At 38.9% G+C, this 288,358-nt stretch overlaps 1 protein-coding gene and 2 long non-coding RNA genes across 5 annotated transcripts; 1 reads left to right on the top strand and 2 right to left on the bottom strand.

The window, feature by feature from the left end:
* Positions 1-70,492: 70,492 nt before the first annotated feature.
* LOC120514523 lies at positions 70,493-193,463 on the top strand. Of its 2 annotated transcripts, XR_005630480.1 has the most exons (5): positions 70,493-70,659; positions 93,177-93,363; positions 104,049-104,154; positions 183,582-183,707; positions 191,641-193,463. It is a non-coding gene; the product is annotated as an uncharacterized LOC120514523 (long non-coding RNA). The 2 variants fall into 2 exon arrangements; XR_005630481.1 differs by lacking the exon at positions 93,177-93,363.
* Positions 108,855-110,385, bottom strand: LOC120514524. Its single transcript, XR_005630482.1, has 3 exons — positions 110,298-110,385; positions 109,171-109,213; positions 108,855-109,015 (listed from the first exon to the last, which is right to left on the bottom strand). It is a non-coding gene; the product is annotated as an uncharacterized LOC120514524 (long non-coding RNA).
* cdh26.1 (cadherin 26, tandem duplicate 1) lies at positions 159,179-275,829 on the bottom strand. Of its 2 annotated transcripts, XM_039734935.1 has the most exons (19): positions 275,681-275,829; positions 242,302-242,364; positions 239,013-239,132; positions 238,683-238,838; positions 236,132-236,279; positions 235,374-235,540; positions 234,154-234,282; positions 228,913-229,098; positions 217,135-217,400; positions 207,550-207,692; positions 206,788-207,015; positions 198,248-198,469; positions 186,880-187,010; positions 186,695-186,757; positions 175,022-175,093; positions 170,790-170,864; positions 168,076-168,135; positions 160,545-160,763; positions 159,179-160,278 (listed from the first exon to the last, which is right to left on the bottom strand). In XM_039734935.1, the coding sequence occupies exons 1-19, from the start codon at positions 275,726-275,728 to the stop codon at positions 160,273-160,275; spliced, it is 2,502 nt and encodes an 833-aa protein (XP_039590869.1). In that variant the 5' UTR covers positions 275,729-275,829; the 3' UTR covers positions 159,179-160,272. The 2 variants fall into 2 exon arrangements, with proteins under 2 accessions (XP_039590869.1, XP_039590868.1); XM_039734934.1 differs by having other exon boundaries at positions 159,179-160,763.
* Between the last annotated feature and the right edge of the window lie 12,529 nt (positions 275,830-288,358).

Below are 288,358 nucleotides of genomic sequence, written 5' to 3'. Positions count from 1 at the left end.
GGATGGGGCCTCTGCCAAGATGGCACCAGCACACTCCTTTATTTCGTAATTCTGTCCTAAATTTTGGAGGTCATCCAATTTTCTATTCCCCTTGGTCTCAGTCTGGTATATCTGTTCTTGGAGATATATTTAGTGAGTTAGGGATGGTTACATTCTTAAATAATTATTCTGCATTCACTGCCATAGGCAATGCCAAGCTCTAATGCAGGATAGAAATCATTGAACAAACTGCAGCAACTGTTATTTTTTTTATCTCTCACAGAAGTACATGATCTTAATTCACCCAACATTTATGGACACAGACTCGCACTTTCATTAAAGACAATACTTGCAGCAAATCGTATACAGGATGAAGCAAATACCCACTTTCTGCAGTCAAAGAAATGACATTTGATTCTCTTGCAATGAACTACAAAGTGATGAAGCTGTGCACAGTGAAAATTGATCACCTTCTGGGCCAGAATACCAGTTACTATGGTGAGCTCATTTCCATGACTTACAGTCCTGGCAGGCCATAATCGTTCTGATCTCATTTTCTTTCCCTACTATAACTGTATTCCACAGAAGATTCATGTAGTTTCATGAACAGAAAGTTGTTACCAAAATACTCCAGCCATTTAGGAAGAGTTGAGCATAAACATCTCTGCAGCAGACATGTTGTTAACCTACTTTTAATGCTTTTGAAAACCTGGCTTGTAGACTTTAACTACTTGAAAGAGAAAGTGATAGAGACCTAATGAAAATGATAATGGTGCCCACTTTATTTCAGCAGCAAAGATGTCTTGATGCTTTATACATAAAACTTGCTTCTGAAAGACAGAAAAGTGGGATAATTGTAGAACTCCAGAAAATATAAAGGATATTCTGACCATAACTGTTTCCAGGATTGACGCTTTCATTTTTCTCCTGTTCAACTTCTTTGCCCCAGTACTAAGTGGTTTTTAGATGGGGGAGGAAAACAAACTAATGGACTAATAACCAAACAATGTTTGTATTAAATACAGTAACTGCAGAATTGCTGAGCAAGTGTAATGAAGTGTGCTGGCTCTGTTAGTGAGCCACAGCCCATATATTAAAGTGCTCCATGCCAGCACTCCATGAATAGTGCTATATAAATAAATCAATTTGACTGAATTTTCTACCCCAGCTTTAGACAAGACCTTGCTGTTCATAAACTCAAGTAATGGCATTCATACTGCATGAGTTCAAGGCAAATTGAATGTTTGTTAGTAATTTGACACAATGGTTAATAAACTACAATTTCAGACCACCTAATTCCATTTGAAACTCCCCTCTGTACTCTGTGTTTCTGGCATTTAACTCATCAAGCCGGTTTCTGATACTCCCAGTGATTCCAACCTGTCTTTGTACCTGCAATTACACTATTATATAAGGATTACTGGCTGGTTCCCCAAACCTTTATCCCACACGCGCATGGGGAGGCACATAAAGACCTGATGAGCAACGTAACATTTTGTGCCAGGGGACCAAGGCGGGGTGCTAACCTACCTTTCTTTTTATTCCCACAGAAAAACAGAAACCACACTGCCGTAACTTTGCCCAGACTCCCTAAACCACGCGCTACCACTTCCACATTCCATCCCTTACTCTGGTTCCATCTTGATGACGTTATGTCACCCATACAGCACTTCAGTTTCTTTCCAGCATTCCATTCATCAGTTTCCGGTCCCACCCCATAAATGGTCCCTTCACAACATGCAAGATGTCTGTTGTAATGAAAGAAAGTCATATCACTGATCGTATTTGTTTTTGTTGGAAAATCTGTACAGCATATGGGGCCGGAAACCCCAAACATTTGTATGAGACTTTGTGTCAAACACATGTAAATGGGATGCAGTTAATAGGCTTAACTAATGGTAAAACTCAGTGCACTGATGTGTTTTCTCCCTCCTTTGCATATCACCAGAAGGTAATATCACGTAATCCTGAACCAGGTTCCACTTCCATCTCCAGACCATGCTCTCCTATTGACCTCACTTTTGCCTCTTCCCAGAATAATATATACACAGTTGTGCTTGAAAGTTTGTGAACCCTTTAGAATTTTCTATATTTCTGCATAAATATGACCTAAGACAACATCAGATTTTCACTCAAGTCCTAAAAGTAGGTAGAGAAACCAGTTAAACACATGAGACACAAATATTATACGTGGTCATTTATTTATTAAAGAAAATTATTGAATACTAGCAAAATACCCGCGCTTCGCAGCGGAGAAGTAGTGTGTTAAAGAAGCAATGAAAAAGAAAAGGAAACATTTTGAAAATAACCTAACATGATTATCAATGTAATTGTTTTGTCACTGTTGTGAGTGATGAGTGTTGTTGTTATATTTATATATATATATATATATATAATATATATATATACACACACACACAGCTATTTCGTATCAGTGCAATACGCTGCTTGTTAAAACGGATAACTCCGCTCTTACGTAAGTCTGCGGATATTATGAACTATCGTATTTGTTCAAGTTCTATTTGAATTTTAAATAGAAGGAATTTTTATTTAGAATATTATTCCTGAATAAATCAACTCAAACCTTAAACAACTTATAATATTTTGCTCTCCATAAAAATATATCCTGTCTAAATTATACAAGTTAGAAATAAAGTAAACGTTAAAAGAACAAACATTCAAATTCCTTTTACTCCTTATGTAATTTTATATAAAAAATAAACTTAGATTTTAAATATCCCAAAAGATTTTGCTCTCCATAAAAAATATATCCTGTCAAAATTATACAAATTCAAATATGAACATGGTGCATAACAAAACCTGGAAATATAAATAAAATGTGTTCCTTTCAGCAGTAACAAATCAAATCATTCAGTTGTCTTTGCTCATGTGTCATTTTAGAGCTGGACGCCTGGCATCTTTTTTTGGCAACAAGTTCGTTTCTGTTTGGTGTGAAGTTCTGTGTTGTGGAGATTCTCAGGATGGATTGCAGGTGCTCATCAGTGAGGCGACTCCTGTGTGCTGCTTTGTTAGTCTTTATCACTGAGAAGAGCTTCTCACACAGATATGTGCTACCAAACATGCACAAGGTTCGAGCCGCATGTAGATGGACTTTTTTTGTTCTTCAAAGTCACCAAAGCGCCGTGCAAACTCAGTGCGCCAGTTTATCAGCAAAGTGCGATTTGGGAACACCGTAGTGACGACTTGGTTTAACATTACTTGGCAACAGGGAAAGTGAGGCAAGGTTCACTGGTGCATTTGTGTCTCCCATAAAAGCAGCTTCACTTGAAATCACTTTGTGATTGTGCACGGTAAAACGTCCGCTGAAGTGTCAGATTCTTATTTAATTATTCTGCTTTCTGTATCTTCTGCATTGCATTCAGGTTACCGTGATGTTTTGTCTCATAGTGCCTTCTTAGATTAAATTCTGTAATTACAGCCACATTAGCTCCACAAATGAGACACACGGTTCAGTAAACATATACTCAGCCTCCCATCGGTTTTAAAGGCTCTATTTTCAGAATCAACTTTTCTCTTCAGCATCGTGTGGGCTAGCTTCGCAATAACTTGCAGCATCATAAGCTAGACTAGATTAACGCGGTAAGTGTTCGGCAAGGCAGCTGAAGCGCTGCATTATGGGATCTGTAGTTTATTTGTTACCAGCGCTTCATATACCCGGCCATTAAAACAATAATACAGTATTTAAAATGATCTCGCGGGCCGGATATAATTACACGCCGGGCCGGATGTGGCCCTTGAGTTTGACACATATGGACTAAATAGAACTTGAAAAGAGATATTTTTTCAAATGTGATCGCTACAATTCAGATAGAGTTGACGCACTACAGCCTGCATGCCTCAATAAGTCATCCTCCCTCGCTCTTACTTTTTACCGTTCATCTAATGAATACACTGAGTATGGCTTTACCAAAACAATCATTGATGGCAAATAAAGTATCCATTATTCGAGTATGTAGATCGAGATATATATATATATATATATATATATATATATATATATAATATAAAATCTAGAAAAAGAAAGGGAACATCTTAAAAATAACGTAACATGACTGTCAATATACAGTATTTGTTTTGTGAGTGTTGCTGTCATCATCTGGATTTGATTATCATTATTTCTTTCAATCAGGTTCGTATTTGTAGGATGTGTTGTGTTCAAGTTACATTCCGTGTTTGTCAATCGTTGTAAAGATGACAGGTTTCTTTCATCGATTCGTTTCTTACTGTATCAATAAACAGCTCGTCTTCTTTATCTGAGACCTGACACACTGCATGCACGTGTTTTTTTTTTTTTTAAACACGGTCTTCCTTTAGCGGGACATTGACTTTTTCCACCATGTGCTTTGTTTCCGCAGTAGCTGGATTTATGAATATGCTTATCAGACGCTTCATATTTTTTGCTACCTTTTCAATTGTGTAATTCGGTTTTTGTTCAGCGCTCTTTGGAACTGTTGCTTTTATCTGTGCACCGCGCCAGTTCACGGAGCCGCCGTGTACATGCATCGAAGGTTCCCAGCTGTGCTGGTGCCATCTCGTGCTGTGTCCATGGCTGTATTTAATGTTACCTTAGTCCTGGCACTTAAAACTTTCTCTCGCAGTTTCGCTGAGTTTGTGTCAAATACCACCCTGACCATCTCATCTTCCTCTCCATAAGCACAGTCCTTCACCCGTGAATATTTACCCGTGGCAGTTTGCTATTGGATTGCCGCTGACGGACGGCCTTATATGGGCAGGCACTAAATTACAAACGCCAGCGGCAGCCTGTCTATGAACTTAAAGTGTAGGTTTACATCGTGCTTTGTTTCCGAAGTAGCAGAAGTCATGAATATGGTTGTATATGTCACTCGCTCGCTTCTTATTGTTTCGCTGCCTTCTCAATTATATAATGCATGTTTTCTTCGGCGCTTTTTGGAGGTCTTCCTGGTTTTCTATGTACTGCGTGATTACGTGGGAGGCGTGATGTCACACGAAACTCCGCCCCCACGGCGTTCAAGCTCATCTCCATTACAGTAAATGGAGAAAAACCGCTTCCAGTTATGACCATTACGCGTAGAATTTCGATATAAAACCTGCCCAACTTTTGTAAGGAAGCTGTAAGGAATGAACCTGCCAAATTTCAGCCTTCCACCCACACGGTAAGTTGGAGAATTAGTGATGAGTGAGTGAGTGAGGGCTTTTCCTTTTATTAGTATAGACTAGTTAAAATACCCAGCTTCGCAGATGAGAAGTAGTGTGTTAAAGAAGCAATGAAAAGAAAAGGAAACATTTTGAAAATAACGTAACATGATTGTCAATGTTATTGTTTTGTCACTGTTGTGAGTGATGAGTGTTGTTGTCATATATATATATATATATATATATATATCTATATCTATACATATACACATATATACATACATATATATATCTACATATACACACACACATAAATACATACATACATACATACACATATATACACACAAATACATATATATATATATATATATACATACACACACACATATATAAACATATATATACATATACATACATATCTACATATATACACACACAGCTATTTCGTATCAGTGCAATACGCTGTTTGTTAAAACGGATTGACACCCGCTCTTACGTGTAAGTCTGCGTGGATATTATGAACTATCGATTTGTTCAAGTTCTATTTAAATTTTAAATAGAAGGAATTTTTATTTAGTCGACAGAAATATCTTTGGTAGGAATGGTAAAACAGACAGGAATATTATTCCTGAATAAATCAACTCAAACCTTAAACAACTTATAATATTTTGCTCTCCATAAAAATATATCCTGTCTAAATTATACAAGTTAGAAATAAAGTAAACATTAAAAGAACAAACATTCAAATTTCTTTACTCTTATGTAATTTTATATTTTATAAAAATAAACTTAGATTTTAAATATCCCAAAAGATTTTGCTCTCCATAAAATATATCCTGTCAAAATTATAGAAATTCAAATATGAACATGCTGCATAACAAAACCTGGAAATATAAATAAAATGTGTTCCTTTCAGCAATAACAAATCAAATCATTCAGTTGTCTTTGCTCATATGTCATTTTAGAGCTGGACGCCTGGCATCTTTTTTTGGCAACAGGTTCGTTTCTGTTTGGTGTGAGGTTCTGTGTTGTGGAGATTCTCAGGATGGATTGCAGGTGCTCATCAGTGAGGCGACTCCTGTGTGCTGTTTTGTTAGTCTTTATCACTGAGAAGAGCTTCTCACACAGATATGTGCTACCAAACATGCACAAGGTTCGAGCCGCATGTAGACGGACTTTTTGTTCTTCAAAGTCACCAAAGCGCCGTGCAAACTCAGTGCGCCAGTTTATCACTCGCTACACCCCCCGTGAAGGCAGACGCCTGATGTCAGTGAGATGCCAGGACGCACCTCCCTGATTGAGCGTGAGAGACCGGGGTGGTGGTTAGGGAATGGCCCTATCGCCTCCGGAGGCAAAATGTGCAGAGGTGGAGTTGGAGGTCCAACGAATGCTGGATATGAACATCGTAGAAGAGTTGCAGCCCGTGGTCCAGTCCCATCGTTCTTGTTTCTAAGCTTGACGGCTCTTGGAGATTCTTTAATGACTTTAGGTGTCTTAATCAGGTCAAAATTTGAGGCCTGCCCCAGGTGGACGAGCTCATCGGACGCTTGGGTACAGCTCGTTACCTGACTAAGGGATACTGGCAGATTCCTTAACGGCATCCGCTAAAGAAAAACAGCCTTCAGCACCCCTAGCGGGTGTGGGCATTGGCAATATAAGGTCCTCCCATTTGGGCTTCATGGGCCTGTGACCTTCCAGCATCTGGTAGAGTGCTAAAGGCCCAAAGTCCTATTGTGCTGCCTAAGTTGATGATGTAGTCATCTTTTCCGACACCTGGAAGGAACATATCTTGCAGGAGTACACTGTCCTCTTAATGCTAGTGTGTTTTTCGGATTTAACAAGGCCAAGTATTTGGGCTACCTGGTGGGGAGGACTGGTGAAACCACAGTGGTCAAAGATTAAAGACATCCTGGAATGGCCCTGTCCGATAACCAAGAAACAGGTGCAAGCTTTCCTGGGGCTAGCCAGTTACTACCGCCGGTTTGTGCCTCGCTTCCTGAGAGGGCTGCACCCTTGACAAATTTGACAAAAGAGCCCCTTTATATGTGGTATGGGATGATTTAACGAACGAGCATTCAGTGACCTAAATACGGCCCTGACAATAGCACCAATATTAAGAACCCTGATTTTTTCTCTCCCTTTTATCCTCCAGACCGATGCTTGGACACAGGACTAGGTGCCGTGCTGAGCCAAAGCATCGATGGTATCGAACATCCTGTGAGTTACCTGAGCTGGAGACTGCTGGATTGGGAGACAAAGTATGCAGCAGTGGAGTGGGAAGCAGCCCGACCCGATGGGTCTGGGCTGGGTCATGTCACGCGCGCGCATGGGGAGCAGCGTAAAGACCTGGCGAGCAGCGTGCGTGTAAGGGGACAAAGGCGGGTACTAACCTTTCTTTTATTCCCACAGAAAAACACCGCCGTAACTTTGCCCCGACTTCCTAAACCACGCAATACCACTTCCGCATTCATCTCTTACTCTGGTTCCATCTTGATGACGTTATGGCACCCATACAGCACCTCGGTTCCTTGCCAGCATTCCATTCACCCGTTCGGTCCTACCCATAAATGGTCCCTTCACCACATGCAAGATGTCTGTTGTAATGAAAGAAAGTCATATCACTGACCGTATTATTTGTTTTGTTGGAAAATCTGTACAGCATACGGGCGGAAACCCTAAACCTTTGAGACTTTGTGTCAAACACATGTAAATGGGATGCAGTTAATAGGCTTAACTAATGGTAAAACTCAGTGCACTGGTGTGTTTTCTCCCTCCTTTGCATATCACCAGAAGGTAATATCACCTAATCCCGAACCAGGTTCCACTTCCATCTCCAGACCATGCTCTCTATTGACCTCACTTTTGCCTCTTCCCAGAATAATATATACACAGTTGTGCTTGAAAGTTTGTGAACCCTTTAGAATTTTCTATATCTCTGCATAAATATGACCTAAAACAACATCAGATTTTCACTCAAGTCCTAAAAATAGATAGAGAAACCAGTTAAACACGTGAGACACAAATATTATACTTGGTCATTTATTAAAATTATTGAATATTGCATATATGTGAGTGGCAAAAGTATGTGACCCTTTGCTTTCAGTATCTGGTGTGACCCCTTTTGCAGTAATAACTACAACTAAACATTTCCAGTAACTTTTGATCATTCCTGCACACGGCTTGGAGGTATATAATATACACAATAGATTCATTCAATGGTTTCCCTTCTCAGCACAGGGATTCTGAAGCTATGTTAGTGTGACTATTAGGGTCTTTGTCACCTACCTGACTAAGGCTTTTCTTGCCCAGTTACTCAGTGTGGCTGGGCAGCCAACACTGGACGAGACCTGTTGGTTCCAAATTTCCTCCATTGCATAATTATGGAGTCCTCTGTGCTGTTGGAGACACTCAGATATTTACTAATGATTTTATCTCCTTGCCCTTAACTATAACTCACCACAATTGTATCACGGAGGTCTGTTGTCAGTTCCCTGAACTTTATGGCTTTGTTCTTGTCTTGCAGTGTGAACCGCTAACCTTTATATATGCTGTTGTGTGCCACAGTTGGTCTCGATCAAGTTCTAGACACATGTCAGTGCTAAGTGAAAGCAAACCTGATGCACCTGAGCAATTTGGATTGCCAAAACATAGTTTATAATGCATTTGGAAATGAGCGATTACAGGTTTGACATTTAATAAACTTGCCAACCTTTCCAAAAATGTTTTCACTTTGTCATTATGGATTATTGAATGTCAATAGATGGGCAAAATGGCAAATGTAACCATTTAAAAATAAATCTACAACACAAAGTATTTAGAAAATGAGGGGCCTGAATACTTTCTTAATCCACTGTAGATGTGTGTGAGGGTTTGCAATCGAGAGTCTACTCTCATATTGTGAAAAACATGCCCTACCTGACTGGCATGTTAAGATGTTTACTTTCATTGCAAAATGTTATAAGTGCCACTTTCCCTTTAGTATAAATTGCTAAGTATACTTGCAACCATTCGAACCTTCCATAACTCTAACAAGACTGTGCGAGTTTCATTGTTGACAGTATTAGCCAAGTGTTTCATTTAATCAGCAGCATACTTTTAATGAGAGGCCATTTTGTTTGTTCTTAAGATCCAAGATTTCTTTATTTGCCATTTGTGCATAAAACCAACAGTCTAGGCACATTGGAATTCTTGTGCAGAGCTCTTTCAGAGTCCTCATAATAAACATTTAAACAATAAAACAATTTAAAAAATGAATTATACCAACACTATACAAAAAGATGGTAATATCTACACAAAACATCTTAACAGAATGTACACTCAATATTGAAACCCATGCACTATATAACCTGTCAGTAAAGTTATATACTTACAGTGTGCATTGAAATTAGGGTTGAATGAGATGTCACATTTAGTTTAGTGGAAAAAAACTTCCCCCATATAGAGCATTTGCCTCATACACTGTTAGTGACCTCTTACTGAATTGAGCATCACTAACTTGGGGTGTGCTAACAAATACTTAACTGGCCAGGTATTGACAATTAGGTAATAGCTGAAAAATCAAGGAGGTTGTGAATTTGTTTGCCAAACCCCAGTAAGTTTATTCTGAGCAGCATCTTAATAGAAAGTGTATGTATTGTGTAAATGGCAATTGAAGCAAATTAGTGTCAATAAAAAGTTGGGCAATCAACAGGGCCTCTCCATTTACTGCAATTAGCAGAAAAAAAAATGTCCAACACAATGAACAAAAATGAGCAGGCAGTGGTGCAACAGAAAGGAGGCTTATTAGGTACCTTATAAGCGTCTGCCGCTTGTCTAAGTTTTGGCTCTGTCAAGCAGGTCCAACTCGGGGAGCTCCATCATATGAGACTGTAATCCTTAGACTGATATTGCATTTTCTAGGAGCTATTAGATTTAGGTGGTCCTGTCTGGGAGAGGTGGGGCTTCAATGGTAGTGGGCAGGGCATATTTGCCCTTTAATGTGCAAAGAAAAAAAAGAAACGGTACTATTAGTGGTGGCACCCTCTCTTGCATTATTCATTTTAACCTAGAAGATGATCCTAAGACACCAATAAGTAACAGCTGTTAATAAAGGTTTATGTTCTAAGCAAGTTTTTGAGGAACTGCAAATTGCCATCTTTTGTGCTATTCTTTACTGTACTGTATATTTATGAAGGTACGTTTATTTTTGCCTGTGTCTTATGCTTGTCTTTTGCTTTTTTGTAACTTTATTTTTGTTAAATGCATTCTTCTTAGCCCAGTTTACATTATTATTTAATTTAAATTAACTTTATTTTGGAAGTTCATTATTTGTGTTCATTGTATATGTGGCTATGAGTTATTTTCCCAGATTTAAAAACATATTTTCTTAATGTTATTTTTTGGATTTAATTTCGAAAAGGAATGTTTCAATATGAATTTAATAAACAGAATAATTTTATAATGACACATTCTCCATTTGCCCCGACGCCTTATATGGGCAGGCACTAAATTACAGACGCCAGCGGCAGCCTGTCTATGAACTTAATTTAAAGTGTAGGTTTACACCGTACTTTGTTTCCGAAGTAGCAGAACTCATCAATATGGTTGTATATGTCACCGCCGCTTCTTATTGTTTCGCTGCCTTCTCAATTATATAATGCATATTTTCTTCAGCGCTTTTTGAGGTCTTCCTGGTTTTCTATGTACTGCGTGATTACGTGGGAGGCGTGATGATGTCACACGAAACTCCGCCCCCACGGCGTTGAAGCTCATCTCCATTACAGTAAATGGGGAAAAACTGCTTCCAGTTATGACCATTACGCGTAGAATTTCGATATAAAACCTGCCCAACTTTTGTAAGGAAGCTGTAAGGAATGAACCTGCCAAATTTCAGCCTTCCACCCACACGGGAAGTTGGAGAATTAGTGATGAGTGAGTGAGTGAGTGAGTGAGTGAGTGAGGGCTTTGCCTTTTATTAGTATAGATTACATATATGTGAGTGGCAAAAGTATGTGAACCTTTGCTTTCAGTATCTGGTGTGACCCCCCTTTGCAGTAATAACTACAACTAAACATTTCCAGTAACTTTTGATGATTCATGCACACCGGCTTGGAGGTATATAATATACACAATGGATTCATTCAATGGTTTCCCTTCTCAGCACAGGGATTCTGAAGCTATGTTAGTGTGACTATTAGGGTCTTTGTCACCTACCTGACTAAGGCTTTTCTTGCCCAGTTACTCAGTGTGGCTGGGCAGCCAACACTTGGAAGAGACCTGTTGGTTCCAAATTTCCTCCATTGCATAATTATGGAGTCCTCTGTGCTGTTGGAGACACTCAGATATTTACTAATGATTTTATCTCCTTGCCCTTAACTATAACTCACCACAATTGTATTACGGAGGTCTGTTGTCTGTTCCCTGAACTTTATGGCTTTGTTCTTGTCTTGCAGTGTGAACTGCTAACCTTTATATATGCTGTTGTGTGCCACAGTTGGTCTCCGATCAAGTTCTAGACACATGTCAGTGCTAAGTGAAAGCAAACCTGATGCACCTGAGCAATTTGGATTGCCAAAACATAGTTTATAATACATTTGGAAATGAGCGATTACAGGTTTGACATTTAATAAACTTGCCAACCTTTCCAAAAAATGTTTTCACTTTGTCATTATGGATTATTGAATGTCAATAGATGGGCAAAAATGGCAAATGTAACCATTTAAAAATAAATCTACAACACAATAAAGTATTTAGAAAATGAGGGGGCCTGAATACTTTCTTAATCCACTGTAGATGTGTGTGAGGGTTTGCAATCGAGAGTCTATTGTGAAAAACATGCCCTACCTGACTGGCATGTTAAGATGTTTACTTTCATTGCAAAATGTTATAAGTGCCACTTTCCCTTTAGTATAAATTGCTAAGTATACTTGCAACCATTCAGAACCTTCCAGAGCTCTAACAAGACTGTGCGAGTTTCACTGTTGACAGTATTAGCCAAGTGTTTCATTTAATCAGCAGCATACTTTTAATGAGAGGCCATTTAGGACTTGATTATTTTTGTTTGTTCTTAAGATCCAAGATTTCTTTATTTGCCATTTGTGCATAAAACCAACAGTCTAGGCACATTGGAATTCTTGTACAGAGCTTTTTCAGAGTCATCATAATAAACATTTAAACAATAAAACAATTTAAAAAATGAATTATACCAACACTATACAAAAAGATGGTAATATCTACACAAAACATCTTAACAGAATGTACACTCAATATTGAAACCCATGCACTATATAACCTGTCAGTAAAGTTATATACTTACAGTGTGCATTGAAATTAGGGTTGAATGAGATGTCACATTTAGTTTAGTGGAAAAAAACTTCCCCCATGTAGAGCATTTGCCTCCTACCCTGTTAGTGACCTCTTACTGAATTGAGCATCACTGACTTGGGATGTGCTAACAAATACTTAACTGGCCAGGTATTGACAATTAGGTAATAGCTGAAAAGTCAAGGAGGTTGTGAATTTGTGTGCCAAACCCCCAGTAAGTTTATTCTGAACAGCATCTTAATACAAAGTGTATGTATTGTGTAAAGGGCAATTGAAGCAAATTAGTGTCAATAAAAAGTTGGGCAATCAACAGGGCCTCTCCATTTACTGCAATTAGCAGAAAAAAAAATGTCCAACACAATGAACAAAAATGAGCAGGCAGTGGTGCAACAGAAAGGAGGCTTATTAGGTACCTTATAAGCGTCTGCCGCTTGTCTAAGTTTTGGCTCTGTCAAGCAGGTCCAACTCGGGGAGCTCCAACATATGAGACTGTAATCCTTAGACTGAGATTGCATTTTCTAGGAGCTATTAGATTTAGGTGGTCCTGTCTGGAAGAGGCGGGGCTTCAATGATAGTGGGCAGGGCATATTTGCCCTTAATGTGCAAAGAAAAAAAAGAAACGGTACTATTAGTGGTGGCACCCTCTCTTGCATTATTCATTTTAACCTAGAAGATGATCCTAAGACACCAATAAGTAACAGCTGTTAATAAAGGTTTATGTTCTAAGCAAGTTTTTGAGGAACTGCAAATTGCCATCTTTTGTGCTATTCTTTACTGTACTGTATATTTATGAAGGTACGTTTATTTTTGCCTGTGTCTTATGCTTGTCTTTTGCTTTTTTGTAACTTTATTTTTGTTAAATGCATTCTTCTTAGCCCAGTTTACATCATTTAATTTAAATTAACTTTATTTTGGAAGTTCATTATTTGTGTTCATTGTTTGTGGCTATGAGTAATTTTCCCAGATTTAAAAAAATATTTTCTTAAAAATGTTATTTATTGGATTTAATTTTAAAAAGGAATGTTTCAATATGATTTTAATAAACAGAATAATTTTATAATGACTACATTCTCCACTGTTTTTGGTCACAACAAAAACTCTTTTTTTAGATGTGTTTCCATTTATTTGCAAAGCACCTATTGAAAAAGCTCATGACCATCTATCTCTCTGCATGATACAACTTGTCCTACTCGCTCCCACCCTTCATGGACAAATTCTGTTAATACGTGGCACACTTATTCTTCAAAGATATTTTTTAAGAGTGCTCATGGAATTTATAATTAGCCAAAAGTATAACATTTGCAAAACTTTTTAACACACTATTCGCACATGGGGCTTCCATTAGCTGTTCTTGTGTGCTAATTCTACATTTCTAGAACAGGTTTACAGTATCCATCTTCTTTTTCTAAATCTGTGTTCGCAATCGGAGGTTTTTGAGACACCACTGTTTGTCTAAACTACATGGAGTGTGAGACCTAAATCTACTCATTATTTCCCATTGGACACTCACATTTACATATGCCGAGGTAAATTTAGATATATCAGTCAACCTAAAGCCGTACATAAATTTCACAAAAAAACATGGCGTAAGGACAAAAGCGGAAATGCACAAAAAAATCCACATGCATAAATCTATGTGTTCGCCAACTTCAACGTTCTTCCACTACATAAATCGTGGTCAGCGTGATGTGTGTGTGAAAAGTAACGCACATGCACACGTCTGCTGCCACTCCCTAAGCTCCTCCCAGAATTACGCCTCTTTGAATATGCAAATCAATATAAATAGCCCTTAAACTCGGCATTCTGTGAAAAGACAATGGAAAAACCACAGGAGGAAATAGAAGAATTTCAGCAACCACCAAGTGGAGGCAAGGAAAAACGTACTATTTGTTGGTTTAAACAGTGGTATAAACATCAAAAGGAAGTTCGAGTGACATAGCGTGTCTGAGAAACTCGAAAGTTCAAGATCACAAAGTTGCACAGTGCCCGAAATAAAAAAGAAGTTGTCAGATATCAAAGTCCCAATGAAAAGGCGAGTTGTAGCCAACCTGATATTACAGCTCTCTGAATAATTAAAATACTAAGATGTATACGTGATATCATTTTATGATGATAGGAGTTAAAGCATGTTATTAAACATGGGAACACGGTGGTGCAGTGATTGCTCCTGCCTCACGCAAGATGCTTGCTGCGCCTTGCGCGACCTTCAATAAAATAATTTATTGTAGCAGTACTGTCATTTTCAAACATTTACTAACCCCCAATTCCTGTCCTTACTTTTCTTTCTCCAAATACCCAATCGCCACACAAACAGCTTTGTAATAGATGTTAAGCCATCTGTAAACTTAGAACGCTGATTCTTGAAAACTTTTAAGGAACATTGAAATATCTTCATAGTACATGTTAAATTATTCTATCCATCTATCCTTCCAGTGACGCACCAACCCCAGCAAGAATACAACGCAAGGCAGGAACAATCCGTGAATGGAGCGCCAGCTCCTTGCTAGCGCAGTGACACTGTGTCCTCACATGTTTAATTATTAACAATATAGATTATTTAAATGAAGTTAAAGTTTTATTTGTATAATAAACATATTTTGCAGCATTTCATCTTAAAAATGGTATTGTCATCATATGTAAATGTGCGCTTTATAAAGTGGCTCAGGTTGTGCAATATTATAACTGTATCGCAAGTTTACAGTGAGGTAATTGTACTAATAAGTACAAACAGTTCTACAAGGAGCACTTGATGGACTGATTGAGTGCGTTTATAGTTCTTGGGGTGAAACTGTTTCTGAACCGCAAAGTCCATACAGGAAAGGCTCTGAAGCGTTTGCTGTGTGAAAGTAGTTCAATAGACAGCATGGCTGAGGCAGCATGTGCTAGATGCTGTATACTGATAATCTCTTTCCAATCATCTGCTGTGGAGCTGTGATTCCCCACTCAGATACAGTGATATAAATACTAGTGGTGCAGTGAGAGTAATAAGGAAGAAGATGATCCGCTGTGGCAACCCCTAACGAGAGCAGCTGAAAGAAGAAGAAAAAGGTGCAGTGAGAGTAACAACGCTAAAGCAGCTATGGTATTTAGAATAGTTTGACCATTCTGTGGACCACTATATTGTTAGAGGTTAATTACAATCGGATGCATTAAACTAATAAACAATATCTGGTTAATTTCAGTGTATTTATAAAGCCGTGTCAGGGATGTGGATCTAAAAAAGAAAGGGTAACCACACTGGAACAGTAGCACTGCTTTGACGCTGGGTGTCACCAGTTTGCAAAACCTACCGGAAAACTTGTGTACGCCAAGAATTTAGCTAGCGTGAAAATGTGCTTGGCTTTACACTGTTTGTTTTATACATCGCAATTTGAGCGTGGAAACGTTCTTACGCAACATTTTTGTGCATACACACCGTTTATACATGAGGCTCCTGGTTACCTAAATGCTCAAGATAGAATATAGGGAGATTTGATTTCATACAGATTGAAAAAAATGATAGGCAAAAATTAAGCAGAACACAGAAAACTGTTTTTTATTTAACAAGCCTGACCACTTCATTAAGCAATTTGCTTGATCTTGTAATAAATGTTCTCAGATGTGTTAAACCACTCAGCAGATAAGATCAGGCAATAAATCCATTTTTGGGGAATCCTAAAGTCAACAAATTAACAAATGATTAACAGTGAAGGGTGATTCTGCTAGAAGACTACTGTGAATTATTTAAGTAAATGTACCCATTGGAGGACTTAACTCGCATTTGATGCTTGTCTTGTCCTTTTCATCTCGGTGCTTATTACAGTGTATACCCCATTTAATAATTAGATGTTGTTACTGATGCAATGATATGATACCAGTGCCGTGCTTGTGACACTCACAACAGTAAATCTTCAGCACTCCTTTTTTTATTCATTATACTGTGATATAAACATAGCTGTGCATATCATGGAAATTGTTAATGCAGCATCTCAGTACACAAATGGGATCAAAGATCAAACTCCAGTCAGGAGCTTTGTAGCTGTGAATAAAGGAGTCAAATATGGGAACTCCTGCCTTCTGCTAAAATCCCCTTTTGTGATTTTCTTTGCTCACTCCACATCAGACACATCCAAGCAACCAGGCTCTGTCAAATCTCAGTAGCACATAGTATAATCGGAGGAAAATGTCCTTTAAATTTATAGTCAACAGATGTTACAATATAATATGACAACTGAGGCCACTTAAGAAGCCAAGATAACACTTTAAACAAAACTGCGTGTTCTCCTTTCCACTAATTGGGCCATTTATAAATAATAACAGTTATTTCAGGATCTCGGGTCAATGAATTCCAACAAATCAGTTAAGTTTTCTGCCTCTCCAACAAACAAGGCTCTAAACACAGTCCTAGGGCTTTTGTTTTGAGTGCCATTTCTCATTAGCAGGGTTATAGTCCATTTCTTTCTTATTTTGTCCTTTTCCACAAACAGAGTTCTTTTCACTGTTAAGCTCATAGAACTTTATTTTAAAATCCCAATATTTATCACTTTCTTGATGTCTTGAATGGGAATAAGATAATTGCTTCATTATGGTCATCAGGTGGGCACCCTGCTTCATCAGTGTTTCATAAATTGGCCCATGACACTTCCATAGGGTTCAGTAGAGACAGCTGGGGTCCCAGGTACACTCCCCTCAGTTTTTACCCCTTACTTTGCAGCCAAGTTGGGATTCTTTCAATTCAGCCAAATCCATTTGATGCTTTATTCATCAGTTTCTGATAGCAACTTGACGACTTGTCAGAAGGCCTACCACCTTATAAAGCCTGATTGTCAATGTGACTACAAACCCTCTCCACCCTACTAATACCGGGAGCACCTTGGTATGCCAGTCTCATTGTTCTGCCTAGGCTGCTATTTCTGCATACCTAAGAATTTGGCGTTCATTTGCTTCATCAACCACTGCCTCTCATGGTATTGTTAATTCCACAATGAATAAGGACTTCTGTGAGGTTGCCCATAAGATCAGGTCTGTCCTAAGAATGGATATAATAATTTCTGCCAGAAAAATGGGCTTCTGATTTAGATTACCTGCATCTTTCAGTTCTGGGCAGTCCTCACAAGGGTCAGTTTCACTGAAGGTTGTCCTCTTTCAAAGAGAATGGTGTTTATGAATCTGGTGATCGGGGGGAGGGAGGACATTGGTGGTAGATCTCCTCTCTTACAGGGTAATTGGCAGTTGTTATAGAACCTGGTTATGATTCCAGGGATAATGGCCTAGAGACAGAATGCTTTTGCAGTCAGTGAGAACATGCTTTAACATTGCCTGGGTTAAGCACTTCCTCCAGCCACTGTTCTTCCTTTATGTTGCTCCTGGATCCCTTAACTGGAAGTGACATCTAATTGATGATGGATCTTTTGATGGACCTTTTGAGGTGTGGCTTCATTGGACTTATTTCCATTGACTGTACTGGATGATTTTTGGTTCTAGGGGCCCTGAGAGAGAACATTCAAAGCCCTAAGACTTGACTTTTTAATCTCTGACTTTGGTTTACCTTCTGCACCCATATTTAGTCTTAACCTAACGTTTGTGAAGCTCAGTAAAGGGAGCCCCAATGAACAGAATATAGATGAGATGGACAGTGTGTTCACGATATTATTTCTTTTCACCTGTTCTTCTCTGTACAATGCTTATAATATTTAATTCATTGCATAGGCCACAAAAACATGCCACATGTAGATGTCAATGCTGAATATATTAAGTTAAAGTAAACCAAGATTCAGTGTATATTACTTTTGCTTTAAACCCTTCAACCTTTGTAATGGTTCAAGATTACAGATCAAAGCAATACATTCAAATATGATTGAAGCTACCATTTGTACAGGACTTACTACAAGTTGAAATTACATTTATACCCAAAATTCCTATTACCATATATACTCACATATACAGTAAGTCGGGTCTTAAAACCTGAAATCATAAAATCAGACCCTGACTTATACGCCAGTTCAAAAATGTGACACTTAATTTTTTTTTTTTACATCTTCTTGCCTCCTCCAATCTCTCATCAGTTTCTCAGACACATCTAATTTTGTTGCAGCAGCGCAGTTACCAATTTCTTTAGCCACTTCAATGACTTGTAATTTAAAACCAGCTTCATATTTTCTTCTGATCAAACACTCCATCGTAGATAAGGGAAGATCTTATGATAAAGGTGAATGTGGTTGTGAGATACATAAAACAGTGCAAACGTCGCTTCTGAATAGTTTGGGTATTACCGTGTAGTCACATAAGCACAATACATAGGAAAAAAAAGGCAGTGCGCTCCAGGGTTATTCTCTCAGGTGGGCACATATCGTAATCTCTTGAACCAACCGCTTGAATTTTCCACATTCAACTTATATGACGGATATTATGAAATACCAGAAATTATACAGTAATATCAAACCCCGACTTATCTGCAGGAGAACTTAAATATTGCCTAAATAACAAGAATGTTTTGTCAACATAATTCTTTAGATCCTTTTCATAATTTGGTTAATGAAAGATAATGTCACACATTTTATATTTATAGTTTACATTCTTTTTTCATGATTGTAGCACTTACAATTTTCTATATTAAACTTAATTTTCCAAGTGATTGTCCACTTTTGAAGATTGTCACATCATTTTAAATTTTGTCCCAAATATCTTAATATCTTCTTTATCGCTAATATTAGTGTCATCTGTGAATTTAGCCACTTTACCAGAATATTATCATCAGTGTAAATCATCGCCCAAGAACAGGCCCTTGAGGGACTCCACTATTGATTTTTCCCAATGTGAAAGATTCTCCACTCTTTGTCTCCAACCAGCTAACCAGATTAAAATCCAGTTTTGTATGTTGCCTCTTTATTTTGGACTGATGGAATTTGTTAGTTGGACTAACTGATTTTTGTTTGTGGATCAGAGATGAGCTAACATCCTTTTTAAGTGATTAAGCGAATGGGTAGTCAAGTTAAGTCTGTTACAATAGTATGTTGGGTCATTGCCAAAAAATGCTAAGTAAAATCTAGACAAAATGAAAACTGTTAAATAGCCAGGATTTCCTAAATAAATTATTTGTTAGTTTGCTTGAGCACCGGTCTACTGGGAGTCTTCCTTAACTTTTCACAAAGTTAAAATGATTGGTTAATGTGAGTTATATAGAATGTCCAACTTATTTATCATTGCTGTCATGAAATAGAGTTTTCTACAGAACAAAATAAGGTGAGTTCACAAACAACAAGCTAGGGAGCAGGCCAGAATCTTACCTGATCTGCCTAGCAGATGTTCACTTGAATTCAGCCATAGTAATAAGGCACCTGCTGACTTCAGCTGGGGCAGGCCCAATAATGGAGAGCTAACAAAAGAACTATTAATACTACAAAAATAAAGGAAAAGCCCCACAAGGAAGAGACTCGCTGTCGTCCTCCTGTCTCATGCAAAAACAGGGTAACAAATAATTGTTTTGTAAAATAACAAAATACAAAGAAAAGTTCAAAGAACAAAAAGTCCCAAAAACCTATATTGAGAGCAGAATCCAAGAAACAAGCAGGGAAAATTTAAAAGCAATCAGTCCAAATAGAAAAAATTGATACTCCCAAATACCCCCGAAACATGATATATAATCCCCATTCCTGCACTGTCTCATTTAGTTTAAACAGCCTGAGGAAAGGCTCTGAAGTGGTGACGCAAAGTGGCCCTGCCTCCTGGGGCTTCACCCTCAAAGAATAAAGAACCCTACTATGTTGGAACAGAGAACTCAAAACTAAAATAAGCAATAAAATATAAAAATCACATAATTTCAATCCAGTACATAACAATGGCCACTATGATGACACAGAAATTTAGAAACATAAATTAGGGTTTACAAGCAGCTGAAATGAGTTTCTCCACAGGGTGTCTGGGCTTTCCAAAGATAAGGTGAGGAGTCATCCAGGAGGAGCTAAGAGTAGAGTCGCTGCTCCTCTGCATCGAGAGGAGTCAGATAAAGTGGCTCGGGCATCTGATCAGGATGCCTCCTGGACGCCTCCATGGCGAGGTGTTCCAGGCACGTCCAACCAGGAGGAAGCCCCGGGGAAGATCCAGGACACGCTGGAGGGACTATGTCTCCCGGCTGGCCTGGGAACACCTTGGGATTCCCCCGGAAGAGCTAGAAGAAGTGGCCGAGGAGAGGGAAGTCTGGGCATCTCTGCTCAAGCTGCTGCCCCTGCAACTCAATCTCGGATAAGCAGAAGAGGATGGATGGATGCATGGAAGTAAAATTAAGTTTGTCTGTGAAACCACTGAAAATGTTTTCTTTGAATTACCAAATTTCAGATTTTAATATTTGTTACATTTTTACAAAGTGTCCCAACCTTTTTGGAAATGGGGTTTGTACATTGTTTTCATATAAAGTGTCTTCTAATGTATTTGTGAGTATAGTTTCCTATAATTCTGCATGGAATTGAACTAAAGCGTATTGGTGTGTAACTAAGATTTATTTTGTCTGGTTTCTTATGAGTGAAGTTACATCTGAAACTTTTAAGATATGAAGTGTTTCTCACATCTGATCAGACAGTTGGAAAATTTTTGATAAACATTTAAATAACATTTTTTGTTACCTGTTCCACAATGGGTTCTATCCTATCACAAGGCTGGAATTTTATTAGTCTTCAATACACTGAGGGCATGGAACACATTTAACTGTTATATTTTGAAATCTGTAAACTCTTGCTTATTACTATTTCCTTGAGGCGTTTAATTTATTTCTCATAGTTGTGGAATATGTTAGATTTGTTGATCCCAGCTGATTGCGTTGCCAGACCACATCAATTTAAAATGACTGAAAGGGGGCATGTTTATTTTATTAACCGAGTCTGGCTCTTCCAGCACAGTCATGTTCATCCCTTTCTGTAACAGCCAATAACATGCTGTATTCCAGCATTGTATGAAGGGTTAAAAGGTATGGTGAGTTCAGCTACAGTCTCTGCCCTTTTTTTCATTATGTTTTAGAATGTGAAACCGAAGACATCAGTAAAACAAGCCTTTTCTTCTGTTTGTGTGGTTCAAAGCACATGTGGTTCTTATTCCTCTTCACTGCATTCTATGCTTTGTACTTCTGGATGGGCGCTCATTAGTTGTCAGCTCTCATGCAAAAAGCACTCACCCCTATGACTGAAAACAAAATGAAATGTTTGATTTTATTTGAACGAGCCATAAAATAGTTGAAGTTAGCCGCTGGGTATATCACTGCCTTTGTCTCATTAAGGTTATGTAAATTAAAGTTATGATTGAAAATTGCTGTAAAAGTTGTAATATGACATTGGCTTTAGTGCAATTATTAGCTGAATTTTTCCATATAAACCCTGATGAACTCTTTAATTTGTTGGGTTGGTGTGTCCTTAATGTGTTCATCTGCTGTTTCTGCCCACACAGTCTACTTTAAATATAGGCATTTGTTTTTTAAAAGTTACTTGCTCGTAGAATATTTATCCCTGTCTTTTGTTGATGCAGCTTGTTTCATTAAGAAATTACTGTGAGTGATTGTGTTGGAAGGCTTTTTAGTGCCTGACAAATTTAAAACCTTATTATTCATAACATGCTTTCCTTCAAGTATTATGATATAATTTTAAGTTCTGATTGCATAGTTTTTTTTCCTGGTGCTCAAAGAAGCTCCTAAAATGTCTGACTTGGTTTTAAACTTTAGTTTGTTTCTGTGTTCCATATTTTTTTTTTTTTCTTCAAAGCATATAGACCCATGTTTCCATCCATCCATCCATTTTCCAACCCGCTGAATCCGAACATAGGGTCACGGGGGTCTGCTGGAGCCAATCCCAGCAATGTCATTTTTTTTCTAACAATGAGCACAACCAGAGGATTGCACTTGTACTTGGAAAAACTTCTTTATTTTTTATTTTGTTTTACTTCAAACACAATTCATAATAAAAATCCATCAAATTAAAAAAAACACATAGCCTTCCACATTAGAGAGCAAAATTGTAAAAAAGTATAGCGTGATTCTTCATATATTAAAAACCACAGCAACAAAGACTAATCAATCTAATTTATAATAACATTAGTAAATTCCTTGTAAATTCTAAATAATGTTTTGACACTGTTGCTTAGCCCTGGCTCTAGGCCATAATGGTAAGGGGAGCTTCTAAAGTATTACTGCATGGTGTGATAAGATTCTAAAATTCAATAATTAGCAGTATACATGGGGACAGGACATGAGGGAACTTAGCCTGGTGTGAGGTACAAATGAGGGAGATGAGGCCCAAAGAAAAGTTGGGGTGCCAACCAGTCCACCTTGTTTACTGCAAGTGTCCAAAAACAGAACGAAATTGAGTGGGCATGTGCCCAATGGAAATCAAATATAAGAACTTCCTTCATAGCCTCGTTGGCTTCTCAAATGAATCGGCTCTCTTGAGTGGGTCTGGGTTAGGGGGCACTAAAGGAGGAATGCAAATTCTAGTAGGCGGCAGGAGCGCCTTGGGGTGGATGAATATACTTCTAGATCAGTCCACACTTTAAAGAGAGTCTGAAAAACAATGTGGACAGTATTGCCAAAATGGAGGGAATGTGCCTGGCAAAAGGCACAAAGAAAAGTACAGGAGAATACTTGAACAATAAAGACGCTGGTGACTTATGTATCAGCGTGTTACTGACTTTGCATGTCTCAGCTCTGGCAACCATGGTAGAGGAATAAAGCCTATGGCCAGGAACAATAAACACACAAAATGGTAAGACCTGTAAAAAGAGACGGGTAAAATAGCAACTTGAAAACATCATGATGATAAAAAAGAGCATAAAATTTAAGTACTCAGTAGCAAAACCCCACAGTGATAACACAATGCAAAATTTAAAAAAAAATCAAGGTTCGGTAGTAAATCACACTTTGTGGATCATCATAACTTTGGTTTCCTTTTCCACAGTTTGTCTCTTTTTGTTCTGTTCGATGTCTTGTGTTCAACATCAGATCCTTGTATGTTGGTCCATTCAGTTGATGTAGCTCCGCAAACAGGTGGACCATCTCTACAAAATTGACTGTGTTAGTAGGTCAACATGGAGGGCTAAGCTTATAACATTTCAGTCATTGTGTAGCACCAAATATGAATTATTGTCCCCACTCACTGCCACAGTGTTGGTTGTCAGGCTGAAAGTCTCAGCAGCTGTGAAAATGCCCACCAGCTCTTTTACACCTCTCTCTAGACTTCCTCCTCCATTTTGGTCTCTTGGCACTGTATGCTCTGCGTGAAGGAGTGTTCAAGACCCTGTGCCTTTATGGACCCCTTGCACATTACTAAGGCTGCTGGGGCATCAATAAGGCTTTTCTACATACAGCATCAGGACTTGTAGAACCAATTTCTTTACAGTTTCTCTTTGTGTCTGGCTACAGATGCACAGAAAATTCATCAGGTTTCCGGTTTCATCAACCTGATGAGGTTCTTCGGCCATGATAAGTTACACATGTAAATTCTTCAAGAGCTGCCAGACTCCTGGTTTCCTTAAATGAGCTTGTGAACAATACCTTTAATCCAGGTTGTTTTGGGTTGACTAAACTCTTACTTCATTGCCTGTCTTAAGTATGTACTTGTCTTGATGTTGTAATATTGCATTTGCATCTCTTCATTTTTCCTAAGGACCTCTAATGGGTCTTCAGACTGTGGTTGTATCAACTTTTCTGTTGTTGACAAAAGGGTGTTGGTCCTCCAGCTCATCAGATGTTGGGCTGGCTGCACTACTTCTCATTCTCTGTGTTGGTGATGTATTTCTACCATACAGCAAAGCCAGATACCCTGCATTAGAGATCGATGCACTGGCCTCTTTGCTTTTTCGACTGCTGCCTCTGCCTTTTCATTGTATGCTAAGGATTGTTGTCTGAGAGGAATCGAGAATTCCATGGTGAGCAAAATGAACCTTGAATTTTCTAATTACTGTCTTGGATGTGGTATCTGGTAAATAATCTCTGTCCCATAAGTCTGAGATGTAGTCTATTTTAATAAGGAAGTTCTTTTTATTGAAGAGAAACCAATCACTTCCTACTTTTGTCCAGAATCTGTCTGATGACTGGTAACCTTCTGCTGCATGTAATCCATAGATCTAAAAATATCACAGTTCCTGATAAAAGCTTTAATATGCTTACTCATCCCTTCCAATGCAAACATATGATAGCTCATTGCAAACATCCACCCAATCCTTGTGATGAATGAAATCTGCTTTCAGTGAAACTGGAATTAATATTCACTGTCCTCTTAATATAGTTGCTGTTTTAGATGCTCAGTTCATCTCTAAAATCACTATGCTGTCTCACATCCAGAGGTTTTTCATATTTATTTTATTTTCTCCTTAACATTGTTTAAAGTATGCAGAGTTATGTGTTCCTCCAGAGCTTTTTGTGTTAACTTGTTGTTTTGTTAGAAGTTGGTAAATATTGCATTACATTAATACTGTGACAACTTGTGGAGAAAGGGTATACACATCAAACCATTTTACTAGTAAGCCCAATGCCTTTATGGCAGAACATTTTTTAGTAAAAGTGGGTCCATATCTATTTCTAATGTTTGGGTCTCAAAATAAACCACAAAATATAATGAATGTTCAGCTACTGCCGTTCTACAAAAACACCTATCTCACTTCTTCTTCCTAGCTCTTACTCTGCTCTAACTAGTACATCTTGTGATGCACTCCTGTGCCACACTCCTCCTTCTTGGTGGCAAGCACTCCTTCCTTATTTTAGGTGCTTTTCCCACAATTCTCTTAGCAGTGTACCAGCATGTCACACTACTTTCCATTTCTGCTTCAACTAATCCTTCCTGTGTACTCTCAGGTAAATTTGCTGTACTTAATATGTCTGTCTACAACATCATTTCTAGAAACCCATATCCAACAGGTTTTCTGACTTGTATCAGTAGTTCTCCTAAGCCTGCTTCCAAAGCATTATACTGCAAGATTAATTCTTGGTGGATTGTAATATTTCAGAACTGCTGCACTGCTTAGTGTCTCCTGAATTGTACAAAATGCTTCCTCCTTCACATCTGTCCATTCTTGTATGCTGTCCTTATGTGTTAGCTGCATCAGCACTTCACAATGGCCTGAGAGATGTCCACAAAATTTAGTTAAGTAATTTGTCTTTCTCAAAAGACTCTGAACACCTTTTATATCAGATAGACCTGGCATCTACTAAATTGCTCTGATTTCTTCAAGGTCAGCCTTTACTTCTTCATTGACTTTATTTCAGGTTTTGTGTAACTATCTATAGACGTTCCTTTTGTTTAAATGGTTATACTTACCTTGAAGGACTGAAGGTGGTGTCAATGAGAGCACAAGAGAAGTAAACAGCAAAGCAGCTGCATAGACATTCGCACATTCCAGGTAGTGCAGGGATGAACTTGTTGAGTGCTACATGAGTTGTCCAAGTCTGGCATTCAGGTGCAAGGCGCCGAACAATGAAGAAAAAAATAATAAAGATATTCATTTTAATATGAGTTATTGTGCCTACCAGAAATAAAAGATACAAACAGATTACTTACTAGAGAGTAGTCAAAGTTATAGTGTCCATGACCATTCATGGGCATGGGAGTGTGGGCACGTATTTATCGAGTTTGTGTGTAGATCAACCTATGTGAAGGTGCACAGGATCATTGAAAGAGGCTGGGTGAGACGTCTGTTGGGATTAGAGGAAAGATCCTGCAGGCATATGAAAACAAGAAGATGGACATAAGTGATTCTGTCAGAATTAAGTCTGCTGCTAGTGGAGTGTGGTGGCCCTGAGGCTAGGTATCTGCACTGGCAAGGTTGAAAGGTTGCTGGATCAAATCTCATAAATGCCAGAAGTGACTCTACTTTGTTGGGTCCTTGAGCAAGGCCCTTAACTTGCAACTACTCCATCCTGGGCATGACTTTAATCTGCATCCAGTCCTGCAAGCAGGTCCTCCAACTAGCAGGGAGATCTTGGGGGTTGGTGGCAAGACTGGGACTCCAGCCACTGTAAAAAACCTCACATGGCTTAGTGTGGTGCTGAGGTGTCACCCATTGAACGGTTGCACTCGGATTACAATCCAGGTGGTTTGTCATGTGGTGGGTGTGGCAACACCCTGTAATCTCGAGTGGAGTGTGCATAATGATACTCCTGGGCTACCTGAACAAGAAGAGGTGGAGGTGCACATTACTGTTTGATAATCCCCTAGGATTTAAGAGAAGTGGGGATAATGTGGTGATCATGCACTTTAGATAAATCAGAGTTATTTTTCTTTTAAGTTCTTTTTTCCCTTGAACAGCCCAAAGAAAAAAGAAGGGAAAAGTACTTGAGCTTTGTGTTTCTTCTTTGTCTTCAAAATTTTCTCTTTATTTTGTTACTTTTTAACACACATGAGCTGTGATTTGATGGACTTGCTTCTGATTTTTTTTCACTAATTGAACCATCGACTGTTCCGATTTTGTTTCTTTCTGCACTGAAATATGTGTATATCTTCAATTGTCACACCTTCGATAGTTTCAACATTCTTAAAAGAGAGTTCTGCTGCTTTGCAGATCTGCACATATTTATCTAAGGTCAATGCTGTCTTTCTTAAATTAAGACTACAAAATGACAACAAAAGTTCAGAAGCAATGTCTCCATGACCAAACAGTTAACTTTGTGAGCTGGAATGCTACAGGTCTCAATCACAAATTAAAGAAAAAGAAAATATTCTCTTACCTAACAGGTCTAAATTCTAAAATAGCATTTTTTACAGGAGACCTGCTTAATAAGTGAGCTTTACAAAGAAAACTAGAGGTGTGGGAATTCTTATACATAAAGCAATCTGATTTGTAGTATCAGATGTAATATCTGATCCTGAAGGGAGATCTGTGATCATCATTGGCAACTTATTTAACCATAAAGTGATTTTGATAAATATCTACGCACCCAATGTAGATGATAGGGACTTCATCCAAAATGTATTTGCTTCCATTTCCAGTGTAAACACTCATAAAATTATAATGGCTGGGGACCTTAATTGTGTTTTAAATCCAAACCTATATAGGTGTCCTGCCACAGGGGCGATGATGTCTAACACTGCAAAAACAATAACACAGTTTGTAACTGATCACAACTTATCAGACCCCTGGAGATTTCTAAACCCAAATGCAAAAGCATATTTCTTCTACTTACCAGTGCATCATTGCTACTCAAGAATTGATTATTTCTTTCTTTCTTTCTTTCTTTATTTATTTATTTATTTATTAAGCACCTTTAAACAACTTTCATTGACCAAAGTGCTGTACAACTAAAAGACAAAAAGGTTAGCAGGTACTACACAGCGCATATATACTCAATATACATTGCACACTACTATACTATACCGATCAATAAAATCAAAACAAAATAAGTAATAATAATAATAATATTAATAATAATAAATAAGATGAAACCAACTACATAAAATCAAGAGGAATTAAATGCACATGAAAACAGATGTGTCTTAAGCAGGGTTTTAAAATGAGTAAGATTCTGGGCCGCTCTCAACTGCAAGGGAGGCTGTTCCACAAACTGGGGCTATTACCGAAAATGCTCTGCCTCCTCTGGTTTTAAGCTTTATTCTGGGGATATGGAGTAACTGAAGATCAGAGGATCGCAAGGTTCTGACAGAAGAATACGGAACAAGAAGCTCCGACAAGTAGACAGGTGCCAAGTCATTTAAGCTTTTAAAAACAAGCAGTAATATTTTAAACTGGATCCTGAAATGAACAGGAAGCCAGTGAAGGGAGGCCAGTATAGGCGTTATATGGTCACGCTTTTTCTTCCCTGTCAGAAGGCAGGCCGCTGCATTTTGAACGGCTTGCAGCCTCTGAATTTGTGCCTGACTGAGACCTATGTATAATGAGTTACAGTAGTCAAGGCGTGATGTAACAAAAGCATGAATTACTGTCTCAAACTGTTCATGGGGAATGTAGTGCTTGATTTTACTAAGTAGTCTAAGTTGAAAAAAGCTGGACCTTACAACTGCGCTGATCTGTTTATCCAACTTAAAAGCAGAGTCAAAATTCCCCCAAATTTCTGGCAGACTGATGAGAAAAAGATGCCAGAGTTCCAATAACACTGTCGTACCCGCTGAGGACATTGGACTTTCCAAAAGCAATAATTTCAGTTTTGCTTTTGTTCAGACTGAGAAAGTTTATCTCCAACCATGTTTGAACATCTCAGAGACAGTTCAACAAGGTCTGAATAGCTGGGTGACTATTTGCTGGAATAGATAGATAGATTTGAAGATCATCAGCAAAGCAGTGGAAGGCGATTTTATGCTTTCTAAAAATAGACCCCAATGGAAGCATGTACAATGAAAAGAGGATTGGCCCCAAAATGGAACCCTGGGGTATCCCACAGCCAAGAGAAGACACTGAAGATGAGTACTTCCCTAAATGGACTGAGAAGCTCCTGCCTGACAAATAAGATTGGCACCATTTAAGAACAGAACCTTTAATTCCAACACATGTCTCAAGGCGTGACAGCAAGATACTATGGTCTACTGTATCAAACGCTGCAGTCAGATCCAATAAAACCAGAATGGCAGAATTACCAGAGTCAGCAGCTAAAAGCAAATCGTTAAGCACTCTTAGGAGAGCAGTTTCAGTGCTGTGTCATGGCTTAAAACCAGACTGAAATTTTTCAGAAATCCCGTTAAAATCAAGATATGCCTGTAATTGGTTATAAACAACCTTTTCTAAAACTTTTGATAAAAAAGGGAGTTTAGAAATGAGCCTAAAGTTAGAGAGAACTGAGTGATCCAGGTTGTTCTTTTTGATCAGCGGTTGTACTACAGCATGTTTAAACGCAGCTGGAACACAGCCAGACATCAAAGATGAATTAATTAGGTCAACAACATGTGGCCCGATGGAACTAAACACATCCTTACAAAGACGTGATGGAATGGTGTCAAGAAGACAACAGGATGACCGCAGATGCTTAACTATTTCACTTAAGGTGGAGAGAGAGACTGGTTCAAACTGATGAAAGACAGCTTGGCATATAAACGAAGTAGAGGGGTCTAAACCCGTGGTTGATGGTACATATCTGATATTTGCAATTTTATCTTTAAAAAAGTTAAGAAATTGCTCACAGTGTGTAGGTGAAGGTTCAATAACAGCAGAATCTGAAGGATTAATTAAATTATTCAGAGTATTAAAAAGAACATGTGGTTTTTGACTGTTATTTGACACAACCTCTGAAAAGTGTTGTGATTTCGGTGTCCTAACTGCTCCCTGATATTCCTGAAGACTGCTTTTAAAGATGTCCAGTGAGACTTGAAGATTGTCCTTCTTCCACTTTCTCTCAGCTCGCCTACAAGAGCGTCTGAGAGCGCGTGTGGTCTCATTCAACCACGGTTCAGTCACTGGTTTGGAGCGTTTAATCCTCATAGGAGCTACTGAATCCAGAATACTAGAACATGTAGAGTTAAACAGTTCAAACAGTTCATCCGTGTTGAGATCACCACGATATGCACTGGTACAGAGCTCAGAATCGTTAAAAGCAGTAGAGAATCGAGCGGCAGTTGAAGACTTAATGACGCGCACACGTAGAGCAGGTGCACGGGGTTTAACGTGGGAGAATGGCAGCGTAAACAAAACCGCAAAATAATCTGATATACCCGTTTTGTGTATCTCAATGTCAGACAGATCTAAACCATATGACAAAACAAGATCTAACGTATGCCCCTTTACATGTGTCGGGGTATTCACTGATTGAGTCAGGTTGAAAGAATCAACAAGACTGAGAAATTCTTTAACTAAAGGTTTAGATTCACAGCAGACATGGATGTTAAAATCACCAAGAATAAGAAATCTGTCATAGTTCAATGAAATATCCATTAAACAATCCGTAGAATCTTTAATAAAATCCTTGTCAAATTTTGGTGGCCGATAAATCAGAGCACAAAGAATAGGAAAATTAAAATTAACAACAAAGATCTGAGCCTCAAGGCTGGAAAAGGAGTCTGTGGGTAGCAGTTTGCAAGAGTAGTCCGATTTAAAAACCGTAGCTAGTCCACCACCACGGCCTGAGGTTCGGGGGGAGTTTAAAAATGAACAATCGGTAGGCAAAAGTTCAGTAAATGCAGTCAACTCACCCGGTTTCACCCAGGTCTCTGAAAGAAAAATGAAATCCAACTTACGCGATTTCATGAAACTATTTAATATGAACGATTTATTCGCTATTGATCTTGCGTTTAGGAGAGTCATACGAAGTGTCTGTACCTCACAAGCCAGTGGAGAGGCCCGCTGCAGCAATCGGAGGTTCACGTGATTCACGCCGCCGCGTTGGACCCGATTCCGATACCGCCATGGTCGACTCAACTCCTCGGGAGAACAGCACGTGTCTCCGGTCGGCAGAATGGGAAATACCTGCTGGATCCAGCGACGCCCCAATGAGCGGCAAATCACTAGGCATCCACCCGGAAGAAAATGATCAAGATTCCCGCAGCTGGCCAGTATGAGGGTCCTAAGCTTTACCAGAAAGCCTCCTCGCTTTCCTCGCCTTCTGGAGCGTCTCCTCCGCGTAATGAGCGGCACAGGTATGCCGGTACAGGCACCCGGTGTGGTGGAAGCCTGGATGACTGCTCCCCAGAATAGTGATTAGTTATCCAAATTTCTATAGATGGTCTTAAGGAAAGAAGAGTTTGACGATCATATCTCAGCAAGGCTAAAACATGTCTTGTCTTACACATAGTAAAACAAAAGCAAAAATAAAAAGATAATGCAGGACAACTTGTGGACTGCTGCCATTCATCGGCGCCATCTTCAAGCCATCTTCAAGTTTATAGATAACAATTTCTTGCCTACAATTAAATCTTGCAAGTACTATGCTATTGTTATCTCCAACCACGCCCCATTGACCATGGAATTAAAATCATTATGCCCCATATATTAATTTCGCAGCTGGTGTCTTAACCCACATCTATTAGCAGACGACAACTGTACAGAATTTATATCCAAACAAATAGTTTTTTTTTAGAGACAAATACAGCCTCATAGGTCTGTGCAGGAATACTCTGGGAAACTCTAAAAGCTTTCTTAAGAGGATAGATTATTTCATATCTTTACCACAGAAATAAATTGGAAACCAAGAAGGTATCAGAGCTAATCAGTAAAATTACCAGAATAGATGAAGAACATGCCAGGTGCCCAAATGAGACACTTCATAGGAAAAGGCAGGCTCTTCATACAGACCTCAGCCTCTTGACAACTAAGGAAACAGAACAGCTCATTTTTAAATCAAGACATCATTATAATGAACATGGAGAGAAAACTAAAAAGATTTTAGCTCAACAAATCCACAAGCAGGAAGTTTCCAATGCAATGCCAGCAATCACCAAAATGAACTGAGATAAAATCACCATAAAAATATAATGCACACATTTAGAGACTACTACAAGTCCTTACTGTATATTCTACTCAGTTTAAAGAAGACAAGACACAAACTATTGCATTTTTTGGATGCATTACAGATACCACAACTAGATACTCTCAGTGCAGAGGAATTGGATAAACCTAGGGCACTATCACAATTACTGTATTAAATACTATAAACTCACTTCAGAGTGGGATAATAATTTTAAGATACTCTCCAAAGTCCTAGCTAGAAGAATTGAGAAAGTGCTTCCTTCGGTAATATCACAAGACCAAACTGCATTTATTAAAGGCAGACATTTAGCTACCAATATTTGACGACTGTTTAATGTAATATATCCCACCATCCATTATCCAACCCGCTATATCCTAACTACAGGATCGCAGGGGTCTGCTGGAGCCAATCCCAGCCAACACAGTGCGCAAGGCAGGAAACAAACCCTGGGCCGGTCGCCAGCCTACCGCAGTTAATGTAATATATTCACCCGCGAAGTCTAACACCCCAGAGATGTTATTATCATTGGATGCAGCAAAAACATTTGATATTGTTGAATGGAACTACCTGTTCTCTAAATTGGAGAAATTTGGGTTTGGCCCAAACATTTGTACATGGATCAAACTACTGTATACCAGTCCAGAAGCTTCATTTTGTATTAACAACATTATTTCAGTGTACTTTAAGCTACAATGTGGTACTTGACTAGGATGTCCATTGTCACAGCTGCCTTTTGCAATCACCATTGAACCACTGGCAGTTCACTGTCGAAATGCTTATGAGATGAAGGGGATTATCAAAGAAGAACTTGAATGGAAAATTTCACTATATGCAGATGATATGGTACTATATATATCAGATCCACCAAATATTGTGGAACACCCATTTAATTCTGAGGACACCTTGCCGCAACATCTCTGAAAAGGATGTTTAATGATTAAACCCATCAATCCAGGGTTGTGCCCATACCTGCAAGCATCGGGCGCGAAACAGAAATAATCCCTGGCAAGGCATCAGGTCTTCTCAAGGTGAACACAAGCACACACATACACTTGCGTCATGTTAGTGTCACCAAATCCCCAAACCTTCATGCCTTTGAAAGGAAACTGGAGCACACTGTGGATACCCACCAGGAAAACATGCAAACTCCAGGCAGGCAACCACAAGGGACATGACTCTCTTTGAGGCAGACTGTACTGCCACAACATGTGTAATTATTATCAGTATTCATTATTTAAATTAAGTTAACAACTTATCTGTAAAATGTAACATACAAACTTTAATGCATTTCATCATGAAAGTGATATCAAGTATACATCTAAGGATTCTAAATGTGCAGAGAGCTAGAATATCAAAAATGTAATGTGTTATGTATGGCAATTGCTGCTGTCAGGTCAGTACAAAGCCCCAGAAGCACATTTCAATTAACAACTGGGTCAGTTTTAAGATGACATTTATGATGGTCTATTTTAATGATAAAGTAAACTACAAGGTTAAAGTGGACATTTCAAGATTAAAGCCGAAATATCCACTTTAATCACAAAATACAACTTTTCACTGTGTCCTTAATTTTTTTCTCTGTGGCTGAAATATGCCACCGTACATTCTCATTTAGTTTTTTTGAAGGTGCAAAAAAAGACAACAAATGCATTTGTATGTCAGTGTTTTGCTTCACCACATCGAACCATTTATCAAACATCGAAACACATTGATCCCAGAGGATCCTCAAAGCAGATTTCTTTCAAATTTAGATAGTAAACAGAGACTCTGACGTCACATTCCGACTTTAATCATACTGTGCCCTGTGACTTTATGCTGGTACTCCAACTCACGCACTTGTCGCGTTAATTTTTGTGGACGTGCTGAGAGGACGTGTCAATTGATTGCTGGGAATGTGTGGCATGCATGTACGCGTTCTGACCATGAGTATAAACGAGCCCTTATACTTTAAATTTACCTTTCCAGAAAACACATTTCTTTCACTACCTCCAAATTAGAAACTTTGTTAAACAAAACCTGCCCAATTTTCCTCACCTCCCACCAACCTCTATTCCAGAAAAAATATTGATTAGTCTTGAGGACTCAGACAGCATTTCTGCTATATATAAAAACCTTTTTAAGTCCCTCCATTTCAAAGATCCCAGAGTAAAGTGGGAAAAGGATATCTTACCTAACATTTCAGAAAAGGAGTGGAAGGCAGCAATACACAGAATTCAATTGAACTCCATATGTGCAAAGCATACAATTACTCAACTTAAAATTATATATCGAGCACATCTGTCTCATTTAAAATTGTCCAAAATGTTTCCGGGGCAATATCCAACCTGCGAATGTTGCAATCAAGCTCTGGCCTCACTGGGTCACATGTTTTGGGGCTGCACCAAATGAACATCATTCTGGACCAACATTTTTAAGTGCCTTGGTGTCACAATCCCTCCTAACCCGTTAACAGCTGTGTTTGTGGTTCTTCCAGATGGGTTTAAAGTGGAGAAGGACAAACAAACTGTAATTGCATTCACTACACAGACTTATTTTGCTAAACTGGAAGAATCCTAACCCACCACTTTTAAGTCAGTGGATAACTGATGTTATATATTATCTAAACCAGTTTTATCTGTTTGGTTTGCTATTCATAACTAAATCTACATATAAATTGAACTCTTCATGTCCAACTTTTAGCCAAACTTTTTGTGTTCAATTGCAGCTTTGATGGCAGTTGTAGATTTTGAGCAATATCCATTTTTTCTTTGTTCATTAAACCTTATTTGTTTTTTTTTTAAAAAAAATGTTGATTTCCCATCTACAATTAGGGCAGTGCTGCCATTATGTTTCACGAGTAACTTCTTCAAGATTTCCCAGACTGCAGGTTTTCTTAAATGACACTTTACTGCCTCAGTTACCAAACAATATGCAGAATCTAGACACACTGCCAGATTTACTTTATCTAAAACCAACATCCATGCTGCAGTAAAGTAATACTTAATCTAATAAACTTTTATTATCCATATTGTAACACTGTCTAATACCTAGTTGGATGTTAGCTCGAGGACATCCCCACATTCTGGGCTTTCTGCAGACATGTCTTCTGTGAAAGTAAGTTCTGAGTAGATATTAAAGGGATGAATATTATTTTCCTGGTTCCTCTGGCCCACCAAAATCTAAATGCTTATCGCTTCAAGATAATAGTTCACAAGAAGAAAAAGTCTTATAAAGATCTCTAAAGGACTGAGTAGCTAATAATTTCCACATACTGAGTATTAAATACATTTAAGAAGGTTGGAATATTGCTTTTTATGTATAGGTGCAGTTGGTAAAAAGCATTGTGGTGGGCTGGCGCCCTGCCCGGGGTTTGTTTCCTGCCTTGCGTCCTGTGTTGGCTGGGATTGGCTCCAGCAGACCACCATGGCCCTGTAATTAGGGTATAGCAGGTTGGATAATGGATGGATGGTAAAAAGAATCCCTTCCTTAAAATGTATTCTTCCTGGTATCAAATCTTAAGTGACTTGTGAATCACAGGCTCTTCTGATAAAATGACTTTAATTAGATTTAACTGGAGCACATGGCTAGCCGAGCAGATGTGATTTATTTGACTTGTTCCCTTTTGTCAGGTTTCAGTGTACATACAGAATTCATGCAGCCTACTATTAAAACAGAAAGTTAGATAACACCATGCTACTCCCTATTTTATGACTCTGTAAAGCAGTCGTACATGATTGTTTTAAATTCCAAAAAGCAGACTATATTTTAAAAAATATTCAGTATATATAGGGAAGGTCTGAAAGTGATAAAGGACCTGTGGAAGGATGGTCAGTTTGACAAAGTTAATTCTCCCACTTAGAGTGAGACAGAGGGATTCATATCTTTTATACTGTTATGATCTAGGATGTTATTTCTCCCAAAATCCTCAGGGGCCTCCAGACTTGCTGGGGTACAAGCCAGACCCTTTGCTGAGGGTCCTTCAGTCTCATGAAGATCTCAAGTGCACAAACCTTTGTAGTGACGTTTGCTATTTTTATAGAGTTGCCATATGTGTAGTCAGTCTTTTGGGATTTTACATGACTTTTGTATCAGGTGATGGGCTTGAGAAAAGTATTTTTGAGTCTACTTTAGATGGAGTCTTCTTCATCTGCCTTTTCAGTGGTTGCTTAAGACAATAATGTCGTACTCTGCAGTTGTTATGGCTGCTTGGCTGCATTTGTTTGTAGACAAGGACATTGTAAAGTAGCTTTTTCTGTACAGCTCCTAAATATATTACTCATTATCTAAAGTTAACTGCTCCCAATTAGCAGGCAATCAGGTCTACCTGCCAATTAGAAGTGAAACAAAGAACCTACAAAGTGGTAAAACTGACGTGCAACTGACCTTAATTAAGAAGCAGCACTAAACTAGACAAGCACCACAAACAACTGAAAAGAGAAGCATGAAACTAACCCCCTTCATTCCGTCTTGCCAACTAAAGATGTATCTTCTTTCCAGCTCATCAGTGCATAACACTCAACAATATAAGCCTGAAAAATTCACTGCTGATTGCATCACCACATCAGCTTTCTGACTTTTTATTTGCTTATTCATTATCATATCTAGAAGTGAATTAATGTATGCTTTTTGCAGCAATAACTAATTTGTTTATTTATGGTTGACTAACATTTGTCTGAAATTTAACATCTATTTATTTATTTATTTATAATTTTAGCATCATTAGACCTCCACAATGTGTTCTACTGCAATTATCATTGTTTTTTCAAAACAAATTTCCACAGGGAACATCCAGATTTAGATACATGGTTCAAGTAGTGTCTAATGGCTTCTAATTCACTTTGTGAACACAATGTGAACTTTTAATTTTCTACCATTATTAGCCTACTTAAATTGGAGAGGTTATTTACAACTGTGTCTCGCCGGTCTTATGACTGTAAATTACTTTAAATTAAATCTGGATTTGCTTGAGGCAAAAATGGCATGCAGGTTGCACAACAAGTGATAGAGGTGACTGAAGTCACATTTACTGTACATTCCAGTGTTTATGGACAGGGGTAGACAGGAACTGCAGCCAAGAACACACATTATGGCAGAATAATAGAAAGTGGCCATGATAATCCAAGGGTTTTGTTCTCTGTAGTTAATAAACTACTTCAACCTGCATTTAGCCCAATTACATCCTCTACTGAAGTCTGTGAAAAATTCCTCCACTTTTTCTGCAATAAAATTAAAGATCTAAATAATTTAACATAACATAAATCTATCATCCATTTATATCCTTCCCTGTCTTCTCATTCCATCCAGCTCCTTTTCTAAATTTTCACCAGTCACATTGGCATTTGTTAATGACCTTCTTTGAAAGATGAAGCAAACTACTTGTGTATTGGACCCCATCCCCACCACACTTCTTAAATCCTGCCTTCGTGCCATAATCCCGACTGTTCCGACAATAATCAATACATCCCTCGACACTGGGTTTGTGCCAGCCACTTTTAAAATCACTTCAGTAACCCCCATGTTAAAAAAGTCTGGTCTTGATGCTGATAATCTTAACAATTTTCGGACTATTTCCCAATTACCTTTTCTGTCAAAAGTTCTTGAGTGTGTTGTAGCCTCCCAGCTCACCAATTACTTAACTTTTAATAATTTGATGGAAACCTTTCAGTCTGGTTTCAGGGTGCAGCACAGCTATGAAACTGCTCTGCTACAGGTAACCAATGATTTCCTTATGGCAGCAGACTCTCGACAAACCAACATATTAATTCTGTTAGACCTCAGTGCAGCATCAGGTCAGACATAACATTCTACTGTCCATAATGGAGAACATGCCAGGTATCTCTGGCACTGCCCTCCAGTGGTTTGTTAGTCTTGGCAACAGCAGATCCAGATCAGTGGCAATCATGCAAGGGGTTCCACAAGGCTCTGTCCTTGGTCCTCTGCTTTTCTGTATTTATATGCTACCTATGGCTATATTATTTGTAGCTTTGGACTGGGTTATCATTTTTATGCAGACGATACTCTACTCTATTTCAGTGTTAAAAGTGGAACTTCATCAGAACTTTCTCAGCTCACAACTTGCCTCAGTGAAATTAAAACCTGGATGTAGCAGAACTCTTTAAAATTAAATTGCAACAAAACTGAACTCCTGCAAATTGGCACTAAAGTGATACTTAGTGCTCCTTTTCAGTCACTCTTAACGGTGATCTCATCAGACCTTCTTCTGATGCAAGGAACCTTGGTGTCATATTTGATTCCTCCCTTTCTTATTCTGCCCGCATAAATCACATTAAGAAACTTTTAGTTTCACCTTCGTAACATATCGCATGTTCACTCCTTCCTCTCCTTTTCTGATGCTGAGAAACTTGTTCATCCTTTTATCACATCCTCCATCGATTATTGTAACTCGCTGATGTCAGGTGCCCCTTCAAATCTTATGTCATAGCTCCAGTTGATTCAAAACTCTGCTGCAAGAGTCTTTACACAAACCAGCAACAGTGATCACAAAACACCCATTCTGCTTTGCCTTCACTGGCTCCCTGTGTCTTACAGAATTGAATATAAAATCCTTCTAATAACCTACAAAGCTTTAAATGGCCTTGCGCCAGACTACATCAGTGACCTTCTAAATCACTCTGCTCCTGTTCGACTACTAAGGTCCACTGATTCTGGTAATCTTGTTGTACCCCACACTAATCTACACTCCATGTGTGACAGGGCCTTCGGCTGTATAGTGCCCAGACTCTGGAATGACCTACCGAAATTAATTAGATCAGCTGACTCCATTCATTCTTTTAAGAAACAACTTAAAACTCATGTATTTAGGAAGGCTTTTAACTTAACTTAACATTCTGCCCTTTCTTTTAGTTTACCTCTCTGTCCAGGTGCTCAGGATAATTTGTATCTCTGTTATATCACAAATTTGGTTATTTGTTAGGTTTTTCTTTTAGTATTGAATTTAGTATTTTATTCTGTTTTTATTGTCCTTTATTCTATTTAATGCTTTGTTATCTGTGTCATTGTTCTATTCAGGAAAATATTTGAATCCAATGTTTCATATACACTGCTGTTTATTCTAAGACTCTGTGAAGTGACTTGAGCATGGGGAAGGCGCTATATAAATAAAATGTATTATTATTATCCATCCATCCATTTTCTAACCCGCTGAATCCGAATACAGGGTCACGGGGGTCTGCTGGAGCCAATCCCAGCCAACACAGGGCACAAGGCAGGAACCAATCCTGGGCAGGGTGCCAACCCACCGCAGGTATTATTATTATTATTATTATTATTAAGCAGTTTAAAGTAGTGACATGAGTAGGGGCTTATCGGCAGCTTAAGCTGTTGATCTATTGTGCTGGTTGCAGAGCTCAACATTCTTAAAGGGAGCTGAGACCTTGATATCATCAAATCTTAGAAATACTTCTGGTTTGATGGACTGAGTGGTTAACTCACATTTGAAAAAGTCATATGTTCTTATGTAGTAATCCCTGTTAACAAAGAAGATGTCAGAAATTAAATCTTACTAGTTAACATAGTGAGAAAGCCTGAGAAAATTGACACGAAAGTAAGTAGGTCACCTGTGTGTTTTCTTTTGTAACGGATTTGAATCTGCTATATATGATAAAAGAAGGGGCAGCCTAATAATAGTAGAGGGTACATGACACTTCTCTGGTGGGATAACAGTGAATTCTTCCAGTCCTATAGGTAGTAGTAAACCTATGGAAGTAGGTAGCCTGGTAACTGAGATATAGAACTGGTTCTTGAATGACAGGTCAGTTCTCAATGGTTCAGTAGTCTCAGTTGCTGTCAGAGGGTATCTCATGACATTAGACTTTGTAGGCTCATCTTGCTTTTTGACCTCATTCTGAGAATTTTATGTGATTTGCACTCTTCATTAATTCTTCCTGAAAATATTTACACATAGTCAGGGGAATATTAACCCAATGATTATGGGCATGACCTTATTTTGTATCCAGTAAGTATCTATATATATATAATTCACTAAGGCAAGACAACCATGGAAAGCACCCCGGAAGGGGCGTGGATTCACTAAGCCGCCGACAAGAAAGACACCTATGGCGCACGCAGGAAGGAGCCACGCCCACCAACTCCAAGACCATTGGATATGACGACCAGTCGCAGGGCCACGCCCACCAACTCGGACGCGACGACACAGAAGAAATGGTGTCATTTATATTCGTCTGTCGTAGAGGCCACATGCAGTGCAGGTCAGGTTAATGTCATGTGCATGTCATGCACCTCCGAGCTACGTTGACTGTTCATAGAGGCATGTTTCTCGCGGAGGTGAATCGCCATATGCAGCGTGTGAAACGGTTTGCGAGGGGTATCCCATGAGATCCTTAAAACATTCCTTTACAACTGAGGTTAAAACACAATGAGGTAAGCAGTCTTTAAAAACCGAGTTTTCAGTTACGACGCACGACCGAGTGCACCATAGCAAACTGTTTTACATGCTACATTAAGCAATTCGCATCTGCAACAAACATGCGTCTTCTAAGATGCTCCTGCACTTTGCTCACACTCCCATACCTCGCTGCTACCGTGGTCGTGTGTCTTGGTGGATTATATATAGAAAGGCAGCCAAAACCTTACAGAGCAATGAAAAGTCTAGAGTTCCATCTTTTCATTCACTTTCTGTTTTATCCTCAAACCCTCCCTTTTTAGACAACGGTGTCTTTCCAGAAGTTTTCAACCATCAATAAATAATTATGCGGTGTTTGTTATGCCGCGGGTTCACTATTGTGTTGTATTTTGCTCTCTCCAGAGTTCCATCTTTTCATTCGCTTACTGTTGTATTCTCACACCAACCCGTTTTAGACAACCGTGTCTTTCCAGAAGTGTTCAGCATTCAATAAATAATTATGCATGACATTGAGCGTGTGTCTACCCGGCGTCGGTAAGCCGTTGAACCCCATTCGGGCTGCAAACCGTGGAATTCCCACTAAGTGCGACTCATACGCTCCCACTGGTTGCGTCCCAACCCATTGTACACACCTCCCTCCCACCTTGCTACTACCGTGGTTGGGTGTCTTGGTGGATTATTTATAGAAAAGTAGCAAAAACCGCACAGAGCAATGAAAAGTCAGTCACAGGTACATCTGGACTGTGTAAAGACGACGACTCAAGTGACGAGTTGGAGGTGGGCACATGAGCGGGCATTGCATACTGAACGAGAAATCAGCAGACTAGCATGACAGACGGAGCTGAATGGACGTCCTTCTCCTCTTCTCCCATTCCACACTCTGCGCCGAGCACCCCCATCCCTCCAACTGGCAGGAGAAGGCGCTAGGACGGACAATTGTGTGTTGGTTCGTTCCGTGCATTGTTACAATGTTGCTTTTCTTGCTGATTTTTTACATTACCAATTTTTCAAATGTTAATTTTCTCCCTGTGCTTAAAAATCATTAAAAAACCGGCCTGATTATGCGGCGTATGGTACGCCGCGGGTTGGCTAGGTTAAGTTAATTTATTTTATTGACTTTTCAGAGCTGCCACTTTGTGGAGCAGTTGTTGCCACTTTGCTAGGGTATAAAGGTCAGGATGATTGCTTCCTATTTATTCAAGTTTGAGAAAAGAAAAGCAATTATTTTTAGATATTCATGTTAGATGTAATGCATGCCTTTTTAATATTTTTCTTCCACAACCTAAGTCTTTAGAGCTATCAACATTTTAAAAGATAGTTGGGCAGTGTGGTGTCCCAATTCAGATTCATAAACAAGCCCAGCCACTGACTATATTTTGCTTGTTTTACTTGTGTTTTTGTTAATTTGTGATTTTAACTGAAGTCCATACTATTAAATGGAAGTGAGTGTTTGAGCGAGTGTATCAGGCAATGAACTTGCACCCCATCCAGATCAAAACCCAGCATTACCCTGAAATGGGAAAATTAGTTTAAAAATTAAATTATTAATGGATGAAATGAAAATTGGTTGGTTGTACTAATCATGGAAACAAAATTATTATACATCTCCAAGGCCCCTTAGAGCGACAGCAGACAAAAGTCCTAGGTCATCACAATCATGATGACATGTTATATAATTATCCTTGGCAACCATGTGGGGAATGTTGCTTTTTAGAATGCAATGTAAGTAGCTGCTCTGTTAGCGTGAAATGCATGCTAAATATCATGTCATTCATTACTTTCAATTACCTTGCTTTGTTTGAAAGTTACAAGGTCCTGAACACTTTACAAATCCATTCATCCATCATTTCCATAGTCAATTACAGTGGAACCTCTGTTCACGAACGTCTCGGAACACGTACAGATTGGTTTACGACCAAAAAGTTTGCCAAACTTTTTCATCTGTTCATGACCACACACTCGGTATACGAACAAGCCAGTTTCTCTTTCAGTTTGTGCGAGCATGCACACAAACACACACACGTGCGTGAGAGAGACACACACAGACACGTTCGAGAGAGACACACACACACACAGACACGAGTGAGAGAGACACACACACGTGAGAGAGACAGACAGACAGACACAGACACACACACACACACACGCACGCACGCACGCACGCACGCACGCGAGTGAGAGAGAGACGGCTGGACGTATAAGGCTGAGAAGGCAGTTAAAGAATGCACCAGGCTTGTTTTTAAAGAGACATGGCATTCTTTTAACCTGGTTGTATTTAATGAAGAATTTTTTCTACTGGACTTTAACCTCCACTTCACTTCTGTTTACAGCGATCGATTCATAGCGTGCATTGTTACTTTTCTTGGTGGATTATGAATATTAATTTTCTCGGTTGTTCAAGGTTTTCTCATTGTTATTCAAAGTTGTTTTACATTTAATTTACTATTACACTGTGCATTCTATGGTATAATTAACTATATTTGTGCTTAAAAACTTTAAAAAATATATATTTACATACAGTTTGTACGGTCTGGAATGGATTAATTGTATTTACATACAATTCTATGGGGAAATTACTTTGGTTCATGACCAAATCGTTTTACGACCAGAGTTTTGGAACGAATTATGGTCGTGAACCAAGGTTCCACTGTATTCTGAAACAGATAGAACTTTATTTGGTGCCAGTGAGGAAATTTGGCTTTCTATAAAATCTCATTAAGTAAATCAATAATATATATATATATATATATATATATATACAGTATATGTTGTGATGGATGGCCCTGACGACATCACTTTCAAAACCTTCCTTTAAAACTATTATCTTTGCCTCATCCAAGTCACTTCTGTTCTGGACTCAAAAACGCTGCATTGTGCAACCAAATAACAACTTTGCTGTAGGGCTTTAAGTATACAGGAGGCTTCCCCAAACCTTTTTTCTGAACTCCTGCCTTTTCATTTGACATCTGGCATAGTTGGCACATTTGATGACTCCAAGAAGTACCAGGAGCAGGACCTGAAGAAAACAACATCACTAACCTACAGATGGGAGAGTACTGTACCCAAGTTTCCAGGTGAGAAGGGCATCCCGGGATTCGGGAAGACCGAGTGCAAGCTCCATCACCAGTACACTCCAGGCAAACTAGATACCACCGGGAGTGTGCAGGGTGGGACAACAGGATTGGGCTGGTCTAGAGGGGGGAGACAACAGGGGCTTATTATGCTCTCCAAAAGGAGAGCACCAGCCTCCACACCAAGGCAGAGCACCTTGGCCAAAAGAGGGGGTGCCTTATTTGCAGCCTTATTTGACTCTTGCAGCAACATTTCCATTGTGGCTCACTGATATGTGTTATCACAACATTGGCTAAGAGTTGAGACGATATATTTAAAGAACCCAGATTATAGTCTAAAAATGTTCATATCACCTTACAAAGGCAAAAAAAGCCGAAGTGGAACTTGAGATCAAGCGCATGCTGGACTAGGAGTGATAGGGGAAAATCATACTCCCTGGTCCAGTCCTATTGTCTTAGGTGCTAAGCCTGATGGGAGTTGGAGGTTTTGCAATGACTTCCATTGACTTATTTAAGTCTTCCAATTTCATGCCTATCCAATGCCACAAGTGGACAACCTCCTTGAGAGGTTAGGACAGGCTAAACATTTGACCATTCTTGACATGACAAAGGGATATTGGCAGGTTTCTTTAACGTATTCTTCAAAAGCTAAAACTGCATTTAGCACCCTTAGTGGTCACTGGCAGTATCGTGTCCTTCCATTTGGGTTACATGGGGCACTGGTGACTTTCCAATGTCTGATGGATAAAGTGCTCCGGCCATATAACTCATAACTCATATAATGCTGCCTACCTGGATGACTTGTTCATCTATTCCGGCACATGGGAGGAACACCTGCAGCAGGTGAGGCCGATCTTCGGACTTGTTTCTTTGGGTTGGATGAAGCCAAATATTTAGGCTACCTAGAGGGCTGGGGTACCGTGAAACCACAGTGCTAAGAAAGTAGATGCCATATTGATGTGGCCCTGTCCGAGGACCAAGTGGCCAGTCCAAGCCTTTCTCGGCTTACTGGGTTACTATGCCCTTGACTGATCTGACAAGGAAGAGGGCCCCAAACAATGTGGTATGTACTGATAAGGCAGATGCTGCATTTAGTGACTTGAAGCAGGCCCTTACATCAGCACTAGTCTTGAAAGCTCCTATTTTTTCTTTACATGTCATTCTACTTATGGAGGCTTCAGATACAGGTCTTGGTACCGTGCTGACCCAGAGCATCAATGGTGTTGACTACCCCATTATGCTCCTGAGTTGTAAACTGATGGAATGAGAAACCAGGTATGCGGTGGTGGAGAGAGGCCTTGGCGGTCAAAAGGGCGATTATGCAGCTGAGGTACTACCTCTAGGGCTGGGAATTCACCCTTGTTATGGATCATGCACCATAAAAGTGGATGGCCCTACACAAGGTGTCGAATGTTGATCTATAGCCTTACAAGTTTTTGCTTGCTCATTGATGAGGATCCATCCATGCCAACAGTGGTGCTCTTTCTTGGATTCAGGACCTCACGGCAGGGAACGTCTCACCCGATGGGTCTGGGCTGAGGGGTGTGGGCCTTGTCACCCACAGACTAATTACAGGAAATTCCACCTGACCCGAAGACATCGGTTCCTCAGCCTTCCTTTAAAACCGCCACTTTTGACTCATCCAAGTCAGTTCTGTTCTGGACTCAAAATCGCTCTATTGTGTAATCAAATTTCAAATTTGCAGCTGGGCTTCAAGAATATGGGAGGCTGCTCCAAACCTCTTTCTGGCTTTTGTCTTTTCATTTGACAATTTATATATACTGCATATACAAAACCAGAATGTCAAAAAGAACAAAAAAAACAACTATAATTTAACACTTGGTTGTCATAGTCATAGATGGCGTGTGTGTATGGGTGGCTAGTCTTTCCTAGCATACTGATTTAAGGTTAGAACCCAGCAATTTATATGTATATTTGTGTCCATTTTGGAATGATTAATTATGAGGAATCCACTTCTTATGTTATTTTCACATTTTGCCTCAAAACTGTAAAGTTACTTTTCATTAACATTATGTTTTTCCTTTATTACATGATGCCATTTTGAAGGTCACGTAAATTTGTTCTTTGTGCAATAATGTAATTGAAAATGCAAATGCTTTATCCCTCAGTGGATATAATAACTTGATCTTCGTGGCATTAGTTACGTATTATTTTCACATAGGTCCTGGCATTAGGATTTTCTGTTCTAGTTGCAGCTTTATTTTTCTGATTCTGACCCTCAGTACTGTCTTACAATTTAATTCTAGTTACTCTTTCTGTTATTGGCCCTTCCACTATTTCAATCCTCACTTGTCTTTTGACCATTACTTCTCATTTATCTATCATCTCATAATAATCCTCCGCCATTGAGTGTCACAATTCCAAACCCAGACAGAGTTTCACCTGCACACACACTCATACTGAACCAAATTTGACTTGCCATTCCACCTGTCCTGCTCATGTTTGTGATGTGGTTAGTTCTGCTGCCTCATTTCTCTGTGTTCTAATCTCAGCTTGGACATGCACTCTCTGTGTTGAAAGTTGCACATTCTCCCTGGGGGCTTATCTCCAAGTTTCCTCTTCCATTCCAAATATACACCAGTAAACGTGTCTGGCGACTTTAACCTGGCCATTTCTGGATGCTTACGTGTCTCCAGTGAAGGGCTAGCTTCCCCTCCAGGCTGGTTTCTGACCTATAGCCCATGCTACTCTCTCCGACACTAAATAGAATTATGCTGGCTGATAAAGTAAGAGAGCGACATTACAAGATGAAAACAGTGAAACAGTGAGAGACATCACAAGAAGGTTTGGCCAGGGTTTTTACACAGATCAGTACTTGTACAGGTCTGGGCACTCCCTAGTGTGTCGATAAGAACAGAAGTAATGAAATGAAACACCCTAACATTTAGAGAGTTGTGCAAATGGCATTGTTAACTAACCCCGAGTGACACTTTACTCACTTTTTGTTTAATTTACTCTCATACGTATGTGATACTGTCTTGTATCTCGGACATAATATCTTCTACGTTCAAGATAATATGTCACATGTATGACACAATAATGTATATGCAGAAAATTATATCTTGTGTGTATAAGAAACTATCTTAATAAGTTATGTAATACATGCAAAAAAATCACTTTTATGTAACAGATACTTTAGTATCACACATATGATGAGATATTCTGTTATGTGTATTAAATAGGAATCTCCTGTATTTTTGTATTTTTTGATCTTGCAGTTTAGGCATTAGAAACGAAATGCTTGTAATATTCAATACTGTTTTTAGAAGCTTTATGGTCTAGTCATAGTTTTCATAAGGAGCAGGAGGGAGTAAACCCACAAAAATAATGCAGCAGTAACTGTTAGAAAGTGTGGCCTAGTGACTTAGCAATTCCCCTTGAAACCATTATGATTCAGGTTCGATCAGTTTTATGTCAGTGCTTTAACTCTAGGCATGTAACTTAAACTATCACCGCAAAAAAAAAAAAAAATCTAAACAAGTGAAAAGTTTTAAATCAAGCCATTACATCTTGTTTTCCTTATTGTGAGATTTATTGAATTATCAAAAATTACATATTTAAGATGGTTACTTTTTTTTAGCTAAAAAAAGCAAAACAAATATTTCATTTAGCAAAACAAAAAAATATGCCAAAGAGAGTAGCAAAATTTTACTTAGCAAGATTTCTTAAAAAAGGCTAAATAATCGTGTATATAAATGTCTTCATAAATCAAAAAATGTTTCAAAAAGGAAAGCAGGATTTAATGCTTAGTATTTCACATTTTGCAGGTTATGATCCAAAAAAAAGGTATGAATTAGTGTAAGCCTTCATAATTCAGGTTGTTCATAAGACATGTAATTATTTACTTCATGAGGTATACATAATAAACAAAAAGAGTTGTGTCAGATATTTGAAATATGAAAAATGTGTAAGGTCTTAATATTCTTGATTGTAATAGAAATTTGTTATTAAAGGATGAAAAATCTAAAATAATTAAATAAATATTCTGTGATGAAAAGTAGCACTCCAAAACAACAAAAAAAGAGCTGGGTACACTTCCTGCATAATGTCCAAAGGACAATGAATGCAATAAACCAGAAATGTGGTCAAAGTACTTTACAGTCATTCAACAACATACATTAGAAATATGGCATTTTTATGCAGAGAAAAAAATGTTGGACAGAAGTGAGTTGGCAGGAAATGACGTCGTGGCTGTCAGACGGAAATGTCGTTATCTTTGGGAGCTGGAAGTGAGGTCATTGAGGTAGCACCGGAAGTGACATCATGATGAGAGTGCCGTAAGTGACGTGGTTCTTGGTGGGTTTGGGAATCAGAGGAGGAAGTGACGGTTGGACGCCATTTTGGGAACCTGGAAGTATGGAAGGTACTTTATATTTCTTCTTTTTGTTTGATGCGAGAGAGAGAGAGGCGTTAGTACTGTATATCAACCCTTTGTCTCGCCATATTTCACTCACCTCCGGGCTTGTTGACTGCCTCCTAAGCACGCGTGTAACAATTCATAACCACTGATCTTGAAATAATCTAAGACGAAACCCCACGTGCTTATGTTTCAATATTTTGTACCTTCTGGAAGAGGCTGTTAAAGGGCTAGGACCATCTGTAAAGAATCAGATATCAAAACTATTATTTATTGTTGTAATCAGCTACCTCAGAGTAGCATAAAATCACACTGCACATGGCTATATTACTGATCTTTGTTTTTTTCAAGGTTTTCTGAAAAGGTGTAATTTTGATCCTTTGTGGGTGAGCCCCTGGGGTCTATTGACGTCACATGCACAACATCAAGTCATTCTGATTATTTTTTGCTAAAGACATCTTTTGGTTTACTCTTTATAATGAGGGTGTAATTTTCTGCACAAAATATGGCCCACAAATGGCCTAAAAGGGAGGCTTTTTCAGGTCAAGAGGGACCAAAATAGGTGGAAACCCCAAAAGGATTGACTTTTTGCAAAACTAGACATCAAACTAGTCAAATGCTATATAATTTAACTTTGGGGGTTTCTTGTATCTGTGAGTCAGAAGGTGGCAGGCAAAAAAAATCGAAGTGATTTCAAAGTGTTACAAGTAACTGTTAAGTACACCAAAAAAATCATCCATCATCCAGGTTGCTTAATTGAAGCTCAGGATTCTGGGGAGCTGGGGTCCATCTTGGCACCAAAGAGTGCAAGTGCAACTGTAGGTGCCATGGATGAAGAAGACTCTGCTGACTCTGAGCAGACTGGGCTGACTTAGTTTCAAACACAACATCCACAGGCCTTGATATGATAGTCCTTGCCACAGAAGCACCTTGCAAACATCTTCAAGACTTCTGGATTATCTAAATCACCTTGGATAAAAGTGATGTCAAGTTTTGGCAATTATTGGGAATTTGATGTTACATTTTTATCAAAACTAACCACTATTGTGGTCTTCCTGGTCATGTCTTCTCCATATCCCAATGACATCAATCTATTGTGAAAGTCAAAGGGGGCCATGTCACAAATAAGATCTGGTAGATGATCCACACAAAATGATCTGCCCATTACAGTATCTGTAGAAACTTTGTCCAATTCAGGGTCATAGAACTGCAGCCTGAGCTAGAAGCACAGAACACAAGACAGAACCCAACATCAAATGAGTGCCAGTCAATCCCAGAGCAAATGCACTCAAATGAAGTCAAATCAAAGATGCCAATTAACAAACCATTTTGGATATGAAAATTAAAGCAGAGAAACTGTAACACACACAAGAATATGCCAACTCTTCACAGTGGCTGAAATTGGAGCCCAGTGTTCTTAGACTGTGGATCAGAAAGGCCAACCACTGTGCCATTTTGCAAATTAACATGCTGGCAATGAAAACATTAAATAATTTGAGACCCTTTCGAAACTGTACACATGTATACTTACAGGTAGGTTATACTGGGAAGTCTAGATGCATATCTTATTTAAACATAGTAATAGCCAATAGGAATTAAGTAGTCATTGGGTATGGCGTTAACCTATATCCAGTCCTGAGAGCAGGTCCTCTGACTTGGGGCTTGGTGGCTGGATTGGCCCCCCAGCCACTGTAAAAAATCTCACACTGTTCCACTTCATTCAAACTAGTGTGGTCATGAGGTGTCATACATTGTACAGTTGCGCTTCCCCCAATCCCAGAAGAGAAATTATTGCTTTCCAAGGATACCAAGACTGTGCAAACTTGAATGGGTTACTTTAAAGTAAGCAAGAAATGAGCCACCACCGAGTGCAGCCCCATCTCAATTTACTGAAGCTGAGAATGGACAGCCACGTCTACTAAGAGGGAATTAGACGGGATGGCAGGAGGCCACAACAGATGACAAGTCTGGATGTGACAATTGAGCTGAAGAATTTTTGAAGGCTTAGAGAGTCAAGATAATGATCCAATCAATACTGAGTAAGAAGAAAAAGCAAACAAGATAAACCCAGAGAAATTCACAAAGCTCCTGACAGCTGTCTAAACCCATGACATGTCTCAAGGGATGACAAGACTGGGTGCAGTGATAAGCTTGCGCTTCCATTTGTTTAGTTTGCAGTATTAACCAATGAGGTGTTCAGTTGCCTATGTTTCAAAGTGCCTGCCATTATTAAAAATGAATATTTTAAATATTTAATATTAATTGAACCAGTTTTAATTGATATAACTCACAGCATGTTAGAATAACAGTAAGCTATGAATTCAGCACAAAAACTTGCATTCTTCATCTGGTAGGTTTTCATAAAAATCAACACAATAATGTTATTTTTTAGACACTTTTTTGAGGGACATTGCTTTGGATGAGCATACAGTGAGAAAACAATATATACTGTTAGCTTATCAAAGCTGTTAAATGAGGAACAAAATTAATTAAAAGTTGGTAATGCATAATAAAAAAACATTCAAATTAAAATTTCCTTCAATGTTAAGTACAATCTAATTCTGTAAAAAGAAGAAAAGTACTTTAAATTCTTCAATTATAAAAAACACTTGAATGCAATACCTGTGTTTTAGTCATTTTTAACAGTCATTCAGTAATCACTTGTAGTTAAATATTACACAAGAAACATGTGTAGATTAACATTTGTATTTAAACTGGTGACAGTAAACTTTCAGGATAACCAAATAAAATAACTGCTTTGTTAAAATGTTACAATTACAAAACAATGTGGCTTCCCAAGGAAGTTGATTATTTCAATATTTTCTGTCTTATTTTTAGATAATTATACAACCATTGGATTTCCCCAACTATATTGTTGCTGGAAAAATATTACTTCAAATTTGTTATAGGCTTGTTAAATATTTAACAAGTTTAATTCAGAAAGAACTGCCATGGAGGAAGGAAAGGTATCCTACATGTGAAGGAGGATGATTTCTTGTTCAGCCAGAAGGCCATAATGGATGAACAGCTGAAGTGGAGATTTAACCCACTCAGAACACCTTGTAATCTCAACTGAGGTAGTATAATGGGTGGATTGACCAGGAGTAGTGCACTCCACCAAACAGTAGGTGGCAGTGTTCCTCTGGGATCAACCCAGTTAGCACACCTGCAGGGTGGCATGGGAATTGGAGTCTGGAAACACAGGCCCCTAAGGGTCCTTGGGTGCTGCCAAAGGAGACGGGACTGCATTGGTTTCAACACGAGCCAGAAGTGCTTCAGATGACCTATGCAGTGACATTGGAAGCAGTCACGAGTCCAGTTTAAAAGAACCCTGGACAGTCCGAATCGGCAGGCATTGGGCAACAAACACACTTGGAGGAAGGAAAGAGAGAAGAAATAATTGTTATATTCCTGTGTTGATTTTGGCTAGTGCTTAATTGGAAATATATTGGTAGCAAATAAATTTATTTGAACCTGGACTTGTTTTGGATGACATTGTGTTTGCAGCTCCCTCTTGTGGTTACACAGACTGACAGTTATTGCTTAACCTGCTTAGTCCTGAACAGGGTCGCAGGGGTCGTCTGGAGCCTATCCCAGCTAGCATAGTGTGCAAGACAGGGAGTCAGTCCATCACAGGGTGAACAGACACACGGAGGGAGGCCCCGGTGTGACAATGCTAGTCTCCTCCAGACTCCATCTTCCCACATGGGAGTCTGTTGAACCAACACTGTCGATAGATATGACCGGACAAATCTCATTGTAGCCAGGGGATGATGGAAAGTTCTTGAGTGCTTTTATTAAAAAGCAGTCAAAAGTAACACAAAAAAGTCCACTGTTCTCAACTAAAATATAGTACACAAATAAATCCATAAAACCAGTATAAAGTACGACTAAAATCCATCATAAATAAATTTGTTGAGAGAGAGAGAGAGGGAGAGAGACTGCATTTTTAACCTCGCTCTTCATGTGATCTCAGCCCACCTCCTCCTGTCTTCCTGGCTCACCCATCACTCGTGCTGCTGGTGGAGCCTCTGCAGCACAAACTCCTGTCTGCGACTCCCGTCTTGGCTGCCTCCCTCCACACTGCGCAGCCAGACCGTCCAAGATCAGCACACCTCCCGTCTTCCTTCGTGCTCTCACGGTTGCCCCTCGGAACCAGTGGTAGGTCTTCCGTCCTGGTTGCCCCACTTTACACGATTATTCAGTGGAGCGAAGCAGCCCCTAGAGTGCCCCAGCTCATGCTGCCTTCTCCATACAGGTGCACGGGATCGTCTGCCTTGACTGCCCTTCACGTCTTTTTAACCTCCGTCTTCTGCTCCGTTCTTTCATATCTGTCTCTTTGTTTCTCTCGAACCCCTTGTGCCGGCCTGTACATATACGTCTCCGTAGGCACAGCACCTTAATCACATGCAGTAGGAAGCCGATGAGGCCATTGAGAACTATCGCACCCACACGTGCAGGTGCGATTCGCCCTAATTACCTCATTAACTCCCCGCGATCGTGCAATCGCGCCCACAGATACTGACACGGCTTTCTGGTTTTAAAAGCTGGCCACACTTTCTTTTGAAGCCGTGGACCCGCTATACCACACCCGGGACACCAACCCTACGCCACCATGCTCCCCAGACTATGACAAAATATTTGAATTTGGCAAAGTTGTAGCATACATGAAACATTCATGATTTGTTCTTGTTAAGTCGCACTACTTTTTATGAATGATTTTAAAAACCTGGAGTTAAAAGTGCATCATCCTTGAATTATTTGCTCACCCTTGTCATTTCAATTGATGTGTCTCATATTACATTGAGTACTTCCTAACACAATCACAGCATTTCCAACTGATTTAGAAGAGCAAGTCCAGTTACTTTATAAGTGGTGTGTACATTATCTACATCTACTGTTCCCACATAATGGGTTGTTTAAAGTAGGTAGACAGACCCCAAGGACTGTACGTATGTGCAGCTGGAAATGACAATGTAAAAGGGTGAAAATGCAGGTGGCTTATTATATGAGTCAGCATGAGTGAATTAGAAACAGCAATCCTGCGGGAGATTTCATTCACAACAGTGACATGAAAGTATCAGTCAGGAAACTATTTTACAGAGTTTCAATACTTTAAATGTTATCACAACATTTCCCTAAATCAGAAATCGGAGCACCTGTTATAAGATAAGATACGACAGACATACTTTCTCAAAGTAGCTTAATCCAAGCCACAGTCATAAAGGCCTAAACCATGCCAGTAGCAGGTGCACAACAGGAAGCATCACCAGACAAGGTGCCAGTCCATGGCAGAACTCGCACTCACTCACTTTGCTGCTGGGATAGCCTCGGATTCCTTGTGATTGGATTTTGCAGAGCATTGGTGCTGTGGTTAGCTTTTAACCTCAAGGCTCCTGGAGACTGGCTTCAAACTGCCTTGTCAGTGCCTGCTTTTGAGTTTGCATGTTCTCCCTTTGTCTTTAAGGGATTTCATTTGATGTTCCTCCCAAAAAAAAAAAGCATCTGCCAGTTTGTAACCCTAAATTATTGCTGTGATTGATTACGTGTGACTGTACCATATGCTAAACAGGCAGCCCATCTTGGATTAGTTTCTAATTTGCACCTGAAGTTTGTAGGACACATCACTCTGAATGGAGGGATGGATTGTTTTAGAGATATGAAAAGTGCAGTTTATTATGGTCAGGCTCAGGTGGGTGAGTTACTCTTTTATATGATTGCCTAAGAATTCAGGAGAAGTTGGCAAAAATTACTTAGACAGTGAATTTAAAGGTTTAAGTAGGCATCTTCTAAATAGGCTGAGCTGTCACAATAAGCCCTAGCAGGTTGTTATTTTTTCCAGGCAGCTAAACATACAAAGCAGGAGTCAACAAGTGGGATGCTCATGGGAATGAATACACCCGCCTGCCTATACTCACTGGATTTTGGCCAGTTTAATAGTATTGCAAATAAGACTTCAACATATCTTTGAGAGTGCAGGGAAATTGAAAAGAACTCTGTCAGAACATGAAGAAAACACGGGATTTACCAGAAATCACTCATCTGGGAAATAAACCAGCACCTTTAAGAAAATTCAGCACAGACCACTGAAGGACATTTAAAATCATAAATTCTTAGGTTTAAGATCCATTCCTAGTCTTAAACTCTTTTGACGAGGCTTTGTTTTAACAAATATATGTCTCTGAAAAAACTGAAAACTATTTGCTTTAATTCCTTAATGAAACACTTATATAAGCAGCAAAACTAGCTGGGAGGCATTCTCTCAGGTTCTCACCATCTGAGGCATGCACCTACACCTGTCCTTTCTCATCAAAGACTAGTTGTTGACTTTTACCCTTCATTTAAATCTTCTTATTTTACAAACTACTAGATTTTCTCCAAGTGCTTGAACTCATAAATTCTACAACTGTCAAAAAAGGAGAACCAGGTACGGCAGGGGATGCCACTTCAGCTCGAGGGCAGATTTTAAATAATGTTAGGATTTCTTACTCTCTCCTAGTCAAACTTGAGTTTCACATCTGAGTTGTCATGTGTCTTGAATTATTAGTGATGTTTAAGTGATCTTTTATTTTCCTGCAGTTATATGTGCTATTAGATATTTTTGTAATTGTTTCATGAAGACCTGTGGCATACGCCAAGCTGGGTTTTACTCTTCATGCATCACATAGAAAAGTCCACCAACACATTATTCTACTTCTGCTTACCTCTGTTATCAGTACACTCTACAACAGAGAATTCATCTAAGAACTTCTGTTGGTTGTATAACCTACACTTATTATCTTTTTTTGGATTTCTTAAGTAGCAGGAATGTCTGTAAACATTTTGCCTTTTCAGATCTTCAACACTTGCAAAAGATGAATTGCAAGGAAAACAAAGGTGAACAAGGAAGCTCATTAAAATAAAACAAGTTTAAAATATGTGGGTAAGTAGCAGGTGGCACAGCATGGTAGCACTGTAGTTAACATGGCAGCTTTACAGCATCTGAGTCCTGGATCAATTTATCAAGAATAGAAAAGATATAAATGTTAATGTAACTGTAAGTAAAAAACAGTTTTTCAGGCTGAAGATGTACCCACTGCTGGTCCTCTTATGATGCAGGATATCTAAGTTCAAACTGCAGTAGCCTGATCTGCCTTAAAGGCACTACAAGGACAACAGCAACAACAACATTTATTTATATAGCACATTTTCATACAAACAACGAAGCTCAAAGTGCTTTACATGGTGAAGAAAGAGAAAAAAGACAAAATAAATAATTAAAATTAGGGAACACTAATTAACATAGAATAAAAGTAAAGTATGATGGCCAGGGAGGACAAAATAAAAAAAAAAAACTACAGACGGCTGGAGAGAAAAATAAAATTTGCAGGGGTTCCAGGCCATGAGACCACCCAGCCTCCTCTAGGCATTCTACCTAACATAAATGACCTCACAATCAGTCCTCATGGTATTCAGGCTTCTCATGGAAAAATTTGATGATGATGGTCATGTGGACTTCTGGCCTTTAATCCATCAATGTAGGGACATCACAGTGCTTTGATTAGGTGGTGGTGGCAGCGCAGATCGCCGCCAGAGAAAACCGGAAAAAGAACAGAACAGAAAGTAGGGATTGGTACGAATTTTGGAGCCACCAGGAATGATAATGATAATTAATTGAATATACAGAGCATCAGGATTAAACTAAGATGAAGCTATGAGAAAGCCATGTTAAAGTAATGTGTTTTCAGCAATGTTTTAAAGTGATCCACTGTACTAGCCTGGCGAATTCCTATTGGCAAGCTATTCCAGATTTTAGGTGCATAATAGCAGAAGGCCGCATCACCAATTCTTTTAAGTTTAGCTCTTGGAAAAATTAGCAGACACTCATTTGAAGATCAAAGTTTACGATTTGAAGTGTAAGGTGTAAGACATTCCGAAATATAAGATGGAGTGAGATTATTTAAGGCTTTGCAAACCATAAGCAGTATTTTAAAGTCAATTCTAAATGACACAGGTAACCAATGTAGTGACATCAAAACTGGGGTGATGTGCTCAGACTTTCTTTTCCTAGTTAAGATTCTAGCAGCTGCATTCTGGACTAGTTGCAATTGATTTATGTCTTTTTTGGGTAGTCCTGAGAGGAGTGTGTTACAGTAATCTAGTCGACTGAAAAGAAAAGCATGAACTAATTTTTCAGCATCTTGCAATTTTATAAAAGGTCTAACTTTTGCTATATTTCTTAAGTGAAAAAATGCTGTCCTAGTCAATCTGATTAATATGTGATTTAAAATTCAGGTCAGAGTCAATAGTTATCCCTAAATTCTTTACCTCTGTCTTGACTTTTAATCCTAATGCATCAAGTTTATTTCTAATAATCTCATTATATCCATTACTAGCAGAATACCCGCGCTTCGCAGTGGAGAAGTAGTGTGTTAAAGAAGTTATGAAAAAGAAAAGGAAAAATTTTAAAAATAACATAACATGATTGTTAATGTAATTGTTTTGTCATTGATATGAGTGTTGCTGTCATATATATATATACTGCTCAAAAGAATTAAAGGAACACTTTTTAATCAGAGTATAGCATAAAGTCAATGAAACTTATGGGATATTAATCTGGTCAGTTAAGTAGCAGAGGGGGTTGTTAATCAGTTTCAGCTGCTGTGGTGTTAATTAAAATAACAACAGATGCACTAGAGGGGCAACAATGAGATGACCCCCAAAACAGGAATGGTTTAACAGGTGGAGGCCACTGACATTTTTCCCTCCTCATCTTTTCTGACTGTTTCTTCACTAGTTTTGCATTTGGCTACAGTCAGTGTCACTACTGGTAGCATGAGGCGATACCTGGACCCTACAGAGGTTGCACAGGTAGTCCAACTTCTCCAGGATGGCACATCAATATGTGTCATTGCCACAAGGTTTGCTGTCTCTCCCTGCACAGTCTCAAGGGCATGGAGGAGATTCTAGGAGACAAGCAGTTACTCTAGGAGAGCTGGAGAGGGCCATAGAAGGTCCATAACCCATCAGCAGGACCAGTATCTGCTCCTTTGGGCAAGGAGGAACAGGATGAGCACTGCCAGAGCCCTACAAAATGACCTCCAGCAGACCACTGGTGTGAATTTCTCTGACCAAACAACCAGAAAGACTTCATGAGGGTGACCCAAGGGCCCCATGTCCTCTAATGGGCCCTGAGCTCACTGCCCAGCAGCATGCAGCTCATTGGCATTTGCCATAGAATACCAGAATTGGCAGATGCACCACTGGTGCCCTGTGCTTTTTACAGATGAGAGCAGGTTCACCCTGAGCACGTGACAGAAATGAAAGGGTCTGGAGAAGCCATGGAGAACATTATGCTGCCTGTAACATCATTCAGCATGAGCAGTTTGGTGGTGGGTTAATGATTGTCTGGGGAGGCATATCCATGGAGGGTCACACAGACCGCTACAGGCTTGACAAAGGCACCTTGGCTGCCATTAGGTATCAGGATGAAATCCTTGGACCCATTGTCAGACCCTATGCTGGTACAGTGGCTCCTGGTGCACGACAATTCCTGGCCTCATGTGGTGAGAGTATGGAGGCAGTTCCTGGAGGATGAAGGAATTGATACCATTGACTGGCCACCACACTTTCCTGACCTAAATCCAATAGAACACCTCTGGGACATTATGTTTTTGTCCATCCAATGCCACCAGGTTGCACCTCAGACTGCCCAGGAGCTCAGTGATGCCCTGGTCCAGATCTGGGAGGAGATCCCCCACAACACCATCTGTCATCTCATTAGAAGCATGCACCAATGTTGTCAGGCATGTATACAAGAACACAGGGCCATACAAATTTCTGCTTACAATTTTGAGTTGCTGCAATTAAATTTTGGCTAAATGGACTAGCCTGCCACATAATTTTTTCACTCTGATTTTTGGGGCGTCTTTGAATTCAGGGCTCTGTAGGTTGATCATTTTCATTTCCATCAAACGATGTGGCATCCTTTCGTTCCTAACACATTACCCAGTCTATATCAGTATAGATATCCAGGAGGATTTCTTTTTCCCATTGAGATCTGATGTGTTTTCAAAGTGTTCATTTAATTTTTTTGAGCAGTTTATATATATCTATATCTATATATATATATATATATATATATACGCAAAATACCCACGCTTGGCAGCGGAGAAATAAAAAGAAAAGTAAACATTTTAATAATAACGTAACATGATTGACAATGTGTACATATATACATACACACATATACTATAGGGTGCCAAACAGGCAAATACATTGATTTTCTGAATATATAAAGTCGGCATCAGAATATATAAAGTCAAAACTTGAATATATAAAGTCATTCCCGAATATATAAAATCAAAACTCGAATATATAAAGTCAGCGTCAGAATATATAAAGTCAAAACTTGAATATATACAGTCAGCGTCAGAATATATAAAGTCGGCGCTGGAATATATAAAGTCAAAACCTGATTATATAAAGTCAACATCGGAGTATATAAACTCACTCCTGAATATATAAAATAAAAGTCACAATCTATTGATTGAAACGACTCTGAACTGAACTAAGTTAACAAAAACGTATTCATAAAAATAAATTAAAAAAACACTGTTCGGTTAATGTTTTGAAAATGACGCATGTGCCCTGCCCAGGATTGGTTCCTGCCTTGCGCCCAGTGTTGGCTGGGATTGGCTCCAGCAGACCCCCGTGACCCTGTGGTCGGATTCAACGGGTTGGGAAATGGATGGATATTCCAGCGCTGACTTTTTATATTGAAGTTTCGACTTTATTTATTCCGACAGTGACTTTATATAATCAGGTTTTGACTTTATATATTCGGGAATGACTTTATATATACAAGTTTTGACTTTATATAGTTAAATTTAGTCTTCATTGCATAACTTTTTCTTTACCATAGAAATTTAAAGACTAAATTCAACTTCCATTCCTACCAAAGATATTTCTGGCTAGTAAATAGAACCCACTTATATCCAAATTCGAGCTATTTAGCTGTCGCCTGCCTGCCTGAATAAGTCACCCTCGCTTCGCTCTTACTTTTTTACCATTCATTTAATCATGGCTAGTGGCGGAAAAATTATAAAATGGAAGGAGGATTACACTGAGTATGGCTTTACCAAAACAATTATTAATGATGAATCGATTATTCATAAAGCTTCAATTGGTGATCTATTTTTCTGTGTTAACCTCATGTTTTTTCATACTTCTTCTCAAACCAAGTGGGTGCGAGGGTAAAATGAATCGGGAAGCGCTGATCAATGTAATCGGTGTACCAGGAAATCATGCATTGACAGAAGTTCCCCTTTGTTTGGAATGCAGTGTGATTAAATGCATTATTTTTTAACGCGTTATGGATCACATGCATCGAAGGTTCTCAGCTGTGCTTGTGCTAAGAAAAGGAAACGTTTTAAAAATAACGTAACACGATTGTTAATGTAACCTTTTGTAAGTAGTGCCTGGAGGATTTAGTGTGGAGAAACTCTAGAGACAGAGTGTGTATTAACTTGTGGATTTTTCTGTGTGTATTTGGTGGCAGCGTCACAAAGTTGGTTCCTGAAGACTGCTTTAGCTGCAGAGCTCAGCTCAGAGAAATGAGGTGAATGGGAGGGGAGATGATGACGTGACTCCCCCACCCGCCTTAACTGTCAATCCCCCACAAACACAGTCTCTCGGAATTTGCATAAGCACAGCCCTTCACCTACAATTTTAACTTAGTTACAAAGTGATCAAAACTCTCGTTTATATCCTGCGTCCTCTCATTAAACTTGTATCCCGCATTACCCGTGGGCATGACAAACGCCAGCGGCAGCCTGTCTATGAACTTAATTTAAACTTTAGGTTTACACCGTGCTTTGTTTCCGAAGTAGCAGCACTCATGAATATGGTTTTATATATCACTCGCTCGGTTCTTATTGTTTCACTGCCTTCTCAATTATATAATGCATGTTTTCTTCAGCGCTTTTTGGAGCTCTTCCTGGTTTTCTACGTACTGCGTTGATAGTCAGTTCACGTGATTACGTGGGAGGCATGATGATGTCACATGAAACTCCGCCCCCCACGGCTTTCGAGCTCAACTCCATTACAGTATATGGAGAAAATAGCTTCCAGTTATGACCATTACGCATAGAATTTCAAAATGAAACCTGCCCAACTTTTGTAAGGAAGCTGTAAGGAATGAGCCTGCCAAATTTCAGCCTTCTACCTACACGGGAAGTTGGAGAATTAGTAGTGAGTGAGTGAGTCAGTCAGTCAGTCAGTGAGTGAGTCAGTGAGGGCTTTGCCTTTTATTAGTATAGACTAGCAGAATACCCGGCTTGCAGCGAGAAGTAGTGTGTTAAAGAAGGTACGAAAAAGAAAAGGAAAAATTTTAAAAATAACGTAACATGGTTGTTAATGTAATTGTTTTGTCATTGATATGAGTGTTGTTCTCATATCTATCTATATATATATATATATATATCTATGTATCTATATATATATATATATATATATATATGTTCTCATATCTATCTATATATATATATCTCTATCTATCTATATATATATATATATATATATATATATATATATACCAGCTTGGCAGCGAGAAGTAGTGTGTTAAAGAAGAAAAGAGAAAGAAAAGGAAACATTTTGAAAATAACGTAACATGATTGTCAATGTAATTGTTTTGTCAGTGTTATGAGTGTCGCTGTGATATATATATATATATAGCAAAATACCCGCGCTTCACAGTGATGTCATGTGTTAAAGAAGTTATAAAAAGAAAAGGAAACATTTTAAAAATAATGTAACATGATTGTCAAGGTAATTGTTTTGTGTATTTGGCGGCACACGAAGTTGTTTTCGCAGCTGCATCAGAAAATGTACCACGACGTCTGACACGCCTCCTTTTTACTGTTTTCTCACAGCTTGGATTGCTGCTGTCATATATATATATACACACACACATATATATATATATATATATATATATATATATATATATATATACATATCTATCATATATACATATCTATATATATATATATATATATATATATATATATATATATATATATATACATACATACCTATCTACATCATATATACACACACATATATATATACATACACATACAACCTATCTATTATATATATGTGTGTATGTGTGTGTGTATGTATATATATATATACACATACATATACTTGTGTGTATGTTTGTATGTGTCTATATGTGTGTGTATAGGTTTGGTCACTGAGTGCAAGGGAAAAATAATAAATTATAGTCTATAAGTTATTAAACAGTAAAACATTAACGTTTTAAGAAGTACAGGTACATTGAAATTACATTTTCTATGTGAACGTTCAAATTTGTGCCTCTGGTAATGTGCCTTACCGGCATTTAAAGAAAATTAGTTTTGTGTCCTCTGCAGTGTTAAGAGAAAGGCTTTGGTTTGGGATAAAAGGAAAAAGGTGTAAAGAAAGGAAAGTTGCCTTTTTTTTTATATAGTATAGAGAGATGTGTTAGCTGACGTTATGATCGCCTTTTGGGGACAGTCGCGTGGGTCTTGTGTAGACTGGTGAGGCGTCCCGCCATTAATCGGCTGTGATGGCACTGTCAGTCCTGCACTCGTGTGCGTGTCTTCATAATCCGAGGTGAGGACCTCATAATCGTATCGTGCAAAAGAAAGTGTGAATCGCCTTAATATTATTTTGCCGTGGTGTAGAAAAGGGGTCCCGTGTTTGCACTTGTCTGGGCTATAGCGCAGGGGGAGGATGAAAAAAATTAAAAGTGCTCACTTTGACTTAAGGCAGAAGCGCAGTCAGCGTCTCAAAGGCCGGCACAGCTATGCGCACGCGCTGGCTGCTCGACTTTTGCTGGGCAGGAGACCCCAGTTTGCAGACACGTTCATGATATCAAAAGTCTCAGCCTCTTTGGAGGTCATTCATATATATATATATATATATAGCAAAATACCCCGCCTACAGCGAGAAGTAGTGTGTTAAAGAAGTAATGAAAAAGAAAAGGAAACATTTTAATAATAACGTAACATGATTGACATTGTCATGAGTGTTGCTGTCATATATATGCCTGCCTAAATAAGTCACCCTCGCTTTGCTCTTACTTTTTACCGTTCATTTAATCATGGCTAGTGGCGGAAAAATTATAAAATGGAAGGAGGATGGCTTTACCAAAACAATTATTGATGGCGAATCGATTATTCATAAAGCTTGAATTGGTGATCTGTTTTTCTGTGTTAACCTCATATTTTTTCATACTTCTTCTCAAACTAAGGTGGTGCGAGGGTAAAATGAATCGGATGCGCTGATCAATGTAATCGTGTACCAGGAAATCATGCATTGACAAAAGCTCCCTTTGCTTGTAATGCAAAGTGTGATTAAATGCATTATTTTTAACGCGTTATGGAGCACATGCATCAAGCTTCTCAGCTGTGCTTGTGCTAAGAAAAGGAAAGATTTTAAAAATAACGTAACACGATTGTCAATGTGACCTTTTGTAAGTAGTGCCTGGAGGATTCAGTGTGTAGAAACTCTAGAGACAGCGTGTGTATTAACTTGTGGATTTTTCTGTGAGTATTTGGTGGCAGTCTGACGTGTTGCTTCGGAAGACAGCGTTAGCCGCGGAGCTCAGCTCAGAGCAAAATGAGGTGGGAGGGGAGATGATGACGTGACTCCCCCACCCGCCTTAACTGTCAATCCCCACAAACACAGTCTCTCGGAATTTGTATAAGCACACCCCTTCACCTACAATTTTAACTTAGTTACAAAGTGATCAAAACTCTCGTTTATATCCTGCGTCCTCTCATTAAACTTGTATCCCGCATTACCTGTGGGTATGTGAAACGCCAGCGGTAGCCTGTCTATGAACTTAATTTAAAGTTTAGGTTTACACCTTGCTTTCTTTCCGAGCTGGCAACACTCATGAATATGGTAGTATATGTCACTCGCTCACTTCTTATTGTTTCGCTGCCTTCTCAATTATAAAATGCATGTTTTCTTAAGCGCTTTTGGAGGTCTTCCTGGTTTTCTACGCTGCGTTGACAGTCAGTTCACGTGATTACGTGGGAGGCGTGATGATGTCACACAAAACTCCGCCCCCCCCACGTCATTCCAGCTCAACTCCATTACAGTTAATGGAGAAAAATACCTTCCAGTTATGACCATTAGGCGTAGAATTTCGAAATGAAACCTGCCCTTTCTTTTGTAAGTAAGCTGTAAGGAATGAGCCTGCCAAATTTCAGCCTTCTACCTACACGGGAAGTTGGAGAATTAGTGATGAGTGATGAGTAAGTGAGTGAGTGAGGGCTTTGCCTTTTATTAGTATAGATTACCAATCACTAAAATTTCTGTTTTCTCTTTATTAAGTTTGAGAAAATTACTACTCATCTATTCAGATACACAAGTACGACATTGTATCAGTGAATCCAGAGAATCGGGGTCATCAGGTGCTATTGATAAATACAGCTATGTGTCATCGGCATAGCTGTGGTAGCTCATGCTATGCCGTAGAATAGAAAGATTTCTATATTAGCATAAGTAGCAAATTAACATAAATAGCCATAAAAAGTAATTAAAAGATTCTAAAACATTAGATTAAGCACAAATTAGAATGTTAAGCAAATAAGGTCAAGTAAATAGTTAACTAAAAAATCAGTCATATTGCATTATTTTTTAAAACTTGCAGAAGAATTGCTAGTGTGGGAAAGGAACAGAACAAGAACAAGAATGACATGCAGAAACTAACTGAGGATAGAATAAGGAGAATGAGAACACCTGTGTTCAAGGCTAGGAAGCTAAGGAACGATACCACAGAAAAAAAATGGCTCTGGTAGGCACGTAAGAAACCAGCTGGATTGCTGAATCAGCAAAAAGGCTGTAAGTTTGCATCCCTATTACTTGCCCAGAGAGTTTGGACACGTCATTGTTGTTATTGTTTACATTCCTCCTCGGGCAAATGCGGAGATAGCAGATGACGTCATCCATTCCACTGTTGCTAAGTTGCAAATGCAGCACCCCGAGGCACTTGTGCTAATCGCTGGAGACTTTAACCATGTGACGCTGGACAAAACATTACCTGCCTTCTCCCAGTATGTGGATTGTAACACCCGGGGAAACAGGACTATCGACCTACTGTATACAAACGTTAAAGATGCATATAGTGCCACCCCACTGCCTGCGCTTGGGAAAGCAGATAAAAACCTGGTTCTGCTTCAGCCTCACTACAAACCAAGAGTGAAGGAGCTACCTACAACCACACGCTCATTCAGGAAGTGGTCCCCTGAGGCAGAGCAGACTCTGAGAGACTGCTTTGGAACTACGGACTGGCGTCACATAGTGAGAATATTGAAGAGGCTGTTGACTGCACTACTGACTACATCAACTTCTGTAATGACATTGTAGTTCCAGTAATAACTGTACGCTGCTATGCTAACAACAAGCCATGGATTACAAGTGACATCATTGGAGCTGGGGAGTCCTCTACAGTGCATCTTCAACCTGAGCCTGGAACAGGGGAGAGTCCCAAGGAAAACATCTTGCATCACCCCAGTCCAAAAGGTATCACGTCCTAGTGAGCTGAACGACTTCCGGCCTGTCGCTCTGACGTCACATGTGATGAAGACTATGGAGAGGCTGCTGCTTCACCACTGAGGCCACAGGTCTGCCACGCCTTCAACCCTCTGCAGTTTGCATACCAGGAGAAGGTGAGAGTGGAGGATGCCATCATCTACATGCTACACCGATTCCTCTCCCACTTGGACAGAGGCAGTGGTGCTGTAAGAATTATGTTTCTGGACTTCTCTAGTGCCTTCAACACCATCCAACCTCTGCTCCTTAGGGACAAGCTGACAGAGATGGGAGTAGATTCATACCTGGTGGCATGGATCGTGGACTATCTTAAAGACAGACCTCAGTAGTGGACTGGACTGCCAATACTGATGCTCTGTGCAAGAGAGGACAGAGCTGACTATACTTCCATTTGCAATAAGATGCTGCAGATGTTCTATCAGGCGGTTGTGGCAAGTGCCCTCTTCTATGCAGTGGTGAGCTGGGGAGGCAGAATAAAGAAGAGGGATGTCTCATGCCTGGACAAACTGGTGAGGAAGGCAGGGTCTATTGTAGGCACAGAGCTGGACAGTTTGACATCTGTGGCAGAGCGACGGGCGCTGAGCAAGCTCCTGTCGATAATGGAAAATCCACTGCATCCACTGAACAGGATCATCTCCAGACAGAGGAGCAGCTTTAGCACCAGACTGCTGTCACTGTTCTCCTCCACTGACAGACTGAGGAGATCGTTCCTCCACCACACTATGCGACTCTTCAATACCACCCGGGGGGCTAAACATTAATATTATACAAAATTTTTGTCTGTCTGTTATATTTTCATTGTTATCAATCTTTAATTTAATATTGTTTTTATCAGTATGCTGCTGCTGGAGTATGTAAATTTCCCCTTGGGATTAATAAAGTATCTATCTATCTATCTAAAAGGCATTTGATGTAAGCAATGCCACAATGATATAATGCATGAAAGAAATTTGTATATTAATGCACTAGCAAATAAATATAGAAGAATATATTAGAAATTAACTTTAGAGTAGAAATTAGGGCAAATCAAGCATGCCAAGCAAATGCCATATACCATATTTCTTTTTAATTAAAGTTTAGCTTCAGGCCACCATTATGACATAGGTTGAAAGGCTTAGAGAAGGAAGTGACACCATGAAAGCCCAAAGATGGAAAAAGGAAAACATCTGCCCAGCCAAAGACCAATCAGAAATAAGCAAAACAAAAACTAGAGATGAACAATGGACAGTAAGAACAGGTGCAGAATGAGCTAATTCAACGAGGTCATAGTGATAAGAAATGATATATAAGTTTTGGGTTTTGAACTGTTCAGGGCTGTGTTATTTTTTGTGTTGTTTTATTGCAATAAAGCTTTTAACTCTGTTTGCCTATCCCGAGTCCTAATAGCCTTCATTTTCGTGACAATTTTTCGCCAAGACAATGCCCCAAGATAATCTGACCTAACGGAAGCATGTAAATCGAAAAGAGAAGCGGACCCAGGATAGAGTCTTGTTCAACACCATATAGGATATCATGTGTCTTTGAGTTGTAATTACCACAACTAACAAAGAATTTTCTCCCTGCCAGGTAGTATTCAAACCAATTTAAGACACTGTCAGAGAGGCCCACCCATTGATTAAGGTGATTTCTAAGAATATTGTGATCAATGGTGTCAAATGCGGCACTCAGATCTAAGAGGATGAGAACAGATAAATGGCCTCTGTCTGCATTTACCCGTAAGTCATTTACTACTTTAACGAGTGCAGTTTCTGTACTGTGATTTGTTCTGAAACCCGACTGAAACTTTTCAAGAATAGCATGTTTATTGAGGTGGTCATTTAACTGCATAATGACTGCCTTCTCATTTTACTTAAGAAAGGCAGGTTAGAAATAGGTCTAACAATTTCAAAAACAGAGGAGTCAAGATTATTTTTCTTGGCCAGGTGTTTAACTGCAGCAGTCTTAAGACAGTCTGGGAAGACCCCCATATCTAACGACGAGTTTACTATGTCAAGAATACTATCAATAAGCACGCACAATACTTCTTTAAAAAAATGTGTTGGTATTGCGTCAAGGACGCAGGTAGAGGGTCTCAGTTGAGAAATTATTTTATATCAATAAGGTAAATCTATCCTGGTAAATGAATTTAATTTGTTTATAATGGAGTACCAGGGTTTAAGAGGATCCGCAGTGTTGGGGAAATATACTGTATTATTTCAAATATCATTAATTATTTTATTAAAAATACAGCAAAAACCTCACAAGTTTCACTGAAAGTATTTCTTTTGAGTTACCTCGGTTTAGCTGATGATCAATTGTAGAGAACAAGACTCTGGGATTACTAGCATTGTTATTTATAATTCTAGAGAAATAATAGTGCCTCTCAAGACGGACTATGTTATTGTATTCTGTTATTTTAACCTTCAATATCTCATAATGGATAGTTAGTTTAGTTTTTCTCCATTTATGCTCAGCTCTCCAGCATGTTCTCTTTAAATCAGACACTCTTTGGTTCTTTCATGGTATAACAATGCTAGAAGATTTTTTAACTATCTTTTCAGGTGCGACTATGTCAGCAGCAGCTCTCACCAAAATATTAAAATTTTCCACCTTACTATTTACATTATCCTCATTATTGTTTTTAGCACTACAAACAGACTGGTTGCCTAGAATGTTTGTAAATTTTGAAGATGCTGATGAATCAAAGAATCGTTTTTTAACAATATGCTTCTCGTGAATATTTTCTCAAATTTTTTCTGTATTAAATAGTAAGCGAAAATGGTCTGATAGACCAATATCAATGATCTGCTTCACATCAACTTTTAGTCCTTTAGTAATTACTAAGTCTAACGTATGACCTGCTTTGTGTGTAGGCTGACTAATGTGCTGGCTCAAATCAAAAGAGTCCAGGAGGTTCATGAATTACATTGATATTTAATCTATTACTGGATTTCTGTGCTAGTTGTGGGTTGTCCATCATGTTTAAGCACAAGAGTGTACCTCATAGTTGTTAGGTCAGTCATCATCTTTGTAGTCGCACCATCTGATCCGAGATCACAAGATGTGGATAGTCAAGTAAAGCAAAACAGTGAGCATTGGAAGATGGCCACTTGCTGGTGAGATGGCTCAGATGGATGGGGCAGTAGGGCAGTTCCACCAAATTCCAGTGGGTAGTGGGCACTTACTGGGAATGGTTAGAGAGAGAGGTTATGCAACCTGCTCATTTCATTGGTTGTGCAAACATCAGCAAGAAGTTACTGTGATAAAGTGGCCAGTTTGTGATGATAGTTGTAAAATATCATACATTTATTGGAAACTTTAAAAAGTAAAATATCATGCTCTGTATTAATTATGTTTCATTTATTGGAAACTTTAAAAGACATGAGTAATTTTCTAAAGAAGTAACTTTTCAAATGAGGAGAGCAAACACTTCCTATTGACACAGTCAATAAAACAAAATGATATTTTCAAACATTAGGAGTCCAGTGACAAACAGGAATTACTCTGAATAATGATCATGGTGGAACAAAAACCAGAAGTCACTGTGGTAATCCAGAACCAAGATCCAGAACATGTCATGTACCTATCATCTTTTAGGAGAGCAAACACTTCCTAATGTTTGTACCAAATCTGCATTTAAAGAGGTTCGTTTTTTATTTCTTTTTATTTTTGAAATACCAACTTTAAAAAAGCAGATGACATCCCACCAACTAATTGCCTTCTCGTTTTTTTCCTCTGATGTCACCTCAGTCTGTTCTAGGCTAATAGCCATCTTATCTAGTTCAGTTTATTGTTATATTGATATCATTTGTATAATCTAATAGAAGCAGAGACCTTGACAGTGATTTCTAAGAGCCCATTTGTTTCTGGTTTTAACTCATTTTTACTCCCTTAGAAGTGCTGCAATCTCAACTTCTCCTTATTGTAGCTTCATTATCCTCTCATGCGGTGATTCACCAAAAGTTCTGCTGTTGCCTATGGGTGTGGATTCCTAGCAATTCAACATACCCCACCCCCCCCTTCTAACGCCATGTTGCGTATTCACTAATATACCCCCTGGTTCTTTTGGAGTTATCAGTAGTGAAGTTCTGCCCTGTTGGGGTCTCTGGGTGCCAATAGAGGGTGCTATCAGGGGATGGACGGATATGGTACAGATGGTTTGAGAAGGTCCTTGCCACAAACCTAATATTTAGCTTGCTTTCTCTTTAATGGGGTCGATGTTGTACTGTTCCCTCACTTGTTGGTCATAATCCATCCATCCATTTTCCAACCCGCTGAATCCGAACACAGGGTCATGGGGGTCTGCTGGAGCCAATCCCAGCCAACACAGGGCACAAGGCAGGAACCAATCCTGGGCAGGGTGCCAACCCACCGCAGGACACACACAAACACACCCACACACCAAGCACACACTAGGGCCAATTTAGAATCGCCAATGTTGGTCATAATGGGCTCCTTTATTCTTTTTGTTGCAGCTAATTTTCTTATACTTCCCATCAGAATGGTTTTTGTTCCTCTTTGTTCCATTTGCTTTGTATTTCAATAAAAGTTTAATCACAAAAACTACACCAATAATTGATGTGTGTTTATCAAGCTGGTCTTAAATAACACTGGCCTGCACCAAAATCCTCCTGTGCAACAAAAAATCAAAATCTGTGTAATTTATAGATTTAGGTGTACTGAATCCATGCCTGGAACTGGAATTTCTCTACTACAAGCTATTTTTGCTAGATATCCATCTCAGTTAAAAACAACTGAAAAAATGTTGCATCTTTAAAAATAAGTAATGTTTGTTTTACTGCACAATTATTTTTATGCTCACAATATTATTTGAAATATATTTTGCGCTACAAAATGGCAATCTTCCTCATTCATAACATTAGTTGAGAAAATCAAGTGTTTTCTAAACATTTTTTCCTCTCAGTTGTTAATTTTTTTCATTCTTCTTTTTCAAAATAGCCACAAAAGTATATTAAGACGTTTAGATAGATGTCTTTTATTGCCAAGAAGAGAGAAAGGTAATGTTTAAATGGTTTTTACAGAGATGTTCAAGGTTCGGTTGATCCATCCATTGTTTTCACCAAGTAACAAACAGGTAAGCAAATGGTAAAAGAATACGTACACTCCGTTTATTAAAATAAAAAAATAAAAAACACAAAGTGTGTGCCACAGTTTTCTCAGAAATACAAAGGAGCGAGTTGAGGAGCACCTCTCTTTCTGTCTAGGACTTGGGTGCAACAATTTTTTAGAAATCCACTCCTTACACTCTTGCTTGAAAATTTTTACCTGAGCACATAGCAGTGGTCTCTGATGAACAAGAGGAAAGTTTCGATGAGGACATCACTTAAATGGAGAGACGTTATAGTCGAAAGTGGACTGAGTCCATGTTAGCAGGCATCCATTAGTCATTCCATCATGAAACACCTTCAGAGGATTATAAGAGGAAAAAATGATAGACACCAAGTAGTGCCATACTTGTAAGTAATAATTATATTTAAAACAATTATATGTGTAATTTAATGTTTTTAATCTTTAAATGATTAACTTTTATGTCTTTTCTCTAAAAAAGTGCTTTTTCAATTTAAACCTTTATCTCTCAAAAACTGGATATGATAAAGCAATTGTGTTGCTAGTTTTGGATTCAGCACCTTCTGATCAATGGAGAACATCTAAAATATTTGATGGGAGCAAAAATATCTTTTGTTGTGGACATACAGTGTAAAGCTAAGTATTTACAAAGGCTGATGCATTATGTTTTAATTTTTTATATATTTCCCCAGAATGCAACGACTTCCAAACAATGTATCTAAAGGTTTGAATATATTATGAGTAGCTCCTTTGAGCATTCAGTTTAGGTGAATTTAACTTTTTTAATCCTAGTACCGCTCGTCTCTTTGTAATCTCATGTTCATTTAGCATTACATTAATATTCTGTGTAGCTGCTAGTATGGTCTGACTTCTTCACAGGTGAAATATTGATTTACAGCATTTATAATTTAATTGCTTTGTGATTTGCTGGAAGCAAAGTGTAAAATACAAAGGGTGCATAGGACTGTCTAATTAACCCTTTAGGACCCACAAAAGATTTAAAATCTAAATTGTGGGGGTCCTTGAATATAATTTTAAAAACATGTTATGTTCGTTTAAATAACTCAATGGCAATTATTGAGTGTGTGAGGAAATATCCTGATGTACAAATTCTTAAGAGGGGAAGTTTTAAAGAATCTGATTTTATTTTTTCTGCTTTACAGGTGTGATTCTGCCTCCTATTCCTTCTGTAGAGCTGGGGTGTTGGTGCTGTGGCCAATTGCTTCACGGTGTCAAATTACTTTAACCCGTATGACGAAAGAGCCATTTTAGCTAGTGATGTTTTGTTTTTAGCATAACTCAACTCTGGAGCTCAGTAATTAAAAAGGCATATGCTTGTAAATTTTGGATTTAGTTCTAAAAAATCAAACAAAAGTTTCTCTGCTGTTGCATGTGAGAATCAGCACTTCTGCAACAAGTAAGTTGTCAGTTTCTACAATCTGAGACGTAAGTGTGCCTGTGTCATGAAAAGTGGCTGATATAAATGAGGCTGGTCTGAAATGAGAGGTGGTTTGGCTTTATTTGTAAATTGCATACCTATGTATGGTGATGTTATTCAACTCCCTAAGATGTGTATATTCTTAACAATGCCATTATACCTAATATACATAAATGTATAGTGTATAGTACTTGAGTACAACATTGGATTACAAAGAGGACTCCCTGATTAACATGAAGAATTTCACACTCTAGCTTGAACCCCATTCAGGGCTGGCTCCTACCTTGTGCCCTATGCTGCTAGGGTAAGCTCTAGGCCCTGCATTCTTAAATTGGTCAACCGCTGGAAAAAACTGCTCTACGGTGAACATACAACAACAAGTACCAAATCATACACTCGGAGACAATGGGAGAACATGAAAGCCAAGGTAGATTCCAAGAAGCACATCTTCACATAAAGGGTTAAAAAAAACAGAATTAGCTAAACATTTTCTGGAGACGAATAAAAGGGGCGACCGGACTGGCATCCCAAAGATCCTTTGTCTACAAGACTGCTGTTTCACCACCTGACCACACCGTCTATCTAGTACAAGGTTTCCTTTTCTGCTGCAATAAGTCAGGGCAATGGCTGCAGTTTTACTTACACAGAACAGGAACCTAATCCTGAGATGGTGTTTTTGATTTTCTTGTCAATTTATTATCATGAGTTCTAGATACTTCATATTGATTTCTAAACTCACTGTTTTTGAAGGGTTGAAAAATTCAGTAGAATCCCCTGAAAAAAATGTTGCTTAATTTGTTCAGCTTGTTTATTGCTACTGAACCTTCAAAAGGACAGGGGGATAGAGAGTGAAGTGGAGTGAAGCACAACAAATATTTAAAGTGCATAGAATAAATGAGAAATAATTACATTGTAGTAATTTAGTTTTTATTTCTTACAATACATCCATTTCTTTTAGAGATATGTTGAAGAAGATAACTCACTATAAATCACTCAGTCTACTATACTGGAAAGTTTTCCTTTTTTTTGTACTACAAGCATTCCCACCTCCACTTTCTTCACTGTCTCAGCAGCCATGTGCTTGTGGTGGGCTGGTGAACATTCTGATCTTTATCAAGTTCTCCTCACCTTTTTTTACAGAGTTTGTTTTGCCAGATGTCATATCCAATTTAATGATAAATCATTTTTATTTTTGTACAGAATGAACTTTAAATATTTTTAGTTGTGGCAAGCAGAAGAATTGTGCCCACTTATAAGGAATTTCAAAATGAATTTCTACTGAAAAGTAGAAGGAGGTGAATTAACTGCATTATTTCCTATTTTTCAGCAAAACAGACATGAAAGTTATTATTAATGTATTTTGAAAATATTCAAGGATCCCAGTTTTTAGAATTCATTTTGTTAAATGTAATATTTATATTGCACTCTTCACCAGGGCACTGTGATAGATTGTCTGTGAAATGGACAGAAAGTAGCATTTTGCACTTTTTCAGATGAGACTAAAATAAAATAAAAATGATTAGTCTTACAAAATATATTTATTACATTCAGAAATGTAATAATAGAAATTAAAATCATTAGAATGATAAGATTACATTTATTGTTAACCACTTACAATTTAAATTGATTGTATAAAACAAAAGCAAAACAAATACCAGCGGTGGGCTGGCGCTCTGCCCGGGGTTTGTTTCCTGCCTTGCGCCCTGTGTTGGCTGGGATTGGCTCCAACAGACCCCCGTGACCCTGTAGTTAGGATATAGTGGGTTTGGATAATAGATGGAAATAAATACAAGTAAATAAAGAAAAAGAGAATTTAGTGACTCATATTGACTGAGTAAACTGGTTTGGGAATAACAACACCTTGAAATGCTCTATCACATTAGACCCCATTCAAAGGACATCTTCACACATTAAAACCTATACAATGGAGACTTAAGTGAACTAGGCAAACTGGATTGGCAAAAGAGGAAAACATGATCATGCAAAAAATATTTATGAAAATTCTTGGAAATGCCATCTGTGCACCTTTTGTATTTTCATGAAAACAAGTCCAGTGGCTGCTCTGCAGATACTGTAAACTTTAAAGGTGAGAATGTGAGTTGTGTGAAGTTATTTTTCATTTTATCTGTCTTAGGTATTACCTTTAACCAATATACTGTATCTATCTATTTATCTGGCTTTGCATATGTAGTGCCTATCTATCTATCTATCTATCTATCTATCTATCTATCATCTATCTATCTATCTATCTATCTATCTATCTATCTATCTATCTATCTATCTATCTATCTATCTATCTATCTATCTATCTATCTATCTATGTAAAATTAATCACATGGATGGTGGTTTATTTTTAGCATATTCAAAAGAAAGACTTTTTGAGTTATGTTTTAAAGGGAGTTGATATGACTATTCCTGCATGGAGAACATTGTATAAATGAGAGACAAAAAAGAATTGGAGACTTACAGTGAAAGATTCTGTATGTTGCAGTGGCCATTAACTCTTTTTTAAACTTTTGTTAACTGTACTGTTGGGAGCTGTCCTTTTCTGCAATTCAGTAGACTAATACCATTGTTCAGTTTTATTTGTGGGTTGTTTTAAATATATGAATTTCCCTTTTCAAAAAGTATATTAATTCTTGGAATATACATCTCTAGTAAAAGAAAAAGATATTTCTGCATGTTGACTTTTGGCTGAATGAAGCTAAACTGGTGATTCTGAGAGCTTGGCATTATATGACGGGGAGCTCACTAACTGCTGATGCTCTGTTAATATCTAAAGTGCTTATTCACTGTGGGCAGAAAGTGGAATCTGTCTTTTATAAAATGACACATCAGCTTGAAGGTGTTCAGAAAATATGGGAAAAAATGTGTGATGTATGTTCTGTTAGAGATGAACATTTGTATTTCAAATAGTAACAAATAGTCCTTATAAGAAAATATAGCTTATCTATTATATAATTATAAATACTATAAAGGATTCTTTAAAACAAAAAGTAACAAAATCTGTCTATCCCTCTATCCTTGTAAGTGCTTTTCATCTATCTATCTATCTATCTATCTATCTATCTATCTATCTATCTATCTATCTATCTATCTATCTATCTATCTATCTATCTTTTTTGAATGTATTTACTTCAAAAGCTGCCCCTATGACACCTTAGATGTTTTTGGCAAGGCTCTGTTGTTTTGTTTTGGGTAAAGTATTTTGAAAAGCAGGTTACTTATCTAGAAATGTTTGTCCATGTTCCTTGGTATAGGTGTGTCTTCCTTTGTTTGAGTGAACAAGCACATTCCCATCTCACAGAAAGAGAAATCTCAAAATGTTGGCACTTTTACAAAGACAATACTGCACTTTACAGAGCAAATGTTGGTCACTTTTAGATTCTTATCCTTCAGTTTTAAGTGATTCCTGCTACTGATGTTGTATTTGAAATATTAAATGTATATATTTTTTGATACAGAATCAAAGTTTGACATGGGTCGCCATTCGAACATAGTTTCATTTTTGCTACTGTTTGAAGTATCAGTTGTGCCAAAATTTCAATATGAAAAAGGCAACATTGTATTTCCTAACCTTAAAAGTGCTCAGAAAACAAAAAAAGCATTTTCAGTTCTGTGTCTACTGCAGGTCTGTTACATTTCATAAGACCACTTGAGTGGGGCACCAGGGCCCTTATTCAAAAAGCTTGCGTATGTACACAATGAGGCTCAAAATGTGTGTACAGAACTTCCCACACTAGCATTGGGATTTATAATGGAAAACTTGATGCAAAAGCTTGAGTATATTTACAGCAACTCTGACTCATGTGTACACATCATCGGGAGCAACTTGGAAATGTCAGCACCTTTGATAAAGCAGGGAAAGGAAGCCAAAACAGCTAAATGACAACTTACACACGATAATTCTTATCACAAAGTCATTATTATAATGTGTGCTGACGTGACTGTTTTCTTTAGGGGCAACAGCTCCCTAATTGGAATAAGTTCTTTTAAACTGCGGTGTTTTAAGTAACCAGAAACTATATAGATATAATGTAAAAGGCGATATCCATCCCATAGTGATACGGCTGCAATAATCACATATGAAAAAAATAACTTAGCTTTCTTTAATGAAGATTTACGCTGCATTACAGACGGGAAGCCATAGCAAGATAATATCAAGGTGGGATCTTGATCTAAACAGTCTGGCATTTTTCGTCACTGGGCTGAAAGGATTTTCCAGACGGGTGCTGATATCATCTGTCTGTCGGCTTCAAACTGTTTGACTGCTTGTCCATGTATTTATACTGTCTTCTTCACGTGCAGGCCCCTCTAACACATGTATTCAGTTCTAATACATTTCGTAATTACTGAAGTGATAATAATCATTTGACATACATCAAAATATGTAAACCCTCTATACTGTATTTTATATGAAGACTAGAAAAAGAAATGAGTCTAGTTTAATATGGCAACATTTAACTTTTTGTATTTTTCATTTAAACATTTTTATTATACAGGATGTTATACCCTTACACTTGCACTAATCAGCATGCAAGGAAATAATTCCAATAACTGCTGTTACTTAATTTATGATTGATGATCAAACATTCACCACCCTTTGGTCAGATTATTTCTAATTTCTCTGTCTAAACTTGCTGTTAAACTATTTCTTGCAGCTTTGTATAGAAAAATCGTTTTTTTGTTTTTTTTTTCATCCATTGGTCACAGGGTTTGCTGAATCTGGAGAATTATTTTATGCTTATAATACTTTTCTTGAAATTCAGATCTTTAAATTCTTAACTCTTTGACCATGTGACACGCTGTTATCCTGTACTCAGTTAAACTTACAAGTTCAATAGGTCATCTGTATTTATCACTGCATCTGCTTGTAGGCTTTAAAGATATTCCAGGCTCACTGACTAGGCACGGATTGCATTATCAAGTTATTCTTATGATCACTTTTTTGACTTTACTTGCTAACATTTTTAAATATTCACATGTATTATTAATACAATTAAATTTGAATATGATCTCCTATTATTATGCTATTATGTTATTATATGAGGCACTCCCCATATCTTTTAAAATTTCGTTCACATTATTGATAAGTCAGCTGATGAACACAGAAACACAGACTTAGAAATGTCATATGAGCATCTGCCACCCCAGACTCTGAATAAGAATAATTAATATTCTATTTTTCTTTCCCATTCCAAGTACTGTAGATTACTTGGCTAAGGCAGAAGTTCTTTAAACAACATTCAGCACACTGGAGAAAGCAACTGTTCACAAACAAACAGCCTTCACTCTGTCATTTTTTTCACACTTTAGCAATTGCTTCATTCTTTCAAATATCTTCACATATTTTCATACTCACGTCCTCTTTACAAATGCACTTCATTCACAGAATAAAGTTCTCTTACAATTTTATTTCATCCACAGAGATCTCTATCACACGTGCTATAAACTCACTCGAGGTTGTGCTTTTTTTTTTCTTTTTATTATTTATACGGTTTCACTGCTCAAAGCACTTAAACGCGTCTTTTCCTTCCTACTGATTTACTTATCATGACCATATCAAACAACTTACTTCTTTACCTTCATGCTTATCATTACAATCAAACAACTTCTCACGACGCAAGCTGGTATTACTTTCATTAAATTTCGAGTACATTTTACCTCAGTTTCATACGCGTTAGTCTCCAGATCATGAAAACTCTGTGGCGAATCCGATTCAGCGACAACAAGGTGAAATCCAGGAAATCACGCAGCACAATTCCACAACAAGAAAGCATTCCCATAAAAAGTTATGCGGTCACAAAGAATATCCTGGCTCAACAAGGAAAACATACATGCTTGAACCGTTATTTCCTATCACCGGGCAAGTGTGCTAACCATTGCGCTACCATACTCTTTACCTTTATAGTTCTTAAAATGCACAACCTCCATTCATGCGCACATCAGGCACATTCTGCTTCTCGCAAAAAACTTGTCTCCCTTCTCATTTGGTATTATAAAAAGTGCATTTTTCCTTTAAACTTGATCAGGGTTTGAAAGGAAAAATGTTTTGCACATTTATAAGCTTTAAACAAAAGTGGAAACATTTAATTTACTTTAACCCAATTACACATATCAATAATTATCTTTCTTTGTCATATGAGAAACTGTCTCATTTTTAAATCCAGACTTTTCCAATGAATACCTTCTTAAAAGTATGGCCAGTACTTACAGGACAGGTAACAGAGGCATGTTTCTTATTGCAAAACCAAATGTATTTATTCTTTTTCTAATTTAAATTAGAGCTCCTTTACATTTTAGTGCTATTTGTGTACACCATTTACAGTTTCTTTTTAAACACTAGCTTATAATGTAGGTTTGTAATTTAAGCTATATTTATAAGATGATTTCAATAATTTCTGTGTGTTTTAGCACACGGCAATACTTTAGTAGTACAATATAGGTGGGACGGGGGTTGCCAAAACCTTTAATCTTTTAGGCAAAGTAATAGGAACAGCTGCACAGCTCACAGACTGCTTTTTAACAGGCGAACGAATCGTGTATTTTAGGTTACATCGGGCTGTTATTCTGCTATTAAAAATTTCTACAATTATTCTAGCAAGCGCGATCGAGCCTTTATGGATTTTATCAGCATTTACACTGTTCATTTTTAAGTAACTGACTACCAGACCCACTGGATGCGTGACTCCAGACAAGGTAAATTTGCGAAATTCTTCATAGCTTTTCCAAAGTACTGTAATGATGTCATTTATTTAATAACAGTATTCCCCAACACAGGGCAGGTCTTGGACTTTGTACGGCATCTGATTAATCTGTGATGTCCACTCGGGTGACGTTTCACTTTATTCTGGATAACCAGTCTCGTGTCTACACGTTTAAAACTGTTGTTTACCATTTATCGTGTCTGACTTAGTTTCGTCTTTTACTCCCACATTTTGTAATCATGCTTTGGACTTTTAAGTCCAACTCGCATAATATAGTTAGCTGACGCAACTACAACTCATCGACAGCTATCTGTTTTTTTTTTTTTCATTATTATTTCCCCATGCACTGTTGGCTCATGTTACAAGACCACCTCTTGTACTTTGACGGGATTAGCTAGTTGTGTCCATTCTGCAGTAACGTCTTTGGGTGTGTCTCACGTTAACCTACTGCAGTAAGATGTGCTGATAACACATGACGTGTGACAAGCAAAATAATATATAATGAAGGACTTACAATTTCTTAGGAAAAAGTTATGTTGTCAAGACATTCAATTAAAGAACCAAACCCCTTTCTGGAAATTCTGTTTGTGTGTTAGGTTATTTATGTGAATGTTAATTTCATTATTTATATCTGAAGGGATCATAAATTCTAGTGTTCTAGGAATTTATGGGTGTAAGTGTAAAAAAATAAGTAGGTATTAAGGTTAAGGTTAATGTTAAGGTTTTATTGCTGAATTCAACAACAGGGCGTGTTATTACATTTAACAACCTTAATGTCTATTGACCATTTCAGATAAACAAGCCCTGTATAAAAAACATAACGTATTATATATATGGACTCCTTGGAGGTACAGTGGTTAGTAAAGCTATATCACGCCTCCAGGTTTGAACACCACATTCAGACACACTCTGTATGGAGTTTTCCAATTGTCCCTATGTCTGACTGGATTTTGTCTGGGGATGATAGTTTCCTTCCATATACCAAACACATCCATGTGAAGCTAATTGCTGATTATAAATTGACTCGAGTGAATGAGTGAGTGAGTGAGTCAGGCCATCTGCCCTGCTGTAGACAGAAGCCTTATCTGGAATGGGTTCCTGTCTTCCGGCAGATGCTGCCTCACTTGCTCCAGCACCTGCATTGCTGAACAAGTTTAACAATGTTTAGGAAATGAGTACATAACATTTCAGTTTTACAATTCGGGTGAAGAGAGGGGCGGAGCTGTCAACTGATCACCACCTGGTGGTGAGTTGGCTTCGATGGTGAGGGAGGATGCCGGTTAGGCCTGGTAGACCCAAACGTGCTGTGAGGGTCTGCTGCGAACGTCTGGCAGAGTCCCCTGTCAGATGTAGCTTCAACTCCCACCTCCGCCAGAACTTCGACCACGTCCCAAGGGAGGTGGGGGACATTGAGTCCGAATGGGCCATGTTCCGTGCCTCTGTTGTTGAGGCGGCTGATCGGATCTGTGGCTGTAAGGTGGTCGGTGCCTGTCGTGGCGGCAATCCCTGAACCCGGACCCTTTTATCCTGTGGTACTCTGGAGGCAGCTAATAGGTACCGACAGGCCAAGCGGAATGCAGCTTCGGTGGTTGCTGAGGCCTCTGGTTAAGCTGCTGCCTCGGATAAGCGGAAGAGGATGGATGGAGAGAGTTATAGAGATTGCTACTGAAATTACATCTTAAATAAAAGCTTCATGCATTTACAAACAATTAAGCTCACTTAAAGAAGGAGGTATACGAGGTGTGGCAGAAAAGTATTGAGACTGATTTTTTATTTACCAAAGTTTTTATTTTTTTCAAACATCAATGTTATCCCCTTCAAAGTAGTTCCCTTGGGCAGCTACACACCGATGGAGACGTTGTTCCCACTGTTGGTAGCAGCGCTGGAAGTCTTCAACCGGTATGGTCTTCAGCATGTCCGTTACACTCTTTTGGATGTTTTCTAAAGTCCCGAAATGACGTCCTTTGAGGACATTTTTCAGTTTAGGAAAAAGGAAAAAGTCACATGGACTGAGGTCAGGTGAATAAGGGGGCTGGGGAACCACAGGAATGCCTTTTGAGGTCAAAAATTCTGTTATGGAAAGGGCAGTTTTTCGACACCATTTTGGCACAGACCTTTCGCATGTGCAAATGTTCAGTCAAAATTTGATGAACGGTAAATCTGTTCAAATTTAATTGTTCACTTAACATTCTTAATGTTAAACAACGGTCTGATCTCACAAGAGTGTTCACACGTTCGATGTTTTCGTTGGTTTTCGAAGTTAAAGTCCTCCCTGAACGGTGTTCATCTTCAACGTGTTTTCTGCCTTCCAAAAATGATTTGTGCCAGCGAAGAACTTGAGCTCGGGATAAAGAATGTTCCCCATAGGCCTGTTTTAACTTTTCAAACGTCACACTTGCCGTTTAATGGCACAATGTTGCTCCAAATTCCGCTGTTCCATTTTGCGTGACGCACAACCAAAAACACAACTTCGCTAATAGCAGTCACAAAAATCACGTAGTTAACGGAAGGAGTTGAAACTCGCACTGAGCTATGGGAGGGTACTGATACACGGGCTCTATCAAGGACAACAGCGCAGCGTTGCCAGATCGCTTGCAGTGTTGCCAGTCTCATTAGTTTTCTGCCACACCTCGTAAACCAACTCTGGATGAAGTATACACATCGACACTCACTCACTCCTAGGTCAATACAGAGTTTCCAGTTAATAAAACATACTCTGGATGAGGCAGCAGGCAATCACTGAGCAGCATCCCATACATCCATGCTAACTTGTTGTGATATGGTTTAAAATGAGGTACTGTACATCTTTGTGATGTGGCTTGAAAACATGGAGTACACCAAAACAAACAAAAACACAAGATCACCAAGGTAGATCAGAACAACAGGAACTTAGATTAGATTTCCATCAGTATGCCAGTGTGCAACGGCATTTGAGACCATGTCAGCCAGGGTATGCTTGAAAATAGAATGAACAACCTCTACAGCAGGCATGTCAAACTCACTACCATTGGTGGGCTGCTTCAACTGCCATACGTGCGTCAGCGGGCCGCACTGTAACAAATACTATTATGCTATTATACAAAGTTACTGTACCTTTCTTTCCAATACTGAAAACTTTAAAAAATGTAACACTTAAAGTTTAAAGAAAAGCAATTTATTTCCATACACTCTCCATACAACAACATACAATTAAAGTCTTAGCCTCTTAGCTAGGTCCTTATATTATTATATTATATTCATTATATTATATTCATTGCTTATATAGGAGTCTTAAAGTCTGAGATCTATTTCTTTTGTCCCGACACTTGGCATCTCTTGTTAGTAACCTGTTCGTCAATATCAGGCTTGAAATCTTGTGCAGCAGTAACTTTTATGAGGGATGAAAGGTGCTCGGCAGTAAATCTTGAGCGATGTGGGGTTTTGGTAGCTTTCATTAACGAAAACAATTGCTCACAAAGGTAAGTGCTTCCGAACATAGACAGTACTCTCGATGCCAACTTACGGATCTGCACATACGAGGGTGGCAGGTAAGCATACAAGCCTGGCACACCAACTTCGTTGTATTTTGCCTTTTGACTGCAGTTCAATCAATTCAATTTGTATATCCTCAGGCGCATTCTCAACGTTGTAAGAGAACAGCGCAAAGTCCTGTTTGTGTGAACTGAAATCACGAAAAACGCTCACTGAATTCACTGCTCAGTAATTCAAGTTGGAAAACAAATCCTCCAAAAATCTAATTTTACTTTACTAAGTTTACTTCAAAGTTTATATCGTAAAATAAGCCGATATGCAAAAAGCCATCTGACCTACACTAATTTTACAAACTCAAAATCAGAAAAATTTGTTAATAAACAACTCCCCAACTTCTCGCATCCACTTCAAATCTTCAGCTGTTGTCTGCACTAACTGTTCGTTACAATACTAGCACAAAATTATATAAAACTAGAGCAAAAAATGTGAAAATATTACTACTCATGATGGTCAGTTCTGCCCAGTGGCCAGTCTCAGCAGCCCAGCCAGTAGTGTAGCCTAGCAGGGGCAGCACTAAGCTCGTGGTGGCTCTGGGCAGAGAAAGAATCGGTGGCCCCTTCGCCCACCAATGTCAATTTGGTATCTTATGCACGGCGGATGGCCACGTCCGTTGCGGACACTACATAGCTGCCTCGTGCTCATGACACGCTTCTATATGCGCGTGTCCGTAACTTGAAAACCAAGTGGCGGCCAATGATATTCTCATTACGGCAGAACGTTATAATAGTACATATAGCTTACTGCTCCAACTCTAGCGACAATAGTAAATACAGCATACTAATTAACAAGAAACACAATGTTTTTCAGCCACATTGCCGTCAGCTATGTTGTTATTTTCTGTTTCTGTTTTATATTCAATATATATTGGCGTGGCGGCCCTGTGCAGGTGCACAGTTTGCACGTGCCTAAGGCCGCCCCTGCTGCAGCCTAGCACTTCAGTTGCAACGTCACGGTTCATAAACTTTGGTCAAGGCTCGTGGCTATACTAGCAGATGATGTTTCCGGTACCGTAATGCCATGGGAAAACGCGCTTTTGTCAGAAGGCAGAAGTAAGAAAAGTCAATAAGTAATGCCAAAGATGCAAAATGATTCAATCACAAACCACAGGAATCATTTTGTACAAGTTCAGTGCTAACTAGGATCTGTCATGCGGGCCGCACAGATTTCTGTTGCGGGCCACATGCGGTCCGGGGGCCGCGCGTTTGACCTGCCTGCTCTACAGGACAGAGAGAGCCGCAAGCTGGATAGAAACAGAAAATGCTATCCTAGTGAGCTAGAGGTATGTGACCTAACAGGTCCAGCAGGTGGCAACACACCTTGCTGGAGCCAGATCTCCCATTAAGGAGAGCAGGAGGCTTCACCAGTGAATATGGCTTCTCAATATTTGCTGCTTTTCCAATAACACAAGAAACCACAGAGAACCAGAGGAAGATGTATTCCATGTATTTTCCATTACACCGATGAGGAGTACAAAGGGAAGTGTTATTTATTCATCAACAACATCAAACATAAATAGCACATATTTGTGTGATCTACATAGAAAATAAAATTAAATTATTACAGTGCTAATTACTGTATTTAATTAAACTGAAACAACTACAAAAAAGGTGCAAAAAACAGCAAAAAATATCAATTAGTTTCAACAGTATTGGACACAAGCTAGCAACAAGCTCTGAACTATGTGACTGAACATCACTGGATACTCATACAAGACAGAGCTGTCATATTTACTATGTGAGAAAATTAAAGCACTGAGAGAAAACTTAAGAGAATAGTGGAAGTGTGCAAATTCCAGGCAGTATACAGAACTGAACTCAGGCCTTTGGAGTTTTCAGGCTGCAGCATTAATTATTGCTCCATTGGACGATTATTTAAAATCGTTTATCCATTATCATTCCAGCAGTATTGGATACAAGGCAGGGAAACAACTTTGTATGCCATGCCAGTTAAAGGTTACTGTTATAGTGAAAAATAAAAAAAGGTTAAAAACACTAAGATTTAGCTGTAGATCTTCATCACGGGTGTTGTAAGATGTGAGCTGAAACAAGATGAAAAGGGTGTGAGACCTCTAAAACAGCCCCAAAAGCAGGCCAGGACCTTCACTTGGTTGCCCCTAAGTCAGCCAGCCCTCTAAGTGTAAGCTTTGGCTTAGAAAAATGGGGAACAGGTTTTATAAGTTCAAAAATATGCTCAAAGCCCAAAAAATATATTAAAATATCTTACAAGGGAGAAAAACTGTAAAACTGTTTTGTAGAGAAAATCGAAAACAAAGAATCTTTATAAAAGAATTATTTGTCAACACAAGTAGAAAACCAAGGGGAAGAGGAGTGTGACACTAGAGGGCATTGTTACTACTCTAACCCGAGAGACAGACTTCCAGGACATCAGCTAAAAGTACAAAAATGTATTTTTAATTCTTTTCTTTTATAAATATAGTGCCCTCGAAGCACCACAACCACCATATACAGGCAAGTAAATAATCACAATAATCAACCAATAATCCCACACAATTCTCTCCTCCACATCTCCCAACAAGCTCTGTTTTCTACCTCCTTGCTTGCTAGGTTTACAGCAGTCCTTTATATAGTCCTTGATCTGGAAGTACTTCTGTCTTTCCATCCCTGTAACTTACCAGCACTTCAAGGTCAGGTGGAGAACTTGCATTTTCTTCAGCCCGAAAGTACTTCAGGAGTTCCTTCCCTGTGAGTTTGGAGTACTTCAGTTTGGATTCCCAGGTCTCCCTGCAGCATCTCCTGGTGGCACCCACGGTACCCAGCAAGGCTGTGAAGCTGACATCCAGATCCCATGGTCCCTGTGGGAATCCGGGGCATTGCTATGCTGCAGGGAAGCTGCCATCTACCGTCTTGGGGGAGGCAGTGTCCCAAAGTAATTGCCTTCCCCCGTCCTTTCATTCTTTGGGCATCTCGGCTCAACCTGGCTGTCCATCACAAGAGATGCCTAAATTGCAGTGTAAAGCAAACAATTACCAATACATCATTTTAGATCAGAATACTATTATGAACAGAAGGAGTTGTTCATCCTTCAAGGCACTGCTGCCTGTCATACTTCTGCCAGTGCCGTATGACCAGCTGCAGGGTCTCCAGCCAGGAGCCTTCCTTCTCAGATGTTTTGCTATTTTAATCATCTCTGAGTGGTGGGGCAGTGTTCAGGGATGTCTTCTTGTCATCCTCTGCAGCTGGATATAGATGCTAGTGTTCCTTCATTCCACCCTACTTGGCCTCCTTAATACCCCAGCCTTAGTCCTTCTTCCATAGTCAAAGCCAGAAATGGCTTTCTCTACCTCTTCTGTCATTTCTTTAAATCCATTCCTTAGTTTTTCTCCTGAAAGTCTCATGACCCTCTGGAAATTTTCTGCTTGAAAGGCCCATGAATCTTCAGCAGCACACTGGGTAGGCTGACACCTTCTAGCCACTTTCCTTACATTTTCTCATGAGCTTCTTCTTCCTCTCATAGGCTGCCTCCATATTTCCTACCCAGGGCACTGTTGGTTCCACCAACAAAACAAAACAGCAGCACAAAAAATTGAAAACACCAATAACATCACAAAATAACAATACTTACAATTAACTACAGTTTAACATCAGTACTACAATACTGGGTTTCACTAATGACTGGGAATATAAAGCCAAAAGGAGGACCCAGCAGCAATGATGTTAGGGTGGCACCACCTCTAGCAGCTCCATCCATCAACATATGGGATGATAGCACATTTAAAGAGACAGTAATCTATAAACACAAATAACTGAAATTACATAAACTATGCTGTTAATTTTGTAAATTTATGTGACTAAACTTTTTAACACAACCACTAAATGTTTTAATTTGATCCGGTCAATTTGACCATTCTTCACAAGCTATTAATGAAGCAATGCTAAATGAATCCACGTATATTCATAGTAGTAGGAAGTCATGGCTACAAACAAATTCCAGCCCATCTTGCCCAGCAAAACATGCCCACATCCATAATACTCTCACTGACTGCCTGAACTGCATCTACTTCTTTCAGCTTTGATTGACATTATACTGAATTTTCTCAATGCATTTATAATCTTGTCCCACTATTAGCTGATAAAGGACTCTAGAGGAAGTAGACAGGTGGCAGACGACAAGCAAGAACACTCAAGCCCTCTGCAGCTGACATCGTCCTACTCCCCTTCATATGTACCTAAGAGGATGCAAGTATGTGCCATTTCATTGATCTTTATTTTAAAAACCAAAAAAACTAAATGGGCACATGTAAATTATATTCAGCTGGACACCAAAAGACAAACCTTTACTTCATGCAGAAAGCTGGTGAGAGGACCTGTAAAATTAAACTGTTGTAAATCCTAACACAGAAGTATTGTCTTTTTTTGCAAAGACATTGGCTTCTGGATTCTATAACATTGTACACTCATATGCTCCAACCATCTGGTGACAGCTAGCGAAGAGGAGGTTAAACACATGCGTAGCATGATCAAGTGAAAAGTGAATCATGTGAAAAGAACTGAACAAAAGTTATAGGTATGCATTTAAGCCTACATGTGCTGAGGAGCAAATTTAATCGGCCCAGTTTAAGGTTCACAGTCTCAATGAGCGTTGGGTGTAGAGCAAGAGACAGATACTGCTCTATTGTAACACACAATCAGAAAAGAGTGTGCTGCCTACTATCCAGTAAGAGAAACCTATAGATAAAGTATCTGTTTTTTATTTTATTATTTTGTATTTATGTGTTATCTTTTATTGAATTTATTAAAAGCATGTGGCATTCCATACAATCAAACTTAACAAAACTACTATCAATTCAACCCCCACCCATAAGAAAGAGAGGAAGGCCAACAGCCAGAGTAAAACTTTAAGAGAAGTAAAGAGGGAAAGGAGTCCTTCTCCCCAATATAAATGCTTATTCTAAAATGTTATTGATTAGATCCTGCTAGGTTTTAAAAAAGTTTTAAACAGATCATCCAAGCGAGAATTAGATTTTTTACAATTTCAAATAGTATATAAAATCAGTTACCCACTGACTTAAAAGAGATGGGCTAGGATTCTTCCATTTGAGCAAGACAAGTCTACTTGCTAATAGTGTAGTAAAGGCAATTACTGTTCATTTGTTCTCCTCCACTTTAAGCCCATCTGGGAGTACAACAAACACGGCTGTTACTGGATTAGGAGTGATTGTGACACCAAGGCTGTCTGAAAGGCATTTAAAACTTTTTGTCCAGAATGATGTTAATTTGGTACATGCCCAAAACATGAGGCCTAGTGAGGATGGAGCTCGATTGCAATATTTGTAGGTTGGATCTTGCCCTGGAAACAATTTGGACAATTTTAAGCTGGATAGATGTGCTTAAAGATTTTAAGTTGAATGATTGAATGCTTTGTGCATATGGAACTAGAGTGTATTCTATGCATGGCTGTCTTCACTCCTTTTTTGAAATGTTGAGTGAGAGATCCTTTTCCCACTGTACTCTGGGATCCTTAAAAGGACGGAACTTTAAAAAGGTTTTATATATTATAGAAATGCTGTCTGAGTCTTTAAGTTCAGTTTAACATCTGTGGCAGAGCGACGGGCACTAAGCAAACTCCTGTCAATCATGAAGAATCCACTGCATCCACTTAACAGGATCATCTCCAGGCAGAGGAGTAGCTTCAGTGACAGACTTTTGTCACTGTCCTGTTCCACTGACAGACTGAGGAGATCGTTCCTCCCCCACGCTATGCGACTCTTCAATTCCACCCGGGGGAGTAAATGCGAACATTAATTTTATTTTAATTCTTTTCATTTTTATTACTATTTAATTTAATATTGTTTCTTTGTATCAGTATACTGCTGCTGGATTATGTGAATTTCCCCTTGGGATTAATAAAGTATCTATCTATCTATCTATCTATCTATCTATCTATCTATCTATCTATCTATCTATCTATCAAATGATGTCTTTCATATCTATCTATCTATCTATCTATCTATCTATCTATCTATCTATCTATCTATCTATCTATCTATCTAAGACTGATCAATATTTCGTCTGGAATAGAAATAGGTGGGAGGTGAGGAAAATTGGGCAGATTTCATTTAGCAAAGTTTGTAATTTGAAGACAGTGGAAAAATTGTTTTGATGGGAAGCTAAATTTGGATTCTAATTGTTTGTAGGATGCAAACAAACTATTTATTTATATTCAAATCTCTAATTGATTTAATCCCATATATGTTTTCCAACCATTATAAACTTTGTAAGTGTGAAAGGGTGGAAAAAGGTAGTCATGCAGAGGTGCCATAGATAAAGTATTCTCTAACTTAAAGTGCTTCCTACATTTGCTCCATATTCTGAATGAATTGGGTTGTTAGTATATTGACAATACCTTGTATTTTATGGTGTACAAAACAAGGAATATAAAGACGTAATGCAGGTTTTCATTTCTATTGCAGACCAAGTGAGTGTGTGTTTATCTATTTGTGTCTTTTTTATAGTGTGTATATTTGCCACCCAGTAATAAAACTGAAAATTAGGTAGAGTTGGGCGGCTCGGTGGTGCAGTGGTAGCGCTGCTGCCTCGCAGTTAGGAGACCTGGGTTCGCTTCCCGGGTCCTCCCTGCATGGAGTCTGCATGTTCTCCCCGTGTCTGCATGGGTTTCCTCCCACAGTCCAAAGACATGCAGGTTAGGTGGATTGGCGATTCTAAATTGGCCCTAGTGTGTGCTTGTTGTGTGTCCTGTGGTGGGTTGGCACCCTGCCCAGGATTGGTTCCTGCCTTGTGCCCTGTGTTGGCTGGGATTGGCTCCAGCAGACCCCCGTGACCCTGTGTTCGGATTCAATGGGTTGGAAAATGGATGGATAGGTCGAGTCATGCCACCTCCTCATTTAGGTCGTTGTAGGGTTGCCCTTTGGATGCATGGATATTTCGGATTCCATATCAATGAAGTAATGGTTGAATGTAATTTCTTAAAAAATAATTTGTTAATTTATATGGGGACGTTTTGAAATGGAAACATAAGCTTAGGGAGGATATTCGTTTTGATAGTGTTAATTCTCCCTGCTAAAGTAAGATAGACGGTAGACCATCTATTCATGTCTTGTTTACATTTTTCAATGGAGAAAGCAAAATGTTGTTGAAAAATAGCTTTATATTTACTGTTGTTACTGCTGTTTAACCCTAGGTATTTAAACTTATCTGCAATGATAAAAGGGAATGTGTCCAATCTAATGTTTGATAGAGAATTCACTGGAAAAAGCACACTTTTGTTCAAATTAATTTTGAATCCAGATATCTTTTGAAATTGTCCTAGTACAGTTAGGACTGCAGGCATATAATTTTGTTTTTCTGATATATATACTGTATAGTATCATATCATTTGCATTGTGGTGGGCTGGCGCCCTGCCTGGGGTTTGTTTCCTGCCTTGCACCCTGTGTTGGCTGGGATTGGCTCCAGCAGACCCCTGTAACCCTGTAGTTACGATATGATGGGTTGGATAATGGATGGATGGATATCACTTGCATAGAGTGATATTTTCTGTTCAAGTCCTTTCTCTGAAAATCTCCTTTATCTCTGATGTATTTCAAAAGTGAACAGCCAATGGATTAATGTCAATTGCAAATAGCAATAGTGACAAGGGGCATCTATATCTAGTACTGCATTCTATTTTTGGTGTAGTCTGAAATAATGTTAATAGAAACTGACACTTCTGGACTGGTATACAGTAGTTAGATCCATTCACATATGTTCAGGCCAAACCCAAATTTATGCAATGTGGTCAAAAGGCAGTCCCATTTAACTATATCAAATGCTTTTTCTGCATCCAAAGATAATAAGAGTATTAGACTTTAATGGGTTTAAATATTACATTAAATAGGTGTCGAAAATTGGAAGCTAAGTGTCTACCTTTTATAAATCCGTATTGGTCTTATGATATTACAGAAGGGACCACTTTTTCAGTCCTTCGAGCTAGAACTTTGGAGAATATTTTAACATCATTATTCAGAAGTGAGATTGGTGGGTATGATGCACCATGTAATAAGTCCTTATTTTTGGTAATTAATACTTTAATTAAGTTTGAGGTATAATTTTAAATCTGGCTTCTTTAAGTGTTGCTAATATAAAAAGGAGCAATAACTTAATTGAATTTCTTTTGTAAAATTCAGCAGAATAGCCATCAGGACCTGGGCCTCATGCATAATGCCGTGCGTTGAATTCACAGTAAAACAATGGCGTAAGGACAAAAGCGGAAATGTTCGTACGCACAAAAAATCCAGATGCATAAATCTGTGCGCTCACCAAGTTCCACATTCTTCCACTCCATAAATCCTGGTCAGTAAAAGTAACGCACGTGCACGCGCCTGCTGCTACTCCCAAAACTCCTCCCTTAATTATGCCTCTTTGAATATGCAAATCAATATAAATAGCCCTTAAGCTCAATGTTCTGTGAAAAGACAATGGCAAAAACACAGGGGGAAACAGAAGAATTTCAGCGAATACCAAGTGGAGGCAAAGAAAAACGTACTATTTGTTGGTTTAAACAGTGGTATAATCAACAAATGGAAGTTGATTGAGTGACATAGTGTGTCAGAGAAACTCAAAAGCTCAAGTTCACAAAGTCACACAGTGCCCGAAGTAAAAAAGTTGTCAGATATCAAAGTCGCCATGAAAAGTTGAGTCATAGCCCACCATCTGAGTGTCAAATGAAAGCTTATTAGGGTACAGAGAAAAAAAAGGCACACAGTGGGGAAAAAAGCACGAAATGTGAACTTTAATCTCGAAATTTCCACTTTAATCATGTAGTTTTTTTTGTCATTAAAGTATAACATCATAAACTTCATCTTAAAATCGTTTAATTTACTAGTTTCTCAAATTCCATCGTAACTAAAGTAGCACGTTAAATGTTTTGTGTTGTATTTGATCTTCTATGTGCTCTATGTGTGTGAATCACTATGTGCTTTCTATTCCTCCGACTGGACACAGAATCCATTACATTCATGATATTACAGCTTTCTGAATAATTGAAATACTGAGATGTATACTTGATATCATTTTCATGATGATTGGAGTTAAAGCATATTATTATACATGCGAACACAGTGGCGTAGTGATTGTTCATGACTCACGCAAGATGCTTGCTGCGCTGTGTGCAGCCTTCAATGAAATCTTTATTGTAGCAGTACTGTCTCTTTCAAACATACTAACCTCCAATTCCTGTCCTTTCTTGCCTTTCTCCAAATACCCAATCGCCACACAATCAGCTCTGTAATAAGCCATCTATAAGCTTAGAACGCCAGTTCTTCAAAACTTTTAAGGAACATTGAAATATCTTCGTAGTACAGTGATCCCTCGCTATATTGTGCTACGACTTTCGCGGCTTTACTCCATCGCGGATTTTAAATGTAAGCATATCTAAATATATATCACGGATTTTTCGCTGGTTCGCGGATTTCTGCGGACAATGGGTCTTTTAATTTATGGTACATGCGTCCTCAGTTTGTTTGCCCAGTTGATTTCATACAAGGGACGCTATTGGCGGATAGCTTAGAAGCTTCCCAATCAGAGCACGTATTACGTATTAAATAAAACTCCTCAATGATATAAGATATGCTTCCCGCGCGGTGCTTGATTGTTTGCTTTTCTCTGTCTCTCTCACTTTCTCTGACATTCTCTGCACCTGACGGAGGGGGTGTGAGTGAGGGGCTGTTTGCACAGAGGCTGTTTGCCTAGAGGATACTGATGCTCCTCTAAAAAATGCAGCTTTATCGCAGTGTTTTGGCATACTTAAAAGCCCAAAAGCACGTATTGATTTTTTGATTGTTTGCTTTTCTCTCGCACACTCTCTCTGTGTCTCTCTCTCTGACATTCTCTGCTTCTGACACGCATTCTTTGAAGAGGAAGATATGTTTGCATTCTTTTAATTGTGAGAAAGAACTGTCATCTCTGTCTTGTCATGGAGCACAGTTTAAACTTTTGACTAAAGGGTGTTATTTCATGTCTAGAGGGCTCTAATAATGTTAACAGTGTGGGAGAGTTTATAAGGGCTTAAAATGTATAATAACCATACAAACATATGGTTTCTACTTCGCGGATTTTCATCTATTGCGGGGGGTTCTGGAACGCAACCTCGAGGAGGGATTACTGTACATGTTTAATTATTTATCCTTTCAGTGTCACACCAGTGTTAGCAAGAATACAGCGCGAGGCAGGAACAATCCGTGAACGGAGCACGCCAGGTCCTTGCTAGCGCTACGACACCGTGTCGTCACATGTTTAATTATTAACAATATAGATTATTTAAAGGAAGTTAATGTTTTATCTGTTGTGGTCCCCCAGGACGGAGGAGAGGAGGGCTTGTGCCTCCTCCAGACCGCGAGGGGGCGTCCGTCTTGGTTGTGTAGGGGACCACGGGTACAGGGCTTGGAATCCCAGCCCTGTAGGGACCCGTGGACACCGCCGGGCGGCGCCCCGATGCCGGTTTACCCTGTGTGGTCTTTGGCCGGGGATGGAGCCCGGTCGGGCGCTTTGAAGACCGGGCGAGGGCGTGTGCCTCCTCCAGACTGAGTGGGGGCGTCCGTCCTGGTTAGGCAGGGGCCTCGGGTACAGGGCTTGGAAGCCCAGCCCTGTAGGGACCCGTGGCCACCGCCAGGCGGCGCCCCGGTGCCTAATTATCCCGGGAGCCCGGCACTTCCGCCACACCAGGAAGTGCCGGGGGGAAGACTTTGGGTGGCGCCCGGAGAGCCGCCAGGAAAGCAGCCGACACTTCCGCCACTCTGGGGCGTGGCTAAAGAGAAGAGGCCTGAAACACCTGGGGCTCATCAGGGGCATTATTTAAGGGGCCGCCTCCCTCCAGTCATTTGGTGGAAGTCGGGAGGAAGCAGACGGAGCTGGAGAGAGGACAGGAGGCGGCCAGAGGAAAGGCACAGTGACTGTGGGCCCTGGACTTTTGGGGAATTCGGTGCTGAAGGCACTGGGGTTGCGTGAGTGCATAACTTGTATATAGTGGATAATAAACAGTGTGTGGTGAAAAATATGTCGTCCGTCTGTCTGTGCTGGGGCCAGCGTTCACACTGTATAATATAACAAACATATTTTGCTGCATTTCATCTTAAAAATGATATTGTCATCATATGTAAACACATAAAAAATTGAAAATCATTGACATCTGCTTTATGTTATCTTCCTGACTTGGAATGGAGCCTTAATGATTATTCTTTTGTTTTTCTTTGTTCAAAAAAATAGATCCAGGTTGATTACAAGTGTGGTTTTCATATCTTTATTACAAAAAAAAAAAAAAAATGCAAAACAAATGCACTAATTTGTAACACATTAAAATTTTTAGTAAGAAACTATCATACATATTTAGTTAGTTTTTAGTGAGTAATGAGTAATGTAACTAAGTAATGTAGCAATGTTTCCCAACACTGGTCCCTTATGGATGTTTGCTTTCTGTATCTGGATATGTTGTTAATAAAAAAGATCATCCTTTGAATGACCAGTGTAAATAAACTGGAGTGCTTAAGCAATTGGCTGAATAATTAGTCAGATAATCAATAATGTCTTATCTTTCATCTTCATATCATTTTAAATATAGCTTTATTGACAGAACCAATTAAAGTATAAGACTAATTTGTATTGTGATGTGCTTTGAAATTAAACATGTTCTTTGTGCTGTTGATTGATCAGTGTTTCACTGTTTATTCAATTGTTACTGATACACAAAACCATTCATTAACCAATTTAATATGCCTAGACAAGTTTTAATTAAAACTGTTAATCATTAGAAAGTAATTAAAGTTATATCTGCTTTTCATATGGCCAATGGGGGTAGAAATAAAATTTTGATAAAAGTTTGACTTGTTTGCAGTTAATTAAGATTAAAGATTTTAATCATATAATTAATCACAATTCATTTTTTTAATCAAACAGAAGCCCTGATAATAATTTTAAAAATGACAAAAGCAATAAAAGAGAAAATTCAGAAAAACCTAGGCTGACATGTAACAATTCGGTCTTCATCAGGAATAATGCACCATTTAAACAATAGTTTTGGATTGAGAATGCAATCAATTAACTTTAAGTGCTTTGGAGTTCAGTTCATCCTGCTGTGATTGCTTAGTGCCGATATTCTTTCCATCTAGTGCCTTGAGAAAGATACAGTTGCAACCACCCTTCTACTGAGGAGAAAGCGGGATTTAGACAGACAAAAAGACATTGACAATAAACTGGGGTTATGCTGTCAATGAAAAATTTCTCAATGCCCCAAGTGTCTCTATTTCACAGACTCAAATGGGCAGGCTGCCTCCAAACCCAGGACCTCTCAGTCAGCAAGAGGAAAATTATGCAGTTAAGCTGAAAAGGAATTCCTCTTGACTCACCTGGATAAGCTGCTGGATGCTGATTTGGAGACCTGTGTGTGAATGTGAAATGGAGAGGGTCAGAGCCCTGAGCGATTCCTTGCCGATGAAAGGTTAGAATTTATGTTTGTACAAGTGAAGCCTTCAGCCAGGAATTGATAACCATTGTTTGTGCTGAAATTCCTGGTCTAGATAGAACATAAGCTCTTACTGTAATAACTGGTGGTCTGTATTTTGGTATTTTAGATAACAGTCACTTTTATCATTTTATTGTTCAATGGCTGTAGTTTCTTTTGTTTTTTTAAGTTGTTATTATTAATGAAATTCTTTGTTTTATATTATTGAGCATACTTTGATTTTCTTTTTTTTTTCTTTGTATAATTATTTAATTTAATAGGTCTTGATTACTAATTGTTTTATTTTTGTGTTTGTCATGTTGTTGTCTTTAATGTGTTAAGCTTAAGGGGGTGAGCCCCCATATGATTGCAACTATGGAGATTGCTCTTGGCATGTATAAAGCCTGAAAAGGCCTCAGTTAAGCACTGAGAAATGTGTTTACCTGCTTGTTTACCTGTGTCTGTTTATTCAGACATTTCTTGGAATTCCTTTGTACTTTGTTTTAATTTTCTGTTTTTTGGACATTTTAAGTTTTGCATTTGTATCTTGCATTATGCATTTGGTTTTGCAAGTAAATGCAACTTTCTGCATTTTGTGTTTTTTTGTGAATAAACTTTATTATTATCATCTGAACCTTTGCATCTATACTGATAAAAGGCAAAGCCCTCACTGACTCACTCACTCACTCACTCACTCACTCACTAATTCTCCAACTTCCCGTGTAGGTAGAAGGCTGAAATTTGGCAGGCTTATTCCTTACAGCTTACTTACAAAAGTTAAGCAGGTTTCATTTCGAAATTCTACGCGTAGCAGTCATAACGGTCAACAATGTCCACCATGTTGAACTTTCTTATTTATGGCCCCATCTTCACAAAATTTGGTAGGCGGCTTCCCTACGCTAACCAAAACCGATGTATATACTTATTTCAGTGGTATGATGCCACTGTCGGCCGCCATATTGAACTTTCCAGTGTCACTAATTCTCCAACTTCCCGTGTAGTTAGAAGGCTGAAATTTGGCAGTCTCATTCCTTATAGCTTAATTACAAAAGTTAAGCAGGTTTCATTTCGAAATTCTACGAGTAACGGTCATAACGGTCGACAACGTCCACCACGTTGATCTTTTTTATTTATGGCCCCATCTTCACGAAATTTGGTAGGCGGCTTCCCTGCGCTAACCGAAACCAATGTACGTATTTATTTCGGTGGTATGATGCCACTGTCGGCCGCCATATTCAACTTTTCAACAGTCTTTGTTACTTATGGGCCCATCTTCAAGAAATTTGGTACGTGGGTTCCCAACGCTAACTGAATCCTACTTGCATACATATATACGTCCATAGCCTGCAGCTCGGTCACCGTGTGAGCCGGCGTTGGGTCCCCCATCCCAACACCTCCCATGTTGTTGGCTGCCTGTCTATATAAAGCCGTCCGTCGCTCTGGTCTCTACATTCCCTTCCTTGCTTCACCACGGGATTCACGTCTCCCTGCTGATAACTACAGCCTTTTTATTTAATCCACGGCTTCTCCGCTGTTTTATTTTTCATTTATTATGATTATAGTTATTGTGTAGGTATTTTAGACTTACTTTACATTGTTCAGGTACCCATTTCCTTTATCATTCCAACCGTACCCCCATTAACATGTCTATCGAGGTGATCACCATCGATCAAACAACTGTCACTTACTGAGTGGTTTCCATGCCCGGAGATGGCACCTACCTTTTTCATTCTCTTTGTTACATATTGCACGGCCATATCAGGCTCACTCTTGATATCCGGAGGAACATTGTGTCTTATGTATTGAATGACTGGGACAGGTTCAAGGTGTGGACTGATGACGGTACAGGAGATAATTATACTACACAGGAGCACTATAAGAGTGAAATGCTTAAGCCCTTCACCTATGGTTCTGCATGTGAGTTGATGGCTTCTGCTGAATTGTTCGGTTGTCGCTTTCAAGTGTACCGAAATGACCAAATATTTTACACCTTTCGACAACCGTCAATGCCTTTTAAACATCTTAGATTCACAGGTGACGATTTCAGTAGTGGACACTTTGATGTTTATGGATGTTTAAACTCTCAAAAGCTGGATGTGAAGTTATCGATGAAACCGGTTGTATGCTTACAACACTTGACAGTTGCCGAATGTCACTTCAACACAAGTTCTGCAAATACTGTCGTAATTGAAACAAACCATGAAACTCAAACCGATTACGACAGCAGCAATCTAAGTTGTGAGATTTGAAACAAGATTACTTTTCACATGGCCAACTGTACGTTGCATGCTCAAAAGTAAGCTCAGCGCACAGCTTGGTCATATTACAACCGGAGGGCCGAACTCACAATGTGGTATACAAAGAGATCCTTAAATAATTATTGGCATATTTTCCCTCAGTTTACAAAGGTTTAATTTTCTTCTTAATACAAATTTTAAGGCAGTACTTCGCCACTGCGAAGCGCAGGTATTTTGCTAGTTATATGAGCCAGGAGTTTTTACAGTCTTTTATGTACTTGTAGGCTGGTGTGCAGGCTGCAATTCTGCTACTTGATTTTGGGGTCCAGATGAACTTGTGTTTTGGAGGCTTACTTAATATTTCTAGGCCTCACTGGGCATTTGAGGTCTGTCTTTTAAGGTGAAGTCCTTTTTGAGTTTTCTGAAAGCTGTTAACCTCATAGCACACATGACTGCCTATTATGTTGCCGATTATGTCCATTGAGAGTGTCATTACTCATAGTATGGACTTAGACGACTGTATTAAAGACTTTGCTAAACCAAAGATATGAGCTTTTTTGGGAGATGTTTATAAACTGTGGAATTGTGGTTTTCGAATATAATTTTGAAGTTTTAGTTGTATTAAATGTTTGTTTACCTGTATTTTTTCCTTATTTTCTTTTTTTTCCCCTTACCACAAAGACATTCCTACAAAGCACTCTAATGAATTGGTGAACTGTGGATAATGTTATTTTCATAGCACAATAATGGGGTGAATCATCAACCATTCATGCTGTGTTTTCGAAGAGTCTACCATTTCAATTGTATTGTATTAGGGTGTGATACTTGGTTGAAAAAGACAAACCACAGGAGCAAATCTCATAAAATTTTTCCAATTATATTCCTTAGAAATTCTTATTTAAACCTCTGTTGAAAGTATAATGATATTCTGCATGCTTTGTTATTTACAGGTAATACCAGACATCTCCGCCCTTTATAAGGTTACATAACAAAGCATTAATATTCCACTTTTGGTTTACCTGAGAGTTCTTTGGAACTGGTATGTAATTTGCAGTTAAGTAGACTCACATAACCCCACTAAGCCACCTGTGAGTCATGTGGCTCTGATGCTCATTGTCTTTCTAGCTGTGGTAAAAATTAATGCCGGAAGCAAGTGCATGGATCCAAGCCTTTTATTGATAAAAAAGAAAGTTTAGCAGATGATCTTCCTTAAAACTAAATAAAATGTCATAATTTTAGAAAACAACTTGCGACATTGGTCCCACCATTATCTGCACTTACCTCTTCGGACGGTCTCATTGGAACAGCCACTACCAACACAGAAGCCCCCTGGGCTGGATATATTAAAAATGGTGTGACAGGGACCGGTAAAGTTTCCTACTGATTCATTTCCTCCTGTATTTTTTGAAAACATTCAAATTTACTGTCTGGAAAATAAGTAACCTGTCTGGCTGCCGGACTCATTATGGTGATTGGCCACCAAGTAAAATTGTTATAACTACAGATTAAAAAAGAGAGAGAATTATTATTTAGCCCATAGCGCAAAAGAAAGGACAACTAGTTTTGCTATGATGTAACATAAAAGCCGAACAAGTAATTAGGTTAAATGGTAAAGTGACTACTATTAGGGATGGTCGTGATGCAGTGCAAGCACAACAAGAAGTCTTATGAATTAACAATGTAGAGTAATTAACCCATTGATACCGGGTATTATCCTGATGATGGTAAGGAGAATACAGATCCAAAAGTGCCAAACTTAAAGTACAAAAAAGAAAATAGAAAAGAAAGAAATACATGATGCAGAACAATCCGTTTGCTCCAGTCTACTTTTTGCAATGTGAACCGTGTATCCAAGAGGGAAGTCTTTCCACTTTCACAGCATGTGGAGTGCCAAGCGGCACTTGGAATGGTCCTCTCCATCTGGGTTGATGCCAGTGTTTTCATCGTGTGTCTCTAATACGGACCCAAGTCCCAATTGGTATAAGTATGTGTGATTCAGGTAACAAAGTAGTTCTCCACGCTTCTCTCACATATTCATGCACTGTCTGTAAGGCACTTCGCAGACCTGAAAGAAAAGGTGCAAGATCATTGTCGCCTGTGTAGAGAGTGACTTTACCTTGTGGCAGTCACATTCGCATGGGGCAGCCAGTAAGAATCTCAAAAGGAGAGAGTCCTATCTGATGATGAATCCTTCCTCGTAGACCAGCCAGAACCAAAGGCAATGCATCAGGCCAAGATAGGCCTGTTTGTATACAGATTTTAATTTCAAGATGGAGTTTACAGGCTCCATCATCCCTCCACTCTGTGGATGTTATTTGCAGTAGTGGCGGATATCAATCTGCAGCCACTGAGAAAGTTCTTGTAACAAAGTATTTACAAAGTGAGTGCCATTATCAGTTTGCAATTTCCTAGGCAAACCCCAGCGTGGGATGATTTCTTTAACTTGCGCTTTGGCCACTGACTTGGCGTCTGCATGCCGACATGGGAAGGCTTCCACCCAAACAGTATTTATAGTCATGAGACGGCGTTAGTTCAATAAAATCCATATGCAGATGTTCAAAGGGACCTCCGGCATTGGCGTTACAGCCGGACTTACCTGCAATCTTTTTCCTACATTAAACCTTTGGTATTGTGCACACCTTTTACAGAACTGAGCAACAAAATTGAAAAACACTGTGCCATCATTGTGTCTCTGAAAGCGTAGTCCAGACCGTGTGCAGCCTTTGCAATACCCGGAAAAGAAGCTTTTAGAAGAAAAGGATTTTTAGTTAATGGATGGATCCCTTTCCGGTCTTTTTCTGCATCCTCTTTCTGCCACATCTTTATCTCCTTTTTCATTGCTACATTTTGTACAGATAAAACTGTATCCTCGGGTGACACTCGTTCCTCCTCCTGTTGTAGGAATAAAGAGGTTAATGGTGAGGTGGGATCCTGGGCTTTCTTTGCCACACATGTCTGCTTGCGCATTTCCCTCACTCACTGGATTTGTTTTCCCTGTGTGAGCGTCACACTTCACTACCGCAAGCGCGGCTGTGAAATGAGATGTTCTTGCCTGTACTAAGGTAGAATGTACAGCATGTGGTACCTTAACAGTTAATGGACTCATGAGAACAACATCTGAGCTTGCTAATATGGCCTCTGTTGTTGCAGTAGCTGCTTTCAAACAGGCCTGGAGTGCAGTGGCCACTGGATCCAGTTTTTAGAATAGTACAAGACCGGTCTTTGTCTATCTCCATGTTGTTGAGTGAGTACTGCAGTCATACACCCCCTTTCTCGTCCATGAACAGAGTGAAAGGATGAGACTAGTCCGGAAGTCCTAATGCAGGCACAGATGTCAAAATTTATTTTATATCAGTTAAAGCCTTCTCAGCCTGCTCTGTCCATGAAATTGTATCAGTCAAGTCCAAATTAGGAGAGGTCGCTAGATCTTGGAGTGGCTGTGCTTTTTCAGCAAAATCTTGAACCCATTGCTGGAAATATCCTAACATTCCAAGAACGGACATAACCTGCTGCCTTGTAGTAGGACAAGGTAAGTTTTTAATACCCTCGATCCTATTATTAGACAGTGCACAATCCCCTGCAGTCAAATCATGACCCAGGTATTTCACTTTTCTTTAATCAGTTGCAAGTTTTTTCCGGGTCACTTTATGTCCATTTTCTGCTAGGAAGACCAACAAAGCCTTTGTGTCTTCTTCACATTAGTCTTGAGCCTCAGAGCATAAAAGCAAATCATCTACATACTGCACCAGGACACTATCCCTCTTTGGCCAATAACCTTCCAATTTTTTTTCTCTAATTCGTGTCTACACACACGGACACGCACGCACACACACACACACACACACATACACACAGCCTCTGTATATCCCTGCAGCATCACAGAACAGGTCCAGTGCTTCCCTTTAAAAGTGAATGCAAACCAGAACTGGGAGTCAGGGTGAACAGGAATAGAAAACAAAGCATTCGTAAGATCATTAACAGAACACCACATAGCAGTGGACGGGACTGTAAAGAGAATAGCGGAAGATTTGGGACTATAGGAGTCCTGGGGAATGTAGCAGCATTGACTCCGCAGAGGTCCTGAACGAACCTCCATGAGCCATCTGCGTTTCTAACTGGAAGAATAGGAGAGTATTGGATCGGAATAATAGCACCCCGCTTAACTAAGTCAGCATTAACAATGGTAATACTGGCCTCGGTCTCAGGCGAAAAGGATATTGTGCATGATGTAGACAGAAGGATGACTTTGGGAAAGTGACCAAGGGTTCAACATGAGTTATTTGGACAAAATAATTTTTCCCTTGAGCCCAGATAGATGAGGGGAGTGAGTCTAACCAAAAGTTTTAAATGTAAGCAGCATGAGTGTAGGTTTGGAGGTGGAAGTTAAATGACGGAGCGATCGGGTTACAGGTACAGCCAGTCTGCAATTTTTCTTAGCAGATCCATCTGGCGTGGACCAAATATTAGGCCCCGCATATTCCCAATCCTCCCTTTCTTGACATGCTAATACCCAAGGTCCCACATCATGCCGCTGAAAAGAGCAGATTTAGCAATAGAGACATGTGGAATGGGACCACTCCAGAAGAAAAGTAGTTGTTGTGATTAAAGGAAGACTGCTGCTCCAGCCAATTCTCCAGAAATATAACAGTTCATTAGGTAAATAGTCCAAAAGCCAGACTTTGTCAACATGCAGTCCAAATATTTGTGCAGTACAGTGAAATGATTTTAAACAATGTAATTGAGAAGGAACAATGGACAGCAAAGATTCTCTTTGTTTTAAGGAAACCTGAACAACCCAGGCAGCATAGGAGTATGTAATGGTGGCAGTCAGTGCAAGGACGGTGTGTTTTTCTGATGTGACTGTCACTCCCGTGACACAGGCGGGCCATCAAATCTCATCCTAACAAGTTCACTGGGCATTAAAGGGCTGAATAAAAATTGATGGTTTAATGAAATTGAAAACGTGGCTTAAACGGGAACAGGTGAAGAGAGAGACAGCCTGAAGATGGTGTTCCCGTTCTGACACGGACTCCCCATCTTTCTGTTTAGCACATCTCAATTGGGACCAGTCAGTACTCTTCTTATATGTTGTGTTTATTTGTACTTGTAACTGAGTCCACTAAACATTATACTCGCCACTGTCAACCCCCTGTCATCCCAGAGTCTCATTTCATTGCCCTCTCACATCATTTCAGCCTGGACGTAGCTTCCTTCTAAGGACCTGAGTCCATTCTGCGGTATTTGTCTTATACATGTCATCTAACTATTTCAGCACCATCACAAACTTCTGCCCCCCTACTTCTTTTGGGTCCGGTAATTCCTGCAGCCACCTGTTTTAATTCTTGCATGGTCCCAGTTACTATGCACCATCAAGGTGGGACGGTTTTAATCTGTCAGGCTGTTGTGCGTTATATCGCCGAGTGGGAACTTGTATTATGAGTACCGTGAAAATCGCCTGATGTGCTTTACTGAGACCTGGTTTAAGAATAGCGACACGGATACAGCTGTTGAAGTAGATGGATATGAATGCCTATTGCAATACAGAAACTCAGCTTCTGGTAAGCAGATTTAGTTTACATACCACCGCATGCTGATGTGGGAACTGCAGCTGAAATGATTCTTAAAACTGTGTAGAAACTAGAAACCAAACCACCTGGCTCTGTCAGACTTGTGATGTGTGATTTTAATGTATGCAATCTGGAATCAGTATTACTACATACAATACAATACGTGAATATTAATACTATAGGGAACAGAACTCTGGACAAGTGTTATGGAAACATCCTTGGTGCCTACATATCACATCGTAGGGCAGCCCTGGGTGCGTTATTCATCTAATACCAAAGTGCAAACTGAAACAAGAAAAACCAGCCATGCATAAAACGCAAAACTGGTGCAAGGACAGTGTAGCGGAACTGCAGTAATGGCTCTCTTGTTCTGACTGGAATGTGCTGACATCCTCACAGTCGCTGACTGACGCCACTTACACTGTAAGTGAATATATGAAACTCTGAGTCTATGATAATTAAGGAAAGAAGTGTACCCCAGCAGTAAGCCAATGGATTACTAAAGAGATTAAAGCATTATTACTATTGGAAAACAACATGCTCATTAAGAAAGGAAAATAAGATAAAAGAAAAACAAATTTTACAGCAAAGTATTAACAGCTTAATTAGGCAAAATAAAAAGATGCATGAAGAAAAATAAAGAGGTGTTTTAATGATAATCCAAAGTAGGTTTGGAAAGGCCTAAAAACAATCACAGGACTGGGTTCTATAAAGAGGGTGAACTTTCCTGTAGACAAAGACTAGAAGCTTTTAGCAGATGAACTTAATGTGGTTTTTTTTTTTTTATTTTTCTTTTACAAAATTTGAAACAAGTGATTTTAGCACCCAAAATGCAGAAGTAAAAGAAATACTTTAGAAAAACCCCAGGAATTGTGTGATGAGGTTCAGTTTTTCTGAAGTGGAGAAAGAAACAGGACAATGGGGCCAGACAGCATATCAGGTCAGCTCATAGAGTCCCGCTTCAAGCAGCTCTCTCCAGTTTTCCGTTTGCTTTTTAACTGGTCTCTGATCTATGCTATTGCACCTAAGCTGTGGTAACAATCAATCATTATCCCAGTTTTAAGGGGTCTAGGCCAAGCTATCTGAATGACTACAGACCAGTGGCACTCCTCTCTATTCCAATGAATTGCTTTGAACATTTGGTGAAAAACATTTTAATGACAGAGACAAAGATGTTTCAGGTTAACCACCAGTTTGCTTACTGTGCAAACATAAGTGTTGAAGATGCTCTGCTTGTTCTTGCTATCTTACATCATATCTACACTTTTCTGGATTAGTCTGGCTCAAACTTTATGTCAGAGCACTCTCATACTGATTGGGAAACTGAACAGTATGAATCTTAACGCGTTTATCACATTATGGATTCAGGACTTTCTTTTAAATCCTTCACACACAATCAAAGTACAGGACACTTTTTCAAAAGTCACTCATTCAAACACAGGAAACCTGAAGTGGTGTGTCTTATCACCATAACTGTTTACTCTGTACACAAGTGACCTGAGACAGAACAATGACCACTGCTCCATTATCAAGTATGCTGATGACACTATGCTCCTAGGGCGCATATCTGGGGAGGATGAAAAGCACTATCTAAATCAAGTGGACTGTATGATAAACTGGTGCAATAAGAACTATCTCACTCTAAATGTAAAAAATAGGCATGTTTACCAATTGTTGTTCAGGAAAAGGAGGTGTGACTGAATATAATGTAAATAAAAGAAAAGAACACAGAAAAAAGATTTGGGGTAGCCACCCCATATACTTGAAAATTTGGTCAGAAAAAGAGAACAAAAAATGATCAGTTGGTCTTTAAAGAGTTGTGTACAAAACAGAACTGATTCATGCCTAATAAAGGCGTTTTTAAAGTTGGGTGGAGGAAGTGACATCATCGGGCCCAGAATAGGAAGTGACATCATCGGGCCCAAAATAGGAAGTGAGATCATCGTGCCTGGGACTAGAAATGATGTTGACAGACCCAGGAAGAACTTCTCTCGGGTGGTCTGCAGGAGAAAGAGAGAGAGGGTCAGTGCACACTGTCACCCCCTGGTCCAGCATGGGATCACCATAATTTGAGTCCTTTAGCTGCCTCACTTGCTCATGTGTGTGGCAATAAATACTTAGGAACTAACCTAGATAACAATCTTAACTGGAATACAAATACAAAAAAGAATTCTCTAAATACTCTCAGCACCTATTTCATTTATTTCACCTATTCATTTTCATGTTTTCTTGTTGTAAGAGGAGAACAAGTATCCCAACCTGGGAGGAAGAGGATTCATTACCCAGATGGGAGGCCAGAGAAAAAAGTAATGAATGGACCAGCGATAGCTGTGAATTGGAAGCAGTTCCATTCTCCATACGCCAGGTGGCAGTAGTCCTCACCTGGCAACCCACTTCAGCAGGGGTGCTTGGGATCTGGGGTTCAGAAATGCAGCCCTTTTGGGGGCCCTACATGCCACTAGGGGTGCTGTTGGGGGAGGACCTCCCTACTGTTCTTATGGCCCGGAAGTGTTTCCTGGAAGGTATGGTATGATCACCAGAAGCACTCCCAGGTCTGGCACAAAAGAGACCCTCCTGCCTCATATCAGTCGGGAAGCAGCAGGCAACACTCACAGAGTTAGAGATAGGAGGAATAACTGTGTACTTTGCAATGTTTTTTGGTGGATTTTTGGAGAGAGGATTCTATGAAGTGCTTGGTGTGAATAAAACCCTTTATTTTATTCTAAAAATGTCTGGTGTTTAACTGTGTTTTCCAGGTTTAGGGCTTTCTGGTGCTCCCTTGTGATCACATTGTGTAAACATGACTAAATTAAGAACTCTAGAATCCGTGAAATAGCTTCATACTGATCAGATAAAAAAAATTATGCTTTCGTTGCAGTAATGAAAGCTGATGAGTGGTAACCACAAGGATACATCTGTGAGAAGCAGGTTGACCAAAATCACTTTCAAGCAGTGCATGGACAGATGGCCTGATTTCCAGACAGGTGAGCTTTTCTTCTACATAGCCTCAGGTGATCCATTTTTATTCTATGATATGCACTCCACATGGACTAGGAGATCTCTTGATATTACCTAGAGATAATCGGCTGGCTGCTGAGATGATGGAAGGTTCTGCCTAAAGGCTTTATTAACTAAAGTGTGTGCAAAACTACTTATTGCTTTCTTTCAGGCAGGGTTTACTCCCTGGCTAAAGTCTTCTTCACTTTTTATCGTTGTTTTTGAATTATGAAGTGCGACAATATAATTCTCGAAACAGTCATGTAGTATCACCTCCGCTGCAAAGTGCTAGTGAAATGTTGGAGCTGTTAAAAGTGGCATATAGTGAGGAAGCTATAAAAAAAGTCAAGCTTCCTTGAATGGCATATGAGTTTCAAGAAGGTGATCATCCATCATGGCAATGCCCCAAACCATAATGCTCTCATTGTTCATGACCTTCAGGCTAAGAAATCAATTACTAATTTGGATCATTCACCATATTCATCTGACTTAGCCTCTGGTGATTTCCTGCTTTTCCTAAAAATAAAAACTGCCACAAAATGACAAAGATTTTTCAGACATTTATAACATCTAGTGTACTGTGGAAGTTAAGGGTATTTCACAAACAAAGTTCAGTTATATATGGCAACGCTGTCTACCTAAGTGCATAACTTGGAAGGAAATCAATTCAAAGGTGACAGTAGCTTGCAAGTGCACAGATTTGTATACATTTTTTCTATAGGTTCATTCCTGGTTTTCAGGTATTTCTTGTTTTTATGTAAATTTTGTTTTTATTGCTTAATGTAAATATTGTTTAATTATTATGTATTGTATATCAGGCCTTTTCTTTGGAATCCCAAGAGGCAGGGCCACCATGACGCTACCACTGGGGGGCAACCCTATGCCTTTATTTTTAGGCAAAGGAAATGAGACCCTCAGTGGTTCATTCAGAGTTGTGGAGTGATGTTTTCTGTGAGTAATTCGTGTTTTTCTTTTTTTTTGGTTTCTGATTAAGCTGGAAGTTTTTGTGGCTTCCTCTCCCTTTAAGGACAGATTTGGGATTTTTAAGGTACATTTTTAAACTTTAGAAGCTTGAGCTCCCTTTTGCACACAATTAGACCTTGATACCTGCCATTCCAGTTTGTAGTCAGGCTGTCTAGGGAAAACCTATCATAATAATCGTAGTTATTCTGTGTCTGTGTACATTTGTATCATTCAAAAGAGATTGATTAGTTTTTAAGCATTTTTACTATTTTAATTAAGTTTATTTTTAATTCCACTTTTATGTTTGTGATTGGGGGCCTAATGCACAATATCTTGCGTAGAATTCACACTAAAACATGGCACATGGACAAAACCGGAAATGTGCATACGCACAAAAAAAATTCAGATTCATAAAACTGTGTGTAAGCAAAGTTCTACACGCTTTCCCTTTATAAATCCCAATCAGTGTGAATTTTTGAAAGTTCAGTGCTTTGTTAAAAGACAATAGCAAAACCATGTGTAAAAAAGAATTTCAGAGAATGTGAAATGAAGGTCCTGCTCAGTGAATTGTAGGCAAGGAAAAATGTACTATTTGGTGGCTTAAGCAACAACAACAACATTTATTTATATAGCACATTTTCATACAAACAGTAGCTCAAAGTGCTTTACATATTAAAGAATAGAAAAATGAAAGACATAATTATAAAAATAAATCAACATTAACATCGAATAAGAGTAAGGTTCAATGGCCAGGGGACAGAAAAAAAAAACTCCAGACGGCTGGAGAAAAATAAAATCTGTAGGGATTCCAGACCATGAGACCGCCCAGTCCCCTCTGGGCATTCTACCTCACATAAATGAAACAGTCCTCTTTGGATTTAGGATTCTCACGGAAGGGCTTGATGATGATGATGGTCACGTAGACTTCATCCTTTTAATCCGTCCATCATTGTTGGAGCATCATGAAGCTTTGAGTAGGTGGAGGTGGCGCAGGCCACCACCACAAAGAAACCGGAAAAAGAAACAGAAAAGAGAGTAGGGGTCAGTACCGATTTTAGAGCCACCATGAATAGTTGTTATGATGAATTGAACATATAGAGTATCAGGATTAAGTTAAATTACGATTAAAATGAAGTTATAAAAAGGCCATGTTAAAGTAATGTGTTTTCAGCAGTGTTTTAAAGTGCTCTACTGTATCAGCCTGGCGAATTCCTATTGGCAGGCTATTCCAGATTTTAGGTGCATAACAGCAGAAGGCCGCCTCACCACTTCTTTTAAGTTTTGTTCTTGGAATTCTAAGGAGACACTCATTTGAGGATCTGAGGTTACAATTTGGAATATAAGGTGTCAGACATTCCGATATATAAGATGGGGCGAGATTATTTAAGGCTTTATAAACCATAAGCAGAATTTTAAAGTCAATTCTGAATGACACAGGTAACCAGTGTAGTGACGCTAAGACTGGTGTGATGTGTTCTGATTTTCTTTTCCTAGTTAGGATTCTAGCAGCTGCATTCTGCACTAGTTGCAAACGATTTATATCTTTTTTGGGTAGTCCTGAGAGGAGTGCGTTACAGTAATCTAGTCGACTGAAAACAAACGCTGTGTTTGTTTCTCAGCATCTTTCAGTGATATAAGAGGTCTAACTTTACTTATGTTTCTTAAGTGAAAAATGCTGTCCTAGTGATCTGATTAATATGTGATTTAAAATTCAGATTACAGTCAACAATCACCCCTAAGCTTTTTACCTCCGTCTTGACTTTTAATCCTAATGTATCCAGTTTATTTCTAATAGCCTCATTGTATCCATTATTGCTGATCACTAAAATTTCAGTTTTCTTTATTTAACTTGAGAAAATTACTATTCATCCATTCTGAGATACAAGTCAGACATTGTGTTAGTGAATCAATAGAATCGGGTCATCAGGAGCTATTGATAAGTACAGCTGTGTGTCATCAGCATAGCTGTGGTAGCTCACGTTGTGCCCTGAGATAATCTGACCTAACGGAAGCATGTAGATTGAGAATAACAGCGGACCCAGGATAGAGCCTTGTGGAACACCATATTGATATCATGTGTCTTCGAGTTGTAATTCCCACAACTAACAAAATATTTTCTCCCTGTCAGGTAGGATTCAAACCAATTTAAGACTGTGCCAGAGAGGCCCACCCATTGACTAAGGCGATTTCTAAGAATGTTGTGATCAATGGTGTCAAATGCAGCACTCAGATCTAAGAGGATGAGAACAGATAAATGGCCTCTGTCTGCATTTACCCGCAAGTCATTTACTACTTTAATGAGTGCAGTTTCTGTGCTGTGATTTGTTCTAAAACCTGACTGAAATTTATCAAGAATAGCATGTTTATTTAGGTGGTCATTTAACTGCATAATGACTGCCTTCTCTAACTACAGCAGGTTTAACTACAGCAGTCTTAAGACAGTCTGGGAAGACCCCAGTATCTAGTGACGAATTTACTATGTCAAGAACATTATCAATTAGCACGCCCGATACTTCTTTGAAAAACCTTGTTGGTATCGGGTCAAGGACGCAGGTGGAGGGTTTTAATTGAGATATTATTTTTGTAAATCAGGTAAATCTATCCTAGTGAAAGAGTTTAATTTGTTTATAACAGGATGCTGGGGTTTAGGGGGATCCTTAGTGTTGGGGAGATATACTATGTTATTTCTAATATTTATTTTTTGATTGAAAAATACAGCGACAGCCTCACAGGTTTCACTGGAAGCACTTAGGAGGCATTCCTTTGAGCTACCTGGGTTTAGTAGGTGATCAATTGTTGAAAATAAGACTCTAGGATTACTAGCATTGTTATTTATAATCTTGCAGAAATAGCAGCGTCTCTCAAGACGGACAGTGTGATTGTATTCTGTTATTTTGACTTTTAATATTTCGTGGTGGATAGTAAGTTTAGTCTTCCTCCATTGACGCTCAGCTCTACGGCATGTTCTCTTTAAATCAGACACTCTTTGGGTCTTCCATGGTATAACAATGCTAGAAGATTTTTTCACTGTCTTTTCAGGTGCAACTATGTCAACAGCAGCTCTCACTTTAGAATTAAATCTTTCCACCTTACTATTTACATTGTCCTCGCTATGGTGGTGGTATAAGCAACAAAAGGAAATCGATGGAGTGGTACAGTGTTATAGTGACACTCAAAAGTTCAAGTTCAGAGTTTCACACAATGGCCAAAATTAAAAAGAAGTGGTCAGATATCAAAGTTGACATGAAAAAGTAAGTCACAGCCTATTGTCTGAGTGTCATACAAAAGCGTATTAGGGCCACAGAGAAGAAAAAAAAAAATAGGGACACAGTGAAAAAAAGATCCATGTTGAGATTAAAGTCTAAATGTTGACTGTAATCTCAAAATATCCTCTTTTATCCCATAGTTTATTTTGTCATTAATGTAGAATGTCATAAACTTCATCTGAAAATCAATGCTTAATTTGCTAGAGATTTTCAAACCCCATCGTAACTAAAGTAGCACGTTAAAGACTTTGTATTCAAAATGTTCCACGACCCAGTTGTTAATTGCTATGTGCTTCTTAAATGGACTTTCTCTTACACCAACAGGATCATGCAGGCAGTGATCGCCACACAGAATATATTACATTCATGATATTATAGCTCTGTGAAAATTTTAGAATACTAAGATGTATACCTGATATAATTTTCATGATGAAATGCATTAAATCCTGTATTAAGCATGTGGGGGCACAGTGGCGCAATGGTAGCTTTGCTGCTTCACAGTAAGAGGGTCAGATTCCGGTCTGGAGTTTGTATATTTTCCTGGTTGGTTTCCTTCGTGTGCTTCAGCTTCCTTCCCCGAGATATAGCCGCTTCTGGGCAGACCACCAAAGTACCTGGCCTGGTTTTGAGGTTATTTGTGGAGGTATTTGTGGTAGAAATCAAACATGTTAATTAAAGAAAGAAGCTTATCCTCTACCCAGACAAGTCAGATAAAACCTTTTGAGTCAGTAATCAAGCAGGAGTAAAGCTTGTCCATCTGCATCATTTACTTACCCTTGCAGTATCATGCTGAAGAGGGAGCCTCCATTCCAGCAGTCTGTTAAAGAATAATCAGAATGGTGAAAGACACAAATTGTAGAGGTTCATTTTGTAAGTTTTTTACATACGTGCAGTGTCAATAAATGCATACATTTACTCTGTTTGGTTCATTGGTCTACATACCCAAGTGACTTATTAAAAATAAAGGTCTGTTTTATTACATTCTTATTCTTCTCCTATCCTTTGGATTTAGCCATCACCCTTGAAATTTCTGTGCATATAACAGCTCTCCATTCCTGTTGGTTACCTGCCGATCTCTAAGTCATCTTTTCATACATTCTGTGTATTACATCTTGGTCTTTGTTGTTCACTTGACCTTTACCTGTTTTCCTGATATGCCTGAACAGGATTCTGACATTAATTAACACTTTATGTTATTTATTTAAGTTGAATGCCATGCTACCCTAAAATTATTCTCTCACAACTTACGTTCTTTCACCATGTTTGGAACCCCAACATACCACACTTGTGATAAAACTTTAACAGCTAAATCTTATCATTTTCACTCTTTTTGTATTTTGCACTACGAAAGTAACACCACATATCTGTGATTCCATCCCACAACAGCCAAACTTCTAAGGGAGAGAGTATCACCTCCCTAACAGCATCCATGGAGATGGCTGGCTGCCCGCAGACCTCAGATATCCTGGGCTCTTGACAATTAGACCACACTGGAGGATGACTAATTATGTGGTATTCAATCCATCCATTCCTTTCTCTAGTGCAATACTGATGGCTACACCCTTACTGGGCACATCTCCTGTCACTCATACAAGGCCATTTTAGTGGCCATAATTAACAGAACAAAGATGTCTTCAGGTTGTGGAGGATAGGCTGCAGACCCTGACAAAAACCCAAGTGGATCTGGGAGGACCTGCAAATTCAACACATACAATAATGAAACAAATATTTGTAGTCCCCTGAATCTCTGATACAGAAGAGTTAGCCATTGTGCCTTCCATGATTTAATAGATTATCTTTTATTTTACATTGTTATTATGGGAGTTTCATGCAATTCTCATCATAAACATTTTTTGTGTATTAGAGGGTGACACGGTGAAACACTAAATTGCATTACTTACATATCAATGGTATAGGGACTTTGCTTCAGTTCTCACCATCCTGGGTATGATGTTACTCTGCATCCTGCCCTGCAACCTGTAGGGAAAAACATAGGGGATGGTGGCAGAATTGGCACTTCAGCCACCATATAAAACCTCACATTAGTTTCATTCCATCTGAACTAGTGTGGTAATAAGTGTCACCCATTGCATGGCTGCACTCAGGTCCTAATCTGGATCTTGAGTTGGTATGTCATGTGGTGGGTGCGGCAATGCGCTGTATCAGCACCTGCTCCTAACCTCTCTCTCTCTCTCTCTCTCTCACCACTTTTAGAGCTCTCCATTAAGTTTTCACAATCTCTCTGTGTTCCCATTTCCTCCATCCTTCTGAACACATGACGTGAGTGTGTGTGAGGGGGTCTGCATTACACTTGCATGCCATCGAAGTTGGTCTCTTGTCTATTACCCAAGGTTTCAGGGATGGACTTTGTCTCATCACAGCCCTACAATATATTGATAGAGAGAGCTCCCTAATCGAGATTCTGTTGGCTAACTGGATGAACTAATTTTCTGTGCAGTTAATAGGCTAACAGGGCTAATCTACTGAGATTTCAATGTATTGTTAGCCTCACAAAATGTAACTGCACTTGTCTGTGCAAGAACGATCAGCTTAGTATCTCTCAAATGTAATGTGATGCTTTTGAACCCTGGAAGAAAACTAGACTACAGCAGTACAGTAAAGCAACAGGACAACCGGGTGGTGGACTGGTGCTCAGTGCTGCCGGGACAGGCTACAGCTGCAGCAACCCTGAAGTAATTCAAGTGGGCTTGAAAATAGTATGTTAGGTTAATTCACATGGAAAATACAGTCTAGACATGGCACAAACAGAATTTACCTGAGGCGCTAAAAGGAGAGCAACAACAGCACTAAACGGAGCTCATTCTGATACCTTTCTGTGTGCATTTGAGGATGTGAGCGATTGATCGGTCAGATCTCTGCAAGTTGTAACCCTAAAATTGATAACAGTTGCATCTTATTTACCACTGAATAAGATCCATTTTAAATTACTTGTAATTTTTTTTTCACTGCACGATGAAATGCAATAATCTATTAAGCCTAGCAAATAGTTGGTTTTATTAAAACACAAATGTTAAGCCTGCTCTTTTAAAATGTAAAGTAGAGTCTGTTACGAGTTAACGTGGGCAAGATAGTTAGGGGAAACTGAAACTGTAATTTTTTTGGTTGCCAACGCAACACGCCAATGGTGTCAAACATTCTTTCAAAAAAAGTTAGTGGGATGCCTAAATGGATTTTCATTTTCTTAATGACGGATGTTATGTCTTAAGTAGAATGAGCTGCTTCTTTCTGGAATTGGAATGGATGTGAAAAGAATGCTCAGTCGAGTGGGGGCATCTTTTAGGAAATCAGGTGAAGTCGAGCTACAGTACTTGGTCTGCCAAATCCTTGGATGTGCATGTGTAGGTCAGGTCAGGTGTGGTCATCACACTCTGCTAGGACCACGGGTCATTAAAGCCCGATCAGTTTTTAAATTAATACATAGAGAGTTGGTTATTGTGAATCAATGAGCTGAGAAACTTTTACAGTATAGGCTACACTGTGTGATGTATGGCCGGCCATTCATCCCAGCCAATACCCCCACGCTTTTAGGTGGAGCCCTCCCTGCATTATGGAGGTGCCCCGAATACCAGCAGGGCATCATGGACATTGGAGTCTTTATGCACAGCCCTGCTGGATACCATGGGGGCCGCTAGGAGACACTGCAGGGAGGAACAACGAGTATTTGCCCCGGAAGTACGTCCAAGTCACATGGACAAGGGGAATGACGTGCTTCCGGGGTGAAGAAAAGGACTTTTTATCTGACCTGGAAATGATAGGAGATCACATGGACTGGGGATTGGAACACTTCCGGGTCAGGGATTATAAAAAGACTGTGGGAGCTCCCAGACAGCGAGCTGAGCTGGGTGGAAGGGTGGCAACGTGTCTGGAGTGGAGGATTGTTTATTGAGAACTAGCAGAATATTCGCGCTTCGCAGCCGTGAAGTAGTGTGTTAATTAAGTTATGAAAAAGAAAAGGAAAAATTTTTAAAATAACATAACATGATTGTTAATGTAATTGTTTTGTCTTTGATATGAGTGTTGTTGTCATATCTATATATCTATATATATGTATATATATGTATATATATATATATATATCTATATATATATCTATATATATGTATATATATAGCAAAATACCCGTGTTTGACAGCGGAGAAGTAAAAAGAAAAGGAAACATTTTAATAATAATGTAACATGATTGACATGTGTACATATATACACACACACATATACTATGGGGTGCCAAACAGGCAAATAAATTGATTTTGTAAATATATACAGTCAAAATTTGAATATATAAAGTGACTGTCGGAATATATAAAGTCAAAACTTGAATATATAAAGTCACTGTCGGAATATATAAAGTCAAAACCTGAATATATAAAGTCAGTGTCGGAATTTATAAAGTCATTCCTGATTATATAAAGTCAACATCGGAGTATATAAACTCACTCCTGAATATATAAAGTGAAAGTCAAAATCTATTGATTGAAACAACTCTGAACTGAACTAAGTTAACAAAAACGTATTCAGAAAAATAAATTAAAAAACACTGTTCGGTTAATGCTTTGAAAATGATGCATGTGCCCTGCCCAGGATTGGTTCCTGCCTTGCGCCCAGTGTTGGCTGGGATTGGCTCCAGCAGACCCCCGTGACCCTGTGGTCGGATTCAACGGGTTGGGAAATGGATGGATATTCCAGCGCTGAATTGTATAGTCCGACGCTAAATTTATATAATGAAGTTTTGAATTTATATATTGCAGCGCTTACTTTATAGCCTGTATTCCGACGCTGACTTTATATATTCAAGATTTGACTTTATAGATTCCAGCGCTGACTTTATATATTTAAGTTTTGACTTTATATATTCCAGCGCTTACTTTATATATTCCGAAATATTCCAACGCCGTCTTTATATACTCAGGTTTTTGGAATGACTTTAGGCTATATATTCAAGTTTTGACTTTATATATTCCAGCGCTGACTTTATATATTAAAGTTTTGACTTTATTTATTCCGACAGTGACTTTATATAATCAAGTTTTGACTTTATATAGTTAAATTTAGTCTTCATTGCATAATTTTTTCTTTACCATAGAAATTTAAAGACTAAATTCAACTTCCATTCCTAACAAAGATATTTCTGGCGACTAAATAGAACCCACTTATATCCAAATTCGAGCTATTGAGTTGTCGCCTGCCTGCCTGAATAAATCACCCTCGCTTCGCTCTTACTTTTTTACCGTTCATTAAATCATGGCTAGTGGCGGAAAAATTTTTAAATGGAAGGAGGATTACACTGAGTATGGCTTTACCAAAACAATTATTGATGGCGAATCGATTATTCATAAACCATATTCAATTGGTGATCTGTTTTTCTGTGTTAACCTCATATTTTTTCATACTTCTTCTCAAACCAAGGGAGTGCGAGGCTTAATGAATCGGGAAGTGCTGATCAATGTAATCGGTGTACCAGGAAATCATGCATTGACAGAAGTTCCCCTTTGCTTGTGATTAAATGCGTGATTTTTAACGCATTATGGAGCACATGCATCGAAGCTTCTCAGCTGTGCTTGTGCTAAGAAAAGGAACTATTTTAAAAATAACACGATTGTCAATGTAACCTTTTGTAAGTAGTGCCTGGAGGATTCAGTGTGGAGAAACTCTAGAGACAGCGTATGTATTAACTTGTGGATTTTTCTGTGAGTATTTGGTGGCAGCGTCACAAAGTCGTAACACTGCGTTAGCTGCGGAGCTCAGCTCAGTAAATGGGAGGGGAGATGATGACGTGACTCCCCCACCCGCCTCAACTGTCAATCCCCCACAAACACAGTCTCTCGGAATCTGCATAAGCACACCCCTTCACCTACAATTTTAACTTAGTTACAAAGTGATCAAAACTCTCGTTTAAATCCTGCGTCCTCTCATTAAACTTGTATCCCGCATTACCCATGGGCATGCCAAACGCCAGCGGCAGCCTGTCTATGAACTTAATTTAAAGTTTAGGTTTACATCGTGCTTTGTTTCCGAAGTAGCAGAAGTCATGAATATGGTTGTATATTTCCCTCGCTCGCTTCTTATTGTTTCGCTGCCTTCTCAATTATATAATGCATGTTTTCTTCAGCGCTTTTTGGAGGTCTTCCTGGTTTTCTACGTACTGCGTTGACAGTCAGTTCACGTGATTACGTGGGAGGCGTGATGATGTCACACGAAACTCCGCCTCCCACAGCTTTCGAGCTCAACTCCATTACAGTATATGGAGAAAAATAGCTTCCAGTTATGCCCATTACATGTAGAATTTCAAAATGAAACCTGCCCAGCTTTTGTAAGTAAGCTGTAAGGAATAAGCCTGCAATATTTCAGCCTTCTACCTACACGGGAAGTTGGAGAATTAGTGATGAGTCAGTGAGTCAGTCAGTCAGTGAGTGAGTGAGTGAGTGAGTGAGGGCTTTGCCTTTTATTAGTATAGATGATTGTAGTGTATTGGTGTAATTATATGAGTATTGTGGAGAGAAGGGTGCTTGGTGCACATTATTGTCCAAATAAAATAAGTTATTGGACTTTTACCACGTGTCTGGCGTCTTGGACAAGGGTTCAAGGGAGCGATAGCGCCCCCAATCTGTCACAACTGTATAAAAACAAACTAAAAATATCACTGAGGAAACCAATGGAAAAAAATGGTTTCTAACAGCCAGGTGGATACATAGAATTGCCCTGTAAGATGTGCCCTTAATATTTGTCAAGTTAACCTTTCTTGGCACTCCGTCTATCACCAGCCTGTTTATTACCCTTCCTGTCTTAACACTGTTCATGCATGTTATGGCGTTCATGACTAGAATACCTGATTTGATTTGACTGCATTTTCCTGCTTTAAACTTCTGAACACAAAATTCCTGAATTATAAGACAAAATGTTAGCAAAGACACAAGGGTGCACCTCAAAGGCAAAATAACAATACAAGGATGAGATAAGATAAAGGAATAACATAAGGATGCACCTCAAAAGCAAAATAACAAAGAAAGACGAGCTGAGTAACTCAGATCTTAATCATAAAAGAGTATTTAGGTAACAGTTGCTATTTCTCACATATATGATTAAGTAAATATGAGTCTATTACTCAGACATCTCTGTACGCCTCTATTTGTATTTGAGTGGCAACTGTAATGCACTTCTTTTGTTTCTTTGCTTGTGTCTTAAGAGCTGTTACAATTCCAAGAGGCACTTGGATGTCTGCTAACTCATCTCGTCTTTTGTGAGTGGTTTGGTGTCACTGTGTTTACCAGTGCCACCCCAATGTTCTCTAGTCCTCCTTTACATGATGTCCATTAAGTGTTTTGCCCAGGTCTGCCTTGACTTTTCAATGACACGTCATGTCAATGACATCATTTTACGTTGATTAGTAAGTCTAAATTGAACCGGCATTGGTGAGTGGACTGGTCACCAGTCTGGTTTGATTCCTACCTTAGACCTTAGTTGTTGGCATCAGCTCCTGTCCTGCTTGACCATGCCGGAAAATGAATGAATAAATACTCTTTTTATAATAATCAATGTAATAACCAGTGCAGCACAGTGGTGCCATGGTTAGGGCTGCTGCATCGTAGCTCCAGGGTCCTGGGATCAAATCTCAGCCCAGGCACCACCCCTCAGGAGTTTACATCTTCTCAAATGTCTGTGTAGATATCTGCATTGACTACTGCAAAGATGTGTGTGTGTTAATGTGCTTTGTCACATTAGATGACTCTTCTGGTGATTTTTTGTGGACCCTTCATTTGCATAATCTTATCCCCTTGGAGGCAGTTGGCAGCCTGATCCTGTGAAGCCAATTGTCGAATGATTACCTAATGACCAACGAATAGCAATGATAAAACAAAACCTGTTTAATTTTCTTGTTAGTCGGACGGGCGGCCTATAAATGCAGGAGAGCTGACAACCAATGAATGCTCATCTGAAAGCGCAATGCATAGAATGTAGCAATGAAAAATAAAGAGCATGCATGTTTTAAACCTCATAAACAGAAGAGAAGCCTATCTGTCAGATGTCATGTATTTTATATACCATAACAGAACGGAAAAAAAAACTTTAAAGGCAGAGGTTGCACCTCTTAATTCCTTATATAGCATTGGCTCTATGCCATTGGCTGTCAGAAAAAGGGGTGTGCACAACTGCACTGGAAAATCAGCACTCATTTGGAAATTTGACATGGGCTGTGAAATGGTGCACAATGAGATCAGCCACTTCGGTCATCGGCATCGGCTAAAGTTAGTAGCTTTGAATTTGCTTAACGGTGGACTGCCTCCCTGCTCAGAGTTGGTTGCTGCTATAACCTTTGACTGTGTAAGTGGTTTGGAGAATGGAGGGATAGATAATTGATTAATGTACAGTGCCTATAAAAAGTATTCACCACCTTGGAAATTTTCACAATTTATTATTATGCACTCTTGAATCACAGTGGATTGAATTTCCTTTTTTTGACACTGATTTGAAACAGATTTCAATTTTTAAAAGAAATATTTGCAAAGTGGTCAAAATTAATTTCAAATATAAATCCCAATAGCTGATCATTTGTATCCCCCCAACATGACATACCTAAATCATCACTGCTACTGCCAATTGGTTTTAGAAGTCCCATATTTAGTTCAATAGAGGTCACCTGTCTGGGGTTTCAATTGATGGTTTTAGAAATGCACCTTATCTGGGAGACCAAGATTTTGCAGAGTCATTAAGGTGCCTAAACCTACACAAAGAAGACAATGGAAAGAGTATGGCACTGTCGTAAATCTGCCTAGAGCAGGGGTCCTCAATCCCAGTCCTGGAGAGCCGCAGTGGCTGCAGGTTTTTGTTCTGATCTGGTTGCTTAATTAGAAAGCAATTCTTGCCAATAAAGCACTAACAAGCTATGAAATTAAATTAACTCTGCTATGTCAGGTCATTCTCATATCCTAGATTTTCTTTCCCTTTCGATCATGCAAATGATTTGAAGGCTTTCTATCATGCAAATGATTTGAAGGCTAAAATGGACAAGTAATTCTCAGTCCTTCACTTTTTTCTCTTCATTTTTCTTCCAAGTATTTAATTAAACCCAATAGTGCAGATAAATACACACAGGTGTAAATGTAAATAAGCTAAATGGAGAAATGCTGCCCTCTCTTGTCATTTGCATGTTATTGATAATAAGGAGCAATTAAAATAGCTGTTTAAGAAAAAATTAAGCAATAAGGGCTCAAAATCACTAAAGTGAAGCAGAATTGTTACTTTAGCAATAAGTGCTTTTTATTAAGCAACTGGGTTAGAGCAAAAACCTGCAGCCACTGCGGCTCTCCAGGACCGTGATTGAGGACCCCTGGCCTAGAGCAGGCCATCCACAAAAATGGGGTGATTGAGCAAGAAGAAGACTAATGAGAGAGGCTGCCAAGAGAACTATAAGAACTCTAAATAGCAAAATACCCGTGCTTTGCAGCGGAGAAGAAGTGTGTTAAAGAAGTTATGAAAAAGAAAAGGAAACATTTTAAAAAAATAACGTAACATTTGCTTTCTATTCGTTTGCATAAGCACAGTCCTTCACGAGCAATTATTTAATGTTAGCTCAGACCTGGCACTTAAAAGTTTCTGTTGCACTTTTGCTGAGTTTGTGTCAAACACTATTCTGTCCCTGACCATCTCATCTTTGTTTGCATAAGCACAGTCCTTCACCAGCAATTTTAACTCAGTTACAAAATGATCAAAGTCTCGTTTATACCCTGCGTCCTCTCAGTAAACAAGTATCTCGCGAATATTGTATTTGTCTTAGGCATGGCAAACGCAGGGGCAGCGTGTCTATGAACTTAATTTAAAGTTAAGTTTTACACCTTGCTTTCCTATTTGTTTGCATTAGCACAGTCCTTCACCAGCAATTTTAACTCAGTTACAGCGATTTTAACTCCGTTACAAAGTGATCAAAAGTCTTGTTTATACTCCGCGTCTTCTCATTAAACTTGTATCTCGCGAATATCGTATTCGTTGTAGGCATGACAAACGCCAGCGGCAGCGTGTCTATAAACTTAATTTAAACTTAAGGTTTTCACCGTGCTTTGTTTCCGCAGTAGCTGCACTTATGAATATGCTTGTATGTGTCACTCGCTTCATATTCTTTTGCTGCCTTCTCAATTGTGTAATGCGTTTTTTGTTCAGCGCTCTTTGGAGGTCTTGCTTGTTCTCTGTGTACTGCATTCACAGTCAGTTCACGTGAGTACATGCATCGAAGGTTCTCAGCTGTGCTTGTGCTATCTCGTGTGATCTTGCGATGTCCACTGCTTTATTTAATGTTAGCTAAGATCTGGCACCTAAAAGTTTCTCTCGCACTTTTGCTGAGTTTGTGCCAAACACTAGTCTATCCCTGACCATCTCATCTTCGTTTGCATAAGCACAGTCCTTCTCCCGCGAATATTTAGCGTCAGCGTGTCTATTGGATTGCCGCTGAGGGGCGGCCTTATATGGGCAGGCACTCAATTACGTGGGAGGCGTGATGATGAGGGACGCAACTCCGCCTCACACGGCGACCGAGCTGCTGGCTATGGCCATATATATGTACGTAAGTAGGTTCCAGTTATGACCATTACGCGTAGAATTTCGAAATGAAACTATTGTAAGTAAGCTGTAAGGAATGAGCCTGCCAAATTTCAGCCTTCTACCTACACGGGAAGTTGGAGAATTAGTGATGAGTCAGTCAGTCAGTCAGTCAGTGAGGGCTTTGCCTTTTATTAGTATAGATGAAGTTACAAGTCTCAATGTATTAGATTGGAGAGACTGTGCAGACAACAACTGTTACTGGGTTTTTCACCAATTGCAGCTTTATGGAAGAGTGGCAAAGGCAAAGTCACTGTTAAAAAAAGGCATGACATCTTAGCTACAGTTTGCAAGAAGACACATGGGAGACTGAAGTCAGCTGGAAGAAGGGTCTGAGAAGACCACAACAGAGCTTTTTGGCCATCAAATTAAACACCATATTACACTGCACATTATCCAAATCATTATCCAAATGCTGGTGGCAGCATTACGCTATGGTGATGCTTTTCAGCAGCATGCCCTGGAAGCCTTGCGAGGGTAATATAAATGCAGTAAAGTGCAGGAAAATCCTGGAGAAAAACCTTATGCAGTCTGCAAAGCTAATCTGCACCTTAAGAGAAGATTTGCTTTTGTGGAGTCTGGATTTTGAGCATTAAGCATTAAGGTTTCGCTCAATCTGTTGCCATTCCTAGGTTAGGCAGGACCATGCTGGTTGCTCAGTAGTCAATTCCAAATAGCTCTCCCTGGCGGCCACCACAGAACCAGAAAGAGCAGCCATATGGGACCAAAACTCCATGCTGCCCTACAGGTTTACATATTGGAGCCCATTAGAAGGGATTCTGTTACCCAGCGCATGGGGGAACAACCTCCCACTGTCCCGTATTTATTGTCTCCTGAATGGGAAAGGGACTGGTAAACCAGTCCAGTTAGGCTGTTTCCCCAGCCAACACATTCATCCTTGGCTGCTAGGATGCCAGCTCTGGTGCACCTACTGCCATAGTGTCCATCCATTTTCACCTCCTAGCACAGAAGGGGAAGACTGCAACTCCCTTCCTGAAAATGCAAAATGCATGCATTTGACTTAGAGGCTATGAAAGGGAGCAGGATCCACCCCATCTGGTACTCCAGCTGGTTCATCGCAGACTATATAAATACTAGGGGGTTTCCCCCTGCTCGCTTTGCTCGACAAACCGCCGTCTCTGTCGCTCGTGTTTTGAAGAGGAGGGCTGAACGCACCCCAAGGAGATGCGGTCGCTCCTCCAAAACCCTCTCTTAAAAGGTTATACAATGGGAAACAAAGTTTATGTTTTTACCACCTCTTTGCTCAATCAGTTGCTGGCTTGCTGCTGCTGCCGTGCCTCGTGATCTGCATCTTGTGTGGCACTTTGAAAATTTAAAAGCCTGTACAGCAGCTGACCTACTCTTTGTCTTTTATTTCTGGCCCCGGGTGTGGTTAAATCTCTTGGCACAAAGTCTTGCCTTGCGGGATGTGAGTTATTGATATTTTTTAGTTTATCATTTAAAAACAGAATAAGAATCTGAAAATCTAACAACACATTAAAGTTCGCTAAATTCTGAAAAGAATGATACCAAACATATATATGTAGGTTTTAAGACAAGCCCGATTTAAAGCGTGATAAAAAAGTGACATAAAAACGTCACATAAAATTATTGCACAAAATCGTTGCACTTTTAGGCTTAGGATTTTATATATATACTAGGGAGCTCTGCCTCCTGTTCTCCTACCCTTGGGTTTGGTTTACCGGATATACAATTTAAAGAGATTGTTATTTTCGTGGGAATTGTTACATATGCATTATTTCCACTTTTACTTTAAAATTTTTGTAAAAACAATACTCGTCCTTTATTTCTGGCCCCGGCATGGTTAAATCTCTTTCTTGCAGGACGTATAATAAAGCTTGTGTTGTGAAGGAGGGTCGACTGAACACACGCTAAGGAGATGCCGTTGGATCAGCTGCTGTCTTCTTGCTGCTGGAGAGCTTCCTTTTTTTGATTGTCACGCTGCACGTCGATCATTTAAAAGCCTGTACAGCAGCTGTCCTTTTACCACTTCGTGTCTCTGCTGCTGTGAACGGGGATGAGGGAGGGGGGGTTTGGGCTGAATGCACGCTAAGGAGAAGCAGTCAGATCATCTGTTGGCTTGCTGCTGTTGGTGAGCTTTGTGTTCTGCTTGTCATTGTTTTAAGAGCTGAGAGCACATAACGTGTTTCTGCCAAATGTATTCCAACAATACATACAATACATACAACAATACAATCCAACGTGTTAGGTTAGATGTCCGTGACATTAAACTGTCTATCGCGGGATGTCAAATTGTCTTCTGAGAAGATCATATCTTGTCTCCCTAGTCTCCCTGCCAAGTTTTTTTTTTTTATAATAGAGAGATATATAGGGTAGATAAAACTCCAGAAGTCACCATTCATGTATGAGCTAGCAACTGATGGTTATGGACCAGAAGTACTTTAACTTAGTTACTCAAGTATCATCATGGTCTTTCAGAACTGTAATTTGTGCTCTACCTAAGCATAACTAAATGGGGGTATATACCGAGACCCCAATCATCAAAAAAAAAAAATTGAAATATATAAATAAATGAATAAAAATAGGGCATTAAGGTTTTTAAGCTGCTTGGTAACTTCTTGATAACTGCAGCTGCTCTTTAGTAAGGCGTTGTACAAAGCTGACCGCTAAGGAATAACAGCCAGCATGCTGGAAGCTGGGTTGTGTGATGGTGAATATGCTGATAGTCATGTACACCACTGTATTACAGAACCAATCATATTAAAGGTCAATACTTTGCTATATAAAGAGAAACTTCTTTAAATTGTAAGGAAACAAAGGGAGAGGCGAGTCTTTTCATGTAAGCTGCTGCAAGAAGGTCTCCCTTTTCGAAGAGTAATAAAGATTTCTGTGGTGAAACCTGCCTGGTTTCTGAGGTGTCCAAAAGAGGGGTTCTGAGTATCAACTCCCACACTTTCCATAAAGCCAAAGCTACACAGAAATGGCTTAAAAAACAGCAATGTGAATGCCCTGCAGTAGCCGGGTCAGAGTCCAGATCTCAGTTCTATGGAGGACTTGTGGCGTGATTTGAAAATGGGTGCTCACTCCCAATTTGCATGAAACCTGAGCAGTTTGGAAAAGAGAACTTTGGAGATGTGGCTGTGTCTGGATTGTAGAGGACGGCTGAGGTCCATGCCTGGCCGGGGCACCCCTCTCGTATAGATAGATACTTTATTAATCCCAAAGGGGAAATTCACATAATCCAGCAGCAGCATACTGATACAAAAAACAATATTAAATTAAAGACTAATAAAAATGCAGGTAAAAACAGACAATAATTTTGAATAATGCTAACATTTAAACCCCGGGTGGAATTGAAGAGTGGCATAGTGTGGGGAGGAACGATCTCCTTAGTCTGTCAGTGGAGCAGGACAATGACATCAGTCTGTCGCTGAAACTACTCCTCTGTCTGGAGATGATACTGTTCAATGGATGCATTGGATTCTCCATGATTGACAGGAGCCTACTCAGCACCCGTTGCTCTGCCACGGATGTTAAACTGTCCAGCTTCATTCCTACAATAGTTTGCCTTCCTCACAAGTTTGTCCAGGTGTGAGGTGTCCTTCTTCTTTATGCTGCCTCCCCAGCACACCATCGTGTAAAAGAGGGCACACGCCACAACCGACTGATAGAACATCTGCAGCATCTTATTGCAGATGTCGATGGACGCCAACCTTCTAAGGAAGTATAGTCGGCTCTGACCTTTCTTACACAGAGCATCAGTATTGGCAGTCCAGTCCAATTTATCATCCAGCTGCACTTCCAGGTATTTATAGGTCTGTACCCTCTGCACACAGTCTCCTCTGATGATCACGGGGTCCATGAGGGGCCTGGGCCTCCTAAAATCCACTATCAGTTCCTTGGTCTTGCTGGTGTTCAGGTGCAAGTGGTTTGAGTCGCACTATTTAACAAAGTCCTTAATTAGCTTCTTATACTCCTCCTCCTGCCCACTCCTGATGCAGTCCACAATTGCAGTGTCGTCAGCGAACTTTTGCACGTGACAGGACTCCGAGTTGTATTGGAAGTCCGATGTTTTAAGGCTGAACAGGACTGGAGAAAGTACAGTCTCCTGTGGCACTCCTGTGTTGCTGACCACAATGTCAGACCTGCAGTTCCCGAGACACACATACTGAGGTCTGTCTGTAAGATAGTCCACGATCCATGCCACCAGGTATGAATCTACTCCCATCTCCTTCTCCTGGTATGCAAAATGCAGAGGGTCGAGGGCGTGGCGGACCTGTGGCCTCAGGCGGTGAAGCAGCAGCCGCTCCATGGTCTTCATTACATATGACGTCATAACAACAGGCCGGAAGTCATTCAGCTCACTAGGACGTGATACCCATGGGACTGTGGTGATACAAGAAGTTTTCCAAAGCCTTGGAACTCTCCCCTGTTCCAGGCTCAGATTGAAGATGCACTGTAGAGGACTCCCCAGCTCTAACGCACAGACCTTCAGCAGTCGTGGTGATACTCCATCTGGACCTGCTTGTGATGATGCGGGTTCTGGCTCCACACTCCCATCTGATTTTTGGAAGCACTTGAACCCAACAACGTCGATAATGTTACAGAGTGAGCTAGTCAGTGAAGGCAACAAGTTAAGCAAGGGGATGGTAAAAAGTACAAAGTGCTTTTATTTAAAAGACAATCAAAACAAACACAAAGTGTCCATAAAGTGCAGTGATTCCAATTCTTCAATAAATAATCCAATTAAAGAAAAACGTGGAGGTTAAAACACACAAAAAAAAACAATCCTTTAAAATGAGGTTAAACGTTCAAATAAATAGGAAGCAGTCTTTAACAACAACAATGATCCTGGTGCTTCTTTTAACTTGCGACTCCCCTGCTTCTCCCTGTCCAGGCTTCGCAACAGGGGAGCCACTCTCACTCTGCAGCTGCCCTTTTCTTGGCACTTACTCGAGACTGGAGACCTCCCGATCCCTGGCTCCAGTCTGGCATTCATCCCAGTCCCCGAGACTTGGTTTCCACCAACTGCCAGGTCGCTCACGTTGGGGACTCCAACCACCAAGCCTCCCGACTTCCGCTGCCTTTCCGCGGCCTTCTGCGGCTCGTCGCCTTCCCCTGGTCACTCCCGCTACGTAGTCGCTCAGCGGGAGCAACAACAACTCAAACGCCTGGGTGTTGGCCTAACACCCAGCTTCCTCGCAACTGCCCGCGAGCGCTCGTTCGCTCGTTCGCTCGTTCGCTCGCCCACATGCTCCGCGTGTCTCTGTCTCTCTCTCCGACTTACTTCCTCACTCGCTCTAACCTCCATCCTCTTCCTTTTCTCTCTCGTTCTTTTTTTTCCACCCTCCAACTGACTCACGCTTCTATTTAAGCAACGAAGGACCATAGCAGCTGCAGCAAATTAGCCACGGAACAATCACGGATGTGGGCAGTCCCTCAGCTGTGCACTCGGTGAGAAACGCCCACACCGCTGATCGTCCCGTGGCTTGCCATAGCCCAACGCCCCCTCACTAAGCCGCCGCGAGAGCGGTGATTATTTATTTAAAATGGCCTTTGCTAAACAAGCTGTGGACCCGCTATACCACACCTCTGCTTTGCTGACATGAGGTCTCCTCAGCTCTCTGCTCACCTGTGCTGCTGTAATTGTGGGTGGGGATGTCTCTCCTATGCTGGTATCAGCAGAAGGATGGTTGGAGGATGCAGTACTCTGAGGTTAGGGTGGTTAAACCTGTTAAAGAAGTTGTTCATTTGGTTTGCTCTCTCCACATCTCTCTCGATGGTGGCATCCCGATTCGAGTTGCAGCCAGTGATGATCTTCATCCCATCCTACACTTCCTTCATGCTGTTATTCTGCAACTTCTGCTTCAGCTTTCTCCTGAACTGCTCCTTCACCGCTCTGAGCTGGACTTGGAGTTCCTTCTGCACGCACTTGAGCTCATGCTGATCATGGCTTTTAAAAGCCCTTTTCTTCTGGTTCAAAAGGCCCTTGATGTCCTTGTAATCCATGGCTTGTTGTTAGCATAGCAGCGTACTGTTCTTACTGGAACTACAATGTCCATACAGTAAGTCAACAACCTCCTCAATGTTCTCACTATGTGATCCCTGCAGAATATCCCAGTCCGTAGTTCCAAAGCAGTCTCTCAGAGCCTGTTCTGCCTCAGGGGGCCACTTCCTGAATGAGTGTGTGGTTGTTGGTAGCTCCCTCACTCTTGGTTTGTAGTGAGGCTATATACAGTGGTGTGAAAAACTATTTGCCCCCTTCCTGATTTCTTATTCTTTTGCATGTTTGTCACACAAAATGTTTCTGATCATCAAACACATTTAACCATTAGTCAAATATAACACAAGTAAACACAAAATGCAGTTTTTAAATGATGTTTTTATTATTTAGGAGAAAAAATCCAAACCTACATGGCCCTGTGTGAAAAAGTAATTGCCGCCTTGTTAAAAAGAACCTAACTGTGGTGTATCACACCTGAGTTCAATTTCCGTAGCCACCCCCAGGCCTGATTACTGCCACACCTGTTTCAATCAAGAAATCACTTAAATAGGAGCTGCCTGACACAGAGAAGTAGACCAAAAGCACCTCAAAAGCTAGACATCATGCCAAGATCCAAAGAAATTCAGGAACAAATGAGAACAGAAGTATTTGAGATCTATCAGTCTGGTAAAGGTTATAAAGCCATTTCTAAAGCTTTGGGACTCCAGCCAACCACAGTGAGAGCCAGTATCCACAAATGGCCAAAACATGGAACAGTGGTGAACCTTCCCAGGAGTGGCCGGCCGACCAAAATTACCCCAAGAGCGCAGAGACGACTCATCCGAGAGGTCACAAAAGACCCCAGGACAATGTCTAAAGAACTGCAGGCCTCACTTGCCTCAATTAAGGTCAGTGTTCACGACTCCACCATAAGAAAGAGACTGGGCAAAACGGCCTGCATGGCAGATTTCCAAGACGCAAACCACTGTTAAGCAAAAGAACATTAGGGCTCGTCTCAATTTTGCTAAGAAACGTCTCAATGATTGCCAAGACTTTTGGGAAAATACCTTGTGGACTGATGAGACAAAAGTTGAACTTTTTGGAAGGCAAATGTCCCGTTACATCTGCCGTAAAAGGAACACAGCATTTCAGAAAAAGAACATCATACCAACAGTAAAATATGGTGGTGGTAGTGTGATGGTCTGGGGTTGTTTTGCTGCTTCAGGACCTGGAAGGCTTGCTGTGATAGATGGAACCATGAATTCTACTGTCTACCAAAAATCCTGAAGGAGAATGTCCGGCCATCTGTTCGTCAACTCAAGCTGAAGCGATCTTGGGTGCTGCAACAGGACAATGACCCAAAACACACCAGCAAATCCACCTCTGAATGGCTGAAGAAAAATAAAATGAAGACTTTGGAGTGGCCTAGTCAAAGTCCTGACCTGAATCCAATTGAGATGCTATGGCATGACCTTAAAAAGGTGGTTCATGCTAGAAAACCCTCAAATAAAGCTGAATTACAACAATTCTGCAAAGATGAGTGGGCCAAAATTCCTCCAGAGCTGTAAAAGACTCATTGCAAGTTATCGCAAACGCTTGATTGCAGTTATTGCTTGCTATGGGTGGCCCAACCAGTTATTAGGTTCAGGGGGCAATTACTTTTTCACACAGGGCCATGTAGGTTTGGATTTTTTCTCCCTAAATAATAAAACCATCATTTAAAAACTGCATTTTGTGTTTACTTGTGTTATATTTGACTAATGGTTAAATGTGTTTGATGATCAGAAACATTTTGTGTGACAAACATGCAAAAGAATAAGAAATCAGGAAGGGGGCAAATAGTTTTTCACACCACTGTACTGTATATGTTTATGGGGAGCAGCCATGGACTTTGCAATACCTCCCCCTGGAAGCCAGATGTCAGCCCCCCTGGGTTGGAGAGGTGCCTCGATTTCCCGCAGGGCTTCACGGGAACTGGCTTGGTGTAGCCCTATTGGGTCCCACAGGCGCCACCAGGGGGTGCTACAGCTGGGACTCCTGAGCCCTTATGGGCAGTGCTTCTAGGTGGACCATAAAAGGGGCCTGAGTCGGGAGGAAGAGGAGTGGTGGTGCAAAGGAGAGTGTGTTTTGGGACTGTGTTGTACCTGTGGGACTGGGGAAGACATGCCCCACAGATGAAGAAAAATAAAAGTTCTGTGTTGGGTCAGGCGCCTATATAGCACCTTTGTTACAGGATGTACAAAGCTAATAGAGACCTGTACATACAGACTCAAGGATGTCAGTGCAGTGAAAAGTGCATTTACTAAAGACTGACTTGTGTTTTATATTTTTAATTAATTTAGATAACTTTGCAGAGGTCTGTTTTCACTTTGACATTTTTATGGCGATCATTTTCCAAAAAGCCAAATGAAATCCGATGAGATACAATTTTGTACAACAATAAACTCTAAAAACTCCAAGGGGGTCAATACTATTTATAGGCTCTGTAAAAATGTAACATGACATTTTCAAATCCATATAATAAAACTCAGGATTATGGATGACCATGCACTACCCTGGGGGTCTAGGAGGGAACCAACCCTGAACAAGGAGCCAGTCCTCTGCAGGTCCCTTACTTTGGTATCACCAGGTAACTAACACACAGAGATTGGACACAGGATTTGAAACCATGATGATGGCTCTGTGAGGCAGCAGTACTAACCTTTGTGTGCCACGCATGCTCAAATGAGCTGTTTGACTATAAATAATACATTTAATGGAAAGTTGGATACAAAATCTTGGAAGTGCTTTTATTTGACTGTACAGAAGGATCCTCTGTAATCATCTTGATAGTGCTGCAGTCACACACTGATGAAGTGCAACCCAACACATGCAGATGTGATCTGTCTGCTGTCAGACATCCATCTGTCTCTAGGTGAATGTGCACACAAGTAACGTGTAAGACGCGCATGTGGTTCAAGTCCCTCATGTGCCACTACTGTGAGGCAGTTCTGGTTTCAAAGCATCGTTTACACAACCCAAGCATCAGGATGAATTCCATACAGCAGATACCATTGTGTGCCTTCTGGCTCCTCCGATAACAGCTGTTGATGTTGGAATTAGATCAAATGTTACTACATTAGATGCAACACGGTCAATAAATTTGTAAGACACATCGTCCTGTAGGAAACCTGATGCTGCTACGTGCCATACATGCACTTTTATGGCAAGATATTCATTTTCATGAGGGCTGCAGTCCAGAATGTCCAAATTATTATCTGATTTGACCCAGAGATTATCTGACCAAGAGATTAATAATAATAGTAATAATATTAATAATAGGTATATGGTCGGCTGGTGCATTTACTATATCCAAGTCTTTCCTCATCTCTGAATGGCAAAAAGATATCATCACATTGGAACTAAAGGATATTTGTTGTTGTGTAGTCAGGCTTTGAAGAAGGGAGTGGATAATTACAGCATGCGGACAACGTAAAAGGAAATAATCTGTTGCTACAGACAGATATGGAGGTGGTGACAAAATGAACGCTCAATTAGAGTCACTTTTGAAGACTATGTTTGTAATGCCACAAGTTGATGGCTATACAGTGCCCTGGTAATGTTCACACTTTATTTTTATACAAACATGAATCACAGTAGATTTTCTTTGACATTTTTGACAACTGATCAAAGAAGTAGACTCTTTAATGACAAAGTGAAAACGGATCTCTGTAATGTGGTCTAAATTAAGCACAAATCTAAGACACAATTAATCAAAGTAATCAGCCCCTTCAAGTCAGTATTTAGTAGAAACAGCCATGACAGCCAGGAGTCTGTGTATTCAGGAATCTCTTTAGACTTTACACAGCCGGCCATTTACCCCATTTGTCTTTGTCCGGTTGCATAGAGATCGAGACTGAACAGTCATTTTGAAATCCCGCCGAAACTGAATTGAAACCTGGACTCAGCCACTCCAGGACATTAAAGTTGTTGCTTTTAAAAGTATTCCTGTTTATCTTTGGCTTTATACTTGGGGTTGTCTTGCTAGAAAAAAATCTTCTTCCCAGGTATGGGTTTCTTGCTGACTCCATCAGGTTTTTCCCTGAATTTTGAGGCATTTACTTTACCCTCACAATGCTTCCAGGGCCTACTGCAGAGAAGCATGCCTACAGTGTGACGCTGCGACCACCATGCTTCACGGTGGGGATGGTATGATTACTGTTCAAACCATGTTTGGTCTGATGGCCAAAATGCTCATCAGACCAAAGAATCTTCCTTCAGCTGACTTCAGAGCCTCCCATGTACCTCCTGTCAGACATTATATGCGTTTTTTTTAACAGTAGCTTTCTAATTTGCCAGTCTATCATGAAGCTGCATCTGGTGAAGCAGATGGACAATAGTTGTTGTATGGACAGTGGTTTACCCAATGTGGCATGTAACTCCTTCAGAATTGTCACAGGTCTTCCTTCATTAGTCTTCTTATTACACGATTACTCTGTTTTTGTGGACTGCCTGCTCAAGGCAGATTTATAGCTCTGTCATTGTTTTTCCACTTCTGAACAATTTCTTTAACTGAACTTCACAGAATGTTCAGTGAATTGGATATTTTCTTGTCTCCATCTCCTTAATTGTGCTTCTTTTCACTGAGTTGCTTGGGGTGTTCTTTTGTCTTCACTGTGTATCTTAGGCTACCATACTGACTTGGCACAAGTTGGACCTTTGAGATAAGTTGGATTTAGATAGCAGTCAGCTGAAACCCTAGACAGATGATCTCCGCTGAACTAAATATGGGACTTCTAAAACCAATTGGCTGTACTCGTGATGATTTAGGTGTGTCATATTAAAGATGGTGAAGATTTATGTGATCAGTTAGTTTGTGTTTTATATTTGTAATTAATACTATAAGCCACTCTGCAAAAATTTGTTTTCACTTTGACATTAAAGAGTCTTTTTCTGTTGATCTGTGTCAAAAAAGCCAAATTAAATCCACTGTGATTCAATGTTGAATCATAAAATGTGAAAACCTCCAAGGGGGTTAATACTTTTTATAGGCATTGGTCATTATATCCATATTTTAAATAACAATATGTATCTGTATTATAATACATACATATTATATATGTACAATTATGGGCCTTGACTTGGGGTGCTGCCACAGTGCCACAAAATGTAAAAAGACATAATATTGCAGAAAGGACACATGCAAGGGTGGATTTGAAGAGAAAACCTAACTGATCCAATGGAAAACCACAGGCAGCCCACCTTGGTGGTCTATTAGGCTGGATTTCCCGATCAGGTGCTGCAGGCTGCAGGCCGAAGTCCTGTCTCCTGCTCCCTCTCTCATTTTTTCTCCACTGATATCTGCCAAGTAACCTTCTCCTGGACTCACCTCGTGGGCCGATGGGACCTGAAATGTGACACATGGCCCCCAATGGCTGATCCCTGTTACTCCAGCGGAAGTTCGTTTTTCTGTTGTTCCAATCCTCTTTCAGTTTGGTTCCTTAAGAGTTGTTCCTTCCAGGACACCATTTGTGTAAGTAGAGCACAACAGCCCTCAGTGATCTCCAATTACTCACACTGGTAATTAAGGTAGCAGTCTGGTCACCAGTGTGAGATCTTCTTTACAGTACAGAATTTTAGAGACATGTTGACTATGCTGTGCAATTCATCTGCCCCATGCTCCATATATACCATAAGACACATTCAATATAACATTCTCAAATGTTACTGATCCAATCCAGGGTCCAAGCAGCTTTAAGCATAAGGCAGGAAACAACTTTGGACAGGGTGACAATCCATTGGAGGACCCACACTTGGCCAATTTGGAAACGACAGAATGTAAGCAGCACGTGTTTAAGTATCTCTGAAGAATACCTGGACAAAGGGAGAATATGCAGACGCCTCACAGCCACACGCAAAATGTAAGATTCAAATCCAGAATGGTGGATTTGTGAGGTGGCAGTGCAACCAACTGCACCACCACTACCTACTAATATATTTTTTCATAACTAATAATCTCAGAGGTTAGCAGGGCTTACAGGACTCCGATTCAAGTGTTGACCACTCTGCCATCTGCGATAAATCAAATGCTGCAACTGCACACATATATGGATGTCATGAAAAAGAACTGAACTTATTGTTTGGTATGTCATATCAGCGGAAACGAGGTACATGTTCATCTACCCATCCGTATTGTGTACCCTCTTATTCAAGGATAATGTGAAGGCAAGTCAACACCTAGAATTCGGAATGAGATCGAGTAGATTAATGACCTACAACAGATTAAAAAGAAGCAAATCAGACAAGCACACTTGATTTAGGACATTAAAATGAATGACTTCACATTTTGAGAAGGACATTGGCATCATGGTGATGGTGATCATCTATATCAAGACAGTGTGAAAGCAATCACAGAACCTAATATGATGTTAGGCCATGTAGCATGATGTGTGGAGATCAAGTCGAGGAAGGTTCAATTTGTTATTTTTGCTCATCAGTCTCTCAGTAACCCATAATGACAAATTGACAACAGGTTTTTAGAAAGCTATGCAAATTTATTAAAAATCAAAAACTGAAATATCTCAATCTATAAGTATTCAGACCCTTTGCTGTTTTTTTTTCCAGATTGTGGTCCAGTACATCTTGTTTGCTTTAGTATTGCGTCCAAAACTTGACTATAGTCCACCTGTGACAAACTGAGTTGACTGGACATTGCTTAGAAAAGCACACCTGTGTATAAAAAAATCCCACAATTAGCACTGCATGTCAGGACAAAAAGTGAGCCATAAAGTCCAAGGAACTCCCTGTAGACCTCTGTGATCAAATTGTGGTGAGGCAAAGATAAGGGTAAGGGGATAAAACCATTTCAAAAGATTTCAGTGTTCCCACAAGTATAGCACCTGCAATAATGTTGAAATGGAAGAAACTTGAACTATCAGGTCTCTTCTTAAAGCTAGCCATCTGATCGAACTTACTGTAGTAACCAGGCAAGAATGGCCTTGGTTAGGGAGGTGACCAAGAGCCCAATGATCTCTCTAAAAGAGTCCCAGGAGTCCTCTGCCGAGGAACAAAGGGTGACCATGTAGCAACGTTATGTGATTTAAGAACTTCAACTCTTAGCAGCCCCTGCTGCTGTGGCCCTGACTGGATGTCTGAGGAAAGTGTGTAAAATGGGTTAGCCGGCTAATCAGTAAGGGGGTTCAGAAGTCTGGAGTTTGTGTTTAGTTTTCTGTTTTTCTCTCAGTACCATCTGCCTTTGGATTATCGCTTTGTCTGGATCACCACGCCTGTATGAATGTATAGATTGCTTTATGCCTGCCTGTCATGTGAGTACTGTGTAGGACTGGTTTTCGTTCTTTGTCAAAGGTAGCACTCCGCATCTCATCATCCCTCAACACATCAGGAATACCAGTGGGACTGTTTTACATTACTTACAGCAAGCTGTTCTCTGGTTTATGTCTTCTGCACAATTTCCACCATTTCAGACAGTGCATTGGACTTGTTTGTTGTGCATTTGCTGTTTACGGGTTTTGTTATATGTATGCTCACTGGCAGGAGACTGAGGGAGGGATTGTTTTGTCCATTGTGTAGTTGATTATGTCCTGTTATTTTTGTTTAATCCATTTGTTTCTGTGTCTCTGTGTGTGAGTTATGTGATTCTGGCCAAGGCTGGGTGCGTTCCTGGGGTCCCCACCAAAATAATAAATAAATCACCATCCTTGCAGCTGTATGAATCTTAGCAGAACTGCGCCTGTTACAACCATCTCAGCAGCATTCCATCAGTTTATGGTAGTATGGCTGGGCGGAAGCTGCTCTTGAGTAAAAGACACATGACAGCAATTCATGAGAGAATGAGGAAAAGATTCTCTGGTCTGATGAGACAAAAATTTTTCTGTTTGGGCAGAACTCCAAGAACTGTGTGTGGCAAAGGCCAGTCACTTTTTGTCACCGGTCTAATACCATTCCTACAGTGAAGGAGGGTGGTGGCGGCATCATGTTCTGGGGGCGCTTATTAGTGGCAGAGACAGGGAGACTGTGCAGAATTGACAAAAAAACGGATGCTGCCAAACACAGAGAGGCTCTTGAAGAAACCTGCTCCAGAGTTCACACGCCTACAGACTGAGGTGACGGTTCACTTACAGTGCAACTGAAACATATAGCAAAGACAACACTGGAGTGGCTTCAGGGCGGACAACTCCCTAACTGTCCTTGGGTGGCCCTGCCAAAGCCCAGACTTAAACCTCATAGACAATCTGTGGAGAGCCTTGAAAATGGCAGCTTACACACAGTTACACTTCAGTGCAATAGCACTTGAGTGGATCTGACAGGAAGAATGGGATAAACTGCCCAAATCTACATGTACAGAGCTTGTAGTGACCCAAGAAGACTCAAAGCTGGAATTGATGCCAAAGGGGCTTCTACAAGGGATGTTTCAAAAGTTTCCACACTTTTATATTTTCATTGGAAACGGCAAAGGCAGGAGGAGTAGTAATTGGGCATTAAAACATTGATACATTGTTGGGAAAATTGCATCGCAAAGGAAGGTGACTATGTAGAAAAATTATGTAATTTATTTTTGGAATTCTTGATAAATACAGCTAAAAAAAAATGCAGAAACTTTTTGAACGTCCCTCGTACATGTGCTAGATTAAGGGTCTGAATATTTATATGAATGAGAGAGTTCACTCTTGATTTTTAATAAATTAACAAATTTTTCTGAAAACATCTTTTCACTTTGCCATTATGGGCTATTGAGTGTTGACTGATGGCAAATGTATCCATTTAAAATTAAATCTACAACATAATAATGTGCGCATGAATGTGAAGGGGCCTGAATACTTTCTAAATCAACGGTAAGTCTCTGGGGAGGCCTCTCCTGGACTGCTGTGTACAATTTGATCTTAATGTTACAAAAAAAAAAAATAGACATAGCAGAGGAAATGGACTAGGCCGGTTCCAGGACTGAGAGGTGTGAGCTATGAGGAACGATTAAAAGAGTTGAAACTTTTCAATTTAAGCAAACGGAGAATAAGAGGGGGCATGAATTTGTACAGTAGATTCAAGATGTTACTGTAAAATAAATTCTTCAAGGTTAATATGGGAACAAGGCAAGAAACTTAAAGTAAAACTTACTAACATTTGGGGAAAATTTCCCATTACGTAAAGAACTACAGACACATGGAATAAACTACCAAATAGTGTGGTGGATTGCAGGAATTTGGGGACCTTCAAATCTCAACTTGATGTTATTTTGAAGAATCAAAGGTGAATAGGAAGGATATGTTTGTTAGGCTGAATGGTCGATTCTCATTATAGTTGTTCTAATGTCCTAATTTACAGTTGTAATGCAGTTTTAACTGAGAAAAAATAATTGAAGGAAAAACATACTGAAAGAAAACATACAGTAAAAGCAAGTATAGTACCTGTTTCTTAGGTCCACATCAACTTGAATGATTGGCAAAGTACTGGAGACCACTTTGTATTGAGTCATGGCTGTGGAAGGGTTTGATAAAGTCATTTTTACAGAATTATATTGTAATTTGGCCAGGATTTGTTTTTTTTTTTTTTTCAAACTGTATTTGTCTTGCTTGATTTCAGTATAAATCTGATTGCCAAAAATGTTTTGTCAAGGAGCACACATGGATGAAAACAGCACCTGTTCTGGTCCTTGTGATCAGTCCCTACACTCTTACAGTATGTTGGATTCCCCTGTTGCTTCCCCACTGATCATCTCACACGTCTTCTTTTTCATATCATCATTGTACATGCAGCCAGTGTTGTGACTCAAATCAGACCCACTAGAAACCTGTCTATAACGGCTTAAGCAACTGACTCCGAGATGAAAGGTGAGCTGCTAAGTACAAACAAGGACTTAGGAGGCCAGAAATTCTAATGGGATGTCCGAGCTACAAATGACAATATAAATTCATCTCTTATTATTACAGAAAACACAAATTCAAGTGGCCACACTGTGATGATAATCAAGCTGTTTACTTGTCGCGCTTAATCAATACTACAGGGTGGGGATGTGTGAAACCTCCACATTAGCCCAGTCTATACAATAAAATTCAGAAGTGATGCATCGACATTCAATTAGTTAGAATTGTGTTTACTCCTCTTCTCTCTTTCCATTTCCAATAATCGATTTAGTGAGGTAGGTACTGTGGAAAAGCTCTCCACAACACCCGCATTAAAACTGGACAAAAGCTATAGAATTTTTGGCTGAATTCCCTTAGAATTATACTACTACTTCACACTAGCTGGAAGAATTAACATTGTAAAGATGAATATTCTTCCTAAGCTCCTTTTTTATTTCAAAACATTCCAATATACATTAATAAATCATTCTTTAGGCAATTAGATTCAACAATAACCTCATTTATTTGGAATTCAAAACATCCACGCATCAAAAGAGCGACCCTACAAAGACAAAAGGCAGAAGGCGGCATGGCTCTACCTAACTTCCAGTTTTATTACTGGGCGGCAAATATGCAGGCGATAAGAACCTGGACACAAATAGAAGAACATACACAGGCTTGGACCGCAATAGAAGTAAAATCCTGCAGTACTTCTTTGTATTCCCTGCTCTGCGCTCCAATAAACACACGTTATCGGCAATATACTAATAACCCAATTGTGCTCCACTCACTTAGAATCTGGAACCAATGTACAAAGCATTTTAAGACGGAGAAGCTTCTATCTGTGGCACCTCTGCAAGAGAACCATCTCTTTCAACCTTCACAAACATATGCAGTTTTTAATATCTGGAAAAATTTGGAATTAACTTGCTTAGAGATCTTTATATAGACAACATCTTTGCATCCTATGAACAATTACATTCCAAATTTAACATTCCAGCTACACATTTCTTTCACTATCTTCAAATCAGGAACTTTGTTAAACAGAACCTTTCAGATTTTCCTCATCTTGCACCCTCATCCATGCTGGAAAAAATATTGCTCAATCTCAAGGACTTAGACTCCATCTCTACAATATATAAAATCATTTTACAATCCCTCCCTTTCAAAGATCCAAGAGGACACTGGGAAAAAGATCTCTCAATTAATATATCAGAAAAGAAGTGGAAAGTAGCAATGCAGAGAATTCACTCGAACTCCATATGCGCAAAGCATACAATTATACAACTCAAAATTATATATCGAGCACATCTGTCTCGACTAAAACTCTCCAAAATGTTTCCAGGACATGATCCAATCTGCGAACGTTGCAACCAAGTCCCAGCCTCACTGGGTCACATGTTCTCGGCCTGCACCAAATTAACATTATTCTGGACAAAAAATTTTAATTACCTCTCAGACAGCCTTGGACTTACAATCCCTCCTAACCCATTAACAACAGTGTTTGGTGTTCTTCCAGAGGGGCTTAAAGTGGAGAAAGACAAACAAAATGTGATGGCATTCACTACACTGTTGGCACGCAGACTCATTCTGATAAACTGGAAGAACCCAAACTCTCCTTTTTTAAGTAAGTGGGAAACCGATGTGTTATATTATTTGAAATTGGAAAAAATCAAATACTCAGTTAGAGGATCCGTGCAGACTTTTTTCAAAACATGGCAGGATCTGATCAGTAACATTTTAAAATAAGTTCATGAAGCACAGAGAATTTATTAATTTAGGTATGTTCACAAGCCTTAACTTTTACGCCGTTTGGCTTGCTCTCTCTCTCAGGGGTGGGGATCGATCTGTTCTTAACTCAATTTTTCTTTTTGTAAAAACTTGATTGCTTTTTATGGATTGCAATAAAATTAATAATAATAAAAAAAAAGAATTATACTACTACTATACCACATTTTATTTATATAGTGACTTACCTGCGCTCAAGGTGCTTCACAGAGCCTCTGAAAGAAACAGTAGGTATATGTGACATTGGATACAAATGTTTCCTTACAAAATAATCATATTTGGTCAACGTTTACATAGTGACCATTTATCATCACATTGTTTTTGAAGGATTATCATGTGCTCCTGCCATTAAACACACAGACATGCAGCATTTAAGCTTAAGGTTCATGTTGTTAGTCATAAAATAGTCTCACTGAGAGAACCATGAGAGAATTTTACTTAAATGTGGGTGGGGACAATTAGATGGGTGTCACTCACTGTCACATTTTGAAACCAATCCAACGCCGCTCCAAGTGGGGCGCTGATTTTAAACTACAAAGTGCTCTTGTTAACCCGGTCAGACAGAGAGATGGCTTCTGATTATGATGAACAGTCATAAAGGCTCCTAAAAACCTTATTAGACATATAAATGTATGTGTACAGAAAGCACATTGCACATGTTAAAAATAAACATAAACCTTTTTAAAGCATCAAATTATACATTGGCATTCAAGCAAAACAGCCAAATCAACAAATCTACCTAATGACACCATTAAAGGCACAGAAATGTAAAATTAAGGTCTAACTGGAAATGCCATGACAAATGTGCGTAGCTGCGGTGGTCTACATGTTTGTGTCTTTCTGTCTTCTCCTCTGTCATTTCAATGTACAAATTAAACATTAAGCTTCAGTTACCTTGTACTACTGAGCTCCTACATTGACAACAGTCATTTTAACTTTTTATTTTCTTTCAGCGTCAAGTCTTCTGGCCAGTTTCATTTGCTCTCCGGCATTTGAAAGTGCACAGATTGGAGACATTGGGGCAGGTTTTTAGGATTGAGCCCAATGGGCATAACTTGTGCAGCAGTGGATTTCACCGCCATTCACTACACACTTTTTAACAAGTTGTCCCCAGACGTGTATTCTCTTTTGAGAATCACATCTGTCCACCTTGAGACCTCTCACACAAAAATGAATTTAATCAGATTGTAGTTACATTAAGCTGTATACTCGTATACTGACCAGGAGCAGGTGCCATTGCTTAGCCGTAGTCCATCAAGAATGAGTCTGCTATGTGGTTTTCCATCAGTGCAGACTCTCGGGTGTTAACTCCGAGACGAGTAATTGAACTTCAAAAGCCAATTCCCATTTCAGCATGATAGCAGTGTTTTCAGCTAAAAATCAGTGGAAAAGCAGTAGAAAACTCAAGCAAGGATATTTGTATTTAGAAGGACACTACAGATGCTCTTCTTTCATGATTCTGCCATTGTTCAGGATAATCAAAGAGTGCTTACTTGTCAATAACACCTCCCAGAATAAAAATATGGAAGTTGAAAAGGGCTACTTGTTGAACTGATTTTGAATTGTACCCTCACAACTTTAGAGAACTGGGTCAGCTTCTCACACATTTTCTACTTTTTTCTCCATTAATTGTCACCTCTAAATTGGCCTTGCATGATTGAGTGCTCACTGGGGTGGTCAGGCGTCCCATCCTTGGTTGGTTCCTGCTTTGTGTCTTTTGCTGCCAACATTGACTGGCTACATGTGAGGGTACAAAGGCTGGATATATTGGAGATAATGGAACACTTGATTTAAGAGTAGAATAGAATTGTATCTTTGGCACAGTTTATCAATAGGTGGCAGCAACCTGCTGTCTGAGTTTTTCTTTTTGTATTGCTGATTGCACAAGCTATGTAAAAAGTAAAGAAATAAGGCAGAAACAAGCACATTTTCTTTAGATGAAGTAAGAGGATTAATAGCGACAAGTAACAACTCATGCACCAATGAAACATTTAAGAAAGAAATGTCTTCACCAAAAGTGGGTTTTAATGTGATTCCAAGTAAGACCATTTCTCAGAACAATTCTCCAGAAAACCTGTTAGTCAGCCCATTTATCTTTAGGAGCAATACAAATGATAATTATGGTTTATTACTGATTTTGCAGTACTCCAGGAGCTGCCTATTTTATTAGAAAGCTTGATGAAGTGTAATAACTTGCATATCATTTGCATTGCATTTCATTGCTACTACTCTTCAAGATTTTATTTTTCTGGAAAAAATAAAACATTATGCTTTACATTTTAAGTGGAAATATGTTATAATACATTTTTCTTTAATACTGATGTCACTATATCTGGACAATACTGTTATGAGTTTCATTCACATGTGCATGCTAAGTTTGACACACAGGGGCTCAGCATTTAGAATTGCTAGCCAAGCATTAGACTAGACAGCCAAAGACAACTGGAGGATTGTATAGTTAGCCTAAACACAGAATAGTGTATTTCTGTTCTCTGTCAGCACAAAATCTTCTTTCCTTGTTGGGAGAATAAGAACAGCAGTGTGAGCATGGTCCTATTCTTGTTGGAGGTGGGGTTACTCTTTCCTGTCCTTGTGTGGAAACCAGAGAAGACTAGCAAGTGAAACAGACATTATTCAAAGGCTTGGACAACAGCCAGACCCTTTCAAGCATGTGTCGGCAAAGTTCCGAAAAACCTCCCAGCGTGGGGACGAAAAATGGCAGACTGTGTTGATCCAGATTCCCACCTGGATAAAGTCATTGTCATATGCTTCCCGTCTGTAACCGCGTCAAACGTCAGTAAATGTAAGCTAAAGTATGTTTTTCTCATGTGATTCTTGTACCGCCATAATCACGATGGGAGGGATATCGCCTCTCATGTGATTCTTGTACCGCCGTAATCACGATGGGAGGGATATCGCTTCTCATGTGATTCTTGTACCGCCGTAATCACGATGGGAGGGATATCGCCTCTCATGTGATTCTTGTACCGCCGTAATCACGATGGGAGGCATATTGCCTTTTCTGTTATATTACTATATTGTTTAGTTACTTAATATGCCGCAATTTCAAAAGAACACATTTCCAAGAGAGCTAATGCCTCTTAAGGAAACAAAATACAGTAGCTAATATTAGTTGGATTCAAAAATTAAGTTAGAATTGCACCATTTCTTTAAGAAATTCCCTCCAGCTTTGTAGGTCTTTCCTTCAATGACATCTTGTCAGGATAGTGATGTTGCTCTCTTAGGTGCAAGGCCTTGTGAGGAGCCCTAGAGCTCATGGCCCGATCACAATGAGACCCTGTCTTACACCATTTACATTGCAACTCAGAAAATGGCAAAGCAGTGCTGGAAACACATGGTTACTTTATTACTGTTGTATTGACCAAAAAAATAAACTGAATGACAAAAGCAAAACAAGGCTATTACTCAAGCACAACAACTAAACTCTTATGGATTCCGATCCAGACATTTTTAATACACTGTTAGGGTCTTTGCTCCTACAGCAGGACTTGGGGATAGTTTAACATTCTACATCACTTCGTGTTAAGAAACACTTCCTGAATTTCATCTTGAATGCACACCTCCTTAATTTCCCCCTCAGTATTCCTAAATAATGACTAAACTCAAAGATTCTGCTGGATCGGTCTTACTTTGAAAATTCTGAACTTGTCTCAATGTAGCCGCATTTGTTCTGGGCTACAGAGAGTGCATGTCAAAGCAAGCCGTAGTCTGAGCTATTGCTATTGACCCTCCTGTCCACACAAAACATACTATTGCTGGACAATGTAGCAACAATCAGAAGAGGAGACAGAGTGCCTTTAGAATGAAAACCACTAACCATAAAGTGAAATTGTATTTCAAAACCAGCCACAAATATTACTAACACATCCCTGACCTGCTCTGTAAAACAGAATGGATTGGTTGTTACCTGTCTCAGGAGTTTCACATGACATCTGATTGGTCAGACCTTGTTTGTTTTGACTAGAACTGATTTGATTGGTGCTTAAATGTAGCATGCTGATATATCCTCACTGCCCTGACATGACTATGTAAACTGAACCCTCAGTCACATCTCAAACATGGGACACCAAGACTGGGGCTGACATATGGGAAGTTTGGTCATCTAAGGACAGCCTGACACAAATTACACCAGTAACCTGCTCCATCACTATGATTCTATTTGCCCACTAAGGTCCATTGATTCTGGCAGTCTCATTGTGTCCCAAACTAACCTGTGCTCTATGGGTGTAAATGTACAGTGCCCAGACGTTGGAATGACAACCCTAAAGTAATAATATTATTATTAAAAAACAACTTAAACATGCGTTAATGTACCCTGACATTCTGGTCCTTCTCTCAGTTTACCCTCTTTCTGCAGACGCTCAAGATGATTTGCATTTGTAACACAGATCATGCTATTTGTTGAAGGTTTTCTTGTAGCGTTTGTACCTTGTATTTTATTCTGGTTTATTGTCTCTTACTCTATTTCAATGTTGTGTATATTTTGTATTTATCTTTATTTAGTGTTTCACTTTTTGTATCATTTGTTGTTCTTTTTAAATTTCTGTGAAACACTTTGAGCATGGGAAAGGTTCTGTATAAATAAAATGTAATTAATAATTATAGTGATGCTTGTTTTGTGTAAAAAATAAAAAAATACATAACATCTCTGGTATGCAGTTTTATGTGCTTGCAGAACAAAGGATATTTGTACTGAACATTTACAGGCTCTCACTGTAACTGACTTCTAACTGTAACAAACTGTAAATAAATAGTTACACTCTACAAAATTCATTCCTATCTACATGCAAAGTTTATTAGCATTTTGATTTGTAGGATTAATTCCCATCTGTTTATATTAAAGGCATCTTTTTTGTTTGTGAAATTGTTCCCTGAAAAGAAAATTGCTAAAAAAAATAATATAAATCCATTACTGAAATAGAAGCCAATACGTATGAGCATATTGCTTCTACAAAATATAATACAAGTCATTTTTTCAATGTTAAATACATAGAAGACACAGACTGTCTTGATGTGAAAATGCAGTTGGTTATTTATAAATGCCAAGATTTAAAAAAAAAATGTAAGTTAGCAATGTTTAATTTGCATTCACACCTATAAACACCAGATGCAGTTTAGAATCCACAGCCTTTGCAGCTCTAAAAACAGAGTACTAATTCTGTTAGATAATGAGAAGTCAAGCAAAATGACATCTTTGATTGGCTAACTAAATAAAATTACAATATGTAAGCTTTTGAGTCAACTCTGGCCCCTTCTTCAATAAAAAGGTATCATTTTGCTTGACCTCTCATTACATCCATAATGTCTAATTGGTTACAACACCCTTGTACTGCTGTTAGCTAAAATAACCCAAATCAAAGAGCACCTTCACAATAACCCAAGAGGAAGAATCACATACTTTAAAACCTAAATTAAAGGAATTGGCAAGTTTAATCTGGCAGAAAAATATTTGCATAAAGCAGATGACAGATCTCTTCCTTTTTGAGCTGCTTAGACACGATATTGGAGTCACCTAAAGATGTCAAGATTACTATTTAGGAAATGCCTAAAATGGTATTGAAGAGCCCCCTTGTGGTTATTTCAATGTGGATAGTACAAATATTAAACGTCTCTGCCAAGTCATTTGTCGTAATTTAGCAAATAAAGAGGTTTGTTTAAATTGTAATGTATGTGCGCTGCAATAATTTAATGTCTATGTGCCGAATTATTTTTGAAATATCTCAAATGACATCTAAAGAATCATTCTAATTAAGTCTGATAAATATTAAAGAGGAGATGCAGATAAAAAATGAAAACATTGTCTGCTGTCATAAATGAATATAAACCCTCTGATAACTCCTTTCTAAAAAATTTAACTAAGAGATCAAATAACTCACCCCAAATAACCAAAGGCTGTTATGCTCTTCCACAGTCCTTTCATTAACATTCTGCAGTCATAGAAGTATGTGTCTAATCCATCCATCCATCCATCCATTATCCAACCCACTATATCCTAATTAGAAGGTCACGGGGTCTGCTGGAGCCAATCCCAGCCAACACAGGGTGCAAGGCAGGAAACAAACCTCGGGCTGGGCGCATGCAGACAAACACACACCTCCCATGCACACACTAGGGACAACTTAGAATTGCTAATGCACCTAACCTGCATGTCTTTGGACTGTGGGAAGAAACCCACGCAGACATGGGGAGAACATGCAAACTCCACCCAGGGAGGACCCGGGAAGCGAACCCAGGTCTCCTTACTGCAAGGCAGCAGTGCTACCACTGCGCCAATAAAAATAAAAAAGACAAAAAATATTAAAAAAAGCAAATATGTGTTTACCTGTTTAGTACGCAGATCCACACCACTAAACCTCTCTCTGACAGATTAGGCGCAGATTTCCTATTTGTGCAGGGAAAGACCACCAGCTCTGTTTGTGAAATTTGACCCTACCTGCTATTTCTTTGGGAAGTGGCCCAAGGGGGCATTGTTGAGACTTGACACAGGTATGTGACCCATGGTGGATTTAGACAGTGAAATTTCAGTTTGCAGCCAACATTTTTCCCCTTGGGGAATTAATTTAGTGACTACACCTGCACTACCCCACACAGCCCCTCTGCATATAACTACATTTGCAGACAGGTAAGCCTCAAAGGCTGTCAGACATATAAAAATAGATTTCTGCAATTTCTTATTATTTTATATCATTAAATACAGAAATTTAGTCAGTTATGCTTTTTTATAAAATGCTTTGAACATTTCCGAAATACATTGCGTTATTAGCAGTCAAAGCTCCACAATATCTGACGAAGCTTTGTCCAGAAGCAGCTGTTCTTCAGTAAACGTCATGCATGAAAATGAACAAGTCTTTTTAAACACTTCCAGAGTGCTATAATTTTATTTGGTATACAAGTAACTCTTTTATCCATGAATATGGGGGGCTGGGTTAATAATGAAACAAATTAAATTGATTCTTTTCAAAAGTGCAATAGGATAAAAAACAAAAAATGATCATCAACATTTGCCTGGAACATCTTTTTTTAACTTTTATTTACATTCAGTATTCAAGTATTTGGACAGTGACACAATTTTCAGAATTTTGGCTCTTTGTTCTGCCAGAATGGATTTCAAATGAAAGAGTGATTACATGATTGAAGTGTATGCTTTCAGCATTAATTCAAAGGGTTCAACAGAAAAATAATATAATCCATTTAAGAATGAGAGACATTTTTTCTGCATATCCTCTCCATTTACAGGGGCTCAAAAGTATTTGGACAATTGACTGACAAGCTCTTCCAACGTCAGGTATGAGCAGGTCCCTCATTAATTCATGAACTATTAAGCAAGTAAAAGGTCTGGAATTGATTCCAATGTGAAATTTGCATTTAAAAGCTGTCTCTGTGAAATCACAAAGTGATGTTCAAAGAGCTGTCCATACAAGTAAAAACAGGCCATCATTAGGCAGTGAAAACAAAACAAACCCATTTGAGAGATAACAGAAACATGAGGAATGGTCAAATTAACCATCTGGTACATTTTTAAAGAGAAGGAACTTACTGAAGAGCTCAAGCAACACCAGAAGGCCTGGATAACCATGGAAGACAACTGTGCTGAATCATCACAGAATTCTTTCCATGGTGAAGAAAAACCAATTCACGATATTTAACTAAACCAAGAACAATTACTGGAAGGTAGGTCTATCATTGCCAAGGTCTACAATCAAGAGAAGACTTCACGAAAGTAAATACAGAGGGTTTGCCACAAAGTGCAAACCAATGGTAATCCTCAAGCATAGGAAAGTCAGAATAGACTTTGCCAGAAAACAAAGTCCAGTTTTGCAACTGTTTTCTTTGGACAAATTAAATTAAGATCAATATAAATCAGAATGATGGGTAGAGAAGAGTATGGAGAAAAGGAATGGCTGATCTGTGAAACATGGAAGTGTTATGGCATGGGCATGCATGACTGCCAATAGTAGTGAGTCACTGTTGTTTATTGATGATTTGACTGCAGACCAAAGTAGCATAATGAAGTTAAATGAATTTGAAGTGTACAGGGCCATATTGTCTGCTCAAATTCAGACAAATGCTGCAAAACAGATAGGATGAAACTTCACAGTACAGATGGACAATGAGCAAAAGCATACTGTGAGAGCAAACCAAGTGCTTTTCAAGGCAAAGAAGTGGAATGTTCTTCAATGACCAAGTCAATCAACTGACTTCAACCCAACTGGACATGCGTTTCACTTGCTGAAAACAAATCTGAAAGCAGAAAAGTCCAACGATCAAGCAGCACCTGAAGATGGCTGTATTAACACTGGAATTACCAGAGCCTACGAAAAAAACTCGTAGATCCATCTCACCTTAAATCACTTCTCACCTCTCCGTCAGTGTCTTTTGTCCTTTAAATGTGTTGATAAGCAGCAAGCAGTCTGCTATCACATCCCCCACCAGCGCACAGTTTTCTCAGCACAGGTCTGTTTACCTGCATGTCAGTTGCTTGGAGTTGTATAGAGTGAGAACTCAAGCAAAATCACACCTTTTATTAATACTATATCGTTATTTGGAACACATGCATTTAATGTGTGTTCCGTGTCTACAACGATCTATGTAAAGACATCATTAAAAAAGAAATGTTTTTCATGTTTTAGTAATAATTGACAAAATGTAGACATGACGTTTATAATGTATGAAGCCTGGTGTCTGATAGAGTGACTTCTCACTCTATACAACTCCAAGCAACTGACACGCAGATAAACAGACTTGAGATGAGAAAACTGTGCGCTGGTGGGGGATGTGATAGCAGACTGCTTGCTGCTTATTAACACATACTAGCAGAATACCCGCAGCTGCGAAGTACTGCCTTAAAATTTTTATTAAGAAGAAAATTAAACCTTTTTAAGCTGAGAGAAAATATACCAATAATTATATGTTAAGGATCTCTTTGTATACCACATTGTGAGTTCGGCCCTCCAGTTGTAATATGACCAAGCTGTGCGCTGAGCTTACTCTTGAGCATGCAACGTACAGTTGGCCATGTGAACAGTAATCTTGTTTCAAATCTCACAGCTTGGATTGCTGCTGTCATAATCGGTTTGAGTTTCATGGTTTGTTTCAATTACGACAGTATTTGTAGGACTTGTGTTGAAGAGACATTCGGCATCTGTCAAGCGTTGTAAGTATACAACTGGTTTCATCGATAACTTCACATCCAGCTTTTGAGAGTTTAAACATTCATAAACATCAAAGTGACCACTACTGAAATCATCACCTGTGAATCTAAGATGTTTAAGAGGCACTGGCGGTTGTTGAAAGGTGTAAAATATTTGCCCATTTCAGGACACTTGAAAGCGACAACCGAACAATACAGCGGCAGCCATCAACTCACATGCAGATCCATAGGTGAAGGGCTTAAGCATTTCACTCTTCTAGTGCTCCTGTGTAGGTAGGTAGGTAGGTAGGTAGGTAGGTAGGTAGATAGATAGATAGATAGATAGATAGATACTTTATTAATCGCAAGGGGAAATTCACATAATCCAGCAGCAGTATACTGATACAAAGTGTAGTATAATTATCTCCTGTACCGTCATCAGTCCACACCTTGAACCTGTCCCAGTCATTCAATACATAAGACACAATGTTCCTCCGGATATCAAGAGTGAGCGTGATATGGCCGTGCAATATGTAACAAAGAGAATGGAAAAGGTAGGTGCCATCTCCGGGCATGGAAACCACTCGGTAAGTGACAGTTCTTTGATCGATGGTGATCACCTCGATAGACATGTTAATGGGGGTATGGTTGGAATGATAAAGGAAATGGGAACCTGAACAATGTAAAGTAAGTCTAAAATACCTACACAATAACTATAATCGTAATAAATGAACAATAAAACAGCGGAGAAGCCGTGGATTAAATAAAAAGGCTGTAGTTATCAGCAGGGAGACGTGAATCCCGTGGCGAAGCAAGGAAGGGAATTTAGAGACTGGAGCGACGGGCGGCCTTATATAGGCAGGCAGCCAACAACGTGGGAGGCGTTGGGATGGGGGACCCAACGCGGCCTCACACGGTGACCAAGCTGCAGGCTATGGACGTATATATGTACATAAGTAGGATTGAGTTAGCGTTGGGAACCTGCGTACCAAATTTCTTGAAGATGGGCCCATAAGTAACAAAGACCGTTGAAAAGTTCAATATGGCGGCCGACAGTGGCTTCATACCATCGAAATAAGTACGTACATTGGTTTCGGTTAGCGCAGGGAAGCCATCTACCAAATTTCGTGAAGATGGGGCCATAAATAAGAAAGTTTAACATGGCAGACGTTGTCGACCATTATGACCGTTAGGTGTAGAATTTCAAAATGAAACCTGCTTAACTTTTGTAAGTAAGCTGTAAGGAATAAGCCTGCCAAATTTCAGCCTTCTACCTACACGGGAAGTTGGAGAATTAGTGATGAGTGAGTGAGTGAGTGAGTGAGTGAGGGCTTTGCCTTTTATTAGTATAGATTTAAAGGACAAAAGACGCTGACTTAGAGGTGAGAAGCGATTTAAGGTGGGACGGATTTACGAGTTTTTTCATAGGCTCTGGTAATTCTAGTGTTAAAGGCCTGGCAAAGCATCTGTTGGATGGAAACCCAGCACTTGGGGAATGCCATGGGTTCCAGACTTTAGGCAGCTATTGTCAGGAAAGGATGGTCAATCAAGAATTGAAAATGATCCTTATATTTATGATTATGATAGCCCTTGAAAACAGGGGGATTATGTATAAAAATATCTGTCTTTTCTAAATGGCTCACACAGTGTCATTGTTAAACATCTTAAATTAAAACTGCAAATCTATACTTCAATCATGTAATGATTTCTTCATTTCAAATCCAGAGCCAAAATTATGAAAACTGTATCACTGTTCAAATAGTAATAGACTTAACAGTATGCTAGTGCAAACATTGTTGTAACATGTTTATAAATAACCAAATAGAGCATTGACGTCTTAGAATTTATGATTAATGGCCACAAATTTTAGTTCGATCCAATCTTTTCTTCTCAATAGAATAAAAAAATAACAAATATATGTTGTAGAAAAACAAATAATGGATATTATGTGTTTTGAAGAACAATAAAAGCTTTAAAAAGAACAGGCCACTCAGCCCAACATATCACTTGTTTTTCTATTCATCTAATTTTACCGTAATTTTGTTTTGACAAGATATCCAAGGTGCTACCTACAACTACCCTACTTTTTAACTTATTCCAATTATCGATTGTTATTGTTATAATTAAATGGTTAGTAATGTTATCATTTGACAGTTTCCATCAAGAACCTCTGTTATTACTGAAAAACAAACACAGTTTAGTGACAGCTGACATTTAACAAACTGACTTGTCATAAACTTAAGAACTTCAGTTGTGCTTAATTAAGTTCAAAAGCTTTATCTCCTGGTAAAGTTAGATACAAAATTACAAACTTTGAAAGACCAAATGTCTCTTGCATGTTAAAAGGTTCTCCAGTTGAGTGTGCTATTAGTTATGCAAAAAACAAAACATTAATATAGCAATCTAAGACAAAGATGGTTTCGGTGTCAAAAACCTAAATGGGGAAGTCATGAAATCATTGTTTTTTTATTATGCATCCCACAGAAAGGATTTTATCAAAATTGTTTTAAAAAGTTTAGTAATATAATTAATAAGACCATCAATATTCTTTGTACATAGTGCCTTTAAAAGGTGAACTCCATCCCAAAAAAGCAGTGCTCTATTCTTGTCTGTTCAACAACAGCAGAGACCACCAAACAAGATAACTGGCTTCTTATAAAACAATTTGTCACAATATATATGTTGTTAAAAATAATAAGTAGTAAAATGCTTTTCTGTTGATGCCTCAGAATTAAATTACTATAAGATCATATCAAAAGCTGTATCATTTTTTGATAGATAGATAGATTTTTAACTGCTCATTTTTTCACCTTTATCAGTTGTAATAATCCTGTAAGCTGGAATATGAAGATTTTGATCTAAAGAGTACAAAGTAGTTTTAGTGTCATGAAGGTCTCAACTTTTTTTTGTTTTTGCCTTATTTCAAAAGTGGCTGTGCTTCACTATCTTACTGTACAAACAAACACGAGGACAGAGTTGTGGATTATTCTGTTAAACCTCATGTAGGCACTATACAACATAACAGGAGATATTGACTTATATCCATCTTCACAATGAATCCATCTTCCCAAAGGGTTTATTCTTATCTCCCACAAAGAGTTTTTTAGTTGTTGCAATTTGTCATCATCTCTTACACTTCAGCTGGACTTTATGATTTAGTGTCAAAAATAGTTGAGGCTTTAATTACTCCAATTACGTAATTCAACCATTTATAGTCCCTTCCTGCAGATGCAGGTATTTCTAACATTATAAAACAATATTTTGTATTTTTTTCCTCCAGTGTACTTATGTTATTCCTTTTTAATAGTCAAGAATATTCACAGAAATTCTGAGTGAATGGTTCACATTCATTACATTCATGCAATGCAAGTCCTTAATATATCTGAGAGTTATTAGGTTGTAACAGCCGACTCACTCTCCTTGAATGGCAGCGACATCACCAAGACCCGTGGCTTGGCAATGCAATTGTTTTGTCATTGTCATGAGTGTTGCTAGCATATATATATATATATATATATATATATATATATATATATATATATATATATACACATACATACATGTGTACATATTGTGACGGACAGCTGGGTCCCATGCCTGGCCGGGACGCCTCTGCCGCATACGTCCCGGGGGAGCCATCATGGACATTGCAATACCTTCCCCGGGGCGCTTGGGGACAGTCTCCCTGGCAGTAGATTCCTCCTCAATCTCCCCCGTGGCTCCATGGGACATGGAGTCCACTACAGCAGCCCGGTTGGGAGATGGGGTGGCCGCTAGGGGGTGCTGCAAAGAACCAGCCACCACACTGGACGGTTTATCAGCCCCACCCGGAGGTGCAATTAAGACCAGCTGGTCAGGCACCTGGATCACTTCCGGGTGGGGTATAAAAGGGCCTGCCTCCCAGCAATCGAGGCCAGAATCGGGAGGAAGAGGACGAGATTGCCTGGGAGGAGTGGTGGAGCAGGAAAGTGTTTGGTTGTTTTTGGGTTTTGTGCTTGGGACTGTGTTTGGGCTGTGTGGCACGGGGAAGACGTGTCACACGGCTGAAGAAACAAAATAAAAGATCCTTGAGTGTGAACACGTGCCTCTGCATATTCTGTGGCGTAGTCGTGCGGATCCCGGCCCGTCCATTTGGGTCGGAAGCTGCTTTGAAAATCTCTTGCTGACCCGGTATAGCGAAGTGCAACAGCGCGGGGCACGGTTCTCAGCTCAGCGGCGTCGGAGAGCACAGCACAGCGCACTGAAGCGCGCACACGCGGCAGGGACCACAAGCCAGCACACGCGGTACAGCACCAGGAAAGCGCAAAGTGCGCACACGCGGTAGGGGCCACAAGCAGGCACGCGCCAGCCAGCGTGGGAGTACCAACCGAAGCCGCCAAGGTGTTGCTGTAGGCGTTTTGCAATGGGGAGGAAAAAAGCCGGGCGGACACAGAGGCCAACTGGCAGACGCCGCCACGCTAGTCCGCGCCGCACGGGTTGCAACGGAGGTAGGTGGCGGTATGTTTTTCCGCCTGCGGGTCATCCTACCTCCTAGACGCCGAGGGGCGAAGCACCCAGTGCGGGCAGGGGGACGAGTGTCCATTGCGTGACGGCGAAGCCAGCTCGGGAGAGAATGAGGCGGAGCTGTGTCTTCCCTTCAGCCTGAGCCAGTGGCTGGCGGTGGAAAGCCCGGACGAGCTTCCCAGCGTGGTGCCCCGGCTAGGAGAGCCGGAGCAGCTTCCAGAAGCAGGTTGGGGTGGGGGGGGGAATTAACGCTAACGTGTGTCAATCACCCGCTGAGGAGGATCGGCAGGCGGGGATGACGGACGCCCTTCCCTCTCCTCCAGACTACCCGAAGGGGCCCGTGGGAGATCCATAGGGTCTTGTTGACACGCGGTCGGTGGAGGGCGACACGGAGAGCCCAAATCCACCGCTGGCCGCCATTATTAATATACCCTGGACTGTAGGGGAGGTGAAATCTGTTGTCCTCGCCCTACAGTTCCTTTTACAAGTTTTTCAGGTCCTGCGGGAAGTGAAGGAGGGGCTGGAGAAGAACCTCGGTATCCCGTGCGGAGCCCTGAGTGAATGGCTTCGTGTCGGCGGGTGGCCAGCCTCCCACCGGCAGGACAAAGCGGTGCAGGTAAGTAAGGCCGGCACCGCAGAGAAATGGGGGCGGGACGCGACGGCAGCGGTGTTGCTTAGTACTGCCTGTCAGGCGGACCGCCAACCACGAGAGGCTGCTGTTATGACTGACAGCAAGGCGGATGGCGTCGGGGAGGCAGCAGGTGGAAACCGGCTGCCAAACAACCCCGCCCCGACCGCCAGCGCCGGTCTTGCGGCAGTCTAAAGGGACGCAGGCGGTGCTGGGTCCCTCCTTTTCTCATAGGGGGACTCAGAACGCCAGTGCATCCCAGAGGAAAAGGGGGAACCAGAAGAGGAAACTGGAAACCCCCTATATAGCGCAGTGTATGCCTGACGGCTTGGACCCGAAGGAGGGCTGCACTGCAGAGGGGTGGAACTGTCACAAGCCCTCCTCGGAGGGGGCGAAGGGGCAGGTGTTCCCTACCTGCTTCCGCATGCAGAGGGGCCGTACTGGAGGGGGTCGGCGGTGTTATAATTGTGGCCGCGGTGGCAACGCCACCAGACCTGTTTATTCTGTTTTGACAGGCGCAGCCGCGGAACCAGGAATGCCGACTCCCCGTCCTGGAGAAGACCGGCCCTCGCGGGGCAGGCCGATGAGCCCCACAAGCCTCATCTGAGGGAGGGGCCATGTGAAAAGCTGGGTCCCATGCCCGGCCGGGACGCCCCTGCCGCTTACGTCCCGGGGGAGCCATCATGGACATTGCAATACCTTCCCCAGGGCGCTTGGGGGCAGTCTCCCTGGCAGTGGATTCCTCCTCAATCTCCCGTGGCTCCATGGGACATGGAGTCCACCACAGCAGCCCGGTTGGGAGATGGGGTGGCCGCTAGGGGGTGCTGCAGAGAACCAGCCACCACACTGGACGGTTTATCAGCCCCACCCGGAGGTGCAATTAAGACCAGCTGGTCAGGCACCTGGATCACTTCTGGGTGGGGTATAAAAGGGCCTGCCTCCCAGCAATCGAGGCCAGAATCGGGAGGAAGAGGATGAGGTTGCCTGGGAGGAGTGGTGGAGCAGGAAAGTGTTTGGTTGTGTTTGGGTTTTGTGCTTGGGACTGTGTTTGGGCTGTGTGGCACGGGGAAGGCGTGTCACACGGCTGAAGAAACAAAATAAAAGATCCTTGAGTGTGAACACGTGCCTCTGCGTATTCTGTGCCGGGTCGGCCGCTATATAGCGCCTTTATCACAATATATATACGCACACATATACTATGGGGTGCCAAATAGGCAAATAAATTGATTTTGTGAATATATAAAGTCAGCGTCGGTATATATAAAGTCAAAACTTTTTTCTGAATATATAATGTCAAAACTTGAATATATAAAGTCAGCGTCGGTATATATAAAGTCAAACTTGTTTCTGAATATATAAACTCAAAAGTTGAATATATAAAGTCATTCCTGATTATATAAAGTCAACATTGGAGTATATAAACTCATTCCTGAATATACTGTATAAAGTCAAAGTCAAAATATATTGATTGAAATGACTCTGAACTGAACTAACAAAAATGTATTCAGAAAAATAAATTAAAAAACACTGTTCGGTTAATGTTTTGAAAATGATGCATGTGCCCTGCCCAGGATTGGTTCCTGCCTTGCGCCCAGTGTTGGCTGGGATTGGCTCCAGCAGACCCCCGTGACCCTGTGGTCGGATTCAACGGGTTGGGAAATGGATGGATATTCCAGCACTGACTTTGTATATTCCGACGCTGACTTTATATATTCAAGTTTTGACTTTATATATTCCAGTGCTGACTTTATATATTCAAGTTTTGACTTTATTTATTCCGACAGTGACTTTATATAATCAAGTTTTGACTTTATATATTCGGGAATGACTTTATATATACAAGTTTTGACTTTATATAGTTAAATGTAGTCATCATTGCATAACTTTTTCTTTACCATAGAAATTTAAAGACTAAATTCAATTTCCATTCCTACCAAAGATATTTCTGGCGACTAAATAGAACCCACTTATATCCAAATTCGAGCTATTGAGCTGTCGCCTGCCTGCCTGAATAAGTCACCCTCGCTTTGCTCTTACTTTTTTACCGTTCATTTAATCATGGCTAGTGGCGGAAAAATTATAAAATGGAAGGAGGATTACACTGAGTATGGCTTTACCAAAACAATTATTGATGGCGAATCGATTATTCATGAAGCGTCAATTTGTGATCTGTTTTTCTGTGTTAACCTCATATTTTTTCATACTTCTTCTCAAACTAAGGTGCGAGGCTAAAATGAATCGGGATGCGCTGATCAATGTAATCGGTGTACCAGGAAATCATGCATTGAAAGAAGTTCCCCTTTGCTTGGAATGCAAAGTGTGATTCAATGTGTTATTTTTTAACGCGTTATGGAGCACATGCATCGAAGCTTCTCAGCTGTGCTTATGCTAAGAAATGGAAACATTTTAAAAATAACGTGACACGATTGTCAATGTAAGCTTTTGTAAGTAGTGCCTGGAGGATTCAGTGTGGAGAAACTCTAGAGACAGCGTGTGTATTAACTTGTGGATTTTTCTGTGAGTATTTGGTGGCAGCGTCACAAAGTCGCTTCCGTAACACTGCCTGCGTTAGCTGCAGAGCTCAGCTCAGAGCGAAATGAGTTGAATGTTAGGGTAGATGATGACGTGACTCCCCCACCCGCCTTAACTGTCAATCCCCCACAAACACAGTCTCTCGAAATTTGCATAGTTACAAATCCGCATCCGTATCCCGCATTACCCGTGGGCATGACAAACGCCAGCAGCAGCCTGTCTATGAACTTAATTTAAACTTTAGGATTACACCGTGCTTTGTTTCCGAAGTAGCAGCACTCATGAATATGCTTTTATATGTCACTCGCTCGCTTCTTATTGCTTCGCTGCCTTCTCAATTATACAGTATAATGCATGTTTTCTTCAGCGCTTTTTGGAGCTCTTCCTGGTTTTCTCGCACGCACGTTGACAGTCAGTTCACGTGATTATGTGGGAGGTGTGATGATGTCACATGAAACTCCGCCCCCCATGGCTTTCGAGCTCAACTCCATTACAGTATATGGAGAAAAATAGCCTCCAGTTATGACCATTACGCATAGAATTTCGAAATGAAACCTGCCCAACTTTTTGTAGCTTTTTGTAAGGAAGCTGTAAGGAATGAGCCTGCCAAATTTCAGCCTTCCACCCACACGGGAAGTTGGAGAATTAGTGATGAGTCAGTGAGTGAGGGCTTTGCCTTTTATTAGTATAGATATATACTAGCAGAATACCCGCGCTTCGCAGCGGAGAAGTAGTGTTTTAAAGAAGGTACGAAAAGAAAAGGAAAAATTTAAAAAATAACGTAACATGATTGTTAATGTAATTGTTTTGTCATTGATATGAGTGTTGTTCTCATATCTATCTATCTATCTATCTATCTATCTATCTATCTATCTATCTATGTTGTTCTCATATCTATCTATATATATCTATCTATATATATATATATATCTCTATCTATCTATATATATATACCTCTATCTATCTATCTATATATATATATATATATATATATATATATATATATATATATAAAATACCAGCTTGGCAGCGGAGAAGTAGTGTGTTAAAGAAGGAAAGAGAAAGAAAAGGAAACATTTTAAAAATAATGTAACATGATTGTCAAAGTAATTGTTTTGTGTATTTGGTGGCAGCGTCACAAAGTTGTTTTCGTAGCTGCATCAGAAAATGTACCACGACGTCTGACACGCCTCCTTTTTACTGTTTTCTCACAGCTTGGATTGCTGCTGTCATATATATATACATACACACATACATATATATATATATAATATACATATATATATATATACACATACATATCTTCATATCTACATATCTATATACATATCTACACACACAAATTATATATATGTATGTATGTATGTATGTATGTATGTATGTATGTATGTATGTATGTGTGTGTGTGTGTGTGTGTGTGTGTATATATATATATAATCTAGATAGGGGTGTGTGTGTATATATATATATATATACACATACATATATATATACACATACATATACTTGTGTGTATGTTTGTATGTGTCTATATGTGTGTGTATAGCTTTGGTCACTGAGTGCAAGGGAAAAATAATGAAATATAGTCTATAAGTTATTAAACAGTAAAACATTAACGTTTTAAGAAGTACAGGTACATTGAGCACTACTGGAGTGGTTGCGGGTAAACTACATTTTAAAGACTGTGTAACACAACAGGTAAGTAACTAACAGCAGCTAAAATGTATATGGATCATCTCTCGGTAGTAGATCCCTTTTGAAAGGCGCTACACGACGGCTGTGGTATAGAAATTACATTTTCTATGTGAACGTTCAAATTTGTGCCTCTGGTAATGTGCCTTACCGGCAATTAAAGAAAATTATTTTGTGTCCTCTGCGTGTTAAGAGAGAAGGCTTTGGTTTGGGATAAAAGGAAAAAGGTGTAAAGAAAGGAAAGTTGCCTTTTTCTTTTATATAGTATAGAGAGATGTGTTACTGGCGTTATGATCGCCTTTTGGGGACAGTCGCGGTGGGTCTTGTGTAGACTGGTGAGGCGTCCCGCCATTAATCGGCTGTGATGGCACTGTCAGTCCTCCACTCGTGCGTGTGTTCATAATCCGAGCTGAGGACCTGATAATCGTACGTGCAAAAGAAAGTGTGAATCGCCTTAATATTATTTTGCCGTGGTGTAGAAAAGGGGTCCCGTGTTTGCACTTGTCTGGGCTATAGCTCAGGGGGGATGAAAAAATTAAAAGTGCTCACTTTGACTTAAGGCAGAAGCGCAGTCAGCGTCTCAAAGGCGGCACAGCTATGCACGCGCTGGCTGCTCGACTTTTGCTGGGCAGGAGACCCCTTTTGTACACACGTTCATGATATCAAAAGTCTCAGCGCTCTTTGGAGGTAATTCATATATTATATATATTGCAAAATACCAGCGCCTGCGCGAGAAGTAGTGTGTTAAAGAAGTAATGAAAAGAAAAGGAAACATTTTAATAATAACGTAACATGATTGACATTGTCCTTGCTGGATACTCGGTGTATAGTGCTACATGAGCCAGAATCGGAGGAAGAGGACGAGGTTGCCTGGGAGGAGTGGTGGAGCAGGAAAGTGTTTGGTTGTGTTTGGGTTTTGTGCTTGGGACTGTGTTTGGGCTGTGTGGCACGGGGAAGACGTGTCACACGGCTGAAGAAACAAAATAAAAGATCCTTGAGTGTGAACACGTGCCTCTGCGTATTCTGTGCCGGGTCGGCCGCTATATAGCGCCTTTATCACAATATATATACGCACACATATACTATGGGGTGCCAAATAGGCAAATAAATTGATTTTGTGAATATATAAAGTCAGCCGGTATATATAAAGTCAAAACTTTTTCTGAATATATAAACTCAAAAGTTGAATATATAAAGTCATTCCTGATTATATAAAGTCAACATCGGAGTATATAAACTCATGAACATGAAACTCCTGAATATACTGTATAAAGTCAAAGTCAAAATATATTGATTGAAATGACTCTGAACTGAACTAACAAAAATGTATTCAGAAAAATAAATTAAAAACACTGTTCGGTTAATGTTTTGAAAATGACGCATGTGCCCTGCCCAGGATTGGTTCCTGCCTTGCGCCCAGTGTTGGCTGGGATTGGCTCCAGCAGACCCCCGTGACCCTGTGGTCGGATTCAACGGGTTGGGAAATGGATGGATATTCCAGCACTGACTTTGTATATTCCGACGCTGACTTTATATATTCAAGTTTTGACTTTATATATTCCAGTGCTGACTTTATATAATCAAGTTTTGACTTTATATATTCGGGAATGACTTTATATATACAAGTTTTGACTTTATATAGTTAAATGTAGTCATCATTGCATAACTTTTTCTTTACCATAGAAATTTAAAGACTAAATTCAATTTCCATTCCTACCAAAGATATTTCTGGCGACTAAATAGAACCCACTTATATCCAAATTCGAGCTATTGAGCTGTCGCCTGCCTGCCTGAATAAGTCACCCTCGCTTCGCTCTTACTTTTTTACCGTTCATTTAATCATGGCTAGTGGCGGAAAAATGATAAAATGGAAGGAGGATTACACTGAGTATGGCTTTACCAAAACAATTATTGATGGCGAATCGATTATTCATGAAGCGTCAATTTGTGATCTGTTTTTCTGTGTTAACCTCATATTTTTTCATACTTCTTCTCAAACTAAGGGGGTGCGAGGCTAAAATGAATCGGGATGCGCTGATCAATGTAATCGGTGTACCAGGAAATCATGCATTGAAAGAAGTTCCCCTTTGCTTGGAATGCAAAGTGTGATTCAATGTGTTATTTTTTAACGCGTTATGGAGCACATGCATCGAAGCTTCTCAGCTGTGCTTATGCTAAGAAATGGAAACATTTTAAAAATAACGTGACACGATTGTCAATGTAAGCTTTTGTAAGTAGTGCCTGGAGGATTCAGTGTGGAGAAACTCTAGAGACAGCGTGTGTATTAACTTGTGGATTTTTCTGTGAGTATTTGGTGGCAGCGTCACAAAGTCGCTTCCGTAACACTGCCTGCGTTAGCTGCAGAGCTCAGCTCAGAGCGAAATGAGTTGAATGTTAGATGGGTAGATGTTGAAGGGTAGATGATGACGTGACTCCCCACCCGCCTTAACTGTCAATCCCCACAAACACAGTCTCACCTAAATTTGCATAGTTACAAAGTGATCAAAACTCCGCATCCGTCTCCTTGCATTACCCGTGGGTATGACAAACGCCAGCAGCAGCCTGTCTATGAACTTAATTTAAACTTTAGGATTACACCGTGCTTTGTTTCCGAAGTAGCAGCACTCATGAATATGCTTTTATATGTCACTCGCTCGCTTCTTATTGCTTCGCTGCCTTCTCAATTATACAGTATAATGCATGTTTTCTTCAGCGCTTTTTGGAGCTCTTCCTGGTTTTCTACGCACTGCGTTGACAGTCAGTTCACGTGATTATGTGGGAGGTGTGATGATGTCACATGAAACTCCGCCCCCCATGGCTTTCGAGCTCAACTCCATTACAGTATATGGAGAAAAATAGCCTCCAGTTATGACCATTACGCATAGAATTTCGAAATGAAACCTGCCCAACTTTTTGTAGCTTTTTGTAAGGAAGCTGTAAGGAATGAGCCTGCCAAATTTCAGCCTTCCACCCACACGGGAAGTTGGAGAATTAGTGATGAGTCAGTGAGTGAGGGCTTTGCCTTTGCCTTTTATTAGTATAGATATAGTGATATTTGCCTGGACACCACCAGTCGGAAACCACATCTTTATAAAAGCCACACATTTATTCATCCACAAATAAACACAGGTTTCAGTCCCCAACAATACACAAAGCACACAGCAATAATCTCCCACAATGAACTCTTCTATAACTCAGTCCTTAGCCGCCCATCTCCACCTGGGAGCTTTGTCCTGCTCCCACTCCCGACTCTAGCTCCCAGTCTGTCAGGAGGTGGCGCGTTATATTCTTGCCCGAATGTGCTCCAGGTGGCTGGTGATGATCTTCCGGCAGCACTTCCTGGTGTGGCGGAAGTGTTGCCCTTTGCCCCGGAAGCATTATGGGCGTCCCTGGCAGGTTCATCTGCGATCTTGCCTGGTGTGGCGGAAGTGACAATTCTCCAGCTCTGATGAGGCTTGAGGTACCCCCTGCAGGTGGTCACGGGTCCAAACAGGCCAGAACCATTTATCTCCTTTCCTGTTGTCCTTTACTAGTTCAGGGCAGTTGCTCTCTCGTGACCCGGAAGCTATTATTGTCCCTTTCCGTTCCCTCCAGGCATCCCAGCCAGGTAATGACCCCGGCAATCTGCCTATATATATATATATATATATATATATATCACACCCCAACCATCCAAGACATAACACTCAACCCCTGAAGTGACTGGCGGAATGTAATAAATAAAAGGTGCAGCAAAAAACTAATATACACGTACAACACACACCTTCCCTTGACCCCACACTGAACATGAAATCAATGAGCCACATGGAGAATCCAAAATGCACATAAAAGTCCAGAAGATTAAATGGAAGAGGAAAAATGTTTGTGAACCTTGTTCAGCTGAAAAAGCGTCCTACGGCAATTATATATGGATAAAAATTCCAGGGTTTGGCATTGGAAAGGTGAAGTTGTCAGGCATTGAAACTGGCAAGCAGTAAAAGGTGTAAGTGATCTGGATCGGTGCTTTCTCCTGGCTCTGCAATGACGTGTCGGTATAGTAAAAGGGGATTTCTTCTTTTTTTTTCTTTTTGTTCTCCTGTTTAAATAGTGAATGACCTGGATGCAGATGATGGGATTGACAGGACAAATTATCATGAGGGACCATGGTTCCACTCTGTGTTATCCTTCAACCTATGTTTCCAGGGGACCATATTTACATAGACACACAGACCATGTAAACAGGACAATGCTACAAAAGACATGACTCAGCACAAAATACATTTATGTTGAAGATAAACTATTGCACTAGAAATATTATGAAAGTGAAAAAACAAATCCATCCAGTTTAAGATACAAAAGTAACAAAGTAATTAAAAATTCACATACTGTATAATAAAAAAGTAGTGCCATTCTTTAATATGTCAATCACTGTTCTCTTCAAATTCCATGGAAGTTCTAGAATCTTTTCCATCCTTCCAAATATACTTTAAATTGAGAGTATTGTTTTGATGATCTGTACAAAGGCTTTGTTCACTTTTCAGAAACAAACAGACACAAAACCAAGTTGCAAAAAAAATGTACATAAGCAAAATACAATGGTAAAAATGAACAAGTGCTAGACTTACATTATGCTGTAAACAGGTTTGCAGATTCTAATTTACAAAAGCTGATTTGAAACTGCTGCTTGTCTCTGAGTCAGTATATAAAAGGTATAAAAATATATGAAAACTGGAAATAACAGCCCCTCCCATGTCTCAATATATTACTCCAGCCAAGCAGTCAGGCTGCGTGTATGTCATTTAGAAAGCAAAAAATTCCAAGATTGATAGAATGATTTCCATTCTGGTAACAAAGGAGGTCAAAAACACACTTTGTAAAAAAAAGTTCCTCATTACCGGAAATTTCCATTAGAAAGTGCATGTAAGCATGGGTGACCAACACAAAAAGCCATGGCTTTTTTGTACTCTAAATATCTGTATTCATTTAAAGGTGTATTGACATGTTTTACTTTATCATTTTATATCAGCATTGTTTTTTTTAGAGCAGTGAATGGTGTTGGTCAACAATTCAATGAAACTCTTTGTCTGATTTCTCATCCATCAGCTGAGTTGTGCAAAATCTGGCACTGGTAACTTCTCAGGCCATGGCCACTGCTGTTCCATTTCCACATCTACAATTTTCTTCCTTTCTGGTTACTCTAATTCTGCAACAGAAACATTATTTGTACCTTTTTAAACGTTGCCTGATTTTTTTTTTTTTATTACAGTACTGTATTACACTTTACACACATCTGCTGAGCATGTGTTAACTTTAAAGTTTAGCAAAATGGTGTATCAACATAATCCTCTGGGGCTTACTGAGAATGAAAAAAGTGAGCTAAATTTCAAACGTTTCTCCCTACATAATATGTTGTAAAAGGCCATTAAAACTGAAAATTCCATGTATTCTTTATTCCCATTCATATGTTACCTTTTGGTTTCCATTTCTGATATTTGACTGACAAATTCCAGCCAGTGTGTTGAACTTGGGCCCCAGATCATTAAAAATGTCTAATTGAATGTTGTCACTTTTCATGCTTATATCACCCATGGATGGATGTCTGCTTATGTTCTCTTTGCCTTCATTGGCATAGATCTTTGGTTGATCCTCCCAAAAGTTGACCATGTCATCTTCAATATTATGGACCTTCTGTTGTAGTTAAAATAAAAAACAGGTAGTGATGTTTTATTAAAACTGAAGTGCATTTGAAAAGAATCAACAAGCAAAAAATACAAAATATCTGTTGTTCAGACCAGGAGGAACATTACTTGCTATTCTAGGTAACACTCTACTAAACTCTGAAGAGCACTTCTCAGTCCATTTTTGAAGCATTCATCATTACACAAGTTTGGCATTTTGAGGCCAAAGTTCTAGTTGGTTTTCTCAGTGATGCTGAGATATAAATGCCCATTTTTCTACCACTGAAAATCTACTGATTAAATATACTGTTCTTAAAATCAACTAAAATATTTGCTGGTCTCCACATCATTACTTGAACTGGGCTGTCACCATTTTATGCAGTCTATATGCAATGCCTATTGAAAGTATTCATCACCTTGAAAGTTTTTACATTTTATTGTTATACAAAATTGAATCACACTGGATTTCATTTGGCTTGTTTTGACAATGATCTATGGAAAACAACTCTTTAATGTCAAAATGAAAACAGATTGCTGCAAAGTGGCCTAAATTAATTGCTTATACTATAGATAAATCTGTATCTGGAAGGCCCAACATGTGGTGAGTCAGTAGGGGGGCCTAATCTACATAATGAAAAGAATCAACAAACAACTCCATGAAAGAGGGATTAAAAAGCACAAGTCAGAGGATGGAAAAAGAATTGAAGGTTGCCACAGCATCATATTGCTTCTATTGGCTTGCCTTCTTCTCACGGTGCATCCTGCATCCATTTCTTCCCCAGGTAAAAAATGCACACACCCCCTTGCCATCCACATGATCTAAAAGAAAACCTAACTCATCAGAACTGCTCCATGGTGCATTTCTGACACTAACACACCCATTGAAGGTGCTTCTGATGATGGACAGGGTTCAGCATGAACACTGTGGCCAGTTTAATGTACTGTGCGTTTTGACAACTTTCTCTCATGTTCAGCATTAAGCTTTTCCTCAATTTGTGTTACAATAGCTCAGTACAGTAGACCAGACAGACTAGTCTTCACTGCCCTTGTGCATCAGTGAACCTTGGGCATTCACAACCTTGTCCATGACCCTTGTCCTACATTGGTAGGTATTAACCACTGCATACTGGGAACACCTCACTAGACCTGCTGATTTGGAGATGCTCTGACTCAGTCATCTAACCATCACAATTTGGCCCTTTTCCGAATCACTCAGATCCTTTCACTTACCCATTTTTCATGCTTTTAGCATACCATTTCCACTTCAAGGACTTGCTGCCTAATATATCCTACCCAGGTGCCATTGTAACAAGATAATTAATTTTATTTATTTCACCTCTCAGTAGTTTTAATGTTATGGCAGATCAGTGCATATATATATATATTGTGATGGATAGCCGGCCATTTATCCCGGCCAATACCCCCAAGCCGCCAGGTGGAGCCCTCCTTGCAGCGTGGAGGTCCCCAGAAGACCAGCAGGGCATCATGGACAATGGAGTTTTTATGCAAAGCCCTGCTGGATGCCGTGGGGGCCACAGGAGGGAGCTGCAGGGAGGACCGAGGGCTTCTTCGTGCCCTGTGACCCGGAGGTTCGTCACAGGAAGAGCGACGGACTTCCGGGTTGAAGAAAGGGACTATTTACCCTGACCCGGAAGGAATAAGGACTTGTGGACTATTGGGCAGAAACACTTCCGGGTCAGGGAGTATAAAAGGACTTTGGGAACTCACAGACAATGAGCTGAGCTGGGTGGAAGGGTGGCAATGCGTCTGGGAGCTGGAGGATTGGTTATTTGTGTATTTGTGATTAGTATTAAGTGATTTATATGAGTATTGTGGAGGAGAGTGTGCTTTGTACACTGTGGAAGAAAAATAAAGTCAACATTTGGACTTTTAGCTGGTGTCTGGAGTCGTGGACAGGGGTTCAAGGGAGCGAGGGCGCCCCCTATCGTTCACAGTGGCGTAGCTGGCAGGATACTCTAGCGTCGTTTGTAGAGGACCTGAATCAAATATTTCTGTGGATAACGAACCCCGAGAAGACTACGGAATCAGGAATCACCACAGCATCGCCAGAACCCGAAAAAACCGAGTCCAAAATGGGAAAGAAGAAGGGCAAGCAAAGCGACAACGCCAGCGGGAGTGCCGTAGGTGCAATGGCCGACGCTCGGGAGGAGTTAAGGAGAGGCCTTACAAGTCCGGAGAAACCTCCAGGAAGCAACGATCCCTCTAAGGTACGTGCCGGGAACGACATTAAAAATCCTTTTATTGTTTCTCACCTTGTCCCGTGCATGTACCTTGGAGATGACCACCTGGAGGCTCCGAGGGGAAAAGGAGACTGCCCCGAAGACGACGGCCTTCTCCTGTCGAAGCCAGAGCGCCTAGAAATCGACTTCCGCATGATGGTAGCCGACGAGGGACACGGTAGCAAACCCGGTGCATTCTGGGAAGGAGGAGCTCCGCGTCCTGCTGTTTGCACCTTCGAGCCCGAAGGAATGGACTTGGTCTTTCCGAAGGGGAAGGGGGAGGCGAGCGAGGCATCGCTCAACCCACAAGAAGGTAAGGAGGGTCGGGAAGTAGCTGATCGGGATGTCGAAAAAATATTAAAGACAGACCGCAGTTCGCCGAAGAAGGCAACTCGACCCTCTGAGAACTCCAAGTCCCAGAAGCCTCCGCGAGACCCGTCAGAGCACGTGCCTGAAGCAGGCGTGCTCATTGGCTCCCGGTCGGCAGGTAACACGAACAAGGAACTGAGTGTTCTGCCGGTCGAAATGAATAATTATATAAACTTGCGGGAGCTCGAAAAGCTAATCGAGCCCGTAGAGAGTGTCTTGCAGGTCCTGACGACCATTGAAAAGAGGCAGTGTTACGGGTGCCGAAGGTTGGGCCATATTTGGCGGAACTGTTCTTGAAAAGTGGGGGACAAGATGTCAATTTGGAATAATATTCCCCCTAGGTTCTCCAGGGACCAAGATGTTCGTTTTAATCAAGGCTCAACCAGGACGTCCTCTTGGAGGAAGACTTCCCTCTCGGGGCAGGCCGCTCCGAATAATAATTCGTCGCTGGGGAATACTGTGATGGATGGCCGGCCATTTATCCCGGCCAATACCCCCAAGCCGCCAGGTGGAGCCCTCCTTGCAGCGTGGAGGTCCCCAGAAGACCAGCAGTGCATCATGGACAATGGAGTTTTTATGCAAAGCCCTGCTGGATGCCGTGGGGGCCACAGGAGGGAGCTGCAGGGAGGACCGAGGGCTTTTTCGTGCCCTGTGACCCGGAGGTTCGTCACAGGAAGAGCGACGGACTTCCGGGTTGAAGAAAGGGACTATTTACCCTGACCCGGAAGGAATAAGGACTTGTGGACTATTGGGCAGAAACACTTCCGGGTCAGGGAGTATAAAAGGACTTTGGGAACTCACAGACAATGAGCTGAGCTGGGTGGAAGGGTGGCAACGCGTCTGGGAGCTGGAGGATTGGTTATTTGTGTATTTGTGATTAGTATTAGTGATTTATATGAGTATTGTGGAGGAGAGTGTGCTTTGTACACTGTGGAAGAAAAATAATGTCAACATTTGGACTTTTACCTGGTGTCTGGAGTCGTGGACAGGGGTTCAAGGGAGTGAGAACGCCCCCTATCGTTCACAATATATATATATTATATATATATATATATATATATATATATATATATATATATATATATATATATATATATATATAGTGAAAAACGGCCGGCATTTCAGTCCGGTCGGGACATCCCTCCAAGGAAGGAAACAGCCTTTATAGGGCACTACATCCTCCGGAATGCTAGATAGCAGCTCCCCTGGATGGAAATGACTCCTTGGATTCCCGCAGGTCAGCGTGGGACACGGAATCCGTATCCTCAGCCATGTTGGGTACCGTGTGTGCTGCCAGGGGGAGCTCACCAAGAACCAGGGGGATATTATGAGGACATCAACCCGGAAGTGCTTCGGGGTCACGAGGACGGAAGCCCGCAGTACTTCCGGGACGATTAATAAAGGAAGATGTGATGGTGACCCGGAGAAGAAATACCCCAGTAGATCGAGCTGGAGTTGCGAGGGTGTGTGACGGAGCCGCTGGGAGTGGAGGATTGGATTATTGTTGTTGTTATTATTATTATTATTTGTTTATTAGTGAGAATTGTGGAAAGCGCTTTGTGCACTTTAATCAAGAATTATTAAAGATTATTCTTCTGTGCTTTTAAACGTGCGTCTAGGACGTCTGTCTGATGGGTTCAATGGGGCAACAACGACCCCTAGTGTCCACTATATATATTTGCAGCTGGAGATCCACAAAGGGAGAAAAAGAAATCTCGTATCAAAAGTAGTTTTTTATTCCTGAGCTTTCAACCCCTGCCTGGGGTCTTCATCAGAGGATAATGCTTAGACTTACAAGAATCAAAGGCAATATATAGCAAAAAATTACGTATGCTGGATTTATGTCCAAGTGTCTGTTGATGGCGTTCTCATTTGATAACCAGGATTCGGCCAGCTCTCTGGCACTTTTCGTACTGGCCTTGAATTTTACTTGTACATGGTCCCAGTCAAATGTATGTCCTATTAATTTAGTGTGCGTATAGATCAATGATAGTGGGTCCTTTCTTCTGATGGCATTGTGGTGTTCCTGTATATGTGTTGCGATTCTTTTTGCAGTTTGTCCAATGTATACCGCTCAGCACAAACTGCATGGAATGCTGTACACTGTGTTTCTTGTTTCTGCTGTCGATTTCTTGTTTTTGGCATTAAAGAGGACCGTGCGCAGATTGTTTGGGGGTTTGTGTGCTATTCTGACGCCTGACTTGGCCAGGATGCACACTGCACCTTCAGACCCCTTGTGGTGATATGGGAATGAGTGCCAGGTGGGGTGGTGGTTCTGATTCAAGTCCATTGTTTGATAAGTTTTTTGGCGTCTTCTGTTTAGGCTTCGATTAATGAATGTTTTTGAGTATACGTTTGAAGTGAAAAGATGGAAGAGATTGCGTCTCTCATTCATTTTTGTTTCCTTCATATTACAATAGGTGTGGACTCTTCTGAATAGAGTTTTAACACAGCTCCGTTTATGAGATACTGGGTGGTTGCTGTTGAAGTGTAATATTTTGTCTGCAAAGTATTCTTTACGGTAAACACTAGTGGTCAGGGTGGCATCATTATTTCTTTCGATGTAGATGTCCAGGAAGCTGATGTGCCGGTTAATTTCTTTTTCCATTGTGAATTGGATTGCAGGGAATATTGTGTTGATGTGGTTGTAGAATTCTTTCAGCTGATCATTTTTTAGTATGACGAATGTGTCGTCTACATAGCGTATCCAAATTTTGGGTGTGAACTGGGATAGAGCAATGTTTTCAATACTACACTCAGAAAGAAGGCATGCCAATGGGATCACCGTTATCAGGACTTTTAGCAGAACTGGTAATGTGGCAGCAATTTGAAAACGATACTTCTCTCAGTGCTTTTATGCAGGATTTATAATTATTTAATTAGCATTGGGCCTTTTTTGGCAATCTCTTTAATATCATTATCCTTTTTTTATGGCCTTGGCCATAAGCACTAATAGCCTCAACTCGTTTGGCCATAAATCAGCTCATGATTATCATACATATATATACAATTATCAACAAATGTAAAGATTATGGCAGAGCTGTAAATCTGCCTAGAGGAAAATCAGCACAAAAAATGAGAGATCATGATAGAATCATAGAGCAAGGGATGCAAACCTGATGTAGTCTGCAAGAAACCTGTGCCTAGGAAGATTTGTTTTACATCCAAACAGCAATCCCAAGCATAAAGCCAAAGCTACACAGAAATGGCTTAAAAACAGCAATGTGAATGACCTGGAGTGGCAGAGTCCAAATCTCAATCAAATTTAGAATTTGTTGCTGGAGCTGAAAATGGATGAGCAATCATGATTCCCTTGTAGCCTGACATGGCTTGAGCAGAAAAATGATTTACTCATGTTCTGATGTGTAAAGCTGACAAGACACCGGTGCACGCAGTTTCAAGGCTGGAATGACATCCTAATATGTGATAAATATTGTTGTGTTTTATACTTCTAAATAATTTAGATCATTTTGCAGATATCTGTTTCCACTTAAAAATTAAAAAGTCTTTTTCTGTTACTCATTTAAAAAAAAATTGGACATGAGCATCAGTAGGCTTTGGGGCCTAGGAACCAAGTTACCCAAACTATTCTATAACATTTAAGTAATTATTTATCACTGTGATGCTGATGTTTCTGATTATGAAATAGGTCATTAAAATAGCAATTGATGAGAAGAATTCATAATTAATTTCAGAATTACAGCAGTTGAGGGATCTTCTAAAGTGCCCCTTTCTTTTGCATGATTTGCCTAAAAAACTAACCAGCACATCATCATCTCATAACAGGCCTAAGTTTTGAGTTTGGCATTTATCCGTCCAGCCATTTTACCTCTAGACCATCCTCAAGAAACTATGACACACAGACACAAACACAGAGACAGACACACACCCATCATTGAGATACTGAGGTTTTCCTGAACCCTAAAACATCAAGGTCTGTCAAAAATGGGAGATCGAAATTCCTGACAAATCTAAATCTTTTGCTCCTCCCACATAGACAATAATCTATGGGGGGTCAGAGGGATTGAAGGGGTACAAAGCAAAAAAGCCAAATTAAAGCCACTGTGATTGAATGTTGTATTATAATACAATGTGTCAATTTCCAAGGGGGTAGAATACTTTCAATAAGCTTGTATTGGTCTGATTGTTTTTTTAACTTGAGTTTATTGTTAGCCTATTACAAATGAGTGTATGAAGTACACATCTCAAATTCCATTAGCTATAACACATGAGAACGTGCTTTTTGTGCTTTAGTAGACTCCATATCAGAGTTGGAGTAACTGGAGAAAGAACTTCTAGCTACTCAAAAAGCACCCCCATTGAATAAACACCAGACCATGTACCTAAAGAAGACAAAATGCATTGAAATTTTTTTTCCAGTATTAGAAACTATATTGTCCGAGTAGTGTCAGATAATATTTCTGGAATTCTAAATCAGATTTTTCTTTATTTGATTCCATTATTATCTGGTTTATCAGTTCATCAAAATCCATTAGCCTTCTACAGTGTAACTGTGGATTAGATTCCAGTATAATCATAACTCCTTCCTGATTATCAATTAATAAAATAGCATTTGCTCTGAATTCAGTATAGTATAAATGTACAGACATACAGTAATACATAAATGGTTACTGTGAGTTACTGTTTCCTAACACCTCAGTGACAATATATCCACCCTTTTAATCAAAAAGTCTTGTTACAAAATTGACATACCATATTAATCATCTCCTGCAGCTCACTTCTTGTTGACCAAGGGTACTTCCCAGAAGGCTGCTAACAATATAAAATTGAAAAGATATCAGAATACATACATAGAATGGTTTTGCAGACAGAACCATTTAACTGAAGACAATGTGGACCTAATCATGGAAACGATGGTTCAGTTTCTTTCACAGTTAATTTGCTGGTCTTTAGTAGATGCAGCACATGAAGAAGATAGCACAAAACGGGAAATAACCCTAAAGAAACAATCTCTTTAAATTATTACTGTACTGTGTACCATAATTTACAAAAAATTCTATAAGTCACTTACAGTATATACAATAATTTATGCAAATAATAAAATGTTCAAAATATAACATTTTTTCTTCCTACATGTAAAGCAATCTGCCACCAATCTGCCCAATCTTGTATTCTGTTCAGTTCCACCTGTAGTCATTCAGCTCATTCAACATTATCTTTCATTCTTCCTAATACAATATCATCTGTAAACGTGACCAGCTCCCAGATCATTCATGTCAATTAAAAAGCAGAGGTCCCAGGACTAGACACTGAGTGACACTACTTATGGCATAAATTAATTCAGAAAAGGGTCCTGACAAACCTTAGTTTACTTTCAAGTGTTTAATGCAGATTTGACCCCATCTACACAATGCACTTTGAATTCCCACTGTCTTTTAGTTTTATCCCTAACCTCTTCTGTAGGACTTTATCAAAAGGTTTATAAAAATCAACATAAACAATATGACACAGACCTTTGATTGTATACTTTAGTTGCCTTCTCACAGAATACTAGCATGTTAGTGAAACACTATCACGTCTTCTAAACACATAATGACACCCGTTATTGCCATGTGCTCCCTAACCTAACATCTTCTTTAATAATTTCTTTCATTAATTTAACCATGATACAGGCTAAGCATACTTGCCTATACGGTAGTTACCTGTATATACTTGATCTCCCATTTTTGTATATAATGTGGTAACAGTCAAAGGTTATAGTCTTTATGAATTTCTCAAGTCTCTAGTGATTTTTAAACAATACGTGTGAAGGGTGTTAATAGGTACTCACTAACCTCCTTAAGCACTCTAGGGGAAATGTTAATTGGTCCCATCAATATGTCTGACTTCAGCCTTTCTGACCCTAACAGCAATTCTACCTCTACAATTTCAAATTAAGTACTCCCGCTTGATAGTCCATGTAACTGTTGATAGGTTTTGCAGGTTTTTCTACATGTAACTTTAGAGCATCTGCTATTTCACTGTCTGTATGGTTTAGTTCCCTATGCTGTTTCTAATATAGTTCACTTCCTCTTTAACCATTCTTTCACTTTTAAAGAAAAGAATGTGACTGGGTTATCTTTTATTTTTTTCTGCAATATTTTTTACTAATTGCTTTTTAGCATTTATAATATCTTGATATTCTTTTTAATTTTTGCTCTAATGCCCTAATGCTGCTGAACATCATTGTCTTGTGCAAATATACAGTTGCTTTTTACACTGAACTATGAGTTCCTTATTTATTTATTGCAGTAGTCCTCTTTAAATTCTTACTGCTTCTGAATTTTAGGATAAAATTGTCCTGCATAAGACATAAAAAGTTTTTAAAGGTGCTTCACTGCTCCTCATCTCATCTCACTTAAAAGCTTATCAGTTTTTACCTTCTTTAGATCTTGACATATCTGCTTTACATTTCCCCTATTAAAGTTATATTTATTATTTATATTTTCTTGTGCTCCTTATTTCTCACAGCTGCATTATCTGAATTGCACTTCTAAGTGAGCGCTCATTGGTTGTCAGCTCTAATGCACAAAGGGTCGTTCCTAAGACTATAGACATAATCAGACCCATCTGATTTTGTCAGGCTGAGCCGCAGACTAGTTGGATTCACTAGATATGTCAGACTATGCAACTGGCAGTCATGGGAATGTACTATGACTGACTACCTTTTATTCACTAAGATTATATAAAAGAAGTCTAAGTCACTGGAAAATTCATGTAATATGACATGGCTATAATTCAGTTTGCGCTTCTCCATATCTATGCTATACCGGGGCTCTCCTCAACAGTAAAACGTGACTGGTTCCTCCTGTGCCGATTAAAAAACAACAAAGTGAAAAGGCTCTAAAGACTATTGCACTGTACCATAATGGGAACCAGAACACAAAGTTTTAGGAGAAAATTCTAGATGCACTAGAAAACACACAGAAATACCACACTGCTCAGAAGTTCAGTACTCAGTCAAAAAAGAATGATGTCAGCATGCCTCCTTGCTCCAATGTAGGTATCTTTCCAATTATCTTTTATTCTATCAATTAAGTATTTTCTATTCTTGATCTTGACTTAAGGCTTGCATACACATATTTTTGTACTAGTTATTTTTATAGACTGCTAACATGACTTAATGAAATTACATTGATTATGCTTTCCTTATGACTGCTTGATCAAATAAGATTAATGCAGTAGTGCTTCGGTTTTGATAATTACAACAGAATCAATAATTGTAATGCTCAACTAAACTGAATTGGCATGGATAAGAGGATTCAAAACACTTTGAATGCAGTTGCTCTATTCAACAGGATCTAAAAAAGCCCCGAGTTGTGAGTTTTCCACCTTGAGCTTGTCAAAACAAAAAAAAAATGGCAGCTATGATATTTGTTCACCGATTTTTTTTTTTTTAATTATGGATGGTTAAGCATGATACTCACATGGCTTACAGATATCCTGCTGCTCTGGGAACGATAACAGTGTGAATAGGTAGATTTCCCCCTCCCTTGTAGTCCCTGAAACAATAGTTATGTTTATTAATTGGGTAACCTTAAGAAATAAAAAAAGTCCTGTTTAGTGCAGCATTCCTGTTATTGAAAACACTGAAAAACAGTAAAGTTGCAAGAAATTCTTAATGGGAGAACGATCAATGCATTTAGGAAATGAACACTTTAACAACCTTAATAACACATGTTTTATTATTACAACTATCAATTTGCAAGCAAATAGTGATTGGAAGTGTACAGCTTTAAAAAAAAAAAATTTACTTCTAATACTACTAATAAAATAAGGTACAGCAGTAGAAAAAGTGTAAAGATTCATAGTATTTTTTCTAATTTTTAATGGAACTCTCATAAACGTAAAATACTCCAATGCGGAACTTTTTATCCAATTGTTCCATAATTTAGTTTATTTTTGTGATATTAAACTTTTCCAAAATTACAATTTAGCACACAAAACTTGTTTGTTTTTGTAATTTAAATATTATAATAGCATTTTTTTGCACATCTAGTATTTCATTTGCTCATAAATTATCTGTAAAGTGAACATCAAAAAATAACTCACTAACTAATCCCAAATTCTAAAAAAAATGCTTGATGGATTTTATTGAAATTTGCTGAAATTATGGAAAAAAGAAAATCAGCTGGCCAGTGTGCCTTTTATTTGTTAATGTTTGCTGATGATAATATTCTAGAGAGCAGGCTATCACATCATCATTTTAACGGCTGTGCAAATTAAGGCAGCCAGCAAAAGCAAAGTGGAAGGACAGAAACACATAGTTATTCCCTGTTCTTTCGAATTCTTCTTACTCTTCACAATACTGTATTTATATATAGCAGTTCAAGCTGGAGAGGCTTTGTTTTCCTGGAACTGTTGAAACGTAATCATATACACTGAAGAATGGAAGGGGAGTAAACATCCTACTTTAGTGGTAAAATGCAGAACATGCAGTACTGGGGAGAACTGGGGTGTCTCACTGCAGATCAGTCCTCAGTGTCTTGGTACACTCTAGTTTGTAAAGCAGAAACAGGGAAATGCAGCACAGCATCCCCACTTCAAGGCCTATGCACAACATATGCCATGACCGATGGCATGCCTTGTTCAGTTTAAATGCTTGTGAAGCTCAGTAAAGGGAGCCCCATAGACAGAATATAGATCAGGTGGACATTGTGTTCACAATATTATTTCTTTTCACCTGTTCTTCTCTGTACAATGCTTATAACATTTAATTCATTGCATAGGCCACAAAAACATGTCACCTGTAAATGTCAATGCTGAAGTTAAAGTAAACCAAGATTCAGTGTATATTACTTTTGCTTTAAACCCTTCAAAATTTTGTAACAGTTCAAGATTACAGATCAAAGCAATACATTCAAACATAATTGAAGCTACCATTTTTACAGGTCTTAATACAAATTGAAATTACATTTATACCCAAAATTCCTATTACCGTATATACTCACATATACAGTAAGTCGGGTCTTAAAACCTGAAAAATCGTTCATAAAATCAGACCCCAACTTATACGCCCGTTCAAAAATGTGACATTTATTTATTTATTTTTTTTACATCTTCTTGCCTCCTCCAATCTCACATCAGTTTCTCAGACGCATTGAATTTTGTTGCAGCAGCGCAGTTACCAATTTCTTTCTCTACGTCAATAACGTTTAACTTAAAACCAGCTTCATATTTTCTTTTGACTGAATTTGATGTTCTTACAATAAAGGTGTATGAGGGTGTGAGATACATAAAAACATAAATCAGTGCAAAAATTGCTTCAGAATAGTTTGGGTATTACCGTGTGGTCACATAGGCACGAGAGAGAGAATGGGGGTGGGGGGTGTTAGGAGCTTCTGCTGATACAGCACATTGCTGCACTCACATAGGAAAAAAAGAGTGTGCTCCGTGGTTACTCTCTCAGGTGAGTGTTAGCATATCATAATCTCTTGGACCAATACCGTGGGTTTTCCGCATTAGACTTATACGACTGACAGACATTATAAAATACCACAAATTATACGAAAAAATCAAGTCCCAATTTATCCGCATGAGAACTTATCTGGGAGTATATAAGGTATGTCTACAAATTTCCTGTTTGAAATCAAAAGAATAGAGTTTCCTATAAAACTATGTTTTCCAATGAAAATCAGCAAGTGCCAAGGTAAGACAGTAGGAAAAGCATAAATTTCTTTGTAAAATGTTTTACTGATGGGCAATTGCATGAAACATTTTCAAGAATAAGGGACTCTAGTAAACTAATACCGTTAGAAAAAAATATTATATACAGAAAAGTACTTGGTTACATAGTACTGTACGTATGACGGATCTGAGTAATTGACAGCACTATAATTAGACCCATTGTCTTAGGAAATTTCCTAGGCAAAACTTAATAACACAGCTAGTAGGTATACAAAAACAGTACTAATATATTGTATAATCTTTGTATGTGTAGATTTATTGCTCTGCTGTCTCCTTATGATGTTATCCCGCACCATAAAATCAAATAATGTATTATTTGCCCCAGGGTAATCTGATGAGGGCCAGTGTGGTTATTTCATTGTAATTTGAAGGGTTGGTCAATGTATTAAAGTAAGAAAATGGCTAAAAATGCAGTTTGCATTTTACTTTGTACGTAAAGATAAACCATAAAGCATATTGCGTCTTTAAGGAATGATTTAGGTGAAGAATTGCAGTTTTTCTACGGTGGCGCAGCTGTCAAAACTGTTACTCCTGAACATTTAGTAGCATTGTTGACAACTATATTATTTAATCAACAAATTATACATTTACTCTGGCAGCAAAGCAAAAAGTCTAAAAGATGAATATTATTGAATCATGTTTAATTTTAAAGCAAAATTAAATCAAACTGCCTAAATCTACTTCTATATATTCTTCTGTACATGTCATTTTCAGATAACTGCAAACATGGTCTCTGAATAACTAAATATATTATTTAACAATGCAAATTGTTTCATAATTTTTAAAGTTTTGCTAGGAGGTATATAAAAAGGTACTTTATTTTAGACTGTGAAGTTAAATGTGGCTTTCTTAATTTTTCAAATGGATTACATAACATACAACTCATTCTTATATTCACTTCAGTGGGTGAAATAGACATATAATATTTACTACATGTATTGGGGGGAAGAGTCAATTCTATAAAATTTAAGGAATGATCTGTTAAACATATATGCACAAAATGTATTATTTGTAAAGTTTCATGTATTTTTTAGATCTGAAAATGTGCATGGATGGTTTTCATCTTATGTACGGATGAGGAATGTGCATGAATGAATTTGGGGCAAAAAATCATTTATTTATTTCAAAGTCTAAGCCAGAAGTAATGTAGAATATCTTGTCATTGAAGACCATACGAGTAGACTGTAGAAGATGACTGGTAAATCAAGACACTCTGCTAGATTACCTACTATAATTCTCTCCATTAATTCTTATACTTTTCATTTAATAGTCAGTGTAGGACTTGCTGAGAATGTGTAATGATTTGATTCTAATATGAATAAGTTTACATTCGCAAGTAATCTGCATTATTGGTGGTAATGATTGGCTTATCATTTTTTTAGGTGCCTTATATTGTACTTATACCTTCAAGGAGAATAGATTTCAGGATGTTAACCTTGCTTCTGTATATAAATAACATTTATTGCTATTGAAGCTACTTCTTTTTGGTGTTTATTTCAAATCATTAGGTTTTTAAAACTTTACTCTTGTTACTAGTCAATATAATACAATAAATTATATAACACATGAGTGACTAAATTCACATTATTGAATAGGTTCCCATATGTAGGTGGAAAAGCTATCAGTAGCATGTTGCTAGCATGCTACACATATTTATTCATTTTGAAATGTACGTATTTTATCCAGGTATCCAGGTATTTTCTTCTGTCTCCCAAAAAACGTGTATCATGATAGCTAGTAATTCTATGCTGACTCAGTATGAATGAATACTTGTGTGTGAGTCTGATGGACTGGTTCCCTATCTCATTTTGGCTATTGCCTTATATCAGAATCTGTGCCACAGGCTCAAGCCCTCCACTATACTATAAATGGATTAGGAATGACATGGAAGTGGGGGGATAGAAGGAAAAAAACTTTAAAATGCATAGCAAAACTAAAACATATAGTTCAATATAATGTGTATTTTACTTACAGAGTCCATGAAGCTCTTCTGTGGTCCTCCATTAGTGTACTTCTTATTGTTGCCCCAGTTTGGTTGTGAAGCCTGAAATTAACCAGATAAGAAACATGAATCATCTAGAGAATTAATTTTGTTTACTGACTTTTTCAGTTGATAGAGAGTTTTGTATTAAATGTTTGGATTTTAATCATTTAAAAGAAGTTTGATCTTTTCTTGACATTTTATTTGTAATTAGTCTTAATCTATTTACAGCTGTGTTTACACCAAAAATGCAAGCAACAATCTGCCATTGAAATTACATCATTTTTTAATGCTTTTACAGTGCTAGCTGATATCTGCCTAAATGCACCTTTCTGCATATGTTGTATGTCACTTGCAACCACTCCTTTTCAAAACAGATATATGTATTTTTTCTTTCTGCCACTCTAAACACAGCATATATGTTATTTTTCACTGTAGTTTTCTTAGGTTTCTCTGCTGTGGTGTCCATAAGGAGCTCAGTCCATTCTTTAACATTTAGGTCTCTTAGTTTTATCTTCTGATTGAGCAGAAAAAAAAAATCATTGTATGCAAATAGTGTTGATATTTAACTGTACCTGAACATCCTACTTGCATAAAATATGTCAGAATTCATTAAACTGAGGATGACTAAGTGTGATTTCGTTTCTGGGATTTTCAGTGAAATTTTAAAACATATCAGTTCCTTTGATTGTGTGGCACTGATTTACCTATCTGTCATAATTAAAATTTTATTCTTTTATGCATAATGTATTTCCAGAATTGGTGTTGTTATGTACTGGTAATCTGTCGGGACTGTTTCTCCATAAGCTTCCAGGATAATAATAATAATATTTTATTTATATAACATCTTTCCAGATCAGACCTATTACAGTGGTATTGTTAGCAAACTTGAGGATGGTGTTAGAGCTGTACTTAGCTACGCAGTCATGGGTGTAGAGAGAGTAAAGAAGGGGGCTGATCACGCTGCCCTGCAGGGTGCCAGTGTTGATGGTGATGATGGAGGAGATTTTTCCACCAATACGCACTTGCTGAGGTCTACCAGTAAGGAAGTCCAGTACCCAGTTGCACAGTGAAGAGCTAAGCCCCAGATCCAAGAGTTTAGTGATGAGCTTGGATGGAATGACGGTGTTAAATGGAGAGCTGTAGTCCACAAACAGCAGCCTGGAATAACAGTTCTTGTTCTCCAGATGAGACAGGGTGGTGTGAAGTGTTATGGAGATGGCATCCTTAGAGGACCTGTTGTAACGGTAAGCAAACTGGAGGGGGTCCAGACTGGCAGGGATGATGTCCTTGATGTATTCTAGCACCAGCCTCTCAAAGCATTTTATGGCTATGGGAGTAAGTGCTACTGGGCAGTAATCATTAGGGCAATCTACTTTATTTTTCTTTACTACACCTTTCTACCAAGATTTAACAGACTCTACCTTCTGCTAAGATCTAGTTAATCTGTATTAATCTTCAGTCTGAATGTGGATACCAAACACATTCAATAGCTCAACTATGAGAAGAGTTCTAGAGAAGAGTTACCAAGTAAGTTAAAAGAGCAGCCTACAGTTATACTGTATATCTGGATTTTTGATTAGTAAGAAGACTGGTGTTAGAAGTGTCAAAAATGTCTACAAGGCTAAGAATGAAAAATGTAGAATGCTGCAACAAATTATTTCACCTATGTGATGATTCTGGGTTTTAGTTTTTGGATTTATTGCAATTATTTTCATTGACTGTGATGTCACCACAGCACCATCTTATGTCGTTGTTGCCCTATATTGCTTGATTCTCATGACCATGGCCAGGTCAAACAGTTCTCAAAGCAGCTTGGCTGAACCAAAGTACACACACTCTCCATATCCAGCCACCCCGTGACAGTGCGGGTTAGCTCCATTATGCCAATTCCCTCTGGGAGTCCCTTGAATCCACCATTGACAATAACGTCACTGAGATGAGGTGGACAAATGAGGACAAATACACATAGTAAGGGATAGGTGCAAAGAGGTATACAGTAATTTTTTTTAAATCCATCCAGGAACAAAATTGCAAATTGTGCAGTGCAAAATCACCTTTAAATAAATAATCTATTAAAACGGCAAAGGTTAAAACCAGCCACAATAAATAATCCAATAAAGCAATGAGGTTAAAAGCTAGAGATAGCTCATAAAATTCATGAGCCCCAACGCTTCCCTTTAAACCTAGTGTCTCCTCTCCTTATCCTATTTAGACCTTGCAAAAGGAGGAGACGCCGGCCGACAAGTGCAGTCAACCTTCAAATAACAGGCCCAGGTCCCTGCTGCCCATTGCTTCACAGTAGGGCTTCCACTAATTACTAATTGCTTCTTTAACCCCAATGTTAAAAAGTCTGTTCTTGATGCTGACAATCTTAACAAATTCCGGATTATTTCCCACTTACCTTTTCTGTCAAAAGTTCTTGAGCATGTTGTAGCTTCCCAACACACCAATTACTTAACCTCTAATAACTTGATGGAACCCTTTCAGTCTGGTTTCAGGGCGCGGCACAGCTGTGAAACTGCTCTGCTACGGGTAACCAATGATTTGCTTATGGCAGCAGACTCTGGACAAACCAGCGTATTAATTCTATTAGACCTCCGTGCAGCATTTGACACTCAGGTCAGACATGACATTCTACTGTCCAGAATGGAGAACATGCTGGGTATTTCTGGCACTGCCCTCCAGTGGTTCAAGTCCTATCTTACTGATAGGCAAGAGTTTGTTAGTCTTGGCAACAGCAGATCCAGCTCAGTGCCAGTCACACAATGAGCTCCTCAGGGCTCTGTCCTTGTCCCTCTTCTCTTCTGTATTTATATGCTTCCCCTTGGCCATATTATATGTAGCTATGGACTGGGTTATCATTTTTATGCAGACGATACTCAACTCTACCTCAATGTTAAAAGAGGAACTTCATCAGAGCTTTCTCAGCTCACAACCTGCCTCAGTGAAATTAAAACCTAGATGGAACAGAACACTTTAAAATTAAACTGCAACAAAGCTGAACTCCTGCAAATCGGGACTAAAGTGCAACTTAATAAAATGAGCTCCTTCCCAGTCAATCTTGGCGGTGATCTCATCAGACCTGCCTCTACTGTAAAGAATCTTGGTGTAATTTTTGATTCCTCCCTTTCTTATTCCACCCACATAAATCATATTAAGAAACTTTCTTACTTTCACTTCCGTAACATATCCCATGCTCGCTCCTTCCTCTGCTTCTCTAATGCTGATAAACTTGTCCATGCTTTTATCACATCATGCATCGATTACTGTAATTCCCTACTGGCAGGTGCCCCTTCTAATCTTATATCACAGCTCCAGCTTATTCAAAACTCAGCTGCTAAAGTCCTTACTCGACCCAGCAGTAGCGAACACATAACACTCATCCTACTCTCTCTTCACTGGCTCCCTGTGTCTTACAGAATCAAATATAAAATCCTGCTAATAACCTACAAATACTTAAATAACCTCATGTCAAACTACATCATTGACCTTCTCCATCACTATGTGCCTGCCCACCCACTTAGGTCCTCTGATTCTGGCAATCTTGTTGTGCCCGACACTAATCTACACTCCATGGATGACAGGACCTTCAGCTATATAGCACCCAGACTCTGGAATGACCTACCGAAATTAATTAGATCAGCTGACTCCATGAATTCTTAAAAAACAACTCAAAACTCATCTGTTCAGGAAGGCTTTTAGCTCTACCTGACTTTATTACCCTTCTGATTTCTCCTGTTAATCATGGAGAATCCATTGCATCCACTGAACAGGATCATCTCCAGACAGAAGAGCGGCTTCAGCGACAGACTGCTGTCACTGTCCTGCTCCACTGACAGACTGAGGAGATCGTTCCCCCCCCGCCCACACTATGCTACTCTTCAATTCCACCCGGGGGGTTGGGTAAACGTTAACATTATACAAAATTATTGTCTGTTATACCTGCATTTTTATCACTCTTTGATTTAATATTTTTCTTTATCAGTATGCTGCTGCTGGAGTATGTTCATTTCCCCCAGGGATTAATAAAACATCTATCTTCTCTCAGTTTACCTCTCTGTCAAGATGTTCATGCAACCTGTGTGTGTGTGCTAGACCATCAATTATGCGGTCTGTTAGGCTTTTTTTCTCTGAATTCACTGTCTTAATCCATCCATCCATTATCCAACCCGCTATATCCTAACTACAGGGTCATGGGGGTCTGCTGGAGCCAATCCCAGCCAACACAAGGCAGGAAACAAACCCCGGGCAGGGCGCCAGCCCATCGCAGACTGTCTTAATCTTCTTTTTTTATTTATCTGGTTTGTGCAATGCTATATACTATATACCCTGCAATTCTTTCTTATATTCGGTAAGTGCCTTGAGCATGGAAAAGGCGCTATATAAATAAAATGTATTATTATTATTATTACTATTAGAGCTCACCATCCAAACCCAGGACCAGGTCCCGATTGTTAATGACTCTCAATAATGCTCCTAATCTGAGCTTCACACATCCTCCACCGCCAGTCTCTGGGTGTTTGCAGGTAACACCACATTTTGGGCCGCTTTTGCTCCCAGGTAAGCACTCAATAGGAGCACCACTTCTACAGCCTCTAACTCCTACAGCCCCAAGGCTCACACCAGACCACCTGCCCCTCAATCCATTCAGCATGGGCACTCTCTTTCTCTCTCCCCATCTGTGTCTCTCTACTTCTTCTCTCCTGTTAACCTCCTCCTTATCTTTCTGTTCTTCTTTGATCACTTTTCGATCTGGGTAGTCTATTTTCTTATGATATGAGTCCTCCCTCTTTTGTCCTGTGCAGGACTCCTTTTATGATAGCTGTTTAACTAGGAGTATGCGGCACGGCCAGTCAGTACCTCCGTTAATTGTGGAGTGAAACACACACCCGCACCCAATTGGTGCCTGCACCTTCTTGGGGCATGACTATGCAGGGGGACAACTACTGGATGTTAATAGCATTAGACAAGGAAATGTGTGTAATAAACAGGATTCTAAGTAGACTGTGGATTGCTATCAAAAACCAAAGAACTAAACCTTTATTGTTGTTAAACAAGAATTGTCAAAAGTCATTAACAAAAGCACAATAAATCAATCAGATCCAAAATGCAAAAGACTGAGCCAAATACAGAAAAGAAATATGTGAGTCATTACCAGAAAAATGGAACCTAAAGCACTAAGCCAACACTTGGTCATAGTACAGATACGTAATATCGGACAAAAGAATAATGGTGCTTTGATAGATTTTTTAAGTGAACCTTTGTGACACAAATCGTGGTGGTAAACTTAGTAAACCATTAACTACTTGCTGATATTCGAAAATGATAATGGGGCAAACTTAATAAATAAAATAAATTCGAAAATAAAGATGTTAAATAAAAAAATATACACGGAAATGAAGCTTGTAACTTTGGCTTTCTTAATATAAAAGTTCCATGGACAGAAAAAATGCGTCTAAAGTAAAATTAAACTGACTGTTGAGAACCTGTGGGTTTTCCAATTCTTCGCAAGTCTGTGTGGCCTGCAGCACGAAGCCAGAGAATGGAGTTATGACAGAATATTACACTGATATATAGTAGACCCCCTGAAGATGCGATTCAGTGTTCACGGCCTCAGTTGTTTGCAGATTTTGTCTTAGAACCTAACTAATAATTGTTAGCGGAAACCGCAAAATGTCCTCCGCAATTTTTCATGGCTTTTTTCGTGGCTATACTGCACTGTAGAGAGAACAGGAAGCAACTGTAGAGGAAAACACAGCTTGGGATGGTGAAAGTAGCCAATCCAAGAGCATATTTTGCTAGAATTTGAAACTGTAACTCCCAGCAGTCCCTGCAGTGGCTCTGATTGGTCTTCTGCTGAGGGTGCAGGGGCTGTTGGGGTCAAAGGATGTCAACACAGCTTTTAAAAAGGGGGCCAGGGACCAAAAGAAAAAAAAAAAGTTTTTGTAATTTGTGTTTCAAGTTCATGTCTCTCTGCCTGACTTCTGTTGGGTTACCTGGACTTATTCATTTTGTCCTGGATCGTTTTGTGGTTGAGGTCTGGATTGCCGGTTGTCTGCCTGTGTACATGAGGACTGTAAGTGGATTCATTGCTAATCTATGAAGAAAGGAGCATTCCTGAACCCGTGCACCCGTCTTCACCATTTCAGGAACTACCAGTAAAACTATCTTTACATACCCATTCAACATGTGGATCTCTGGCCTATATATCTTCATTATTACATTTCATCCGTTGCCGTTTTTCATGTACTTTTATTGTGTGTGTTTTGTTGGTGCTTTGTTGTATTTAATGTATAACTGCCGTAAGGGGAACAGGAGTGGTATCGTTATTTTCATTACATTCTTTATTTGCTGTTTGATTACCAGTTTGCTTGGTTTTTGTCTCTGTTTGTGAATGCGTGCAGGTCGGGTCAAGGCTGGGTGTGTCCCTGGAATCTCCACCATAAAAATAAATAAATCACCGTCTTCACAACGGTGTGAATCTTAGCGGCACTGGACCACTACAGCATTATTCATTTCTCCTTGCTGCTGATTGACTGCTGCCCTGTGACGAATCTCCAATTGTGTGTTCTCATGTTTTCTGTTTTGTTCTTCTTAATCCTTAAACCGCCACAACCGGCTATAGTCGTTTCCCAGTGCCATTTGCCAGCACGTAGGAGTGGAGTATATTTGGCGATGTACATTCATTGAACGCCGCAACCGGCTATTGTAGGTTCCCAGTGCCATTTGCCAGCACGCCGGAACTGATCAGTCAGTGCCGTACATTCGTTAAGCAGTCAGCTTATGACCAAAGCCGGCCCCTGCACCCTCACTGTCTCTGAGATTCAGCCGCTCTAGGAACGTAACCCCCGCAAATTTCAAGAGTGTATTGCCATTTCCTGGCAAATAAATTTAAAGAGTTACAAAATGGAGCAGATACTGCTGTCATTGCCATTGCCTTTCTTCCCTTCAACATCATTCAGAAACTAACATGCATAATACTATGGCAGGTATATTACAGCACAATCAATAATTTGTTATTTAGTGCTGGTGAAATGGCTGAATGTAAGTGAGGAGCATATATGTGTGATGCCTTACCACATGCTCATCTTCCCAGAACTTGACATAGATATAACACATTTTAATAACTTATTTCAGGAAGGGATGCCATTGTGCCATCCATATTTTGTTTGCTTTTTTGTGCTTTACTGATAAAGTGTTTCGCATTGAAGGATAAAGAGTTGTGTGCACCAGAACATGAACATAACTTACAGGGAATGTATGTGCTGTGTGATGAGAAGACCTCATTAGAATATTAGCTGCCAGCTCTTGATATGCTCTTTGGAATACTTAATTTATTTCTTTGTATAAAATAAGTGTTTTAAATGAACAACTTGTTTAAATTACATTTAAATATTCCATAATTTCTCAGCAGCCAGTTTTATGTATTTACTTTATGACAAATGTTATACTATGTAAACATCCTTATACTGTATCCATACTGTCCAAAATACTTAACAATATTCAAAGGAGTCAACTAGTGTGTTTTTACGATGCTTGTACACATACACACACACGTGCACACACTTTACCATAAAAGCATCACCATAATTATCCTGAGTATTCAAATATTTCAGAAAAAAGAGAAATGCTAAATATACATTGTAATAGTACATTAATCTGTTAATTAACTTAAAAACAAATCAACATATCTACTTTAATATATTAAAGTCCCAAACATCTAAATTGGTCACCCTTTGAAATCCCTAGCCTAGCTCCATCTTTCCACCAACATCCTCTGGCATCTGTGGGAGGACCCTTGATGTCCTTTGGATGCTCCTGCTCCCTGAACACTCAGCATGAGCAACCCACTTCTGAAGTGCTGTCCTCTCACTTCCCATGGAGTCGACTGCCAACCACGTATCCTGTTTCTGCACTGGCTCATCTAGCCAATTTAATTACGACCCGCAAAGCACCAAGGAGGAATAACTGAGCTAATTACACCTGGACTTTAACAAGCAGTCAGCATGCCTCCACACCAGGCGCACAATTCCGTAGCCACATATACCCACAGAGCTCGAGAATCAATGTTTTTATTCTTAAAACTCACAATACTACAGACCCTTAAATGCACTTCACCACATGTTGATACTGTATTACACAGATGTAAAGAGACAGGGATACTGTGACCAGATTTCAAATCAATACAGAAAATATAAAATATTAGCCTGAAAAAAAGACATCAAAAGACAGAAAAGTTAGTTCATGTTTGATGATGGGGATTTCCAAAAGATACCATTAGATGAGTCAATTATGAGCAGTACAGAGGCAGCTACATTTGCAACCAGATTATGTGTGCTGCTGTACATTACACTGGACATATCAGCTGTATGAGAAATACCCGGAATCATTAGTCTCAGTATACTTCAAACATAGTTACTTGACACGTTTAGCCTCAAAGCAGGGCACATTTACAAGTATCTGTGTTATAATTAAGAGCTGAATAAAGTTTCCTTTTGTGATTTGCTCAAAATTGTACTTTTTCTCTTTGTATATGTGCTGAAACCAGGAACCATTAACTGGAACCTGACTGTGTTCTGATGTAAAACACGAGGAGTTTGTCAATCCTGAAGGATCTCAGAGCAGGGGTTTCTGCACCACCAAACTAAGATGAACTAGAATTGACGTTGTCTGAGTGAGTATCTAGTGATGATTTCCAAGGCATCTCTTATGGGAAGCATATCAGGCACTTATCATTGATGTCTGGTAAATAGACTCATTATTGTGTTCAGTTTTGTTACTTATTTTTATGTACAGTATATGTAGGAGTCTGTGTGTGGAAGGGGGAGCTATGCTGAAGTAACTATTTGAAGTGGAAGTTGAAATACATGAGGTTGGTAAATGAAGGCATCTTTGTATTGTCCTTTTTATTTGGAAGGGGGGCTTGACATTGCCTTTACAAAACTGATTCAAATAAATAAATTGTAGCTTGATTAAGGAAAGGAAGGTACATTAATATGGGCTTACCTGTGCACATATTGCAATTGAAGGTTGCACTGTTAAAATTAAGACAAATACAAGTGTGTTCCATTAGCAGCAATAATTGGTTTCTAATTAAGAAAGGTCACTAAAACTAAAATTCTGCAGACACTGTTGCTGTCCAGGATGTAAGTTTGACACCCTTCTAATATAAAGTAAAGGTTGTTATTTAATAACATATTTATAACTGGAACATTTAAAACTTTCTGTTTAAAGCTAATTTGTCCTAAACTTTCTCCTAATTAGTGGCACTACATAAAAGCGCAGAAAATACTAATTCACCTTATTTCATCTGTTTACAAAATTTTATGTTTAAATACTGTCAACAATGTGACGGTTCTACTGTCCTTATGGTGACCATAATAAATGCCACAAATGAAAGGTTGGTGCCTATAGCTGGAATTTAATAAGTGTGTCTGTTTATGCCCAATTCCTAAAGTTGGTATTTCAAGATAAAGACGTCTAACCAACTGACTCTGTTTACCCATGTCAATATGAGAACTGCTTCCGGTCTTCTGCAGCATGGTGGGGAAAACGCCACTCGCTAAGAAAAATATATCAACCAGTTTAGGAGTGTGTCATAGTGACAATAGGCACAGCACATATGCATTAACCTATTGCACAGGCTATAAAAGACAAAATAAAAGCCTTCATCGAGTCTCCAGCTCTTTTCCAGAATGCTTTTACAATGTTTTTATCAAAATAATTGTGTACACATATGACAAAGGTAAACTTTTAAATATTTGCATCTCCTGAAAAATGTAATTTTAAAAAAAGTTAATTATCAACCTAGTTACTATGGAAGAATGAGTAGCAGCATGCTAGGCAAACTGAGTTCCTGTATCATATTGCATTACAAGTTTTAAAGCATTATGATATTTATTAATTTATTTATTTACTATTACTTTTAGCAAAAATATCACAATTGTTTCATTCTAGTCACGATATTTACTTGTAGGTGAATATGGAGCATTAGTAACTCAAATAAAAAAACTTCACTATCAATACTTTATAAATCAGATTGCAGCTGACCCGCAACAAATCATAATAGAATTAAAGCAGTGGCTTAAACCTTTAGAAATCTGTTCAATAAGATGTAATGCATATTAGCAACTGATATATTTCTGCATTTTTTAACGCTATCACCCTACATCTGAAAACCTGTTCTCATAAAGGGCATGCTTATTTACAATATGTTCACACAGCCCAATGTCTATTTACAATACCTGTATACAGAAATATGTGTTCCATTAATGAATCATTTCATTTAAGAGAAGCAATATGCTGCTTCTTATTCACGTGTCACCCACGTTGTTTAATGAATAATATTCTAATATGCTTTCATAGATGCTAAATTGTCTGGCCACAGTGTGATACTCCACTCGCATCCCAGGAATAAGCCACATGACCCCAGCAAGTATTATGACTGTTTTTTACTGTTTTATTTCCTATTTATTTGTTTTGTTTTATTTTCCTTTTTTAAGCACCATGCAAACTGAGCAGAACTGTAAATAAAACAAGCATATAAAAAGACACATCCTTAGCACAAACCAGGAGGAACATAGAAGTAAATGAGATTTTCAAGAGCAAGAATACAAAAGGGCAAATCAAACACAGCTAAAATTAATATAAAAACAACCAATTGTGGTAGAAAATACAACACAAAAATAAACAAATTGATTAACAGTGAGGGCGGCACGGTGGCGCAGTGGTAGCTTTTTTGGAGACCGGGTTCGCTTCCCGGTCCTCCCTGCGTGGAGTTTGCATGTTCTCCCGTGTCTGCGTGGGTTTCCTCCGGTGCTCGGTTTCCTCCCACAATCCAAAGACATGCAGGTTAGGTGGATTGTTCTAAATTGGCCCTTGTGTGCTTGGTGTGTGGGTGTGTTTGTGTGTGTCCTGCGGTGGGTTGGCACCCTGCCCAGGATTGGTTCGTGCCCTGTGTTGGCTGGGATTGGCTCCAGCAGACCCCCGTGACCCTGTATTCGGATTCAGCGGGTTAGAAAATGGATGGATGGATGGATTAACAGTGAGTAAAGCTTTTAAACTAAATGGAAAAAGTTTCCCTTGTATAGTTTGGTAGTGACTGTGTAATAACCAACAGAATATATAACGCATGTTTCTATTAAATCTAAGTTTCCTTTTAAAGTCAAGAAATAATCATTTTCACGTAATGAGACATTGATAGGCTCAGTTACTTTTCATTGTCATACTGTGAGTCCGTAATGTAGCCTAAAGTGGATTAGAGCCCAGGCTAACACCACATTTTTTATTATTTTCATAATTTTATTGTATTATGCTATTCTGTAGAGTATGTATTGCTGTCACTGGTTTAACTGAACATTTTATATACAGTATATATGCATAAAACAAAAACATTTTTAATTTTATGCAGTTAATAAGCTAAGAGTTTCAAAGACATACATGAAATTCCTTTGATCTTTGACTTCAAAAAAACAATCAAATTTCTCCATTTGAAATAAACTGAAAGAATGTGGTACTTCAAGCTTAATACACAATCAAAACTATTCTTAGATTATAATTTGCATAATGTAACTATAATATCATTATCTTTTACTCATGCATTATAAAACTGTTTTGCTAAATGAACTCTTACTGATTTTAAATTTAGGAAATTGATCTTACCAGTGTGTTATTCACATTTAAAGCATTTTCTTTAATTGGAGAATGCACTGACAATTGTCCAGTCTAAAAATTTGTAAAAAAAAACAAAGTATACATACTTTTAAAACAATCAGCATAACTGCCATTGCTATCTGTGACACATACATAAAACACTAACAACGTAAAAAGATCAATGCAGCACTTACACTGTAAACTGAGCTACCACCTTCTTCGTTATATTTAATGAGATGTTGCTGGCCTGCTCCTTCCAGTAATTCAGAGAATTTGGACTGCTTTTCTTCTCCAAATTTGCAGAACAGAAGTAAACATAGAAGTACTAAAAACAAGATGAACAACATTTATTTCTAAAGCACATTTTCATACAGAGAAAGTAGCTGAATATGCTTTATAAGATGTCAAAAATAGTTACAAGCATAGTAGACAAATTAAGTTAGATAAAAAATAAATATATAAAAATAAATAATACACACTCATATATGATAGATATATAATTAATAAAAAAGTACAGCTCTTATATAAGGTAAAGGATTAGTGTATTGCAAAAGACATCCAGGAAGAACGGGCACAGTAAATTTCCATTCATTTTCTCACCAGAAAAATACAGTATTGGTAAAGCGTCCAGTATCTCCAGTTCATATGCACAACTAGAATTCATATGATGCTTCAGGTAAATTTATGATAGATTTTTTTCATTAACTCTGAGCAGATAAGCCTCATATACTGTACCAGTAAAAGGATCTGATTTTGTAATGTGTCTTAACCTGGAACAAGCTGTGGCATAACAGAACATTCATTCAAACTTTGAAAACTTGTATTCTTTATTTATTAAAGAAACAAAATTGAATCAGCGATCAACGTTTCCATCCATCCATCCATCCATCCTCTTCCGCTTATCCGGGATCGGGTTGCGGGGGCAGCAGCTTAAGCAGAGAGGCCCAGGCTTCCCTCTCCCCAGCCACTTCTCCCAGCTCTCCCGGGAGAATCCCAAGGCGTTCCCAGGCCAGCCGGGAGACATAGTCCCTCCTGCGTGTCCTGGATCTTCCCCAGGGCATCCTCCCGGTTGGACGTGCCCAGAACACCTCACCAGGGAGGCGTCCAGGAGGCATCCTGATTAGATGCCCGAGCCACCCCATCTGACTTCTCTCAATGCGGAGGAGTAGCGGCTCTACTCTGAGCCCCTCCCGGATGACTGAGCTTCTCACCCTATCTTTAAGGGAAAGCCCAGACACCCTGTGGAGGAAATTCATTTCAGCTGCTTGTATTCGTGATCTCATTCTTTCGGTCACTACCCATAGCTCATGACCATAGGTGAGGGTAGGAACGTAGATCGACTGGTAAATTGAGAGCTTTGCCTTACTGCTCAGCTCTTTTTTCACCACAACAGACCGATGCAAAGCCCGCATTACTGCGGGTGCCACACCGATCCGCCTGTCGATCTCACGGTCCATTCTTCCCTCACTTGTGAACAAGACCCCGAGATACTTGAACTCCTCCACTTGGGGCCGTGCGTGCGCCACTCTCTCTCGTGCGTGCGCCTGTGTGTGTGCCTCTCTCTCTTGCTCGCTTGCTGCACAGGGAGAGACTGAACATGTACAAACCTAAAGGGAAACTGACTTGTTCGTATACCGAGTGTGTGGTCGTGAACCGAGACAAAAATCTGGCAAACTTTTTGGTCGTAAACCGAGTTGTATGTGTACCGAGACGTTCGTTCCACTGTATATCATGATATAAATCAAACCGATATTTCTATTAAGCTTAAAGGATCCTTTTAACAAAGTGAGATATGAAGACATCATAAGGTTAATTTTGGTTTAAATATTATTTATTTTTTGTCAGAAGCTGAACATGACAAATGTACCATAAAAAATTATACAACTGTATTTAAAATAAATAAAATAATTATATATAATAAAATCTTACTTCTGACTAGTCAAAAACTTCAAGTGTTACAGGAGACCACAAACAAAATGCACAACTAAATTCTTTCATTAATTCCAAATAAATAAAATAGGTAATACAAAATAAAAAAAGTCTCAAATCTGACCTGTCAAAAGATTTCAAGTTTTTCAGAAGAACACAATATTTTTGCTGGCCAACCCCAAATCTACTCTATATATACATCTATATAAAATCTTAAGCCTAAAAGTGCAACAATTTTATGTGAAGTTTAATGTCACGTTTTTTGTCACACTTTAAATTTGGCTTATTTTAAAACCTAAATATATATGTTTGGTCTTATTCTATTCAGAATTTATTGAACTTTAATGTGATGTTGTGTTGATTTTCAGATTCTTATTCTGTTTTAAAATAATAAACTAAAAGATATCAAGAACTCACATCTCACGAGACAAGACTTTGTGCTAAGAGATTTAACCACGCCCTGGGCTGGAAATAAAATACAAAGAGTAGGACAGCTGCTGTGCTGGCTTTTAAATGTTCAAAGTGCCGCACGAGATGCAGATCACGCGGCATGGCAGCAGCAGCAACCCAGCAGCTGATTGAGCAAAGAGGAGGTAAAAAAAAAAAAAAAAAAACTAAATGTTTCCCATTGTATCACAGTTTATGAGGGGATTTCAGAAGAGCAACCACATCTCTTTGGGGTGCATTCAGCCCCCCTCTTCACAACATGAGCGGCACAGACGCGAAGTGGCTGGCAGGTAGCGCAGGCCAGGGTGGGTGGTGGGTTGTAGGGAAGGATTGTTTGTTGGTGAGCAAAGCGAGCAGGGGAGAACTCCCTAGTAAATCAAATAAAATCTTAATTCTAAAATTTTAAGTTCTATAGGGAAACAAAAAGTATATTCTTTGGACAGTTACAAATAAAGTTGATATTAATACAAAATAAAATCTCAAAAAAACTCTCTCTATACTGTATCCTTTCCTTTGTATATTCTATACACTAGAATCCCTGAAGCCTATAAAAACTCATAATCCCAGGTCAATTTAAATTCCTTCACACCTCGTCATCAGCTCCTTTGTTTTCCAAATGTGTCAAGCAGCCTGCTATCCGATCCCCACCCCCCACCGACACAGCTCAAGTCGCACAGAAGATTCTCAGAGCTCAAGTCTATTTATCTGGGTGTGAGGTGCCTGGAATTGTAGAGGGTAAATAATATACCGTCGTTTGTACTCTATGTATACAATGCTCTATGTAAATGTAGGATGACAAGAAATGTGAGGCAGGAATTGTTGAACACATAACTAAAACAGAAATGCTTTTCATGTTTTAGTAATAATTGACAAAATGTAGACATGAAATGCATAATGTATGAAGACTGAAGTCCAAATATTAAATAAACACTTTTCACAAAAGGTACAAGTATAACAAAACAAGTGCACTTTCATTCATGTATATAAGCGAAGAAAAAGAACTCGGGTTAGGTTACATTGCTAACACGACAAGATTGGGTGATGCAACGGTAAGAACTGACGACTCATCATCAAGAGGTTCCGGGCCCCTCCTAGATTTACTGTTTTGAGTAGTGAGCTTCTCTTATTATTACTATTATAGAATTAAAACACACATTTGATTTATTTGAGCCTGTAAATTTGTGTGTAAATTTATGGTACTGTAAAAGTTAATTTTTTTTATTATTATTCAGTTTTATTCTCTCAGTCATGTTCATGCTTCCCCCAAACAGACACTGCTAGTTTTCAAAAAAAAGACATGCTTTAAAAGAGGTGAACTCAGATGAGGATAAGGGTTATAAATCGGAGAAAGAGAACAAAAGCCCTCCCCGCAGAATCGTTCAGTCACAAACAAGAACGACGCAGCTGCACCAGGCATAAAAGGCAAAAGATGGCACGGTTTGGATGAAGCAAGAGGTCGGGTGTCATTCTGCCAGTGAATCTGACACATGCATGTCTCTCAACAAAACAGCAGGGCATACCGAGCTCGCCATGGTATCGTGCAAAGTGCTGTTGGTGATTATGTTTTGTGATGGTCTCTATATAAAAAACATTCATATGTTACTTATATAAATGCCAGATTGAATGTTATTTACCTATTTACTTTGATTTATTTACTTATATTCCTACAGTGTAAAGTCACAAGTAGACTGCAGAGCTTCCTGTGTTAGATTAACATGGGCATGCTGACACAGTACATGTGCAATGCTACTTCAGTGTGCAAATGACTTTAGCTGCAGGTGGAATCTCCTGTCGCACTTTACACAACTGTTGTTACAGTTCTGCCTTTGTTCAGAAACAGTTTCATAAGCTTTATTACCTTAGTCTTGGAAAGACTTTCTCCAGTGGGACGGCTGGGATCTTTTCCCGCATAAGGAGTGGCATTGCACATGTACTTTGTCAGCATGCCCATGTTGAACTTTTGTAAATAAGCCTGGTTATGAGAAATTAATTAATGTGTTTAATTCTAGGATTGACTACTGCAATGTGTTGTTTACTGGATGTTCAAACTGTTCTTTATACAGCTTCCAGTTAATCTAAAATGCTGCTGCAAGAATTATTACAAGAACAAGAAAATACGAACACATAATTCCAGTTTTTAAATCCTTACAGTGGCTCCTGGTTAAGTTCAGGACAGATTTAAAAATCCTCCTTTTAACATATAAAGCTTTAAATGGCCAAGGTCAGGTTTACTTACCTTAACTTATCATGACTTACAAACCATAATGCACATTAAGATCTCAAGATGCTGGTCCACTTATGAATCCAAGGATTAATGAATTAAAAGTGGGAGGTTGGGCTTATGGTTACAGGGCCCCTAAACTGTGGAAAGGTCTGCCTGCTACTATAAGAGATGCCACTTCGTCTCAGCTTTCAAATCCTGGCCGAAGACTCACTACTACAGTTTAGCATATCCTAATTAAAGCTGCTGATTAACTGCATATCTCTGTTGTTAGTCATTAGCACTAAAACATAAGTAATATGATAGCTATAAATTGTTACTAACCCTCACTTATTCTGTTTCTCTTCTCGATACTCAGGTGTGGCACTTAGTGCCGCTAACCTACTGCCAAGTTGTTTTGCCTGCCTAAGGAAAAGTCATCTCTGACGGAGGATCACAGGAATCATCGGGTAAAGGGGTCCTTTCATTGGATTGGCTGGACCAGCGCTGACTCAGCTGTGGAATAGCCTATAGGGGAGGCAGCCTGATGGCTGTGGTCTCCTGGATGCTGAACAAATCCAAATCGTATTATGTAATATCATCTGATGAAGCAGAATCGTCGCAAGAAAGGTGAAAAGGACAACTGGGCCAAAGAGGGGGAAACTTCAGCCACTTCCTTGTACAGGATCATGTTAAACAGACGTATCCACCACACATGACTTTTTTCATTAATGGAAGCAATTTGTTTCTATGGAAAGGAGCAGGACAAATGTGGGCAACTGTATGCAGGATTGGGCAGGCGTGGGATGGTATACTGTACAATGGGAGCGGGCAGGCAAAGGTTTATCAATAAAATCAGTCCCATGCAGACCTCTACTTCAAGGTGAAAAAAAAGAAAGAAAAAAGAAAGGCACAAGAAATTCCCATTAGTACAGCACTTGTTTGGGTCTGAGACTATAAGGTCTTGCATTGTGCATGCTCTGAAGAATGGCACGATTTCAGTTGGTTAAAAAGATTAGTTGTGTTACTTGTGTTTGTGGTAAAATGCTTTTGACACATTTCACAGTACATGCTACTATGCTTCTTGTCGGACTACGGACTTCAAATAGCAAAAATATCTCCACACTACCAAATTCATCTGACCCTTCTTTTCAACAATGTTGTCATCTTTTGAGCCTTCAGTTATGTCCACTGAGGTGTCTTTTTCAGTAATGCTTATTATTTTCCAGTTTTCATTAATATTTTATGTCATTTTCTCTTTTATCTCGGTCCCACTCCTGACATACTGGCATGCACTAATGAGTTAGATCACTGCCAAAAGTCAGTGTGCAAGGAAAACACATTTTGTAAATGCAAGTAGAATTTTGAGCTTATTTTGCAAGGGTAAATTAACTTCATAATGCAGGGCTGCTTCTACCCAAAACATTATCTGCTGCTGCTAGCTGCTATTATGCTCAGTACTGTGTGCTTCAACCTAAACTGACGTAGCTGTAACTCTATTCCAGCCACATGATTGGTTCGGCATGGCGCTATTCTCATTATCATTGGCTTTTGTGTTGTCTGTCAAAACTTGGATGGAATGCGTTCTATCAAGTTTCTATTAACCATGTCCAAAATTTCTATAGAGAAAAAGTTATTTCGCGATAATTATCATTTTATTGCTCAGCCTTATGTCTAGCTAATACAAACTTTCCTCATAACAAATACTAATGATTCTGCAGTCTATTATCTCAATTTGCTAGGATTCCATTATGTCTGTCTTACAGTACAGCAAAAATAGAGCTAAACACATTATTTAAGATGTGAACTAAAAGGGGCATTAAAAAATATTACCCCAACCTTTCAAGACATGTATTTCAGGTACTAATATTCCTTAGATATTTATTATCTTACCAGCCTCTTTATTTCACAAAAAGAGTTTTATTGTGGAGAGTGGCAGGATCTTCTGGGATTTCAGTGACTTTGTAATGCAATCTAATATTACACTCCTTATTGTGTACTAATATTTAAAAGTTTCATTCATAATAGTGAACATTAAATTTTACATACTGTATGTCTAAATTTCTGAATGTATATGCTATATTTCGCCCATGTCCAACTGTTTAGAGTATTTGCTGCCCCCCATTAAACAGCTTCTGTAATACTTTTACTGCTCTTCATAAATGCAATTAACTTATTAAAAATGTTTTATCCAAATAATTTACATTCATTTACAAAGACAAGCATCTTCAATACTGATTCAAGAAGGTTACACTTATGATAATTCTTAATTAAGAAAAGGATCCTTGCAGCACAAACCAGATGTCATTTCTAATTAAGCCAATCCAATACCAAAGTAAACAAAGGTCCATTGTGCTCTCTTGCATTTTAATTTAATAAATCACTGTTCCTGATATGCCATACCTCTCTCTCCACATTCGCTGTCATCCTGGAAATCCTTTGAACTGAGGCCCATTATTTTCATACCATCTAATAGGGCTAGGAGGTATGGCCAATATTTAGATCATGATATAATTGAAAACTATTATGTTTACATCCATCCTCTTCCGCTTATCCGAGGTCGGGTCGCAGGGGCAGCAGCTTAAGCAGAGAGGCCCAGACTTCCCTCTCCCCAGCTTCTTCCAGCTCTTCTGGGAGAATCCCATGAGGCCAGCTGGGAGACGTAGTCCCTCCAGCGTGTCCTGGGTCTTCCCGTGCCTTCTCCCGGTTGGGAACACCTCACCAGTGAGGCGTGGAGGCATCCTGATTAGATGCCCGAGCCACCTCATCTGACTCCTCGATAGCGGCTCTAAGCCCCTCCCGGATGACTGAGCTTCTCACCCTATCTTTAAGGAAAGCCCAGACACCCCGCGGAGGAAACTCATTTCAGCCGCTTGTATTCACGCATCTCGCTCTTTCGGTCACTACCATAGCTCATGACCATAGGTGAGGGTAGGAGCGTAGATCGACTGGTAAATTGAGAGCTTTGCCTTACGGTTCAGCTCCACCACGACAGACCGATGCAGAGCCCCACTGCAGATGCAATCTCACGCTCCATTCTTCCCTCACTCATGAACAAGACCCCGAGATACTTGAACTCCTCCACTTGGGGCAGGATCTCGCTCCCAACCCTGAGAGGGCACTCCACCCTTTTCCGGCTGAGGACCATGGTCTCGGATTTGGAGGTGCTGATTCTCATCCCAGCCGCTTCACACTCAGCTGCGAACCGATCCAGAGAGAGCTGAAGATCACAGCCTGATGAAGCAAACAGGACAACATCATCTGCAAAAAGCAGTGACCCAATCCTGAGTCCACCAAACCGGACCCCTTCAACACCCTGGCTGCGCCTAGAAATTCTGTCCATTAAAGTTATGAACAGAATCGGTGACAAAGGGCAGCCCTGGTGGAGTCCAACTCTCACTGGAAACGGGCTCAACTTACTGCTGGCAATGTGGACCAGGCTCTGACACCGGTTATCAGGGGGTCCGGTACACCATACTCCCGGAGCACCCCCCACAGGATTCCCCGAGGGACACGGTCAAACGCCTTTTCCAAGTCCACAAAACACATGTAGACTGGTTGGGCAAACTCCCATGCACCCTCCAGGACTCTGCTAAGGGTGAAGAGCTGGTCCACTGTTCCGCAACCAGGACGAAAACCACACTGTTCCTCCTGAATCCAGGTTCGACTATCCGACGAACCCTCCTCTCCAGAACCCCCGAATAGACTTTTCCAGGGAGGCTGAGAAGTGTGATCCCTGTATTATGTTTACAGTATATGGTATATGGTTAAGGCAGAGCAGTGGCTCTGAGGCTAAGGATCTGCTCCAGTGTCCAGAAGGTTGCTGGTTCGAATAACTGTTAAAGCCAAAAGAGATCCTACTCTCCTGGGCCCTTACACTGCAATTCTTCAGTGTCACTATACAATAGATGACACTGCGCTATGACCTCAAGGGGTATTTGAAAACTAACAAATTCCTAATACAAAAAATTGTGCAAGGCGAAATAAAGAAGCAGCAAAGAAAAAATGTCATGGTATTAGGGGTGTGCAATGTGACGATTTTAGATTGGGATCGACCTTAAAGGCATCCACAATGTAATTTTTAAGCAAATCGTACAGAATGTGATCTCTTATATTCTTCTAACACTCGATACTGATGGATCCGTGCCAAGTCCACAAACCAACAGAATGATTTCTCATTGTGATTGGCCAAATTATATCACGTTTCCCCACCATGGCTTTCTTGTGTGAAGAAGTTGAAAACAGTTCGTAGTGCAGGCAGCATGGCAGATGAGGAACTTGTGCCAAAGAAGGCCTAAATGTCAGTAGCGTGGCAGTGGTTCGGCTATGAACAGTCATATACTGCATAAAGCAAAGTTATATGTAAAATCTGTCGGACAAAGGTCAGCACTTCGGGAAGCAAGCAAGCCAAACCAGACCTTAATATTGTCTTTCAGAATATCTTTATGAACATGAACAAAAATAATATAAAGACAGGCCAAAGAAAATGTGCATGTCCATTGATTTCAGCAGAGGCTATCAAACCAAGCCTTACAATACAGCCTATTAAACAAAGCTTTCACACTTGTCACAGACAGATTTTCAAAATTCCGTTTCTGTATAAATTTATGTTGAAAGTAAAATTTTTGAAAAAGATATCATTATTTCTATAAAAAAAAGTTTTCCACTTAATTGTTTTCCATCCTTGAAGATACAGAACATTTCAACGCACATGGAATAAAAAATGTAAAATAATGCTTATTGTTATATACTTATAACTTTATTTATACTTAAAGTTTTCTCCTACTTTTTAAAAAATGCTGGTGCTCTCTTTCCCTTGCTATCCTAAGTGTATGCCAACTTTGCTGACCACTCTATCATTATTTTCAGTGTTTGTAGTGGAACAAATAACTTGCATTGTTCTCTTTTATTGGCTTCCTCAACTCTTACTGGGAGGGGAGGGTAGAACAGTCCCCCTTCAGAGTTCAAAGGGTCAATCAAATCTAAAAATAATTGTGAAGAACGAGTTGGGGGGTTGTACCGCTTCCAAAGACACCATCATATATAAAAAAACAGTTTTGGGGGCCAGGGGGGTTTGTTTGTTGTGAGAAGTGCAGGTATGTATATACTTACTGCCAGCATTCTAAAGGCTAAACAAGGACAAATGATGTGTAACATTTCACTTCAAGCACGGATTTTCACAGATGGTTGAAAGATTTAATTACAAATACATTCAATCACATAATAATGCGATAACTCCACATAAATTTGAACTGACCCCTTCAAAAATTGATAGTTTTAAGTTTTGTTTAGAAAAAAAAGTGTAATGTGTCATCATGGCATTCCTCGTACAAAATACAACAAAACAAAATATAAATTTTAGCAGTAGTTAAGTAAAATAGCTGGAGCCCTACTGCCTTCTGATTCTGCTGTCCATGGTTATTACTATAGCATGCATTTTCTGCAATACACAAAAACAAGCACACTATCAGTTTTAGAACATGTAGGTTATACACTACTTAACTGCACTTTCAATTTTAGTTAAAGCAAGTTGATGCTTGTGTGGACTGAGCGGGCATGTTTTTTTCTAACCAGTCCTTCACTTTATTTGTCGTGCAAATATGAGGTAGCCTTGTCTGCCGTCACTGTCTTCTTTTTCCAACTTCACAGTTTTACCACCACATGTTGCGTTGTGTCAGATGGTAACAGAACACTTAGTCCCAACCAAGTACTGTTCTTTTGCTACAAGTTTCAAAAGCAGCTTCTGATGTAAATATGTATACCACATGACAAATTTCTAATGCTGTACTGCACACCAACAAATGTCTGACTCTCCAAACACTACCTGTAAACAACATCTTTTTCAGTCTTCCTCAGGGTCTCATTCCATCTACCTTTGTTTCTTTTTGCACCTTTTTACCCAACCATCCTCTGATTTTTTTATACACAAGTCCAAACCATCTTAGTCTGTTTCTCCTCAGCACAACACCTACTGTATCACCTCCACACCAAGTCTCTTAATTGAGCCTTCTTATTCATCTCACTCTATGGCATTCCACAATAACAACTTGGTCATTCGAATTTTTTTCCTTGCCACTTTACTTCAGATTTGACCTTCATTAGCCATGATTTGCTTTCACAGAGTATACTACTACTCATTACAGTGTTCATAACTTTTACTGTTTAATGCAAGACAGCCTTCTTTAGAATTCAGAATGAAGATCAACTCCTGGAATTTTGTCCATGTACATTTTATACTTGTTATTCTTGTGCTTACAACATTGTCTATACTGAACATGTCTCCTAAACTGTAGAACTTTACTACTTTCTACAAAACAATTAAATGCCAATATTTTAACTTGCATGTTCTACATTAGCACTCCAAATGCCTCTTACACACTTTCAACAAACACAGGTCATATTCACTCCTTGCAGTCTACTTTTCACATCACTATATCTTTTATCAATCCACTTACAACATCTCATGCGTTGGACTGAGTTTCTATCACCTCTATATTTGCTGCATTGTTATACACCGACTTTTTCCATGCCTCCAACCATCAACTTGACCATTCCCACATTTACATTTAATTTTTCCATGTCTGTATGTTCTTCAGTTTCATCTTTTGCCTTCAGTATATGACCATCTGCATTGAAATGCTCGCAAAGCAATCCTTCATATGAACTCGGCCCATATTGCTGGTGCAGCCCCACTTTCACCTCAAAACTATTACTGTCGCAGTCTGCTATCCTGACCATCACTCTTGCTTACTCATACATTGACATCACCACAAACTATTAATTCACACCGTACTGTCTCATTGCTTATCTCACCACCTCTTGCAACAAATTGTTAAATAACATTCTTAGAACTACAAAATGCAAAATGTGGCCTATTTTCCTTCGTCTTATGATTCTCCTGTATTTGCTCGTAATAAAAAGTAATCATAGTTGTATTATTTCAAATAAAATAAAACCATATATAAAAAAATAAAATTTACACTTACATAACATAAGTAAGAATGCTCCAAAAATGGCACCAATTGCTGCCCCACTCAAGCCTGCTGAGATAGGCAACATACGTTCACATTCCTCCTCTTCATTGCATTTACAGATTCTTAAATGCAAAGCATCATCTCCTGATATGCCTTGCTGATCCACAATTTTCAGAGGCACTGTATAATTTCCTTGTGGAAGCTGTTTAGTCTTCAATAGCTCAATGGAATTCTCTGAAAATATAATGAAATAAAAAAGCCACCTAAATCATTGCATACAAATTTCAAGTAGTTTTCCTGTATAGGAAATCAGTTTGTGATATAAAAAAGAAATTAAATTGGCATCAGACATAAACTGCAGTTTACTCATGGAATGGAACAACTGCTAACATCTCATGATAACATACAGTTGTTGCCAAATGTCTGTCTCTCTCAAATGGACATTCAGCCAGCCGTAAGCATTCAAATATAATTGGAATTAATAAATCTGAAGAATTTCTACAATGTGTAATATTTTCATAGGTACAGTGGTGTGAAAAACTATTTGCCCCCTTCCTGATTTCTTATTCTTTTGTATGTTTGTCACACAAAATGTTTCTGATCATCAAACACATTTAACCATTAGTCAAATATAACACAAGTAAACACAAAATGCAGTTTTTTTAAATGATGGTTTTTATTACTTAGGGAAAAAAAAATCCAAACCTACATGGCCCTGTGTGAAAAAGTAATTGCCCCCTTGTTAAAAAATAACCTAACTGTTCAATTTCCGTAGCCACCCCCAGGCCTGATTACTGCCACACCTGTTTGAATCAAGAAATCACTTAAATAGGAGCTGCCTGACACAGAGAAGTAGACCAAAAGCACCTCAAAAGCTAGACATCATGCCAAGATCCAAAGAAATTCAGGAACAAATGAGAACAGAAGTAATTGAGATCTATCAGTCTGGTAAAGGTTATAAAGCCATTTCTAAAGCTTTGGGACTCCAGCGAACCACAGTGAGAGCCATTATCCACAAATGGCAAAAACATGGAACAGTGGTGAACCTTCCCAGGAGTGGCCGGCCGACCAAAATTACCCCAAGAGCGCAGAGACGACTCATCTGAGAGGTCACAAAAGACCCCAGGACAACGTCTAAAGAACTGCAGGCCTCACTTGCCTCAATTAAGGTCAGTGTTCACGACTCCACCATAAGAAAGAGACTGGGCAAAAACGGCCTGCATGGCAGATTTCCAAGATGCAAACCACTGTTAAGCAAAAGAACATTAGGGCTCGTCTCAATTTTGCTAAGAAACATCTCAATGATTGCCAAGACTTTTGGGAAAATACCTTGTGGACTGATGAGACAAAAGTTGAACTTTTGGAAGGCAAATGTCCGTTACATCTGGCGTAAAAGGAACACAGCATTTCAGAAAAGAACATCATACCAACAGTAAAATATGGTGGTGGTAGTGTGATGGTCTGGGGTTGTTTTGCTGCTTCAGGACCTGGAAGGCTTGCTGTGATAGATGGAACCATGAATTCTACTGTCTACCAAAAAATCCTGAAGGAGAATGTCCGGCCATCTGTTCGTCAACTCAAGCTGAAGCGATCTTGGGTGCTGCAACAGGACAATGACCCAAAACACACAAGCAAATCCACCTCTGAATGGCTGAAGAAAAACAAAATGAAGACTTTGGAGTGGCCTAGTCAAAGTCCTGACCTGAATCCAATTGAGATGCTATGGCATGACCTTAAAAAGGCGGTTCATGCTAGAAAACCCTCAAATAAAGCTGAATTACAACAATTCTGCAAAGATGAGTGGGCCAAAATTCCTCCAGAGCGCTGTAAAAGACTCATTGCAAGTTATCACAAACGCTTGATTGCAGTTATTGCTGCTAAGGGTGGCCCAACCAGTTATTAAGTTCAGGGGGGAATTACTCTTTCACACAGGGCCATGTAGGTTTGGATTTTTTTTTCTCCCTAAATAATAAAAACCATCATTTAAAAACTGCATTTTGTGTTTACTTGTGTTATATTTGACTAATGGTTAAATGTGTTTGATGATCAGAAACATTTTGTGTGACAAACATGCAAAAGAATAAGAAATCAGGAAGGGGGCAAATAGTTTTTCACACCACTGTATGTTTGGTCTTATATTATGTTAATGTTGAGGTGAATCTTTTGGGGTTATTTTCAGAAGGGTATACTTCCACTATAAATTTCTATAAATGTCTTTATAAAAATGTGCATGATAATATAGTAGATCCCAGGTAAGCTTTCTCATGGGTAACATGATCAGTGTATGACATGCAGATGGTGAGTTTGCTTCTTTTCCTTTTGCATTTTGAGCTTCTTCTGTTTGATGAGATGGGATCTCATAGATATTTCGTTGTCTATGAAATGGGCAAGTTGGAATGCAATAAGAGAAGATAAGTAACTCTCTGCATTTCTTTGCATTTCTAATATTGTTTATTTACTGTTTGCTGTTTTTAAAACTTTATTCTATGATATTATATATAAACTTGACTTTGCCATTAATAAAATGTTGCTTAATGTAAGATTTGACTGATAATGCTGTATTGGTAAAGAGCTTTTTTGCAGATGCATACTGCAACTGCCCCAGATGTTTGCAATATTCATATTTGATAGGTTTTCTTTAATACATAATGCAGATGCCTAGCCACTGTGGTTTTAGTCTAAAATATATGGCACTTAGCCTCCGAGATTACATATGAAATATTATTTATCTAACAAATGCTTAGCTAGCTATTTAGCCACTGACATTTTGTTATGAAGTACACACTATCTAAACAAATCTTATCCTCTGAGATTACATATGGAAATGTTATTACTGCCCATAGTCAATTTGTTTTCAAGGAGACAATAACCTGAAGCATTGTAAATGATAGTAAATAAAACTTACTCAGAAATTACAATAACCTATAACTAATTAATCCCATAAAGATGAAATCATCTTTTTCCACTAAAAGCAATATTTTGCACTTTGATTAATGTTACACACTTCTATTCCATTATTAGTTAAAAGATGTCAGCCTGTAGTGAAGCTGGCTGAGCTGAGAAAATGAATTAGTCTAAACTTAAAATCAAGTGAAATACAATTAGGATTAAGTATCTTGTAGCATAACAAAAAAATTTGCATTGGAGAGTGAACTTCCATCCATCCATCCATTATCCAACCCGCTATATCCTAACTACAGGGTCACGGGGGTCTGCTGGAGCCAATCCCAGCCAACACAGGGCGCAAGGCAGGAAGCAAACCCCAGGCAGGGTGCTATCCCACCACAGGAGAGTGAACTCAAAATTCCACTGTAAAAATACAATTTCAGTTGAATTCACCAAGTACTGCTTTTCCATTTTTTCTCTAAATGTCCATCTATACCACAGGTCACTAATAGGTGGACCGCGGTCTGGGTCTGGACCCAGACTCTGTTCTGTCAATGCAGACATTGAGTTTTATTTAGTTTTGGCGGAAATTACATTTTTACCTGCAACTCTTTTCTGACAGTGTTTCTACACTGCTAATCAGTGAAAGAGACCTCCTACGTGCCTCTGATTGGCCAGTACTTGTTGCCTTCATGGACTCGAGTTGGTTGGGTTTAAGCATGAAGACTGATATTGGTCAAAGTGAAGGCAAGAATGTCAGCCAATCACACGCAGAGTAGGGCGGGCCTTCACTGAATAGAGGAGCAGAAAACCTGCATTCCGAGTGAAAACAGCTGGCACTCTTGTGGCAGCGGCAGTGACATGGAGAGAAAAATATACAGGAGTGAGGAGACAAGAGAGAGAAAAGTGATGAAACAGTCAATGTGCCATGGCTTTTGCTAAACAGAGGAAGCTTGACACTGAAAACTGGGCTTTTAATCTGGAATGGACCGAGGCGTTTATGTTCATACTTCTTGTAGGAAGCTTGAAACCGCGGTGTCTCATCTGCTCTGAGACAGTGGCAGTGGCTAAAAGCAGGAATGTGAAACACCACTTTGAAACGAAGCACAAGATTACATTTTGGAAAAGTTACCCACTAAATTCATCAGTTAGGCTACAGAAAACAAGCGATCTTAAAGCCAACTAACAATCAGTCAAACAAGGATTTTAACACATTCATTTACTGGCCAACAACTCGCTAACGAGTCTTCCCTCAGAGATGCGTGGATTTTGGGACATCACAAAAAAACATTCAGTGATGACAATCTTCACACATGCATGAGGATGGAACTGACACCATTCCAACCCAGATTTAACATCCTGGCAGACCAAGCAAGAGCTTATTTCTCTTACTGAACAAGAGAAAATAGGCAGTGGGACATGAGGGAAAGAAGAAGGGGAAGATAGGTTCCAGTACCTGTTCAGTTGTGCACATATCAAAAACTCTTATATATTTTATTTTTATATGAGGCCAAGTCCTTTTTTTTATTTAAACGTTAAAACGTATTATTTCTAATTCTCAGATGAATGTCAAAGTTACCTTGCTTTTACTTACTGTTATTTATTTTTTCTTATTTTATTGTATGTAGCCCTCCAGAGTCCAGTGTTGCACTGAAAATAAATATTGTTGAAATTGCATTGAACTTTCTTTGTTTGATTTGAGTCATTGACTTCACACAGTTCAGATGTTGATACAGTATAAATTAACTGTAATGTAAAAATTATAATGCAACTTAAACATGATGATGCTGCGGGCCTGTACATGGGGAAATTTTCTCTATCTGGACATCCTTAAATCATAATTGGCTACCCCGATCTATACTATATAGTCAAGTTGTAATTTAAGTTTTTATTTTTTCTTTTCACTCATACATACTGTACTATCTATATTGTTATGGTTTGCTCCATTGGTTTGTCAGAATGCTGGTGGGCTCAAGGCGTTGTTTTTTTTTTTTGCAGGGGAGGACGATAAGCCCAAGAAAAGAGGAACCTTTCAATAAAGTCACCAAGACAGAAAAACAGGAAGCTAATCTGGTCACTTCCAGTACACATCAGAGTAGGAAATGTGCTTTAGCTGGAGAGGGAGCCCATCCTTAGAAAGTGGAGTTGATCACATGTAAAGAACCACTAAATGACCTTTAGCATTAAATACTTATTCTTAGAACGGCTAAAAAGCTGTTATTTGATCTAAACATGGAAAATGAAGTTCTGTTGTTGTAGCAAGGGGACTACAGAAAAGAATGTCCAGTGTGAGATCTCAAGTCTGTCTGTGATAAATGGTCCATGGCACTGTGTAAATTTTAAATAAACACGGCCCAAAAAGTGTAGGCTCCATTTGAGAGAGTGAGTGCATTTTACTCCACGGTTAATAGAGGCACTTGCAGACCGCAGCACACACAATTGCAGAGGCAGGAGAATCAGGCTGGCGTCTCAATGGTGCCAGGGAGGGAACAGCTCACTGCACCTGTGCCCAACATAAGAGGAACCTGCACAGCAGAGAGGGGGAGACAGAAAGAAAAAAGGAAGAATTGAGCTGTGAGGATAGCATCGAGTGGAGTGGCAGGAAAAGCCAGCTAGCCAGCCAATGTGTGAGAGGCAACATGGTCATTGGCCCTGTGATAGAATGAAGGATTGGTGCTCTAGGGGCGGTTCGTCCCCACTAATTGTCTGGAGTGCAATCGAGCCCGAGTCCTCTCCAGGGATCTGAGGTATGCCTGGAGAGTGAGAAAGATGACAACAGGACAACTGACCCTGAGCGGTCTGGCCAATGCCACTCGAGGCAGTGAAGACGGGGGTCGGTTTGGACTAGAATAGAATAGAGAAACCTATCCTGAATTATGATACAAAGTCATTAAACGTATGTCTCACAGACCTCATTAAAAAGATTCAGCATATTGGGACTTGAAAGATTCCAAATATTGTTTTTACAGAAGTTCTAAAATAAAAGTGAAACTAATGAAATAGCAACAATTCAAAGAAAAAAAAAATCTTAAAAGTGTGTATCCAGAAAACCAAACATGGGGGTTGGCGAGTGAAGCGAGCAGGGGGCAAAGGCCCCTAGTGTATATAAATATCCACAATGTGTCTATGCACATTTACAGCCACCATTTAAACTAACATTCTTACTTGGAAATTTAAAATGAACCTGAGAAACCAGAACTGGCCATTGAGAGAATGTGCAAACTCCTATCAAACAATGTTTTAGCCTACATTTAGAAATAAGCACTCTGAGCTACCAGTGGATATCTATACTAATAAAAGGCAAAGCCCTCACTGACTCACTCACTGACTTATCACTAATTCTCCAACTTCCCGTGTAGGTAGAAGGCTGAAATTTGGTAGGCTTATTCCGTATAGCTTACTTACAAAAGTTAAGCAGGTTTCATTTCGAAATTGTACACGTAACGGTCATAACGGTCGATAACGGTGGACAATGTCCGCCATGTTGAACTTTCTTATTTATGGCCACATCTTCACGAAATTTGGTAGGTGGCTTCCCTGCGCTAACCAACACCGATGTACGTACTTATTTCGGTGGTATGACGCCACTGTCGGCCGCCATATTGAATTTTCCAAACGTTACTAATTCTCCAACTTCCCGTGTAGGTAGAAGGCTGAAATTTGGCAGGCTCATTCCTTACAGCTTACTTACAAAAGTTAAGCAGGTTTAATTTCGAAATTCTACGAGTAACGGTCATAACGGTCAACAACGTCCGCCATGTTGAACTTTCTTATTTATGGCCCATCTTCACGAAATTTGGTAGGAGGCTTCCCTGCGCTAACCAAAACCAATGTACATACTTATTTCGGTGGTATGACGCCACTTTTAGCCACCATATTGAACTTTCCAATGTCACTAATTCTCCAACTTCCCATGTAGGTAGAAGGCTGAAATTTGGTACTTATTTCGGTGGTATGATGCCGCTGTCGGCCGCCATATTGAACTTTTCAACAGTCTTTGTTACTTATGGGCCCATCTTCAAGAAATTTGATACTAACTGAATCCTACTTACGTACATATATACGTCCATAGCCTGCAGCTCGGTCACCGTGTGAGGCGGCGTTGGGTCCCCCATCCAAACGCCTCCCCCGTTGTTGGCTGCCTGACAATATAAGGCCGTCCGTCGCTCCAGTCTCTACATTCCCTTCCTTGCTTCGCCATGGGATTCATGTCTCCCTGCTGATAACTACAGCCTTTTTATTTAATCCACGGCTTCTCCTCTGTTTTATTGTTCATTTATTACGATTATAGTTATTGTGTAAGTATTTTACTTTACATTGTTCAGGTACCCATTTCCTTTATCATTCCAACCGTACCCGCATTAACATGTCTATCGAGGTAATCACCATCGATCAAAGAACTGTCACTTACCGAGTGGTTTCCATGCCCGGAGATGGCACCTACCTTTTCCATTCTCTTTGTTACATATTGCACGGCCATATCAGGCTCACTCTTGATATCCGGAGGAACTTTGTGTCTTATGTATTGAATGACTGGGACAGTTTCAAGGTGTGGACTGATGACGGTACAGGAGATAATTATACTACACAGGAGCACTATAAGAATGAAATGCTTAAGCCCTTCACCTATGCATCTGCATATGAGTTGATGGCTGCCGCTGAATTGTTCGGTTGTCGCTTTCAAGTGTACCGAAATGGCCAACTATTTTACACCTTTCGACAACCGCTAGGGTTACCACTTTTAATACAAAAAAATAAGGGACGCATACTGCAGCGGGGGCCACATCCCTTGGGGGCCAAGCGCAATTTCATTCTAAAATACGGGACGATTCCATATTTTAAAGGACGGGTGGCAACCCTAACAACCGCCAATGCCTCGTAAACATCTTAGATTCACAGGTGACAATTTCAGTAGTGGACACTTTGATGTTTATGAATGTTTAAACTCTCAAAAGCTGGATTTAAAGTTATCGATGAAACCGGTTATATACTTATAACTCTTGACAGATGCCAAATGTCTCTTCAACACAAGTCCTACAAATACTGTCGTAATTGAAACAAACCATGAAACTCAAACTGATTATGACAGCAGCAATCCAAGCTGTGAGATTTGAAACAAGATTACTTTTCACATGGCCAACTGTACATTGCATGCTCAAGAGTAAGCTCAGCGCACAGCTTGGTCATATTACAACCGGAGGGCCGAACTCACAATGTGGTATACAAAGAGATCCTTAACAAATAATTATTGGTATATTTTCACTCAGTTTAAAAAGATTTAAATTTCTTCTTACTAAAACTTTTAAGGCAGTACTTTGCCGCTGCGAAGCGCGGGTATTTTGCTAGTAGGTTAATAAATTAAACTTGTACAATAATGGCAGACTTCCAAAACAGTAGTTAAATAACATCTATGCTCAAAGAATTAATAGAAGATATTTTTTTTTTTATTTTGGAAGAAGTGATACATACCATAAACAGCCTACATAATATCTGATTTTTCTGTAGGAAAAATAATCACAGAAAAAGTATATATACTATAAACTTAAATGAGTATCTATAATGCTTCCACTTTAGAAAAGATAACATTTCTAAAATTATGTATGCCAAAATCAGACATTTAAACACTTTTGAGAAATGTAACTTATTTAACATAACTTAAGTCTTACCTGAAATCTTGCCCAAGCTCCACGGGCTTTTTGTATTTCCCCCCTTATCAAGTAGCTCATAAGTGAAAGGTCCTGAGTATGGTTGCAAGTCTTTGTCAGCAGCATTTATTACCACAGAAGTTTTCTTTTCACATAAGTGAGCATGTTTGTTAAGTATAAAAGGCTTGTTGTCATTTATATCTCTTAAATAAATAAGTACTGATCCAGTTCCAGTCATTGAAGGTTTACCTATTTTGCAAACAAATCAAATTATCACTATTTTCTTTATAAATGTGCAGAAAAGAGATTGTATTTAAAGAAAATTAAAACTAATATCAATGCAACACTTTACTTCAGTCTATAATTCAACTTCCTCCAACTATCCATTAGTTTATTTTCTGAATACACTTAATCTGCCAAAGTGTTTCAGTAAGCAAGCATCAAGTACAAGGCAGCAAACAACATTAAATTTAATCTCACTCTCTCACAGGACACATTCTCTTATACCAAGTTTATTTAGAGACTCCCATTAAACTAACATTTGTATCTTTGTTATGCTGAAGTAATCCATAGTACCCAGAGAAAAAACAATGCACGCAAGCAGAAATCATGCAAATTAACACAGCTAGGATTCAAAGCCAGTTTCTAAGAGCTATTAGACAACAGAATTAACCATGGTGCCATCAAGATGCACACTTGCAACAGAACATTTAGAATATTTATCTCTACCTACAATTTATACTTTTAATACTAACAACTCATAAAAATGTTTGTAATGCTTACCATCATCAATTGCATGAACAATAATTGTGTATATGCTATTATTCACATAGGGTGATTCTCTGTCCAATTCTCCAATGGAAACAACTTCACCTGTTTTGGTGTCAACCTTTACCCAGTTTTCAGGGTCATACACTTTTTCAAATCTGTTTAGATATTACAAATATGTAATGCATCAGTGTCTTGGCAAGTTACTGACTTTATTCAAAATAGCTAAGGTTACTAGAGATCTAAGTAGAAAGAAATTTAAAGACATCTATCTCTGGCTCACTTTACTGATTTGGTTGATGTAAGATGTACTTTTACACTTTCAAAATATTACTTTTCTTTTCCCTAATCTGCATCTGTACCTTACGGTCCTTCCTGTTCGTTACATAGGCTGATGTTCCCTCAGCCATTAGATAACATCATTTTGAAATAATGAAAACATGCCCTGTACTTTTTGTATGTTGTAACATGAATAACAATAAAAAATGTATATAAACCCATTGTTTTGAGCTAAATAAAATTTGGTATCAAATAACCACCAACATTTGGCTCATTTAACCTATTTACAAGTTATGTTTATATATAACCTCAAAACAAAATCGTAGATATACAATCATCTGCCTGTAAAGTTAGTTAAAAGATAATTATAAATAACATCACAATTTACAAATACAGTTTACAGTTAGCCTCACAAAAATGATGCACTCTTTTTCCAGTAGTCATGAACTGGTCTGTTTAGATAAAATACTGGAATAATAATAAGGATAATATCAACAAGGAATTGGTCTGACTTGAGATAATTAGCTAACTTTAGACCTCTCTATTTACCTTTCCTACTGGTTTATTCCCATCCTGGGTCTGAGGGCACAAGTGTCCCAATCAATAGCAGGCAGAAGAAATGATGGCAGCTGGAGCAAGTCCCAGTGCACACACTCAAACAAGGTTAATAGTTGAAATGCCTTGGTCTATGATAATGTATGTTGTGTTTGATTTTTAAATTTTTAATTATTTCATGAGCATGTGTGATATGCTCCTATACTTCTTTAACTTTTCCTAAACAGCTACAACACAAATAGCCCATGGTGTTGCAACTCTAAAATTCTATTCAGAGAATATGATTTATTTATTTTTAATATCAAAGCCCTATTACTGCTGCAAGCAATATTAATGAATGGTTGTTAGCCAGCTGTGAATCCATGCATGATGAAGAAAATAATAAAACAAATCTAAAAAACTGTCAGTACTCTGGGACTTATTTCAGTTAGCTAAAAAAATATATCCCCACATCAAATGTCATCACGATGTTCACACAACTTGCAATACAAATCACAAAGCCAGCTTCAATTTGACCTACAACAACAACAACATTTATTTATATTGCACATTTTCATACCTAGGTAAGGAAAAGATGACTGAAAGTACATTGAGAATGTCACCAGTGAAGAGCATGATACTGGAAGTATAACTGGACAATATCTCTTTATTATAATAAAAAAAATCCTGGAACGAGACAAGACTTTTTACCTGGAACGAGATGTGACTTTTTCAGAGAGATACTTTCCAGTCCCGCGAGACAAGGCTTTGTGCAAAGAGATTTAACCATGCCCGGGGCCGAAAATAAAAGACAAAGAGTAGATTACAAAGTAGAACTACGTAAAGGGGTTAAAAAACATTGGAGCGGTACACATGCAGAGGAGGTTAGAGATAATGAAAGTAGTAAAATTCAAAACTCTAAAAAAATGATAGTAAAGATCGCTTTAGCGCAAACAAACAGAATTTAATACTCGGTGAAATAACAGAATAGCAAAAAGAGATTGAATATATTGTTCGGATTTAAGTCGGAGACTTGTAGATCGTCTAATTCGTGTTGCCATCAGGGAAAAGTAGTGCTTCCTCCCAATGAGGAGGTGTATCCGAAAGAACTAAAAGATTTGTTGTTTGGTGAAAGTGAAATCCGCATACGCCAAGTGGCTGGAGTGTAGCACAGGCTGGGGATGAGGTTAAAAAAAATAAATAAAAAATGAGAAGGATGTCCATATTTTTGCTGGAGCCAAATATATATATATATATATATATATATATATATATATATTTGGCTCCAGCAGACCACCGTGACCCTGTGTTTGGATTCAACAGGTTAGAAAATGAATGGATGGATGGATGGATATATATATACTGTATGTGTATATATATATATATATACTGTATGTGTATATATATATATATACTGTATGTGTGTATATATATATGTATATATATATATATATATATATATATATATATATATATATTGTCACACACGTGTGCATGGGTGGCTGCCCCAAACCTTGCTTTGTCTCATCGTGGCTTTTGTGACACTGGCATAGCCGGCAGGATGGAGAAGTCCCGGAGGAGAAGGGGACAGGACCTGCAATGTACCCAGGTGGGAGCGTACCGGGCCGAGTTTTCAGGCAGGGAGGATGTCCCGTGGTTCAGCGAGACCCGGTACGGGCTCCGCTCCCGGCACACTTAACTGGGCAACCTAAAGAGGCCAGGGAGTATCCGGCGGGGGGCTCACAGAGGTGGGCTGCTCCAGAGGGGAGAGACAAAAGGTGCTTACTATGTTCTCTCAGAGGAGAGTGCCCCCCTCCCTGTAAAACCAGAGCCCCAAGTACCACTTAGGGGTGCCCCAGACTGGCAGGTGAAAAAATTAAAATATTGGAGGTTGGACCCAGAGCGGCCGACCCACTGACAAGCCTGGTCCCTCTGGGCAATGGTAGGGCAGTGGTTACGGCCAACTGAGAAAAAGCCCTACCAAATAATAGAGCAGGTAGCCTGCTATCTGCTTCTGAGAGCGCTACCTAATGCCTTCACCCAGCCGGTATAGGGTGCGCAGCTTAAGAACATGGCTGAGCTCATAGAGCTTCTGGAGACACAAAGGGCAGCCTCACACTCGGGGGGGAGGGCAAAACCGCACCTGTGTCAAACTCACCCGTAGTATGTCCCAAGAACTAACCCCCCCACTGCCCGGAGCTTGTGCCGGCGTCCCCGGACTCGCGGGCGCGCAACCTGCTTGGAAGCGAGGTGGAATGCAAGTGGAGGGGGAGAGGGGGTTGGTGCGCTCTGACTAACCCATTAGCGGTCCCACACACGGGAGTGGTGATCGTAAACGGGTATAAAACAAAGGCTTTATTTGATTCCGGCAGCAACATTACCATTGTTGCCCGCCGATTTAAGACCAGTATAACCTGTGTCCGCGGAGAAATCCGCTGGTACAGGTCCGCCTGTTGTGTCGTCAGCTATGGAGGGTCGGTTCAGAAATTAACCGTGGCGGTCCTTCCCGATCCTCCACACTAGATGATACTAGGGCGGGACTGGTCTAAAATTAAAAGCGGCGAGACACATACCACTCCTGGGGTTAACTTGGGCCTAGTTACAGACGGGAATGAGCCGTCTCAAGCTGCCTCCACGCTGTGTAATCAGCCGGCAGAGAGAGAGAGAGACGAAGCGGCCACCTTGAGTGACGTGGCAACTCCCAGACCATCACGTACAGATACGTCATCCTCCAGCGCCGAGATGGAACGGGAGGAAACCACGTCCCTTAAGGTCGGTCCTGACCTTCTCTCCCTTTCAATTTAGAGAGACACCGGCTTCTTTTAAAAGGGAGCAGTGGAATGATGACTCCCTTAAGTTTGCAAAAAATGCAGTGGTCCTGGTCAATGGCCAGCACACTAACCAGCCGATGCCACAGGGTCCTCACTTTGTGTTGGAGAATGACCTTCTTTATCTGTAGCTGAGCATGACAGGTGGGAGAGAAGGCTACTGCTAATCCCACGGACCTTCTGGTGGCAGGTCTGTGAACTAGCACATGCCCACCTCCTAGGTGGCCATCTGGGCACAGAGAAAACACTGGAGCGGATCAAGCTCCGGTTCTACTGGCTAGGAATCAATGAGGAGGTTCGTCGCTTTTGCACTTCTTGCCCGGAGTGTCAATTGTGACAAATTCCTAGGAGGGACCGTGCTTCTCTCGTTCCTATTCCCCTGATTGATGTTTCCCTTCCACAGAATCGGGGTCGACTTGGTTGGACCCCTGGAGCCCTCAGCTCGTGGACACAAGAATATTTTAGTCCTAGTGGATTACGCTACCAGATATCCCGAAGCTGTTCCGTTGCATTCAGCCACTTCCAAAGCCATTGCATGGGAATTACTAGGGGTCTTTGGTGAGTCAACCCAACTGTTGGCCGAAGGAGCAGGTTTATCATGTGAACCTGCTGAAACCGTGGAAGGACAGGGACCCCGATCCCTCCTCTGGCCAGCCCCGCTCACTCTTCACTCACACTCATAGCCTTAACTTCGGTACGGACTTAAGTCCCAGACAACGGCAGGAGTTGGAAACAGTTATCCGGGCCGTTTGGGAGGTAGTCAGTGAGAACCCTGGAAGGACCTCTCTGGTTGAGCACAACATTGTGACAGAGCCTGGGGTTATTGTCCGAGAACACCCGTATCGTCTTCCCGAGGCAAAAAGGGCTGAAGTGGAGCTTGAGATCAAGCGCATGCTGGAACTAGGTGTGATTGAGGAAAGTTATAGTCCCTGGTCCAGCCCCATTGTGCTCGTCGGTAAGCCTGACGGGAGTTGGAGGTTCTGCAATGACTTCCATCGGCTTAATCAAGTCTCCCAATTTGATGCCTATCCAATGTCACGAGAGTATGACCTCCTCGAGATGCTTGGACAGGCTCGATATTTGACCACACTGGACATGACAAAAGGGTACTGGCAGGTTCCTTTAACGGACTCCGCAAAGAAAAAAAACGTGTTTAGTACCCCTAGCGGACACTGGCAGTATTGTGTCCTTCCATTTGGGTTACACAGGGCTCCAGCAACCTTCCAGTATCTGGTGGATAAAGTGCTCCGGCCTCATAACTCATACAGTGCTGCCTACCTGGATGATGTGGTCATCTATTCCAGCACATGGAGGGAACACCTACAGCATGTCCGAGCGGTATTGCGGACACTTGGTGAGGCCGGGCTACGGATTAATCCCAAGAAATGCTTCTTTGGATTAAGTGAGGTCAAATATTTAGGCTACCTGGTGTGTCGGGGTACTGTAAGGCCACAGTGCTCCAAAGTTGATGCCATTTTGAAATGGCCCCGTCAGCGAACCAAGCGGCAGATCCAAGCCTTTCTCGGGTTAGCCGGGTACTACCGCCGGTTTGCACCCCGGTTCTCGGAGAGAGCGGCGCCCATGAATGATTTAACAAAGAAGAGGGCCTCGAACATTGTGGTATGGACTGAGAAGATAGGCGCTGCATTTGGCGACTTAAAGCAGGCCCTTACGTCCTCAACTGTTTTGATGGCACCTAACTTTTCTTTGCCTTTCATCCTCCAGACGGACGCTTCGGACACAGGCCTGGGCGCCATGCTGAGCCAAAGTGTCGATGGTGTGGAACACCTCATCATGTTCCTGAGCTGAAAACTGTTGGACCGGGAGACCAGGTATGCAGTGGTGGAAAGGGAGGCTTTGGCGATTAAATGGGTGATTACTCAGCTTAGGTACTACCTGTTGGGCCAGGAATTCACCCTTGTCACAGACCATGCACCTCTACCGTGGATGGCCCTGCACAAGGAGTCGAATCCGCGGGTCACCCGGTGGTTTCTTGACCTACAGCCATATAAGTTTTCGCTCATTCATCGCCGAGGCACTCTCCATGCCAACGCTGATGCTCTTTCTCGGGTTCACGACCTCTCGGTTAGGGTCACTAGACCCGACGGGTCTGGGCTAAGGGCGGGGCCTTGTCACACACGGGCGCATGGGAGGCAGCTAAAGGGCTCGGGTAAGGATGGTTCTGAGACATACCAGGATGTGGCAGAGCGCACTGACTCTTTTTCTTCCTTGCCTGCAGGCCATTCCCGGGGGATTCCACCTGGCTCTCCTGACATCACTTCCTGGACCGAGCCTATCAAAGGAGACCTTGCCGGCTCCGGCCCCTATGATGTCACGTCCAGGCTCAAACCAATGGCTGAAGACCTCAATGAGCCCGACCCCTATGATCTCACTTCCTGTCTTCCCCTTTAAAAACCTCCTCCTTTTCCCTATGCCCTCAGTTCTGTATTGGACTCGGTTTTGTGCACAGCAGTGCTCTCATTTGAAAGACAATTTGTGGCCAGGAAACAAATTATACGGGTGGCTGCCCCAAACCTTGCTTGGTCTCATCGTGGCTTTTGTGACAATATATATATGAAAACATATAAAACATACTGTATATAAATGTTGTCACACATGTGTGACTGAGGATCATCATTAGTAGCCAATTCCACCCTGGAACAAGAGGGGGGCTCTGTCGCTAATGGTATCATTTTTTTCTGTTCCTAAGGCACTGGGAAGATGCTAAATGAGGGCAACTGACTCCACACCTCGCAGCAAAAGTACATTGGAGGTGCTCACAGAAAGTGGTGTCTCATTCTGGACTGATGTCCGACAAAGATTGGGCTAGACTCAAAAGGCTATGAAACAGCCACTGTTGCTCTTCATTTTGGTTTATATGTGCCATCGTGTGCGGTTTTTGTTAACAGCTTTCTTGTTAATTAAAAGGGGTGACCCCATTGTTGCTCCAACATCCATCCATCCATTATCCAACCCACTATATCCTAACAACAGGATCACGGGGGTCTGCTGGACCCAATCCCAGCCATCACAGGGCGCAAGGCAGGAAACAAACCCCAATGCACCTAACCTGCATGTCTTTGGACTGTGGGAGGAAACCGGAGTACCCAGAGGAAACCCACGTAGACACGGGGAGAACATGCAAACTCTACGCAAGGAGGACCCGGGAAGCAAACTACGCTATTTCAATGTAATATAATACTTGTTTTATTTTGTTTGAAGCATAGAAAAAAGATACGAGCACAAGTCCTCTATTATTTTCCCCATCAAACATTCACCTTAAAGCCCCAAAATAGTCTTGTTTTTATTATCTTTCTTCTCTTTTCTCATGCATTACTCACAAAGCTAATTACAGTATAGAAAGTACCATTGTTAAAGGTAAATGTAGATGCAACCTTAAAACACAAAAAGCCTTCAAATATTAAAGTTTCAAAAGAATAATCACAGTTTAAATGAACTGTTTATCTGTACCCCATGACCCTGTAGTTGGGATATAGCGGGTTGGATAATGGATGGATGTTCATCTGTAAAACATGATTCTACAATATTGTGCATTGGTTGTCAGAGCGCTGCAAACACTGGTAACAGCGCAGATTACTGAGGAAGTACTTTCAGTGTATAGTTAAAGGAATGGAGCAGGGGCCACTCCGGTCTTGTTTATCTTTTAGCAGAAGATTAAAGTGTAAATGTATTATTCCTTAATCAAAATAATGTAATATTTCCTCCTTATTTACTTTGTAAATATATCTTAAACACTTGCCTTTCAATCACTTATGTGGTGTGTCTTTGTCTCTGTTGAGGAATACTTTGGTGTCTTAAGCAGACATTGAGTAGTAGATTGGCAATTTTCTATCTGCCAAAATGATGAGAACCAATGATTCAACCACTTGAAAGCTTCTCACCACCTTCTTAGAGCCTACACAGATTCCCACATATATTTGTGAGTGTCACTCATTTTGAGAAAGCCAGTGAGTGTCTTGCAAGCGCTTCTCACTGGTATAAGTCACTTCTCACTGGTGAAAGGCATTTGAGAAACCAGCCCATGACTTTTGTTTTCAGGCTAAAGCAGAAAACATACCTGTCGAAGGAAGATTTGTAGAGCTAGAGAAGGCATCTGACATGTTGTCACAAGACGTGATGAAGCAGGCACTATCAAAGTTAGCTATGAATGTTTATTGTCTGTTGCTTTTCATGATAGTGATAGAGGAGATGGCCAGAGAAATGTGTGAAGGATTACCAAGGGAGTTCTCGTATGGTAATGATCTTACTTTAATGGAAAAAAGTGAACCAGAATTAAAGGAGAAGATATTAAATTGGACAGTTAATCTTAAGAGAAAGACTGGAAGATAAATGCAGGAATTGCTGGAAACACTAAGGTGATGGTAGGATGTGAAGTGGTAGAAAAGTGTAGGAGAGATTGGTACATAACCATGTAACTGTTATGATGCTGCCAACATTTACATTTCTTTCTATGAGGCCATTAGGATATTGAGAGATTTGAAATATCAGGGAATCACATATGATTTATTTTGCAATACTTAACATTGAATTATGTTAATACATATTACAGTTATGTGTTTATTTTGTCACAGTGTCATTTTATTTTAATCATGTACACCACCATTTTGTGATTCCATTTAAATTATTTAAAGAAAAAGCTTGTGTGTGATTTGAATGTGATTTAGTGATCTGACTTTTAGCAATATCTTTTTTAATTTGTGTTTCGATCAAAATTGTGGCTTTGATAAGAGAAATTTTACTCTGTTCTAACACACGGTGTGTTTTAAAATCACATTTTACCTTCTGGTCTTTAGTTAGTCAATATGCGTGTTCCGAAAAATTCAGTCCAATGCATGTTTTGTAGAAATGGGTGCATAAAACCTGTAGTGGTTTGAAGCTGGCATATATAACTTTTGTTTGCAGAACAAGTGAAAGGGTTTAAAATGCTGATACAATAAGTACAGATTTAGACATCAGCAATGGAACTGTTCTATAATTTAGGTGACATGTTGAATGCAGGCAGAGGTGTGGGCAAGGGAGTGCTAGCCAGAGGGAGAGGTACACAAAAGAGATTTCTGGAGAAAACCCCTATTTTGACTCCCAAAAAAGTCTCTCTGGCACTGAAGGGGATATTTTATGTGTTAGCAGTAGTGTCCTAAAAGTGAGTGAGACATGGACAGTAAAATGAGAAAACAAAAGCTGGAAAAAAAAAACTGCGATGAGAATGATCAAATTGATTTGTAGAGCATCACAGAGTGAGAGGAAGATGAATGTCAAGTTAAAAGAAAAACTTGGAGTTGAGACGATAGGTGTTGTGCTGTGGAGAAACAGAATAAAGTGGATTGGGTTTGTGGAGGAAAAGGAGAGGATGATTGGGTGAAGAAATACACTGAGGTGGAGGGGATAAGGCCAACAGGACAGCCAAAGAAATGTGGTTAAATGTGGTGTCATACTGTATGATATAAAAAGAATGGAATAGGGAAACAGCCTAACTTGGGTAAACCTGGGACATGGCCAACATCAAAAAAGTAATCATTTACCTTTGCTTTGTGTGCCAAAGAAAGAAATTACTTTTGTATTGATTCAAGTTTGTTGGATTGTATCAATATATAAAAAAATATCACACACGTTTAAAAATATATTAACTTTTCCTTACTTGCGTTGATAGTGCCCTCCTGTATTAACAATATGTTACGTTTATATTAGTAATATTATTTATATTGTTACATTTATATTAGATTATCACTTTGTTTCCAGCACAATTATTTTACTTGTCATTGTATTTTTTCATGCTGAGCAAAATTGTATTTCTTCATGATAGTTTTGTGCTTCTGCTTTTGCTAACTAAGCATAAATTCTTACTTTATTCCTCATGACTATAATCCTTCAGATAAATTACTTGTTTAAGCTAAGAGTAATTTTAGTACTATAATTGAAATAAGAGCAATCAATTCCTTACCTTATGGTACTGTGATCTGCATCTGAATCAGTAACACGGAATTTGCAGAGTTTCTGTCCAGGAGGTAAACCCTCTGTCTGAATTAGCTTGATCATTTCTGGTGTAAAAACTGGAGGATCATTTACATCTTCCACATTGATCATTACAGAAACAGTGCTAGTCGGAGGGAGACTTTTTCCACTTTTTAATGGACAAGCAAATAATGGCTCTTCATTTTGTGCAGAGATTATTAAAGCCTTTTGTGGAGATACTTCATAGTCAACAGGCTGTAAAAAAGAGACATTACAATTATACATTAGTAGCACAACACATTCCCTATTCTTCCTTCTAAGTTCATTTCATAACAAATTCATAGATAAGACTAAAAAATGTGTCCCTACTTCTACCAAATGAAAGTAATGATTTGACATTTTACTTAGTGGCAATAGAATTTAAAACTTTTTGCAATTTTTCAATTAAATCTTCCAATGCCAATAAACTGGTTACAAGGCATTACATGAAAAATCTGGTTAGAAACCACCACATTACAGAAATCAAGCTTGCCTCTTTTGAAGACATTTGTGAATCAATGAAGTGCATAAAAATAACCAAGCATCCAGCAACACAACTGAAAAATGTAGCATCACACATTTAAGGGCACAACAAGTCATCAGTCTAGATGGAGTGACATCCACCCTAATCTATGCATTTTAGAACGTGTCTAATCCAGTGCAGGGCTGGTCAGAGCAAAAGCCTACCCCGGAAGCACTGGACACAAGCCAGAAACAAATGGTGGACATAGCAAGACTAGCAAGACTCTTCATTACTGGGCACACTTGCTCATTCTTTATATATCAATGTGCAATATAAATGTAATACAGTATATCACACTTCGACTTTCGAGGCTTCACTCCATCGTGGATTTTAAATGTAAGCATATCTAAATATATATCATGGATTTTTCGCTGGTTCATGGATTTCTGCAGACAATGGGTCTTTTAATTTATGGTACATGCTTCCTCAGTTTGTTTGCCCAGTTGATTTCATACAAGGGACGCTATTGGCGGATGGCTGAGAAGCTACCCAATCAGAGCACGTATTACGTATTAAATAAAACTCCTCAATGATATAAGATATGTTTCCCGGTGGTGCTTCGCACACTTCAAAGCTCTAACAGCCCGTATTGATTTTTGATTGTTTGCTTTTCTCTGCCTCTCTTTCTCTCTCTCTGACATTCTCTGCTCCTGAAGGGGTGTGAGCAGAGGGGATGTTTGCACAGTGGCTGTTTGCTTAAAAGATACGGATGCAGCTGAAAAAAATGCTGAAAGACTACCTTCACATTTATCCCTTCATTGCGGCCGCTTTATCGCGGTGCTTCCCATACTTAAAAGCCCAACAGCCCTATTGATTTTTGCTTGTTTACTTTTCTCTCTCTCTGACATTCTCTGCTCCTGATGCGCACTCCTTTGAAGAGGAAGATATGTTTGCATTCTTTTAATTGTGAGAAAGAACTGTCATCTCTGTCTTGTCATGGAACACAGTTTAAACTTTTGACTAAAGGGTGTTATTTCATGTCTAGAGGGCTCTAATAATGTTAAAAAAACGTATTTAGAAGGTCGTTAACAAGTTTTCTATGCTCTAACTGCGAAAATATTAGATTTATAACTACAGAATCCTACTTCGTGGAAATTCATTTATCTGTCTGGAGCGGATTAACTGCGATAAACGAAGGTTTACTGTATAACTGTGCAGAGAATATTTATAAGCAGTGTGGGAGAGTTTCTAAGGGCTTAAAATATATAAAAATAACCATAGAAACATATGGTTTCTACTTCGCGGATTTTCACCTATCGCAGGGGGTTCTGGAACGCAACCCCCGCGGATCGAGGAGAGATTATTGTAAATAATGTAGCATGTAAACACAAATACCTGAATAAAAAAACTATACTTGGAGATGAATAAACACAGGCCGGGATTTTCCTGGAGTTATGTGACAGCAGTGCTAACCACTATGACACTATGCCATCCGTTGATTAAAATGACAATCTAAATAGTTAATTATTATACCTATGTACTGTTTACCTATTTCAACATGAAAAATTAATTTATTAATACCAGTGGCTGAGTAAGGGATATATTGAAACTTTCACACTGAAAGACTAGCATGTTTAAATATTTCTTCTGTTTTTTAAAAGGGCCAAAAACAAATTCAACTGGGCCAGATTTTCAAACCAAGAAATTCAGCTGGGCCAGACATATTCAGTGGCTGGTAAGCAGCAGGTAATGGCAATTTTTAAACCATCTCAAATAAATGTATTAAAAACAAGTAACGTTTATTCATTATAGCAGAATACCCGCGCTTCGCAGCGGAGAAGTAGTGTGTTAAAGAAGGTACGAAAAGAAAAGGAAAAATTTTAAAAATAACGTAACATGGTTGTTAATGTAATTGTTTTGTCATTGATATGAGTGTTGTTCTCATATCTATCTATATATATATATATATATATATATATATATATATATATATATATATATATATACCAGCAGCAGCGAGAAGTAGTGTGTTGAAGGAAAGAGAAAGAAAAGGAAACATTTTGAAAATAACGTAACATGATTGTCAATGTAATTGTTTTGTGTATTTGGTGTCGCAGCGCCACAAAGTTATTTTCATCTAGCTGCATCAGAAAATGTACCATGACGTCTGAAAGAAGTTATCCATTTTAAAAATACTGTTTTCTCACAGCTTGTTTTGTGTATTGCTGCTGTTATATATATACACACACACACACACACGTCTGACACGCCTCCTTTTTACTTTTTCTCACAGCTACACTGTTATACATATACATACATACATACACACACACACATACATACACATACAAACATACATACATACATATATGCACATACATATCTTCATATCCATCCATCCATTGTCTAACCCGCTGAATCTGAATAGGGTCACGGGGGTCTGCTGGAGCCAATCCCAGCCAACACAGGGCACAAGGCAGGAACCAATCCTGGGCAGGGTGCCAACCCACCACAGTCTTCATATCTACATATCTATATACATATCTACATATACACATATACACATATATATATATATATATATACACATATATATATATATATATATATATATATATATATATATATATATATATATATATATATATATATATACATACATACCTATCTACATCATATATACACACACATACATACATACACACACACAAATTATATATATGTGTGTATGTATGTATGTATGTATGTATGTGTGTGTGTATATATATATATACACATACATATACTTGTGTGTATGTTTGTATGTGTCTATATGTGTGTGTATAGGTTTGGTCACTGAGTGCAAGGGAAAAATAATAAATTATAGTCTATAAGTTATTAAACAGTAAAACATTAACGTTTTAAGAAGTACAGGTACATTGAAATTACATTTTCTATGTGAACGCTCAAATTTGTGCCTCTGGTAATGTGCCTTACCGCATTTAAAGAAAATTAGTTTTGTGTCCTCTGCAGTGTTAAGAGAGAAAGGCTTTGGTTTGGGATAAAAGGAAAAAGGTGTAAAGAAAGGAAAGTTGCCTTTTCTTTTATATAGTATAGAGATGTGTTCGCTGACGTTATGATCGCCTTTTGGGGACAGTCGCGTGGGTCTTGTGTAGACTGGTGAGACGCCCCGCCATTAATCGGCTGTGATGGCACTGTCAGTCCTCCACTCCTGTGCGTGTCTTCATAATCCGAGCTGAGGACCTCATAATCGATATCGTGCAAAAGAAAGTGTGAATCGCCTTAATATTATTTTGCCGTGGTGTAGAAAAGGGGTCCCGTGTTTGCACTTGTCTGGGCTATAGCGCAGGGGGAGGATGAAAAAAATTAAAAGTGCTCACTTTGACTTAAGGCAGAAGCGCAGTCAGCGTCTCAAAGGCCGGCACAGCTATGCACGCCGCTGGCTGCTCGACTTTTGCTGGGCAGGAGACCCCAGTTTTGCAGACACGCTCATGATATCAAAAGTCTCAGCTTTTGGAGGTCATTCATATATATATATATAGCAAAATACCCGCCGAGCGAGAAGTAGTGTGTTAAAGAAGTAATGAAAAGAAAAGGAAACATTTTAATAATAACGTAACATGATTGACATTGTCATGAGTGTTGCTGTCATATATATGCCTGCCTAAATAAGTCACCCTCGCTTTGCTCTTACTTTTTACCGCTCATTTAATCATGGCTAGTGGCGGAAAAATTATAAAATGGAAGGAGGATGGCTTTACCAAAACAATTATTGATGGCGAATCGATTATTCATAAAGCTTGAATTGGTGATCTGTTTTTCTGTGTTAACCTCATATTTTTCATACTTCTTCTCAAACTAAGGTGGTGCGAGGGTAAAATGAATCGGGATGCGCTGATCAATGTAATGGTGTACCAGGAAATCATGCATTGACAAAAGCTCCCTTTGCTTGTAATGCAAAGTGTGATTAAATGCATTATTTTTAACGTTATGGAGCACATGCATCAAGCTTCTCAGCTGTGCTTGTGCTAAGAAAAGGAAAGATTTTAAAAATAACGTAACACGATTGTCAATGTGACCTTTTGTAAGTAGTGCCTGGAGGATTCAGTGTGGAGAAACTCTAGAGACAGCGTGTGTATTAACTTGTGGATTTTTCTGTGAGTATTTGGTGGCAGTCTGACGGTTGCTTCGAAGACGGCGTTAGCCGAGCTCAGCTCAGAGCAAATAGATGAATGGGAGGGAGATGATGACGTGACTCCCCACCCGCCTTTAACTGTCAATCCCCACAAACACAGTCTCTCGAATTTGCATAAGCACACCCTTCACCTACAATTTTAACTTAGTTACAAAGTGATCAAAACTCTCGCTTATATCCTCGCCCTCTCATTAAACTTGTATCCCGCATTACCTGTGGGCATGTGAAACGCCAGCGTAGCCTGTCTATGAACTTAATTTAAAGTTTAGGTTTACACCTTGCTTTCTTTCCGAGGTAGCAGCACTCATGAATATGGTAGTATATGTCACTCGCTCGCTTCTTATTGTTTCGCTGCCTTCTCAATTATATAATGCATGTTTTCTTAAGCGCTTTTTGGAGGTCTTCCTGGTTTTCTACGCACTGCGCTGACAGTCAGTTCACGGATTACGTGGAGGCGTGATGATGTCACACGAAACTCCCCCCCCCACGTCTTTCCAGCTCAACTCTATTACAGTTAATGGAGAAAAATACCTTCCAGTTATGACCATTAGGCTTAGAATTTCGAAATGAAACCTGCCCAACTTTTGTAAGTAAGCTGTAAGGAATTAGCCTGCCAAATTTCAGCCTTCTACCTACAGGGGAAGTTGGAGAATTAGTGATGAGTGAGTGAGTGAGTGAGTGAGTGAGGGCTTTGCCTTTTATTAGTATAGATTTCCCTTTAATTTCGGTCACATCTGACACAGGCACATAAAAAAGTACATAAAAATAATAATAAAGCTGTAACTGAACAGAATTTGAGGTAGTACCAATACTTTTTTCCACATTTCGGTCATATCTGACCAAGGTATTTTTTAAACTGAATAAAAAAAAAAAAAGTGTACAGCATTAGCAATAACATTTGTTTCCCTTTTGAAATAAAATAAAATAAAAATAAATAAAATTGGTCTTATATGATCCAGGGACATCACAAAGTGCATTTAACAGAGTAAAAAAGAGCTATCAATGCTATCAAAGCTATCAGTGCAGAAACCCATAACAAATGATAACAGTAACTAACACACATGTATACAATGTCTACTGCACACTGAGGGAACATAGGTTCATTTTAAATTACCACATGTGTGATTAGAAGTGTCTTTGTTGTAAACAAAAAAAGAGGTGGTATGCATATGTTGCATTTGGATCAAGCTTGAGGTACTGTATATATCCATCCATCCATTATCCAACCAACTATATCCTAACTATGGGGTCACGGGGTCTGCTGGAGCCAATCCCAGCCAACACAGGGCGCAAGGCAGTAAACAAACCCCGGACAGGGCGCCAGCCCACAGCAGGTAGTGTATATAGAGGCCGAGAATTCACCCAGAAACGCCGCCGGCTTCTCTGGGCCCGAGCTCATCTGAGATGGACTGACGCAAAGTGGAAAAGTGTGCTGTGGTCTGACGAGTCCACATTTTAAATTGTTTTTGGAAATCATGGACGTCGTGTCCCCCGGGCCAAAGAGGAAAAGGACCATCCGGATTGTTATCAGCGCAAAGTTTCAAAAGCCAGCATCTGTGATGGTATGGGGGTGTGTTAGTTAGTGCCCATGGCATGGGTAACTTGCACATCTGTGAAGGCACCATTAATGCTGAAAGGTACATACAGGTTTTGGAGTAACATATGCTGCCATCCAAGCAACGTCTTTTTCAGGGACGTCCCTGCTTATTCCAGCAGGACAATGTGAAGCCACATTCTGCATGTGTTACAACAGTGTGGCTTTGTAGTAAAAGAGTGCGGGTACTAGACTGGCCTGCCTGCAGTCCAGACCTGTCTCCAATTAAAAATGTGTGCAAAATACGACAACGGAGACCCTGTACTGTTGAGCAACTGAAGTTGTACATCAAGCAAGAATGGGAAAGAATTCCACCTACACGGCTTCAACAATTAGTGTCCTCAGTTCCCAAACGCTTATTGAGTGTTGTTAAAAGGAAAGGTGATATACCACAGTGGTAAACATGCCCCTGTCCTAGCTTTTCTGGAATGTGTCGCAGGCATCAAATTCAAAATGAGTGAAGATTTGCAAAACAACAATAAAGTTTATCAGTTTGAACATTCGATATCTTGTCTTTGTAGTGTATTCAATTGAATATAGGTTGAAAAGGATTTCCAAATCATTGCATTCTGTTTTTATTTACGTTTTACACAACGTCCCAACTTCATTGGAATTGGGGTTGTAGATTTATTTGTGAAAACCCACATCTGCACACACTTGATGGAACTGGAATTCAACTGGAATAAACTAAGACTCAGCACACAACTGATTAAATAGATAGATAGATAGATAGATAGATAGATAGATAGATAGATAGATAGATAGATAGATACTTTATTAATCCCAAGGGGAAATTCACTAATTGATTATAGAATCATTTCATATGTATTCAATATCACAATCAGCTGTCGTTACTATCACACAAAAAACTATCATGGAGTACTACCACCACTTTTAGACACACAATAACGTGCTGCATACAAATACACACTGCCAAAATTTATACACCACCTTCATTTGATCAGAGGAAGACCATAGACTATGTCCTGTACCACAATTTTGACCCTACTTGTCCCCTTGGGCTTTTTTTCTTTTCTTTTAACTGCAGTTTAACTGACAGTGACACCTAATGGCACAGAGAGAGAAAGAAATACCAAAACAGACTGAATTTTTCTTTCCTGGTGCTGCTTCTAGTTTCCAACAATTGTACACACAAATGTCCCCCTTGGTATTAGAATTGTGCAGTTAATGTCACATCCAAAAACTTTATCAATATGGGATGTTGAGAGCACAAAAACAAGCCTAAACCTTCTCAAACATACAGAGAATCAGGGCTGTCCGTATTCTCAAACTACAACAATGACTATCTCTATTCATGGTGTTGGTCTTACAGACTTCAAACTGTCCAGTTAATTGAATCTAACAGTAATCTGTAAAAGACGATTATAGGCAGTCCCCAGGTTACATACGAGATAGGGACTGTAGGTTTGTACTTAAGTTGAATTTGTATGTAAGTCGGTACATAAATTTAATAAATGCTATTGTTGACTGACTATAACCAAGTGCTCTGCCAATGAATGATGGAGTTTCACCTCTCTCTGACCTTTTTATTATTACTACTTTATTTTCAATGGTGATGGTTTTTCTCTTCTTTACTACAGTATATCACTAGCACTTGCATCAGATTTGTGTTTCAGAGACATTGTTGAAGGGTGAAGCACTTTGAGCTACTTTATTTGTATGAAAATGTGCTATATAAATAAATGTTGTTGTTGTTGTTGAAGACAAAAGATTAAGATGACCTCTTCTGCACAGCACTGTACATATTATCACAGCAGGAAGGCACGTGTCATTAACACGTCTGATGTACTGACAAGAGACAGCTTCCTGCTATGTACGTAACAGTACAAGCAGGCTTGCTATTGAGAATGAATGGGGGCATTGACGAACGGTTCATCACCAGCTCACCACACAGTCACCTCCACTACAGTATGCTGCCTGCAGCGTCCGCCCACCAAGAACAAACATGGTGTAGCCAAAGGTGGGTAGTGAATCGCCCCCATTCAATAGGCAGCCATCCGATGCACACTATAATGCTACCCTCCGACGCCCCATTCACCCTCAATGGCCTCCGTTCAGCCACAACCGGGTCACCGCTTACAGCATTACCAGCCGCCCACCGAGAACGAACGGGGCAGCCGTGTGCGGGCAGTGAAACCACTTGCTGCCAGGAGCCACCCGAGGGATACTACACTGTGCGGGCAGCGAAATCGCCCCCCTTCAACCTCCGTCCAGTCACTGCTTGCAGGGTCCCCAGGCGAAAGATGATAGAGCGGCAGTTACTGAGGCGCATGCGTCGCAGCTGCAGCCCGTTCACAAGTCGTAGGTCGGAGGTCCGTAACCTGGGGACTACCTGTATTTAAAATTCTTTACCTACTTGCCCTTTTGTCTTTTCCAGATTTTATTTTCTTTCATTTAAAACACTGGGCTACTTTCTTTTTTTAAACTTACTGGTTTAACTCTCTACTTGAGTCAGTTATATAATTTTCATTTAATTATGCAGCTACATTTATCAAATTTATTAACTTTTCTTGAAAGGAATAAACAAATAAATAATTAGTTGGCAGATACTAAAGTTGCTGTGCATTCTTAACTATGGGGCTTGAAGATTTCAGTGCAATATTACATTACTAAAATAATGATTGGCTTTTTTATTTTTTCATGAATTTGCTCTTCTGGTTCAAGCTTTTTCCTGTTAAAGCTAGGCAGCAAAAGCCAGAGGTAAGAAAGGTTCTGTAGATTATGCCCACTTAAAGGTAACCACAGTATTTAATAAAGAAAGCAATGGGCTGAATGGCATATTGAACACCACTAAGAATGACCATCTGAGGGCGTTAAATTTGAAAAAGTCACCAGGTTATGTGTGCTCCATTGACTTTGTGGAAAACAGGACAGCAGTATATTTATTCTTCCTCCCACAGTTTAAACACACGTTGTTTGCTGGTGTTCTTAAGTAGTTTGTGTGGAAGTGGATGTGTGAGTGATTGTGGGAGAGACCTTTGCAGATGTTTTTGTTCTTTGCTTCAAATTCTGCTCAAACAATTCTGCTTTTATATTGGGAAAGGTATGTTCATAAAATGGATGAATACATAAACAAGAAAATACAATAAAGACTACTAAAGAGATTATGCTTCTGTGCAGCACATTAAAGAGAAAAACAGATTACAGCTGTCTCTTATGTATATCATCAGTTTAATTTTTTAAATAAAGGTCATTGTTGTAATCATCTCTTGTAACTTGTGTTTTCTTACTCCAGCTCAGTTGGCTTTGAGTTTTTAATATAAAATGCACAGTTAGAATAAATGACAACTTGATTTTCACTTAAAAATACAATCAGAATGGCTATTATCAATGTAATCCAAATACTATCTGTTATAGATGCAGAACATTATTGGCATACCTGCAATTAAAAAAAAAAATATATATATATATATATATATATATATATATATATATATATATATATATATATATATATATATATTCACACAGTGGGTATGGAAAGTATTCACACCCCCTTCAATTTTTCACTATTTGTTATATTGCAGCTATTTGCTAAAATCATTTAAATTAATTTTTTTCCTCATTAATGTACACACAGCACCCCATATTGACAGACAAAAAGAATTTTGAAATTGTTGCAGATTTATTAAAAAAGAAAAACTGAAATATCACATGGTCCTAAGTATTCAGACCCTTTGCTCAGTATTTAGTAGAAGCACCCTTTGAGCTAATACAGCCATGAGTCTTCTTGGGAAAGATGCAACAAGTTTTCACACCTGGATTTGGGGATCCTCTGCCACTCCTCCTTGCAGATCCTCTCCAGTTCTGTCAGGTTGGATGGTAAATGTTGGTGGAGAGCCATTTTTAGGTCTCTCCAGAGATGCTCAATTGGGTTTAAGTCAGGGCTTTGGCTGGGCCATTCAAGAACAGTCACAGAGTTGTTGTGAAGCCACTCCTTCGTTATTTTAGCCGTGTGCTTAGGGTCATTGTCTTGTTGGAAGGTAAACCTTCGGCCCAGTCCGAGGTCCTTAGCACTCTGGAGAAGGTTTTTGTCCAGGATATCCCTGTACTTGGCCGCATTCATCTTTCCCTCGATTGCAACCAGTCGTCCTGTCCCTGCAGCTGAAAAACACCCCCACAGCATGATGCTGCCACCACCATGCTTCACTGTGGGGACTGTATTGGACAAGTGATAAGCAGGGCCTGGTTGTCTCCACACAGTGAGGAGAAGCAAGACACATGACAGCCCGCATGGAGTTTGCTAAAAGACACCTGAAGGATTCTGAGATGGTGAGAAATAAGATTCTCTGCTCTGATGAGACCAAGATAGAACTTTTTGGCCTTAATTCTAAGCGGTATGTGTGGCTTCACAACAACTCTGTGACTGTTCTTGAATGGCCCAGCCAGAGCCCTGACTTAAACCCAATTGAGCATCTCTGGAGAGACCTAAAAATGTCTGTCCACCAACGTTTACCATCCAACCTGACAGAACTGGAGAGGATCTGCAAGGAGGAATGGCAGAGGATCCCCAAATCCAGGTGTGAAAAACTTGTTGCATCTTTCCCAAGAAGACTCATGGCTGTATTAGCTCAAAAGGGTACTTCTACTAAATACTGAGCAAAGGGTCTGAATACTTAGGACCATGTGATATTTCAGTTTTTCTTTTTTAATAAATCTGCAACAATTTCAAAAATTCTTTTTTTGTCTGTCAATATGGGGTGCTGTGTGTACATTAATGAGGGAAAAAAATAATTTAAATGATTTTAGCAAAAGGCTGCAATATAACAAAGAGTGAAAACTGAAGGGGTCTGAATACTTTCCGTACCCACTGTGTGTATATATATATATATATATATATATATATATATATATATATATATATATATATATACACACACATATACAGTTAAAATATTAATTTTCTGAATTTTCTTATAAGCACAAGGCAAGTATCTGCCATGGACAGGAAACCATTTCAGGGCACAATTAAATCAAATACCTAAACTCACTCATAAAGGGCAAATATTGTGTCACCATGCAGCCTCTCCTGCATATCTTTTTATTAGGGGGAAACAAAATAGTACCACAAGAAAAAAAGCATGGGTGAGCATGCAAACTTTACATAGACAGTGTGCCCAGATTGGTATCTAATTCCAGTATTGATGAGGTATCTTTTGCATCACCAACAAAGTGAATTACGTCTATAAGATGAAACATACAGTTGATTATATTCCTTTTAATATGTATCAGAAAAAGCCTAAATTAACATAAAATACACTTTCCAGAGGTTTACAGCTAAATATTTAGGATAAAATTGGGGATTCACCACAAATGTTTGCAGGCTCCTCATAAATGTTGATACCAATAAAATAACATACATATTTAGTCAATTAGAAGTATTTCTACTTTAAAAATCCTTTTCCATTACCTTGATATTTTAAATTGTTGACCTAGTGTCCCTATGCACACTTACCTTAATGACTGTAAGAATCCCCTCATTGCTTACAGGGTCTGTCTCAATTTTGTAATTGTTGTTTTCATTGCCCTGCAAAATGCTATATTTGGCTTTCCACGCAGGGGTATTTGGTGTATCTTTATCTTCAACAACAATCCTCAAGAGGGTTATATTAGATTCCCGTTCCTTTACATTTCCAACATACTGTAAAAATTGAAAAGGATAATTATTCACTGTGGACATGCTTTAAAACACGTGTTAATGCTTTTCTCAGACATAAATACAGTAACAGGGAAATTTATGAAAAAAATATTGCTATGAATGTAAGTACAAAATTTGCAATGTTTGATATGCTGACAGAATCAAGAGTGAAAAAAGTGGGAAAGATAATTTTAAATCTTACTGGATAACTTAATTTCAGCTGTTATCTCTACAAAATGTGTGATGTTGCTTGCATGATACCTTTTTGGTATCAGTGGGTTTCCTCTATCATATGGCAAGCTTATACATACAACTCACCTCACCTCTAGTTAAAGTTTAGAAAAATGCAATAGTTACATATAGATAATACAATAATTAAATCTGAACATTTAGTAGTATCCCCTCGTATGTATCTCTCATTTTTATGTGTCCTTTCAGGAGTACACGATAATATGAAAGAAAATCTTTCTTTCCCATGCCAGACAGATCAACTGTTTAAAGTAAAACAGGAAAATATTGTTCTCCTTCTATATCTTAGCAAAAGACCTCTTGAAAAATAAGCAAGTCGGGAACCGCTTACTAAAACACATCTTTACCAATCAGGTCATAAAGAGTAAGCAGATGCAGCTGAATGTCACTTAGACACGTATTGTTAAAAGGAAAGAAAAAACAAAGTTTGATAGGCAGCAAACAGAACTTCTCAGATTATGTTAGAGTATATATTTGTATTGAACAATATTTTTAATCGAACTTACTAAAAATTCTGTGTTTTACTTTCAAAGTTATTGCACTGTAGACAGAGTGAATATATTAATTAAAAGCGTACACAAAACCATGTTTGATTGTATGCCTAGGCAACAGTGATCTTGAAGGTGTGGGGTGGTTGTTAAGCTTGATTAATTTTTTGGGCCACACCTTACTGATGTGAGGGGACCACTGGAAAACTAGAGTGTGAGGGAGAGTATGCACTGCCAAGGAAATCAAAAGCACAATACGAACACCAAGTGGTCCCAAAGCAAAGAGCAAATGCCATGTCAAATTTTTAAAACAAAAACAGTCTGATCCTTTAATTACCTAGTTTGAGAGTGTGACAGAGAGAGGAGAGGAGAAAGGGAAAGAAACACATTTGAAAACATTATTCTGGGACGAAATTATGAAAAAGTATGAAATATTTTCAGCTGTGAGGGTAAAAATTAGGAAAAAAAAATTAAAATAATCTAAAAATAAATATCAATGACATGCCTTCCAATGAGGAAGCAGAGCCTGGGGGCTCTGGATGTTGTAGGACTGTCTTGGTTAACACGTCTCTGCAACATCGCATGGACATCAGCGACAGTGCCTCTGGATTGGCAGACCGGGGTGGTGGTTCCCCTCTTTAAGAAGGGGGATCGGAGAGTGTGTTCCAACTACAGAGGGATCACACTCCTCAGCCTCCATGGAAAAGGCTATTCGGGGGTCCTGGAGAGGACGGCCCATCAGATAGTCGAACCTTGGATTCAGGAGGAACAGTGTGGTTTTCATCCTAGTCACAGAACAGTGGACCAGCTCTACACCCTTAGCTGGGATTCCTAAAGGGTGCATAGGAGTTTGCCCAACCAGTCTATATGTGTTTTGTGGGCTTGGAAAAGGCGTCTGACAGTGTCTTAAGGGGAATCCTGTGGAGGGTGCTCCGAGAGTATGGAGTACCGGACCCCCTGATACGGGCGGTTCAGTCCCTGTACAACCAGTGTCAGAGCTTGGTCCGCATTGCCGGCAGTAAGTCAAACATGTTTCCAGTGAGAGTTGGACTCCGCCAGGGCCTCCCTCTGTCTCTGATTCTGTTCATAACTTTTATGGACAGAATTCCTAGGCATAGCCAGGGCGTTGAAGGGGTCCGGTTTGGTGGAATCAGGATTGGGTCACTGCTTTTTGCAAATGATGTTGTCCTGTTTGCTTCATCAGGCTGTGATCTCCAGCTCTCTCTGGATCGGTTCGCAGATGAGTGTGAAGCGGCTGGGATGAGAATCAGCACCTCCAAATCCGAGACCATGGAGTGCCCTCTCAGGGTTGGGAGCGAGATCGTGCCCCAAGTGGAGGAGTTTAAGTATATAGGGGTCTTGTTCACGAGTGAGGGAAGAATGGAGAGTGCGTTCGTGTGATGCGGGCTGTGCATCGGTCTGTCATGGTGAAAAAGGAGCTCAGCCATAAGGCAAAGCTCTCAATTGACCAGTCAATCTATATTCCTACCCTCATCTATGGTCATGTGCTATGGGTAGTGACCAAATGAACAAGATCGTGAATACAATCGGCTGAAATGAGTTTCCTCCGCAGGATGTCTGGGCTTTCCCTTAAAAATAGGGTGAGAAGCTCAGTCATCCGGGAGGGGCTTAGAGTAGAGCCGCAGCTCTTCCGCATTGAGAGGAGACAGATGAGGTGGCTCGGGCATCTGATCAGGATGCCCCCTGGACGCCTACCTGGTGACGTGTTCCGGGCACGTCTAACTGGAAGGGAGGGCCCAGGGAAGACCCAGGACTCTTTGGAGGGACTATGTCTCTCAGCTGGCCTGGGAATGCCTTGGGATTCCCTCGGAAGAGGTAGAAAAAGTGGCTGGGGAGAGGGAAGTCTGGGTATCTATGCTCAAGCTGCTGTCCCCGTGACCTGATCTCAGATAAGCGGAAGAGGATGAATGGATGGATAGATAAAAATAAATATATTGCCACACACATGTGGATGGGAGATAGCTACAGGACTTATATAATAGTAGTACCATGCCAAACCAGGGGATGGGGAGCTGCAGTAACTTTCTCTCTCCATTCTCTGAAGACTATCCTCTGGAAATCCCACTAGGTACCACCGCCATTAATGATGTTACTTTCCAGTACTGGCGCCATGGATGGCATCACTTTCCAGTCCATATGACGGTCACTTCCAGTCACGGCCTTTAAAGCCGCCATTTTACCAAACTCAAATCAGTTCTGTTTTGGACATTATACCACTCACAACTCACAAGAAAATACCCATTTTGCAGCCAGGGATATTATACGGGTGGCTGCCCCAAACCTTTGATGTTTCCTGTGTCTTACTGAGACAATATACAAATATTAAAACATATCAGAAGAATCTGCCCTTTTGTCAAGCTGATAAACTTTACCAATTTGTTTGTACAAAACTGCCAACTCTGTAATCATATTAAGTTCATTGCTATATATCTAGATAACTTTTCCAAAGCACAAGTAATTCGTCAGCAACAACAGTCTCTTCAGGTATGTAAACTGCAGAAATCCCTTCTATCACTGTGTGAAAGAAACAGTTTTAAAATGATCTCTCATCAGTATTGCTCACTTCTACTGCAAAGTGACAATGAAATCATTGTCAACAAAATGCAAACATTTGAACATTAAGCTGAAATGTTTTCACTTGTGTTCTGCTGTATTTAACTCATTTCACGTACATTTTTTATTGACCAGCACATTTTTGGCCTTTGAATTATGCTTTGGTATGCAAGAAGGGTAAAGAAGGCAAGCATCATGTCATAATGGACATCAGACCACATCTGCACCTTTTAATTTGGTCTCGGTGAGCTGAAGAACTGTCACTATTGTAACATAAATAAATTGCTCTCCTTTTCTTGACCTTTACATTACAACAACCCATATTCTTTTTGCCCTGCTGCAACTGGCTTTCCCACAACTTCTCTCCTGAGAGAGATGACTATGTCAGACGTTAGTTGAGTTATCAGAGGGATTGTGGAGTCAAGGAGGACTCAATCTGCCTGACTTAGAAGCAAAAATGTCTCTTTCAAAACAAAAAAAACAATTATATATTTTAATTTAGCTCACTGGGCCCTGGGTGAGCCCATGCATAAGCCTGATCATGTGCCCAGTCATGGAGTAATAAACCTGATCAATCATAAGGACCTTGGGTATACAGATTTTCATGGAAATAACATCATGCTTTGAAGGAAATAAAAATTAATAAGGGAAACCCTTCACATGACCCATGTTCGGATGAGAAATTATGAGACATCAAAATGCTATATTTTTTGTCCTCTCATCTACTACAGTGTGTTTTATAATGTGTTTTGTGTCAACTGAAGGACTGAACAGTAGGTCACATTTTTATTAAAAAGATAAAAAAAGCACTCAGCTTAGTCCAATATACAAATTGGCTTCCCATGTAACATTTACTTCAACTAACCAGGGCAACAGTGAAGTGTCCATTAACCATCTTGTACCCAACAAAAAACATAATAACAATAAATGGCAAATCCTCTTAGTATTTTCACATGATTATATCAATTACAAAAAAGATGGACCTTTCTCACAATACAGAGGTTTTGTCAGAGTGAGGAGAGCAAAATACAAAAAACTGTGTAAAATTGTTGTTCTAAACGGTGCCTTATGTAAATTCATTTGCATTTATATACAGTACATTGCACATATTACAGTACCATAGTCAAATAACCTTCTCTACATTGTCACACACGTGCGACTAGGAGTGAGCGGAGTGGAGCAAGTGGAGGTAATTACCCACCAGGCCAGGGTGTGGCGGGGTATAGTATATCTACCTCTGTTATCTCTACAGGCCAAATATGGGAAAACCTGCCTGATTCAACAGCACTTCCGGTGCCAGCCCCCAGACTGAAGTCACTTCCGGTTCCAGGCCAGATGACATCATTTCTGCCAGTCAGCTTATAAAGCCGCCATCTTTCCTCCACCAGTCAGTTAGTGGAGAACTCAAAACAATGCACGTGAGTGGTGCACAAAAACCCTTTTGCAACCAGATATAATATATGGGTGGGTGCCCCAAACCATTTTGCATTTGTCAAGGCTTCTCATTTCACAACATATTTAAGGAAAAGATTGCCCTGAAAACTGATACCATATAACAAATTAATGTATGCATGTTCAGAATGCACATCTACTTTTTGAAATGTACATTATTATCTCTTTCCTCTGCACCTATTGGCAAGAAACAGAATAGATTCCATTCAAGGATCGCACAGGTTTATAGAGTATCCATCTGTCAACAGACACCATTATAGTTCTGTGCATTTGAGAGATTAATTGAAATGCATACCTGCTTTTTTACAATTTCTGGAGGGTTATTATTGGAGTCCACAAGATTAATGTTGACTGTCGCCGTGGATGAAAGTGAGGGTGTTCCTTGGTCTTCTGCTCGAACAATCACTTGATAAGTTTTGACTTGCTGAAACATACATAATTCCTTGTCAATATTAATTGTCTGCCAAATTCAATACCAAGATGATGAAGATTCTAAACCAGTAAAGAGTAATCTTACCACTTTAAAACACTTGTCTATAACAGTTCCACCATAAAAAACACAATTGAGCTTTGCTATTCAAAAATGAAAACTTCAGAAGTTCAGTAACTTTTGCAATGAATATTAATTATAAATCATTCTGTCTTTAGAAGGCATCAGAATTGTATTTTTAAGTGATAAGGTGATTTTTGTTTACTTCTTTTTCACAAGAATGTTAGAACTATTTTTAAAAAAATGCAATGCAATGCAAACTTGAATGTGTATTTAATTCTTCTATCAAATGCTTTAGTTACAGATTGTTAGTTTTATTCAACCTTTTAATTTATATTGTCTTTTCTTAATCCATCTATAATGAACAGTACTCCTAATCCCTTTCAAGTACGGTATACAGTATATCTATTTTTTTGAAATACAGGCAGATTTTGTGACTTGCACAGAGTCACCACTAAACTACTATTAAATTACAATTTACCTATAATGCTTGCTGTATTCTTTCTATTCTGTTCTCAAACAATGCAAATATCCCTAAGGGAAGAAAGAAATTGGTTCCTTTCCATGAAATGTAATTCTATTTGCTGTTTTATAGGATGGTCAGTAATTACTACTTTGGTCTGCTTTCTTTGTCATCTTGTAAAGCAATCTGAGCTACACCCTTTGTACGAAAATGTAGTAAAGACATAAATTTTGTTCTTGTTACAAAAAATTATAGCCTGTACAGCACATCTAACTTTATCATGAAGTAAAAAAATTGTTGTCACTGTTGGTTTTATATAATTTTTAGTTCATCTATTAATAAAAAACATATCATCTAATTGTGATCATTAACTGCACCCGAAAAGTCTGGCACATTTAACTGTAAAATTACAGGTCTAATTACAGATATAATCAACATTTTCAATTTACTTGGAAATACATCTTTACTTTTTTATGAAATGCTGCATTGCTAATCAAGGGGTTACCACCAAGAACTAGTGATGACTGACAATCGTAAACATTTCAATCCAGGCTATGCACACCTGATAATCAAGACAGCCTTTCAGTGTCATAATTCCACTTGTAGGATCGATACCAAACACAGCAGTTGTTGAACGTGGAGTCTGAGACACTACAGAGTACACGATTTTGGCATTTGGAGTGCTATGATCATCAATGTCCTCAGCTTCAACCATCACTTCAATTTTACCTGTAAAGTTATGAAGATGTAGACATATACATGATTAGAAAGGAGCTTTAGACTATTTTAGGATTACACTATCTAAATAAATCAAGAGAGTGAATTAGGAAATTCAACAATTCCTGTGAGCTTACTCACTGAATCATTTTGTTTTTAACAGTTTCATATGCTGTTTTGATGCATTAATCTACTGTCTTACCCTAAGGTCTATGCCACTGCCTATGATACGGTTTATAAAGTTTGTTTTCTTTTTATTTCCATAATTGTTCAGCAACATACTGATAAGAGATACTGTCAAAGATGCCAAAAGACCTAGAAGATAAAGACTAGAGAGACGCATTAAACAGCTGATCCTCAATATTTCTTCAGTGACTGCAGAATTTTCAGTATCTGAAATTTTCAAAAATGCACTTCAGATATTTAAAACATGCACATTTGAGACTGAACAATAATTATATCTGAACGTTTTTAAGCTTACCAATTGCTTTAAAAGAAATTAAAACCTGTATTAATAAGTAAATGGGGAATTGTCAATGTTACAAAATTAAAACTTAAACAAATAGGAGGAATTTTTGCAGCATGTTTACTTCTAATTCATACCTTCGGGTGTACTTTCCTTCAGATTTATATTCTGCAATGGTTTCTTGAATTTAGGTGCATTGTCATTCTTATCTTGAACATGCACAATGAATACCAAAGAGTCATCAACAATTTTTCCTGTTCTTCTGTCAGCCGCATCAAACTGCACCTGCAAAAGTAAAGTTCAGATTTTAATTTATAAAAAATATATTATATACTATTATCTTTTGGCTATAAAAGTATTACAATAATTTCTGTACAATTTTTTATCTGACATTTTACATTTTCATTTAGGCTCTGTATGTCTTAAAATCCAAGCAGGTTTGAGACTTAAACTAACAGAAAATAAAAAGGATAAAAGTGTCAGTACTAAACCTTAACTTATCTAGTAGTGCATAATTTCCTCAAAATTCATTTCTCAGAAAAAAAGAATGTGATGATGTAATAAATTCATATCCACAGCAGACTCTTTGTAATTGTCATGATAGAAGAGTGTAGTTTTAGGAATATTTTTTACCAAGTGTCAAGAGTTTAAATATTTCTTTTGAGAACAGATCAGGAAAGCTGTCATCATTTAAGATCAAAATATTAAAGTTGTTCTTTCGTTCATTTAAATTTAATAGCACAAAATTCATATTTTTTAAATTATTTATTTGTTTGGGTACTAGTTTCTCATGAGGGTTTATCCATTAATGAAATCAGTGTTGAAACACACTATATTCATTTGGTAGTCATCTTATACATCATCATCCAGCATCACAGAAACCATATTCACAAAGGGACAATACCTATATAAAGTACATACGCAAAATGGCAACACAATGATATAACTAAAATAATTACAAAAAACTGTTCTAAATCAAAAAGTTTGAATTTATAAACACATATGAAACAATAAAAAGAAAGTATATGAATAAATTAACAGTGTATTCACCAGCAATTTTATCTTATAATGGTGTGGAAAAGGAGTAGAAACTAAGAAAACAGAACAACCCTAAGGGTAAACTGGAGTTAAAGTTTCTGCCTGTGAAATTCACCAAACTAATTCAAGCCAATCTCAGTAGAGATTTTACTGGGAGTAGATTTAGGCAGGTAGAATTTTATGTGCATATATGTGCAGTGTCTATAGACTCACCATCATGAAATCAAGGGGCATCTTCATTAAAATATTTCTTCATTCTATAGAGTCCAAGTTAAACATATCCCATTTTTTCAGGCCTTCTTAGAGTGCACACATGCTTTGTATAACTTGTATTATATTTCACATAGCTTCTTTTAAGAATGGATTCAGTTCCATTTGTCAAAAATGAGTTCATTTAAATTTATTTTAAAAGCTTTCCAAATTGGAGGATAGTATTAAAATCTTTATGGTTACATGGCAAATTAAGATCATTCAGAACAATCTGGCATTTCTGATTTGATAATAGGAAACCACCATGGCAATTTAGCTATTTACAACATTAACATCAAATCAGTTTTTGAGTTACAGTTAGAAGTGGGTCAAAGAAGCATCAATTCGACTGAACTTTAGAGATGAAGCAACAAACCAGTCTACATTGTCATCCTCTTTTCTGGTTGTGAGCTTTGGTTACTGACCAAAAGAATGGGATTGAGTGGCCAAAATAAGATTACTGTCAAGGTGTCTTGGGCTCATTCTCTATGCTAAACTGAAAGGTTCAGCAACACAAGAGAAATACCAAGTAGAGTTACTTTACTCCAAATTCATAGAAGCCAGTTATGATATATTGGGTAGAAAGGATCCCTTTGGTATCACCCAGTTAGGTCGTACAAGGCTTGGTCCACTGGGAGTTTCCCCTGGGGTAGATCCATGACAGGCTGGGGGGGGGATTATAGCTCTCCACTACCTTGGAAGAAGCTGTGAATGTCTCAAGAGGAACTGAATTTTGTTGCTGAGCCAAGGGTGGCTTGATCTGTTCAACTAAGCATCTTGTGTCCATCAACCATCACTAGGCTGAGTGGATGCAAGAGAAAGAACAGTGAATTCAAAATGGATATGTGTACTTAAAATGGGAACCAGCAAACAAGTGATAGAGTAGCTGCAGATGACAGACTTTTTAGATTGGTGTGTTTGATAGTTCAGCTTAGAGGCAATGCAAGAAAATCATGCATGGTAGTTAGATGTGTTCACAGACTTCTCACAGGGAAGGAAAAAATAGACAGGAGTTGTTATTGAATCAAAAACACCAAAACATGACAGTCATCAAAAAATAAAGCAAAATCCAGGAATGAAAAAACATGACACTGCAACAATATAAATGTATTATTTGTTACTTTTATTTAGCAAACAATAGTGGAATTACAGCTCTAGGAAACCGAATTTGAATCATAGTTTTCACTCTTCGTGTGGGGTTGCATTTCCCCACTATATCTATACAGATTTAGAGGTGGATGGATAGATAGAGGTCATTTTTTTCTTACATGCTCATTGCAATATTATATATCTGCTAGATCAACTGATGGAAAAACATTGTATTTCACTATTATGCAAAATATTGCTACAGCAGTTCAACATACAATTCTTAATCATACTGACTTCATTATATGAACTTACCCGAAAGCTTGGTGTTTTCTCTCGATCAATAGTTTTAAGTGTAAACACTCTGCCATCAGTGTCATTTACACTAAAAATACCACTGGGATATTCATCAACTCCTGGTCCTCTGATTAAATATTTCAATGTTAAATTAAATGACCTATCATTGAAAAGCTGTAGAAAAAAATGAATAAATGAGAAATTCATCAGTAAGGAAATTAAATCTATAATCCAAAATTCCTACAGTGATGACACTTGACTGATACGTAACAAAAGTAACAGGCGATATCACAATGAATAAATAAAGTCAGGTCAATGAACATAAACACTGCATCATGTATGTCTTACTGTTGAAGCATATTTTGGAAATGGCCCAGGATCCTCTTCTTCCACCTCAATAGTTGTCAGAACCCATCTCCTTTTTGTGCGTCTTAGTGGGCGTAAGCTGTCAGCATTCACCTTTACATTCTATCAGAAAAAAAAAATATTTTTGTGGTGGGATCCACTGAAAGAAAAACTTTCCTTTTTACATTAAGTATAGTAATACACCGATCAACCACAAAATTAAACACCACATCCCTAATATTGTGTAGCTCCCCATCTTGCCACCAAAACATCTGTGATCTGTTAAGGCATGGACTCTAAAATGTGGTGACTGGCACCAAGATGTTAGCAACAGATTCTTTAAGTCTTGTAAGTTGCAAGGTGGGGCCTCCATGAATCTGACTTATTTTGTAGCATATACCACAATTGGATTGCAATCTGGGGAATTTGGAGGCTAAGTCAACATCTTGAACTCTTTATCACAATCCTCAAATGATTCCTGAACGATTTCTGTGGTGTGCCTGGGAGCGTTATCCTGTTGAAAGGTGGTATCTGTCATATCATTGCATGAATTCAAGGACCCAAGGTTTCTCAAAAGAGCACTGGCCAGAGTATTACATTGCCTCCGCCGGCTTGCCTTCTTTCCATTGTGCATCCTGCTGTCATCTCATCCCCCAGTTAAATGGATGCACACACCGGCTGTATACATGATCTAAAAGAAAACATGATTTATCACATCAGACCACCTTCTTCCATTGCTCCATTGTCCAATTCTGACACTTACAGTATGTGCCAAATGTAGGCACTTTCAGCAGTGGACAGATGTTAGCATGGGCACTCTGGCTGTTCTGCAACTTGACATCCACACATGCAGCAAGCTGTAATGCACTTTGTGCTCTGACACCTTTCTTTCATGGTCAGCATTAAGTTTTCACCAAATTGTGCTATGGGAGTTCTTCTGTGGGAATGGACCAGACTGGCTAGCCTTTATTCCCAATATGCATCAATGGGTCTTGGAGACCCCAATCTTGTCGCCAGTTCACCAGATATACTTCCTTGAACCGCTTTTAGTAGGCAGTAATACTACCCTCATGATCTGTTGTTTTGGAGATGCTGTGACCCAATTGTCTAGTCATCAAAATTGGGCACTTGTCAAAGTCGCTTACATCCTTAATCTTGCCCATATTTCTGGCTTCTAATAATAATAATAATAATTCATGACATTTATATAGCACTTTTCTTAGTACTTAAAGCGCTATCCACACAGGGAGGAACCGGGAAACAAACACACTAACACCTCCTCATCAAGAACTGACTGTTCACTAGCTTCCTAATATATCACATCCCTTGACAAGTACCACTGTAATGAGATAATCAATGGTATTCACTTCACCTCTCAGTGCTTTTAACATTGCAGTTTATTATTTTTTAATGTATTTCATAAAGCTTAATTAATTGATAATATTTACTAAATAATAAACTGCTTGAAAAATTAAATGCTGGTCTTTGATTTCTCAACTTACATATATTTACCATTCAGCAAATTTTATTTTCTATAATATATGTGTAAGCCAAGAGATGCAAAAGTCTATCCCAGTACCAACAAGTACAAGGCAAAGTTATGATTTCCATATGATGTCATTGAGCACAAGGCTCATTCCATACCACAGACTCTTGCCATGACACCTTAAGGTTTGAAGGGTGCCAAAAAGATAATACTCTAATTGTTACATTTTGTAAACAAATCAATTAATTTTTAATTTTCAGTAGAACTAAGTGAAGAAAAGGAACCCTACAAAGCTAAAATAGAAAACAAAGACCACCTTCCTCCAATAGTCAGTCTCCCCAACCCATTTTTTCTGAATCAACAACTCCAACCACTTCAACTAGAATGGTCAGCGATGAGTCAACCCCTCACCGTCAGCATGAGCGATCTATAAGTGATGACCAAACTGAATAAACTGAAGTGATGAGAAAACTGAATAGGCTATAAACAGGAAAAGCTGAGGGGCAAGATGGAGTCAGTTGTCAAGTACTGACCAACTTTGTCACCTGTTCAGTCCATCCCTAAAGCTCCAAATAGTGTTGCTACTGTGGAAAATATCCTGCATTGTTCCTGTTACAAAGAAGGCTGGAGCCTCTTCGCCTAACGACTTTGAAACAGTGGCACTTGCATTCCAAATCAGGAAGATCTTCAAGAGGATGATCCTGAACTATATGAATCCTTTTTTAAAAGGCCAATTGGACCTACTGCAGTCTGTCAATAACCCAGTTGCTCCACAAGGCTTATTCTCACCAGGTCAAACAAGGCAGCACTGTGAGAATTATGTTATTTATTTTCTTCAGCCATGCCTTGAAAGGGGTAAAGAGAGATGGTTGAGACTTTGGTGTCTGAGGTAACTGACTATCTCCCGGACAGCCTGCACTTTGAGAGCTTCAAGGACTGTGTCTCTGATGTGAATGTGAGCAATACTGGAGTAGCACAAGGAACAGTCCAGACTCCTTTTCTCTTCACTCTGTACAACCCTAACTATAAATATAACACTAGGTCATGTCACATGCAGATAATTCACTGTTGAATTTGAACTAAAGGGGTGTATTAATAAAGGGGATGAGGCAGAGTATAGGAGTCAGGGGGAGAATTTTGTTTCCTGGTATAAAGAGAATTGTCTGCAACTTCAGCAAAGCCAAGATACTGCTTATTATCCTTCACCATACCAAAGGAGCCCTGTAACCAGTAACTATTCAGAGAGTGATTACAGAACACAGTGCATTGCTAAAAGTACTTCAGTGATGGACAGACTGGTCTCATAACACAGATGAACTATATAAGAATGGGCAAAGGGCAGAGCAGATTCTTTTTTCTTTGGAGACTGTGTTCCTTCAATGTGAGAAGTGACATCCTGTACATGTCCTATGGCCAGTGTTATGTTTGATGCTGCGGTGAAGTAACATTTTAAAAAATTATAATTTTTGTGTGGAATATTCTTTTAAAACACTTATGATACAAAATATTACATAAGCATTTTTGTAAAACCATTTCATAATAGCCTTTTTTATATATGACACTAATCACACACGTTAACACCTGATGCAGTTTATAAGCTGGATGCCATTTGATATAAAGAAATGCACCTTAAGAAGATATGTTGAAAATAATAAGAGTTACAGGAATGCAGGCAAACTTAACTCAGAAAACATAGTTAATAATTAACTTCAAGAATACAAAAGGTTTAAACAAGATTGCAAGTTTTGTTGTTTTTCACAAAATCTCATTTATAAATATTTAGTTTGAAAGCAGTTTTATATTCACCTTTAAAAATCCTTGTAATCCATTTGTGTCTTTTTCAACCTCAAATTCAATTGACAGTGTAACCTAAAATATAAAGACTGGTTATTTTGCAGTTGTAAATCATAGTCTGTGATGAAATATTGTAAAGCTATAACAAAAAACAAATACATAATGGCACTGTCTTCATGTGCCATTATATGTAAATGAATTGTTATAAGTAACATGGGTAAATAGACTATAATATTGTAATCATTACTGTTTAGCAGTAGAGTTACAGAAAAATCAAATGAGGTGATAAAATATAATAAAACATGTTTTTTTTTATTTTTAAATCAATGACAACAAAATGTTAAATTGATAAGTGTGAATTTATTTTCTATATTCTTTAAAATTTTTACAGGTGATTTCCTAAACTTAAATGAGTTAGCTGTACAGAAAATTCTAATTTCAACTCATCTGCACACCAGCTTAATTCAATTCTAGGTTGCTGGGGGTACACAGCCATACTCGCAGAGAGCCAATTTGTCATTACCAATTAAACACCATATCTTTTAGTTAAACACATGGGCACTGAGCATGCAGCAGCCTTTTACAACCCCCCCTTGATCTCAATGTTTTTATTTTTTATTTCTGAACTTGTTTCACTAGTTACTAGTCTTAAGCTTAGAATTGATCTGGATTCTGGCTTGGCACTGATAACAGCCATCGGAAATTGGATAAATGGGTTTCAAATGGATTTTAAATTTATCAACAACCTCCAATACATGCAAACCCAGGCACTGGCTCGTCTTGACTACACTTCAAATGATCTGTGAACTTGGAAACACTCATGAATCCAGCCCTCTTTCTGAAAGAGTAAGTTCAGGATAATGGGCTATCTGTTGGGCAGACCACCATCTGCGAGACCCAAGGACTGTGTTTCTGATACACATGTGAACAACACTGGTGCACCACAAGGTACAGTCCTGACTCCTTTTCTCTTCTCTCTGTATACCTCGGACTACAAATATAATACCAGTGGCCTCATGCATAACGCCGTGCGTAGAATTTGCACTATAACATGACGTAAGCACAAAAGCCGAAATGTGCTTACACACAGAAAAATCTAGATGCAGGAATCTGTGCGTACTCCAACTTCCACGTTCTTCCACTACATAAATCCCAATCAGTGTGAAAAGTAACATGCGCTTTCTATCCCGCCCCAACTCCTCCCAGAATTACGCCTCTATGAATATGCAAATCAATATAAATAGCCCTTAAGCTCAGCCTTCTGTGAAAAGACAATGGGAAAAGCACGGGGGAAAAATATAAAACTTTCAGCGAATACCAAGTGGAGGCAAGGAAAAATTTACTATTTGTTGGTTTAAACAGTGGTATAATCAACAACTCTGAAGTTGATCGAGTGACAGAGAAACTCGAAAGCTCAAGTCCACCAAGTCGCACAGTACCCGAAAAAAAAAGTCACATATCCAAGTCGCCGTGAAAAGGCGAGTCGTAGCCCAACGTCTGAGTGTCATATGAAAGCTTATTAGGGTACAGAGAAAAAAAAAATAGGCACACGTGTGGGAAAAAAAGCAGGAAATGTGAACTTTAATATCGAAATTTCCACTTTAATCACGTAGTTTATTCTGTCATTAAAGTAGAACATCATAAACTTCATCTTAAAATCGTTTAATTTACTAGTTTCTCACATCCCATCGTAACTATTGTAACGTGTTAACTGCTTTGTTTTGTATTTGATCTTCTTTGTGCTCTGTGTGTGAATCACTACGTGGTTCTTAAACAGGACACAATCCATTACATTCGTGATATTACAGCTGTCTGAATAATTAAAATACTGAGATGTAAACGTGATATATTTTTCATGATGATAGGAATGAAAGCATATTATTAAACATGGGGACTATGGAGGAATATTTCGGACAAAAATTAAATAAATAAATGTGCAAATAAATAAAAGTACTGTGAAATGTGAGCATAAATAAATAAATGTGTCATGAAATGAGAGCCTAAATAAATAAATATGTCATGAAATGATAGCATAAATAAATAATTGTCACAAAATGTTTTTTGTTGCTTATTTATTTAATTTTGTCCGTAACATTCCTCCAAACCATCATGAAATATGACTTGAAATAAAACTGTCACTTTCACTCGTCAAAGTTGAAAGGATGGGCTCTAACACACCCTCTAGTTATTGATTGGTGAGTCGACAGCACAATAATTAATTAGAAAAATGCTTACTACTGTCGTTGAAATGGATTCTGCCGAAGATATTACCTATTTCAGATAGAGAATTGAAGATTTGTCGGAAGAAATGACAATGTTGGTGGCTCAAAGAAGAAAAAATATCAAAGACCTGGTGGAACGGACTCGACTACACTCCAGTTCAGGTGATGCAGTACCCTGCTCTGGACGTCCATCCTTTGACATTCCAGCTGAGTCAATAGAACACTTTCTGTTATGCGGTTTAAAAGTACGACAGATTGCAGATCTACATGGTGTGTCGGAGAAGACGATCACAAAGCGAATGAGCCAGTCCGAAATACGGTAAGGTGCAACGGCTGTATTAGTTTAGGTACTTTGACATGGAATGCCCAAAGCAGCGCCAGCTAATATTTTGAACTGAAAATTTAACCTTTCTTTTACGAGTATAATGTCAGGTGCATATTCGCAGCTACTTTTTCAAACAACTTTACAGCTCTGATCAGTGGCCGTTCCACCAGCTCTTCGATATTTTCAAAAACAGATTCATCTATATCGGAGTCTAAAAGAGCCGCCAACATTGTAGTTTCTTCCGATAAATCTTCAATTCTTTCTCTGAAATACGTAATATCTTCGGCAGAATCCATTTCAACGGCAGTAGTAAGCATTTTTCTAATGAATTCTTGTGCTATCGATTCACCAATCAATAACTAGAGGGTGTGTTAGAGCCCACCCTCTCAACTGACGAGTGAAAGTGACAGTTTTATTTCAAGTCGGTTTCGAGGAATGGCAAAACTAACTAAATAAATAAGCAAAAAAAAAAGCATATTTCGCGACACATTTATTTATTTATGCTCTCATTTAATGACACATTTACTTATTTAGGCTCTCATTTCGTGACACGTTTATTTATTTATGCTCACATTTCACAGTACTTTTATTTATTTGCGCATTTATTTATTTAATTTTGTGTGAAATATTCCTCCATAGGGGACACATGGCGGTACTGTCTCTTTCAAACGTACTAACCCCCAATTCCTGTCCTTACTTTTCTTTCTCCAAATACCCAATCGCCACACAATCAACTCTGTAACAGACGTTAAGCCATCTGTAAACTTACAATGACGATTCTTCAAAACTTTTAAGGAACACTGAAATATCTTCGTGGTACGTGTTTAATTATTCTATCCATCTATGCTTCCAGCATACAGCAGTCAATCAGGATCAACCTGTGAACTAGCTAGCTTTATTCTGTCTGTCCCTTCAGGCCAGAATTTTAACAATATCATTGTTTATAAAATCTTTGTTAAACTGATCTCACCTTTTGTGCACAACGGGCATACAGTACCTTATTATAATAGTGCAGCAGATAAAATTGAAGCATTTGAAGACCTATTTTAACTTCAAATGGAGCAAGAGTGCTACAGTATTAACATAAAATGTCAGCATAATACCTACCAACACTTAATGAGAATGGTAAACTAGCTATGAAAAAAAGCCTAACATACTGAATGGACTCTTACATGTAAAAGTAATTGTGAGTATGCACCATGTAAGTTGAGAAAACATTTCTAATATATAGTAAGGACTCTTTAGTGGAGTAATGAATGACACATAGAAATCACTGATGATTAAAGTTTCTTAAATAAGGCCATTTTTGTCCTTAATCTTCCTAAGCCCTAAATGAGATCCTGCTGTTGTGGCCTCAGAAGAAGCCATTTTTCGCAATTTCTCCTGCTGTTATGAGCTATTGTGGTCATACCTGTGCACTTTTCACTTACTGTATGTAGGAGAAAGGTACATGCATAGACATTATCTGGGCAGTTCTCTGATAGAATTAGATTTTAAAATATTATCATATACATTATTTTAATATGCGGAACAAAATTGAATAACTGAAGAACAAAAAGAACCTGTGCATCAAAAAAAAAAAAAATCATGGATTAGGGATGGACATGACAATGCCTAACTTTCAAATTTACTGCTTGATTTTGAATGTATGCATTATGAGACAATAATAAATTAGCTTGGACCTGGGCTTGTCAACCAAGGAGAGGAAATAAGGCTCAAATTCCTTCTTACTTTGCTCTGTGTACCAGTTACCATTAATTGCCAACAACCAAGTAACATTCACTTAAAATATTATAGGAGAGCAGGAGACAATTTAAGGTTAATATGTTGCTGTCAATCACACCATTATAAGATAAATTACTTATATGTACTTTGTATCTGGACTTTAGAAATGTGTAAAATGACATTTCTTTTAATATATGAAAAAAGAGTAACCTTGCCAAAATGTTATGAACTTTTCCCCAATATCTACCTTAGAAATTATATGTTCGATCTAAGATAAATATACGGAGAATAAATCCAGGTTATACCCATCCATTCATCCATTATCCAACCTGCTATATCAGGGTCATGGGGGTCTGCTAGGTCCAATCCCAGCCAACACAGGGCGCAAGGCAGGAAACAAACTCCGGGAAGAATGGATCATTATACAAGAGTTCTGAAATAATGGATATTGTAAGACTGATGAGTCTGATTTAATACAGGAGGCTATAAAGTTTGGACAAATATAAAAAAATTAGTAACTGATATTTATACCAGTATTTCAATACAGTTGTTACCGTTAGCATTTATTTGTTTTTATTCTTTTTCAGAAAAAGGCACAATATTGTACTTTTAATAAATAATGTGTGGAATGGGAGTTCTATTTTTTGCTGTGGCATTCATTTGTCATCAAGTATCGTAAAATTTCACTGGTATCAAGAACAAAAATTCTGCTATTGTGACATCCCTATATGGGACCCAATTTGGTATTTCACAGCAGTAAATGTCTGTGTAGTACTGCAAACAGGAGCAGGCAGTCAAGGACTGACATACAGGACTAAACTTAACTATTACATTTACTGTAACAAAAATGTAATAGAATCTAACCTAATGTTGGTATTTCAGTATGCCTTTTTTGTAGTTAATGTGAATTAAGCCAGTAGCCACTTAATTCGCAGACTGTGTTGAAACTACATGTTGACTGAGCAGATAAAATGAGTGCCGATAAATGTTATTTAAAATTGTAATTTTAGAGGCAACATAAGAGCAGAAGGAAAATATGGCATCTTTTTACATTATTTACATTTTATATTGTCTTTATTGAGAAAAAATCTAGCTTTTGCCTGGTGTGATGGTTGCATGACAATTGTATCATAAAATAGCAGAAAGTCTCAGATTTAAGAGTGAACCAGAATGGGATGAGAAGAATGATACTTTAGAGTACTATAAAGTATTTAAAGATGTCTTCATAGTAAAAGTATAGATTAGAGCTAACAGTGGGAGTAGAAAAATATGTCCCAAAATATTTTGTGAAAAGGTGTGTTTCAGAAACCTGCCCTTATTATAAGAATATGAGCTATCCACTCAAAATAAATATTTCATTGTAAACTAAAATATTAGCCATATGCTGCTAGGCCTAGTTTTCTGTTAGTTTTTATTTGCTAAAGGAGAAGTGTAGTTTCAAAGTTACAGTAAAAAAACACGGTTGTGGATACATTTCTTGTAAGAATGAGAAATACAGGTATAGTATACATGTATTTGAAAAAGATGATACAACAGATTCAGTTGCAGGTACTGGTATAAACAGATATCTGAGCTTCATGAAGTAAAACCAGTAGCACACTACACAACTTCCTGTTAGAGTACATGTAAGACTTAATGACCACAGCTACTGGATCTCATTGCCTTCAACATGTCAGTTTACGCTAGGAATCAGAGGAAATGATGGACTACATGATGGCTTCATGACGTTTCATCACCATTTTAAATTTCAGGCGTATTACAAGCTTGCAACATTCTGAAAGCCAATTAGAGTGCTGCATGACATAGCCAACGACTGTACAAATGTTTCTTATTTTTCCATGTATGATAAGCTCAGCCACAGTCTCAGCCTGTATGTGTCCTTTTCCCATTTTATTGTAACTCAACACAAGACACTGGATGGACATGCCATTCTTGTCCAATACATTTCATTTCTTCTTATCTTACAAGTGCATTTTACATATAGTACTTACAACTGTCCAGGAACCCACCCCTACGACTGAAGTTTGTTATGGTGAGTGACAGAGTGCTATGACCGAGTCACTGGGGATGTCGCACTACATATTCAGTGGTCACAAGTTCATGCTACAACTCGTTTCATTGAGAGTAGGTAAATGAAGGTTATGACAGAAAAATACTGGGAAAGTTGTGTACGGTGACGCCGGCCTCCAACTAAATATTCACTTCTTGTGCAGTAGTGGAAAACTTTCAAACGTTAAAGTGCATTTATACATTGAGACTTATTGGAACATGGAATTTACATTGTGTTGTGATGAGATCAGTTCTGCGCCTTTGTGTTTTGTTTGCACAAAAAATTACTAGCTTTTCCTGTTGTAACAAAAATAAAGGATTAAAGTTTAAACATTCTTGATTAAGAAATATAAGTGAATATGTCTCACAGTTTACCTGCAAGAAACTTGTTAAAGTCATCAGGTCAAATGTGAATCACTAACTATTGATCTTTAAATAAACATTTATAAATGCAAACATGAATTGTTTCCCCATTCACCCCTCTAGTAAAATCTAACTATGTATATAAGTACATACATGCCTTCTAGGTGGGAATAACAATAAGAAAATTAAAAATCATTGTGGTTAACATGGAAAGGTTTGTAAAGCACTGCTCTACAGAGATCACAAATATAATTTGACACAACTGTGGTATCATAACCAGTACTCTAATATTTTATTTGTATGGACAGGTGTGGATAGTCAAGAGCACCTTTGGTTGTATATGCTGTTAACCACACTCTGAGGAAAAAAAAAAAAAGACTGTTGCTGGTAGTTTTGTTTACAATGTACTTTATTTCATGGGTGGCACACTAAGAATGCCAGCACTGAAAAACAAATCAGAAGACAGACATGGGTCAATCAACCAGGCAAACATTTTTATATACAGGGCATTCCCATTTAATGTTAGTAAAACAAAAGTAACGTATTATTGCTGGCTAAAGAAAGAAAATTCAGCGAATCCAGCTTCCAGATTTATACAGAAAAGTAGTAGTAGGAACAGATTTGTTTCAGGCAGCTCATGAGCTCCTTCTGCATTTACTATGATTGGCACCCTTTCAAGAAGTAATTGTTAATATTTTAGGAAAAAATGCACACATTTGATCCATATGTATGGTTACCACACAATGTGGATTATGTGAAACAAATGACATGAGATTTTTTTAAATAGTAATTATGTAATTTTTCCATGAAAACTTTAAATTATTGTTATTTGTTTTTGTATACTACCACTAACAAATACACCGGGTAAGTAACATTTAAAAAATGATTGTCATTTTCTGGTGAAGTATTCCTTTAAAACAGGAAAAATCAAACCTTGACATTCATTTGATTCCAACTATAGATCTATGTCCCTATGACACATTCCAGATCTCTGCCCATGACTAGATATATTTGAGTAAGACAATGAAAGTATGGATGAAAACTTTACTAACGAAATTCTCTGTTAGTCTTAAGTTTATCTCATTTCAGCCCTGGATCCTTACCTCTGGCAATGTGTCCTATTTATGTCACATAAAGAGTGTTTTTTGTGGATTAAGATGAGCGTTCTTGAAAAAGATCACATATTGGACATTGATATGTGCAGGATCAGGAATGGGCACACAGGCAGTGCTACAGACAAAGTGATACAATAAAGTATAGAAGAATAAAGAGAGAAACAATATGCATAGATAAAATACACAGATTCTTTCCATATCCCAAAGATATGCATGTTAAGTTACCCACAGACCTAAAATTGTACCAAATTATAATTGACTTTAAGTGTTAATAGAAGACTGCCCTAAAGAAAGCTATTGTCAAATCTAAGGCTGAACTCTGCTGTGCTCTCAATATCAGCTAAAACAGCTTCCCATTCTCTGGGACCCAGTAATAGAAAAAGAAAAATGATGGAAAGTAAACACATGTACTGATTAAAAATAAACATATATAGTCTTAACCAAACCTCAGCTGTGGGTTTAGACTAAGAGCTATGCTGTGAATATAAACATTTTTACACCTAAATGGAAATTTTCTACATCTGTTTACTCTACTCTACTTTGCAGCAATAGAGGGTTTGAAGGCTGCATACAGATGCATAAATCATCGTCAAGTTCTAATTTGGTAGAAACTTTGGTAGTCACTATCATAGACATATTGAGGTAGATGCTGCATTCACTGTGTTCCCCAGTTGACATGACACGTTGAAAAAACAATAACTTTAAAACAGTATTGTTTACATAAAATATATATCCATTTATACACTAATAATGGAAATTATTAAATAATAAAATTATTATTTATTATTATAATTGTTATTATTATTATTATTATATGTATTATTATTATTAAATAATTCCTCCCATATAAGTAACATTTCTCAGACTGCCTTCTTCCGTCTCCGAAACATTTCTAGACTTCGTCCTGTTCTTACGCAACACAGTACTGAAGTATTGGTTAATGCCCTAGTCACCCCACGTATAGATTACTGTAATGCTATTCTATCTGGCATCTTACAAAAACGTATCCATCGCTTACAACTTCTTCAAAATTTTGCTGCCAGGATAATAACCTGCTGTTCTAAATCCACTGAACATACTACACGATTCTCACTCAACTTCTCTGGCTCCCTGTTCACTACTGAATACAAAACAAAATATTGTACTACTCTTAACATTTAAAGCTCTCCACCGCCTTGTTCCTCCCTACCTCACTGATCTCCTACAGACTTGCACTCCCTCTCGCTCACTCAGATTCTGATCTGTAGCTGTACTTTCTGTACACTGGAATTCTCTTCCCTCTCATATACTGTACGTCAGTTTGATTCAATAACACATTTTAAAACTACCCTCAAAACTTATCTTTTCAAACTGGCATACCAATTGTGAATTTTGCACTGTTACTGCCAGTTATCTTTGTTCTTTGCTAATTATTGCTTTTTGATTTATCATGCTCTTGTTTGAATTTTATTAATGTTGTTTAATTATATTGTAAGGTGACCTTGGGTGCTAAGAAAGGCGCCTATTAAATAAAATGTATTATTATTATTATTATTAATTATTGAGACGAAAACTTGACCAATGTCTGAAACTCAAAATAATAAGACTGGAACTGACAGTCTGGTCTTTCTTTTAACAGTGAAATGATGCACTCAATGACAAAAACAAACAATTTTATTGTATCCAAATTGGCTTAATAATTTCTGAAAACATTTCATTCATTCCTCTCTCAATCTCTCACACACATACACAATGTGGTTACTTAAATATATACAGAATAGGATCTAAAATCCTTGAAACATAACCGTCTTACATTGCTTTTTCGGTGTGTTGCCACTCTATAATTTGAGGGTATTCAGTCTGGCAATATGGTGCAGCCTTAGTTTGTGGAAGACAGACACAACTAAAGACATGAGCATGAAATGATGGTTATCAATTTCAAACTGTGTTTCCTCAATGTGGTCCTTGAGAAAAAACGCATCATCTTAACCAATCTTAGCTCGAACAAACTGATTGATCAAGGATATACTGACAGCTTGCCCTAATGTCGACAGTTGGATAACAAGCTCAGCTACTTTGACCACCTTGACTGTACCCTGAGAAGGAATCATCAAACCTCCTTTGTTTTTTAATGTGAGCAAGTGGTAGCTTTGATCATATGATGCTGGTACAGCATCTGTTACCAAACTAGCCCGGCACACATCACAGGACAGCTTTCTCAAAATCCCATCTGAAAACTACTTCCCACTGCTTCCTGAGGTGGATTTCTATGGGAAACCTTCAAAGTTTGAGAAATGTTAACAGCTAACAACAATCTACATAGTTAGTGATTAAATACGTTTAGCCAAAACGTTGTTTGAAGGCTCACTTGAGCACATAAATACATAGCTTTACTAGCTTAGCCTGGCGTAGCTAAAGTTAAGTTTAGAAAACGGGATTTTCTAATGGCCAAATATAACCAAAACAATTGTTCAGCCTTAACTATGAAATGTAATCCACAGGGATCTGGTTTGGAGCGTACAGCGGTTTGTACAAGCCCAAGCAGCACGTTCGTGAGGCATCTTTATCCATTACTTCAATCCACAGCCGTGCCACTCGTAATATGGTGGCGACTTTGACGTACGATGCTGCTGGTCATGCGGCGTCTAGTAATTCTATGTCTATGGTCATTGTTATCTCAAATGTACTACTGAAGCTTGCCTATTATCGCTCTTCAGCACTTTTCATTGTCACCAGTAATTGCTTTTTTCTGGCCCTCCTCTTTAGTGTTGCAAATAAGTGTGAAACTGGTAGAACCTGTCTGGCTTTAAATTTAAGTGTAAACAATTGTAATCAAGATCAACTTTTCCTCCCAGAGAGGTGATATGCGTCTGGATAAGCTTAATGGGATTGCATTTGTTATCTTTCTAAAACTCTACTGAACCACACCCTTCATGGCAGAATCTTATTTATGTCTGTGACAAAAATCATAGAAAATTCCATAGCTTCTGTAAAAAGTGAAATTTCCCCCTTGGGATAAGTAAAGTTTGCTCTATCTAGTTATTCAATTTTTTTTTTATTTAGAGCAAAATGATTATCTTTGCACCTTTAAACTGTGCAAATTGCTTTTTAATATTGCTGATAGTTATGCAATTTCAATACCATATTAATTTTTTTATTCATCTTACCAAGTTCAAAAGAAATGTAAACATGGACACAGATTAAAGGTGAAGTTTTTTTTAGCTTTATAAAAATGTAAAGTAAATGAGAAAAAAAGTGTTTCCAATAGTAATAACTGTAGATGTTAAAGAATATTCTGCTAAATGTATCACCGCAAAGTACAAAAGGAGGACCACCACTTCTAGAGCAAGTTCAATGTGGGTGGCATCCATTTGGGTGATTTTTTGTATGACCGTGCAGTTTAAAAACAATGCTTTACTCATCATAGACATTTAAAAGAGCGGTGGCACTAGCAGTTATCCATGAAAGATCATACACATTTAACTGTTTTAAAAGCCGAATTAAAAAGAGTACACAGTGTACAATTTTACTTACAAATGAACTATTAGTATAAAAGAAACTGATTGAACATCAATATACATTAAACTATTCCTACAGATTAAGTCAATCATAGTGAGAGAAAGTAAACATTGCTTGAACTAAATTAAATAATAGCTCAATGTTGTGTTTTTACACTTAAACCAACAGTATACTAATATATTAATAAAAACAGACACAAATGCAGAAATTATCAAACTTCCATCATTTTATGTGTGTAAAAAGTTCCAGCAGTAACGTGCGCCTTAATACCAAGGTGCAGGAACATCACACATTCAATGCAGTTATTTGTAACATTAAATAGACCTTATATTTAGTCTTAAATTCTTACATATACATAGCATTTCCTCCCACCCAGCTTGGCTGTGTAATGGTATTTTTTTTTATTTATATCTACAAAACACTTGGCATGGATACGAAACATGAACATAAAGACACCTAAAGCATACTATATAAAAGTGCACCATTTATTACAGTGTACTGAAACATTTTGGACAAATCGCATTCTGATGTGCTGTTGCAATTTTAAAGTAGAATGTGAGCAAAACAAATACATTGTCCCGAACTGTATTTGACAAAACATGCACTGCCAGTTGAAGTGAATAATGAACTGGTATGCAGAAGCTACCCCTACCATCAACAAAACTTACATAAACTTTGACTTAACGTATTCCTTATAAACAAAACCCATGGTAAACATAATGTAACTAAAACCTTAAATGTACCCATAGGAAACATTCATATACGGTGAAATCCAGTTTGCCAAAGCTAACAGACTCTTAAGTACTTTGTACATTAATATCGACTACAAGTTCAACCTTTCAGGATTGTGTCGTTCTTGTGTAGGTGGAGCAGACATTTGAGATGAGGTTGAGTCAGCTGATTCTTGAGGCTGAGATTCACCAGCAACAAGGGATGTTGTCAAGAAGTTAACTCATTTGAGTCTTGAGGAATGATCAGCTCCTCAGCCTTGTCTTATGATGGGTCTTCCTGAGCTTGTGCATCTAAAAGCTGGTCGATATGTCTGCGCCAGACTGTATCATGCCCCACCTGCACAGTGTATGTCAGTGGACAAGTCTTTGACACAATCTGACCAGGTTTCCATTTCTGATTTGAGTGTCGGTAGTCTCTAGCAAGCACTTTATGTCCAACCTTAAATATTCTAAGTTTGAGTTGTTTTTGGTCTTGGAAGCACTGCTTCTTTTGCACATGTTTACGCAAATCAGGTTTCAGCAGATCTAAGTGTGATCTCAAGCTTCTTCCCAGGAAAAGCATTGCTGGAGTCTGACCTGTGGTTGAGTGAGCTGTGTTTCGATAGGCTAGAAGGAAGCATGCAATTTTCATATGTAGCGACTCTTTTGCCTTTTCCATGGCTTTCATAGATAGTTTGAAGGACTGAATAAAACGTTCAGCTAGACCATTTGTTGCAGGATGGTAAGGAACAGAGGTGATGTGCTTAATGCCATTCTTTTTTACAAATGCCTGGAACTCAACAGATGTAAACTGAGTTCCACTGTCACTGACTAGTTGTTCTGAAAGTCCTGTACATACAAATAAGGTGTGGAGTATATCTACTGTTTTAGATGATGTTGCCTTTTTCACTGCAAAAATTTCAGGCCATTTTGAATGTGCATCAACCAGAAACATTCGATCATGAAAAGTTCCTGCATAGTCAATGTGAAGTCGTTGCCAGACAGAGCTTGGCTATTCCCAGGTATGAAGGAGAGCACTTTGGGTCTGTTGCCGAGTCTGTTGGCATCCTATGCATGACTTGGCCAGATTCTCTATTTGACGGTCAATTCCAGGCCACCATATGTAGCTTTGGGGTAAGTTTTTCATCTTTACAACACCTAAATGACCTTCATGAAGTGCCTCAAGTATTTTTGTACGAAGTTTGGGTGGTATAATCACTCTTGTGCCCCACATAATTCATCCTAGACAAACTGATAACTGTTCACATCGATTTGAGTACTTAGGGAGATCAGCATCACTTCTAGAAGGCCAACCTTTTATTATCAAGTCAAATAATTTGGCCATAGTGGGATCGCGACTTTTCTCTTTCTAAATTTGAGCACTTGTAATGAGTAAGAGCTCCAGTTGTGTTAGATGGAAAATTTCAGTCGGATCGGAAAGGTTTTGAGTTCCCTTAAACTTACAAGGTAGACGGGAAAGTCCATCTGCATTTGCATGTTGTTTTGTGCCTCTGAATTCAATTTGGTAGTCATGGCCGCCTAAAAACAAAGACCATCGTTGTAAGCGTGCTGCAGCCATGGTCGGAACACACTTATGAGGACTGAAAATAGCAACTAAGGGCTGATGACTTCAGTAACTAATGTGAAATGTTTACCATATAGGTATTGATTAAATTTCTTCACCGCCCACACTAGGCTTAGACCTTCCCTGTCTATCTGCGCATAATTCTTTTCAGCAGGACTTAGAGACCTTGATGCAAAAGCGATTGGTTCTTCTGTGCCATCAAGCATCTTGTAAGAAAGAACAGCACCAATGCCATACGGTGATGCATCGCAAGCCAGGCGCAATGGCAACTTTGGATTAAAATGTGTCAGCACTTCATCAGATCTAATCAGTTGTTTGGCAGTATTAAACACTTGTTCCCAATCTTGTGACCATTCCGATTTACTTCCTTGCTGTAGCAAACAGTTTAGTGGATGCAACACTGTTGAAAGATCTGGCAAAAATAAATGGTAGTAATTTACAAGGCCCAAGAAAGAACGTAACTGGGTCACATTTTCAGGCTGAGGTGCCTTCAGGACAGCATCAATCTTGTCTTGGGATTTATGGAGGCCATTCTTATCAATAATATGTCCACAATATTCTAAGGAGTCTCTAAAGAATTGGCATTTACTTTTATTTGCTCTCAGTCCAAATTCTGACAGCCTAGTAATGACTGCTTCAAGGTTTGTCTGATGTGCACTATTATCCGTACCAGTCACAATTATGTCATCTAAGTAACACTGAGTACCAGGGATGCCCTGTAGCACCTGATCCATTGCTCTCTGCCACATGGCAGGAGCAGACGAAACTCCAAAAACCAGTCTGTTATAACGGAAGAGTCCCTTGTGAGTATTAATAGTGAGGTACTTTTTAGATGACTTCTCTAGTTCCAACTGTAAATATGCTTGGGACAAATCTATCTTTGAAAAGTACTTGCCACCAGCAAGTGAGGCAAAGATATCCTCTATGCATGGTAAAGGATATTGGTTGACATGTGGCACAGGATTTATTGTGACTTTAAAGTGACCACAGATGTGTACAGCACCATTTTTCTTGATCACGGGCTCGATGGGCGTTGCCCACTCAGACCAATTGACTTTGGCAAGGACACCCCACCCTTCTAAATGCTTGAGCTCTGCCTCAACCATAGGGTGAATAGCATATTGTAACAGGGAGTGTCTTATGGAACTTTGGCTGCGCATCCTCTTCCACTGCAATGTGTGCCTTGATATGTTTGAGAGTCCCAATTCCCTCTTGAAACACCTGTGCATAGTGAACCAACAGTGAATTCAGCTTTTCTTGCTTAGGACATGTGCTCAGTCCTGAGGTGGCCTGCATTTCTTTTATGGACTGCCAGTTAAGCTGGATACTTTTTAGCCATTCACATCTAAATAAGGGAACACCTCCTCTTGGTAGCACATATAAATACAGCAGATGTCTCTGGCTTTCATACACAACTGTCACCTTAAGCTTACCAATGGGAGCAACCTTTTCACCTGTGTATGCTTTTAGTAGTACTGAAGTGCCTTTCAGTTTCACATTTGGAAAATTTTCTTTATAATCTTTTTCTGAAATAACTAACACGGCTGTTCCGGTGTCTAACTCCATTTTTAATGTCACTCCTTCCACTTTGGGTGCCACCCATATTATTCTGCGGTCAGTGTGTTTAATAGACAAGACAAATGTTCAGTTTCAGAGTCACTGGAGTTGGTTTCATCAATTTCATGCAACTTTTTGCTTTTTTTACCCATTTTATGTGGCTTCCCTTTATTGTCGTTCATTCTGCACATTTTCCTTTTTATTACACTGTCTGCACTCTTTATCTTTAAACCAACATTCAGTCGGAACGTGTGATTTTTTTCACATTCAAAACAGGATGGCATTTTCTCATCGTGCTTTGCTACAACTTTATTGAGGCTGCACTGTGGAGTCTTTTCTCTGAAATCCTAAGGTGTCTTTTGCCGACGTTTCCACTGAAATCGCTATTATACTGTAATGTTAAATCTCTTTCTGTGAGGAGCCGTTTCTGTATGGTCTCGTTGTGAAGCCCGTACACGAGTCAATCTCTTAGTACATCTGACAAGCCCTCGCCAAAACTACAGTGCTCTGCAAGCCGCCTTAGCTCAGCAATATAGTCCGCAATTGACTCATGTTTCCGCTGGTCCTGTTTATGAAAGCGAAACCGCTCGGCAATACTCATCGGCTTCGGGTTCAAATGTGCTTGCAATACATCCACAATATCTTTAAATGACTTTTCTGCAGGTTTCAACGATGCAACTAGATTATACAGATTATAAATTTTCGGACCCAATACACTTAAAAGCACGGCCACCTTCCTCTCATTCCCGATATCGTTTGCGAGGCAGTACTGCTCAAGTCTTTCAATGTAAAGCCGCTTTTCCACTGCATAGTACGGCACGACATGGTTCAGTACAGCTCACCTTTGTTCGGCTCAGTTCAGCTCGGTTTGCGTTTCGACTGCAGTTTAGTACCGCTTTAGAGTGGGCGGGATTATTCACGTGTCGTTATAGTTGCGCCGCCTCTACTGCAGGGACACCGTGGAACTTTTACAACAACATGCAGACAACGACAACACTTTAGCTCGATGACGCGCAAGGTTAAGCATCTAAAAAAAGCACATCACTAGCTAACTTTTATCACTGTTGCAAAGCATAAAATGTAGTGTAACATTAAAATGCTGATTCTGTATATTACAGATCTTCCACATTTTGCAAAAACGTCGCCGCAACAGACCATCTGTTTGGACATTTAACCGTGCTTCAGAGTGGTGGGATGTGATTGTTCCCGGTTTTACAAACACTCAGTGGCTGGAGAACTTTCGAAACTTCCGCGTGTCTGTACCTTTAAAGAAAAGACTAGCCAGTGACGCAGTAATGACGATTTTCTCCGGCCAATCAGTGACCAGCAGAGTTTACACGTCACATTTTGGTAACGGTTCGGCACGCTTGGAACCTCGGCTGAGGTGGTACTAAAAAAAGGACCAGGTACCAGGTACTGTTCCCAGTGGAAAGCCCCGCAAAAGTGAGCTGTACTGAACCGTGTCGTGCCGTACTATGCAGTGGAAAAGCGGCTTTAGTAGCCCTTTCCTCCTCGGTGCTGTCAAAAGCAGCCATTTGTCCTACACATCCATACATTTTGTTTCAAATTTATGAGGGGCCAAACAGGCCATAAATCATATATTTCTGTGTGTAATCTATTGGTTTACGTATGAACACTATTGGTTTATGAATATTTACGGTTTGCGTGCATACTTAATTGGTTACAATACTGGTTTCATTCATATGAACTATATTGGTTCGTGTCTGCATGTTATCGGTTTATGGCATATCACTGGTTTGCATATGAACTATATTGATTTGCGTGTGTTCACTGCTTCCAGTACATTTTGTTGTTGGTTTGTGAGTGAACTGCATTGGTTTACGCTTGCATGTTATCGGTTTGCATATGAACTATATTGGCTTGTGTTCTGTGCCAGTCTAACAATGGATTTGCGTATGTACTATGGTTTCATGCACGTCTTATACTGGTTTCACGTGGATAACCTGTCGATTTTGCGTTTGGACTTTGTTGGTTGTATGTGTGCGCTATGTGGGTTTCGCGTATGAAACATATACAGTAGGTTATAAGTGCGCACCATATCGCAACTCTGTGTATGAACTATGTCGGTTCTGCGTGCGAACTATATTGGTTGTTCACGTGATCTTCAGCGGAAATGGGCGGGGAAAGAAACAGGTACTCAAGAGCCAGTAGAGTCATGGAGTGTAAAGACAAGTGGCTAGGAGATGCATCTGTGTTTAAACGGCACCATGTATTTTTTCCGCACCATACGTTTGCATGATATCCGATATGGTGTTCCACAAGGCTCTATCCTGGGTCCGCTGTTCTTCTCAATCTACATGCTTCCGTTAGGTCAGATTATCTCAGGGCACAACGTGAGCTACCACAGCTATGCTGATGACACACAGCTGTACTTATCAATAGCTCCTGATGACCCCGATTCTATTGATTCACTAACACAATGTCTGACTTGTAACTCAGAATGGATGAATAGTAATTTTCTCAAGTTAAATAAAGAGAAAACTGAAATCTTAGTGATCAGCAATAATGGATACAATGAGGCTATTAGAAATAAACTGGATACATTAGGATTAAAAGTCAAGACGGAGGTAAAAGCTTAGGGGTGATTGTTGACTGTAATCTGAATTTTAAATCACATATTAATCAGATCATTAGGACAGCATTTTTTCACTTAAGAAACATAAGTAAAGTTAGACCGCTTGCATCACTGAAAGATGCTTAGCAATTAGTTCACGCGTTTGTTTTCAGTCGACTAGATTACTGTAACGCACTCCTCTCAGGACTACCCAAAAAAGATATAAATCGTTTGCAACTAGTGCAGAATGCAGCTGCTAGAATCCTAACTAGGAAAAGAAAATCCGAACACATTTCTCCAGTTTTAATGTCACTACACTGGTTACCTGTGTCATTCAGGATTGACTTTAAAATTCTGCTTATGGTTTATAAAGCCTTAAATAATCTCGCCCCATCTTATATATCGGAATGTCTGACACCTTATATTCCAAATCGTAACCTTAGATCCTCAAATGAGTGTCTCCTTAGAATTCCAAGAACAAAACTTGGAAAAAAAAGAAGTGGTGAGGCGGCCTTCTGTTGTTATGCACCAAAAATCTGGAATAGCCTGCCAATAGGAATTCGCCAGGCTGATACAGTAGAGCACTTTAAAACACTGCTGAAAACACATTACTTTAATATGGCCTTTTTATAACTTCATTTTAATCTTAATTTAACTTAATCCTGATACTCTATATGTTCAATTTCCTCAAAATAACTATTCATGGTGGCTCTAAAATCGGTACTGACCCCTACTCTCTTTTCTGTTTCTTTTTCCGGTTTCTTTGTGGTGGTGGCCTGCGCCACCACCACCTACTCAAAGCTTAATGATGCTCCAACAATGATGGATGGATTTAAAGGCAGAAGTCTACGTGACCATCATCATCATCAAGCCCTTCCGTGAAAATCCTAAATCCAAACAGGACTGTTTCATTTATGTTAGGTAGAATGCCCAGAGGGGACTGGGCGGTCTCATGGTCTGGAATCCCTACAGATTTTATTTTTTCTCCAGCCGTCCAAAATGTGGAATATTAATTTTTTCAAATAATGGATCAGTCTGTAATGATGCCGATTAATGTACAGTACACTCTGTAGAATATTTTGCCTTGCTGTTATAATAGAATAAGAAGCTGCTTTGCAAAAGCTGTGTGAATAAGTAGCTGACTGCAAGCTTATACTGGGAGTAGCTGAGAGTGAATAAAATGCCAGCCGAATGCGTACCTAACTTTAGCCCTGTGATCATTTCAGAATTAAGGGAAAATACTGGTAAAAAGAATTACCACCAAGCCCTTCACAAACATACAGTGACGTGCAAAAGTATTCAATCCCTTTAGAAGTCATCCTAATTTTCAGCATGACAAAAGATTTGTCCACATATTTATCCATTTGGTATTTTTAAAGTGAACTCTTGTGCTGTAACAAAATGTTATCAAACTCCAAATAACTAAAGAAAAACTCCAAAGTGATTGTTTGCCTAAGTATTCAAGCCCAACATACAGTATTCATACTTTGTCAAGAACCTTTTTGCTGCAGTAACAGCCTTCATTCTTTTGGGATATGTAAATATGCCCCAGTTCTGCACATTGCTCAGGCGTGATTCTTCCCTATTCTTCTTGGCATGATTTCTAGGTACCCTCTATGTTGGTGGGATGTTATCTCTGAACAGCAGTTTTCAAACAGTTCCCCAGATTCTCAACAGAGTTAAGATCAGGGCTTTGGCTTGGCCATTTTGAAACATTCACCTGTTTGTTTTTGAGCCATCCCAGTGTCACTTTGGTATAATGCTTAGGGTCATTGTCATCTTGAAAGACGAATCTTCTCCCGAGCTTTAAATTCATAGCAGGCTGGAACGAGTTCTCCTGCAGTATTGTGTGGTATTTGGGCCCATCTATTGTCCCTTCAACTCTGACAAGATTCTCAGTCCCAGCACATGAAAAACATCCCCATAGCAAGATTCTGCCACCACCATATTCCACTGTAGGTCTGGTGTTTCTTGTGGCGTGGGCAGTGTTTGTTTTACACCACACATTCTGTACCTCTTTGAAGTCTAAGAAAAAAAGTTATATTTTGGTTTCATTTGACCATAAACCCTTCTCCCCACATTTAACTGGAAAAATGCCATATGTGTTTTTATGTGGACCATCTTAAGGAATGGCTTCTTTCTTGCCACCCTCCTGTAAAAGCCTGTTTAATGGAGAACTCTTGAAATTGTGGACCCCTGCACCTTCACTCCAGTTTCAGCCAAAAAGCAATGCAAACATCTGAGAGTGACGATTGGATTTCTAGTCTCCTCTCTCTCCAGTTGATGTCTAACTCTGATGTTCAGTCTTGAGGGACGGTCTGTTCTAGTAAGAGTCTGGGTGCTGTGATGAACCTTCCACTTTCTGATGATGGATCCAACAGTGCGCAATGGGACATTCAAACTCTTGATATTTTTATAATTATCTCCTGCTACCTTGTGCATTTCAATAACTTTGTTTCTCACATCAGCAGAATGCTCCTCTCTCTTCATTTTTTCAGTGACTGTCCACCAAAGACTACGGCCCCTACAAAGGGGGCTTTTTATATCCAGAGAGAAAGTAGCACTTCATTATGTTTAATATGACTGTCAAATGTCTGCCACCTTTGTAATTAATTTGTCATTGGCGTAAACCTGGAGCTTCCAAAGCACAGAGGTTTAAACACTTACGTAAACACTAACTTTGGAGATTTTCTTCTTCAATTAAATGTCTACATAAAATAGTTTATTTTGACTTTGGAAATGTTTTGTTACAGCATAAGAAAAAATACTGAATGAATAAATATGTGTACAAATATTTTGTCTTGCATAAAATTATGACAACTTTCAAGGGGATTGAATACTTTTGCACGTCACAGTATGTTTGTGAAAGGGTTTGGTGGTAATTATTTTTAAGTTAGGTGCACATTCAGCTGCCTTTTTATTCACTTCTAGCTACATCCAGTATAAGCTTGTAGTCAGCTACTTATTCACAAACCAGCGTCTTCTTCTTCTATATTAACAGCAAGGCAAAATATTCTACAGTGTGTACATTAGTCCTCAAACTGATTCATTATTTGAAAAAATAAATATTCCAGATTTTCAACCAAAACTTGAACGGGTTGAAAATGTTAAACTCAACTTTAACAATGGAATCTGTCCTGGACAAGTTTAGATTATGCCAATTAATACGCACGTTGTAGATGTGCAAGCATTATGGCGTAGTGTTTAAGACTGCACTTTTAAACTGAGCTCGTGGGTTCAAGTCTTGATAATGACACTATGTGACCATAAACAATTCACTTCACCTGTCTGTGTGGCGCGGGGGGCACTGGGCGAATGTAACCACTAGTATCTAAATGTTGTATGTTGGATAAAGGCATTAGTAAATGTAGAATATTTAGCTTTCAGAATGAATAACTGGTTTCAAAAGTTGTATGAAAAAGTACTGTGGCTGGGTGCAAGCAAACATGATCCTGGAAGCAAATAAGAAGACGGCCCAATACGAACCTAACTTCAGCCTTGTGTTCATTACAGACTCAAGGATATATTCTGTTAAATAGTAATAATTACCACCAAGTCCTTTTGCAAACGTATTGTGTGGAAAAAATATATAGTGCCGTTTAAACGCAGATGCATCTCCTAGCCACTTGTCTTTACGCTCCATGACTCTACCGTCCCTCGAGTTCCTGTTTCTTGCCCCTCACATTTCCTCTGAAGATCACGTGAACAACCAATATAGTTCACACGCAGAACCGATATAGGTCATACACAGAGTTGCAATAGGGTGCGAACGTGTAACCAATATGTTTCATATGCGAAACCGATATAGTGCACACATACAACCAATAGAGTTCAAGTGCAAAATCGACAAGTTACCCACATGAAACCAGTATAAGACATGCATGAAACCAATATACTGCATACGCAAATCCATTGTTAGACCGACACAGAACACAAGACAATATAGTTCATACGCAAACCGATAACATGCAAGCGTAAACCAATGCAGTTCACTCACAAACTAATAACAAACGTACAGGAACCAGTGATATACACACACAAATCAATATAGTTCATATGCAAACCAGTGGTATGCACGTACAAACGGATATAGTTCACGCAGAAACCGATAATATACGGACACGAACCAGTATAGTTCATATGAATGAAACCAGTATCGTACGCACGCAAACCAATTAAGTATGCACGCAAACCGATAGTAAATATTCATAAACCAATAGTGTTCACACGTAAACCAATAGATGACACACAGAAATATATGATTTATGGCCTGTTTGGCCCCTCATACTAATTCTTAAGATTTTCTTTACTCACTTCTCCGTTTTATGAATTTCTCTTCTTGCAGGCCCAGGGTGCGCTCTTCAGTACGCCGCGCAGCTCATAGAAAACATGGAAATTCATGCAATGTAAAGCGGACAAGCTCAGTTTGTTTGAAGTTTTTACACTTAAACCAACAGTATACTAGTATATTAATAAAGACAGACACAAATGCAGCAATTATCAGACTTCCATCATTTTATGAGTGTAACAAGTTCCAGCAGTAATGTGCGCCTTAATACCAAGGTGCAGGCACATCACACATTCAATGCAATTATTTGTAACATTAAATAGACTTTATATTTAGTCTTAAATTCTTACATATACATAACACTCAACTACAACATCTGGTGCACTGCCAACAAAAATAATCTTTCCTCTACGTGGAAACTAAAAATCTATCAAGATTTTCAGTGAATAACATTATGGGCTGAGATATAATCTCCCCCTTTATATTAATGCCTAAGAGTGATGAGAACTGTAGTATAGTATTTAGGAACTCGGGAATATTCAGCCTTAACCTTCAAGTGTTTCTTGTTCCTGGAACAAGGTTTTCAATCAATACCAAATTTTGTCTGTAATCAACTTTTTAATTTTGTCCAGAGGTAAATGGGAAGAAGTTGGACAGAATATTAAAATAGTATGATAAAGGATAAGGAAATAAAAAAAGAGTTCATTTGTACTGTTTGTTTGTACTGTAAAAGAATAAAGCCTTTTCTTAAGTAAATGTATCACACTTCATGTGAATCCATAAAAAATGCAAAACTACCCACTGTGTCCTGTATTTCAGCTAAACACTTGCTCTGTGGCATTAACAGAACCATAAAAACAGTTAATGAAAATGTCACATACTAGAATACAGTATAACTGAAGGTATTACTGACATGAAATGTTAAACATAGTATCAATTCATGGTATAAAACAGCAAATTAAAGGCATTAGAACCAACCTTTGCTAAGAAATGTTGCCTAAAAATTTAGGTGAAGAAAATACAAAATAATCATACTTAAAAAGAATAAGCAAGAACTAAAAATAACATAGGATGCCAAAAATTTTTAACTTTTAGAATTAAAAAGTAAATTGATTCCCATGTCACAGTAAATGATCTCTTGCCTACAGGGTAAACTGCAGTATTCATATCTTAGTCATGAATTTCTAATAAAGAAGTTCTCCGAAGCACATTTAATTCTGTACATGAATGACTCAGTTCTGGTTATGAACTGCCTATGGGATAATTTTTTGATTGTGTAATTATGGTAAATCAATCTTAAGCGTAAGAGAAATATCATCTTCTTGTAATATTTACTTTCCTTCGTCACAAACATATTTTATAAAATAACCAATTGTAACATAAAAAGATTTTGAATCTATAGATTAACATTCATCTGCTCATATTAAATATATAATCCTCATATTAAATATAAATGTTGTGGTGAATTGCCGGCATGTTACTCCGGCCCTCAACCCCAGGCCGCTAGGAGAAGCCCTCCCGACAGCATGATCATGCCCAGAGTTCCACCAGGGCATCATGGACTTTGTAGTGTTTATACACAGCCCTGCTGGATACCTTGGGGGCCACCAGGCGTCACTGTAGGGGGGCTCATAGGCTCGCATGTGCCCTATAACCCGGGATAGTCATAGTCATGTGACGGGAAGAAACGACGTGCTCCCGGGGTGAAGAAAAGGACTGTTTGCCCTGATCCGGAAGGAATAAGGAATTGTGGACTGATTGGACAGGAACACTTCCGGGTCAGGGTGTATAAAAGGATTGTGGGAAGGCCCAGGCAGTGAGCTGAGCTGGGAGGTAGGAGGGCGAAGTGTCTGGGCGAGGAGGAAAGTGTATTTTGTAGTTTATTTGTGATTTATGAGTGTGGAGTGGAGGGTGCTTGGTGCACTGTATATTAATAAAAATAATAATTATTATACTTTCGCCTGGTGTTCAGAGTGGTACCTGAGGGTGTTAGAGGTGGACCACGCGTCTATCTGCTACAATGTCTTAAAAGTCAAATGATTCTTCAAATAGATTTTGATGCTTTTTCAGGGGGAACTCTCTTCAGCTTTTTGAAGCCAAACTATGTGCCATGCTAAATATAAATGCAAACAGTCAAACTCTGGGCTTTACCACAATAATCTTTGAAACATTTTTTTTTTAGTCTATATGCTGTAAATAAATTTGTAAGCCATTTCTCTTTGGATATCTGTTTTTTTTTTTTTGCTAATCACATAAAAAATGGCATGTGCCTTGCCATTGTTCCAATGGTCCAACTTAAGATATAGGCTATATGTCACATGGGGAAGGGGCAGAGGCAACTTAAAAAAAGATGTGGGGACTACAATTCCTATTAGCCAGTGCGAGTGTGTTGGGATGAGGAGATTTTGTAGAAAGGAGATGGTACATACAGCATTTTCTTTTCAATTTATTTGGCATTGTCTCACAAAACAACAGATACATTTGTTAAATAGTGATAGATTAATAACGACAATTAATAGGGACACACTCAATATAAACTCTTACTTTATTTACAGAGGATGGATTTACTTTGCTTATCATTGTTTATAGTGTAGAAGATCCTATGAACATTAAAATGGAGAAATGGCTGTCAATTGAAATAAGGACTTTGGTACACTTTATCAACAGGCAAAAAGAGAGTCCGGCTGCAAAGTTTATTAAGCTTGAGGAACGTTAAAGATTTTTTTATGTGCTCAGCAAACAAAGACTTGCCTGGAGGAGGGTGCTATGCAGAACAGTAGCCTCTTTTGTTTGTCTTGCTTTGTTTTTGTCAGAAATGTGCTACGGAGATTGTTCTAGTGCAGAAGTTGTTTCATACTACCATGTTCACCACATTCAGGTTCAGGTAATGATGGTGTATTGCAGTTCATCACTTTTTTTTTACAAGGTGTTGTTAATGCCAAATGTCATGCTACCCAACAACTGGCCATACATAAATTTGGTAGTAAAAGCTGCAATTTGTTTTTTGTCTTCTATTTGTGAGCAGCTTTAACAGAACCAAACTCTAAACATTTTACTTAACCCACCCCTAAATCACACAATACTATACGGTAACAACAGCTTTTCAGCCATCTTTGTATTGTGTTGCATTCAATTCAGTTCTGACACTCTGTAGTTTTTCTTCATTAAGGTCATGCACACCATAGTAAACAATAGGATTACTGATGACTATTCTATTCCAGGGTCCTGTTTACACATAAAATAACCACTCAACATGTAAGAGTAAAATACATTAGATTCTAAGGCAAATTAACTTTACATCATTGAAAAAGAAACTGGCAAATGAATGTCTAAACTGCAATAAAAGTCAAGGCACCTGCGGTCTAGCCAAGAGTAGTCAACAGTAATATGTAGTCTTGGTTGCTGTCCCATTTGAATTTTTCACTGAGATTGAATGCAACATTTAAAAATTGTGGTTTTCAAATTACTTAATTGAAAGGTGGAGTACTTGAAACTGTTTACAGAAGAGAACTCAGGGCAGACTTACTGCATATTTCCAAGAGGGAACTTAAAAAACAACTCCATGTAGTTTCCCTGAGAAATGGGCTTAATTAAACTTGAAAAGGCTGCTGATATGTTTTGATTGGTTACTTTGAAAGTGCACATTAACCACTGTGTCTGCTTACTCTATAATATTTGCAAACTTCATACTATCGGTTGATATACATGGAACCTTAAGTTAATCAACATCTAGCTATTTATGTATTTATCAAGTCATCAAAACTGAGACTACCCCAGCAGTATCATGTGCAAGGCAGCAACCAACACTGTACTTAATGCAAATCTATATTAGGTTATTAAAAACATTAACTTTTCAAGAGAATTCAGAACATTATATAAAACCAACATAATACTGTAAAGACCACGGTAAAAAAATTGGTAAATACTGATAATTTATTTTAAAACATTTACTGATAATTATGCAAACTATCTGGAAAAAGCCACAAAAGGTTGCAAAACTGTTTAAGCTGTTACAGGCACAATCTGGGTACATTTTTTTCTTCATTTAGAAGTAATAGTAACTAAACCACCTTAGACTTATGTCATGAGTTATTAGAAGTTAAGTTCAGCAGCTGTGAGTCAATACTTGAAAGGAAGTTTAAAGGCTGAAAGAAAATGATATTAGTACAATTAGTTGTTCAGTAGAAGTTGTAACATATAACCTTCTCAGACTTACTTAATCGAATTCAGGTTCACAATTGGGTTGGACCCTGCCCTCCTCCAAGACAGGAAACAGTTAAAACAGGCACCAGTTCCATGTAGGGTCCACACATGAACACACATCTTTAGGGCTGTGGGATGAAAACCCACCCCACAAGGATAATCCTATAAAAGTAGGATTCAGACTTATGATACTAGATCTGTGCTGGACAGCAGAAGATGTTTCACCATGATATTTCTGTGATTAATGTATTGAGTTAAGCAATTTTGTTGCTGCACTTACCCCAAAGACTGCTTCATATCAAACATGCTAATAGAGTTTTGTTTTATGAACTATACTAATCTACATGAATAAAGATACGTTATCATTTGTGTTTATGTGTGTATATTGTTCTGGTATCAAGCAAAACTTATTACAGATATTCTCATATAACCTGCAGTAAAACTCAGGTATAGTTTAACATAAGCTACATAACATCTCACACCTTCTCCTGAGAGCAGCAGGGGTGGGAAACAGCAAATATCTTGAAATATGACAGCGTAATCTATTATTTGAGTGTGCAACCCCAAATTGCAATAAATAACTCCAGAGAGAATGCAGCCACACCTAGGATGGTGTGCATGCTTCTCATCTCATCAAATTATCTATTCAGTTTCAATCGGCTGTAGTAGGCTTTGTCATAACTATAAATAAGGTGCAGGGCCAGACTGTGTTAATAGCAGCTACAGATCTTCAGTCATACTGCTTCTGGCATGGTCAACTGTTCATCACTTGTTCAAGGGTCAGCACCAGTGTCTTTCCCATTAAACTAACACAAAACATGTTGTAAACAGAAATAAAAACAAAAAATACCTGAAAACTAGGACTAAAAAATTGTGAGTAAAAAAAAAAAATTAAAACAAAACTAGTTTTTGTAATTTTGATTTTTGTGAACAATTGCAGGTACATTAAAACCGTTCAGTCACAATTTTAGCTTAGGAAAGAACATCCTTTTCTGCATAGGTGTAGGTACCCCATGCTGTAACCGGCAGTGTCTCACTATCAGCAAGTGTATTCTGGGGATTTCATTGGTCATTTTTAGCTTTTAATCATTTTTCTAAAACTAAGAATGAATGCCAAAGCCCCACCACTTTGAAGAGATTTATTTTGTGGATTTCACTAGCCGTAACTTACTTTCAGTCCTGGATGTCCCACTAGTTGTCAGTGAGTTGCTGCCGTTACCAAAATTCATGGAAATAATCCTAAAAACATACTAACTATTCCTTTGACAGATATGTCAAGCTCAAGATGGCCAACCCAGCTTCAAATTTACTCAGTATATAGACTAGACCAGTGTTTCCCAAGCTCAGTCCTGGAGAACCACTGTGGCTGCAGGTTTTTGTTTCAACCAGATTCATAATCAGTGACAACACCCGATAGCACTGATCTCATTTAATTAGCTGGCAATTTTTTGTCTCTTCTTTTATTCTAAATTCAGAAAAGCACAGCAGCATGATTTTTACATGTATAAGACATTTAGAAATATTTCTGCTTTTGCTATAGATTTAAATGCTTAACTCTCTTTTGTTGATTTAATTGCCCTTCCTCTGTACAATTTTCCCCCTTCATTGTATCTTATTAATGACAATAAAAACGAGCAGAGCAGACACTCAGGCAAAAAACACTGAATAATCAAAGGCTGCAACTACTTTAGCGTCAGACCCACTAATTAGAAAAGAATGGATTAATTAAACATTTAGAACAACTGGAAAAGCAGAATAAAAATCAAGATGAAAATATTGTTAAAAAGAAAAAAATACATTATTCCCATATGAATGCTTAGTACATTTTAACATATATATTCTTTTACCAAACTTCCATCCATCCATTTTCTAACCCGCTGAATCTGAATAGGGTCACGGGGGTCTGCTGGAGCCAATCCCAGCCAACACAGGGCACAAGGCAGGAACCAATCCTGGGCAGGGTGCCAACCCACCGCAGTCTTTTACCAAACTTAGTTTTCTAATTTCTAGATTGTTCCCAAAACACAAAATTTGGGAAATTAAAGTTCACTTAATTAGCACAAGCATCCAATTATAAACAGAAGCTGGTTGGAACAAAAACCTGAAGTCACAGTGGACCCCCAGGACAGACTTTCAGAACCCCTGGACTAGAAAGTTAACAAACTAAAACAAAACAAAAAAAAACAAAAAAAAAAAAACACTGTTATCTTTTACACCAAATGAGGTAGGAAATTCAGTAACTGGAATCAATGACCTGCACTTTCAGGTTATCATAACGTGATTGTAAGTATTTGCTCACTAGATTTGCCAATTGCAAAATAAAACCAAAACTGAACCCTCAATTTGATGTCCTAAAGTCACTATTATGATTATTTTATCATATTACATACGTAGTAATATCTAGCTGTCAAATCAGTGTAAACTGAATTCCGTAGTGTGTGGATCAGAGTGCAGTAGCTAGCTAGGAACACACAATTCTCAGAAAAACAATTAATTGCCTTATTTCACAAAAATATTGCTTGCTTGCTGGAGGTATCATTAGCAGATTAAGCAGCTGCTTTGCACGCAATCAATGGTATCATCTGAGACAACAGTACGCATAAACGTTTGTTTTTAATAAGGTTGTTTAGTATTGATGTTTTAATGTGGGTGGAGCAGTGGTGCACAGCTAGTGTTCTTGTCACACAGTGCCATGAGCTCAAACTTAAGTATCTACTCAAGGTCTAGTTTGCATGTTCTCCCCATATGCACCTGGACTAACTGAGCATAATGTAGCAGATTACCCATTTTACAAATGGGTGTTTTTGTCATTAGGATCTCTCAATTTGATGATTCCTACTCGTGTTAATGTTGTTAAATTACATCCACCCAGCGTAGTCTCACAGGGAGCTGCACAGTTTTCACATGTTATCTATAAGGTTAAAAATTTGAGATGTTGCCATAATAGATGTTCAGCATTTGATGTAAATATACATTTATATCTATAGCACATTTTCATGCAAGGCACCAATGATCGTGTTTGATCCCTCTTCTGCTGTGAGAATTCCTGCTTGATTTGACAGGTGGGGCCTTGGTTGGTCACAAAGACACTTGTATGGGAAAAAGTGGATTACAGCACCAAAAAGACTGAGAAACACAGATTTATAAGATATCAAGGACAAGAAAAAAAGAAAAAGAGAAACTCACTATATATGTATAAAGAACTTTCACTTTAATAAAAGGATATGTGTCTCTGTGTCTATTCATTTGCTATATCTCTGTCATTTCAAAAATGGCACCAATGTTTTAAGTACAGTAATAAAATGCATTGCATTTCTCATTCCAACGGATAGTACATCACAAACATAACATTGCTTTTACAAATACCATACCAAATGGCATATACCAGAGAAATATGAATTGCATGGTGCACTGTAAATGTGAATGTTGAGGCGTATGTTGATTACTTAGATTTCAACCTGGCTTAGACAGGTAACACAGCCAGTTCATCTATAATCTTGTTTGTTACTGTTATTAACACAGTTCACATAATCACTTCAGCAGTATTTAAAAAAAATAACCAAAGTAAGAATTACAAGATAAAATGTGCTTTCAAAGTTTACAAATATGTAGATGGCATAATCAGCATCAGCAAACTCCAAAAATAAATATAAAACAGTATATGTGTGTTATGATCTTATTGCTCACAAAAATAAAAATGAAAGCGTTTCTGAAATTGAAGCCTAAACTTATTGTGGATTAAAGTAAAGAGCAACAATAGAGGATTCTAACCACCTGATTCTTGCATTTTTGGATTATACTGAAAGCCTTGAATTGTAATGTTATGAGACAACTTAGCTTTGTCACAATTAGTCAGATTGCGTGTTTCATTTACTGTATTAAGTTGACTGGTATGCATTAAGGATGATATATAACTTTAAAACTAAAGAGAAAACTGTTTTTAGACTTGCAAAACAGTGTCTGTGTGGACATTTTGTTGAGTTAAACAAAACTAACAAAACGTGATGAAAACTAATAGTTACAGTATTTGTTAAAAACTAACATTAAGTAAACACCTAAAAATAGAAGGAAAAACTAAATAAAACTAAAATGTGAAAATATCTTAAAACTAGAAAAGCACTGGTCAAGAGCTGTAGAAATCTGTTTATTTATCCCTCCAAACAATTACTGTAGAAATTTATCAGAAAGCATTACTCATGATCCACAGAAGATTTAAGCAGGAGACACTCATGATTTTTTAAATCTAATTAGCGGAGTATAAAGTAAAATTCACCGTGAAGTTTTGAAATAATACCTGGGCACTGCAATGAAACACAACTCGTAAAATAAAATTCAATGCTCAGTCAACAAGTCCTGGTTCAAGACATCATTTATGGTTGTTTTCTAGTATCATGCCAAACTGCTCAAATATACTTCATTTAGGTGTGAAGCAGTTATTGATCAAAATAATCGTTTTAATATGGTGCTGGTATTTTCCCACATGCAAGATAGTACATGTGTAAATTGTGGATTAACTGACGAGGTTTAAAGGTAAATATTGTACTCATTAGGCAACTTGATCATGGTTAACTCTAAGAAATGCAAATGGCAGATGCAATATAGAATTCATGCTATGAAAATCAGTTTGTGCAATATTACAAAATGAAACTGATCAAAAAATGAACAAAATATGAGAGCAAAGCTGCAGTTTATGCGAGTAAAATCCAAATGCAGCAGATGGATAGAATAACAAACTGAATGTATCACAGTAATATTTGGGCATATCTTGAAAGAAATGATTCTGTTCCTGCATTCAAAAAACATGTCTTCTCCTGGGTCTGCTTACAGTCAGGTTGAGTATTGAGCATCAGTTCAGCTAGTCAAATCATTTTTATTATATATAGTACACTTTACATAAAACACTTTACAAAGCAAAGACAAGTACAATTCAAAGTAAACTGCATGGTGGCACAGATGGGCTTTATTTAGAGCTGCTGTATAACAGTAGGTTCAACCGACATTCCGCCTTCCTTTGTTTGTATGTTTTTTCTCCTCCAGTTACTCATCTTCTCTTTCACATGTAGGGCAACTCTACTCTGGCCCTGTATGGGTGAGTGAATGTGAGTGTGTAATGAGCGTTTTCAATGACAGCCTGCCTTTATATCCAAGATTTCGGTCTCGTGTTTATTGTTCCCAGCACAGTGTCCAGCTTGATGTCAACCGGAACAGAACTGAGAAAGGTCTATACAATTCTTTATTGTAGCATTTTCACTTTTATTTTAGTTCTATTTTCTGAATCTACTAGTTTCGTAAAATCGATATATAAAGTCCAAACCTATTCAGATCGATTCACGTGTAGCCAAGAATCAGCACTGCATAAGATCCTAGGCAATCATGGGTAAAACACTGCCACAGGTTTACAGTTACCTATTGACCTACTGTGTCATGCATTTCCTTGGGGTTTGAGGAGAAACCAAAGCATCCATAGAAACAACTTACAAATGTGGAGAAAATGTGTAAATTAGATTAGTTTTGCAAATATGAATTTTTGATCTGTGAGGCAGCCACTGTTGTGCCACATGTTGCTCCATAAAATGATTATATAATGTGTCACAATTCAAAACTATTAAAAGTCTGTAACAATCAATACCTATTTTACAAAGGCATTACAATTTGACAAGAAATTCCAGGGACTTTTGAGTAACATTTTGTTTGTAGTTAAAAGAGTTTTATGGTTTAACAATAAGCAGTAAAACTATACTAAAATAATTTATTGTACATTTAGCTGTAGAACAAAGAAACAGCCTCTCCATATGTAAATAGTTAATTAGTGAGTTGCCTTTTTAATATTTCTACAGTAATTATCATTTTTGCTATTAAAAATTTCAGCATTTCCAGGTTTTCTTATCTGTGTTTGCTGATCTTGTTTAACCTAAATTTAGGCGAGTAGAAACTTATCCAAGCAGCTTTTGACACAAGGTGGATACCAGTCTTAGATAGGGTGCCGATCCTTTTACTCTCCGATTACATTACCTACGACTCTTAAGAAATTGGAATGGTTGCCCTCTCCCTATCTGTCCCGCATTATTCTTTATTATTTTACATGTTCGACTATCTTCTAGGCAATTATTTAGCTAGGGGTTTAAAATTATCACTCCAGTTCATAAGTAATTCATTGATATTCTTTAAATGTTTCAGAATGTTTTATTAAAATAACTGTTATCCACTCCACGAGAAAAGCAAAATGACTTGGAGAGTGCAAACTGTAATTACTAAACACATGGACACACACACACACATACATATATATACTGTATAATTACTTTATAAACAGCATTTTAGTACACTAAAACAGTTTTTAAGTTACATACATACATATATAACTTACATACTGTGTCTGTGCACATACATCTATAATATATATGTATATTTATAAATAAAGCAAATTCATACAGTATGAACATGAAAGTTTTTCAAAATATTATTGTAATAAAAGACTTCAGATAGAAGTTGTCACGGTGCAAATATCTAACAATGTACAACAAATGTTACTTCTACCTTATATATACTGTAGGAGGAAAAAGTTATTTAAACACTCACTTGTTTAACTTACAGATGAGCTTGTTATGCACGTGTTCCGCCTATATATATATATATACTTTGGCCAAAGTATCCCGAACGTTTAGGTTATTCTAAAGAACCGTTTATTGAGGTCCCCTCACCATGTTCCTTTTCGCTGCATCTGATGGAATAGCTCCTTTTTTAACATTTTTATAAATGTTCACAATCACATAGCTACGGGACCTGACTTCATAAATGACCCTCACTGCGGGCAGACGTAGGTTTAATTATAACTTTGTCGGCCTGCTTTCCCATCGCGCTTGGGGCATTTTTAACCAGTCTGCTCCGATTAAAATAAGGTTTTTCATTCTGAGAAGCCAATGTCACACTAAGAAAGAACATAGATAATATTTTTTTGCAATTTGAAAATCTTCCTTGCTACTAGATCCGCATAGCTTGCAGGTTTCCCATCCTTTTAACATGTTCTTCGTTGTTATAGCAGGAAATCGATTTGCTTTATTTTAGAAAAATAATTAGGACCAAACTGCTATTGAGAACCTGGTTATGACAATGGAACTACGGGTTTATGAATCAAGCAGTAAATCAGAATACAAAGGTGGTATGATTTGTACTCACCCCACAGAGTAGCATCAGGAACCGCAGCCCCTGCAGTTTGCCGTCCATTCCCTTTCCGTGACCTGAGCTGAAACCTCAGTGAGGGAGCGAGCGCCTCACACCTGGTTTAGTATAACTTCGGCGCCTAACCCTTAACTCGTGTCCGCCCCGCGCGCTCCCAGACAGACGTGAACGCCCGCGCAGCAGGGACAAGTCGCCACTGTAACGTTTTATGCCTGAAGGGAATGCGAGGTGTGGACTTGCACCACGTAACAAAACAAAGCACGTGGAAGGAAACACAGCGAAAAAAGAACCGGGGTTCAAATTAAATAAAGCAGTTTTGTACAGTTGGACGTTAGAAGCTGATCCGTTACGTTTCAGGACCAGATCTTCTGTGACCTGATAGACAATCACAAAGCAGAACCACACAGACACCGTATGAATTTTCTTTCCCCTTTCTGTAGGTTGGACAATGACTGCTATGTCATCTCCTTTAATTATTATGTCCAGCATATCCAAATTGTAAAGGCATTTAGTTACAAATTCCAAGAAGGCTTAAAGAAAGAAAGTCCTGCGCTAAACCTCTCCAAACCTGCTCTTCCTCGGCTTAAACTCATTGCTTTTTGTGTGTTTTCCTGAAATAATAGATTGCAACCATTTATTTTCTTTATCCTGTTTCTCCCCTTAAGGAATGTGAAAACTCCGATCAGGACGCCCCTCGTTCACCGTCATTATAGCTTTAAAAGATTTAAATTACACCGTCTGGTCTGGTAAAAGACCCAGTATGACACTTAAATGCTACGGAACCCAAACTTACTACTCCATTCGACTTCTTTACACTCTTTAAAACGACGTCTTGCAGTTTGCCATACAAACGTAACAACGTGCTATGCTTTTAGGAATCCTATTTACCAGTACAATACAGGTATTCTTTCTCTTTAGTGATCGGTTCTGATAAAAAAAAATCTTAAAAAGAAAAGACGAAAATTCTACTAAAGATTTGGAAATGCAAAGGTAACTCACAGTAAAGCAAGATGTTCCCTTGATTTTAACATTTTACCAAACTCAAAAAAAAAAAAAAACCTGACAGACAACAAGAGAAAATGCAAAACGTGATTATATTTGTAGTAAGTGTTTACTGAAAAATAAGTATTTGGCTTTAACTATACTATTTAGTATTTATTACAATAAATTAATCTGTTACCTTAATTTTTACATTTTATAAATCTCAGAAAACTGACAGACAATAAAAGAGAATGCAAAACATGTAATTATATTTTTATTAAGTGTTTACTGAAAATCAAGTATTTTGCTTAAACCATATCAAGTAAAATGTTTTTGTGAGGTGTATTTTTCTATTAAGCACCTGCCTCCTTTATCTTTCCCTTGCATCTTGGATTTATTGTATGATAGATAGATAGATAGATAGATAGATAGATAGATAGATAGATAGATAGATAGATAGATACTTTATTAATCCCAAGGGGAAATTCACTAATTTATTATAGAATCATTTAATATCACAACCAGCTGTCATTACTATCACACAAAAAAACTATCATGGAGTACTACCACCACTTTTAGACACACAATAACATGCTGCATTGTGCATTGAAAGTTTCTAGGCTACGTGGAGTTTGCATTCATGGTCTGTACTACTGTAAGAATATATGTATGAAATTCTGAAGGCTTGAGAAATGTGTCTTAACCATATCAAGTAAAATGTTTTTGTGAGGTGTATTTTTCTATTAAGCACCTTTATCTTTCCCTTGCATCTTGGATTTACTTTATGATAGATAGATAGATAGATAGATAGATAGATAGATAGATAGATAGATAGATAGATAGATAGATAGATAGATAGATAGATAGATAGATAGATAGATAGATAGATAGATAGATAGATAACCTCTCATTTACAAAACCAGCACGAGCCAACAATGTAAGGTAAGGTCGTTAGACCACACTGTCTGGCCAAAGTAATTTTTTCTCATTTTTTGAGATGTTTCTTATCTAAACATTTCCATCCTAAGCTACAGTACACTTCTTTGACTGGTAGTGTTTGTTTTAGCTAATTTACTGTAGTACTAGGGTTTTGTACCGTGTTCACCATTATGAATGTAGAGAAAAGCCAAGCAAAATGACACCTTTTATTGGCTGACTAAAAAGATTACAATATGCAAGCTTTCGAGGCAATGATTACATCTTGCCTGAAGAAGGGGCCTATGCTAATTTACTGATATATCTCAATTGTTTTGGCAGTCTATAGTGGCTAAAGTGTGAAATCTAGCACACAAGGTTACAGTTTAAACAAAGAATAACCTCTGACTTGGTGATCAAGTCATATAACCAGCATGCACTCTGCAGGGGACATGTGAGTAACTGTATGTGAAGAGCCGCTTTACCTTGCCTTTATTATGCTATACCTACTTGCTATTTTTTGCAATGTATTCTCTTTTTTATGTCCTGAGTACTATCTTATCATTGTAGTGTAACATACAGCATGGTTGAAAAATTGAGTTAAGAACAGATCGATCCCCACCCCTGAGAGAGAGAGCAAGCCAAACGGCATGAAATTTAAGGCTTGTAAACATACCTAAATTAATAAATCCTCTGTGCTTTATGAGCTAATTTTAAAATATTACTGATTAGATCCTGCCATGTTTTGAAAAAAGTCTGTATGGATCCTCTAACTGAGTATTTGATTTTTTCCAATTTCAAATAATATAACACATCGGTTTCCCATTGACTTAAAAGAGGAGAATTTGGGTTCTTCCAGTTTATCAGAATAAGTCTGCGTGCCAACAGTGTAGTGAATGCAATCACAATTTGTTTGTCTTTCTCCACTTTAAACCCCTCTGGAAGAACCCCAAACACAGCTGTTAATGGGTTAGGAGGGATTGTGAGTCCAAGGCTGTCTGAAAGGTAATTAAATATTTTTGTCCAGAATAATGTTAATTTGGTGCAGGCCCAGAACATGTGACCTGTTGAGGCTGGGGCTTGGTTGCAGCGTTCGCAGGTTGGATCATGCCCTGGAAACATTTTGGAGAGTTTTAGTGAGGCAGATGTGCTCGCTATATAATTTTGAGTTGTATAATTGTATGCTTTGCGCATAAGGAGATCGAGTGAATTCTCTGCATTGCTACTTTCCACTCCTTTTCTGATATATTAATTGAGAGATCTTTTTCACAGTGTCCTCTTGGATCTTTGAAAGAGAGGGATTGTAAAATGATTTTATATATTGTCGAGATGGAGTCTAAATCCTTGAGATTGAGCAATATTTTTTCCAGTGTGAATGAGGGTGCAAGATGAGGAAAATCTGGAAGGTTCTGTTTAACAAAGCTCCTGATTTGAAGATAGTGAAAGAAATGTGTAGCTGGAATGTTAAATTTGGAATGTAATTGTTCATAAGATGCAAAGACGTTGTCAGAACACAGAGAAAGAAGATCTGCTGTGGCAATGGCCAGGTGCAGAATTTAGACCCAAGATGCTGGTTCTGTGAAGTGATAGCATTGTTCACTGTGCCAGTGTGACACCCTGTTCTTTAATATAACATGCCAAACATGTATAAACTCACCTTTGTAAAAATAAATCCTGAAGTTTCATTGTTTTCTTCAAATTTTCATATAGTCTTTTAGAAACTGAGTAGCCCACACACTGCAACAGCATGTACTCTTTATTAGACGTTTATTAGAAAAAATGTCACAGTGTCACACGCGTGTGCTTAGGAACTAGTTTGATGGATCGTCAGCTTGTAATTCCACTTAAAGCCAAGGGCTGGTGCTGTCTTATAATGCTTCTGCTGTCCATCTTTCTGCAGATCCAGAATCTAACACATCACTGTCTCATGACATCACTTCCTGTTCCAGGGCTCCTGGACCCACCCCTTCCACCTCAGTGACTTCATCTTTCACCAGTCTGATCAGTGACTTGTGCCTGGAAAGATGTTTCTTATATGACACATTAATTTGTGTTTATTATTTTGACACTGTCACACACGTGCAAGTAGGAGGATGTTGTGTGGACCAAGTGAAGGTAATTCTCCACCAAGCCAGGGGGTGGTGGTGTGCACTAAATCTTCTCCTGCTATATCTACAGACCAGCACCATGGGAAAACCTGTCTGACTAAGCATTGAAGACGTCACTTCTGGTTCCAGCACCTAGGAGGACATCACTTCCGGTTTCAGTGCCTAGGAGGATGTCACTTCCAGTTCTGGCACCTAAGATGATGTCACTTCCAGTTCCAGTGCATTGACTGACATCAGAAGGAGGTCACTTCCGGTTCCCCTACGTCACTTCCAGTCTGACTACTTAAAACTGCCATCTTTTCAAGCCCTCATTATTTCACATCAGGGCTCCAAACAAGACATTTCTTGTTAAAAATCAACCCATTGCAGCAAGGGATAATATACGGGTGGCTGGCCCAAACCTTTTCAAGTGTGTCGAGTCTGATATTTTCAGAACACCATAATATATGGAGTTTGCCTGTGGGGACCCCAACATTTTACTTGTGTCTCTGTGCTTTATTCACAACAGATACACCTACTGTGTAGCTGCATATTGCAAAAATGGTAATATACAAATTGAATAAATGTTTTTCATATTGGGTGCATGATTTATGCCAAGCTAAAGATTCAGACACTTTTCAAATGCAGTCTTTCCCTACCAAAAAGCAGGCGTTTCCAAGAGTGACCGAGGGTAACTAAAAAAGGAATGTTTGGGCACCAACCAGAATACCCCTTTTAATAAGTTAATTTAAAATAACAAAAACAGTGCCCAGTACACAAACAAAGTTGGCTCAATGCAGCTGAATCAATATTATGGTAGCATCAATTGGAGCTCTATACAGTGTAAAGCTTGGGTCCAAGTGAATGTCACCTGCTTTTATGGGTGATGTAGGTGGGGATAGGCATCCTCAGTACTCTTTTTGTCAGAACTGTGGTGGAAAGAGAAGTTAGCGAGAGTGACAACATGGTACTGCTGACCTCATCAGAGCCATGAAGTTGGTCTCCTGGCACACGTGCATGACAAGCTATTAACATGAACAGTAGGATTATCCATCCACTTCTGACATAAATTCAGGTTTCTGGCTAATTGGTAGTACTGCGATCTTGCAACAAGGAGACAAGTATTTATGTCCTGGGTGCTCCCCGCATTTAGCATGAATGTTTTCCCCATGTGGGTGTGCTCTGGTTTCCTCCCACAGTCCAAAGACATCAAGGTTAGGTAAACTGCTGGTGTTAAAATTGGTCTAGTGTGTGTTCACCCTGCGAAGATGCCATATGCTTGCAGGGACAGGCCTCAGCAATCCTGCCCTAGATAAGATAATGAATGGATTATAATTTCTGCATTTTTCCACATCTTATTTGGAAATAACTTGTAGATGCCACACGGGGTGGACGAGCATCCCACCACTAAAGGAAGCTGACCTGGAAGGAAGGACTGGAAAGGGTGGATGGACAGCTCATTAAAAAGAGATGTTGAAGCAGGTTTTTTATTCCCCCATTCATGCTAAATGGCAGCAGCCCCAGAGGTCGGTGCATAGTAGGAAACCAGCAGGGTATGCCGGGATAAGTAGTCCAGCAGAGCAGCCCTGCTGGGGTCACTAGGTGCCACGAGAGGGCACTGTAGAAAGACATGTTCCCTATTATGGACCATGTGACCCAGAATTGCTTTCATCTGGCAGTCGCCCTGGCAATGGAAGTACTCCTGGGTACGTAATAAAAGGGATTGCACTTCTTTATTTAGGCAAGTCGGAGCTGGGTGGTAGAGAGGCAACGCTTGACTGGAAGAGGGCAGTGTGGTGGTGAGAGAGTTATTGGGAGGAGAAGGAAAACTTGTGGGTTGTGCTTTTTGTACCATGTTAAAGGTATTTGTGGTTAATAAACAACCTTTATTTAAACCCGGGACTGTGATTCTGTGTTCGTGTTGGGGTTTGAGCTTGCTGATGCCTGGGGTGTTCATTACAAACTATCCATGAAATACTAACCTAAAGAATGAAATATGTATATCAAGGCAGTCTCTCCAACTTAGTGAATACTACCACTATATCTAAATCTTGCCCTTTTTTTATTCTCCTGCTTTATGGTAGTTAGATAGAACTTTATTTGTTCCTAGGAAGAAATGTGACTTTTAATGGAAGCTCTTTAAATAAATAAATTCATAAGCAGGTAAATACGTATGAATACACATGCACTTTGTCTGAACACACACCCAAATAACTAACAAGGAAGTAAATTTAAAAAGAAAGAAAAGTTCTGACTTGCCTGTCACAATCACAGCGAGACATTATACCGACGTATTGCTGTCTGCTGAATAATTTATTCACTGAAAGTCCTCATTGTTAGCGTGTCAGAGAGACGAGGTGCAGCATTGTTCATAATGGCACTCAGTTTTGTTTTCATTCTCTCCTTTGCTACGACCTCCAGGGATGAGTCCTAAAACTGAACCTACCCTACAGTGTCACACTGGCTATTGCAGATTTGTAAAAGATGTGAAGGATGTCATTACCAATATTAAAGGAAAGCATTCTCCTAAAAATAAAGAGACTTTCCTACCCATTCTTATATAATCCTCTGTGTTCCAGTCGAACCTGTCATTAATGTGAATCCCCATTTACTTGTAGTGCACCACCTCTACATCTACTCCATGAATAGTAACCGGACATAGAGGCTTTTTGGTGTGGTGAAAGTCAATAACCAGTTCGTTGGTTTTATTGATGTTAAGATGTAGACAATTCTCTTTGCACCAAAATACAAAGTTCCCCACCCAACTCATGTACTCCGTTTCCTTGCCTTTTTTTGGTACATCACACAATCGTAGAATTTTCTGAGAATTTTTGCAACTGACATGACCTGGTGTTATATTTATAGTTAGAAGTGTAAAGAGAAACAGAGACGGGACTGTGCCTTGTGCTGCTCCAGTATTGCTCACATTCACATCAGAGACAAAGTCGTTGAGTCTCACAAACTGCAGGCCGTCTGGGAGATAGTCCATTACCTCAGACACCAAAGGCTCAACCACCTCTATATCTCTCAATTTACCTTTTAACAGGGATGGCTGGATGGTATTGAAGGTGGTAGAGAAATCAAAAAACCTAATGCTCTCAGTGCTGCCAGCTTTGTCCAGGTGAGAATAAGCTTCATGGAGCAGACAGATAATAGCATTCTCCACTCCAATCTTTGTTCAGCAGGCAACATGCAATGTTGTGATGATGAGGATTAGAACAATGCTGGAATAACAAAAATCTCTTGCATAGATGACTGTTAAAAGATTTCAAATGTGCATAATGTTAATGTTATAATAATATCAACAGAAAAAATTCTAAGAGGTACATTGTATTATTGATTGTTACTGGCAGTTGTATGCTACTGTATGTATCACATATGGAATAATCCAATGGTCTAATTCTTCACTGTCAATGAAATTTTTTTTTCTTTTTTCTTTCAACATCTTTCTCTTCGGAAAGTTTCACTAGCTTGACTACATAACAATTATTACAATAATATTAATTTATGATTTAATGACTTCTTCTACTTATGTTAATTTATAACTTAATAATTAAATGTGACAGCATAATTGGGTGTCTTAAAGAACCAAACCACACAAGCTGACTCTGGTGATCTGCACCACAGGGTTAGGTTGCAGCTTGTAGATTCGAGCTGTGAGGACTCAGTGATGCTCCACTCCAGCAGTTTCCATGTCACAAACATTGCATTTCTATATTTATATACATCCTGCAATAGCTCTTGCAGTGTTCAGTGTGGCTTTAGTTATGCTGCTTGTGGGCCTCACCCTGGACCTTTTCTTTTCTGTTCTCATTTTTTTATTTTTCTTTATTTTTTGCTAAAATGTGCTTTTTAGTTGTTAACTATCCTCTTTTAGTTTTTTTTAGTTTGTTATGGTTAACTGTTTTGCTGTATTTTAGGCAGGTGGTGTGGTGTAGTAGTTAAAACTTTGAACTTGAAACCTTGAGGTTTGTGGGTTCAAGCCTGCTACTGATGTTGTGTGACCATGGGCAAGTCACTTCAGCTGTCTGTCCTCCAACTGGACAAAAGAAATGTAACCAAATGTACCTCTCAAGTGTCATAAGGTGCCAGCCAAATAACAATATTTGATAAGGGTGGTTGGAGACCCATCTTATACTACAGGTACATTAACTGCAGCACCTGGGGGCTTTTAAAGGTCTCACCACCACCTGGGGGCAGTGGCCTCAATCTCGTATTAGTGTCCATGTGCCCCCTTAAGTTCTTGTTAGTATTACATGTTTTGTGGTCTTCTTATTATTTAGTCTTGATACTTCTGGCTTTTGTATGGACTTTTTTTCCTAGAATTTTGTGATTTCTAATTTATACTTTAAATGTAGGAGTTTTTATTTTGTGTGTGTGTGATTTACTTTTTATTAAATAAAGACAAAAGTACAGGAGATGCACAATAGACAACTGCAAAATAGAACCCCCTTCCCACTCTGTCCCACCTAGCCTAAGCCAAGAAGTAAATATTATTTATTATTGTTAACATTTTATTTTTTTCCCTCCTGTTAATTTAAGAACTTTTCAACTTTTTGTGCTTTTATTTTTGTATTGTGTCTCATTCTGATCAGAGTTTCCCTGTCCACATCACACAGACCGTAACAGTTTCCTGCCTGTGACAGTAATTCCACATGGTATTGGCTAGCACTCCTACTCAAAGCTTATGAACAAAAGTTGCATAACGTGAAAATTAAGGTGGACTAGGAAACTGGAAAGGACACCTCAATAACTGCAGACAGGCAGTTTTAGGAAAGCCTGGATTTGGCCTTAAGCTGGCCAAATTTGGTCCACTGGTACATGAAGACCAAAAATCTCAAATTAAAAGCAGCTTCATGCAATAACGTACAAACCAGGGACAAGCAACTGCTGAAAGTTTACTTAGAGATACGTGGCTAATCGACGAGGAAGTCACTTGGTAAAGAAACTGCAATGAGAGGAGACTGTGGCTTGCTATCAAAGGCACAGGCTGGACTTGGAACATTGGAGTTACTGAGGTCCAGGCTCTCTGTCCCTTCTTCTTGTTTCTTCCTTTTTCTACTGCCAGCTCAGAACAGTCCTTAAAGCAAACAGTGTCCCAGTCTTTACTCCACTTCCTTCTCTTTCCTCTTATAACTTTTCGTATTTGGTGTTACCAAATTTAAAGTCAGAACTAGTATACATAAGGCATTTGGCAGACCTCTACTTTTGTTTACAATCTAATGGCATGATCATCCTTCTTCTTCAAAAATTGTATAGAAATGTATACTTAACAACAGCTCTGTAATGTCTATAAACTCAGATTATCAGCTTGTTTAGTTCACTTCCAAATTTGCACATCAACTGTACCGTATGCCTCGCTGACTTTATTCTTTTTTTTTTTTTTTTTTTATTAATTTTTATTGCAATCCATACAAAGCAATCAAGTTTTTACAAAAAGAAAAATTGACTTAAGAACAGATTGATCCCCACCCTGAGAGAGAGAGCAAGCCAAACGTAAAATTTAAGGCTTGTAAACATACGTAAATTAATAAATTCTCTGTGCTTCATGACCTTATTTTAAAATGTTACTGATTTGATCCTGCCATGTTTTGAAAAAGTCTGTACGATCCTCTAACTGAGTATTTGATTTTTCCAATTTCAAATAATATAACACATCAGTTTCCCACTGACTTAAAGAGGAGAGTTTGGGTTCTTCCAGTTTATCAGAATAAGTCTGCGTGCCAAAGTGTAGTGAATGCAATCACAATTTGTTTGTCTTTCTCCACTTTAAGCCCTCTGGAAGAATCCCAAACACAGCTGTTAATGGGTTAGGAGGGATTGTGAGTCCAAGGCTGTCTGAAAGGTAATTTTGGTCCAGAATAATGTTAATTTGGTGCAGGCCCAGAACATGTGACCTAGTGAGGCTGGGACTTGGTTGCAACGTTACAGGTTGGATCATGCCCTGGAAACATTTTGGAGAGTTTTAGTCGAGACAGATGTGCTCGATATATAATTTTGAGTTGTATAATTGTATGCTTTGCGCATATGGAGCTTGAGTGAATTCTCTGCATTGCTACTTTCCACTCCTTTTCTGATATATTAATTGAGAGATCTTTTCCCAGTGTCCTCTTGGATCTTTGAAAGGAAGGGATTGTAAAATGATTTTATATATTGTAGAGATGGAGTCTAAGTCCTTGAGATTGAGCAATATTTTTCCAGCATGGATGAGGGTGCAAGATGAGGAAAATCTGGAAGGTTCTGTTTAACAAAGTTCCTGATTTGAAGATAGTGAAAGAAATGTGTAGCTGGAATGTTAAATTTGGAATGTAATTGTTCATAGGATGCAAAGGCGTTGTCTATATAAAGATCTCTAAGCAAGTTAATTCCAAATTTTTTCCAGATATTAAAAACTGCATATGTTTGTGAAGGTTGAAAGAGGTGGTTCTTTTGCAGAGGTGCCACAGATAGAAGCTTCTCCGTCTTAAAATGCTTTCTACATTGGTTCCAGATTCTAAGTGAGTGGAGCACAATTGGGTTATTAGTGTATTGCCGATAGCGTGTGTTTATTGGAGCACAGAGCAAGGAATACAAAGAAGTACTGCAGGATTTTACTTCTATTGCGGTCCATGCCTGTGTATGTTCTTCTATTTGTGTCCAGGTTCTTATGCCTGTATATTTGCTGCCCAGTAATAAAACTGGAAGTTAGGTAGAGCCATGCCGCCTTCTGCCTTTTGTCTTTGTAGGGTCGCTCTTTTGATGCGTGGATGTTTTGAATTCCAAATAAATGAGGTTATTGTTGAATCTAATTGCTTAAAAATGATTTATTAATGTATATTGGATGTTTTGAAATAAAAAGGAGCTTAGGAAGAATATTCATCTTAACAGTGTTAATTCTTCCAGCTAGTGTGAGATGAAGGGTTGACCATCTATGCAAGTCTTGTTTAATTTTTTCCATGCAGACGTGAAATTTTGTTGATAAAGAGCTTTATGTTTACTTGTGATGTTTACCCAGGTATTTAAACTGTTCTGCAATGATAAAAGGTAGGGTGTCTAATCTAATATTATATGCTTGAGAATTCACTGGAAAGAGTACACTTTTATTCAGATTAATTCTGAGACCAGAGATCTTTTGAAATTCTGTGAGTGCTGCTAAGACTGCAGGCACAGAATTTTCTGGGTCCGATATATACAGTACCATGTCATCTGCATATAATGAGATTTTCTGTTCCAGTCCTTCTCTGCTAATCCCCTTTATCTGATCAGTATTTCGACAATGTATTGCCAGTGGTTCAATGGCAATGCAAACAGCAGCGGTGACAAGGGCATCCTTGTCTAGTGCCACGTTCTAGTTTAAAGTAGTCTGAGCAAATGTTGTTGATGCAAACTGAAGCTTCTGGGTTAGTATACAGTAATTTAATCCATGCACAAATGTTGGGCCAAACCCAAACTTCTCCAATGTAGTAAAAGGTATTTCCATTCAATCATGTCGAATGCTTTTCTGCATCCAATGATAATAATATTTCTGGGGTGTTTGATTTAGTTGGTGAGTATATTACATTAAACAGGCGTCAAGATTTGAAGATAAGTGTCGGCCCCTAATAAATCCAGTTTGGTCTTGTGATATTACGAGGGAGCACTTTCTCCATCCTTCTAGCTATGATTTTAGAGAGTATTTTAACGTCGTTATTCAGAAGTGAAATTGGTCTGTATGATGCACATTGTAATAAGTCCTTATTTTGTTTTGGAAAACAGTGATTAGTGCTTGGCGAAAGGTTTGTGGAAGAGATTGGTTATCTCTGGCTTCTGTAAATGTTGCTAATAGGAGGGAGCTAGCTGAGCGGAGAATTTCTTGTAAAATCTGCAGGGTAGCCATCAGGGCCTGCTGCTTTCCACCTTGGAGTGACTTTATAGCATCTAGTAATTCTGATAATGCCTGAGATTTATCAAGTTCCTCCACACTAACAGCGTCTATTTGTGGTATCTGTAATGTATCCAGAAATGCATTAGATTGTGTGTTGTCTTCTTTAAACTCAGTAGTATATAGGGATTTATAGTAGTCTCTGAAAGTGTGCATTATATTTTTGTGTTCGATGATTTTATCTCCGTTCGTGTTGGTGATTACCGAGATTGCGTTGCACTTCTTGCTTGTGAATTTGTTGAGCTAAAAGCTTATTAGCTTTCTTTCCATGTTCATAATAATGATGTCTGGATTTGTAAATTAGTTGTTCAGTTTCTTTAGTTGTTAAGAGGTTTAATTCTGAATGTAGAGCCTGCCTCCTCCTATGTAGAGTCTCGCTTGGTAGTCTGGCATGTTCTTCATCTATTTTAGTAATTTCGTTTTTTATCTCTGCTACTTTCTTGGCTTCGGATTTATTTCTGTGGGAAAGATATGAGATAATCTGTTCTCTTAAGAAGGCCTTAAGAGTTTCCCAGAGTATTCCTGCAGAGATCTCAGGTGATGTATTTGTCTCTAGAAAGAATTTGATTTGTTTGGATATAAATTCCGTACAATTCTCGTCAGCTAATAGAAGCGCCATCTGCAAGGTGAGTGTATGGGGCTTAGTAATTTTAGCTCCAAGATCATAGGTGCATGGTCAGAAATAACAATAGCATCGTATTTGCAAGATTTAATCATAGGCCATTATAAAAAAAAAAAAAAGAATTTTGCACTTAAAATATATATATATTCTTCAGCAATTTTAGTGCATTA

This window comes from Polypterus senegalus, chromosome 14 (genome assembly GCF_016835505.1).
Source record: "Polypterus senegalus isolate Bchr_013 chromosome 14, ASM1683550v1, whole genome shotgun sequence".
Classification (NCBI taxonomy): domain Eukaryota; kingdom Metazoa; phylum Chordata; class Cladistia; order Polypteriformes; family Polypteridae; genus Polypterus; species Polypterus senegalus.
Note: the sequence above shows the minus strand (reverse complement) of the source record. Positions and strands in the feature narration are given on the sequence as shown.

What these genes read in the sequence shown, in the direction of transcription:
- cdh26.1 (XM_039734934.1), bottom strand. Translation starts at nt 275,728, where the DNA reads ATGGACGGCAAACTGCAGGGGCTGCGGTTCCTGATGCTACTCTGTGGG. An exon ending in GATTACAAGGATTTTTAAAG is followed by an intron (nt 239,133 to 242,301) that starts GTGAATATAAAA and finishes TTTTTCTGATAG; the next exon opens with AATGTAAAGGTGAATGCTGA. An exon ending in GTGGTAGCTCAGTTTACAGT is followed by an intron (nt 186,758 to 186,879) that starts GTAAGTGCTGCA and finishes ACAAATTTTTAG; the next exon opens with ACTGGACAATTGTCAGTGCA.